This window comes from Myotis daubentonii, chromosome 1 (genome assembly GCF_963259705.1).
Source record: "Myotis daubentonii chromosome 1, mMyoDau2.1, whole genome shotgun sequence".
In the NCBI taxonomy this organism is placed as follows: domain Eukaryota; kingdom Metazoa; phylum Chordata; class Mammalia; order Chiroptera; family Vespertilionidae; genus Myotis; species Myotis daubentonii.
In genome coordinates this window covers 169,071,836-169,324,460 of record NC_081840.1, presented here as the reverse complement: position 1 = coordinate 169,324,460, position 252,625 = coordinate 169,071,836, and the positions used below count along the sequence as shown (strand labels likewise).

Sequence of the window (252,625 nt, the reverse complement as noted above, 5' to 3'; positions counted from 1 at the left end):
GCTTTCTTTTTTATTTATTTATTATTAGTTAGGATATTACAAATGTGTCCTCATTCCCCCCATTAACCCCCAACCTCCCCCCCCCCCCCCCCCGCCCCGCACACTCATGTTCCCATCCCCCTGTTGTCCATGTCCATTGGTTTGGCTTATATACATGTATACAAGTCTAAAGTGATTATTGATAGGTATGTATTTATTGCTCCTTTATTCTTTATAACTATATTTCTCTTTTTAATCTTTCTTCTCTTTAAGGAAGACCCTTTAACATTTCTTGCAATGCTGGTTTGCTGGTAATGAACTCCTTTAGCCTTTCTTTGATCTGGGAAGCTTTTTCTTTCACCTTCAATTAGCTTGGTGGATGAAGTAGTCTTGGTTTTAGGTCCTTGCTTCTCAATACTTTGAATACTTCAGGTCAATCCCTTCTGGCCTGAAGTGTTTCTATTGAAAAATTAGCTGACAGCCTTATGGTAATTCCATGTACTTAACTGTTTCTTTCTCATGACCTTTAAGATTCTCCTTTTGTCTTTAACTTTTTGTTCTTGTTTTTTAATTAAAAATTTTTATTTTATTTTACTTTATAGAATGTTTATTAAAGCTGGGGACAATGAAAGGGGAAGGGCTGGGGAAATTGGCCTAGGCTGGTCTGCTTTGGCTCAGTAAGAAGTCAGAAAAAATGGAGTCTTGGGACAGGTTCAGGGGTTTGCTTGGGATGAACAGCCACTGACCATTGCTGCCCTGGTTGCAGCCTTGTGGGTCCCTGAGAGTTTAGAAGATGCATGCTTGTGGGAAAAGAAGGTTGAGGGGAAGATGCAGGCATGCTCCTGGGAGGAAGAGCGCACCATGCTGGGGCCTTTGTTTTGATAGCTTATTTTAAAAAATATTTATTTTTATTAAAAATAATTTCTTATTGATTTCAGAGAGGAAGGGAGAGGGAGAGAAAGATATAAACATCAATAATGAGAGAGCATTATATATTGGGGACTGAGACCTCCTCATTCATAGGTTGATGCTCAACCAGTGAACCATGACAGGTGGGTTGTTTTGAGGGCTTTTAAAGGAGGACCAATGAATATTTATCAGTTTATGCTGATGTTCCAAAATAAGATTTACTCTCTTAACTTCATCTGTCCTTGGGTGTGGTTAGTGAATGGCACTATTTGGATTTCTGCTATCTGTCTCCTTGAGTGGGGCGATTTAAGCTTTTTACCCTCTGGCTGGGGAGGAGAAGTGCAACCATTTACTCTCAAGTGTCCTTGGCATAGTGCTTCAGTTATATTAGCTGTCCTTTCATTTCCTCATCTGAAAACAATAGTACCTGGAGCCTAAAATTGCTGAGGATAATATATATAAATACATATAAAGGAGTCAGAAGAGTATCTTGTTATTAGTGGTTAATAAGTAATGACTATTATTTATAATTTCAATTTGTTCCAAAAGTATTTGTTGTGTGTATATGCCAATATATATATAATATTATGTGCATTAATATGTACTAAAAATGCTACTCCTGATTTTCAATTTATTATAAAAGTAAATTATAAAAATTCCACCAAGTTTCACTGCCCAGAAGCAACCATTAATAACATTTATACCTTAAAAAAATAATAACATTTATCCCTAGACTTTTTTCATGAATTTTAAAATGCAAATTTTAACATTTAAAGTATTAATATTTAAGTAAAAATAGAAGAATTTTGTTATTTATACATCACAAAACTGTAGTTATTTTGCTAAAGCTTTTAAATTCTGAGAAGATGCAGGCATAAAACATTGGCTAAAGTGTAGTATAAAAATATGCTGTTATGTGAAATAATCAGATTATGAAAATATTTAAAAATTCCAGTTTCATATCTCATAGTTTTTTGTGTTTTTTTTTAAAGTCTTGCTTACTTTCTTCATTAGTTAACCTTCCACAGCTGGCAGAAAGTGAATTTGAGGAATTTCCCATAATTAATTTTATGAAACTAAATACCAATAGGTAGGTGCATATTACACACTGGCAGAATTGTATGTGGTGTGTAAAATTAAGTATAGTTTTGGTTTATGTTATTCATCTATATTCATTCCTTTAAATCATTCCTTATCTTAAAAACAATTGTACACTTTAATCGGATATTTTATGAATTGATTCATCACTCTTTGTACTACATCCCTTACATTTTGGCTAGGAGTGACATGCCTTAATGCATTCCACTATGTCTACACATGTGGATAACTTCCAATGAAAATATTAGTTTCCTTGCTTTTCCCAGAGTACGCACAAAGATTTTATAAACACTTAGTAGAGGTACTGTCTTTTGGGTGGAGAGAGTTTATTGAAAATAAAGTATGTTAAGATTAGTTCCCCAAGGATCTTTCTAATCCAAAATACCACTTGTTTAAATGGCCTTATTTGTACACTTGTTTCATTAATAATTATGTCTTCATAGTTCCAGCACTGATGGGGAGATACATAAAAAAAATCATTAAAAATTCTAAACCCAGCCCAGCCAGTATGGCTCAGTGGTTGAGCATCAGCGTATGAAATAGGAGGTCACAGTTGACTCCTGGTCAGAGCACATGCCTGGATTGGGGCCTTCATCCTCAGTGTTTCTATCCCTCTCTCCCTCTCTGTTCTTCTCTGAAATCAATAAAAAAGATATATGTTTTAAAAATTCTAAACCCAGACAATGCAAAAGACCACCTAATGGATCAGTAGAGATTAATCAATCATTTGGGAGAAAACCATGCTTAAAGAAATTGAGATTTAAAAATCAATTAATTTAAAATTAATGAGACTAATATAAATTTATGTTACCATGATGAATGTAGTCAATTCATATAGTTGTGTTTTTGGGTTTTTTTTAATCCTTATCTGAGGATATATTTATTGACTTGAGAGAGAAAGAGGAAGAAAGAGAGAGAGAGAGAGAAAGAGAGAGAGAAAGAGAGAGGGAGAAACATCAATCATCTGCCTCCTGACTGGGAATCAAACCTGCAACCTTTTGGTGTACTGGAGGATGCTTCAACCAACTGAGTCACCCAGTCAGGGTTCATACAGTTTTTTTTAAAAAAAACACACACAAATGGTGTTGCTTTATTCTTATTATAGATATCATACACATTTTCTAAAAATTAGAAATATGGAAAACTATAAAGTGAAAAATTAACAGCTTCATAATCCATCTCCCAGAGATAACTGCTACTAATACTTTACTAAAAAATAATTAAAAATTCTCATCATTAATGTGTCTCTCTCTCCCTCTCCCTTCCTCTCTGAAATCAATGAAAATATATTTAAAAAAAGACTCTAATGATCTTTTAAAAAAATGTTGCTATATATACATAGACAAGGTCTTGATTTAAGACATTTTATTTGTGATTCAGAATAATCACAATTTTTACTAACTCCTTCATTGGTTATAAAGTAGGCAATATGAAAAAGAAAACATTTGTTTCCAGGTTCTAAGAGATGGTGGTGATACTACAACACTTTAATCTAATGGAAATGCTTGTAAAAACCCTAAGATGCCTAGCTTAAAAAGTCCTCAATTTTAGAAATTCAAAAAGCAAAAAATTCAATTTTTTCCCCAGAAAATGAATTTGCTTTTAAAATCCCTCATATCAACAGAGTTGAGGCATGGTAAGCACTCAAAAAAGAAGTGTGCACAGCATATTAATGATTTATGCTGAGGTATTGATGATTCTAAGTGACCATTTTCACAGTGAACATTCTAAATCATCTTTTGTCCCATTACCCTTAACTTATCCTATCTAATAAAAGAGAAACATGGTAATTAGCGTATGTCCGCTACCCTTCCCATTGGCTAATCAGGGCAATATGCAAATTAACTGCCAGCCAAGATGGCGGCCGGAAGCCAGGCAGCTGGAAGCTAACATGAGGCTTGCTTGCTTCAGTGACGGAGGACTGCAACGTTCCCCGCCTGCCTTGCCGGCCTCTGAGCTCGCAGTTTGAAACATTGTAACAAATATAGAAGCTAAACAAAACCCCAGAAACCAGCTTTCAGCTAGCCAGGATCTCAGAGCTGGAGTTGATACAGAGTTTCGATTATAGAACACAAACAAACCAGATACCTGCTTTCAGGAGCTGAGGCCTCAGAGCTGGAGCCAAGCCTCAGAGCTAAAGCTGACCCAGAATAAAAAAAGAAAAAAAAAGAAAAAAAGGAGCAGTTGGGAGCTTTAGTCCCAGCCTGAAAACAGCCCTCAGCCCCTCACCCAGACTGGCCAGGCACCCCAGTGGGGACCCCCACCCTGAAGGGTGTGTGACCAGCTGCAAACAGCCATCATCCCCTCATCCAGGCTGGCCAGGCACCCCAGGGGGGACCCCCACCCTGATCCAGGACACCCTTCAGGGCAAACCAGCCAGCCCCCACCCATGCACCAGGCCCCTATTCTATATAGTAAAAGGGTATGCCTCCCAGCACTGGGATCAGCGGAGCCGCGAGGCCTCCAGGCACCAGGATCAGCGTGACAGGGGGCAGCGCCCAAACCCCCTGATCGCCCTGTGGCTCTGTGTGTGACAGGGGGCGGGGCCACAACCTCCCTATCCACCCTGCTCTGTTCCTGACAGGGGAAGGTGCGCCAACCCCCTGATCGGCCCTGCTCTGTGCCTGATAGGGGGGAGCTCCCCAACCTCCTGATCGCCCTGCGGCTCTGTGTGTGACAGGGGGCGAAGCCACAACCCCCCCCACCCCACGGGCCCCGCTCTGTGTGTGACGGGGTAGAGCCATAACCTCCCCATCAGCCCTGCCCTGAGTGTGAGAGTGGCGGTGCCCCAACCCCCTGATTGGCCCTGCTCTGTGGTGATAGAGGGCGGCGCCCCAACCCCCTGATCGGCCCTGCTCTGTGCCTGATAGGGGGGAGCTCCCCAACCCCCTGATTGCCCTGTGGCTCTGTGTGTGACAGGGGGCGAAGCCACAACCCCCCTACCCCCACCCCACGGGCCCTGCTCTGTGTGTGACGGGGTAGAGCCATAACCTCCCCATCGGCCCTGCCCTGAGTGTGAGAGTGGCGGTGCCCCAACCCCCCAATTGGCCCTACCCTGAGCGTGACTGAGGGTGGCATCGCAACCTCCCAATCGGCCCTGCTCTGAGCCCGACCAGGGGCTGCACCCAGGGATTAAGCCTGCCCTCTGCCACCCGGGAGCAGGCCTAAGCCAGCAGGTTGTTATCTCCCGAGGGGTCCCAGACTGCGAGAGGGCACAGGCTGGGCTGAGGGACCCCTCCTCCCCACTGAGTGCACAAATTTTTGTGCACCAGGCCTCTAGTCCTATATTATAAAAGGCTAATATGCAAATTGACCAAATGGAGGAACGCCCAGTCGCTATGATGCGCACTGACCACCAGGGGGCAGATACTCAATGCAGGAGCTGCCCCCTGGTGGTTAGTGCACTCCCACAGGGGGAGCGCCACTCAGCCAGAAGCCAGGCTCACAGCTGGAGAGCTCAGTAGCTTGCCAGGAGCCCCTCTGGCCTCCATGGCAGTTGACATCCCTCAAGGGTTCCCGGACTGCGAAAGGTTATAGGGTGCCCTAGCCGGTTTGGCTCAGTGTATAGAGTGTCAGCCTGTGGACTCAAGGGTCCCAGGTTCAATTCCGGTCAAGGGCACATGCCTGGGTTGTGGGCTTGGTCCCTAGTAGGGGGCGTGCAGGAGGTAGCCAATTAATGATTCCCTCTCATCATTGATGTTTCTATCTCTCTCTTCTTCTCCCTTCCTCTCTGAAATCAATAAAAATATATTAAAAAAAGAAAGAAAGAAAGGGTGCAGGCTGGGCTGAGGGCCTCTAGTTTACTGTAAATGTGCAAGACATTATAATGAGTACATGAAAAGCTGACACTTTCTTACTTTATCTCCTTTTGGTTTCCTACCCCAGTGCTTCTCAACTCTTTTTACATGAAGGCAAACTTGGAAACTGAAGAAAATGGAAAAAGCTTCTTTCCAGCCTCTCCTGAATCCCAGGCTGAGGAGATTAATTTCTTGGCCAAGTAATTGGGAAGCAGTGCCCAGGCCTATTCTTACTTTCTTCAAATAACATCTTTCTTCATATACTAAACTTTTGCAATGGCTGACCTACATATTTGTTTCTATCTCATCTCTAAATTCACACAGTCTTTGTCCTAATAACTACCCACAATGATTCAGTATAAGTAAAACATAAGCCTGGCAAAACCTGGATCTTATTATGGGTAATAGTCCTCCCTTCTGAAATCTCAAACTTGGAGCTTCCCCGTACTCTTCTCAGTTACTATCTACCCTTCCTATTCATACCCCTCACTTACCAACCAGCTTTTTTTTTCTTACTAGAAACTGCCAGTGAAATGCATAGCCCCTTCAAACATGCTCCTCTTCCTTCAGTACCAGTCATTAATAGCACCCACAAAAACTGAAGTTGAAAATTTGAACCTAATATTTTTTTCTTAAAATATATTTTTATTGATTTCAGAGAGGAAGGGAGAGGGAGAGACAGATAGAAACATGAATGATGTCAGAGAATCATTGATTCATTAGTTGCCTCCTGCATGCCCCCATCTGGGGAACAAGCCTGCAACCTGGGCATATGCCCTGATTGGGAATTGAACCGTGACCTCCTGGTCCACAGGTCAACGTTCAACCACTGAGCCATGCTGGCTGGGCTTGAATTTAATTTTAAAAAGTTTAGACTTCTTCTTAACTTCTTCCTCAATCACACATTTGGCTAGGCTTCATGGGTCTGTTCTTAGAACCTTTCTCATCCATTTATTTCTTTGTAGTCTATGCCTGCTTTAGTTCTGGCCTTCTCCCAGAATTCTGTACTAACTTTAAAATGACACCATGCCTTCAGTCTTTCTCCCTAGATTACCAAATGTTTCTTTAGGTGTTAGCATAGTTAATACTTCCTCTCCATTCTAGATTTGAAACATTAAATAATCATACCTATGAGTGGTTTATTTACTTTTTAGGATTAGGACTTAAAAGATAAATTGACTTAGAGTAATGTAGGGACTTTTTAAAGGCTGGTACTTTATAGTTTATTGGGTGAAACTGTAAAAACTTGTCACAGCATACCATTTTGCAATTAAAAGTTTCTGTTATTTTTGAAGTACTGCAAGAGGATTCTGAGTCATGCATTGGATAGTAAAATGTTAGACAAACATTTATACACTTAGGTAAATACTGTTTAGGTGGATTATTCTTTAAAAATATTCCTGCTAAGTCAGTTAATATTTTGATGTATTTTTTCTTTTCTATTTTAGCTTTTTGTGCTCTGGTTATGATAAAGTGAAGACTTTAATATAATTTTCTTATGGCAAGGCCTCATTGCCTAGCAGGCAGAGTTAACAAGGCTAAGGACATTGATCTGATTTCCCAATGGATCGGTTGTCTTCCTGTTAGTCTGTACTCACAGACTGTCCTTCAAAATATGGACAACCATTTCAAAGATGTGAGTCAAGAGTGAAACAGAGAAGGGGAGTCAGAATGGCTCAGTAGAGATTCATTCTAAACAAGTTAAGGCACATGCCCCTACCAGCAGTGGTTCAGCAGTCTCATCCTTGCTCTTATACAAACAACTCAGCATTTATTGTATTTCTATAGTCTGCTATAGAGTCTACCTCTTTGGCCTTCAACAGTGTTGCTATAGCTTTCTCTAGTCTTTAAAGCTGGGTGGCTTATTGAATTTACTGAGAGGCAGTGTGTTGAAATGAAAAGGACATGGTTTTTGGAGTCAGACCCTCTGGTCCACTTGTGTGGCCTTGGTTAAATTTCTTAATCTCCAAGTCTCTCTTCTTCCTTTGAAAACATACCTACTTTATATTGTTGTAAGCATTAAATAAGATAATGTACTTAAGTCAGGAAGAACAAAGTGCATGCATAATGAATGTTAAAGTTGTGTACTTGTCTTTTGTGATACATGAATAAATCTAATCAATTGGTTAGTAAAGTTTCATTTGGATACCATTTATTTAACATCTACTCGGGGCCTAGTATGTTGTGTGGTACTTTACATATATTATCTCTACCCCTCATTTTAGCCTCAAAAGGTTATTTATAATTATCTTTTTTTTTTTTTTTTAAGATGAAGAAACTGAAATAAGTTACTGCTATCTGGGATGCATGGTTCTCACCTAAGCACAATACACAGTAAATTGGGGACATAGAAATATTTATAGGAAACTGGTTTTTAAATATTGTAGTTTAATAGTTACCTAGGGGTGGAGTTGCGGGGGGGGGGGGGGGTGGCTGGGGGAGGGGGGATGGAGTGTTTGTTACAAAGATCCTGGGTCTGGTTGGGGCCTGGAAAATGCAATTTTAACAAGCTGCCCATGTCCTTTTAATGCAGTTGGTTCTCTGGAGAATACTTGGGTAAATATTGGTCTACACATCACACCTTAATTTGATTCATTTATTCTATACCCCAAGCTTTAAACTGTAGTAGTAGGAGGAGTATTCAGAGGCAGGCTAGCATCTGTAGCATCTGTAGGTTAAAACTGAATTTGCCTAAGTAAGCAACACTTCCCTTACTCTTAACTCTTCTTCATCACCTCAAGATGCTTACCCTCTGGTAGTACCTTCACACCCCACCTGCGATTATTATTATTATTTTTTTAAAAAATATTTTTATTGATTTCAGAGAGGAAGGAAGAGGGAGAGAGAGATAGAAACATCAATGATGAGAGAGTATCATTGATCAGCTGCCTCCTTGCACATCCCACACTGAGCTTTGAGCCCACAACCTAGGCATGTGCTCTGACTGAGAATTGAACCATGACCTCCTGGTTCATAGGTCAAAGCTCAACCACTGAGCCACACTGGTTGGGCCCACCTGATTATTGATGTAATTAGTCAACTTTTGTTGATACAGGCTCAAATTGACTGTATCAGCAGCGAACAGAGAAGGCACAGAGAAGTAACTGTGGCCATTGTCCTGCAAACATGGTAGGTATTTGTAAAAGGCAGCTACTGTTATTACTTATTTAATTTGGGTGAGATGTCAAACATGATGACATATATTAAAGCACTATGTAACCCCCCACTCTCACACTTGGAAATCCTTCCCTCCAACATAATCTTTTGGAGAATGTGATGAAAGCCATGGACCAGCACGGTCCAATGAAAATATAATGCTCGTCACATGTAATTTTAAATTTTTTAGTATTCACATTAAAAAAGGTGAAATTAACTTAATAATACATTCAACCAAGTATATGAATCTTATAATTTTAACATGTAATTAATGTAAAATATTATTGAAGTATTTTACATTATATTTTTCATACCAAGTCTTCAAAATCTAGTGTGCATTTTTATACTTCCATCACATGTCAGTTTAGGCACTAAATTTCAATGGTAAAGTGAAATGTAGTCCTACCCAGGCAAAAAAGTTGTGTTTAATGGAAATAGATTACTCTGCTTCTGTTTTTAAATTCAAATTAATGGAAGCTATATAAAACAAAACATTCAGTGTCTCAGTTGCAGTAGCAACATTTGAAATGTTCAGTAGCCACATGTGGCTCATGGGCTACCATTTTGGACAGAGCAGTTTTGGACCTTCTCTAGAATTTTATTTGTACTTCTAAGGAATACACAGACCCCCTTGAGGTTGACCCTTGCTTTATGTGTGCCTTGGTTAGGAATTGTCCTTTTTACATTTTATAAGCTAACTCAGAGTTCAAAAAAGTCAAGTGACTTTTCCATCCTATATAATTAAAGGCTAATATGCAAATTGTCCTCTTGGGAGTTCCATGGGCAGTTCAATCCCTGGCTATGACCTGTGCTGACCACAAGGGGGCAGCGCAGAACATGGGGGGTGGCCAACTGTGGGAGGTGCTGAGGGAGGAGGGAAGGAGGAGGCAGGGAAGCAGAGAACCTGATGGCCCTGATCACTGGCCAGGCCTAGGGACCCTACCTGTGCACAAATTTCGTGCACCAGGCCTCTAGTATGTTCAATAAATATTATTCAAGTTTATTTATGAATAACTTCCTTATGTTAACTCAAGCAACTTTATAGAAACTGGACTATTAAAACTGTATTGAAAGTGGACTATTATTGATTTGGATTTAGAAAAATAAGTTAAGGCTATGGTAATTGAACTTTGGTCACTGCCTTCTGGTGTGATCACAGGGTTAAACTTCTAGAGATCAAAGTGACTGATTTTCACTTTCCTGTCAAGCAAACTTGAGGGTTTGCGTTTCTCGAGGCATATAAAGCTCTCTCTCAGAACAACAACAAACAGGCAGTAGCCACTGAACTTGCACAGATAGGGATTTATCCAAAGTCCCCTTCTATTTTTAGCCAGAGCAACTGCTTGCCAATTCAGTTTCTGCGGAGAGAAATGCATCCAATGCAAAATAAACTCGCGGAGCAGACCTTTGCTGGGCACTGCTCGAAACCCCGAAGACTACTCTCACCAAAACTCGGTTCGCAGCGCAACTGTTTTCCGCGGAGGCTTCAGCTCGCCCCAGCAAGCCCGAGCGCTGGGCTCCGCGGGTCCTTCCCCGCCCGCGCGGCGCGGCCCGGCCCAGCCCAGCCCCAGGGCGAGGCCGGGGGCGAAGGGGCGGGGCCTGAAGCGAAGGGGGCGTGCCCAGGAGTGGGGGCGGGGCCTGCAGCGCGAGGAGGCGGAAGTTCCCGCGGCTGGTGAGGGCGGCGCACGCACCGCGAATCATTTGTCAGCGCTCGTCTGAGGCGGAGGCAACGCCGCGCGGGACCCGAGGTGAGTGGCCACCCGCAGGGGATGCGCGGCTGTGATTCCCCGTCGGGAGGAGGGGAAGTTAGCGGCTGGCGGGCACCGCCGGGCGCGAGGGAAGCCCAGCTGGAAAAGGCAGAGGGGGCGCATCTCGCGCGGGGCGCTTTCTCAGGTGCTTTCTGGACGCGGAGCGGCGGAGGTGGCAGAGCGCCGGGGGGAGAGGAGCGCCCGGGAACGGGCGGCGCGGGGCCAGTGGACGAGCCTGGGGAGGCCCTGGAGTCCGGCCGGCAGGAACGAGCGCGGCAAAGGCGCGGACGCGGGAGCGGAGCGCCCTGGACGGCGAGGGTGGGCGCGGAGAGGCCCCCGCGCGCCCTGCACCGGCCCGCCGGCTGCTCCGGGCGTTTCCAGGCACCCGCCTGGGCGTCCGCGTCCACCCGCGTCCTGCGCGAACCTCTCTCGGGGGTGCGGAGAGGAAGCGGGACTCCCTGGGAATGGCGTGTAACTTTTTGTTTCCTCGCCCGCGACTGAGAAGCATTGATTTCCCCCGCAGATAATGTAGGCTATTTTGTAACCTGTTGGGGGAAAACTTCCCGAAATAAAGCTCGTTTAAAAAAACAGATCTTCCGCGAACGCCAGATTTATGAACACCGGTGTGCTTGTTGGGGCTTTTCTATGACGGTGCCTTCGGGGCGTTGGACAATCAGTGGGGAAAGGAGGGGCAGAGCTTGGGAAGAGAATTCGTGGTGGCGCTGGGCAGGGCCGGTCCAGGGTGTGAGCGCCGGATCCTCTCCCGAGTCCGCCCTCCCGACCGCGGGGACGTCGGGACGCGCCCGCCGCGGAAGCAGCCGGCGCGCAGCCTTATTTGGCAGCGGGGCAGGGCGAGAACATCTGCTGGGACCCTGGCTCGCTGGCCGCGCTCATCCCTGCCCGTGGCCTCGGTTTGCAGCTCTGCCTCCACTGACGCTCAGCCTGGGGGACAAGAGGATCTCAGGATAATGCTGCTCTTTCATTTCAGACCCAGGAATTCTTGATACCCTGAGCAGTTGGTCAGGCATTCTCTTTCCCCCCCTTCCCACCCGTCGGAGAGACTAGGATAGGACTGTGGGAAATAACCAAGCTTCCCTCCCAGGGACCAGGGCGAATACACGGTGTAGCCGTTCGTTCCCTAAGAGAAAATCCAGAGCTCTACAGAAGTGCCAACATTTTCCGCGAGTTTGAAAGCAGAATAGGCTGCTATTTCCTGCCTGCTTGGTATTTTAGGAAGAGTTTGGGCACTCGGAGCCAGATGGAGGAGATCTGGAAAAGGCCAGAAATATTACCATTGCGTAGGGCAGCGGTTCTCAACCTGTGGGTCGCGACCCCTTTGGGGGTCGAACGACCCTTTCACAGGGATCACCTAAGACCATCGGAAAACACATAATTACATATTGTTTTTGTGATTAATCACTATGCTTTCATTATGTTCAATTTGTAACAATGAAAATACATCCTGCATATCAGATATTTACATGACGATTCATAACAGTAGCAACATTACAGTTATGAAGTAGCGAAAATAACTTTATAGTTGGGGGTCACCACAACATGAGGAACTGTACAACATTAGGAAGGTTGAGAACCCCTGGCTTAGGGGGTTAGACTATTTTAAGAAAAATGAAGCGAGCAGAGGGAGAATGCTGGAAACGACACTGACTAGAAACGTACTGTGGTTATGACTTTGCCAGTGCTAGAAATTTTAATAACAAATGGGGTAAGTCGGGCAGGGAACTCGCAGATAAAAAAAAGGTTGCATGTACACGGGTGGATGCATAAGTACGTTTTCTTCTAGGGAACAGTGGGGCCAGGAGAAGTTGAGCCTGACTTAAACACTCTTCTCTTGACAAAGATTAAAGATTAAAAAAGGAGGAAGGACAGGCTGACCGTGAATACCTGTTGGCTTTATAAACCTCTGATTTGCATGATGGGTGTCTGTATCAAAAGAGTCTTTTCTAGTTCTGTGAAAATCTTCTTTATTATAGGGGGAAGGATTTAAATTACAGGTGGCTCTTTATTATCCCCCTACTACTGGTTTTCATGTGTATTTAACTGTTTTGCTTCTGGTTTGGCCTTTGGTCTTTTTAATACCCTGTGCCTATACATCCGTATTGAAGTAATATATTTTCACTTAGTGCTTCAGTGTACTACTCATTTAGTTTCTGGGTAGATGCCACGTCGATTTTCACTAATTTAATTTTTCAAGAACCAGACTCATTTTAAAGTTTTGCCTCATTTTCTTCTTATGAAAAGATGGAATCTATTTGCTTTTAATATACCCAGTGGTTCTAATATCTACATCTGCCACTGTCAATTTGGTGTGATGGCATAGAAATTTTGAATGGGTTAAAGAAATATTGTAAGACAGGTAATACAAGGTGATGATTTGGTTAAACAGCATAGATTTTCTAAGTGTGTCTTAAAAGCTTTTTTGAAAATGTAGTTTTAAAATTATTAAATTATACATGTGTTATATTTTTAATATTTTTAAATAAAGAGGGAAATATTATGTTTCTTAGTATTACATCTTAGAAAATCTCCATTTCTCCCATTTTCTCCCACCCACACATAACCACCATAACAACCAACCCCGGACTCCAACTCATACTTTTTTACTTTAGTTTTTTGTTATGTAAAAGTGCTGCCATGCCTGGCCAGGATAGTTCAGTAGTTGAGCATCGACCTATGACCCAGGAGGTCAGGGTTCAATTCCTGGTCAGGGCACATAACCAGGTTTCAGGCTGGATCCCAGTAGGGGATGTGCAGAAGAAAGCTGATCATGGATTCTCTCTCATCATTGATGTTTCTATCTCTCCCTCTCTTTTCCTCTCTCAAATCAATAAAAATATATTTTAAAACCAGAGGCCCGGTGCACGAAATTCGTGCACTGGAGGGGTTTCTCTCAGCCCAGTCAGCACCCTCTCACAATCCGGGACTGCTGGCACCTAACCACTTCTGCCTGCCAGCGCGATCGCCCCCAACTGGCCTCCCCAGCCAGCCCGATCGCCCCCAACTGCCCTCCCCTGCCCACCCGATCACCCCCAACTGCCCTTCCCAGCCGCCCGATCGCCCCCAACTGCCCTCCCCCGCCGGCCCGATTGCCCACAGCTGCCCTCTCCCCCGCTGGCCCGATCGCCCACAGTTGCCCTCCCCTGCTGGCCTGATCGCCCACAACTGCCCTTCCCGGCCAGCCATCTTGTGGTGGCCATTTTGTTGTGGCCATCTTGTGACGAAATGGGGGCCACCATCTTGTGATGAGGTGAGGGCGTGACGGTCACCTAGGCTTTTATTAGTATAGATCTGCTACCATGGGAGTCCTTATAAGCGCACTTAGAGCAAAACACAAAAAAGAAGGCAATGAAGTTCTGTTTGTTTTCTAAAGCTCTTATTCCCTTTCATTCATTAAGATTATACTCCTACCACATTTCGTCAGTCTGACTATGTGGTAAATGCTCACCCACTACTTTGCCTGATGAGGTGGGTGTAGAAACAAAAAGGTTCTGATTGAAGTATCACTGTGCTAGAGTGTTGCCTATCATGGCCTGTCTGAAGAAAAAGTAAATGTTACTCCAAGTGTGGAATATATCACATTCCTATAAGAGGAAATCCAAGTTATAGTTTATGACTGGGGAGAATAGTTTTGTACATGAAAAACACTAATTTTAAAGAATTTAGTAAGCATGAATGAGAGTCTATGAATTAGCAGTCCTTTTCATATGTTAGAGTAATTTAGAATTTAAGTAAGTGAAATTGAAGATCTTTTGCCAAGTGCAGGCAAAAGAATGCAGAGGTAGAGGGAAGAGAAAATCATATTGAATTAAATATGAAATAAAATCTTGTTCTTTCTTCTATATATATAACAGTGTTGTAAAGTACTTGGAGTTAAAGTTTGTATGTAAGAAGCCACAGATTGTAGCAAGTTGTAAAACTGATCAAGTGTCTAGAAATATACTCTAATGTGGGATTTTTATACTATGGAAATTGGCGTGAGTTTAGAAATTGTATGTTAGGTCATATATTCCTTTTCTTAGACTGAAATGAGAACTTAATATAGACTTATGCTCTATAGTCCCTCAAACCCCCAAAACAAAATACTGAGCATAATTTAGTTGGGTTTATATTAAATACATTTAAATATGTAATAGGGCTTCAAGTAAATATCTTTTTAACTATCTGATTTTCTTTTCACAGTTTCACACTCTGGGATTGGACTCTGAACCACTAAAACCATGAGCAACTACAGTGTGTCCTTGGTTGGCCCAGCTCCTTGGGGTTTCCGGCTGCAAGGTGGCAAGGATTTCAACATGCCTCTGACAATCTCTAGTGTAAGCAAACTTTACAGATTTTATTACAGATGTTTATTCAATGCTTAATCCTGGAAACCTCAGGACTAATTCTCTGGATGACCTGTTCTCTACTTAACTACAATTGCGTATGGGATTTGATCTCAACAGACTTAGTTATCTGAAATAAAGGATGTAGTGGGAGGGAAGTTAACAAGGATAATTGATTTCAATTTTTGTTTATTTTCAGTTTCCCTTCATCACCTTAAAGATAAAATGCAAAGCATTTATCTAGGGGGTAGACTTCAGATCTTTGAACTGTAACTAATTTGGGGAATTTTCTGGATCTTAGTTTCTTCAGATGTAATATTAGAAGGTTGTATTAATGGAATTTTTCATGTTCCTTTCAGTTCCAAAGCTATTTATTAAAAACTGTTGATCAACATTAATGAAATGACTATTTTTGGTGTTATTTCCTCAGCTTACTTTCTGGTGAAGGTGATGGCCAACAGTAAAATGGCCCAAAGCTACTTACCTTTGAAGAAGAAATGAAAGACTTGGATCTCCAACTAGATAGTCAGTCTATGAATATTTGAGACTTGGCTGCTTACCTCAGTATGAATGAATTCTGTATATACATTTTAAGGGTACATTTCCTGATGATGATGATGAGGGGAGTAATTATAGCTTTCATTTATTAGGGCTTGACTGTGGCAGGTACTATTTCAATTACATCACATGTAGGTAATTATTGCTATTAATTATTTGTATAAATTTCCAGAGGGTTTTTTTTGTATATTCAAATAAATGTGAACATCTACTCCCCTTTTACTTATATGTTAGCGTATTCCGTACCTTGCTTTTTTTCTAAACAGTTTACCTTGAAGAACTTTCTCTATTAATATAGGATTTTCCCCTATTAATAGGGTTTTTTGTTGTGTGTGTTTTAAACAACTGTATAGAATTCTCTTGTAGAGGAGTAACATTTATTTAACCATCACCTGTGGAAGGGTATTTATATTGTTTCCAATATTGCTATCACAAACAGTGCTGCAGCAGATACCATATATGCGTAGTTTTGCATATATATGTATATAATTTTGATAGGTTATTTAATTTACACTTGAAATAGTGGTATTATTTCCATTGTCCAGAACTGTCTATTAGTTCATATGACAAATAGACATGTGTGGAAGAGATGGCTTTCAAGCAATTATGTTATGCTTCTCCTAATAATAAATTTTATCTTAAACTTAAGTAGATTGTTTCTATAATCAGATATTTAGAAGGTTATTATTTTCTTTAATTACATATATAAGTATACATATATGTACATGCTGCTTCTTACAATATATATTCAACTTGACTTTGGAAGTTTTTTTCTCCTACTGAAGGAAGATCTATTATGAGGAAAGGAATAATATTTGAATACTGTGTGTTTTTATGTACTATTAACATTATATTAAGATTGAATATCCTACTTTATGATAATGGACTAAAAAAACCCATTTTTTAGTTAGCAATACTTCCATTTGTGCTGAAAAAAAAATCCAGAAATACTTGAAGCCTAAATGAAACAAACTTAATCATCACTTTGTTGTTTGGTAATGGAAATGCAAATAGGTATGTAAATATGTGGTACTGTGCCTTTTAAAAAGTTTTCTATGCTTCAGTTCCCTGGCAGACAGTTTGAGGCGCTAGCTCCATTTGTGATGCTGATAAAACAGAACATGGTGTACATATATATGTGCCCTCCCCAGGCACAGAAGAAATGCTTTCCTTGTGTAGACAGAGTGCTAATTAAGGGATTTTGAACACACTGATTCAGAGAAAGCACGGTAACAAAGCTGCTGAGTTATTTCTGTTCTCTTACAAAAGTCTCTGCCATCTCCTGTGACCTTTTTGGGCCTTGTGCAGTGGGGCATGCAGTTCATTCTGGATTGGAGAGGATGGGGAGGGAGGGGGAGGAGAGAAGGGAATGTTGGCTCAACTGTGCTGCTAAGCTGTTGGCTTTTCATTGTAGTTATTTTTAACCCCTTGTGCGGTTCAAACATGCCTAGTAACATTGCTTAATAAAGATGTATGCCTAGGAACTAATTTATATTGTAGTAAGATTATTAATATTACACCTCATCTTAATTACTTTTCTGGTTATATTTATTCTGCCTTTATGTAATATATTTTAGTGGTCACCAGATTAATAGTTATCAAGAAGCAATTAAAACCTGAACGCATGCCTTAAAACATGTGATTTAGTGATTTTTTTATTTTAATAGTGTGTATGAAATTCTTCGCAAGTTCTGGAACATCGTATTCTCTCAGTTATCTATTACCATAATATCATTATAAAATTAAAAAGAAAAAATTATTTAGAGACTTGAAACATCAAATCTCCAATAATTGTAGGAAACATAGCAGTTATGATTTTTTACCTTATAGTCTGTTGGAACTAAAAAAAAAATCACAAGTTTGTCCTTAGATAGGAAGCTGCATCTTTAGAGTTCAAAAGTATACAGCTTTTCCTTGGGTCAGGTATTATTATTTTGAACTACAAAGGGCTATTTATGTGCCCTTATAACATTTGAACTCTATGATATGGAATGTATTTGAGATAAACAAGCCATTGGCTGGGACTTGAGCATTCTGTTTTCTTGAGATTTTGTTGTTACCAGCATATAAATATGCTGAACATGACTTCTATCTAAAAGCATATGAACTGTAAAAATTTTAATATTTCACCCAAATTTGTTCATCACCTATATTATATGAATTATGCATTCCCTTTTAGTATGTTGATTTCTAAGATAAGATTGGTAATTTCTGCAAACTCTTAAGAGAGTCTCAGATTGCCATTAACTGCATCATCATGAGAGCCATTGTCTTCAGTTTCCTATTATTGAAATGGAATGCTGGCTACAGGAGTTTGCAGGCTCTTTTTATGACCCTGCATTTATGGAATTGCCTTGAAACCATGGAATGTGGGGATGGGTTTTATTGTAGCTGTGTGGGTTTGTTGGTCTTTGCCAGTATATTTTATAAGAAGAAATAGGAGACCTGTTTTACAATTCAAGACCATATTTTGGAAAATTGATGTTTCTCATGATGGAATTACAAGAAGAATAACATTTTTGTGAATAACATCTTTTTAATACCATATCATAGACTTGAAGTACTCTGCTGCATGTTATTTTCTGATGTATGAAAATAACATGCAGTTATTTAAGTAAGAGTATTTTACTTAAATGCCAGTTTTTGGATTTTCTGAGGATCTCCCATTTTTTCATAAAAACATCTACAATGTTTCTTTAGTAGATAAGAATGAGGTCATGCATTTTATTTATTTTTATTAATTATTTAAAAAATTTTTATTGTTGAAAGCATTACAGATGTCTCCTGTGGTGTTTTCCCCTCCCATGGACACCCGCCTCTCTGCAGCCACATCTCACAAGCCTTTGCCACACTATTGTCTGTGTCCTTGCGCTATGGGTATCCTATCTAATAAAGAGGGAATATGCTAATTGACCCCCATGCCATCACAAAAGATGGTGGTGCCCACAGCCAATAAGGAGGGAATATGCTAATTGGCTGCCACGCCCTCAAAAATGGTGGCGCCCACAGCCAATAAGGAGGGGATATGCTAATTGGCTGCCCCGTCCTCAAAAGATGGCAGTGCCCACAGCCAATATGGAGGGAATATGCTAATTGACTGCCACACCCTCAAAATGGTGGTGCCCACAGCCAATGGAGGGAAATGCAAATTGCCACACCCTCAAAGATGGCAGCACCCATAGCCACAAGATGGTGGTGCCCAGTCCCCTCAGCCCCGCTGGGGCGCCTGCCTCTGGAGTCCCCCAGTCCCCTCAGCTCCCTACCACCCAGGGCTGCCCAAGGCTCAGGTAACCAGGGCCGGCCGAGGTTTGTGCTACCGGCAGTGGAAGCAGCAGAGGTGTGATGGGGGCGTCGCCTTCCCCTGATTACCAGGTTGCCTCCCACCCCTGAGGGCTCCTGGACTGTGAGAGGGGGCAGGTCGGGCTGAGGGACACCTTCCATCCCCCTCACCCCCCCCCCCGTGCACGAATTTCGTGCACCGGGCCTCTAGTATGCGTATAATATTCCTGGGTAAATCTCTCCCTCCCCCTCTGAAATTCATCTGTCTGTTCATGGTTCTGTGTCTCTGGATCTATTTTGTTCATCAGTTTATTTTGTTCATTAGATTCCACATATGAGTGAGATCATGTGATATTTATCTTTCTCTGACTGGCTTATTTCGCTTACCATAATACCCTCCAGTTCCATCCATGCTGTTGCAAATGGTAAGAATTCCTTCTTTTTTACAGCAGCGTAGTATTCCATTGTGTAGATATACCACAATTTTTTTATCCACTCATCTGCTGATGGGCACTTAGGCTGTTTCCAAATCTTAGCTATTGTAAATTGTGCTGCTATGAACACAAGGGTGCATATATCCTTTCTGATTGGTGTTTCTGTTTTCTTAGGATATATTCCTACAAATGGGATCGCTGGGTCAAATGGGAGTTCCATTTTTAATTTTTTAGGAAACTTCATACTGTTTTCCACAGTGGCTGCATTCCCACCAGCAGTGCATGAGGGTTCCTTTTTCTCCACATCCTCTCCAGCACTTGTCATGTTTTGTTGATGGTAGCCATTCTAACAGGTGTGAGGTGATACTCCATTGTCGTTTTAATTTGCATCTCTTGGATGATTTGTGACTTTGAGCATTTTTTCACATGTCTCTTGGCCTCCTTCTTGTATGTCCCACTTTGGAGAAGTGTTGGTTCAGGTTCTTTTCTCATTTTTTAATTGGATTGTTTGTCTTCCTTTTGTTAAGTTGTATGAATTCCTTATATATTTTGGAAATTTACCCCTTACTGGGTGTATCATTGGCAAATATGTTTTCCCATGCAGTGGGCTCTCTTCACTTCGTTGATGGTTTCTTTTGCTGTACAGAGAGGTCAGGCATTTTAATACTCAAATAATAACTGATTCTCAAGAGTTAGGGGAGCATCAATTGTTACCAGCTTCGACTTGATTTTAGTTGGATTTGAACAGCAGGAGATATTTACTGTTTCCTCGAGTATGGATTCCTGTTTGGGAGTGTGACATAGAACAGAGAAAGACACACCCTGAAATATTTTGCTGGGAATTCATTTAACCAGCAGTTAAAGGAATACTTCCTAGAAGCCATTGAAGTAATGGAGCATACAAAGGTTGGAGAGAAAATAAATATGTACAGTACTAGACAGTGTCCTAAGACCTGTCACAAGACAGTGTTTGATGAAATGGCAAAGATACAGATAAGTATTCCTCATTTTCTGTGGGCATAGATCTTTTTTTTTTTTTTTTAGGGGAAAAATACCAAAATTTATTTTCCATCAGTCAGCATCAGCAGGTAAAACTACAAGGTTTTCTCTGTAGATCGTACATTCACAAGGCGTAACAGTGAGAAAGCCTCTGGCATGTCCTCTGTAACAATATCCACTTCACAGTGTAAACAGGTTCTAGTATTGTGTTCATTTACAATTTCAGAAGGAAAGGCACAACTTGGCAAAATAATAATAATTTTTTTTTATCCTGAAGTCAGGTGCAATAACTCAGAGACCAACTTTTGATACACGTTTTGATGTACATTTCCACATTGAGGGGAAAGACTCCGAAACTAGGGTCTTTCCTTCTTCTTCCTCGTTAAACCATCAGAGCAAAGTTTCAGCATTTGCTTATTATATATGCAAGAAAGGGATTTAAAAAAATCACAAAACATCTTGAAGGTCCAGCCGCTCCCACCAATACATCAACTCTTAGGTTTAAGATAGGGACTGGGAACACTTTCAGCGGTCATAAAATAGGAAAAGAGAGACTAAAGCTACAAAAATAGAAAATAAATGAGGTAGATAAATTAAAGCTTTCATACCCAGGACTTGCCTGTTCCAACTTCGTAACCTTCATGCAGTACTCACGGGGGAAAAGAATCTTCACAATTACTTGGCATAAGTCACATCTTCAAGAATGAAAGACTCATTTCTTCGCTAGAGTAGGCACTGGTGAACTAAATCAAGTCACCTGAGGTCCCCTGCTCAGGTGCCCACCTGTCCTGGTGCTCAGGAAGGCGGCATCGGGAAGCAGGGAAGACATTGGCACGCTTAGGGCTCCCACTGAACTCTATTTCAACAGCAGCAACACACACACCGACTCCCGAGGGACCAAGACCGTCCATTGGAGGGCATTCTACTCACGGGTCCAAGGTGGAAGGGGCATAGATCTTTTGTATTTCTCCAGTTTACTACAGGAGAAATGAATTGAACTGGTCCTTGAAGAATGAAATTTGAACACTTTGAAGTCAACATTTCTCTGTGTTGGTTCAGTGCAAATTGAAGAAGACCTTTCTTGCTATTCCTTGACTGAGTGAGGCTGTGAATATAGTTGAGTGATTCTCCAGCCGGGCCAGCTGCAGAGTTTCCCTCCTAGAGGAGGATAGAAAGAGATTTTCAGTCCTCTCAAGCTGAAATGGGAGAACCATCCTACCTTGAATAAATGAGCCCATTGTTAATTTTAAGCTGTTGAGTATTTTTCTTCACATTCCCTCCCAACTAGTCTGTCATTATGCCAAGTTGGAAAGTTAATAATTTAGTTTGTGTAACTTCATAATATATATTTCACAAGTGTGCTCACTCTGCTTTTAAAATACCAATTACCTTTTGTGTGGCAGTTTTCTATCATTCTGATCAAAAGGGTCTGGAATGTCAAGATAATTCTGAAGATGTTTTTCTGGTCTGTTATTTGTAAAGAAATGAAAAATTTTCTCACTATGTTTTATTGTAAATTAATAGTTTCAGGGAAAAGGACTTTTATAGAGTTTGATGAATTTTGAGCATTTTTTAAGTTATTTGTTAAAATGAGAGGAATTTTACTAGCATGCAGGACTTCTGAATCTGCTAAAGGAAACAATATTGTAGAGATTGGGTGAAGTAAGAATAGCACTTTAAAAAAGGGGACATATGCATTAGTTTCAACAATAAAGATAAAAAAAAATAGCATTTTAGACCTAAAGCAAAGGAGATTTATTTATTTCAATTGTTCTTTTTGTTTTTAGCAAAGGAGAGTTTCATATACCCTATTCATCTACTTATGAATATTATTTAGTTACTATAATATTGAGTTACTAAAACTGAGAATACTGAAGCCTATGGACTTACTTTCTTATCAGTTATTTTTCAGAACTTTCAAGGCAAAGAGCTTTTTAAAATAATGGTTGTTGGTCAGGCTGCAGTGTGAATATACAGTTAACGAGGTGACTGTCCAGAACATCATGTTTGCAGCAGGTCTCACCCAGATTCCCATTTCTGCAGGATCAGTCATGACCTTTTCCCCCAGTTACAACTGCATGGAGGAGAAATCTGATATGAGTTAGTTAATCCAGAGGCAAATATTGCTCTGGACAAGGAAGAGATGAGAAATAATGAGTACATAATATAAAGTGACAAAACAAAACTCTAGCATATTTAATATATAGAGGTTGGCAAAAGTAGGTAAACAGTTGTGAGTACATGAAACAGTTTAAACTTGTATTATTATTTATTGTATTATTTGTATTATAACTGTAAACCTACTTTGCCCATCCCCTGTGTATACTTTGCAAACATGTGACATAATATAATGGAAATGAAAAGAGAAAACATTGGTTTAAGCATCTAATGAGCTGTGACCATGATGACCCTTGATTTAGGTATTCTAGGTGCAGAGCTACTCTGTAGCCCTTCTGGGAGTGTAAGTTTAGATTTTAATTACAGAGTGGAAAAGTCACTTTTCATTAAGATTTTTTTAGGTAATATTTATGAGTGGACTTGATAATATTGAATGAGCGTTTAAAATTAGTTTGGAAGAATGTTTTATAATATTGTTAAAACTAAATCTCTTAGTCCTAGCTGGTTTGGCTCAGTGGATAGAGTGTCGGCCTGCATACTAAAGGATCCCAGGTTCGATTCTGGCCAAGAGCACATGCGGGGGTTGCGGGCTTGATCCCCAGTAGGGGGCGGGCAGGAGGCAGCCAATCAAAGATTCTCTCTCATCAGTGATGTTTCTATCTCTCTATCCTTCTCCCTTTCTCTCTGAAATCAATAAAAAAAATATATATATATATCTAAAAAAACTTAGTCTCTCAAATCTTAGTCACTTTCCCTTCTTCCCTCAGCTTACTTTTTTTCTTTCTGTTGCATAAGTGGAGTTATCAACCCTTCTGTAAATACTCAGATCTCTTTTACAGCTGATGTTGTTGCCCATTTTGTGTTAGAATTACTGGAACAAAGTTCATCAACCTTGTTGGCAAATAGTACTCCCAGCTGGGCTAAGCAGTGGCAGCAAATGTCCCTGATAGGTCTGAATGGAGAAGACTAAAATTACCTGGGACAGTTGACAGGAGGGAATGAAAAAGAACAAGTTAGACAGAAGGAGGAGAGAAAGGGGCAATTTAAAAAAGGTCAAAATGGGAACAGTTATTTGCTGGGTCAGATTTATTACTTAAGAAATCTTAACCCTTCTCCCTTTTCCCTTTTAAAGTTTGATTAATTTATGTTTTTCTTTAGGTAAGACATTCATATAGTTTGAAATTTAAAAGATACAATATGGTTTACAGGAACAGGTCTCCTGTTGCCCTGCCATTCACTTCCTCTTCCTGGAAGCAACCAGTGTTATCAGCTTCTTGTGTGTACTTCCAGAAATAATTTGTATAGATATATGTAAATGCATATATATTCTCACAATCCAGCTTTTCAACAAAAATATACTTACATTTTTGCATTTTGCTTTTTTCACTAACTCAAAATCAGTAAATATATCTTTCTTTTGTACAGCTACATTGTATTTGGCGTTATCATGATTTATTTAACCAGTTTTTATTGATGAGCAATTATATATATATATGTGTGTGTAATTTTTGCACATATATATATTTTGCATGTACATAAGATATCTGTCAGATATATTCCTAGAAATGGAATTGCTTAAAGGGCTGTTTGCATTTGTAATTTTGATTGATATTGCCAAATATCTCTATAGAGACACTCCTACTCACAATATGAGAATGCTGGTTTCCTCATACCTGTGCTAGCACACATTTCAGCAGACTTTGATCTTTTCCAATCAGATGGGCCTATTTCCATCTTTCTCCTTTTTGTAGGTCTTAGTTACAGGTAGCCTACCAAAGACTCTTATGTTTTTAAGTGGTTCATTGTTTTCCATTTTGCCTGAGAATACACAAAATAAAAGTGTAATGGCTTTTAAATGATTTTATTAATTTATAGGGTTGCTATTATTTGAACTTTTTCACCCGGAGCTTTGGTTAATAAATACCTCTATAATTTGTTTCTATTTCAAAATGGATTTTTTCTTTCTGTTAATATATTACTTTCAATAACATGGCGAAAGACTTTTTTGTGTTTTTTTTTGTAGAACAGTTTTTGGCATACTGCCCTGTTGTAGACTTTATGAAAAATTTAGCAAATTACATTTAATAAATTGATTTGTGTGTAACTTTGAATCCCACTCTTCTCTAGCTCCCTCTCAATGATGTGGCAAAGAGACTGGCTATGGTGAGGCATGGTCCTGAGACAGTGAAATTCACCCTTAGGAGCCTCACTGTGTTTTCATATCAACCTTTACTAGTCAGTGAAACTTAAATGAAATCACAAAGGTTTGTATAGTGTTCTGTAGCATAGTGAGTCACACATTGTGAAGGTGTGTACTAAAGTGTGGCACAGTATAGTTCTTCATCTTACCTGGGTGTAAGCAGCAGAGGTATAAGTTGTTAACTTTGATGACAAAAAGAGTGAGAATACCAGGATGTTTGTATATTATGTGCTTAAAAATGAAGGAGGCCCTAGCCGTTTGGCTCAGTGGATAGAGCGTCAGCCTGTGGACTGAAGGGTCCCTGGTTCAATTCTGGTCAAGGGCACCATGCCTGGGTTGTGCACTCGATTCCCAATAGGGGACATGCAGGAGGCAGCTGATCAATGATTCTCTCTTATTGATGTTTCTATTTCTCTCCTTTCCTCTCTGGAATAAAAATACACACACACACACACACGCACACACATGCACTAGAGGCCCAGTGCACGAATTTGTGCATGGGGTGGCGAGGGGGGCGGACCGCAGGAGGTTGGCCGGCCAGGGGTGGGATTATGGGAGGTTGGCCGCCAGCCCCAAGGAGGGAGCTGGCCCTCAGCCCCCCTGGATAAGGGGCTGTGTCCACTACCACCCATCCCTGGTTCCTCGACCCAGCTGGGCCTGAGGGCCCCAGTTGGGTTGTGAGAGGTGGCAACCGTCGCCGGGCTGGGTGCGGGAGGAACGGACGCTGTCAGTGCCCTGCCACTGCACGATTCCCCGCCTCCCACCCTCCTCCTTCCCTCGCCGCCACTGCGGCGGATGGGTGGCCCCCAGGGAAGGGAGAGGACAGGAGTGAGACAAACCCTTGTGTTGAGGGCTGATTTTGAATAGATCTCAGTAAGGGAGGTGCTTTGCTACGTATGAAACCCTGACCCAGAAACAGGTCTCTATGAGTGGTTTAGCACCAGGGGCCATTGGGGGCCGGCCAGCCGGGGGGAGGGGCTGTGGGAGGTTGGCTGTGGGAGCTCACTGACCACCAGGGGGCAGCTCCAGCGTTGAGCATCTGCCCCCTGGTGGTCAGTGTGCATCATAGCAACTGGTTGACCAGTTGTTCTGGTCGTTTGGTCATAATGGTTGGTTAGGCTTTTATATATGGAGAGGTGTGTGTGTGTGTGTGTGTGTGTGTATTTTTGTATATGTATATACTACAGGCCTGGTGTACAAAATTCGTGCACTGGGGGGGGAGTGTCCCTCAGCTCAGCCTACACCCTATCCAATCTGGGACCCCTCAGGGGACGTCCGACTGCTGGTTTAGGCCCGATCCTACAGGGATCAGGCATCAGACATCCCTCATAATCAGACATCCCTCTCACAATCCAGGACTGCTGGCTCCTAACCACTCACCTGCCTGATTGCCCCTAACCGCTTCTGCCTGACAGCCTGATCACCCCCTAGCCCAGCCGTGGGCAAACTACGGCCCATGGGCCAGATCCGGCCCGTTTGAAATGAATAAAACTAAAAAAAAAAAAAAAAAGACCGTACCCTTTTATGTAATGATGTTTACTTTGAATTTATATTAGTTCACACAAACACTCCATCCATGCTTTTGTTCCGGCCCTCTGGTCCAGTTTAAGAACCCATTGTGGCCCTCGAGTCAAAAAGTTTGCCCACCCCTGCCCTAGCTGCTCCTCTGCCGGCCTGATTGACACTTAACTGTTCACCTGCCGGCCCGATTGCCCCCAACTGCTCTCCCCTGCAGGCCTGGTCCTCCCCCAACAGCCCTCCCCTGCAGGTCTGGTCGCCCCCAACTGCCCTCCCCTGCTGGCCATCTTGTGACAATGTGGGGGCAGCCATCTAGTGACGACGTGGGGCGGCGATCTTTTTTTTAAAAAAAATATATTTTATTGATTTTTTACAGAGAGAAGGGGAGAGGGATAGAGAGTAGAAACATTGATGAGAGAGAAACATCGATCAGCTGCCTCCTGCACAATCCCCACTGGGGATGTGCCCGCAACCCAGGTACATGCCCTTGACCGGAAACGAACCCGGGACCCCTCAGTCCGCAGGCTGACGCTCCATCCACTGAGCCAAACTGGTTTCGGCATGGGGCGGCCATCTTGTGATGCAAGGGTGTGAGGGTCAATTTGGATATTACCTATTTATTATATAGGATACTAGAGGCCCGGTGCACAAAAATTTGTGCACTTGGGGGGGAGGGGGGCCCCTCAGCCCGGCCTGTGCCCTCTCGCAGTCTGGGACCCCTCGGGAGATAACGACCTGCTGGCTTAGGCCTGCTCCCCGGTGGCAGAGGACAGGCCCAATCCCTAGGTGCAGCCCCTGGTCGGGCTCAGAGCAGGGCCGATTGGGGAGTTGGGGCGCCGCCCCCTGTCATACACAGAGCAGGGCGATCGGGAGGTTGCGATGCCACCCTCAGTCACGCTCAGGGTAGGGCTGATTAGGGGGTTGGGGCACCGCCCCCTGTCACACTCAAGGCAGGGTCGATGGGGAGGTTGCGGCGCCACCCCCTGTCACGCATAGAGCAGGGCCCATCAGGGGGTTGGGGCACAGCCTCCTGTCACGCACAGAGCAGGGCCAATCAGGGGTTTGGGGCACAGCCTCCTGTCACGCACAGAGCAGGGCCCATCAGGGGGTTGGGGCGCCGCCCTCTATCACCCACAGAGCAGGGCCCATCAGGGGGTTGGGGCGCCGCCCTCTATCACCCACAGAGCAGGGCCCATCAGGGGGTTGGGGTGCCGCCACTCTCACACTCAGGGCAGGGCTGATGGGGAGGTTATGGCTCTACCCCATCACACACAGAGCAGGGCCCGTGGGGGTGGGGGGGTTGGGGCGCTGCACCCTGTCACACACACAGCAAGGCCGATCAGGGGGTTGGGGCGCCGCACCCTGTCACACACAGAGCCACAGGGTGATCAGGGGGTTTGGGCGCTGCCCCCTGTCACGCTGATCCCGGTGCTGGGAGGCCTCGCGGCTTCGCTGATCCTGGTGCTGGGAGGCATATTACCCTTTTACTATATAGGGTAGAGGCCTGGTGCATGGGTGGGTGCCGGCTGGTTTGCCCTGAAGGGTGTCCTGGATCAGGGTGGGGGTCCCCACTGGGGTGCCTGGCCAGCCTGGGTAAGGGGCTGATGGCTGTTTGCAGCTGGTCACACACCCTTCAGGGTGGGGGTCCCCACTGGGGTGGCTGGCCAGTCTGGGTGAGGAGCTGAGGGCTGTTTTCAGGCTGGGGGTGACTGAAGCTCCCAACTGCTCCTTTTTTTCTTTTTCTTTTTTTATTCTGGGCCAGCTTTAGCTTTGAGGCTTGGCTCCAGCTCTTAGGCCTCCACTGCTGAAAGTAGGTTTCTGGCCTTTGCTTACAATGTTGTGATCCTGCTGGCTGCAGGTTTCTGGGGTTTTGTTTACCTTCTATATTCGTTACAATGTTTTTTAAACTGCAGGCTCAGAGGCCTGCAGTGGCTGGCCGGGAACGTTGGAGTCCTCTGTCACTGAAGCAAGCAAGCCTCATGTTAGTTTCAAGCTGCCTGGCTTCTGGCCGCCATCTTGGCTGACAGTTAATTTGCATATTGCCCTGATTAGCCAATGGGAAGTGTAGTGGTCGTACGCCAATTACCATGTTTCTCTTTTATTAGTGTAGATACTAGAGGTCCAGTGCACGAATTCATGCACAGGTGGGGTCTGGTTGGCCTGGCCCAGTCAGCTGGGCGGAGGGGATGTGGGAAGTTGGCCAGCCAGCCCCACTCCCGGTTGGGGTGGGGGCCCCATTGGGGGTGGAGCCAGCTGAGGGGAGGGATCGCGGATGGTTGGCCGGCTGGCCCCGCCCCCTGGTCAAACTCCTGGTTGAATTCCTGGTTGAGGGGGCAGTTTGCGTTTAAATATGTGAAAAGAGTTTGGAACTAAATAAGAATTTTTACCTTGTTTTACCAGTAGTCACTGTTCATGATAATTGTCTTGGGGAAATTTTAATTTATATAAAGAAGTGGTTATTTTAATGAATTAACAATTGAATGCCATTTTGATTCCATCAGGGATTTAGCTGTGATTTGGTTCCATTGAAAAGCTAATTATTAGCACAGTATTTCTAAAAAGATTTTTGAGATTATTAACATTTAGAGATGGTAAAAATAAAAATAAAATTAGTAAGATTGTATAATGGTAGCTGGAAGAAATTATAGATGAGTTCTGAAAGTATTTTTCTTTTTGAGAAAAGGTGCTGGAGGGCAAATGTTCTTTAGGAAAAAAAATGCTTTATCCGTTAACTACGAATGCTTAGGGATGTTCTGGAGAGAAAAATTTATAAATACAAGTATTGTTATATATGTCATTTTCATGATTTTGGACATTCTCCTGAAATACCTCTACGTTGCTAACTTCCAGGTAGTCTACAGATGGTTCTTTTGATCTTTTTGTACTACGAATTTCTGTTTATATGTACCTTTATCTATTCTGAAAGATTCTAGTATATTGGCATCCAATTCTCAGTGTGATACTTTGATATTTTAACAAGCAAAGGTGTCTTTAAACTTCCTCAATGGCTTATCTCCTCCTTAGGCTAATTCCTCATCCTCAAGCTGGCACCTTGCCCAGGCAGGGGTTATAAAATCCTACATTTAATACATTACTGCCCTATTTAAGAATTATAAGGGCTTCCTGTTATCTGTTGAGTTATTGCTTAACTTCTTAGTCTGGCATTTGGGCTGCATATAAATAGGCCTGCTTAATACAACTAAATTTATCGTCTAAAATGCCCAATTTGAACCCTGAAGTTCTTGATCTCTTTATTCTTATGCATAGTACCTTTATTTCCTATCATCTCTAAAGCCCTGTCCATCCTTCAAGGCACATTCATATACCAGGTGTTCTTTGTAATGTTTGACTGCTGTAGCTCACTTAGATCTCCTTTCTTTCCTATGTTAAATCATAAAAATGGAAATACGCTAACATTTATTGAGCCCTTATTATTGTCTAGGCTCTGCTCTAGGTATTTGCACATGTTTGAATCCTCATAACAACCCTCTGAGGGAGTAAGATTTTAAATCTCCGATTTACAGATGAGGATTGAGAAACAGAGAAGTTAAAAAACATGTCTGAAGTTGTACACAACTAGTAGTTGGTTAGGCTTAGGGTTCGAAACCAGTCAAACTGAGTAATCCTCCTATATAATATAAGGCTAATATGCAAATAGACTGAACGGCGGAACAACCGAACAACCACTCGCTATGACATGTGCTGACCACCAGGGGACGTGCGTGGAACATGGTGTGTGTCGGCCATGGCGGGATGGTGGAGTAGGTGAACGGGGATGCCAGACCAAGGTGTGGCACCAGTTGCTGTCATTGGGGTGAGCCTCTGGGGTTACTGAAAATTTCTTTGCTCCTGTGCGCTGAGGTCCCGCCTGGTGCTTGCACCTGCTGCCAGCACCGGCCCTGCTCACACCTGCTGCTGGCGCCAGAGCCGCTGCTCGTACCTACTGCCAGTGCTTGGCGCCGGCCCCGATTGCTCGGTGCTGTCAGCAGGTGCAAGTGGCAGCTGCCAGCCCCAATCGCCCCTCAGGGCTTCTCCACCTCCCACTGCTCCTGAGGGGAGATCGGGACTGGCAGCTGCCTCTTGCACCCGCCACCGGTGACGGCCCTGCTTGTACCTGCTGCCGGTGCTGGAGCTGCCGCTCACACCCACTGCCCGTGCTGGAGCCACTGCTGGTGCCTGGTACTGGTCCCGATCACTTGGCGCCATCAGCGGATATGAGTGGTGGCTGCCAGCCTGACCACCCCTGAGGGCTTCCCAACCTCCCCCTGCTCCTGAGGGGCGATTGGGGCAGTAGCTGCCGCTCACACCCGCTGCTGGCACTGGCCCCAGTTGCTTCGCACTTTGAGCGGGTGCAAGCGGGGCTGCCGGCAGACAGGTGACTGGGGGGGCGTGGCAGGAGGGGCTGGGCAGGGCATGGAGGATGGGCTGAGACCCGCCCCTGTGCCTACTGCAACCTCGTGGCCCACGATTTCTTTCAAGGTGCACGAATTTGTTCACTGGACCCCTAATAATAAATAATGCTCTTAACCAGTACACTCTGTTTTCTGGGAATAGATGGAAGTTTTCCCTACGGACAGGTTTGTGTGTATGTTTCTTAAAGAGAGAACACATGCTATGGAATCAAAGACTTGTATGTATGGAAATAATTGAAATTATTAAGAAAAAAATATGACTGGGTTTCAAGCTAATCATCAGAATCATCAATGAGATTTTTAAAAATGTAGATTCCAGGCTCCAGACTTTGAATTCAGTATGTATAGGGATTCTCACATGCTTTCTAGATGTTTCTTATGTACCATTTTAGTTCCATTTGTAAACTAAGGTTTGGGAACCATATGTAGCTTTGATTCAAAAAAATATTTTTATTATGGATCTTTGTTACTTAGATCATTTCAGCAAAAAGATTAAGGCTAAGTTACAATGGAACTGTCATTGACTAAATGTGACAGATCTGCTTGCTCCAACCACCAATCTTTTCCTATTTCTCATTGTGCAGTCACTGTAGGTAGAATTCTTTAAGGAAATAAATGTCAGTTTTAATAATATGTGATATCAGGCTTTAGTCTATTTACAGTGCTGTATTTTTGTGACAAAATTTAGAGGACTTTGAAGTTGGTGATACTATTATCATTTAATAATGAATGTTAAATTTACCAAAGACTTATGGAGAAATCGTTGACTATACTATGCTTTGTTTCACACCTCATTATTGTTACTATTATTTAAAAAATATTTTTACTGATTTCGGAGATGAAGGGAGAGGGAGAGGGAGATAGAAACATCAATGATGATAGAAAATCATTGATTGGCTGCCTCCTGCATGCCCCCCACTGGGGATCGAGCCCACAACCTGGGCATGTGCCCTTTACCGGAATCGAACTTGGGACCTATTAGTCCACAGACGGACACTCTATCCATTGAGCTAAACCAGCTAGGGCTCACACCTCATTATTAGGCTAAATTGGTAACATTTAGTCAACTGTCCTTTTAAGTCCATGGACCAGGGATCAGTTAAAATTTTTGGTCTTCATATTAGCTTTCACAGCAGTGCAGCTTAACTACACATAGATACATATAAATAGGTTGATACTTTGTTAAATCATGAATGTCTCACCAGGAAAAATAGACCCTACACCAGTGATGGCGAACCTTTTGAGCTCGGAGTGTCAGCATTTTGAAAAACCCTAACTTAACTCTGGTGCCGTGTCACACATAGAAATTTTTTGATATTTGCAACCATAGTAAAACAAAGACTTAGATTTTTGATATTTATTTTATATATTTAAATGCCATTTAACAAAGAAAAATTAACCAAAAAAATGAGTTCTCGTGTCACCTCTGACACGCGTGTCATAGGTTCGCCATCACTGTCCTACACTCTGGGTCTTATTTACTCAAGATCATATTCGAATTCCCAGTAACTCTTCAGTAAGTGTTGACCGATTATCATAATAAAAACAGACTAAATGGTGGCAATTGCAATCGAGTTTCTTCTACATTTGTTTTGTTAATTTACATGATTGATAGAATTAACTGATGAAACATTTTGGTTTTGTTTTTTAATTTCATTGAGAGTTTAAGTTTCTAGGAAAAATGCCCCAGAGGTTACATTGTGTGATAGATTCCTGCTTCCAAGGTAGTCTTCCACAGGTCACCTAGAATATGTTTTCTGTATATTTGACCCATGGATCCTACTTCTGTCCTTTAGTGTCATGCACAACAAAGAATGACCCTGTCACATGATAGCTTTTCAAATAGGTGACTGAGCTATGTTTTCATTCGAGTCCTGTGGATATTCGTTGGAAGCTATTTCTTTATGTTTCAATCATGACACATTATATGAATGTGCCCCTTAGCATTTGCCTTTAAAAGTACCAAAGTCAGTTTTTAAATGTCTTTTTATTCCTAGAACTGAAATGTTAGACCAATGCAGAAATACAGTTTGTAGTAAGAAAACTAATTTTTTGTGTGACTGAAGTGCAGGATTTAGAATCTGCTCTGGGCAATGAGCTTGATGGAACTTCCATTGTTTTCTCTGTCTACTTTTATACTGTTTGAAATTCTTGCAGTATGTATGTCTTCTATTTAAAAAGAGAAAGAAAACGAAAACTAGCCTATGCTTTATACATGTGCCAACTCAGGCTTGTCTGGACATATATGGTAGTAGAGCCTAAGAGGGGCAAGTGTGTGTGTGTTTGTGTGTTGCGCGCGCTTGAGTTTGCATTGTATGCATGAAAGATAAGGAACCTCATGGGAAGAAATTCAGGAAACAGATAATTGAGGTGTTATTCAAGGTTAGTTTTTGGAGATTTTACTATCATTATTTTAGGAGAGATGGGTAAATTCTTGGGACAGCTACCCTTCTGAATGACTTACGCCACAAATCTGAGAGGAGAAGGTGTTAGTCAACACATTTATTGATCTCTTACTGTGTGCTAGGCCTTGAGGGTGGTTCTCTATTTTCTGACACAGAGGCACATGGGAAATGATGAGATATATAGGAAGGAGCTTGGTAGTGGGAGAGGACATTTAAGTATTCAGATATAGGAAAAGACCATAAGGTAATGTGTACTTTGATTATTCAGCCCCTTTAAGGATAGCAGGGAAATTCCAGACTAGCTCTGTAGAATCCATGGAGGAGACACAAGTAGCAGTGGCAGACAGAATTTTCTGTATTTAAACTGGGCATGGACTTATTTATTTAGTGTCATTATTGAGCACCTACCATATGCTCAATATTGATTTAGGCACTGATATCAATATTGAGCTTATAGTAGGTGCTCAGTAATGACACTAAATAAATAATAAGCTCTTAGTGTTATGGACCTCATATTCTAGTAAGAAGGACTGATGCCTTACAAATCTATAATAATAAAAGCATAATATGCTAATTAGACCAGACAGCCAAACGACCTTCCGGATGTCCTTCCAGACGTCCTTCCGGACAAAGCCGCGGGGTCGGTCAGGCAGGAAGGTGAGTAGTTAGGGGCGATGAGGCAGGCAATTGAGCGGTTAGGGGGGGTGATCAGGCAGGCAGGCGAGCAGTTAGGGGCGATCAGGCAGACAGGCAGGCGAGTGGTTAGGAGCCAGCAGTCCAGGATTGTGAGAAGGCACAGGATGGGCTGAGGGACCTTCCCTACTCCGCCGTGCACAAATTTTGTGCACTGGGCCTCTAGTTTATAAATAAATAAGCAATGCAGTTTTAATAAGGTAATGTGCAAGGGAATAATTGGAGTATCAGGATTAGTGTATTGGGGATATAGAGGTTTTTAGTTAGATTGGTTGGTCCAGACAGGCTGTTTTGACTGAGGAGGCAACATTGATTTAACAAGATTAAGAAACCTTGACTCCTTGGTCATCGAAAGAACAAGGAGAACAGCATTGCTGACATAGAGAACAGTAAGTACAAAGGCCTTGAGATAGCTAAGAGTTTAGTGTGTTCAAGGAATAGAAGGGAGGCCAGTGTGGCAGGAGTGCAGTGAGCAAGGAGGAAAACAGTGACATTAGGGAAGGGAAGTATATCTGGTTCCTGATGAGAGAAGGAGGTTCAAGGTAGTGAGGAAGATAACATTGGGGTGATGGTGGGAAAACGCTTGGGATTTGAGAGAACTTTTGATTCCTCTAGAGCAGGCATGGGGAAACTTTCTTCTGCTAAGGGCTGTTTGGATATTTATAACATCATTCTTGGGCCATACAAAATTATCAACTGAAAAATTAGCCTGAGATATTTGGTCAAATATTTAATTAACTCACCTCTAATGGCTTGGCAGGGCCAGACCACATGATTGCAGGCCTGCAGGCCGGACGTTACCCATCACTGCTCTAGAGAGAGTGGGTTGCAATTGTGATTTTTACCATATCTGCAGACTGGTGTGTTTTTAAATTAGTTTTGGTAGGCATTTCAGTGGAAGAATTAAAATTAAAAAAATTTTTGAGCAAAGGAATAACCATATAGTCTTCCAATATGGCTACTTGGAAGTAATTTACCCATTTTAATATTGTTTGTTTGTTTTAAAAAGTTCTATGTAATTAAATCACACACATGATTATTTTTTATTGTTTATCCACTGATTACATTTTTTCTATTTTGTTCTCCTCAAGATTTTTTTATTATCGCTCTATGAAGCAGCTTGTGTCCCAGATGGCTTCTGTTTTCATTTCCTTGTGATGTTATGACCTTTTCTACTTTAATAAAGAAATGTTGCGTACACATTCAGGAGTTGTTTACAAATTATGCTGGTAGCACTTTCGTTCGAGTCTGCCTCAAAGATGATGTGTTAGGATGTTTATTCTAGGTCACATAAGTTGAGCTGAAAAAGGTTTTAAAATGTGTCTATTCTTAAAATGAATGTTCTTGCCTATTGGTTGGTTAATGCACCCACTGCCAAAAGTTATGTTTTCGACCCTCTTATTATTTCAAGTGGAGGGAATTTATGAGATTTAATGTTTTTCATTTCTGAACTTTTCAGAGAGGTCATTTGAGCAGATTAACATCTAATAAGGAAAGGCTGACAATTGACTCTGTATTATCAGATTTTCATGCCTAAACCTATTGTTAATGGATAAAAGTGTCATCAATATCTTATACAGTTGCAGGTCTGCTGTAATAAATCATAATGCCATAGCAAATGATGTAACTTCAGATTTAAGGTCAGCTTTTATAAATTCAGGGGAAAAAAAGAGTTTGCCTATGATTTTGGAGGTATAGTTGCAAAATAATGCTTTATAACCAACTTAAGAATTATCTATGTTAAATATTATAAAATAATATACTAGTATAAAAGTAATATTACTTTAACTATGGTTTATTTCTTTTTTTGGATTAATTTTCTTTTTAAATTATTTTTTTCCCATTTATAGTTTATGTATAATATTATATTGGTTTTAGGTGCACAACCTAGAGATTAGACATTTATATAACTTACGAAGTGATCATCTCGATAAATCTAGCCACCTATATGACACCATGAATAGTTATTACACAGATAGAGTTTTCTTAATGACTTTATCTTAAGATTTAAAGTACTCTAATGGCAATTAACATGTAGCCTTAAAAAAACTCTTCAGGCCCTTGTGATTATAAAATGATAAGTGGTCAAACATCTGTGAACACTGTATTATCAAAGCTAATATATTAGTATTCTTTTTTTTATTTTTTATTTTTTTACAGTGATTCTTTTAGGGTTATTTTCTCCCAACATACTATTTTAAGATTATGATTTTAGTGGACACTATTCTATGTGCTGTTTTTGTAGTTATTACAAGTATAAGCTCTGGAGCTCAATATGTTGGTGTGAATCCTGGCTCTGTAATTTACTAGTTATTTGTATATTTAGACAAATTACTCAAATGTGCCCCAGGTTCTTCAACTGCCAAATGAAGGTAAAAATAATATTTACATCATAGTATTGTTGTTTAAATAAATTGATACATGTAAAGTATCTGGCACATAGAAGTACTCAGTGAAGTTTACCTAATAATAAAGGTTACCTTATAGTAATAAGTATTGTAAAAATATATTTTAAGATCTGCCCCTTGTTAGATAACTTCATCTTCAAAATCCATATCCTGGTTTTCATTTTGTAGGTTTTTATATAGGATTCTTTTGAAACATCCTTCAGTGTGTGCGTACACACATGCATGCACACGTAACATACACAGACCCTGTAGTTAGAATTATTTCACTAAGCATATTTTTTTAATAGAAGATGCATAATAAATATTTGTTGAATGAATGGGGCATTTTCTTCTTCCACCTGTCTTGACCTGGCATAAATTTGAAATGATTTGAAAGGAGGGTTGGTACCAGTAGTACCTCTAATTGCCATTCACTATGTGTTTTTCTTTTAAACTTTTTAAAAGTGACATGATAAACTGTATTGCTGGCGAGAGACACTTGCTCTAGGGAACAATTTTCTTCTCCATTGAAGAGTACATGTGATTATAAGAGAAAATTTATGTAGAGGAGACAAGCCAAGCACTGTGTCTGTCATTTGAACTGTCTCTTTCTAGGAATTATTGTAACATCAATAGCCTTTATGTGTAGGTCTGAGTGCTCCTTATCTTGCCCTCATGCTTCTCTAGCCATAGCCAACTAGACCTGGGATGGCTGCCTGACCCAAATGTAGTCATTTGCATACAAAGTTAGCAGCAGATCTGTATGTGATCATACTATTTACAAGCTCTATAATTTTTATGGAATATAAAATGTAACTACTCAGAACTTGAGTGATACAAATAAATGTAAATTGTTGTTCACTCATTGATTTATTTGCTTATTCCACAAACATTTATTGAACATCTTTTATATGCCAGGCACTGTGCTAGGCACTGTGGATATAATGGTGTGATGAAACAAAGTCTATTCTCTCTCAGACCTGTATTTTAGGTGAATGAAGAAGTAAACAAATTAAAATATCTAGTGATAAATAGTAAGGGGCAAAACAAAAAAGTACAGGGAAAGGGAGTGGTGGGTGAATAGGGGTTACCAATTTATAGAAGATGAGCAAACAAGGTATCACAGATAAGGTGACATTTGAGCAGAGGCTTGGATGAAATGGGGGAAGAACTTTTGGTGCAGTGGGTGAAAACCCTAAGATGAGCATTTGTGTGATATGTTTGAGGAAGAGCAAGTTTCAAGTGCCTAAGGGGCAGTTTTTCAAAGTGTTTTTATTTTATCATCATCATTAATCTTCATTCTTTTTAAGGCTTAAGTTTTATTGTCACTAGACGGCTATCTAAATTATCCTAATTAAAAGTTTCATAATAAGTGTTGTGCCCAGATTTCAAAGTTCCCAAGACCCCCAGGGAGCCAGTCAGTCCGATGCAAAAGCAAAGAGTCATCTATTTCAAACCCGGGTTTGGCTCCCCTGCCACACTCACCGATGTAACGGTAAGCTCCAGTGGCCGAGAGAGAGAGAGGCCTGATGGGACAGGGGGTTTTAAAGGGGGGTGGAGTGAGGGCAGGAGAGGGGACTGTGGGCCCCGCTGATTGGCCAGGCGCGAGTCGGGTCATCTCTATGGCGCGCACGTCCCTTGATTGTCATTGGTTAGTTTAAAGAAATCTTGGGCGTGGCCAGCAGGGGCCTGGGCTTCCGGGAAGAAGGCACTCTCCTGAGCACATGGCGGCCGCCCCAAAAATGGAGGACCCAGGGCAAGATGGAGGGTGCAGTCCTAGCCCCCCCCAGGGCAAGCTGAGCCCGGGCTCCAGGGGCCAGTCTGGTTGCTGGGGGTCCAGTAGATCGACCAGTTCCAGCCCAGGCAGGAAGTCCACGTCCTCCCTCTCGTTCCCGGGGCGTCCGCGATCGCCTCCTCCTCCATCTCCTCGGGCAAGGGCACGCGCCCCGCCCCGCCGCTGCTGCTGCCGCGTGGGTCCGGTCCGGGGGCGGCGGGCGGGTGGCAGCCTGCGCCGGGCTCCCGCCGTGGGCTGGGGAGTCGGTGCCCGAGGCTGCCAGCAGCGTGGTCAGGCCCCGAGACGACTTGTCCTTTCAATAAGCTGAATTACCTTTTGTGTCAACGAAGTCCTACCCTTTTTATTTGCCTGAAGGAGCGGTAAGAAATGTTATAAACAAATTTTCTCATCAAGGGAAATTGCTATGTAAAGGACAGATTTATTTAATGGAGAGCTTCTTTCTAAATTCAATCTAATGGTAAAGCTCTGTATGTAATATAGATGATATGCCCCTCTAGAGTTGCTTACAGTTTTAAAACTTATTTTTCAGTGATTTTGTGAAACAAGTAGTTTCTTCAACAAAATTTGGAAGTTGATTTAGGCTGGTTAAATAAGGTCTTGTGCTTGTTCAGTTTGTGATAATTCAGGTTTTTTTGCAAATGTATCTGGCTTGAGTTTCATGATCGAATTTGGCCTTCACTGGTAATGAGGATTATTTGCATTGGGGTTAATTTTTTTAACCTTAATAAAGTTAATAGTGTTTCTTTAAGAAGGAAAATAAAAATAACCAATAGGATAAAAGTAGAATGGTGGCAATGGGGCATTAGTGGGAGATGGATATGGGAAATTATTTAATAGGACTGGGTTTCAGTCTTGCAAGATGAAAAAGTTCTGCAGCTCTGTTGCCCAACAATGTGAATATATTTTACCAGTACTGAACTGCAGACATAAGAATGGTTAAGATGGCTTAAAAAATTGGAGAAAAAATAGTGGCATATTGAGGTGCTATGATGATTTAAAAAATCATCATAAATATCACATACAGGACTACACAAGTTATGTGACTTTATTTTGGTCAACAGAACATTGTCAGCTTATAAACCTTTGTTATTTCTTACAGACATTACAAATACACATTCTAGAAAAATATTTTTTCTTCAATTTGCCAAAGATTTTGATAGCATTTAGATAAGAATGAACAGAGAGCAAATTATTATTGACTTTACAAAATATATTTTTATTGATTTTAGAGAGAGGGGAAAGGAGAGGGACAGAGATAGAAACATTGATGAGAGAGAAACATCAATTGGCTGCCTCCTGCACCACCCCCACTGGGGATGGCGTCTGCAATTCAGGCATGTGCACTGCTGACCAGTAATGGAGCCTATGACCTCCTGGCTCATGGGTTAACGCACAACCACTGCGCCACCCCAGCTAGGCTATTAATGACTTTTACTTGAAGTTGTAGGAACTAAAACTTAACTGCAGGGATTGGTGTAACTGTGGTAATGTAATTTCTTAACTAAATTGAACAGATTTACTAGGGAATAGCCTCTAAAGACAGTGGAAAGTTTGGCAGAATTGGCAAACTGCCTCCCAGTTTAGTAACTTTAAGGCAATTCAATTCTGCCTTCTCTTTAAACACACATATGTACCACAAATGTTGCATATATATTGCTCCCAGATCTTTTAAACTATTAGGTAGCTCTTGAAGTTGTATGATATGTAAACTAAAAAAAAAAGTCATAAATATGGTCACATATTTCATGAGTGTGAACTTGGATATACCTGACAATTTACTATTACTGGTGAACACACTGAAAACCTGGTTTTTCACATATTTATAGTTTTTCACATAACATACACATACATGAGGAAGCCAGTGTTGTGATTTACTTATAACCATCTGGAGTCATTCCCTTTGTTTCTTTTATAGTTTTATAGTATTATTTCTGATTGGATTTTTTTACAATTTCGATATTTTGAATGTTTTAGCTTAGGTGGATAAGATTTTTCACTTGGTTTTTTACATAAGTCAATCTTTCTTTCCACCTAAAAGTACAGTCTGTAGAATTATGAAGAATTGCTGTATTTTAATTAAGCGTTGCTCTCTCTCTTTTTTTGTAAGTAGTAATTGGTAACTATAAATTTCAAGAGGAAACAACTTACTTTGAGTATAAACATTTGAAAAATTTTATTAAAAAAATATATACACACATTCCATTTGAAACTGCGTAGGAACAATGACAATAAAAAGCTAAAACAAAACAAATCTGAAATCAAGTTACCCAGAAAACTACTGTGGACATTTTCATGAATATCTTTAAGAACAGCCATGTCACTGACTTGAGGTAGCAATGCATCTTGGATCTTCTTGCATCATTAGTATAAAAATACTTTTATCATCTTTTTGTTTGTGTGTTTTATATTTTTTTACTCTGTTGGTTTCATACTTAAATTTTTTTTAGTTTATGTATTGATGATTTAGAAGCAGTGTAACAAATACAGAGGCAGGAGGATATCACAGTGCTTAGGAAGGAGTATGTACTTTGGAGCCAGCTGTCTGTCAGGTGTTCAAATCCTAATACCAACACTTTATTTCTCTGTGACCTTGAGCAAGTTATAAAACTCATCTGGGACTCTGCTTTCTCATCTGTAAAATGGAGTTATTAATAGTATACTTACATTATAGGATTGCTGTGAAGATTTAGTTTATATATTTTAAGTACTTGAAATACTTAAAAAAGAGTGCATGCAACATCAGTATAAACCAGGGGTCCTCAAACTACGGCCCGTGGGCCACATGCAAATACAAATATTGTATTTGTTCCCGTTTTGATTTTTTACTTCAAAATAAGATATGTGCGGCGTGCATAGGAATTTGTTCATAGTTTTTTTAAAACTATAGTCCGGCCCTCCAACGGTCTGAGGGACAGTGAACTGGCCCCCTGTTTAAAAAGTTTGAGGATCCCTGGTATAAACCATTTTTGTTGTTACTATGTAGTTGTGGTTGCTAATATTTTAGGATAGAGGTGTGTTTCAAATGATCAGGTTTTAGTCCAAGCATCCATGCATATTTCCTTGCAAGTTAGTTCGTTGTCTGTTCAAAATTTTCTGCACATTATTTTGTGTCTGTTGGATGGAGGTAGAGTGAGAGGAGGATGGTAGAAAGGAAGTTTTGGGTTTCAGAGCCCTGGATAGAGTTACTATTGGCAGTTATCCATGCTTTTCTGGCCATATAGCCTTTGGCATATCATGGGTGGCCTTTGACTAGAACTGTTCTAAGTAGAACCAGCCCTGCTATATCCTAGAATCTAGGGAATTGTTATAAAGGTTCTCAACCCAGGGCCAGTAAAAGGCAGTTTAATATGCGTTACTGAATTTTGGCGTGTAGTCTAGCCTGGAGATGCACTCTGCAACCTTCCTGAACTTTACTTGATTTGTGTGTTTAAGCATTCTTAAAGCATTAATAGTGGGCTGTGTTATTTGAGAGACACTTCCTTTTTTGGAAATGACCTTTTCGACTTCTCCATTTTTATAGTGTTTTTTTTTTTTTTATAAAGTTGAAAATTAGAGGAAAGGAGAGAAGCTGTGACTTTTAGCTTTAAACTTTAAGGTGTTTTTTTTTAAAAAAATGGATTGGAATAGAATACATGCAATGAAACAAAATATTTGAGAATATTTGGCCTGTGCTTACATATATTTGTAACATTTTATTTTGGTATAGTTTTCTGTGAACCTCCTTAAAGTCAGTGAAAAGTTATTAATCAAATGAACTTATTTTCTACTTGTCATGGCTTCATTTTCTTGTAAGTATACATGTAAAACAATGTTTGATTTCTGATTACTAATTTTTATGTATATTCCACTTTAGATAATTAAGTCAGGCACATGGGAAGTTAAAGACCAGTAGAAAATGGTTTAATGTACTATTACAACTAAAGCAGGTCATAGTGAAGTTCAGTCTGGCTGGGAGTGTTAGGCCACTGGTTGAAATTTATAGTGTTGGTGATTTCTGGAGACATTTGTGTGTTTCATTTTATAAAACATACCAAACAAAGAAAGCATGCTTTTTTTTTTTTTTTTACATTTTTCTTAATTATTTCCCAAAATGACTCTTTAAAGGAGTTTGATGAGTAGATACACAAAGTATATTGGATTGTTTTCAAGGTAAACCATGATGAATAGCTAAATTATTATTAGATTATTCTATCTTATGTTAAGATAGAATATAGATAAAATATTCTGTCTTATCTTGCAAAATCTTTCACATACATACTGTTTATTCCAATCCATGTTGTCATCATTTACGGTATTTGTCCTTGCTTTGGTTCTGATTTTTTAATCCTGGCAGAAATATATTGGCAAAGGTTGTTGTAAGTCTAAGTTTTAAGCTTCTGTTTAAAACTTTCCACTGCCTTTCACCAGCTTTTGAATTTTTCCTGTTCTTGGAGAAAATGTCACTGGGGCGAGGGGTGGGGAGGGGTAAGGGGGAAGAAGAAAAAAGTTGAGAGTTTTAGAGGAGGCTAGAGCTAGTTGGTCATTAAATCAGCAACCATCTTTTAATTTAATTTATTCTTTAAACATTTTTAAACACTACTTCTTTTACTCATCATGATGACTTTTTAGATAAACGTGGGCCACAAAGAGTCATTAGTGTTAAGTAGTTCTGGATCATGGATAATTTATACATCATAATTTTCTGTTTTAATGCACATAAAAAGTAAGATACAGTAAGTTTTATTTTGAATTACCTACCTCCTTTGTTGAAATATCCCATCCCATGAAGGCCTTGATTTTAGGAACAGAATGACTTTAGGAACTAAATGAAACACTTTAGGTGTTGTAAACAGGAAATTTTAATACAAGGAATTGGTGAACAAGTTTTGGTAGAGCAGAGAAGTCAAACCGGGTATGGCAGGGCAGTCTAGAGGTGAGCAACAGCAGGAAACCATTGTCATCCTTAGGACCAGAGACTGTAGGAAGATGTGTTACTAGAGCCTGGACAGAGGGAGGGGCTCTCTGACAAGAGCTAAAACCATAGAGAGGGTCCTGGTCTAGAATTGGGACCTTGGAGCACAGGGCCAACTCGCTAGGTGTGAAATCACAGAGAAGATGTAGAAAGGGGGGAAATACCAAGTCTTTTCTCCTCTTTCTACCCTCCAGGCCTCTGCCATTGTGTCCCTTACTGCTGGAACCTATCCAGATAGCCAGAGCAGGGGAGCATGGGGAATATAGTTCCTTGCCATACAGAGAGGACAATGAAAGGCAGGGACTTGAACTGAGAGCAAATAGATAAATGACCCCCATAAACAATACAAAACATGCTGATTTTTTTCCTCATGGAAACAGATATGATTAGTGCTTTCATATTTTATTCTAAGACACTCCTCTTCCTCCAGATCCCTTGTAAAAAGTGGAAATAATTATGATGTATATGATCTCAAGTTTTCAGGAACCATTTATGTTTAATGGAATTAAACTGTTACTGCATTTGCCGCATACACTTTGCCAGTCTCTTTTCATTTTTGTTGTTTATTTTGGACAAAGTGTATCATTTTCATTTGTTCAAAAATTTTCCTTTATTTTTTAACATTTCCTCATAGATAAGAAAGTCAGTTCCCTTGAGATATTTAATAAGTATTCTATCCTGTCATCTGCTTTTTCTAGCATTTCAACATTTTAAACTCTTAATCCATCTGGAATTAATTTTGGTTTGGGTTGATATGTTATTTTAGAGACAGTTAATCAGTTTTTAATGATTACCGATGCTTTGAGAATCTTTATCTCTTCTTTTTCAATTGCCTTGTCTATGTTGGATTTCTTTAAATTTAGTAGATAGTGATACATAGTAATATTTCAAATTTTACTTGAAGTATCAAGTATCAAGTAAATACTTGATCATTGATTGGTTTCTAAGGGAAAGAGAAACAGTAGTTTGTTTTCTCATCTATCCATAAGGAATTTTGCTAATTCCTTAACTTATTGACTAAAATATACTTCCATTTTCTTTTGTTTGTTTGTTTTTGCTTTTGTTTTTTGTTAATCCTCACCTGAAGATATTTTTTCATTGACTTTTAGGGAGAGTGGAAGAGAGAGAGAAAGACAGAGAGAAACATTGATGTGAGACGAACACATCAATTGGTTCCCTCCTGCATGAGACCTGACCAGGGACTGGGCAGGGGAGGAGCTTGCAACCAAGGTACATGCCCTTGACTGGAATCGAATCCAGGACCCTTTGGTCCACAGGCCGACGCTCTACCCACTGAGCCAAACTGGCTAGGGCTGTACTTCCATTTTTAAACATGTTCAAAGTGACAATCTAAAGGCATTTTACCTCCTTTTTTTTTCCCATTTGCCATGATTCTAAGACAGCAAAACTATGCATTTTATTTTTTAATTTTTAAAAATTTATTCTGTTAAGCACACTTAACATAAGAGCTACCTTCTTAAAATTTTTTTAAGTGTACAATACTGAGAGTTGTGAGCTCCTAGTCACCATGCCTTCTTAGACCATGGCTGATATACCAGGCCACCATGCTCAAGAAAAAGAAAAGAGTATATTTATTTTTTCTTTATTGATTAAGGTATTACATATGTGTCCTTATCCCCCCATTGCCCTCCCATCCTCCCACTTGGGCCCTTACCCCTCTGGTGTCTGTGTCCATTGGTTAGGCTTATATGCATGCATACAAGTCCTTTGGTTGATCTCTCCCCCTTACCCCGACCCCCCCTACCTTCCCTCTGAGGTTTGACGGTCTGATCGATGCTTCTGTGTCTCTGGACCTGTTTTTGTTCATCAGTTTATGTTGTTTATTATATTCCACAAATGAGTGAGATGAAAAAGTTTAGGATGTCATGTTGTGATTTGGGTTAATTTTAATACCTTTGGATATTAACTAACAAATAGGTACAAATTCAGTATTGATGCATGCATCTCTGTTTATTGCTTTCTATGTGCAGGTCCAGAAAAGACTGCCGTGTCATCCTCTTTTATGTTTTAAATTTACTTTAGTTGTGGGAGAGTAAGGTGACCATGTTGAGTAGTGATTGTCTAATGTATTTTGAACTTGGCCTTTTAAAATCAGTTGCTATAATCATATTAATTAGGTAATTGTGGTATGGAGCATTGTCTAACTTTAGTAGACAGGTAAAAGTCAAAATGTGAAGAGTAAGTGAGGCTAGATTACTTAATTCCTAACTCCTTACCTTTTTCCTTGGTGAATTTATTGACTTGTATTGAGGATATTGGAACTCTGAAAATCTCTAAATAGAGAGGTCATCACTTTTTATTTTATTTTATTTGCTTCTGAAATGTAGTACATCATTATAAAGTATTTGTACAATGACAGAATGGTTATTTTATTTTATTGATTGGTTTGTAAGGGAGAGAGGGAAAGAGAAACAGTAGTTTGTTTTCTCATCTATCCATGTACTTGGTTGCCTCCTGTATGTGCCCTGACCGGGGAACTGAGCCTGCAATGCAACCTTGGAATGTTGGGACGATGCTCCAACCAACTGAGCTACCTGGCCAGGGTCTATAAATTTCTTAAATCTGTAACTTCCTCTTCCACAGGCCTGTATTTCTTAAAATTTTATGTTAAAGAAACTAGATCATTTTTGTTATAAAAAACATTTTACTTGAAGGAAAACTTTGCTAAGAAATATAGTTCAACATGTGTTTTCTAGATTTGTAATTTGTTTACTATATTCATGATTTTTGCCACATCCTAGATTTGTTTTTTGCTTAGTATTTGCATGGTTATTGTCCTGCTTTAAAACCAAAATTCATACTTTATTATCATTCTAATTATTTACATTAATGAAATCATGGATTTGTGTCTTTTTATATTTTAAACTGCATGTTAAAATGAATTTAACTATTAGGATAAACCTCTTTATTCGTGTACCATTTAAAATCATCTTGAATACCACATACTAGGAAAACACTGCTTTAATGTTAATGCTTCTTCTTATTCCCTCCACTCATCTTCTGTGTTGAAATCTAATGTTACCCCAAGAGGGACCAATTTGAAACCTTAGATGTATTTCCTGCATGTCTCCACAAACATAGTACATTCTGTGCACAGTATGGTTTTACTAGTACACTGCTAGTGAGGTGTGTTACCAATCTGAGATCATGGTCTAGCCAGCTCAGCATTCTTAATCTTTCAGGTTCAGATTCCATTACGAGTGACATGTAATTTTATAGAGGAAGGAAAAAACACACACGCTAGGAACCTGGTTCTGAATTGTCATTGAAATCTTCAGTTTATTGTTGATAAGTGGCTGAAGATATTTCTCTTTCTATTGAATACGAATGAACTTTTAGGGAAAGTTTAATTTGAAGATTATAGATTAAGAAAACAATGATTTTACTTAAGTGTCTAAAAATTTGTGGAGAAGGCATTTCAGTAAAATAATTTGTTTAAAAATATGAACGGAGAAAATGGGACTTATTAATTTACTTTGTGTAGATTAATATGTTTAACTAGGTTTTATATGTAAGGAATATTCTTGTTCCTATATCTAAATAAATTTGCTGTAAATAACTTACAAAGCTCTTTTATATGCATTCTTAATTGTATCTTGTTATTCCATAAAGGAGTTATGATTCTTATTTTATAAACTAGGAAGCTCAGGGAAGTTCAAAGAAATCTTGTGACTTGCCCATAGACACACAGCTAGTCAAAGTTGATAAGGAGAACTATGTAGAGATTTGTTTTATACCATAGTGAAGACACTGGGCTTCAAGTCAGATGTTCTGGATCCATTGCTATTTATTAGCTAAGCTGTGTAAGCTTGGATAACTTATTTCAAGTAACTAAGGAGCAATCATTCTCATTGTAAGTTAGAATAATTTGCTACAGAACTTTCTTGAGAATGAAACTAGATGTGTTAGTAAAAGCAATGTGAAATTTAAAAAAATTACAAAATAAGTTCATATAATATCATTTTATTCATTTTAGTAACATAATCCTATATAATAATAGACAAACATGGTAATCGACTATACCTCCGCTATGCCTCCCATTGGATAGTCAGTGCGATACGCAAATTAACCCAACCAAGATGGCGGCCGGCAGCCATGCAGCTGAAGTGAGCAAGAGGCTTGCTTGCTCCAGTGATGGAGGAAGCCAAGGTTCCCCGCCTGCTGTGGCCTGGCTCTGAGCTCCGAAAGCAACAACGTTTCAATTATAGAAGCTAAACAAACCCAAGATACCTGCTTTCAGCAGGCCATGGCCACAGAGCTGGAGCAAGCAGGAGCCTGGCTCTCAGCTCCAGTGATGGCAGCAAAGTTTCAATTATAGAAGGTAAATAAATCCCAGAATAAAAAAGAGAAAAGAAAAAAAGGACAGGCTGGGAGCTTCAGTCGCCGGCCAGCCTGAAAACGGCCCACAGCCCCTCGCCCAGACTGGCCAGGCACCCCAGTGGGGACCCCCACCCTAAAGGGGGTGTGGCCAGCCTGAAAACAACCATCATCCCCTCATCCAGGCTGTCCAGGCACCCCATTGGGGACCCCCACCCTGAAGGGGGTGTGACCAGCTGCAAACAGCCATCAGCCCCTTACCCAGGCTGGCCAGGCACCCCAGCGGGACCCCCACCCTGATCCGGGACACCCTTTGAGGCAAACCAGCCAGCCCCCACCCATGCAACAGGCCTCTATCCTATATAATAAAAGGGTAATATGCAAACTGACCCTAACAACAGAAAGACTGGGAATGACTGGTCACTATGACACACACTGACCACCAGGGGGCAGATGCTCAATGCAGGAGCTGCCGTCTGGTGGTCAGTGCGCTCCCACATGGGGGAGCTCTGCTTAGCCACAAGCCAGGCTGATGGCTGCCAGTACAGCGGTGGCAGTGGCAGCCTCTCCTGCCTCGTCAGCAGCGCTAAGGATGTCTGACTGCAGCTTAGGTCTGCTCCCCGCTGGCAAGTGGACATCCCTTGAGGGCTGCCGGGCTGCCAGAGGGATGTCTGATTGCCAACTTAGGCCCAATCCCCCGGGGAGCGGGCCTAAGCCAGTAGGTGGTCATCTCCCGAGGGGCCCCAGACTGCGAGAGGGCACAGGCCGGGCTGATGGGACCCCCCCGCCCCACCCGAGTGCACAAATTTTTGTGCACCGGGCCTCTAGTCTTTAATAAATACTTAGAAATAAAGATTCATTGCCTTTTAAAAAAAAGTTTTCATAGGAATCTAAAAAAACTAACTGGAAGGCATTGCTATATGTTTTCTATCACAATTTGCTTTCTGTGGAGCTCTTTTTCTATAAGTGGGAAATTCAATGTGCATTTTATTCAGTTGGTGAATTTTGATAGGCTCTGGGAATGCAAAATGAATAAGATATACTTTATTTCCTTGAAGAGATCATAGTCATCTGGGGAGATACAGACTTAAAGGAACAAGTGATTTTCAGCAGAGCACGCAAATGCTTTATTAGGGGATCGGAGCGTGCCATCAGAGTATTGGGGAGAGATCAGTTATGACTGTATGATATTATGTATAGGAGAAGACTCATATGCCTAATGTGTACCTAGACCTGGAGTTTATGCCCATGTGGGGCTGTTGGACAATGTGTTATCATGGGTGGCTTTGTTGAAGATAAAAGGGATAGATACGAGGGAGTTCACTTGAGTGCCAGGGGTCTTCCCCTACCAGGTGTGTCTCAGCTATTAAGAGGAGGGTGCTTTGTGAAGTAAAGGAATGGAAGGGAAAGAAGCTAATGTTTTGAGTGGAGTCACAGGTGAATATGTTAATGGACATCTGTGACTTGATAGCAGGACAGAAGAAAGTATAAATCTGTACTTTTGTCTGTTTGACTCTAGCCAAATCCTATTTCTCTCCTGTTATCCATCTTTGCTAGTTTTCAAAGTTATTTCTCTTAGGCGTATTCATTTAGTCATGTTAGCACTCTCGGATTCTAACAGTAATATATCTCCCTTTGGTTATGTGTTATTGTACCAGAGCTATGTCATTAAGTGATATGATAAAAATGTTCTATAAAAAAAAGCATTTGTTTCACATACTGCCTGGCCAGTGTACAGGGTGGGACCAAAGTAGGTTAACAATTGTGACTATGTGAAACACAGAATTTATTCTTATATTATTATTTATTAGTTACTGTCTTATTTTCCATATGAATAACTGTAAACTGACTTTTGCCCCACCTGTATAATGCAGTTGGGAAATTATGTGGTTGAAGTGAATTAGTACATTTGTCTTATGCTTAAGAAATATTGTTACCTCCAATGGCTCTTCTACCTCTTAAAAAACAAATCATGTGACATCTGTGTGGTGAAAGGCCAAAAGGTTATTAATCCGGGCTAAGGATGTTTAGGAGGTCTCAAAGGTCCTCCTCAGGATCAGGAATGCAGAACTGGGGTGTCAGTGTGTTTCTGTGAGATCTCTTAGATTCACCTCTCAAATCCTATACAACTAAATTGTATCACCATTATATTAGTTATATTTTTTTCCCATTTTTTTTATTGCCTAAAGTATTACAAAGAGTATTACATATGTCTCCTTTTTTTACCCCCGCCCTTGACAATCCCCTAGCCTCCCCTACCCCCCAGTGTCTTATGTCCATTGGTTATGCTTATATGCATGCATACAAGTCCTTTGGTTGATCTCTTACCCACCCCCCTCCTGCCCTCCCACCCTCCCCGGCCTTCCTGCTGTAGTTTGACAGTCTGTTCGAGGCAGCTCTGCCTCTGTATCTATTTTTGTTCATAAGTTTATAATGGTCTTTATTATCCAGAAATGAGTGAGATCATGTGATATTTTTCCTTCATTGACTGGCTTATTTCACTTAGCATAATGCTCTCCAGATCCATCCATGCTGTTGCAAATGGTAAGAGTTCCTTCTTTTTTATAGCAGCATAGTATTCCATCGTGTAGATGTACCACAGTTTTCTAATCCATTCATCTACAGATGGGCACTTAGGCTGTTTCCAGATCTTAGCTATGGTGAATTGTGCTGCTATGAACATAGCGGTGCATATATCCTTTCTGATTGGTGTTTCTGGTTTCCTGGGATATATTCCTAGAAGTGGGATCACAGGGTCAAATGGGAGTTCCATTTGTAGTTTTTTGAGGAAACTCCATACTGTCTCCCATAGTGGCTGCACCAGTCTGCATTCCCACCAGCAGTGCACAAGTGTTCCTTTTTCTCCACAACCTCTCCAGCACTTGTCGTTTGTTGATTTGTTGATGATAGCCAGTCTGACAGGTGTGAGATGGTACCTCATTGTTGTTTTGATTTGCATCTCTCGGATGATTAGTGACTTTGAGCATGTTTTCATATGTCTGTTGGCTTTCTGAATGTCCTCTTTTGAAAGGTGTCTATTTAGATCCTTTGCCCATTTTTTGATTGGATTGTTTATCTTCCTTTTGTTAAGTTGTATGAGTTCCCTATAAATTTTGGAGATTAGGCCCTTATCAGATATGACATTGGCAAATATGTTTTCCCACGCAGTGGGCTTTCTTGTTGTTTTGTTGATGGTTTCTTTTGCTGTGCAGAAGCTTTTTATTTTGATGTAGTCCCATTTGTTCATTTTCTCCTTAGTTTCAAGTGCCCTAGGAGCTGTATCAGTGAAGAAATTGCTGCGGCATATGTCTGAGATTTTGTTGCCTTTGGATTCTTCTAGTATTTGTATGGTTTCCCGTTGTATATTTAAGACCTTTATCCATTTTGAGTTTATTTTTGTGTATGGTGTAAGTTGGTGGTCTAGTTTCATTTTCTTGCATATATCTGTCCAATTTTCCCAACACCATTTATTGAAGAGACTGTCTTGACTCCATTGTATGTTCTTGCCTCCTTTGTCAAATATTAATTGAGCGTATTGGTTGGGGCTTATTTCTGGGCTCTCTATTCTATTCCATTGATCTGTATGCCTATTCTTGTGCCAGTACCAGGCAGTTTTGAGAACAGTGGCTTTGTAATACAGCTTGATATCTGGTATTGAGATCCCACCTACTTTGTTCTTTCTCAGGATCGCTGCAGCTATTCGGGGTCGTTTTTTATTCCAGATGAATTTTTGGAGAGTACGTTCTAGGTCTGTGAAATATGCCATTGGTATTTTAATGGGAAGTGCGTTGAATTTATAGATTGCTTTGGGCAGTATGGACATTTTAATGATGTTGATTCTACCAATCCAAGAACATGGTATGTTCTTCTATCTCTTTATGTCTTCCTCTCTCTCTTTTTTCAACGTCCTGTAGTTTTCTGAGAAGAGGTCTTTTACTCTTTAGTTAAGTTTATTCCTTGGTAGCTTAATTTTTTTGGTGCGATGGTAAATGGGATTGCTTTTTTAGTCTCTCTTTCTGGACATTCACTATTGGTGTATAGAAATGCCATAGATTTCTTGGCATTAATTTTGTATCCTGCTACATTGCCAAATTCTTTTATTAAGTCTAATAGTTTATTGATGGAGTCTTTAGGTTTTTTTTAAGTATAATATCATGTCATCTGCAAATAAGGACAGTTTTACTTCTTCTTTTCCAATTTGGATGCCTTTTATTTCTTCTTCCTGTCTAATTGCAATGGCTAATACTTCCAGTACTATGTTGAACAGGAGTGGTGAGAGTGGGCATCCCTGTCTTGTTCCTGTTCTTAGGGCAAATGGTGTTAGTTTTTGTCCATTGAGTATGATGTTGGCTGTGGGTTTGTCATATATGGCTTTTATTATGTTGAGGTATGATCCTTCAATTCCCACCTTGCTGACAGTTTTTATCAAAAATGGGTGTTGAATTTTGTCAAACGCTTTTTCTGCATCAATTGATATGACTATGTGGTTTTTTTTCTTTCAATTTGTTTATGTGATGTATCATGTTTATTTATTTGTGGATATTGTACCATCCTTGCAACCCTGGGATAAATCCTACTTGGTCGTGGTGTGTGATCTTTCTGATGTACTGCTGGATCTGATTTGCTAAGATTTTGTTGAGGATTTTGGCATCTATGTTCATCAGGAATATTGGCCTGTAATTCTCTTTCATTGTGTTGTCTTTACCTGGTTTTGGTATTAGGGTGATGCTGGCTTCATAGAATGAGCTTGGAAGTGTTCCTTCCTCTTGGATTTTTTGTAGTAGTCTGAGGAGGATAGGTTTTAGTTCTTCCTTGAATGTTTGGTAAAACTCCCCTGTGAAGCCGTCTGGTCCTGGGCTTTTGTTTGCTGGAAGCTTTTTGATGACTGCTTCAATTTCTTCCATAGTTATTGGCCTATTGAGATTTTTAGATTCTTCCTGATTGAGTGTTAGAATGTTGTATTTTTCTAGGAATTTGTCCATTTCCTCCAGCTTGTCTAGTTTGTTGGAGTAGAGTTGTCAATAGTATTTTTTAACAATCATTTGTATTTCTGTGGGATCTGTTGTTATTTCGCCTCTATCATTTCTGATTTTGTTGATTTGGGTCCTCTCTCTTTGCTTCTTGGTGAGCCTGGCTAGAGGTTTGTCAATCTTGTTTATTCTTTCAAAAAACCAGCTCTTTGTTTCATTGATTTTCTGTATTGTTTTTTTGGTCTCTATGTCATTTATTTCTGCTCTAATCTTTATTATCTCCTTCCTTCTGCTCACTCTGGGGTTTTCTTGTTGCTCTCTTTCTAATTCTTTGAGCTGTAGATTTAGATGATTTACTACCTTTTTTTCTTGTTTGTTGAGATAGGCCTGTAGAGCTATAAACTTCCCTCTCAGGACTGCTTTCATTGCGTCCCAAAGATTTTGGATTGTTGTGTTTTCATTGTCATTAGTTTCCAGGATGTTTTTAATTTCTTCTTTGATCTCATTGGTAACCCAATCAATATTTAATAACGTGCTATTCAGCTTCCAAGTGTTTGAGTATTTAGAGTTGTTTTTATTGTAGTTTATTTCTAATATTAAGGCCTTGTGGTCTGAGAAGATGCTTGGTATGATTTCAATCTTCTTGAATTTGGGGAGACTTTGTTTGTGACCCAATATGTGGTCTATTTTTGAAGATGTCCCATGAGCACCTGAGGTGAACGTATATTTTGTGGCTTTGGGGTGAAGTGTTCTGAAGATGTCAACTAAGTCCATCTGATCTAGTGAGTCATTTAGGATTGCTGTTTCTTTGCTGAGTTTTTGTCTAGCGGATTTATCCAGTGATGTCAGTGGTGTATTAAAGTCCCCTACTATGATTGTATTGTTGTCAATCTCTCCCCTGATATCTTCCAGGAGTTTTCTTATGTACGTGGGTGCTCCTGCATTGGGTGCATATATGTTTATCAGGGTTATATCCTCTTGTTGTATCGATCCCTTTAGTATTATGAAGTGGCCTTTCTTATCTCTTGTTATGGCCTTCACTTTGAGGTCTATTTTGTCTGATATAAGTATTGCTACCCCAGCTTTTTTTTCATTTCCATTTGCCTGAAAGATATTTTTTCCATCCCTTCACTTTCAGTCTGTGTGAGTCGCTTCTAATGAGGTGGGTCTCTTGTAGACAGCAAATATATGGGTCATTTTTTTTATCCATTCAGCCACTCGATGTCTTTTGATTGGACCATTTAGTCCATTTACGTTAAAGTTATTATTGAAAGGTACTTGTTTGTAGCCATTTCTATTTCTTTGTGTGGCTGTTTTCTTTCTGGGCTTTTTATTTCTTCTTTTTACCCCAGTCCCTTTAGCATTTCTTGCATTGCTGGCTTGGTGGTGATAAACTCCTTTAGCCTTTTTTTGTCTGTGAAGCTTCTTATTTCCCCTTCAATTTTGAATGATAGCCTTGCTGGATAGAATATTCTTGGATTCAGTCCTTTGCTTTGCATCACTTTGTAAATTTCTGTCCATTCTTTTCTGGCCTGATGTGTTTCTGTTGAGAAATCATTTGATAATCCGATGGGGGATCCTTTGTAGGTAACTCTCTGTTTCTCTCTTGCAGCCTTTAAGATCCTGTCTTTGTCTTGTACATTTGCCATCGTTATTATGACGTGTCTTGGTGTGGGTCTTTTGGGGTTCATCTTGCCTGGGACTCTCTGTACTTGTGTAACTTTTTTCTTCCCCTTATCTGGGAAGTTTCCTGACATTATTTCTTCAAATAGATTTTCTAATCCTTGCTGCTCTTCTTGTCCTTCTTGCAGCCCTATTATGCGTACGTTACTTCGTTTCATGTTGTCCCGAAGCTCCCTTAGGCTCTCCTCCTGCTTTTTAATTTTTTCTCCAGTTGCTGTTCAGATTGAACTTGTTTCTCTGCCTTATCTTCTAATTCACTAATTCGGTTCTCTGCTTCTTCTAGTCTGCTGTTGAAACTTTCCATGGTGTTTTTGATTGTAGCTATATCACTTTTCATTTCTTCCTGATTCTTGCATAGGTTGTTGATTTTCTCATCCATCCGGTGAATGAATTGTACAGCCATTATTCTGAATTCTTTTTCTGTCATGTTGCATGCTTCAACTTCATTAATGTCCTTTCTTGGTGACTCCTCATTGTCTTTCCTCTGGGTGTTGTTTCGTCTCTTCATTCTGATTATCTCCCGATGGTTCAAACGTCGAGTTGCGTGGGCCTGGACCGTGTGCAGTGGGAGCTTCCCACCACCCTAGTGTCATTGAAGAGCTCTGACACTAAGATGTGTGGTTGTGGTGGGTTGGTGGGAACCAGGCTCGCTCAGAGTCAGTGTTGTCAGCGCTCAATGTGGCCTCGTGCGCGCCCTTAGAATCAGGGACCCTGCCTGCACCGTGCTGAAACAGAGACCCCCCTGGAGCGTGTTGAAAACCAGAGCCCCCTAGCGTGTGCCAGGAGTCAGAGTTCCCCAGAATCCAGTATCAGAGTCTCTGTTGCTTCGCGCGACCTTGCCTTGAGAATCGGGGTCCCTGGGCCTGTGATAGTGGGACAAATTCCCGGTGTTCGCGGGATTGCTCCCAGCCCAGGGCTCAGAAGCTGGCAGTGCGTGTAGGCTCAGTTCCTGGGGTTCGCGCGTTTGCTCCCAGCCCAGGGCTCAGAAGCTGGCAGTGTGCATAGGATCAGTTCCAAGGTGCTCGGGCACTTCCAGGCTAAAGTTCCTGGAGCGCTGAGGCCCCGGCAAGGGGTGGGTCTATCAGTTAGTTACTCTGGCCGCTGCCTGCAAGCCTGCGGGAAGGGGGGGATGGGCTCTGTTACTCACAGATCTGCCGCAGGGATTTCTGAACTTTTGGTGTCCGCAGGTCTGTAGCTGTGGTCACAGGTCTCTGTCCCCAGTGGCTGCAGGGTCCTGGTTTGCGTCTGAGATCAGACTGGGTGCTGCTGAGGCCAGGATCCTAGTCTCAAGCAGCTCTGTTTCCCAAGATGGCGTGGTCGCCGTGCCTGTGCTGGCCGCCCAGTAGTGTCCGCAGGGAGCGGGACTCCGCCGCCTAAGACTGCCCGGTTTAGCAGCCCCTTAGAAGACCTGCAGAATCTAACTGTCCCTAGCTCATACACACACACCACACGCGCCCACACACTCCTCTATCACTTCCTTGTGCTCTCACACTCTCTCCCTCCCTACCTTCCTGCTGGTCGCCATTTTGGAAGTCCAGTTAGTTATATTTTTTATGCTCTAGTCACTCATACAGATCTATAGATTACTGCCTGTAAATATCTAGCTTAGTGCAAGCATTTCTTTCCTTAAAATGGTCTTAATTTTTATTTCTTTTGTATTTTGAAACACATAATCAAATAATAAAGGATTCTATTAGATAAGGATCCTTTATTTTTAAATGTGTTTTTATTGATTTTCAGAGAAGAAGGGAAAGGGAGAGACAGAAACATTAATGATGAGAGAGAATCATTGATTGGCTGCCTCCTGCATGCCCCACACAGGGGATCAAGCGCACAATCCAGGCATGTGCCCTTGACCGGAATTTAACCTGGGATCCTTCAGTCTACAGGCCGATGCTCTATCCACTGAGCCAAACTGGCTAGGGCAGTTGCTTCAGCTTTTGATAAATTATGTAATGTTTTATATGTGGCCTGTAGATAAAAATGCTGTACTTATTTATAGGGTTGAGGCTCTAGGAGATAAAAGGAAGCTCTTGTGAGTAGGATATATTGAATGTTAGACTGTAAGCTCTCTAGACCAGTGGTTCTCAACCTTCCTAATGCCGTGACCCTTTAATACAGTTCCTCATGTTGTGGTGACCCCCAATTTCATTGCTACAAATTGAACATAATTAAAGCATAGTGATTAATCACAAAAACAATATGTAATTATATATGTGTTTTCCGATGGTCTTAGGTGACCCCTGTGAAAGGGACGTTCAACCCCCAAAGGGGTCGCGACCCACAGGTTGAGAACCGCTGCTCTAGACTAAAGTGCTGAGATGACTTTTCTTATGAGAAAGTTTTGGGTGACAAACACTGCAATTTTCCTATTCAGTACTTTTCATGCTCCTTTTCTATTACTACCAGTACCCTCTTTTTTGGAGGGGTATAACAATGAGCCCAGCTAAGAGATTGCCTTTGTAGACTCATTGCAGTATAGTCTAAGTACATGCTTGCTAGGCTTTTTATCTATCATCTATCTATCTATCTATCTATCTATCTATCTATCTATCTAGAAGCCTAAGTGACTGTTGCAACCGAACGACTGGAATGACCAGTTGCTATGACACGCACTGACCACCAGGGGGTAGATGCTCCGTGCAGGAGCTGCCCCCTGGTAGTCAGTGTGCTCCCACAGCCAGCTGCCCGCGGTCCCCCCCTCCCTCCAGCTGGCCAACCTCCCTTGGCCCCTCCCCCCTTTCTGCCCCTGGCCCGCAGGCCCTGATAGGCCTGGACCCAGTGGGCCCTGATTGCTGGTCAGGCTTAGGGACCCCACCCATACACGAATTTGTGCACTGGGCCTCTAGTATTTCTATATTTTCCCTGAGTCAGGAGCACCGCCCACCCTGCCCAACCCCATTCCCTATTAATTTCCTTTTTGTCCTTATCAGGAAAATGGATATGGTGCTTGGACTTTCTTGCTATCACTTGTGACAATTAAAAAGTAGAAGAAATCTATGTATATGGATGACTGAGGGTAAAGATTGAAGGAGCCTGGGGTAGTGATGTTACTGTGGAATGGCCTCAGACTGCCTGCCTATCTGTGCACTTCTCTTTATGAAGAAAATAATTTCTTTTTCATTAAAACTACTGTAGAAGGGTTTTTTGGTATGTGCAGCTGAATACAGTCCAAACTTTGCTGCAGAAGAAACATTTCGTTTTATCTCATTCAGAGCCTTGGTTACTAAAAGCTTTTAGTACCCCACACATACTTTGTTAGTGAACTTGGAGCAGTGTAGAACCTGATCAGTTCAGGTGAAGAAGTTGTAAGAAAAAACACACACATATTGGCATGTAATTTGCACATAATTTATCACCAAGAACCATGATTCAAGACTGTTCTCCTGAACAATAAATTGAAAACTTTGGATCCAGATTAAGTTCTTGCAGTTTGGTTTCTGTGAGTTGCTTGCAACTTTCTTACCTCTTGCAGCCTGACCATTTCTTAAAAGACATAGCAACTAAGACGGATGGTGAATGGCACACTTCCAAGCTAAAGACACAAGTAAACAGACCTTTCTATGAAAGTGAATTTAGACATCTTTAAAATAGAACAAGTGCACATTTTAAAGTGTTTGTTCATTTTGAGTCAGTTCTTTAGCAATGCCAATTTCAGTTTAGCTAGTAGCATTTTTGAGGCCTCCTGGTTAAGCATATGTTTTTCATTCTCCCTCTTTATTGGGCTGTTTCAGTCGTCATAAAATACCTTGCCTTTTACTAATCCAAATGCCATAAAGAATTTGCCTTAAGGGCAGTTATCTCTCCATGAGTTAAGTTGTAAGAGTATAAGGAAGTGAAATAAACAGAGAATACAGCTCATCTCCTTTTATGGAAAACAATTTTGCAGGAAGAATTACTTGTACACCTCCCATTGAGAGTCAGGCATTTCAGAAGATGTCACTTTTGGAGTGGTCATAAAGGTGTGTTTTCACCTGTTGAGGAAGTAAAAGTAATCCTAGAAGATTTGGCAGTTCTTTAGTCTCAGATAGTATGTGGGCTCTTTTTAGTCATGGGGAAATAGGATAGATCAGAGGTCGGCAAACTCATTAGTCAACAGAGTCAAATATCAACAGTACAATGATTGAAATTTCTTTTGAGAGCCAAATTTTTTAAACTTAAACCATATAGGTAGGTACATTGTTATTAACTTAATTAGGGTGCTCCTAAGCTGGCCTTTGCTAAAAACGTCCTCAATCTGATTGAGGTACGTTCGCTGAGGTTGACCCCTTCCAACTTTCCCATCAACACTCGTCTTGTATACTTGTTTCGTCTGTCTCCTTTCCGAAAACCGACTTCTGCACATGGGCCACAAAGTTTCAGTTGCACTGCACGTGTGCGCCCGCACGTGGTATTTTGTGGAAGAGCCACACTCAAGGGGCCAAAGAGCCGCATGTGGCTTGCAAGCTGTGGTTTGCCTACCACTGGGACAAGTGGTGGTTCTAGCAGCTGTGAACCAGGCACAGATCAGTCTGGGACACCCTGTCCCTGGTTCTAGAACTTCCAGGCTGATTGGGAATGTTTGATCATCTTAGGTTATATAACATGCAGTTCCCATGAATGCATATACATGTATATTATTTATACTCTGGACAGACATTTGTATATGAATGATAAATGTCATATAAATTATGAATTCATTCTTGAATTTGGCTATCAAGTAGTTAAAATTTGTTGCTTTTATGGTTTTGGTCATAATATGAACCTTACTAGTTGTAGAATGCCAAAAATATTGACTAAGTATCTGTAACATCTTTTAAAACACCAATTTTTTAATCTAAAAATTAAAGTTTAATGATACTTGTCAAATATTCAAATAATATGAAAATGTACAAAAGATAAAATAAAATTCCCCAGCCCCTTCCAACCTCCTTTCTTTCCAGGTGTAATATATTCAACTTTTACTCTTCCTTTCTGTGTTCTAAATAGGCATCAGTTTCCTCCCACAAATAAATGTTGTTCAGCAACTTTCCTTAAAAAAGAAAAAAACATATCATGAATATGTTTCCAGATTAATACATATAGACATTTATCATTGGTACATAATTTATGTATCAAAGTGTTTGATGTTGTAATTATTTTTTAGGTCCAGAAGTTTTTTTTAAAACAAACGTTTGCTTATTTACTTCCCAATACATATGTTTATGTGGCTATTAATAACAAAAAAGTAAAATACAGATTGTGGGTAATTTTATTAATGAGTGTTATGATGAGTTATATGCACATTTCAATTAAAGTTAATTAAGAATTTGAAAAATTACTTAAACATCTTTGTAAGTAATGATTAAAATATTATAAACTGTTTATATTTTTCTATGTACTTCATTCTGTGTAAAATAATATATGAATGATTTAGATTATACTTTAAATATTTTAAAACTTTGACATATATACCTTCTATTCAGTTTTTTTCAAAATTAAAAATATGTAACTGATACAGTGTTATGTCAATTACACCTCAATAAAAATATGTATTTAAAGATTTATAAGTATAATAGTGAGAATTGAAACCCCATATGCTACATATTATTTATTTATTGTACTTAAAATTCCTGACCATGTCCTTCCATATAACAGTAGATAAAGAATTGGTGAGATGACCCGAAGGAGTAGATGATCAAAATTAATTTATTATGGACACATTATATTTTATCTTTCTAAAATTTCTCTTTATAATATTTTGATATTCATAAACCTGTTTTATGTAGGCTGATATTAAAATGTTAGTGTTTCTGGTAATTGTACAAATGGTAAATGGCAACCAAAGCCAATTTAGGATTAAAAAAAGTTGTGACTGGTCTGCTAATCATAATCCATATGTGAACGTTTGAAAGATGATTTTCAAGAAGTGATGATTCATGAAGGTAAATGATTCTTTTAGACTACCATTTTTATAAATTACAGTGTTGTAGGGATAAGTATGTGAGTAAATTAATTTAAATTCTACCCAGAAGAAGGTAGACCATTGGCATGGAGCAATGTCTCTGTGGACATATTGGACAGGACCAAATATCTGCTAATCATCCTGAGGTATACACATACATATTATAAAATGATCACCAGAATAAGGTTAGTTAACACCTCTATCACCTCACATAATTATTATTTTTTTTGTGTGGTGAGAATATTTAATATCTCTCTTAGCAACTTTCAAGTGTATAATATAGTATTGTTAACTATAGTTACCATGCTGTATATTAGGTCACCCGAATCTGTTCATCTTATAACTGGACTAGAGGCCCTGTGCACAAATTCGTGCACCAGTGGGGGGGTCCCTTGGCCTGGCCTGTGGGATCGGGCTGAAACTGGCTGAAACGGGCTCTCTGACATCCCCCAAGGGGTCCTGGATTGCGAGAGGGTGCAGGCCAGGCCGAGGAACCCCAGTGGTGTACAGTCGGGGCCAGGAAGGGAAGCAGGAGGTTGGCTAGCTGGAGAGGGACCCTGGGAGGGCTCCAGGGCGTATTAGGCCCATCTTGCTCAGTCCCAATTGCCCGGACCCCACCAGCAAGCTAACCTATCAGTCGGAGTGTCTATCCCCTGGTGGTCAGTGCGTATCCTAGCAACTGGTCAATCAGTCAACTGACTTCCCCCTGGTGGTCATTGTATGTCATAGAAAGCTGTTGAGCAGCCTCAGCTTATCATTAGCATGTTACACTTTGATTGGTTGAACGGATGACTGGATGACCAGACACTTAGCATATTAGGCTTTAATTATATAGGACTGAGTATCTTCATTTGCTTTTTTGCTATTTGTATATTTTCTTTAGTGATGTGTCTTCTACTTTTTTCACCTAACAATATTCCATTAAGAATAAAGATCATATATTTATTGACATTGAAAGAGATATAATTCCATAATTATTTTAATTATGGAATAGTATTTAATTTCATGAGTGTATTATAATTTTTCAAAAATCCAAACCTTAAAGATGGCCATTTACCATTATAAAAGCTGCTGTTCTAAAATAAACATCTTGCACTCTTTTTTGAGTAAGTACTTAGAGATCTTATTACTGTGGCCACAGTTTATGTAATTTTAAGGTTTTCAATAATTATTGACAAATTTTCCTCAAGAAAACTTTTACTCCAACAGTGGAAGCATTTGAGAGGAACAGAAAAACCATTAGAAGCATGCATTGATCATAGAATATCGTAATCTACCTTCTCATTCTACACAATAGATCTTGACTTTCTTGTCTCTAGATCATTGAAACTTTTCTCCCTCTGATACATGTCTTTTTATATATTATTAAGACTTTTAGCCCTAACCGGTTTGGCTCAGTGGATAGAGCATTGGCCTTCGGACTAAAGGGTCCCAGGTTCGATTCCGGTCAAGGGCATGTACCTTGGTTGCGGGCACATCCCCAGTAGCGGATGTGCAGGAGGCAGCTGATCCATGTTTCTCTCTCATGGATGTTTCTAACTCTATTTCTCTTCCTTCCTCTCTGTAAAAAATCAATAAAATATATATATATTTTTTAAAAAAGACTTTTATAGCTACATCTCTGTGTGCTTTTCTGCTCTGTATGCCTAAATATTCCGACACATTTTTTAGAGCTGAAACTAATGTGGCCCTCTTCAGTGAATTCTTTCTCAATTTCAGTCCCATAGTGTAAGTTTATTCTAAGCATGCACTACATTTTAAATATTTGTTTTTGAATTCCAGGAGCTGCCATTATGCTTGGCATATAGAAATGGTTTTCCTCAATACTGATGAGTTAAATTATGCCTGGATCAAATCGGGTTTATTATCTGTATTATATTCTACAGTTTGTATTAATGCTATAGTCAAAGATAATTGATGTGATTATATCCCTAACTACGAACATTATACTAAAGATCCCACTTCGGTTTGAGAATGTAGATGACATCAACACATATATTAAAGTATTTTATTATGATCTCAAGTGACCCAACTGTATAAACATAGTCTTATTTTACTATTTAGGATTTCAGAATAAAATATTTTGTTAAACTTTAAGCTTAAGATTTTCTATTAAGTTATGGTAACCTATAATTATGGTTTAATTAAGGTTGTGTTATAAGTTGACCTTCACATCTTCTGTTAGGCAGCTTGGCAAAAATTAAAATAGAACTTAGTTTTTTTGTGTGTGTTTTTTTTAAAGATTCAGCATTGTAGTTATTTGTCTATCTCCTCTAGGCTTATAGATTTGTCCATCAAGCAGTGAAAACATAATTTTCATATAATGAACCATCTAGGATATTTTTAAAAAATTAAAATCTTTTGACTATTAAGTGGAAATTACTAAGTAGTTGTATTACTTGCTGTGTAGGTAAAAACAGGAACGACTATTCTGTTGCCAGTAATAGAATTTTTGTGGTAGTCTTACTGAATTGAGGAATATGTAAGAGGACATTTTTATGAAGATCAGTACAAGCTGTTTTCCAGTAAAGTCTGGGGAAATGTTTTATTTTTGCAACTTGAACAATACTAATGCAGCAGTTGAAGTATTGTGGGGCTTCTTTGGCCAACACAGTGATGCCCAGAAAATGTCTGGGCTGATAGCTTGCCAGATGCACATCTGACCTAATGAAGGCGAACCCAACCAACCACTCACTGCCAATTTCAGGTTCCATTTGACTTAATCCTAAACACTAGAGCAGCGTTTCTCAACCTGTGGGTCGCAACCCCTTTGGGGGTCGAACGTCCCTTTCACAGGGGTCACCTAAGACCATCGGAAAACACATATATAATTACATATTGTTTTTGTGATTAATCACTATGCTTTAATTATGTTCAATTTGTAACAATGAAATTGGGGGTCACCACAACATGAGGAACTATATTAAAGGGTCGCGGCATTAGGCAGGTTGAGAACCACTGCACTAGAGCATAAATAGGTAACAGCCTACAGATTCAGTTAGTTTCAGAAAAGTCAGATTTATCTAAAATTATATCTCATTGTAGTTCCTCTGTAAATTTTCACTGATGGTTAAATAATAAGCATTTACATTTACTTTCTGATTTCAGAAGCCTAGCAGGTTTGATACTTTCAAGCTCATACTAAATTAGTGAATTGTGATTTAATATTTGCTTAAGAATATGCACTGATGCAGGTCCCCCCCCCCCCCAAAAAAAAGACTAGTTTATGTATGATTCTTTGCCATAGGTATTATTTTTCCCAAAGGAAGGCATTGTCAATGGATTTAGTTGAATTAAATCCTGTGATGTTAATTGTCTTTCTAGTGATATTGCTGAACATATGTAGGCATGACTTAACAACAACATATTTAGTGTCAATAAAATCTTCCCTTTGTATTTTAAAGTTGAGAAGATAATTGATTTTTTATCAATTGCCTTTTATTTAAAGAAGTGAAAATAATCTAGACATATAACATCAGTATCCTAATACTATAGGAAAAAAGGTAAAGGAACATCTGATACGAAGTGAACTGTATAAAACATGGTATGATCATGATAGATAAATAGTTACCAGTTGTATGATACAAAATTCATTTTGGAAAGATAATGAATTTACCTACTGTGTTCATTTAAGGTGTGTGTGTGTGTGTGTGTGTGTGTGTGTGTGTGTGTGTGTGTGTGTGTGTGCTGTTTTTTTGTTTTGTTGTTTTTATTTTGCGATTACTTGGATGTTCCTCTCAAATAAAGTGGGAAAACACCTTTGTGAGTTATTTTGGAGTTCAGCTTAAAGCTTGCTTATAGTGTGGCTTCTCTGCTACATATCACAAAGACATGAAGCAACTTCATTTAATAAAATGGAAATCTGTTTTGTGTTAACTATATATGTTATTGCCACATAGAAGAATGTGAATCTAGAGTGCTGGCCTTAAGTTTTAAATCATAGATTTTGGACCACTGTTAGCACCAGCACTTTTCTCTTTGAAGCTGCCAGACTAAGTGTGTAGCTACATGCACTGAGGGAGTTTTAACTTGCTAGATAGCCTGAGAGGAAATTATTCAAGACTCCTTCTTGGAGAACTAAAATGGTTATTTTGCTACTGCTTAGCTAAACCTACATTTTCAGCCAGTAATCCAAATGAAGAGTGACCTGGGCTTTGAGATCAGGGCTAAGCATTGGGAAACCAAATGTGTGTCCTTTAAAAAGTAGGCTCATTTGGATTGTACCTGCAGAAAAATATTACTTTCACATTTATTCTCCACTCAAATTCAGTGGCTAAATCAACAGATACTTTCGTGTTTTCATATATTTCATTGACTTTTTATATATTTTGCTATTGTAATGATGTATTCCCAACTCAGAATCTTCATACATACATACTGATCTTTTTTTTTTTTTAAAAGAACAATTTATTGATTTTTAGAGAGAGAGGAAGGGCCAAGGGGAGAGAGGGAGAGAGAGAGGGAGAGAGAGAGAGCAAGAGACATTGATGTGAGAGCAGAACATCAACTGACTGCCTCCTGAATGCCCCCCATACTCTCTGGGCATGTGCTCTGACCAGGAATCTGACTAGGAATCGGACCTGTAACCCTTGGTACTCAGATGACGCCCAACCAACTGAACCACACTGGCCAGGGCCATACTGATCTTTTTGAAATTCTCTCTGCCTGGCTAACACCTGGACTTTGTCACCTGGTTGACATCTACAGTGGATGAGATATCCATATTATTTATTCTCATGATTCTTTACATTTAAGAAGGTAGTACATTTATGAGAGTTGTATTGCAGTACCATAATTTTGCTAATTATTTATTCTACTTTCTGTGCTACACAAAGATAGAAACTATATTTTTGTTATTGTTGTTCACGGCTGTATTGCCTGTTTCTCACTGCCTACTTATGCTTAATGGATACATACAGGATGAATGAATATATGCATGTATCCATTGTAAGATGAGGAAGGGGAAACTGAATTAGGAGGGAAGATCTCTGAATAATATATATATATATAAAGTTTTGAGGTTCTTTTTATCTTATAGCTGTGTTTGGAAATAAGTTCTTAAATCCTTAATGTGTGACTTTTCACGAAGTAATTATGTGTTTTTTATTAAAGCTGTTTCTCTTCATTATGTGACTTCATAATTATAATTGTGTGATAGCTCAAACGATAGGTATAAAATCTGTTGGTGGTGTAAATACAGGGAGAAGAAACTTTACACAAAGGTTTCTTTTTTTGTTTTTTTTTTTAAAAACTAAACAGTTTAGTTAAGCAAAGAAACAGTTCACTCATTTCTTCCACTCCACTCCCCACCCCCCTCCTCTGGCAAATCCAGTTTGTTCTCTCTCTATGAACTTGTGTGTTTTTTTTCTCTTCTTTTTCTTTAGATTCCATGAATAAATAAAGAGAGCATATGGTAATTGTCTTTCTCTGTCTGAGTTACACTCTTTTTGATTATTGATTCAACCTCCTTATTATTAACAGCCTGTTCAGATTTTCTATTTCATTATGAGTTAGTCTTGGTAAGTTGTATGTTTCTAGGAATTTATCCATTTCTTCTAGCTTGTTCAATTTGTTATATAATTGGTCACAGTAGTCTCTCATGATCCTTTGTGTTTCTGTGGTATCAGTTGTAACATCTCTTTTATTTCTGATTTTATTTATTTGAATCCGTAGGTTTTTATTGCAAATTATTTTTCATGGAATTGCTTAGGGCAGGGCATTGTGGTATACTTTAGTAAATGGACCATATATGAATGAGTGCTTGAACACTTTAAAAATAATCTTGAACACTTTAAAAATAATCTGAAATAAGATTGATTAGACCAAATGTTCACCACAATATACTTTGTGTTAATAGATGTTTCTGAAAAAAGTGAAGCCATCTCTGTAGAAGATTTTTTTTATGGTCAAGAAGTATATAAATTATTATCTTTTTATATTGCTATGATCACAAGTCTTTTGTTATTGTTGTTAATCCTCATCCAAGGATTTCCATTGATTTTTAGAGAGAGTAGGGGTGGGGTGGGGGGGAGATGAGAGAAACATCGATGTGAAAGAGACACATCAACTGGTTGCCTCCCATATGAGCCCAGACCAGAGATCGAGCCTGCAACTGAGGTACATGCCCCTGATCGGAATCGAGCCCAGGACCCTTTCATCTATCCACTCGATCTACTGAGCCAAACCAGCTAGGGCAGCATAAGTCTTTATTCAGTTGTATGAGATGAAACATAAAACAGAGGAAGAAAACAATTATTCATATATTCTCTTCCCCTTTCTTAACAGTAAACTTAAACTTTAATTCCTTTATTTGTTTATTGAATAAGTAATACATTTATGTGGTTTATATATAAAAAAACAGTATACAGACAGGTATGGTACATAATAATTTCTTTGTTACCACTGTCTGCTCTGCTCTGTTCCAAATGAGTGACTTCTTACCTCTCTCTCTGTCTCCTGTGTAGCCAGCCTCCAGATGAGTAACTGTGGTTAATAGTTTTTTGGGATTATTTCAGAAATTTTTTTAGGTACAGATATGAATTTATGTTTATTTTCCCTTTTTCTCATACAAATGGCAGCATTTTGCAGACACTGTTCTGTGCCTCATTTTTTAAAAATGTAATCTGTGCAATGAATAGATTCTGCTTTGTCATTACTTAAAGGCTTCCTAATTTTTCAGCTTTATTGAGGTATAATTGACAATTTCTCATTTTTCCCTACAATTGCAAAGAATCCCACTGTGTAGATGTCATATAACTTAACAATTATTACAGGCCGTTGGTTCTACTACCATGTTATTTTGAAAAACATGAGTTTATCAACACAATTGACATATCAGGGAGCAATTTTAGCATAATGTTACTTTTGCATTGCTTATGTGTGATTTAGTCTGGGAGAAAGAAACACTAGGCGAACATAGAAACATGCTCCCAGTTGAACCGAACAACTTAGGAATACATAAAACACACACACCTCAAACATATACTGAGTTCATTGAATGGTTATGAGCCACCTCCATCAATATCTGCTGTTACAACTTTCCATCTGATTTCAGGCAATCCTCCTCCCATCACATCACATCACAATCACCAACTCCCAAGCTATAGCCCACGTATACTGGTAAACTCTGGTCTTTTTCAAGGTGCAGTCTCAGAGTGTTATGCCTTTAACCCTATTGTCTCATTAGCCATATTTCCCCCATAAGGTTCTTATAGCATGATTTTGCACAGTGACTTTTAGGAACACATATTTTGCATTATAGCAGAAATGATTATACATGCTTTCACTTGTGTGAAGATCTTTATAATATAAATTCCCAGAAGTAGAATGGCTACATTGAAAAGTATATATACGCATTTGTAATTTTTACATGTTGCCAAATTGCCCACTAGTAATGTGTGAATGTGCCTGTTTCCTTATACCCTGGCAGCATGCAGTTACCACATTTATAGGTTAGCTTTCTGATAGGTGAAAAATATTCTTAGTTTTTACATACTTTTTATGTTTTAAGAACTGTATATGTTTTCTTTTGTGGGGCAAAGTCTTTTAATATAGAAGACTTTTATACATAGTAGAGGATCTAAAACTATATTACTTTGACAGTGATGACTATTTCCATCTGAATAACTGAAAAGTATAATTTTTTCTCTGAATAAGTTACTGTGCCTGTCAGCAAAAGTAACTCCTTTTAGAGTACTTAAAACCTTGAAAGACTATTTGAAGTCATGAATTTTATTACCATGAGAATTCTTTATTAATTTTTAGCCAAAAGGACATGTGTAAACACAGCTAACATTTTAATAGATCTTCCAAAGTTGGGGATTAATATCCAGCCTAAGGAAATTTTATATAAGTTATGTGTGTATGTATATATATATTTACATTGGGGACTGAAGGCTGGGTAAAGAAAGGAAGGAGAATATAAAAAAAGATACAAAATAAAAAATGATGTTTTGCTATTCATGCTTTAATATGCTATAATTAAAATAAGTTGTAGCAACTGAAATATTTTAAAATTTTTATTTACTTCTACTAATTTTTAAAATATAGAGGATAAAGAATAAAAATTTTAAATTTGCCCATAACTATATTACCCTTCTGTTAATTCCTATTAACAATGAGAAAAAAAACATTATTTTGAAGTTTCTAAAAACATTTTAGCTCTTACAAAATGTACTTAGGGCATGGAAAGTGGTCTTTGATTTTTTAAAAAAATATATTTTATTGATTTTTTACAGAGAGGAAAGGAGAGGGATAGAGAGTTAGAAACATCAATGAGAGAGAAACATCGATCAGCTGCCTCCTGCACACTCCCCACTGGGGATGTGCCCACAACCAAGGAATCGAACCTGGCACCCCTGAGTCCGCAGGCCGATGCTCTATCCACTGAGCCAAACCGATTAGGGCTGGTCTTTGATTTTTTTAATACAGTGTTAGTCAAAGTGTTGTCCATGGAGTTGTCAATTTGTAATAACATAAGTTCAGAAATTGAGAGTATTTACAAATTTTTGTAGCAATTTGACCTAATAATTTCATGTCTCTGGAATCAGATAATAAAAATTGGGGCTTATATATATTTTTAAAATTAATTTTTTGAATAACATTTTTGTTGCTGTATATTTACTAAAATATTGGTCTGAAACAGATTTGACATTTTGTTAAAAAAATTAGTTCTTCTTAGATACTTTGAGAAGCCATACTCTATATTATGTCATTGATAAATTATATTTGAGCTGGTCTTATTCCTCCACTCGACTCCTCAATGAGAGGCTTTCATCATCATTCAAGGACATGCTGCTCACCAACATAAAAATGCTAGGAGGTAATGCCCCATTCTGGGAGGTCGAACTGTGCAGGCTGACTTCTGCACCAGAGTAGCCTATCAGTTAGATTTTGCAGTAAGGTTAATTCAGGGATTTTTAAATGAATAAAGATTTTGGGAGCTCCATTATTTTCTGCCACTTTTCCTCTCTTCCTTCACTTTCTCTTTTTTATTTCTTCTCCTTCTTCCTCCTCCCTTTTCTTCTTCTTCTACTTCCTCTAGTTCTCTTTCTTTTTGGTTTGGGTGGTTAGAAATTTTGACTGAGGAACTCTTTTTTTAAAACTTGCGATGTTAAATACCTGTGTTCCTATGGGAAGCTAGATGAGGCTTAGAGAGAGTTAACCAGGGTAGCAATTTAGAGGTAAGCTTAAAGTGAGAGATATTTCCCTCTTGCTTTATCCAGTCTAGTTTATCTAAGTGGGAGGAACAGATTACTGGGATTTAGGGAATAAACTGTTCAAGGATAAACAGTGCATTTGGCTGGATGTGTGATGTGTTATCTCAGGAGGGAGAGTGTCAGGTGATGTGCCGTGTGGGAGGGCAGCCCGTCCGGTGGTCATGAGATGGACTTTGGAATCATGCTTCCTGGATTCCAACCCCAGCACTATGACTTCTAACTCTGGGGCCTTAGGCTTGTAATATAAGCTCTCTCTGCCTTAGTTTCCTCACTTGTAAATTGGGAATGTTGGTACTTTGCAGTGTTTTGTTGAGGTTAAATGACTTAATACATGCAAAATATCGATACACTGCAATGTTGTTTTCCCTTCCTTCCTCTACTTCCCTGTTATTGGCGTCAAGCCTGTCTGTACTAGCTATCATCTACACTAATAAAAGAGAAAAATGGTAATTGGTGTACGACGCTACCCTTTTCATGGGCTAATCAGGGCTATATGCAAATTAACTGCCAACTAAGATTGGCAGTTAACTGCCAACAAGATGGCGGTTAATTTGCATATGTAGGCACAATGCAGGGAGGCGAAAGGGAAAGCAGGAAGAAGCCCCCTGCCACTGACAGTGATCGGAAACCCAGGGGGGAGCTAAGAGCTGGGGGGCAGGGCAAAGGCGGCCCTGGGGCCGCCTTTGCCCTGCCCCCCAGCCATGATCGGAGAATCAGGTGCCTTTTCCGCCCTGGCCAGTGATAGCAGGAAGTAGGGGTGGAGCCAGCAATGGGAGCTGGGCACGGTAGAAGCTGGCAGTCCCAGGAGCTAGGGGTCCCTTGCCTGGGCCTAAAGCGAAGCCCACGATCGCGGGGCCGCTGCAGCTGCGGGTCCCCGCTGCCCGGGCCAGACGCCTCAGCCAGAGGCGTCCTGCAGGGGCAGGGGCGGAGCCTGCAACCGCGGGGAGTTGGGGGTCCCCTGCCCAGGCCTGACACCTCTGCCGGAGGCCTCAGGCCTGGTCAAGGGGCCGATCCGGTGATTGGTGATCGGAGGGTGATGAGGGTCAACTCCTCTGGCCGAGGCATCAGGCCTGGGCGGGGGGCCGATCCTGCGATTGGAGGGTGATGGGGGTCAACGCCTGAGGGCTCCCAGTATGTGAGAGGGGGCAGGCTGGGCTGAGGGACACTCCCCCCCCCCCACACACACACCCAGTGCACGAATTTCGTGCACCGGGCCCCTAGTGTTGAAATAGATATCTTTGTGGATGTTGCCACTGGTGTGGGTCCCAGCCAAATATATTACAGGATGGGCACATGGTGAGGTTTCTTCCTTTCTAGTTTGCCATTTTGGAAGTTAGGGCTGGGTCATGTCTACCAGTTTTGGGTTGTTTTTTTGTTGTTGTTCTTTTTATGTTTTATATTGCTTTAAGGGAAAAAGTTTTTGGTTTGCAAATCATTTTGGAAGGCAAAATGCCCAGTGTTCCTTCTTCCTTTCTTGTTTCTTCCAAACAAAATACATATAACAAAAGAAAAATAATACTTATTTGAAAAAAATCTTTACTCTTGAAACTAGTTATATAACTCTTTAGAGAATTCTCAGTAAAAAATATATATGTTTTTATTCCATTGGTTTAGTTCCAGAACAATTTATAGTTCACGAAGTGTGCCTGTGATTCAAGGATCTGTTGCAAGGAGTGTATTTCTTACCTGTTGCAAGGAATGTGTTTCTGAGAGATTAGACATTACATGTGAGCACATTGTTCTCCAGTTTATGGACAGTGTAACTGTAGAACTCATAGACTAATTAGAAGATTTTTCTCCTGGATTCAGAATTTTCTTTTTTCTTTTTTTTTTTTTTTTTTTATTGCTTAAAGTATTACAAAGGGTATTACGTATGTATCCAGGGATTCAGAATTTTCTAACTCAAATAATATTGTATACTATTTTCCACCTTGCTTGGAAGTTGAGGAAATGGTTTATAATAATTGGCAGCAGAGAGTAATAGCTAAGCTAACAAGGACTTGCTAGATTTTCTTGGTAATATATTCTTAATGTTTAACTTTTTGAATACATGTTTGCATACATCAAAATATCAAGGTGAAATGTTAACCTGTGAGATAGAAGAACAAAAGCAGCATTTTTATCTGTTATTTGACCTTTGTCATTTTACATGTAGAAATGGAAGGTTTTGTGAAAAGAAAAAGTAGAAAAGTATGTCTAGCATAGTGCCTGGTTTGTAGTGAGTACTCAATAAATGGTAGTTAGTCTTATAAATATTAGTGTTTTTTTTTTTAAAAAAATATATTTATTGATTTTAGAGAGGAAGGGAGAGGGAGAGAGAGATGGAAACACCAATGATGAGAGAGAATCATTGATTGGCTGCCTCCTGCATGCCCCACACTGGGGATTGAGTCTTAAACCCTGGCATGTGACCTGATTGGGAATCGAACCATGACCTCCTGGTTCATAGGATGACACTCAACCACTGAGCCATACCAGCTGAGCTAAATATTAGTTTTTAATTACACATTTTTAACAATTAAAAAGTATAACACTATGTTACCTCCCCCTCCATGCCCCAAATCCCCAGAAGATACCTTATGTGCTGGTGTATACCATGTATTCATTAACCATTTTCTGAAAGACGGGATCTCATGTCAGCTACTCTAACATAATTCAAATACTTAAAGTAAAATTGAAGTATAGTTGTAAACTGATCAGTATTGATAGGTTTTGATTGACACAAAAAAAGCTCTTTATAGATCCTAGACTATCTTCTGCTAGTAAATTCTTGTTTTCTCTAACAATAGTGGATTTAGTCTTCTCTTTATATATAAGTGACTCTGGGCTCTTACTCTGATGAGAAGAGATGGTTTGATTAATCAAAGTGGTAATGTTATGAGTGGACACAGAGTGAAATGAAACAGCAGACAGTATGCATCAGGCATATTCTACCAGGCAAATCAAAACTTTAGCCCCCTCCGCTGCCTCACTTCCACCCCTGTGCTGACTGGACAACTGGGAGCAGGGACATTGCTTGATATTTCCCTAGCTGCCATCAGCACCCTGCCCCCTGTCATGTCCCTGTTACCCTGAGTTCAGAAGCATATGGTGTACCAACTGCACCAGAACAAGGCTCATTAGTGTTGCTCCAGTCTCTTTTACTCTTAATTTAAAAAATGAAAAGAAACACCAAAACAGGGGCACTGATGTAAGAACATTTCCTTTCCATTTCTAGCTGCCTTTTGTGATTGTGCATTTGCTGTCTGTGGAGGAAGTGAAACATCAAGAATAAATCAGTGTTTTGTGACTAGAGACCAGAATGCTAGAAGTCATCTACGAGCATGTGGTGCTATCTTGATAAAAGCCAACTATGCACTGGTTTATTGGGCTAGAGCAGGGGTGGGGAACCTTTTTTCTGCTATGTTTCCAAGGGCCATTTGGATGTTTATAACATAATTCGTGGGCTATACAAAATTATCAACTTAAAAATTAGCCTGCTATATTTGATCAAACATTTAATTAACTCAGCCCTAATGCCTTGGCAGGGCCAGACGTTCCCCACCCCTGGTTTAGAGTTTAAAGGGACCCTAGAACATTTGATCTAACTTTCTTGTATAGCTGAGCAGAATGAGGCCAGAGATGTAAATAAGTTGCCCAGGGTCACAGGATTTATTAGTGGTAAAGCTAGAATTACCCTCAGGTTTTTTTTTTATAATACTAAGAGTTGCAAGGGTATGGATAGCAGACACTTTCTTACACAGTTTGCAGAATTATTAATGGCCACAGATAGCCCTGTGGCAGTCTGGTGTCATGAATCAAAACTTAATGTGCATACCTTTTTAAAAACAACTTCCAAAAAAAAAAAATTGGATAAGTGAGCCAAAATAAATGTATAATATAATTAATCACATTATGTCTAACATAAGAGTAAGACAAATTGGAAATGAGTTAAATTACTAAATAATAGCCTATGTATTAACTACCTTTCATTTCCAGTGTGGTAATTCATCAGTTGTTTATATTTTGTATTATGTTTCAGTCCATGTACAATGGACCTAAAAAGAAATATAGTCATTGCTTAGAAGGAGCATCCTTGCTGGTCTAATGGTTATAGTTTGAGATGAAATAAGGACAGAAGAAATGAAGAATAAGTATCTAGAAACTTTTGTAGTGTGACAGTAATTTTATGTCTACTGAATCTGATAATAAAAAATTTGATCTTATATTTTATCTGATTAATTTAAATTTTGTTTTTCCAGTAATTTATCATTATTATAGGTTACAGAACAATTGATATGTGGCAGAGTTGGGGGGGGTGGTGACTTTCACCACACATAGTGTCTTCTACCACAGATGGTTTGAGGAACCCCATTTTATGGAGAGTTGCATGCACATGTGAAAGGTTAAATAGTATAAAACAGTAGATGAGGGAAAGGGCCATGCCCATTCTTTTAGCCTTTTCTAAGACTCAGTATTGAATCTAGTGCCTTATTAGAATAGGTCAGTGATTTTCAAACTTTTTCATCTCATGGCACACACAAACTAATTACTAAACTTCTGCTGTACACCAAAACCTATATTTTTTTGCCTGCTGACCAAAAATAGGTATAATTTTGATCATTCACACCAGAGGGCTTTTATTATGTTGACTGTTGTCATTTTTTTATTTGACAAAGAGGTCAGTGCCCCTGACTTAATAGTCAGGTATGGCATACTTTAAAAATCCTTGTGGCATACCAGTTGAAAATCTCTACAATAGGCTGTTATTAAATGTTAATAAATTACACTGAATATTTTGAAAGTTTCTTAAAAGCAAGTAATTTTTTTAAGCTACACTTATCTTCTACTAACATGTGAAATCATGATTTTGCGCCATTTTGAATAAATATTAATTCTGCTTTGAGTTCTTAAATTTTCTTGATGTTAATGGATTTTTGTTTGTTTTGAAACATCTTACTCTTGTGGATATTGAAGGGTTTGTGATTTTATTTTATTATTTTATTTTTTTGCTAGAAGTATGCTGCAATAGTGGTCTAGAAACCACATTTTGAGAAGCACTGGTCTAAGGTTTCATTAAATCATTAGTTCTTAATATTTTTTGGTCACAGATGCCTTTGGGAATTTGGGGAAAGCTATGCATACTTACACACAATTTCAAGGAATTCATTTCATCACTGAACAGAACCAAGTGAACAGGGATGGTTGAAATGTGTGGATTTCAGTTTTAATCTCTACAGGTAAACTAGAGTTCACCAATTCATTTTTAACCATTGTAGCTATCTAATTTTTTCCTTTACCGGTTTTACTTACAGAGAAACAAGTTTGCTTGACTTTGAGATGTTTGTAGATGTGTTTTTCTTTTTTCTTAACTAACCACCATACTTTTTACTTTTTACATTTCTGGTAAAATTATAGTCAAACATTAACTGAAAAGCACATTAAATCTTTGGGCTTAAACACATGGATTAGCTATAAAATGAATGTGTTATGTGGCATCTTAATAGTGAATTATAGTTTAAGAAGGCATGTGTCAATTTTGGTAGGATGTTGGTAGAGAAAAATAAAGATGTTATTTCAAAAAGAAGGACTCATCTTGGGAAATGCATTTAGACAACTGGGACAAACTATGAGCAGAAGCCCTGTGTTTAAACTAGGTAGCCCAGTGGCTACATAGGGAAAGAGGCATAATCATCGGCTTACTTCCTTTGGTTTTGTAAGGCACAATGACATATACTTTGAGGTATTTGCCCCATTGCTACCATATAAGGTATATACTCAGACTTTTGGGTAAAACTGACTACAGTTTGACTCATAAGCCAAAAAATAAAGCCCTTAGTTAAAGTAACCAGTGCTTACATGAGTCAGGATTTTACAAATGAACTCACAAACAGACATCAGTAATTGCTTGTGCTATCTCACCATTCTAACCTACAAAACGCCAAATCATTTTATTTCACAGAAAAGGGTATTAAAATGAATGCAGAGTAGCCTCCAATTTTATTTTATTCATTTTTATCCTCACCCGAGGATATGTTTATTGATTTGAGAGAGAGAAACTATGATGTGAGTGAGAAACATCTATCAGTTGCCTTCTGTATGCACCCTGAATGGGGATGTGCCCTGACCTGTAACTGAACCCATAACCTTTTTGGTGTACAGGACAGTGCTCCAACCAACTGAGCTACTGGCCAGGGCATAGCCTCAAGTTTTTAAGGGGCATGTTCACATTAGACATCCAAGCCAGAGATTGGCATTTTATATATAGTTGAGTAGCATTTACAGGCTGGTCAAGGCACCAACATTGTATAGCAATAAATAGCTCAAGAACAACTTTAAGAGCTAAATAATATTGTGGGGCTGATTAATAAGCACCAGAGTGATAGTAAATAAATTGGGATTTGAAGAAAGCTTTAAAGGGTATGTTTGGGGGCGGGGGGAATTCAGCACTTCTCAAATGTTTTTTACTTCTCTCTTTAGTGGCTAAAAACTTCACCACTTTTGGTCATTTGTGATACTTGGTAGTGAATGAGTAGCACTCATCATTCAGCAGGAAAGCAAGAGTTGTGAGTTCTCTATTTTGGTGTAATGCTCCTAAGTTCTTGCATGTTTTGGGGGTGGAGGGTGTGTGCAAAAGTCACACTCATCGTTTTCTGGGAAGTATGTGGGAGATAAACACCTAGAGACTTTCAACCATAGGCTCATATGTCTGGATTCAAATTTTTATTCTTAAGTAGGTACTAGAAAATAACATTCTAAAGCAAAATTAAAGATTGACCATTAATCAGGTGTTTTTTAAAATAAGACTTTTCTCAGTGCATCCTCTGTCTCAAGGAAATTCTGTTGGTCAGAGTCGTATAATTTTATTAGTATATTTCTCCAAATTTTAGTAACATCACTGTTAGAAAAACAATAGCTTTTATTTTCCCATGGTTTAGTTCCCATGGTTTTCGGACATGGGAAATTTCTGTTAGTGTTTCCTTCTGTAGATGTCATATTTATATATTCCTTTTTCACATTTACTAAGTCTGAGAGCATTCCTGACATGCCCATGTTGTTAGGGTCATACATTTCCAAGCAGTCCATATTTGTTGAAAACATGCAGAAGGTTGAAAACTTGTACACTGGTAGTGGCTCATTTTATAGGTATTTGTCTCCAACTTGCTACCCATAGTATGTGATCAGATAAGTACTAAAGTCAATTTCTTTTCAACCAGCATTGATCATTCTTAGTGAACATCTAACTATTAAAATGGTGTTATCTACATTATAAAATGATCTCTGTAAGATACTTGGGCATGTATATCTTCAATAAATCATTTCTATTGCTGATACCTACTTTTTGAAGTTAGTAACTGCTGGGTCATTTCCAAGGGAGGGAAAATAGAAGGTTTGGGGTGCATATTGAGAATTCTCTATGATTTGGAAGGATGCAATTCATTAGAGAATTTTAAGACAGTGTTGGAATTGCTGCTATGGCTAAACATTTTGCCTTTTTTTGGAAAAAGCTTAGGGCAATATAGCAGCTATTTTAAATAGTTATTTTAAAGAGAAATATTAGGCAGCTTGAGTTATTTAAAATAATATCTGCCACACTGGGTTCTTTTAAAAATGAAAACTCCATAATGCTTTCATTGATTTTATTGTTTGTTTGTTTTGCTATGAGTTCAGTGATTGGTTTGTTTCTGTGATGTGTTGTCAAGAGGTAATAGTTACAGGAAGGGTTAACCTAGTAGGTATATATCTAACCCCTTACAAATCCAAATAGCATACTTTTTTGATGATAAGATACATTTTTTATTTAGTATAATTTTATATCTTTGTCTAAGACAATGCTATCTTGAGATACTAATATTTTATTTTCCGAGCAGTTTTATAAGTATGTAGTGCTACTTTTCTCTTTCATTAAAAAGTTTTAAGAAGACCCCTAGCCGGATAGCTCAGTTGTTTGGAGCATCGCCCAGGTATGCCAAGATTGTGGGTTTGATCCCACAATCCAAGATTCCACCAATGAATTCATAAATAAGTAGAATAACAAACCGGAGTCTCTCTTTCTCTCATCAATAAATAACAACTAAAAAATATTTTTAACAGAATGCTGCTGGAACTACACATTTATATGCAGACTAAGCATTTGGGAAAAGTTTAATTATAAATTTTATTTAAGTACAATGAAGTTACTGACCTGTTTAATGATACACATAAGTATTACTGTGAGTTAATTGGCTCTAAATTGTAGTTATTAATTATAGTCATTTAGATTATTTTAGTTAATTCAAATCAAAATGCAACACCTTTCTTTTATAATGAGTTATTGTTTTGATGTTCTGTTCAATTTAAATATTATTTTGTGTATATGCACACGGATGGATAACACACCTAGAGATAAGGCCAGAATCTAGCTTACCAAGCCTGGGATACTCCTGACCCTTTCTGCCCTCATGGTCTTGTTCCCTGTTCCACTCCCTCCCTATACCAGTACCCTCCTGTGTGTTCTCTTGTTTTCTTTCCTTCCTGTCCTTCTCTGACCCCCAAATTCAAGTCTCTTCATGAACATCGCCTTATTGATTCTTATCCTTTGGCTCTTAGTACAATGTCAACACCTAACTTCTGGGAAGTGGTGATAAGAGGTCACCATTCTGTGGGAATGGAGTTTGGAAAATTTAGACTTGGATAGTGGTAGACAGAGGACACGGTCAGCTGGTTTCCTAATTCTATGGCATATTGAACTCTATTGCCGAGTGAGGGGAAGGTGTTTAGGTTAGAGAGGCAGAGAGAAGAGAATGAAGAGGAATATTTGGTCTTCATTTAAGGAGAGAAGGGAAAAGCCAGAAGGTCTGACTGGTCATTTTGAAAAACTGTTTTCCTGTCCCTAAGGTCCTTGAAGCAGGCGTCCAACCTGTGTGAATTGGTGGCATTCTATAATTAACTAGCGGCCCAGTGCACGAATTTGTTCACTGGTGGGGTCCAGCTGCCTGCCCCATGAGGGCCGATGGGGGCTGGGGTGGCGGGGGGAGGGGATGTGGGAGGTTGGCTGGCCGGCCCCACCCTCAATTGAAGTGTGGAGGGCCGATTGGGAGCAGGGCTGGCCAGGGGGAGGGGCTATGGGCAGTTGGCTGGCTGGCCCTTCCCCCATCAGGGTGTGGGGGCCGGGGCTGCGGGAGGTTGCGGGGGAGGGGGGGGCAATCAGGGCCCCAATTAGGCTGATTGGCTGCTGCAGTGAGCATCATAGTGACTGGTCGTTCCGGTCGTTCTGTTGTTCTGGTCACTTGGCTTTTACATATATAGATAATAATAATAAAACAGTTACTGTGCATTGTATGATATGTGCTGTGCTGGTATTTTATTTAATCTGCTCAACGGCACTGCGAGGCAGGTGGGATTATAGTCCCCATTTTCAAGGAGAGATAGCTGAAATTTAGGCCTATTAAATTCACGTCACACAGTTAATAGATGGCAGAGCATGAATATGAACTCATGTTTGCCTAACTTCAAAGCCTCTGCTAAGTCCTGTGTTTTTACTTGCTATGTGGATGTAGGCAAGTCATTTAATCTCTTTGAAGCTCCCTTTCCCCATCTGTAAAAATTTTGATAGTGGTAGAAAGGATGATAAAGGGCCTCCAAAGTCCCTGACGCACTGTTGGTGCTCCGTAAATAGTCCAGTTTACTTTCTCTGGGTCATTTCTTTCTCAGGGCAGAAAAGACTATGTGACAGGAGCTCCCCTCTAAAACGACTGAAGAAAATTTATCTTTGGGCATTTTCTAGTTAGAGTAAAGTGGGAGAAGCCTAAGTCTATGATGTATTTTTTCCCTTACAGTCTCCCCTGCATCCTCCCCCCGCCCCCCACACACACAGTCTACCCATCTGCATCAATAAACAGAAGCTCAGTGGTAGTTCCAACATGTGCCGCCATGTATGCCTGCAATTTAAGTGAGACCACAAAGCCGTGCTTTTAAAGAAGCATACAGCTATAGTTAAGTTTATGGAAAATTGGACAGCAGCACTGAAAAATGCATTTAAAGATCAAAAGAGAAGCATTTGCTTCTGATTAGTTTGATTTATACTGGGCTTGACCCAGGAGCTTCCCACAACTGTTTCCTTCCTACAACTTGTGCATTTATGAAATACACACACCCTTATGGCTGTCATATAACATGTACAAGATTTACTGATGACAGAAACTTGTTACTGCTTCAAACAAATGCAAGCTATTTAGACTTGTACAAACAAAGGAAAAATGAATTATGCAAATAATGAGTGACCTTGTCGTTTTTGCTTAGCCACTCACAATTCATAAGAATGCTGCATAATACCCAATTAAGGGGGGGGGGAATTTATCTTTGTAATGAGTGCATGGCTTGGGGAAATGGTTCTGAGGATAAGTGAAGCTTAGGGGTATTCAGTGATATGCGACCATACAAGTCTGAAATTTGTCTCTAGGCATTGGTCCTTTCCCACTATACATACAGCATTAGTTCAGGCTCTTCATGATCTTTAGTTTTAATCCTGTGCTACAAAGCCTGAGCATTGAATAATTTAGAGATTAACAAAAAAAATTAATGTAAAAAAGCCAAGATAATATTACTTAGTTAAAAAAACTGTAGGCAAAAATGAGTTTGACTGTTTAATAATAAAAGATGATACAGATGGTGATGGGTATTTGTTTCCATGTCGATAATTTGAGAAAGGGTTGAGATTAAATATAATTAAACTCTTTCTAATACTCAATAAAGTTACCAAGGGGTATTGTGATCCTAGGAAAAATATGTTACTAACTATCCAAACTGGATTTACTTTGTCCTATTGGAAATGTGGTTTGATTTTTTACCTTACTTAAGTCAGTTCAGCCTAATGATTAATTGAAGATAATCATTTTCAGATTAGAATATATTTTTCTCTCTTTGGTGAATTAAGTATTCTTCTAGAATTGAGTATATTAAACTGATGTACTGATTTATTGATTTCTCTTTTATTATGATTTAATCAGATATTCTAATATCTGCAGTAATCAAGGCTCTTGGAGAAAAGCAAATTATTTTAAAACATGATTCCCGACCTTATGGTGCTTGTTTTAAAATTAGAAACCAGTGGTGACAAATTATATGCCGGGGTCCAACCCCAGCAGGTCCAGGGGTCCCCAAAGGTGTGGACGGAGTCGGTGAAGAGGGAAAGACTCGGAGGCAGCGTTCAGTTGATCAGCAGCCTAGCCAGGATCTCTAGCCCGGATCTCCAGCGAAGTTCTGGTCTGGATCTCCAGAGAGGTTCTGCTTAGGATCTCCAGCCAGGTTCTGTACAGGTTCTCCAGCCAGGTTCAGTCACCAGGTTCTAGTCAGGTTCTCTTGCCAATTTCTGTAGTCAGGTTCAGTCCAGGATCTTTTGCCATGTTCTCTCCAGCAAAGTCCTTCTGTCTCTAGAGAACGTTCTGTGTAGGTTCTGTGCCTAGGCTCTGTCTCTCTTGGTCCTGTCTTCCAAGCCCTGTCTCTGAAGTTCTGTCTTATAAGTTCTGTCTCTTGCTGTCTTGTTACATCTGTATTTATACCAGTTGATTCAATCCTATCAATCTCTATTACAAAGGTTAGGGCGTTTCTTATCTCCATTCCAGGGAGTAAAGATTATGTAGCTTAAGCATGATTGTTCATAATTAAAGTGATTAGTTACCCGCCTGGCACTTAGTTGAGGGGTTTTATTCCCTCTCTAACTTCAGGGGAAAATCCCTACCTGGGGATTCAACCTTTCTCGGAGAGGTGACCTTGGTTAAAACACAGCGCCAAGAAGGTGAGCAAACATATTAAGAACCGTATGCCATATATGCCAGGTCCTTTGAAACAGCAAGGATGGACCGGCTCCCGGCAATTATAGATGGCATGTATTTCAGGGCTACGGCTTTATTCTGCATTGTAGGAAGAAGATATTTGGAGATTTTTTCACCCTTATTTTAACATGATTCGAGTCCCAGTGTGAAATAGCAGTAGGGCCACCATTATGAAATGTGAAGATGGAGGAGTGGGGAGGAATATGGAGCTTCTTGCAGTAGGCTTTAGGCAAGATCAGGGTGACAGATGATCATGGTGTGGACTAGCATGGGAGGGGAATGAAATTTAGTAGCTTCCCTAGATGTGGTACTTGGAAGAGGCATAATTCACAGGAGTTACAGGATTTCTGTGCTCCACTATCTGCAAATAAGAGGTTGGCAGAGTAAAAGCAGCCCTAAAAAGGTAACTTTGAGAAGTTGGTTTTGAACATCTTGAGGTCATAGGATCTTAGAATCTAGTGAGGCAACTAGAACAAAGGGGTAAGAAAAATTTTATCTAGTAATGACACTGGATTTGATAACTTTCTTTCTACATTGTTCATTATGTTTATATTATTACAAGACTGGGAGTATTTAAATTGCTTTTGTTGGGTACATTTAGAAAAATGTTCCATAGGTTTCAGTGTTTCTATATTAAGGCTACTTTACGTTAAAAATGGTCATGTAATTTAGCTATGTTCTGTTTTTTATTTTTATTCTTTTTATGCTTGCCTTTCTTGGCTAAAGTAAAATCTAGGATAAATTATATTTATACTTTTTCTTTATTCAGTATTCAAACTTTAATTCATTTGTTGATTTTAATAGGGAATAGATGTTCCTTTGTACTGTCATCAAAGTCTTTCAGATTTGACTCCTATTTTGGGATTAGATCTATACCCCCTTTGTGCATGCAGATAGCTGACAAATATGTAAACTTTTAAAACTGGAAGGGATCCTAGGAGGGCCTTTGAGATCATCTAGTACAGCACCCATGTTTCTCAGATTAATAATCTGAGCTCAAGAGAATAGTAATAATGCCAACATTTATTGAGTTGTAATCTCACATAGTCATTATAATAATCCTGTGAATAAGTCCCATAGAAAACTATTGACTTGAACTATTTTCTTTGTAAATGTCTTTTACAATTTAAACAATTTAGTTCTGTACATTAGAGAAGAGCAATTATTATTTCTGTGTTAAATTAAAATCGTATATCTGTTAGATTTTACATATTTTACATAATTTTAAGATATTTAAATTAATAAAAAGAAATGCTAATTATTAAATGATGGGCCACATCTATTATTTAATACAGCGGTTCTCAACCTGTGGGTCGCAACCCCTATGCTTTAATTATGTTCAATATGTAACAATGAAAATACATCCTGCATATCAAATATTTACATTACGATTCATAACAGTAGCAAAATTACAGTTATGAAGTAGCAACGAAAATAATTTTATGGTTGGGGGTCACCACAACATGAGGAACTGTATTAAAGGGTCGCGGCATTAGGAAGGTTGAGAACCACTGATTTAATATATAGCCATGCGCTGCTTAACAACTGGGATGCGTTTTAAAAAATGCTTTGTTAGGTGATTACATTGTTGGGGAGAATAATACCATAGAGTGCACAAACCCATATGGTATAGCCTACTATACACCTAGGCTGTATGGTATAACCTATTGCTCCTCGGCTACAAGCCTTTACAGCAGCAAGCATGTCAAACTCAAAGGCTAACCACGGGCCAAATAAACAAGGTTTAAGTTTATGTGGACCACAAAAAAAAAAGCTTAAATTTTCATAGAAATGTAGGTTTACTTCGATAGAGACATGTTGAATACAAAGGGCTGAAATAAATGAGTAATCGTTAAAATAATAGAACATTTTAATAAAAATTAATATTTTTCTTGCACATTAACTTACGAGACACTGAATAACTTCACAAATTAATAAGCGTAATGCAAATAAGCCTATTTTTCTTGTTCTCTGAAAGTGAAATATTTCCTGTTGTGCACATCAAACAAGTCAGCACAAGACTAATTACTTGGCAATGGGCTGCTAAAATATTCACTGCTAGTATTTGTGGAGAGAAATGGTGCACCTTCACGGAAGGCGCATAAGGGAAATGAATACAACACAATTATAGTAATCAGTCATTAGCGAACATTGTAGCTCGTTATTAATAATTATGCATAACAGGATATTGTAAAAATTAAGTTATGAAATTTTTATTGAAACGTTTCTTACATACCATTATTTTGGCTGGGCCACAAAAATAAACGTTGTGGGCCACATGCGGCTGTGGGCCGCGAGTTTGACACGCTTGCTTTACAGCATGTTACTGTACAAAACAACACAAGGTTAAGTTAACCCTTTGAGTGCCAACCAATATCCTAGGAACTATGCTAAAATTGCCAAGGCATTTTTGCTGATTTTACAGCAGTTTAGGAAAAAAATTATGAATTGCAAGTAAATGAAGTACATATTCAAAAACTTAAGGAAACCTTTACTACATTGACATATTTAGCAATATCATCATCACTAATAAAAGCAGACTTAAAACTGGACACCATTTCGAGGTTTTGAAAGCGCTCCCGGCACTTTTGGCGAAAGACAGGAGGAGCACGATTGCCTGCCGGGAGCCGGTCCATCCTTGCTGTTTCAAGGGACCTGGCATATATGGCATATGGTTCTTAATATGTTTGCTCACCTTCTTGGTGCTGTGTTTTAACCAAGGTCACCTCTCCGAGAAAGGTTGAATCCCCAGGTAGGGATTTTCCCCTGAAGTTAGGGAGGGAATAAAACCCCTCAACTAAGTGCCAGGCGGGTAATTAATCCCTTTAACTACGAACAATCATGCTTAAACTACATAATCTTTTCTCCCTGGAATGGAGATAAGAAACGCCCTAACCTTTGTAATAGAGATTGATAGGATTGAATCAACTGGTATAAATACAGTTGTAACAAGACAGAAACACTCAGAACTCAGAACACAGAACTCATGAGACAGAATTCAGAAGACAGAACCTACAGGGAGCCTGGAGACAGAAGAACTTCGCTGGAGAGAACATGGCAATAGATCCTGGACTGAACCTGACTACAGAAATTGGCAAGAGAACCTGACTAGAACATGGCGACCAAACCTGGCTGGAGAAGTCCCTGTGTCATTCCTTCTTCGCCGGCCGACTCCATCCACACCTTTGGGGACCCCTGGACCTGCTGGGGTTGGACCCCGGCAATTGCCCTCCCCGGCATTCTAGGGGTTAAATCAAGCACAAAAGAAAGAGATACATGCAGTCAAGACACTGGTAAATATGAGATACATGAAGCTGCTACCACCCTAATCTGGCATAATATTTTACAACAAACTCTTTAGTATAAATAAAAAGAATAGATTCAAACAAAAAGTGTAGTATAGTAAATACATATGATTATCAAGTATTACATACAATACATAATTGTATGTGCTGTACTTTTATAAGACTGGCTGCACAGTAGGCTTGTTTTCACCAGCATCACCGCCAACACATGAATAATGGGTTGGGCTACAGTGTTACCACAGCAATGATGTTACTAGGCGATAGGAATTTTTTAGTTTCATTATAATCTTATAGGACCACTGCTGTATATACAGTCGTTGTTGACAGAAATATTCTTATGCAGTGCACGACTGTAGTAAAACAATGTCACTTAATGTACTTGTTAATAAAAGACTTTTTCCTAAATCCAAAATAGACATGCACATATTCCTTTTATATTTTAAAAATACTGCTGAAAAGGTATTTTTAAAAATATATAATAAAGTTCTATCTTAATTCTTTTATTCTTGATCCTGTGATCCTGAAATTCAATTCATTTAATTTTCATTAAATTTCGAAACTACTTCGACAGCCATACAATGTATGTAATAAATGGTGTGTATATGTATACATACATACATATATTATATATATAATATAGTTATGTTGGTAAGTTGTATGTGAGTTAAATTTTGATCTGTTTTGTTAGTCTGGAAATTTTATTTCTCTAGTGTCAACATTTTATTAATTTTTCTTTACCTTCAAATATCTGGGCAACTGAAAGGAATTGTTTTTTTCTATTAGTACTAAAAGGAAAACAAAATCACTATACTATGTATATGAAAGAATGTTTCATTTGAGAGGTTTGAAATATTTTTTGTATCTTATAGCTGTTAGATTTTACATATCCTTGCTCAAATAGATATTTTTTTCTAGTAGAAAATTTTACAGAGAAGGTCAGAAAGATTAGGGATTCAAGACTGTAGTACACAAAAAAAAGTCTGACAGTCTCAGACACACTAGTTTCCTTCCCCGCCTAAGTGCCTGGAGCAGGAAACACATCAGTAGAAAAGATATTTGGGCCTGTGATCTAAAAGAATTCAACCCCCCCCCCCCCCCCCAGCACTGGATGTGATTTGGACTCAACAGGAAGGATTGTTCAGTAGATCCTCCACTTGTATTACTTTTTGTGCTCAAACAAAAATGCAGCTGTCTAAAGAATTTTAAAATTACTTTTAAAAGCTAATATTAAATACCCTATTAAGCTTATGGTCTTTTTCTTTTGCTAATATGTAGTTTTCTTCACTACTTCTCTTCTTCATTTGTAACAGTCACACTCTACTGTTACACAATAAAGAAATGGAGAAATTATCAGGGAACCTTTCTCATAAAATGATTTTAGTTATATAGAGCAGATAAGAATTTAAGAACATAAACATGAGTGTTATTTAATTTTTAACTTTACCTGTTAAACAAGATAATTTTTACTTTTTCTAATAGTTTATTAATATATATTTCTTTCAATGTAAGCAAAAGTATAATTTTCATCTGTGTTTATTATTTATTTCTTAACAAGTGACACTCCTAATTAAATTTATTTATTACAGTTAAAAGATGGTGGCAAAGCATCTCAGGCAAATGTGAGAATAGGCGACGTGCTTCTTAGCATTGATGGAATAAGTGCCCATGGAATGACTCACCTTGAAGCCCAGAACAAGATTAAGGGTTGTACAGGCTCTTTGAATATGACTCTGCAAAGGTAAGTTGCTTTTTGTTTGCTTCTGAGACAGAAAGCAACTCAGGAATGTGTGTTTGTGTATCTGACTCATAGTGTTAATTAAAAAGCACTTTTTTACTAGCCTTTTTTCTGGTAAATAAAAAATATGATGGCTCAAATTGAGTTATCGAGCAGTATAAGAATTGGTAAAAGCTTTGGATTATTTCTCCATAAGAAGGCATGTATTCTTATAGTGACAAAAATTGTGTATAGCTCAGTAAGTTTAAGAAGTCCTGACATTTCTCAATTGAGTGCAGGCTAAGAATCCTTATTATATTTGAGAGTATTCTTTTTAAGGTATGATTTGACTTTTCTTAGTATGTCTTTTTTCTTTGTTTCCTGGGTGCAAAGTAAATTTTTAATATACTCTTATGAAGTTCAGATTTTCTGAACTTCCTTTTGTTTTTTAAAGTTACCTGTCCTTAAGTATAAAATAGCTAATCACTTTTTGATGATGATGTGTGAGGCATTTTGAATATCTCAACATTTGACCTACATTGAAATCACCTGGATTGCTTGTTAAAAATAATGATAGAATTCAGAATATCTGCAAGAAAGAACCAAGAATTTTGTATATATTTATTAAATTTTATCAATCAATCCTCACCCGAGAGAGAAAGAGAAAGAGAAACATTGATGTGAGAGAGAACATCGATTGGTTGTCTTCCGTATGCTCCCCAACTGGGACCAAACGCACAACCTAGGTATGTGCCCTACCTGGGAATTGAACCTGCAACCTTTCAGTATACAGGATGTTGCTCCAACCAACTAAGCCACCCCATCCAGGGCCAAGAACTATCTATCCTATCTAATAAAAGAGAAACATGGTAATTAGTGTACATCCGCTACCCTTCCCACTGGCTAATCAGGGCAATATGCAAATTAACTGCCAGCCAAGATGGCGGCCAGCAGCCAGGCAGCTTGAAACTAACATGAGGCTTGCTTGCTTCAGTGAGGGAGGAAACCAACGTTCCCCGCCTGCCTTGCTGGCCTCTGAGCTTGCAGTTTGAAACATAGTTACAAATATAGAAGCTAAACAAAACCCCAGAAACCTGCTTTCAGCGAGCCGGGACCTCAGAGCTGGAGTTGATACATTGTTTCAATTATACAACACAAACAAACCAGATACCTGCTTTCAGCAGCAGAGGCCTCAGAGCTGGAGCCAAGCCTCAGAGCTAAAGCTGGCCCAGAATAAAAAAAGAAAAAGAAAAAAAGGAGCAATTGGGAGCTTCAGTGACCCGCCAGCCTGAAAACAGCCCTCAGCCCCTCACCCAGACTGGCCAGGCACCCCAGTGGGGACCCCCACCCTGAAGGGTGTGTGACCAGCTGCAAACAGCCATCATCCCCTCACCCAGGCTGGCCAGGCAGCCCAGTGGGGACCCCCACCCTGATCCAGGACACCCTTCAGGGCAAACCAGCTGGCCCCCACCCATGCACCAGGCCTCTATCCTATATAGTAAAAGGGTAATATGCCTCCCAGCAACAGGATCAGCGGAGCTGCGAGGCCTCCTGGCACCGGGATCAGCGTGACAGGGGGCAGCGCCCAAACCCCCTGATCGCCCTGCGACTCTGTGTGTGACGGGGCGGGGCCACAACCTCCCTATCTGCCCTGCTCTGTTCCTGACAGGGGAAGGCGCTCCAACCCCCTGATCAGCCCTGCTTTGTGCCTGATGGGGGGGAGCTCCCCAATCCCCTGATTGCCCTGCGTCTCTGTGTGTGACAGCGTGCGGCGCCCCAACCCCCTGATCGGCCCTGCTCTGTGTGTGACAGGGTGCAGCGCCCCAACCCCCGCCCCCCCAGGCCCTGCTCTGTGTGTGACGGGGTAGAGCCATAACCTCCCCATCGGCCCTTCCCCGAGTGTGACAGTGGCGGTGCCCCAACCCCCTGATCGGCCCTGTTCTGTGGGTGATAGAGGGCAGCGCCCCAACCCCCTGATCCGCCCTGCTCTGTGTGTGACAGGGGGGCGGTGCCCCAACTCCCCTATCGGCCCTACTCTGTGAGTGACAGGGGGCAGCGCCCCAACCCCCTGATTGACCCTGCTCTGTGCATGACAGGGAGTGGCGCTGCAACCTCCCCATCGACCCTGCCTTGAGTGTGACAGGGGGCGGTGCCCCAACCCCCCAGTTTGCCCTACCCTGAGCCTGACTGAGGGTGGCATCACAACCTCCCTATCCGCCCTGCTCTGTGCATGACAGGGGGTGGCGCCCCAACTCCCCAATCGGCCCTGCTCTGAGCCCGACCAGGGGCTGCACCTAGGGATTGGGCCTGCCCTCTGCCACCCGGGAGCAGGCCTAAGCCAGCAGGTCGTTATCTCCCGAGGGGTCCCGGACTGCGAGAGGGCACAGGCCGGGCTGAGGGACCCTCCCTCCCCCCCGAGTGCACAAATTTTTGTGCACCAGGCCTCTAGTATATATATGAAAGCCTAAGCGACCGCCTGGCCATTCGACTGTTCGCTATGACATGCAATGACCACCAGGGGGCAGACACTCAATGCACAGGCATGGAAACTTGGAACAGATTGATGAACCTCAGAGGCAAGGGGCTCAGGGGGAAGTCCAGAAAAGATTAACCAAAAATCTTATATGCTTACTAGAGGCCCTGGTGTACGGATTCATGCACAGGTGGGGTCCCTCAGCCTGACCTGCGGGGATCGGGCTGAGACTGGCAGTCTGAATCCCCTGAGGGGTCCCGGATTCCGAGAGGGTGCAGGCCAGGCCGAGGGACCCCACCAGTGCACGAATCCGTGCACCAGGCCTCCTCTAGTACTTTAATAAATTCCCTGTGATTATTATGAATTGTAAGGTTAGAAGCACTGCAGTATCTTGGCTATGGGAAGGAGAAAGAAGGAATGAAGAGAGGGTGATTGAGTGTAGCTTTGAACCTTTAGGTTTATAAGGAAGGTGGCTGTCATTTACCATGTGGCTATGGAAAGTTTTAAACAAGTCTTGTTTTTAATGATTGCAAAAGTGTTTCTATTCTATAAAATTTGGAAAACACCTTTACTCCCCCTAACATCTCAAAGTCTCCCATAAATTATCTTGTGTATTGTAAATCTTTTAAGAGGGGAATAACATGTGGTGCCTTCCAAACGTATTTAGCTGTGGCCGCTTTTTTGAGTCTCTCCTGGGACTATTTAAAGGATATATACAGGGTAAATTATATGTACTTGTCTGGAGTATCGATTTGGTCTTAAAACTAAATAGTAAAATTTTTTATGAACTTAGACTTACAGATTTACTTTGATGTATCATGATGTATCATGATTTTCTAACCAGTTTCTAACCAATTTATCCCCCCCTTGAGATAAATTCCTTTCAGTAGGACTGTTGAGTCAAAGGTTGTGTGAATTTAAATTTTGATAACTATTAGTTATACATTTCAATGCGTATAAAAGTAGTCAATGTGAAGTACAACCTTCCTAAAAAGTTCTGTTTTGATAGTATCCTTTCTGCCCATAAATGAAAGTACTCATTTTTATTCATGGGCATTTTTACTAAGTATGATTTTGAAAGGGAATCAAGAAGTCAAGAAGCTTAACTTGTGTGAGATATTAACAAAGCAAAACAAATACAGATGAAGATGGTCTGTTTCTCAAATTCTAAAGTTGAAAGTTTATGTAGAATATAAGCTCTTTTCTTGGGCTGTGTATCATTTCTTTCAAACCAGCCTACTTGTTTTCATATTGTGCTCCCTATTTTATGACTCAGGACCCAGTATTTATTTTCTATTAGAGGCCTGGTGCACGAAATTCGTGCACTTGGTGGAGGGGGGAGCAGGTCCCCTCCGCCTTCCCTGCACCCTCTCGCTGTCCGGGAGCCCTAGGGGGATGTTAGACTGCCGGCAGTCGGACAGTCAGACATCCTTGGTGCTGCTGTGGAGGCAGGAGAGGCTTACACCACTGCCACTGTGCTCTTCAGCCATGAGCCCGGCTTCTGACTCAGTGGTCCACAGTGCTCCCCCTGTGGGAGAACACTGACCACCAGGGAGCAGCTCCTGCATTGAGCGTTTGCCTCCTGGTGGTCAGTGCACATCATAGCGACCGGTTGTTCAGCCATTTGGTCAATTTGCATATTAGCCTTTTATTATATAGGATTGAAACCATTTCTAGGTCCCATAAGAACAGATGAAAACCAGAGGTTATCCTGTTTGGATACGCTTCCAGTTTGAGTAGTAATCTGCTGTTGCCTCTAATAAAGATTCTTTTAAGCTACTTAAATACATTAATTTTGTCTTCATATTTCTGAATATCCAGGGACCCAAAATATGAGAGAGAATTTTAGAGTGCTGTTGTAACTCATTGTAATTCTTCTCAAGTTTTTGAATGCTTCTTGTGGTAGGTAATGTCAGCTTCAGTTATTTTTTTGCCTCTGAACTCCTATGACAAGTTTATACCATTTCATTCAGTATTTAAATATGCACTAGGCATAACAAGTCAGATTCCATGATCTATATACAAATAAACCTAATTAGTTAATAGTCATACCTAATATTGCCTATGTAATTAACTAATTACTCCCTGTGTATTAGTTCTATTTCTCCAGCCAGGCTTCTTGAAAGCAAAGACCATGCTTTTTGCATTATTTGTATTTGTTTAGTTTTGTATTTTTAATGTCTAATAAATATTTGATGGGTTTTCCCCCCCAAATTGGAATCATTTATTTATTCCACAAATATTTTTTGAGCTCTTGCTTAGTGCCAGGCATTGTTACAGATGCTGGGGACACACCATTGGACAGAACAGATAAAAATTTCTGCCTTCTTGGTGCTGACTTTTATTGAGCAGAGGCATACAAGAAGTAGAAATGTGTAGTAAATCGCGTGGAGATAAGTGCCATGGGGAAAAATGAAGCCCATAATGGAGATAGGAAATGCAAGGGTAGGGAATTGCAATGGAAAACAGAGTGGTCAGGAAATCCTCAGTGAGAAGGTGATTGGATATCTGGGTCCTCAGTGTCCCAGGCAGATGGAAGAGCCTGTGCAGCAGTGGCCCTGCCAGGGAGGCTGGTGTGCCTGGAGCGAAGCAAGTGAAGGCAGACTGGTAAGAAGTGAGGCCAGAGAGGTAGCAGGAAATGGGTGGGACATTGTGTAGGGCCTCTGGGTTATTGTAATATTTATAATCAAATTTCAGTGTTCCTGGGCTTATAAAACAATTGTGAGAAAGACTTGGAGAGTTCCAGCTGCTTGGACAGGGTTTGGAAGAGAAATGACTTCATTATTGGAAAGAGGGGCTCGAAGGAGCAGACTAAGCCTGCCCCAGTCTTTTTTTTTTTTTTTTTGTCCCAGTCTTAATAGTGGCAGCTCTGCCTTTTCCTGTAGAAACACTGGCTGCTTACCACTTCTGTGGCATTCCTGCTCACCTCCACCAAAGAATTCCAAGGGGAGAATAAAAGAGAGAAAACCCATTTTTGTTTTTCAAAATGAACACTGCCAGCAATTTTGTTTTGTGAATTTTTTGCATAAATATTGTTATGTATCTATTAATTTACAAAAATCATGGTGATTACCAGAGGGAAAAGGGGTGGAGTGAGGTAGAAAAGGGTCAAGGGGTGATAAATGGTGATGGAAGGAGACTTGACTTGGGGTGGTGAACACACAACATAAAAACAGATAATGTATTATAGAATTGTACACCTGAAATCTATATTATTTTATGAACCAACTAGAGGCCCGGTGCATGAAATTCGTGCACTGGGGGGGGGGGTGTCCCTCAGCTCGGCCTGCGCCCTCTTGCAGTCCGGGAGCCCTCAGGGGTTGTCTGACCTAAGCCGGCAGTCAGACATCCTTAGCGCTGCCACAGAGGCGGGAGAGGCTCCTGCCACCACCTCTGCACTCGCCAGCCGTGAGGGCTTCTGGCTGAGTGGCCACCAGTGGGCAGCTCCTGCATTGAGCATCTACTCCCTGGTGGTCAGTGCCTATCATAGCAACCAGTCATTCTGCAGTTCAGTTGATTTGCATATTAGCCTTTTATTATATAGGATGTCACCCCAATAAATTCAATAAAAATTAAAAATCTATCTCTGCTTTAGGTCCAATCTCAGTATCCTAAATAGAACTTAAGAGGGAAAAAGTAAAATGAAGATACTTGATTAAGGTTATTTGTAACATTTTTTTCTATCTAGGGATATGTAATAAACCAAACATTATCTCTCTTTGATATCCTAAAACAATAAGACTTGACTCACTACACTCTGGATAGCTAATGAATGCAGAGGTTTAGAAGTTTTCATTTTGATTTGTCTTTTATCCTTGAAAAGGATTTGGGGGGAAAAATTTCTGCAACTGGTACTGATTCTTTTTATTTTTTTTTTTAGTCCTCACCTGAGGACATGCTAGGGGAGAGAGAGAGAGGGAGGGAAAGGGATATAGAGAGAGGGGAACATTGAACAGTTGCCTTCTGTATGTGCCCTGACCCAGGGTTGGACCTGCAACCCAGGTATGTGCTCCTGATCAGGGACGATGCTTCAACCAACTGAGCCACTCCGGCCAGGCTGGAACTGATTCTTAAGAATACTATAGTTTACAATGAAAAATTCTATTTGGAATTATTTGTCCTCTTGTGCAAATTAGGCAAATAGCAATGTGCTTATTTTTAAATATCGAAACTCATTTTACCTATGCTCTTGATCTGAGTCAAAGTGGATCATTTAAAAAACTATATTATTTTAGCTAATAAAAGAAGAAAATACCTTTTTAAAGCTTTCCTTTCTTTCCCCCTCTTTCTCTGTTTCTCTGCCTCTCTCTCCTTCCTTCCTTCTTTCGTTTGTTTGTTTGCTTGTTTGTTTTGTTAATCCTCACCCAGGGATATTTTTAGAGAGAGTGGAAGGTAGGAGGAGAGACAGAGAGAGAGAGAGAAATCTATGCGAGAGAGACATATCGATTGGTTGCCTCCCCCACACCCTGACCAGGGCTGGGGATCAAACCTGCAACTGAGGTATGTGTCCTTGACTAGAATCAAACCCAGGACCCTTCAGTCCACAGGCCGACATTCTATCCTCTGAGCCAAACCAGCTAGGGCACCTTTTTAAAACTTTGATGTCCAACAACTCTGTTAACTATATATTAGAGTTTGAGTCTATGAGTAAGATTTTTTACTATTTCAATCTATTTCCATAATTCTCCACATGACAGATAAACTTGCTAGTAACTTACTGTATGAATTGTGGCAAGTTGCTAAACTTCAGGGCCTTAATTTTCTTGACCATAAAATGAGGTCATGGGTGATTTCTAACTTCCTTTAAATTCGGATTCTTGTTCTGGTTTTTTAGCTGTAAAATGATAAGTTCCCTAGAGCTTGGTATTAGATCAAACTAACTTAAGTTTGCTTATTTTGGCTGAGAGAATCAGGAAATTGGACTTTCTTCATTGTAGTTATCTTAAACTGTGCCAGGTTAGCAAAGTGACTTGTACTATTCTGCTGACTTTAAGATGAAAGCTTGGTCATATGGATATTCAAAATGCATGAAATCATTTAAAAATACTTTATATATTTGTTCTTATTTTATATTTTCAAATTAATTCTGTTAGAATCACAGAGAATGAATATAGCTTTTCTAATCTTCCTTGTTTTTTACATTATTGGTATTGGCATATCCGTGTTTTGTTTTGTTTTTGTTCCTTAGAATTCATTTAGTGTGTACCTTGTTATGATTGGAAATGAAAGATGTAGAAGGATTGAGTTTTGCAAAATATTGATGTACTCCCCCTTCTCCCTTATCCTTCAAACAACAACAGAGAAAATTGTCAGAGGTCCAGTAACTACTACTAATGCATGACAGCTTGGAATAATTTAATAGGTACATTTTGTTACGATAAAAAAGAAAAAGTAGCCCTGGTACAGCCTGAGGCTCGTAGCCATCTTTGGTTTCATTTTAATGATTGCTTAACATTCTGTTGCTGTTAGCTTTATGAGTTCAACTGTGCTCTTTCACTAATAGCATAGAGGCCAGACTTCAGAAAGTATTCTTTTTTAAAATCAAAATTTTCAGTTATATCTGGGATATTTCAATTCATGCGAATTAAAAGATGTTTAGTTCAGTTTTCTTTTCATTGGAGTTGGATGTTATTCCATTTCAGGTTACTTTTTCCCCTGGGTATTTTACATGGTTTTCTAAATGTCTGCTCTACAGTTTAGGTTTTACTGTTTTTTGTTTGCTTGTTTTTGTTGTTTTTTTTGGTTTTAGTTTTGGTTTTTAATTCTTCGGTTGGAGGGTGACTATTTTTCAGTAGAATTGAGTTTGATTGCATCCTCCCTCATTGTTAAAATTAGAAGTGCTGCTTAGGAAAGGAGAAGACAAGCACACACTGACATCTCTTTTGTGCAAGACTTTTCACATATATCATGTAATTCTTATATCAGTTCATTGAGGAAGGAGTTAACATGCCCATTTTCCAGATGAGTACATTATGGCTTTGAGAATTTATGTTACTTGCCTAACAAACCCAGAACAGTTCAAAGCCTATGCCCTTCCTACTTTCTCTGTGTAGCAAGGGGCTTAGTGACTGTAGTTTCTTAATAAAATTTGGTAAGATAGACTCTTTGACTCTTGTACTTGTAAACAACAGCATGTCTGTCCAAAAGTACTTTACATTTTCAGTCTTACCTGTCAGTATTCTATAATAAATATTATACCTAAATTATTTTCTATGTGCTTCATAGACCCTATATATTAGAATGAAAGTAAGAGAAAAAAAGGAGGCTTGTGGGCCACCAGATAGGAACATTCATTTGAATACTGACTTATGTATATGGCTGCTGACCTTTATCATAATGTACTTTTTTATTTTTCCATCCCAAATTTATAAGCCTATTGACTATATTTGCTAATTTATTTTCAAATTTAAAGTTTAAAGACTTAGTTTTTCAGTAGGCTTCTATCATTGGGTTCCATGAGTAATTAAGGATTGAGGCAGGAATTTTTGCTCAATAATGACACTCTAGAAAAGCGACTGTCGATCAACAAATCAATCAGCATGTATAGAAGTATTTATCTGATATCTCTTTCTTTTATTCAGTGTGGATAAAAATTTTTAAAAAGCACTTGAAGGCTCATGCTAGTTCATCTTTTTTGATAATCTGTAGTAATTTGAACATAGCAGATTTGGCAAACATAGGTTTGTCAAGGTGGACTTTACATTTTGAAATTTTTCCTTTTGAACTTTGCATCTTGAAAGTGTTTGGTTATTTTTTAACATAAAAGTCTTACCCTCTGAAGGAAAAATTATTTCAATGTGTAATCTTTGGGGAAACAATCCTAGGAAGCATTAAAAAATCTGTTTAATTTTAAAGCTTTATTGTAAAATCTTAACCTGCACAATTTTTTTCGTATGTGAAGAATTTTTAAGTAAGTTCCCAAAATGGAAATATAAGGAAGGAGAATGGTAATAACACTGGCTTTGAAATAAGGCAAACTTGGTGCAAACCTTGGTTCCACCACTGTTTAGCTGTGTGACCTTAGGCAAGTTATGTAGCTGACCTTCAGTTAGCCATTTGTATAGTAATAACTACCTTAAAGGACTATTATAAAGATAAAGTGAAGTAGCACATGTAAAGAACCTAGGACATAATAAAGATAAGTTTTCTCTCCTTTCCTCCTACTTCTCTCCTCAATTGACATGTGAGTTTTAATAAGAATATGCATCGTAAAGTTACTTCCGGAAAACCATATTTATTTTATTTCTTAGCAACAAAATGGGTGTGACTAGAGGGAAAGAGAGAGAGAAAATGAGAGGGCAGTGTGGTAAGTAGTTATCTGAGAAAGTCAGATGATGATCAAGTTTTAGAAGAAAGGCGTGTTTAGTCGAGTGAGTGATTTTGATCATACAATTGTAATTAAAGCTTTTTAAAAGAGTGGTTACAAACATTATGTTTACTGCCTGCTAACTGTACTTTCGTTTAAAATTACTGTCTTATCCTGTGATTTATGGCAGCAAAGAGAAACCAGGACACACCTAGTCTTGTTTGTTCTGCTGATTCCTCTTGTTCTCAGAGGAACCAGGCAGATGTAATTCTCTTAAACTGAGATTAGTTTAAGTCAGAATGCCCCCCCCCCCGCCCCCCCAAAAAATGTTTTCTCTCTTACTCTCTCATCCAAATTCATGTCTATTCCCTTTAATTCCCAGAGTAACATTAAAATCAAGTTAAAATATTGACTTTTGGACTGTGTTTTTAATACTTTTAGAAATTTTTCTTTACGTTTCATCAGTACTTTCAGTAATTCCAAAATTTTTAAAATTTTGGACTTTTCCTCTAGATTTACCTTATGACTAGCCATCATAAGGGGTAGATATAATGAGTATGATTTATGATTTTTGCCTTTTAGGAATTTATATCTTTTCATTGGGATTAGCACAGACAGAAAGCACTACAGGCTGCCCAGGAGGGCAACACTCCATTCCAATGGAAAGGTTTCCTGGGGGTGCTGAAACTTGGGCTCATCTTTGAAAGATGAGGAGGACATCTCAGGTGGAGAATACCCCTGAAGGAGTGTGGAGGTGGCCATTCCCCAGCATATGTTGGATTGAGCATGTTGATATTGACCAATTGGGAATAGAGACAAGAATAAAAGGAAAGTTAGGTTAGAATAGTGCTTTGCAGGATCTTGGACACTGAGTGATAAAAGTTTTGATCAGAAAAGTGGCATTTTAAGGATGATATTTAGAGAAACTTTGGAAGAAGGTAGAGAGACCCTAGAGACAGGGAGGCTGGTGAGGCAAGTATTCCAGTGACTTGGCTTAGTGTGGGCTTGAAATGGAAAACAGGAGAAATGAGAAAAATTAGAACGTGTGAACAGTAATTCTAAAAACCACAGTAATGGTGTGGATATGAGGAAAGAGGGAAGAGCCAAAGATCGTTCAGGTTTTAGCTGCTAGACTCAGGGCTCTGTTCTTTCACTCTCTCCCTGCTCTTCTACTTACTAGTGTCTGGCTTCTCCTCCTGTCTTGTCACTGGAACTACTTCACACTTGCATGTCTCACAAATTCTTCAAACTCAACAAGGTCAAAACTGAGCTCAACACCTTGAATCACCAATTTGCACCTCCTGCTGAATTTATCTTGGTGAATGGCCCACCAGCCGCCCCATTAACCAAGATCAGAAACACCCATTCCTTGCCTGAACCTCCCACATTCATCTCTAACCACCTGTTGGGTAGCTTGTATATGTCTTAAAACAGACAGTGAATAGAATAGAATAAATTAGCATGGCTTCAGGCTGTGGTGGTGGGGAGAGACACAGCTCCTAGTCATAATGCCTATATCTTAAACAGAAATGTTTAAGATTCATTTGTTAGCATCTACTAATTGAATACTTGCTGAACTGATTGATCCCTGGGGATAGAAAGGAAGTCCTCACTCCTGCCCTCAAAGAGCTCACAGGGTGGACCCCTCATTTCTAACCTTCAATAAGGGCCTTAAAAAAAAATCAAATATTTCTTGGGCAAGCCTTCCCCCACCACATTAATAATTGCAATTTTTAGTAACTGCAGATTTTACAAATATTATATTGCCATTTTAAATGAAGAGGAAGATTTTTTACATCTGTGTACAGGAATCTGCTTTTATTTAAAAATCCAAATTAAATGCATGATTTAAGCAGATTTTAAACAGAGTTTGCTACACAGATGAATTTGTGGATCACTTGTGAAAACTTAAAACTATGTTACCTGCTTCAGGTGTGGTTCACAGATTGGGAACCACTGGCCAAAAACATTTTAAGCCATCTGAAAGTAGATAGGGAAGCAGAGACATCCACAGGGAAGGTGAGACTGAGGAGAGACAGACCGCCTGAGGGTGTGGAGGGAACTGGAGCCGGACATAGACAGCAGGGACAGCTGGAGGAGTAGAGTAACATGAGAAGATTCTCCTGGTCATGTCTGTTTAATAGATTAAAAGGACCATGATTCCACAGCATTGAATTATACCAAATTAACCTTCATTATCATTTTAAGAAAGAAAAAAAAAATTCAGAGATTTAAAATGAGAAGCATGCAGTGTGTCCTTGTATGAAAAGGAATAGCTGAGTAAGATGTAATGCGAACACTGATTAAATGGCAAGAAGGTCACGCCTGACTCCTGAAGGGTAGAAATAACGTTCTATTTATTCCATTCTCCAGTGCCTACCACCATGTTTTGGACATGGAAGATAATAAATATTCATTACCTTGAGTTGTAGAGCATTTAAAAACCAAGTATTTCTGCTACTTTTGCCTGAGAAATTTGGAAATAATTCACAAGCAGTTTATTAGTGAGATAGAGTGACAAACTGGTCATTCTTGTGTATTTAATGACAGCAGTCTTCCTTGGAGTTCCAAATAAAAAATTTTGTTCAGAGCTTTTGAAAGGATTGAAATTCAAGTCACTCCCAACTGTTCCCAGTGGCTGTTGTTGCTATTAAGGGTTTCAGAGACTGAAATAGCTTAGGCTTTATATGAGTTTAAAAGTAAATGGGAGTGGTTGACTGTGTAAAGCACATACGTGGCAGAGTATTTACACTGTCAAACTTTGCAGCTTACTTTTTCTTTAATGTATTTTAAAGCCTGCATTTTCATAGTAAGCCAGCTTTATAAACAGTTTTCTCAGTGTCTCTAGTTCCAATAATTTCTTTTACCAGCCATGAACAGTTTTTCTTTGAATTTAAATGGATACGAAAAACAGTCTTTTGTTCATCTGTTTTTTGGGTGTGTATGAATTTTAGTTTCTTGGGTAGTACAGCAAGGCTTCATTTCTGCATTACAACAAAAATCTATGATAATCCTGAATCCAGTGACCTCCCTTACAGTTGAGTCTACCTTTGTCTTGATTGTTTTGGCTGAAGTGTATAGTACTGTTTTCCCATGTAATTCATCCTGTTACAATGAACATGAGGGACTTTCCAGATTCTTTTGTTTTACTGGAATTATGTTATATAGATTGTGCTTGGAAACAATGGATTATTCATTAGTTCAGAATATTTTTATTATCCTGAAAATATGTTTGGTTACCAAATTATCCTTAAAAGTAAGAAAATATTTTTGTATTTGAAAAATAAGCAAGTTAACTGCCTTTTTCAAAGTAGCATTTTAAGCTCTTGACACCTTAGATTATAGAGCAATATCTCTTTTCCAGATTCATAAATTCTCTAATGTTCATTTAGATTTCATTTTCTAATGAGAAGCCTATTCACTCCAGTGAGGCAAAGAATTATCTCCAAGGGGTCAAAGTGAATTGTTCCTTTATGGAAACTTGCTGTGATGTTTTTAATTTTTGCTGTTGTTATATATTTACAGTGAGATTATTTTAGTAATTGCAGAAAAGAGGTCCTTTTTATTTATTCAAAGAAGCTTATATTGGTTATAAAAATACTGATGTTTCCAAGAAATTTAGATAATAGTTTTTCTTCTGAGATATCTGATGGAAAAAGTGTTACAGTTACTAGGGAAGCAATTTTTGTCTTGTTTCTTTGTACACACAGTAGGAATTCAGTAAATAAAACATATTAAAAATAAATTAGCATTTTAAATTCTTACTCTAACAAGTTACTGAGCTAGGAACTTTATATTCTTTAGTCATTTAATCTTCATAGCAATTATTGTGGCAGAAATTATCACCCCACTTTACAGAGAGATCAAGTAAGTACTTCAGAGTCATACAACTTGTAAGTAAGCGAGCCAGAATTCAAGCTCAGGTCTGCTTCCCTCCTAACATAATGATTTTTCTACAATATCACATTGTCTCTTTAAATAAAGAAATTAAAAATATTTTTATTGTGTAGTCATTGTAATGCCTTGGTCTAAAAGTTCATTTTGCTCTTCCTAATACACCACAAAAGAATTTTTACCATTAAATTTGTTCCATAGGAGGCAGAGCAAGAGGCAATTATGGAGACATTTGTTTGCTATTCCAGTAATTTCAAATGCCATGGAAAATACTAGCAAGAAGGCAATGAATGCTCTTTGAAAAATTTGATGTTTTCAAAGCTCACAAACTATTCCAGCAGTAATATTACCTCATTCATTCCTTTAGCAGCGCCAATGTATGCATTCTCTGGATAAATTAAAGCAGCTTTAAAAGTAACTTCATCTGTAAAACTGTTTTGCAGTTGAATTAAAATGCATGGCCAAATTCAAATATAGAGAACAGACTTCATATTTTCATAGCATTTTAGAGTTTGAAGCAACTCCAACTATCAACCAGTAGAGCTCTTAGTCCATCCATCTATGCCATTTGTCTGTATTTATACTTGGAAATTTCTTCTTGACCTGTGTAAAAATATACTGACAGTGACAACTCTGTGACAGTAGTGACACTGGGACTGGAGTTGTGCAGCAGAGGAGAAAAGGAAGAACAGACAGGTGTTAGCCTACAAGTTTATTAACCTTCTCACCTGACATGCCTGTTTCCTGCTGTATTCTCTCTCTCTCTCTCTCTCTCTCTCTCTCTCTCTCTCTCTCTCTTAGAAGGAAATATTTTTTTTGGATATATTTTTTATTGATTTCAGAGAGGGAGAGAGAGATAGAAACATCAGTGATGAGAATCATTGATCGGCTGTCTCCTGCACTCCCTACACTGTGGATCAAGCCCTCAACCAGGGCATGCGCCCTGACTGAGAATCAAACCAATACCTCCTGGTCCATAGATGGACGCTCAACCACTGAGCCATGCCAGCCTACTCCTACATGCGCGCTGTACTCTTCTCCATCTATTGGTGGCCCAGTTACAATGTTCTTTTAGGTATCTTATGCTGAGAGTGGGAAATATGCTGGATTTAGTGGTAAATTGGTTCTAGCAAATACTGTGAATGTTAAACCAATATGTTTTCTCTTACCTTCTACTTTCTTTAAGTTGCTCATTTTCCTTTCTTTCTTTCTTTCTTTCTTTCTTTCTTTCTTTCTTTCTTTCTTTCTTTCTTTCTTTCTTTCTTTCTTTCTTTCTTTCTCTCTCTCTCTCTCTCTCTCTCTCTCTCTCTCTCTCTCTCTCTCTCTCTCTCTCTCTCTCCCTCCCTCCCTCCCTCCCTCCCTTCCTTCTTTCTTGCAGTGGTTCTCAACCTTCCTAATGCCACGACCCTTTAATGCAGTTCCTCATGCTGTGGTGACCCCCAACCATAAAATTATTTTCGTTGCTACTTCATAACTTTAATTTGCTACTGTTATGAATCGTAATGTAAATATTTGATATGCAGGATGTATTTTCATTGTTACAAATTGAACATATAAAGCATAGTGATTAATCACAAAAACAATATGTAATTATATATGTGTTTTCCAATGGTCTTAGGCGACCCCTGTGAAAGGGTCGTTCGACCCCCAAAGGGGATGTGACCCACTGGTTGAGAACCGCTGCTTTAGAGCATTGAAACCCTTCCACTTTAAAGTATCAAAAATGTCTTCTCCAAATGATACATGTCTAGAGCTTGAATAAACCATATGTAATTGAATTACATATAATAGAAAAAATATTTGTTAATTTCAGTGGACAGAGAGACCTAGAGACCTTAAAAATATGAAGTACAGCCACCTCTCCTCTCACTTCCCCCAAACATACACAGGTGGGATGAATGTGATGGCAGGAAGGAGTAGAGTAGCATTGTTCAGTCACCTGAAGTTTGAAGTTCTAAAAAGGAAGACTTATTTAGACTAAGTACAGTGAGAAAGTTTGCCAGGATCTGAGAGAAGAGAGGGCCTAGTTCAGAGTGATCCCATGCTTACATCCATAGCAAGTTAAAAGTTAGTACAGAAAGTACTCAGTTTTTCCAAGAATCAAAAGAGATGAGCTGGGCTGGAGGTTGGGATAAAGCACAAATTAAGAAGCTTGAAAGTATTGTAAAAACCTTGGGCAACATATAAATGAGTCACAAGAGGTACTAAGTTTTCTGTGAAAATATATATATTTTCACAAGTGACCGCTTGACCAGTCACTATGAGGTGCACTGACCACCTCTTGGTCCCTTTCCCCAGCCAGCAGGCTCCTATTGCCTGATGGTGAACAGGGACCAGGGGTGGGGCCATCAAGTGGGCGGGGACTGGCCGACCTCTTGGTCTCTCCCCTCAGCTGTCAGGCTCTGATCACCCAATGGCACATGGGGAACCGGGGTGGGTGGCGGCGGGGCGGGGGTGGGGGGGGGGGAGCTGGACTGGCGAGCGGGCAGAACAGCCGACCTCTCAGTCCCTCCCTCTGGTGGGCAGGCTCCGATCTCCTGATGGTGCACGGGGACCCGGGGTGGGTCACAGGGGATGTGGGTGGTGCCAGGCCAAGGCCCCTGCCCCACTGGTCGCCCCCCCACACAGAGGGTGATCCGTTGATGGGGGCGGGACCCCCTCTTGCCTGATGGCAAGGTGGGAACCCGGGTGGGTGGCGGTGGGGGGTGGGACCAGCAGCTGGGAAAGATGACCCTGATCGCAGGCTAGGCCTAGGGATCGTACCTGTGCATGATTTCGTGCGCTGGGCCTCTAGTTTAACTATAATGGGGGTGCCAGTAACTATGCTAGGACCAGGGAATAAGCACCTAATGGGAAGAAAACAGAAATTTTCATTTATTTATTTATATTTACTTTTTTTTTTTTTTTAATCCTCACCTGAGGATAGTTTTTTCCATTGATTTTTAGAGAGAGTAGAAGGGAGGGAGGAAAAAGAGAGAGAGAGACATTGATGTGAGAGAGACCACATCTATTGGTTGCTTCCTGCACTTGTCCCCAAATGAGGCTGGGGATAAAACCTGCAACCCAGTTTTGTTCCTTTGAGAATCAAACCCAAGAACCTTCGGTGCGCAGGTCGATGCTCTGTCCACTGAGCCACACCGGCCAGGGCAGAAACATACATTTTTATAATACAGGTTGATGATTATTAGAATATGGGGTATGCATCTAGAGCAGGGGTGGGCAAACTTTTTGACTCGAGGCCACAATGGGTTCTTAAACTGGACCGGGAGGGCCGGAACAAAAGCATGGATGGAGTGTTTGTGTGAACTAATATAAATTCAAAGTAAACATCATTACATAAAAGGGTACGGTCTTTTTTATTTTTAGTTTTATTCATTTCAAACGGGCCGGATCCGGCCCGTGGGCCGTAGTTTGCCCACGGCTGGCGTAGACGAAGGAGGCAAAAAAGATGTCCCACAGGGGAAGCTTGAATATTGAATGGGAGTTTGCCAGGTGCTCAAAAGTATGAGTTAAGAGGGTATTCTAGGCAGAGGGACAGATTAGCGAAAGCACAAATCTGTTCTGAGAACCTGTCAGTAGTTCACTGTGGCTGAACTGTAGTTTTTGAGAGAACAGGACAGTGAGAGATGATTCAGATTCTTATAAAGCATCTCAGCTACTGTAAATAGAAATTTGAATTTTGGTTCTTAGTTGATGGGAAACTACTGAAGAGCTGTTTTATAATAACACTAGTGACCCGGTACAAGGATTCATGCACATTGAAAGGAAATTAATTAGAAGGTGGCCGGCTCGGCAGGACTGGACACACCCTTGAGCCAACCTTCCGCATCCCTCCAGCAGGTGGGGTGCCTCCGCCTGGACTGCAGGGATCGGGCTGAAACCGGCTCTCTGACATCCCCAAGGGGTCCCGGAGTGCGAGAGGGCACTCTGCAAAGTTGCTGTCGTACAGGATGTGGAACGCAAGTGTGCAGTAAACCAGATTCAGGGCCGACAGTGCCCCAGCCACAACATAACCCACGGCCGAAGGTGGAATCGTGTGGGCCCACAAGAATCATGCTCCTTCCTCTCTGGTTTCGGGGTGCCTCACTCAAGAACCGCTGCTGCCAAGTCACTGCAGCTCGGCAGCTCCTGTATTGAGTCTGCCCCCTAGTGGTCAGTGTGTGTCATAGCAACCGGTTCGATGGTCAGACACTTAGCACATAGTGTGTGTGTGTGTGTGTGTGTGTGTGTATGTGTGTGTATATATGTGTGTGTGTGTATATATATATATATATATATATACATATATATATACATATATACATATATATACACACACACATATACAGATATAATAATAGTTAATATGTATTGAACAGGTACTATGTGTCACACATTCTTTTAAATGCTTTACATATGACTCATGTAATCCTTTCAAGAACTCTGTGAAGTATGGATGCTTTTATGAGTCTCCTATGAAAGATAAAGATAAGGAAGTGAAGGGAACCAATACCTAAGGTCAACCACCTGGATGACAAGCCCAGGTATTCTGGCTGAGCTACTGTGTGTAGGGCGGAGACAGGAGACCAGGTAGGAGACTATTTCACCACTCTATGTGGGAACTGATGTAGCCCTGGGCTAGGACAGAGTTGGGGTGGAGTAGTGAGAGTTCTGATGAAGGCTGAAGGTTCCAAAACTGGTTGAGTAACTTTCTGTTGAGCAGCTGTGCTGATCCATGTCTTACTGCCTCCTTTCTATTGCTTATCTCCATTAAAAACTCTGTCCTTTCCTTTCATTTAGTTTTTCTCTCTCCCATTAGTAACACTTATTTACTCATTCTCTTAACAAATGTTTATCTGGTTTTTAGTTGGTGTGAGTCTGCATTAGTGTAATTACAGAAAAGACATAGTTCTTGCCTTAAAGGAGAGATTTGATGTAGTATGATGAGTAAGATTAAATATAGAACCTGTAATTCAAGTCAGCGTGAGAGAGGTCAGAGAAATGCTACAAGCTTCTGGGAGAGCTGTGTTCCTTTGACCATATACTTCATCTTCCATTTGTATTTCTAAAGCTTTTTGAGGTATTCAGCTGGGCCGGTGAGGTTTACCGCTCCTAAAGAGGGGAGCTGGTTCCCTCAGTGTTCTCTACACACACACCTCATACCCCTTCCATATTCCCCAACATGGTGGTCTTAAGAGAAAAAAATCTCATTAATGTAAAATGTCACTCACATTTGCTGCTGGACTGTAAATTCCTAAGGGCAAAGGCCTTACCTATCCATGTACCAGTAGTATGTCCTGACCTTTTTTATAGCCTTGCCTCAGGGTGTGTGCAAAACTATTTGTTGAAAACTGCATCTGAGAGTGAAAGTTTACTTAAATACTTTTACCAATAATTAGCACATGAAAGCACACAAAAGTTCACAAATGAGTTAGGCTTTGAACACAAGTTTGTGATGCCAAATAATAAATACTACACTAAGTCGTAGCTGCTGATTGGTAAGAACAGCTTTGTGGGGCAGCCCCACATGCCATGTCCCTCTCTGGGGAGCCGTACTTTAATGTCTACCTTTTTAGATCTTCATTATATATTCAGTCCCTCTTTAGTCCATTACTAGCTGGGGAGTGAGGTAATTTATTCTCCTTCCTACTGCCTGTGTATTGTGAGAACAGAACTCCCATTCACATCTTATCTGCCCACCTGAGAGGGGCTGATGTACAATGCAACTTCTGCCCATCCAGATCAGCTCCTCTCCTGGGAGTTGGAGTCTGTGCCTCATTGGTCCTAATATGATAGTCAGTTGGCCACATTTACCAACAAGGGAATAAACTGTCCCATAGGAGGGTTATAGCTCTGAGTTCCACTTCTTCACCTTCTCGCCTCAGGTGTGGCAGGTGCCTGGACAGGGGAGAGGCCTGCTGTTCTCTCTCACTTCCTGTTTCTTTTTTATCTATTGTTTTGATAATGGAGTCAAGGAGATGGAATTTAAAACAAGAGAGTCCCCTCTTTGCTCCAACACAAAACAGAAGCCCTGCATTTTGGGCCTTAAAGGAGGCTTGCATTTATAAAGGTCTTACCTTTACTTCCCACTTACCAACCAGTCTTTGATAGGTTGTAGCCCTTCAGAGGAGATTGCAGTGACACACCTACTTTCTAGGTGAGAGGAGGTTTGGGGCTGGTGTGTCTCTTTGGGTTAGGAGAAGAAATCGTTGTGCTTCAGTAGTTATACACTGACTAAAGCAATATTTCACTTGTTGGGTAATGAGTCTTTTTCCTTTCTTTTGTTAAATCATTCACCCTAATTTTATAATTCCAACTATTTCCAATGGTATAAAATAACTTTATTTCGTCTACTTAATAGGTTAAGAGTAATGGTACTTTTTCTAAGGCTACTGTAATTTTAACTTTAGCCTAAGTTAGTGAAATAAATGAGAAAAATCATTAAAAGAGGAAAAACTATTTGTCTTTCCTAGAAACAAAGCTTAATGGTGTCAAGTTCTAATTTTTAAAATGTATTTACTGGGGCACAAGGTACATTTTGGCAGTTCATTTCACTATGAAGAAAGAAATAGGTGCTATTTTCCACATTGGGAAAATGCAAAAACAGATATTTGCTTGTAGAATGGCCGCCCCACATATATTCATTAATAGTAATTGCTAATACAGACAGTCCTCGGGTTACGTCAGACTCCACATGCGTCGTTTCGTGGTTGCGTCGCCATCTCCTATTTATTTATAAAGAAAAAAAAAAGTTCCGTCATTTTGACGTATGTACATATGTGGTTTATGTTTTTTATTATTTACCACAAGTAAAGGTCAGGAATTGTTATCTTTCTTTCAATTTTTTTACTGTTTCACTTCATTACTGCTGTGTATGTGCTCCATGTGAGTGAAGTAGGTGCTTATGTAAGTGGATTCCAATTTATGGCGAAAATTGCATTACTTCGCACTGTAGGAACGGATCTCCGAGGACATCTGCCTCTATACTAGAGGCCCGATGCACAAAATTCATGCAAGAGGCTCGGTCCTCGCAACTGCGGCTTCATCCAGAAGGTCGTCCGGAAGGTTGTTCAGCTGTCTGGTCTAATTAGCATATTATGCTTTTATTATTATAGATAGATATCAAAGTGCTTTGCATACACTCCTGAAATCCTTTCAACAAAGCATTTCCTGTGGCAGATGTAACAAACTACCGGCAAACTGTGTTACTTAAAACAACGGAAATTTATTCTCTCTCAGTTTGGGAGGCCAGAAGTCTGAACTCAAGGTGGCAGAAAGGCTGCACTCCTTTGGAAGCTCTAAGGAATAATCCTTCCTTTCCCCTTCCAGCTTCCGGTGGCTGTAGGCATTCCTCACTCCAGGATTAGTCTTCATAGTCACTTTATCTCCTCCTCTTCATGCGTGTCTGTGTCTTCTCCACTTCTGTCTTTTTTCAGGAGATTAGTCCTTGGCTTTAGGGTCTACTCTACGTCCAGGATGATCTCATCTCAAGATCTTTAACTAATAGATAATATTCACAGGATTTGGGTATTGGGGTATTGGGTCATGAACATATCTTTTTGGGGACCACTATCCAACCCACTACAAGTACATACTCTTGTTATCCCCATTTTCCAGGGAGACATTAAGTGGTGAATCTTAAGTACAGGAGCTGTGCCTCTCTACTACCGCACTAGTAGTAGAGATGCCATGCTGATTTATTCAGCTCTATTTGTAAATGATCTGTTTTGAGGAATTACTTGTATATTTAGTCCTTTTAACTAGGAATGGACTCATACCTGCTAAGTTTTTTCTACTTACTGCATAGTGTGTGTTTTGGAAAGGATATGCATAAGATTCATTGATGAATTTTCTTGGTGCACCCACAGGCGTTACTTGGCCGTGGTTAACTCCAGCAGAAGAAAAGGCAGCTCACTACTTTGACAGCAGGGTGATCTTGTTTTCTGGTTCAGTGAAAACAACCAGAAATATCAAGAGTTCTAATCCTCACTTCATCACTTACTGACTCTAGGTGTATGAGCAAGTTATTTCAATTCTTAGAACTTCAGTTTACTTACTGATAAATTAGGGATCCCTATTATGTAGAGCAGTTAGATTACTTGAAAATGTTAAATCTGAGCATTTAATAAGTAAGTTGCTTAAATTATGCATATAAATGCTTTTAAAAATAATTCCAATGTCTATGAATTTCTTCAGGCTTATTTTGGCATCTTTAACTAGTAATAAAGTTATACCTTTAAAACAATTCTCTATATCACAAATGATGAAGCTTTTTCCTTTAAAAAATTTATCGGTCAGCATCTTTCATTATCCATGTACATATGGTATCTTTTTAAAAGCCCAAATAATATTTACTTTGCCTGTCTGTGTTATCTCCTTCAACACACGTTGCTTTTATTGTTTGTGTATGTTTAAGAAAAAAGAAAAAAAAAGGATCACTCCTTTTACCAAGTGCCAGACACATATACCAAACAAGGAAAAATTATCAGAAAGAATGTTATATCTCATCATCATAGTTTCAGAATTTGTCAGTGACAGCTCCTTTCTAAGGAGACATTCTAATTAAGGTTGGTCACTGTTTCTTTTTAAGAGCACTGTGTTCCATTTCTGAATAATATTTTCTAGACAGGAAACATGACCATCCTTTATTTTATTGTCCTTTATAGCAGATGTTTGTAGAGAGAACTGGATGTTGATAAAACAGATTGCCCCAGTCTAGTTGTTCTTACTTGTTCTTGTTTGTCTTTCATGGTTGCATACGCCTATTGGATAAGGTGATGGTAGTTGGATATAGTTTCACTTTTTTTTTTTTGACATTTGAATATATTTTTATTATTAAGAAGTGAATTTGACATTATTGAGAAATCTTCCATCTTTTAAAATTTTTATCTTTATTGTTGAAAGCATTACATACATCCCCCCACTCTTGCCACCTTCCCTTTGTGATTCAATAGTCTGTTGCATGCTTCTATGTCTTTGGATCTGTTTTGTTCATAAGTTTATTTTGTTAATTGGATTCCACACATGTGTGAAATCATGTGATACCGGTCTTTCTCTGACTGGCTTATTTTGCTTAGCATAATACTTTCCAGGTATTATCATCTACTTTTTAATGAAAGGCCTGATTTTCCACCCCCCCCCCCATATTGTCTTCTCTTATCCTATTAAATTACTGCCAACTGAAAAAAATAAAAAATGTATGTTTTAGCAAACTTTTTTTGTAATATGTCTTATTTCTTGACATTTAATAAAAACTCTTAAGACTCATCTTAATGTAATTTATTTTATTTTGAGTACATGGAACATAGAATTTGTTCTTGTATTATTATTAATTGTACTAGAGGCCTGGTGCGTGGATTCGTGCACCGGTGGGGTCCCTCGGCCTGGCCTGTGGGGATGGGGCAAAAACCGGCTCTCTGACATCTCTTGAGGAATCCCAGATTGTGAGAGGGCACAGGCCAGGCCGAGGGACCCCACCCGTGCATGATCTGGGCCAGGGAGGGACTGTGGGAAGGCTCCAGGGCGTGTCTGGCTCATCTCGCCCCTCCCGATCAGCCGGACCCCAGCAGCAAGCTAACCTAACAGTTGGAGCATCTGCTCCCTGGTGGTCAGTGCGCGTCATAGCGACTGGTCAAATGGTCGAATGAATGTTGGACACTTAGCATATTTGGCTTTTATTATTAGGATTAGAAGCCCGATGCATGAAATTCATGCAAGAGTAGGCCTTCCTTCCCCTGGCTGCCGGCACCTGCTGAAGGCAGGCACCTGGGACCTGGGCTTTCCTTGCATCCCTGGCTTTTATTATTACAGATTATTTCCCTTTTTTGTCTCACTTTTTTTAAAATTTAAATTCTTTATTGTTTAAAGTATTACATATGTCTCCTTTTTACCCCATGGACCTTTCCTTGGCCACTTCCACCCCCCAGCACATGCCCTCACCTCCCTACTGTCTGTGTCCATTGGTTATGCTTATATGCATGCATATAAGTCTCTTTGTTGATCTCTTACCCTCCCTCTCCCCCACCTTCCCTCTGAGGTTTGATGGTCTGTTTGATGCTTCTATGTCTCTGGATCTATTTTTGTCCATCAGTTTATGTTGTTCATTATATTCCACAAATGAGTGAGATCATGTGATATTTTTCTTTCTCCAACTGGCTTTTTTTGCTTAGCATTATGCTCTCTGGGTCCATCCATGATGTTGTGAATGGTAAGAATTCTTTTTTACAGCAGCATAGTATTCCATTGTATAGATGTACTACTGTTTTTTAATCCACTCATCTGCTGATGGGCACTTAGGCTGTTTCCAAATCTTAGCTATGGTGAATTGTGCTGCTATGAACATAGGGGTTCATATATCTTTTGTGACTGGTGTTTCTTGTTTCTTGGTATATAGTCCTAGAAGTGGGATTACTGGGTCAAATGGAAGTTCCATTTTTAATTTTCTGAGGAAATTCTATACTGTTTTCCACAGTGGCTGCACCAGTCTGCATTCCCACCAGCAGTGCACGAGGGTTCCTTTTCCTCTGCATCCTTGCCAACACTGTCGTTTGTTGATTTGCATTCTGACAGGTGTGAAATGGTACCTCATTGTTGTTTTGATTTGCATCTCTCAGATGATTAGTGACTTTGAGCATGTTTTCATATGTCTCTTGGCCTTCTGTATGTCCACTTTCGAAAAGTGTCTATTTAGGTCCTTTGCCCATTTTTTTGATTGGGTTGTTTATTTTCCTTTTGATAAGTTGTATGAGTTCTCTGTAAATTTTGGAGTTAATGTAATTTATTTTAAACTAGTGGCCCGATGCACACATTCTTGCATGGGTGGGGTCCCTCTGAGTGGCCTGCAGGGATTGGGCCGAAATCCACAGTCCAACGCCACCTGCAGCTCCTACCTGCCACTCTTCTATTTACTTCCTCCTGGAGTAGAAAATGATTTATTCCTACAACAACCCATTTAAACACCAGGACCTCCACATCCGTGTGCATATACTCACATTTCTATTCAAAGCAGAATAGTTTCAAATTGAAAATAATAATGTAGAAAAAAGAAGATAAACTTTACCTAGAGAAGTATATATAAGTGGTATTTTTCTTCTTTGTATTTACTTTTTTTTAATATCAAACCAAAACTATTTGGAAATCTTTGGAAGGCTCTGTGAAAAGGTCTGTTCTGTTTCCTGATACTCTTACTCTTTAGGGAAATGCTGTGTTTGTTTATATTATACTAAATATAAACAATTAATAGATAATTGATGGATGCTTTGAGACATATGTATATGTAGGTGTTCTTGATTTTTATAATATCTCAGGTAAAATTTGAAGTCACTTTTAAAATATAAAGCTAATTTTAATCTATAGTAAAAGGTATGAAAACATCAGCCATGTCAAATTTTTAAACTTTAATATGTTAGTGTACATATTATAATTTTTACTTAATATATTCAACTCTAATATTCCTTTTGGCAACAGGCCATTGTTTTAAAAAATTTTTAGTGGATTTAAGTTATTAGAAATCACATCTGGGTTATGCTGTTGTTATCTCAATTAGCATAATACCATCTAGGTATATAGTAAACTGTTAGCGATTTTAGGCTTAAGAAGTAAAAGCATTTATCTAAAGTCAGTGGTAAAGCTTGTTATCCCGAAAACTTCAGGGAATGGCTAATTCTGAATACCTGAAATTTCTAGTTAAATAATCATTGAATACCTCAATTCTTTAAAATTATTACTATAACATTTTCATAAAAGTCTTTCAAAAATTATTTTTTTGTATTAGTTTCCCATTGCTGCTATAACAAATTACTGCACATGTAGTAGCAGAAAACCCCTCACAAATGTATTATCCCATAATTCTGGAGGTCAGAAGTCCAAAATGGGTCTCAGTGGGCTGAACTTAAGGTGTCTGCAGGGTTGTCTTCCTTTCTGGAGGCTCCCTGGGAGAATCTGTTCTGCCTTTTTCACCTTCCAGAGACTGTCTGCCTTCTTTGGCTCCCCTTCTTTTCACCTTCAAGGTGGCAAATGCTATTGAGTCTGTTACATCACATCATTCTAACATTTTAGGACCCTTGTCATTACATTGGGCCCACTGGATAACCCAGGATAACCTCCGTATTTTAAGGTCATCTGATTAGTAGTTTAAATTCCACTTTAAAGTACCTTAATTTCGAGCTGCCATGTAATTTAGCATTATTTACAAATCTGGAGATTAGGACAGGGACATCTTTGGGAGGCCATTATTCTGCCTACCACACTTTGCCTTTTTAAAGTGTTGAATTATATATTCTGAACTGACTGAAGCTATGTAGATTGCATGAGGTAGTAGGACTTATTTTATCACCATCTATTACCCAGGAGTGAAATTAAATATCCCTTCAGGGTTTCCCCTCAGCTGTGTTCGGTGGGCTTCTTTGTGGTTCTCTGGTATTTTTTGTAGGTTACTATACTTCTACAAACAGTAGAGATTTTCTAAACCAGAATCATTAAGGGCTATTGTTGGGATGAAGATCAGTGTTTAACACCCCTTCTCCCTCCTGAGAAGTAATCTTTCATTTGTTTACTCTCTTTATTACCTAAAAAAAGGCTCTTCCCATCTTACATCTCTCACTATTACCACAGTTGATATGTCTGCCTCCTGGTCACTTAGGGTGACAGTTTTTTGAAACATCTGATCTTGACTAGATTCTAGTCTTGCCCTAGTCTTTTTGTCTGCTACCCCACCCTTTGTTCTTTCACACTTTTTCCTTTATACAGAGTACTTTTTTTTTTTTTTTTTTTTTAAGATGAAGAAATGGAAGTTTGAGTAACTACACAAGGTTATTCATCAATGGCTGTTTCAGGAGTTGAACCAAGGTTACTTAATCCAGGAGAGCCCATGCTTATCACTCGACTGAATTGCTATCCAACATTCATTCCAGGCCCTGAGCCTTTTCTTTTGAAATCCATTTATCTTAACATTTTAATAAAGAGGACTTTGCAACTAGAAGGGAGACCCTTACATTGAATGTAAATTACATTAATGCCAGGAAGATAGTAAAATGGAATACTTTTCACTCTGCAGGACCCCTGTAGAGGGAGTCCAAGGTATAATGCCTATGTTTTAGTAGATGCAGTAGAAACAGTTCATATACTGGTACACCCAATTTTCATTTTAGGAGGAGATAAGGAATTGGGCTGTTTTCATGACCTTTTAAAGGGAAGATAAGAGAGGAAATGGAAGGGTGAACCAAAGACATCAGGATTTAAAGTGCCTGTTTACTCCCTGTGAGTCACTCACATTATTCTGCTTTAAAAACATGTTAGGAATTCATCTAATCTTCTTCATGGCACACCCACTTCCCTGTAAGCCTAGTATAGTTCATGGATAAAGTGGTCTTACTCCTCTCACCACTTTTGCTATGCAGTCACCTTGCCAGTGGTGATTTGATGTCCTGCTACTGGCCAAATTCTTCCTGTTCTCAGTTTCTTCCTTACACAGATGAGTGTCTGACTAACAAATATTTCACCAAATCCTAAACTTTCCATTGGCTTGGCAATGTTTCTCTGAGCTGGAAAAAAAAAATCTAAGGTTCTAAGTACATAATGATACTCATTTTTTCCTTTAATTCATGTTTTGCTTTAATTGGCTACTCTTCTTAGTTTTCTACATTCTTGGTTTTCACAAATAATTATTTGCAGAAAACATACCTTTGATACATATTTGTTATGTCGTAAAGTTTAGGACACTTTATTTATACCAGTATGACAGTACTCTGGGGCATTGTGCCTGCAAGCTTCATATTCTTATGTACATTCAGTGTGGGGATTTTTTACTGAGTAATATATGGTTAGTTGCTAAATCATATCTATACTCTTTTATCTCTATCTGACTACTAGAGGCCCCGTGTAAGAAATTCATGCACTGGGTGGGGGGTGTCCCTCAGCCCAGCCTGCACCCTCTCCAATCTGGGACCCCTTGGGCAGTCGGAAATCCCTTTTACAATCCAGGACTGCTGGCTCCCAACTGCTCGCCTGCCTGCCTGCCTGATTGCCCCTAACCACTTCTGCCTGCCCGCCTGATCACCCCCTAAGCACTCCCCTGCCAGCCTGATCGACGCCTAATGTTGTGCCCAGATTTCAAGATTCCCAAGAACCCACAGGGAGCCAGCGAGTCCGATGCAAAAGCAAAGAGTCATTTATTTCAAACCTAGGTTTGGCTCCCCTGCCCCCCCTTACTGGCACGGCAGCAGGTGGCAGAGAGAGAGAAAACTCTGTGTGGAGAGAGGTTTTATAGGGGGTTGGGGTAAGGGGAGGAGAAAGGACTGTGGGCCCTGCCGATTGGCCAGGGACCAGTCGGTGTCTCATTACACAGGATGTGGTCATAGTGATGGCGTGCACTTCCCTTGACTATCATTGGCCAGTCCAGAGAAATCCTGGGCGTGGCCAGCAGCGGCTTGGCTTCTGGGAAGAAGCCTTGCTGAGCACATGGCCAAGGTAAGATGGAGGGCATAGCCCTTACCCTGGGGCAAGGTGGAGGGCATAGTCCTCGCCCTTTCATTAACTGTTCCCCTGCCGGCCTGATCGCCTCTAACTGCCCTCCCCTGCAGGCCCGATCGCCCCCAACTGCCCTCCCCTGCTGGCCTGATCCCCCCAAATTTCCCTCCTCTGCCTGCGTGATTGCCCCTAACTGCCCTCTCCTGCACACCCAGTTGCCCCCAACTGCCCTCCCCTGCAGGCCCTGTTGCACCCAACTGCCCTCCCCTGCAGGCCTGGTTGCCCCCAACTGCCCTCCCCTGCAGGCCATCTTGTGGCCACATTGGTGCAGCCATCTTGTGTGTTGGAGTGATGGTTAATTTGCGCACTGGTTGTGACTAATTAGCATATCAGGGCTAATTAGCATATCCCTCTCATTTTGTGTTGGAGTGGTGGTCAATTTGCATGCTGATAGTGACTAATTAGCATATTTGGTCATGACTAATTAGCATATCTGGTCGTGACTGAGGGCATCGTGACCAATTTGCATATTACACTTTTATTAGTATAGATATGCATTTTCATTCTTCTATTTGTATATATTCTCAGAAAAGGCACTTGATGGATATGAGCTTAGACAATGGGAATTTATATTTTAACATATTTACATTACTTTAGAATTTTTCTTTTTGTAGAAGAGAATATGTAAAAAAATATTCTTGCCCAGCTGGTGTGGTGAGGTTATAGTTCAGTTCCTGGTCAGGGCACACTCCGGGTTGCGGGCTTGATCCCCAGTAGGAGTGTGCAGGAGGCAGCCAATCAGTGATTCTTTCTCATCATTGATGTTTCTCTCTCTATCCTTCTCTCTTCTTTGAAATCAATAAAAAAAAATCTTAAATTGGAAAATCCTGTATTAGAAATCAGGATTCTTGTTCTTTGCTTTTTTGTCAGCTCTTTCAGAGAGATCTAGAAATCTTTTATGCCACATTGGTTAAACCACAACAGTGACTGAAATTACAGAGGTTTGGCATCTATCTGACTGGTCTGAACTGTTCAAATCAATATCCTACAAGCAGCTACTGCCTCTATCAAAAGTGTTTTGAAAAAATATATATGATAATTTGGGGCTTAGAAAATTCAATTAAAATCTAAGAAAATTTCTTGGCTATAGAAAATTATTACTATCAGAGTCTCCTGGATAAATGAATTATTCTTTTTAGCTGAAGGAGAATGCATGATACAATAGAAAGAACATGGGCTTCAGTGTCAGGCAGAGCTGTAAGTATATTCTGGTAACATTGACTTGGTTTCTATATTAGAACGTGCATGGTTTAACATTTCTGACAGAGGATTATATAAGTAACATTTATTATAAGGTGCCAGAGATATAGTTGTAGATGGCAGCATGGTGTAATGAAAAATTTTCATCTGGCTGTAAGTCCAAGATTTAGTTCTCTGTTCTGCCCTTTACTAGCTGTGGGGCAGTGGTTCTCAACCTTCCTAATGCCGCGACCCTTTAATACAGTTCCTCATGTTGTGGCGACCCCATTTCATTGTTACAAATTGAACATAATTAAAGCATAGTGATTAATCACAAAACATATGTAATTATTATATGTATTTTCCTATAGTCTTAGGCGACCCCTGCGAAAGGGTCGTTCGACCCCCAAAGGGGTCGCGACCCACAGGTTGAGAACCGCTGCTGTGGGACCTTAGGAAAAATTTTTTTCTTCTTTTTTTAAAAGGCAAAATTTTGTTAATTAATTTTTGAATGAGTAATATGTTTATACTCTTCAAAACCCAAAAGATACAAAGCTTCTTCTCCCTCTTGTCCCATAGTCATTCATTTCTTATCTTTAGAGCATCCAATAGGAGACAGTTAAGTATATTTTGATACAACCATATATTGAAACTCTATGCAGCTATCCCTTCACAAATATTTTATGCATATAAGAATAATATATATGTATATTTCCTCTTTTTCTACAAATGGTAGATTCTGTGCATACTGTCTCATCTTTTTAAAAATATATATTTTATTGATTTTTTACAGAGAGGAAGGGAAAGGGATAGAGAGTTAGAAACATTGATGAGCGAGAAACATTGATCAGCTGCCTCCTGCACACTCCCCACTGGGGATGTGCCTGCAACCAAGGCACATGCCCTTGACCAGAATCGAACCTGGGTCCCTTCAGTCCGAAGACCGACGCTCTATCCACTGAGCCAAACCGGTTAGGGCTGTCTCATATCTTTTTAAACTTTTTAAACATAGCTTATCTTGGGGCTCTTTCTATATCAATAATAAAAACTTGCTCACTTAAAAAATAGGTACATAATGTTCTGTTATATGGATCTACCAACATACATTGAACTGGTTTCCTATTATAAACATTCATTTTGCTTTGAACAGTGCTTTAATGGTTTACTTTATGCTTCATTTCATACATGTGCAAGTATGTCAGTGGGGTAAATATCTAGAAATGGAATTGGTAGGTCAGAGGGTATGTCCATCCTTCATCTTTAGAAGGGAACAGACCCTGCAGATATCAGAGTGCTGTCTGGATAGTGTTTCTTTGTGCTCAAATAATGTTGCTTCTCTGTTGTCCCTCCTGTAGCAAGCACAGGATATTGTGGGGCATGGGTCAGCTGAATGCAAGTTGTGTCTAGCTTTTTGAGATGTCATGAATGTCAGCATTGTTGTTGCTTTTAATATGCCTCTACTCATAGAATGAGCCCTTTGGATTTTGTTATGTGGTTGCCCTCCTGTAGAAGTAGTTGGTGTTTCAGAGACAGAAGCAAACATTTCCAAAATATCTTTCTCCTTAAAAATAATTAATTCTTTAAAGTTACATTATGTTCTTTGGCATGTCATCATATCATGCCAAGACTGAAAACACTATCTTTGATGTTTTTAAAATCTCACTATCACAGTGGAAAACAGGCACTTTCTTATAAGCCTTACTCTGTTTTACTTGCAGTGTGAGTTTTGTTGGAGTACATTCTTGATGAGCATAAGAATTTAGGCTCACCTTTATTTATTCCAGTGCTTGCAAATTTTCCTCAGGCTTCAGAAGATGCACTTCTGCTTTTGACATATAACCATGCCACAAAAATCTTGAGCATTTGCAAAAATTTTATTTTCTAGTTTGAATTGAGTTCTTGATATTAGGCCCATTAACATTTTATAATAGTCTGAGAGTTTTGCATTTCACCTGTATGAATGAACTTTTCTGATAACATTCATTGTCTGAGGCACACCTTGCTGCTGGGTTTAGAGGAAGATGGTAAAAGCGAAAACAAGAACCATGTCCTGGAATGCCTGTCACATAATTAATAATAGCTAAATGATTGTTCTAACTAATTTATATAGAGAAATTCATATAATACAGCATCTTCCCTCCCCCCTTAATATATGAGCATAGTAAAGCACAGAAAGATTAGGTAACTTGGCTGAGGTTACCCCTTTAGTAGATGGCAGCACCCTACCTTGAACCCAGGCAGCCTGGCTACAGAGTCCATAGTCCCTATAGTATACTACCTTTATTTAGCAGATGCATCTGTAATGTGGTAGTTTGGTGCTCTTAAGGACTCCTGAAATCTAAATGGCTATCAGCTTCCTCCTATTGCCTATCTCTACCTGCATGCTCTCCCCTCCCTCTGTCTTGCGCAAACGTAGGCGCTGCACAAATGCCCTATGGTCAAAGTGCTATTGTGGTACTAAATTTAGATTTGTACTTTCACTCACATTTTTATTCTCTGTTATTTTTTCTGAAGTGAATGCCTGGTGGTGGTGGTGTTTTTGCCACCCTGTCTCTTGTCACTGTTAATGTGGCTTATTACCCTCTAGTATTGTTCTTCTTTTTGAATTCTTTCTTAAATCTTTAACACCTGTTACTAACCAGTTTTGTACAGAAGCTGTAAATCCATTAGAGCACTTCTCTCTTTTGGCTCAGTCACTTTTCTCAGCTATATTTAATAGTTCTGGTTATCAGAGGAGGAGTTTTATTATTAAAACTTGGAGGAGGGGTTTTTCCTAGCTACTTTACACATTAACTCTTAAATACTTATTGTCTCTTGGGCCACTTTCTTTACAATTGCTAGGAAAATTGAGATTGGTAAATTGTACCATGAACAGAAGGCTTGGAGTCTTGAGAGGTCTTATACATATCTTGATTCTAAATTTTTCAGTAAATCTTCAGGAATATAAATCTCCAGTGAAATGATAATGATACCATTAGCTCATATTTGCATGATAATTTGTAGATAAAGCTTTTTACGTGTTTCCTTGTTGAAGTCAGTGGTACAATATCCAACATACATAAAATATATACACACATATTAATTATATGGGAATTATATTATGTAGTATACTTAATTATATAATGATTCAATAGAATTGTAAACTGATACATTTTCTTTGTTTGCTTTTTTTATAAAGTTTGATTTAAGATATCTCTGTAGTGTTAAATTTATCATTCTTGTCCTAATCAATGATTGCATATGAATTATTTTTCTATATAAAAATCCATTTTATTCTCACTTTTTGTATTAAAAATTAAGTTGTTTCAGAAAAATATCTGTATTATTTAGTAGAAACCTTTCAATTACTTTCTAATATGTAAAAACTAAATGAATCACTGAAGATGAGGAATTTAAGACTTGTTAGCAAGTGTTTAACATGTGCTATTGTTCTTGTAAAGCTATTTTAAGCTCTATCTGTTGTCACACACTGGAAGATGCAGGAAACAATGTGACTTTGGCTAGAGCTTATCACTTCTCAGAATAACTTTCGTGTATTATCTTCAGTGGTGTTTTAGCTTAGTTGGCCCACTTCAAAATATCCATCACACACAGCAGATTGACTTAAGCTTTGACTTGCAGTTCCATAAATGTCCACTTCTGGAAAAAAGTTTGAATGCTAAAGCTCTACTTTTGATATTTTAAAGTGTTTGATAGCAGCTCTCTCATTTAAGAAGAAAAGGGAATAGTTCTGATATTGATAATTAATGCTTTTATTGTTTCTCTTATTAAAAATTACCCATCTTATTTGCACAAGTATTACTAGCAAGAAATCTATGAAAATAGTGTGTAACCTTTCTTAGAAGTACACACTACCTGAGCTATGAGGTTGAAGTCCTTGTTGGAATAAAATTAGATACAGAAAGAAGAGAATGAGAAATGCCAAAGGAAAACAAAAATAAATAAATAAATAAATAAATAAAAGCTTGAACTTAACACACAAATTTAAAAATCCAAATGGAAGAGCAGACACTCAAGAAGAGTTTAGAAAATTTTGAAGAACACGGTGAGAGGATTACTGTACCATGTATCACAATGTAAAGCTAAGGGCAGTGCGGACTTGGTGATATGAAACTGTAAAATCATTTTAATACTTCCACTAGAAAAGATCATTCCCTTCTCAGAGCTTTCTAGCTAGTCTGTTTCCAGCTTAGGTAAGCCCACAGTCTTTTTAAAATTACAATTATTTAATTTATTAACCAGCATTTATTTAGTAAAGTGTTGTGCACCTGTTTTATGCCAACAATTCTGCCAAATGCTCAGGATAGAAAAATTAGTGATCTGACTGGAGAGTGTTGGATTTACTGTTTGCAAGGGGTTCGGTAAACTACCTGTGTTAAAGCTGGATCCTAATGAACTTATGAGTGTTCAGTAAATCCAAGGGTTTCCCTTCGATTCTCTAAAATCAAGGCCCTGAAACTTTATTGAATTTAAAAATGCTTGAAGCAGATTACTGGGTACCATCCCCAGAGATTTTGATTCTAAGACTCAAGTCTTTGTCATTCCACAGCCCAAATATTTAACCATTGGCCCTTACTGTTTGTTTCTATTTCATCTCCCCAAATAAATGTTAAGGTCTTTGAAGGAAAGATTAATTTTTTATTCAGCTATGTGATATCTCCTACAATACCCATAATCTTCTTACCACACTGAAATATGCATAAACAAGAATTAAATCCAGGCAACATAGTGATTTACCTATGTAGCCACTATATCCAGTATCTGACCTATAAAGGAAAAAATGATAACAACTGAGGTTAGCTCATAAAGGGAAGTCTTCCTGGACAGCTGAGTGAGTATAAATTGTTCTCCAACAGGAAATGGAGTTGTGGAAGAAGTGTCCTTTCTTTTCACTTTAGAAAATAATGTTATTCCTTCTCTACAGAAGGACTGGTTGACTTTTTCCTTACAGAAGGACTGATTATTTCTTATACATTAAATAGGCAAAGATATTGTATAGTAAAGTTTGCTTAGTTAAGGTAAAACTTTTAACCCTGCCCAACAATTTGAAAGCTGGCTTGATCACTGTTCTGGTAACTATTTAATGCCTAGCGAGAGTGTGCTTCTCTAGCTGAGATGACCTGTAGATAATATGTCCATGTGTTTTCCTGCAGTTGTAAAACAAACACTTTGATGATTAATTTTTATGCATCATTAAAGTTAGCTATTTTCAGAATCTGAGGCGTTTAATCTCCATTATAAGTCATTTATTCCATTTAGCAACAACTGTTCCTTGACAGTGTAATATATACTGTAGTATAATTTTAAAATATATCCACAAGTTGTCAGGTTGAGTGGCTGAGAGATTTGTTTAAAGAATAGTGGGCAACATTCTTGTGGTTGGGAAAAATAGGGAGAAAATGAAAGTATTGTTTAAAAGATTTTTTAAAAGCTTGTATTATGAAATGGCTTATAGCTAAGATTTAGAGTCTGTTTTTAAAAATGAAAACAGTCTAAATTCTAATTCTGTAAATTTTGTTTAAATAGAAGTCTCTTAAAGAGACAGTATTAAAATTAATTTCTGATAATGCTTTCTGTGCTCAGTAGACTGTTGACTAATTGAATAAAAAATAGATATAAAAATCTCTTAAGTATATCAAAGTTTACTCTAGATAAAATTTTGTCTTAGTATATACTACTAATATTATACAAATATGTCAGAATATGACATTTTCCATAAGAAAAAATTTAAGAAAGAATAGAATCACAGAGGAGGAAAAGATAAAACAAAACAAAATAAAATCTAAGGGAAAAATATTTTAAAGGTCTTATTTTTAAATATATATATTTTTATTGATTTCAAAGAAGAAGGGAGAGGGAGAGAGAGATAGAAAGAATACAGAGGTGAACCAGATAGTCATGTGTATAGACGTAGATATGAACAAAACCAACTCCATTTCTGTCCTGGATTTAAGTTTCATGCGGTGACCTTTGGCCAACTTCACTGTTCTTAGCAAGCATATCAAAGATTTCTAGTTCATAATTATCTGTGTTCCTTAAAATGTAGCCATAAATATTTTTGTTAGTAGCAGCCAGAATGGCATGACAACCCAGGTAAATATCAAACTAGTGATAGTATTTATTACAAATAATTGTCTGTCATAAAACCACCAGGAGGTATGGCCCCTGGCACTATTGCATTCTTTGTTCCTTTGCTCTGTCAGTCATTAGTATCTAGGTATACTATTTAAAACGTTCTATAACAGGGGTGGGCAACCTTTTTGTGAGTGCGTGCCAAAACCAGCAAAATCGCTGACTCAAAATTCTTCTGTGTGCCAACCTTAATTTTTTGAGAACATGTTACGCCTACTTGATATCTCTTAAGGTGTATGTATGTGAAGAGCCTTGAAGAAATAATAAAATTCATTTGAGCGACAAAAACACAGTATATGATGATGAAAAATACATTTATTTTTTAATGTATACATATGCACTGATGGTCCAACAGAAAACTTTATGACTCCATTTGAATGGGACTTTTGCTGCTGTATCACTTATGACAGAGATTTTACATCAGGTTTCTATTTCATGACCTTCAGAGATATGCACGAGCTACTACTTTCATCCGTCAGGCTACTCCTATCACTAGACTTAACAAAATTCATCACTGAGAACAAAGATTCACAAGCGTATGTGGATGAAACCAAAACACTGGTTGGATCTAGGAAGGCAGGGAGCATTAAGGCAGAGGCATAGAAATTGCTCTTCCCCTCTCTTGTCAATCCATGTCTATGGTCTTTAAGATAACTTGTTATGTAAAATTATTTATTTATCTAAGATGCACCTACACTGAATTTATCTGAAAAATAAAAAAGTCGATATTGAGAAAAAAATTGTAAATGGAAGATTATAAGAGAGGGTTTCGTGTGCCAGCAAAAGTTACTGGCGTGCCATGTTTGGCACGCGTGCCCGGGGTTGACCACCCCTGTTCTATAACAAGAGTCTGTTAGCAGATAATAATTTGCACCAAAACTGCTGGGCCATCTGTCCACTTAGCCAAATCTTCTAAAACCACCTGGTTTAGCTGCCACAGTGAAAGCCAAACTTGTGAAACAGGTGCTGGTGCTAAAGAAAAGAGGTTTATTTAGGTGCGGTGACTTGGGAGAATGGTGGACTCCCTTCTCAAAGACCATCTCCCCTTCCTGCTCAAGCCCATGGTTTTTACAGGAATAGGGAGAGCGGCTTTTTTTTTCCTTCCCCCTCCCCTCCCCTCTTAGAGATGCGGAAACTAATTCAGAGAAGTTAATTAACTTAGACTAACTGACTGTTGTGAAGATAATATGTAATGGGTTTTGTTCTGTTTTTGCGGGGGGCGGGGGGGCTGGCTCCAAATAAAATTCATGCTTTTAATTTTTTTGATGTTATACTCCCTTCTTGTAATGATGAGATAGATGATGGGAATTATTTCAACCATTTACCAAATGAGAAAAATGAGGCATAGAAAAGACAAAGGTTTCATGTAGTAGAAAAGACAGTGAAATAGTAGTCAACCTATTCTTTCTGAACTTCAATTTTCCTGTCTATCAAACTCTGTCCTGAAGTGTCCTAGAATGGTGAGACAGGAGACCAGTGGAGTGGGTTCTGAGTTTCTGCCTATATTTGTACTTCAACTAGAGAAGCTGCATTTTATTTGGTTTTATATATTGGACTTTGAAATATATTCGAGTGTAACCAGTAATTTTAATACTAACCTAGTTTGGGAATAAAAATCTCGATGAGTGTTTTTAATAGAACCATGTGTTGGGTTTCCTCTGCAAGTAGTTATGATGAATTTTTTTTGGTCTAGAGCAATGATATTTGAGCTATGTATAGATAGATTTTCATGCTCACTATTTTTGATAAACTAAATAAAATAAATTTATATTATAGAAAGGGATTTTGATTAGACTAGTAGGAAATTGTGATAGTTTGACATAGACTAAGTTATTATTTGCCTCTCAGGAAACCTGAAAAACTAAAAAAAAAATTTGTTATGATTTTGATGTTGATACTGTGTAAAATTAGATGATCTGTGAAGATCTATGTGACTGTTTGAGTCAAGCCTTTACTGAGAATTATGTCAATTTTCAGAAACTGTTCTAATTTTCTTAGTATTCAACTTTATTGAGCATAGACTACATACAGCAGATATCTAGGTTACAGCAAATATTTTGGGTGACTCTGAAAACGAGAGCTGTAATTATCTGAACCACACCTTCTATCTAGTGCTATTTTTACAAGGCTGCTCTATCTCTACAAATGTTCCTTTTAAATAACCGGTTTCTCATAGCCACGCTCATCAATATTTCAGCATATTTAATTGCTGGTCTTTTTCTCAGAACTCACATAAACACAATTCAACAGGAAGAGCAGTGAGTTGTGCCACATCTTGCTTTTATAGGAGCACCAAAGCAGAAGCATATGCCAGTGTTTGCTTTGGGGTAGGCTTCCTTAGAAAACAGGAGGTCAGTGAGATGCTAAATTGCAATTTTATGTGACAGACAGCCGAAAATAAGGCCACGTGTGAAATCAGCCAAACTCTTAAATCTTGTGCATGTCAAAATGGGAACAGAAGTTCTAATGCAAGTTTAATTTCCTCAAATATTGATCCCAACATTAATTGAAGTATGCTGCTCCCCCACAGCCTTGGGTGTGGCCCGTGAACACAGCTGCTAACTCTGATTTGTAATTATTATATTTTATTGCCGTGTATAACTGGGCCTTTGGGTTATAACCATTGATGCAAAATGAGAGAGAAGGAAACATGTTGGATTATGGTAACATACATGTTTTTAGCTTTGACTATTTGTGCCATCATACCCCCTTTCTTTTCCCCCATAATACTTAGAAGTACTTTTGGAGAAAGTTTTAATATGCTGGATTTTTGCATAGGGATTAGGAACAGAGCTAGTTCTCTCGCCAGTTTCTGATAGTTTCTTATCCTTGTAGACTGTCATCGATCACTGGGATGATTTCAGAGGCATCCAAGACTCACACTGTTCTTTAATTGTTACCTCTGAGTGAAAGTGCCCATAATTGCATGCCATGGTGAGCCAAGGTATTGTCCTTGTAACTTAGATTCAGTGAAGTGCTTGAGGGAAATTCAGAAGAAGAGAGTCATTGACTTTACCTTGTGATTCAATACATACTGCTTTTTCCTCCATCTCCTTTTCAGAAATGAACGGAGCCATCACGAAGCCCCGGACTGCTATTTGAAAGCCTGTTTAAAACAAAGTCAAGTCAAGTTTAGTTTCACTCTGGGGACTTAGGGGTGATTTTGTATATTATGGATGATTTGGAACTGGGTTATCTCTACCATTTCCCATCTTCCCCATTTCTCCCCTATTTATTATGGTACCTAAGAACTGCATTTTCTGAAATGAGACTGTTGAGGTGGCTTTCACAAAACTACATCTTGTTTAATGCTAGAACCTGGAAGATTACAACTGCCATTTATGTTCGTTTTTTATGTCATGGAAGATGACAGACAATAGATACTGTCTATTTATATGGCAAGCACCTAAGGATTTTTTTTTTTCATCTAGTTTCACAATAACCCAATAAGATAGATAAGTATTGTTATTCTTATCTTACAGGTTAAGAAACTAAGGGAAAGAGCTTAAGTCACTTGCCCTACATTGAATAACTAATAGAGGAGCTAGGATAGAATCTGGACAATCTGCTCTTAACTCTGTAGGACACTGAACATTCCAGTGGCTGCACTGCTTATCAGAGTGACCAGACTAAGACTTAGGTGAATTTTTAAAATTTACTATGTGTTCCTTGTCCCTGTGGCCAATGTTAGTACCTGGCTTATTTGCCAGTCTGTTCTGACTCTCCTCTACCTTGCTATAGGTAATACATTCCTAAGAGAAATGAAAGAATTCACTAATATAGACAGATTTTGAGAATGAGAAAGAATACTGCATGATATGATATAAAATGTTATAGAGGTGTATATGTTCCCCTGAGCTTGAAGGGACCTTATGAGCCAATTAGTCTAGCCTTCTCCTTTGAAAAAAAATCCCTGAAACACTGATATAGCTCCTGTGTGAACATTTTCCTGGACCACCCATTCCAAGGAGCCAACTCTAATTAAGAGAAAATCCTTTTAATTAAGATGCCACTGTTGGTATTCAGCAAGAACATTTCAGAAAAGCAGCCAAAAGCGCTAAATATCAGAATAGTTACGAAAGAAACAAATTGCAGTTATCTTGAAAGGAATCAAGAACTTTGATATCAAAGTTACATAAATACTTTTTCATTTAAATAGTTGGTATTTCTGTTTTTGTTTGTTTGTTGGTTTTTTAAGATCACAGTATAGAGCACATTGTGTGTTTTTCTATGAAATAGTTCTAATTCTTTGTGAGTTCTCAGATCCTTCTTTGAATCCAATAAAAAAGAAAATAAATGTGATAAGAATCTTCTATTCCCATTCTCTAGAGATCTCTTAGGGGATGCTTAGCACTAACATAAGGGAGCCATCAGATCAAAGGATGTGTTTTTCTCCCACTAAAGAATCTAATACCTTTCAGATTATTTGTCTTAAGAGTTAGTAACTAGTGCAGGGGTCCTCAAACTTTTTAAACAGGGGGCCAGTTCACTGTCCCTCAGACCGTTGGAGGGCCGGACTATAGTTTAAAAAAAAACTATGAACAAATTCCTCTGCACACTGCACATATCTTATTTTGAAGTAAAAAAACAAAACAGGAACAAATACAATATTTGTATTTGCGTGTGGCCCGCGGGCTGTAGTTTGAGGACCCCTGAACTACTGTTTGGCTTCTCTAATTTTCACACATTATCAAATAGGGAAAATCTCTGTCAGTTTGTAAGTATTTGCCTAGAGGATATCATGGTTAGAATCATGCTAATAGTAACCTATGATGAGCACTTTTGTTCTTGTCAGTGATGATAATTCTGTCAAAAGCAAATTTGGTGAGGTTGAGCTTTACAAATGTGTCCTAGACAAAACACCATGTTAATTGTTATTGTTGCTAGGTCTCTTTATTTTGTGCCTTTGAGAATGTTATCGAATGCAATACTTTTCAAAAGTTAAAGCTAGTTTATATTTTATGAGTGGGCTGTTTCAGTTTAATGAGCACTTATTATAGGACCACTCTTAGCCAGCCATCATGTTTATTATGGACCTATTAGGCTTCCAGACCCTTCTTATCTCTGCCTTTAAGTCAAGGTCAGAGTGTATCAAACTGAGGCTTATTGTACATTCAGTTTGAGTCAGGAGATCATCCCCCTCTTTTTTGTTTTGTAAATGAAGTGGGCTAGAACAGAATATATTTTAATAGATTGTGCATGAAAAGAATGGTTTATTAGTTCATATTTGTACTAGATAGGTCATGATATCCTATATAATAAAAGGCTAATATGCAATCGACTGAATGGCAGAACGACCGGTCGCTATGATGCACACTGACCAATAGGGGGCAGATGCTCAATGCAGGAGCTGCCCCCTGGTGGTCAGTATGCTCCCACAGGGGGAGCGCTGCTCAGCCAGAAACCAGGCTCACGGCTGGCAAGCGAAGCAGCATGGGTGGGAGCCTCTTCTGCCTTTGCAGCAGCGCTAAGGATGTCCAACTGACAGCTCAGTGGTTCTCAACCTTCCTAATGCCGCGATCCTTTAATACAGTTCCTCATGTTGTGGTGACCCCCAACCATAAAATTATTTTTGTTGCTACTTCATAACTGTAATTTTGCTACTGTTATGAATTGTAATGTAAATAGCTGATATGCTATATGTGTTTTCCGATGGTTGCGGCCCACAGGTTGAGAACCGCTGGCTTAGGCCCTGTGAGGAGCGGGCCTAAGGCTATCAGTTGGACATCTCCCAAGGGCTCCTGGACTGCGGGAGGGTGCAGGCCGGGCTGAGGGAACCACCACCACCACCACCCCCCCCCACGCCCCACCTCGAGTGCACGAATTTCATGCACCGGGCCTGTAGTAAAATATATTTCTGACTATATATTGTGATAAAAAGTTTGAAGACAGGGGTCTATGTCAGTGTTACACAATTTGTTGTCCCTGGACACTGATGCCAGTTTGAACTGTTTGTTCCTGAGATAAGTGCTGAAATTGAGAATAAGCATTTAGAAATTTTTGTAGCAACTTGACATAGCCACAATTTTCAAGCATCTAATCAGTGTGTTTGTCCCATTGAGAGGTGTTGTAGACCAGTTTGGGTGGTGTGAACTTGTGTGATGAGTCACATATGTTGTGAGTTGTGTACTGTTAAGAAGCACTATTCCAAGGTCATTTTCTAATATAGTAGATTCAAACAGTGGTGGAGAGAATTAGTTCTCTTAGGATAATCAGCTTACCTTTTGGTAAAATAGCTGGAATGTGTTGCTAATTTGCTGCAGTTCAGATTTTCTTCCTGAGATGACAGAGGTATTAGAGGACATAATTTATTTTTTTAAAAGCCATACTTTTTAAACATCGAAACACTATGGAATTCTAATGTAGCTTAAATTTTACAACAGAATCCATGAAATTAGCAATCAGAAATATAAACAATACTGTTTTAGAAACAAAATTTAGTTTCTATAAACAAAAATAAAGATTCTTAATGAATAAAAGAAACAATTGAATGTGTTTCAGTCCTTTCTCTGTGATAGTATAAATGTGAAGTTAATCACAAATAATGAAAACTTTTAAAAATGAATAAATATTTGAACATTTGCTGACTTTAAATTTTCCTTCCTTGATTTAGATACTACTATCATACTGAATACTTCGAACAGATTAGTTCAAATTAGTTCTCATTAAATTAAATGAGATTCAGAATTGAGGATGATTCTCAAGATTATACTTCTAAACGTTAAATGTGAATTCAGGGGCTCATTAAGCAAAGGTAGATCTGGCTTTATCTATGGCTAATATAGCCATATTTGATTATTAATTTTTACATTCCTTGACTCTGAGTGTCCAAATTTTAAGAAAAACATAAACCCACCCAAAAGTTAAATAAATGGAAAGACCTAAGTTGAGACTATGAATAATGAAAAGTTTTTCATTTCTGTGCTCTCCTTAAGACAACAGACTGACTTGAGTTTCCTAATAAGGCTGTGCTAAATGCTGGAATGCCTGACTTGAAATACCTAAAAATACCCACTTTACAAAAAATGTTTCCAATTTAATGTGTTTAGCCTAGGCTAGAATAGAAAAAGAGATGTATTTGGAAATAGTGGCAAAGTTTGCCTACAACATTAGCAAGAGAGCATTTATAATGTGAAACTCAAAAGAGCATTATCTTACACTTCGGGTATATGAAGAAAAAACTAGACAGACATTTTGCTTTTTTCATACATAGTTGTCTGTCTTCATACATATTTAAGGTTTGGGGCCAGTTTTCATCCTTTTCTTCCCCTTCTTAATTATTAAATAGGCTTATACAGTTCAAACAGTATACAGGCCAGTTTATTGCTCAACACTGCATTTAGATTTTATCTTCTTTAATTTGATACTTGGATTTAACTTTCTTTCAAAATGAAATATTGTGTTTAGGAATACTTTTCCATCTCACTTAGGAGTAAAAGAGAGGTCTTTCTGTGGCATAATGTAGCTTATATGTTCTGGCTCCATTTATCTCTCTGGCTTCATCTCTCAGTGTGCCCCCAGCTTTTACTCCCATTCTAGCCCAATTGGCACATTCCTGTCTTGGAGATTTTACACTTGCTGTGGTCGGCCTGAAATTCTCTACTTCAGATCTCTGCTCCGATTTCATCTTACTATGAAGGCTTCTCTGATTCCTTTATATAAAATAACATAATCCTGCCTGTGTCCTGCTTTATTATACTCATTGTACTTATTACCATGTGACATACTTTGAGTGCCCTTGAACTTGAAGTGACCTTGGGTATAACAGATATTGGTCAGAGCCCTGGCAAGGTAACTCAGTTGGTTACAGCATCGTCCTTGATATGCCAAGGTTATAGGTTTGGTCCCCACTCAGGGCACATACAAGAATCAACCAAAGAATGCATAAAGTGGAATTACAAAGTGATGTTTCTCACTCCCTTCCTCTCTCTCTCTCTAAAGAACACACCAATCAATAAAAAAATACATATTGGTCAGAATGAGAAGGTACTTGGATAAAATAATTTATGGTAATAGAGAAAGCCAAGTCATAACAAATTTGGTGATTAACAGTAGCTAGATTCTGACCATAACTTAAAGGTGTATGATTGTTTATAAAGTACAGAGTGATTAAAAATGAATTGAATATTATAAAAATGTATTATTCAATGACCAGGTATATATGTATGTATATTTATGTATGTAGATATATATTCAGTGACTAGGTATATGTGAATATATAGTCAAAACCAAATAGAAAAGGTGCCATCACAGATACTTCTGTAATCTTACATTCTCAGTATAACCCCTGTATCACAGGGCATTCATCAGACCTGCAGTCTGATTTGGTCTGGCCTATTGGTAGCACATCCCATCAGTAGTTGTAATAGGGGACTATGATTACAGTTTCTTTATTTTCCTCAAGACCTCAAGGAAGAGGAAATATAAATATGAGGTTCTTGACATATACCCACAATAATATCCTGTGACATGGTATCTTGGGATCTGCATTGCCACTAATATCAGAAGCTGGTTGTTATTTTGTACAGAACATCCAGTTTCTCACACAGATGATGTTCATTAAGGAACCACAAGCCCCATTCTGCTGGGAAGTGAAGTTATTAGAGAATTCCTATTGCTATGGGTAAAAATCCTCCTCTTTGGAAAAACAAAGAAGGATGGATTGAAAGTTCTTGTTTTTGTGTGTTTTTTCATATGTATTAAGCTTTAATTGGGAATTTTCTGAAGAGCTTAAACTTATTTATGTATATATCACTCAAGCAGTAAAATATGCCTTTCTATGGCTAAAGAAACAGGTAGACAGATATCTACATATGTTATCTAACTCTATATATCTGTATTAACTACATACATACCTATATGTATGAATTACACTAACATGTGTTTACAGGAATTAAATCTAAGATGGCATTCTATAAATAATGTGATAGAAAACAAATAATTATTAGTTAATAGACAGTTAATTAGTTATTAACTGTTTGAAACCATTTCTCTCTGAAGTTTCTTACCAAAGTTACTTTTGTGACTTTCAGTTTGATAATATTCCTAGAAGGCAGAGTGCATATAAAGCATCTGAGGGGCTTGGGTTTAAATCCTGGTTCTGCCATTTTCAGATTCTAAGTTGTGGTCAAATTATTTGACCTATTTTAGCTTTCATTTCCTATATTTAACATGACAACAATACTACATTCTCAGGAAGAATAAATGAGATACTTTATGTGATGGGCAAATGAAATTATTGGCAGTTGTTAGGTCCTCAGGTATATTTTCTCATCGATTTCGAGTTTCTTGTTATTTTCTCTTGAAACTTAGCTTGATGGATAATTTGGTTTGAATATAACAGTATATAATCAGAAACAGAATAATTTCCAGAACTCCAGGGCCAAATCTACATAAGGGGTCGGAAGATAATGTCTGCCATTGCTTACTTTGTGCCTGTCACTCTGCTACGTGTATTGCATCCAAGACCTCATTGCATCCTCAAAACAATTCTGCAAGAGAGGGAATACTATTGTCATTGTAACAACAAAGAAAACTTTAGAGTAGCTAAGTTATTTTGTTGTTAACCTAGACTTGCAACCTCCGAATAGCTATTTCTCCTATTTCTTAAGAATAGAGAACAACATAGACTGATGAAAAGGAACAGACCCAAAGACTGAGAAACAGCGATCAGGCTATCAGTCCCCAGAAGGAAAGTAGGGGGGGAGGGGTAAGGGGAAGAGATCAACCGAAGGACTTGTATACATGTATATAAGCCAAACCAATGGACATGGACAACAGGGGGATGGGAGCATGAGTTTGTGTGTGGGGGGGAGGTTGGGAGTTAATGGGGGGGATGAGGACACATTTGTAATACCTTAACTAATAATAAAAAAAATATTAAAAATTAAAAAAAAAAAGAATTACTCTATCAACAAAAGGCAGGATAAGAAAAAGCCTGAATATGAAAGGTAGGCTCTGTTCTTTAAGACGCTATGCTTTTCCTAACATGAAGAAGAAAAAATAGACAGACATCAGGTTATGAATTGTGCCTGCATATACTACTATTTTGCATATACTACTTTTATCCTATTCTCTAGCATCTGACCCTTATCAAGGTTTTCCTGAAGCAGTTATTTTTATATGCATTGCTAGAAGTCTGTGAAAATCCAGTTATCGATTTGGTTTGTTATTGATGCCTACTCTCCTAATATGAATCAATACCATATTTGTTGCTCAATGGCATTTTAATAGTGTCATGAAAGAGCCAGAAAAAAAGTATATCTATAAATGGAACTCTTAATTTTTCACAGGCAGATTATTTGCTTTGCAAGCTATTATTTTCATATTAGTAATGAAGTACTATTCAGAAAATGCAATTCAAGTATTATAATCCATGTCTAATGTGAACTAAAGTATATAGTTTTGGTCAAAAAGAATGGGAAAGACATTATTATACTTTACAGCTTCTTTTACAGAATGTATGTGCATCCCTTTTAGTTGTTATTTTAGAATTTTAAAAAACCCAGTTACATAACTAATAGTTCCATTTCTAATACATAAAAGCAGAAGATGTGAAGGTTTTGAGTAGACTTTATCATTATTAGGAAATGAAGTGAGGTGCTGAGTAAAAGAGTTAAAAAATAGTGCTTAAATGTCATCCTTAATCCAATAATATTAAGTCTCTCCCTTCACCAAGTTTTGGTATCAGTGCTGGGTAGTTTGGAAGTTTAGATGGATCATTCAGTTGCAAGTAGTAGGAAAGTCTGAGGTAGAGGAGTTAAGAGGAATTGAAAGGTTCTGTCATGCAACCACAGAAAGAATAATGGGAAGCTAAACTCATTTCTGAAGAAATTATAATTAGGGGTTTTTCATTATGCAGAATGATTATGAGGTTTAGAGTTCAAAAGAGCTATGGTCATGTTGGACTATTTCCCAGAAAGTTTGTTATAATCAACACTATAAAATGACCTACACCAGGGGTTGGCAAATTAGGACCTACAGGACAAACCTAGCCTCCCGACTATTTTTATAAATAAGGTTTATAACCACGCTCACCTATTTAGAGTTTGTCTGTTATTTTTATAGTTAGAATGGCAGAGCTGAGTAGTTGAATCAAGATCCTGAGACCCACAAAGCCTAAAATAATGACTATCGAGACCTCTACAGTAAAGTTAGCCATTTTTTAACAATGCGGCATATAAAATAGATTCCTTATAAAACCCTTTATTAAAATAGTATTTTCATTGTAGAGGAACTTTACCCATGATAAGAATGAATTATTTAGAACTTTGAATTTCCTTTTATTTAATCTTGAACACATCTAAAATATTATCTAATTGCTTCAACATTTTTTATAGAAATTATTTTATAAATACTAGTTCTAAAAATGCTTTCCCCACCCTCTTAAATGATTCTGAGCTTATTTTGAATGTGGACATGAGACATAATGGACAGATGAAACTTTCTTCCCTGATAAAAATGTTCTTGTGGACATAAATGTTGAGTAAAAATAAAGTTCTCAAATCAAGTAGAATAATGTGAAATTTTGCATTTATCACTATTGAAACTATTTTACTTATTGGCTTATTATCTGTCTCCTCCATTAGAACACAGTTTCAGGCAGGGACCTTCTTTGACTTGTCTACCACTGTATTCCTAAACCCTGGAACAGTGCCCATGGATCAACAAATACTGATGACTGTACAGATGGAAGGAAGGATGATCTCAAGTGAGGGATGCCAAGTAATATATAAAACTGTCACCAAAACTAGTTATTTAAATTGACAAGTATTCATTGTACATTTCTGAAGATCTTAATAGCATTGAATTGGTGAATTTCAACCATAGAAAAGAAAACAGTATATCATGAGAGGAAGAAATGTTTGTTAATGTGTTGGCTCTTGTTGGGTGGGATGGATGTGTTAGACCTGTGCGTCACGACCCCTTTGGGGGTCGAACGACCCTTTCACAGGGGTCGCCTAAGACCATCGGAAAACACATATATAATTACCTATTGTTTTTGTGATTAATCACTATGCTTTAATTATGTTCAATTTGTAACAATGAAAATACATCCTGAATATCAGATTCATAACAGTAGCAAAATTACAGTTATGAAGTAGCAACAAAAATAATTTTATGGTTGGGGGTCACCACAACATGAGGAACTGTATTAAAGGGTCGCGGCATTAGGAAGGTTGAGAACCACTGTGTTAGAGGGAGGGTTATATAGACATTAGTGTTAAACTTTTTAGTGGTCAAGTTGTTTAACACTTCTAGCCTTTATTTCTGAAACATAAGTGATATTTTATGCATAAAGCCTTTAATTCAATATTGAGCCTCTAGTAAGACCACAGTAAATGGTAGCTGTAATGCTGAGTCTCTCATTATTTGTATAATGGGAAATGCTTTATTTTAAATTTAGTATAATGTTTCCTTATATACTCCCCCTTCCTCCCCTCTGCTCCTTTTTTTTTTTCTCCTTGAAAATAGTGTAACCATGTGGATTAGGGAAGCTCATAGATGTCTTTCTTCTTTCTTCCCTCTCACCCTCTCTGGCTTTTAGAATTGGTTGATGAAAATTTCTCCTCAAACCCCATTAACCTGAAAAGGATCTTTATAACAGAAGCCCTTGCCCTTAACAAGGGAAGTGATTATCAAGTAGCAACTACCTGCTCTGGATATAGCAGATCCACACGCAATTTCCAGCCAAGCCCAAGAAGAGAATGTCCCAGATAGTAATTCCCTTTCTCTGTTTTCTTACAGTCTTTATCCCACTCTTCAAAGTCTGTCCAGTTTGGCTTATTTCTTTCTCTCTGTAGGGAAAAATGTACTTCATTAGTTCCCATTGTAAGACAGGAAAGATGCAAACAGTGAAAGAGAAAGAGAGATTCTGTGTATGAGTGCATGTGTATGTGATGAGTACAATTTTTTATAAGCTGAAAGGTGCTGATACATAGCTATTTTGTACTTTTGCTTATAGAAAATATAATCTTCACATATTCTCAAGTTATATAGGAAAAAAACCCACTGATACTTGGCCATGTGATTTAAATGTTTAAGGTTTAAGTTTTTAGGAAAGTAGACTGACTGGAAGTACAATAAAATATGGGAAAATTGTATAAAGAGACATCCTTCTGCACACTTGAGTGCTCACTTTTTTCCCCTCTGGAGTTGCTTTGTTATTGCAAATTGACAACTTTGCAATTAAAGTGATGAATGATGTACCCTAGTGTTTATGGGTCCTGAGGTCACCGAGCCCAAAGATGGCCGTACTGTGGGAAACTTAGATAGAGCTCATCTCACAGAAGATGAACAAAAATCCTCCTCTTTTCTGTACAATTGTTTAGGAGTTAAGTATATTAGATATGGTTGAAGGGAGTTACGAAGACATAATGAGCAATGTGAATAACCTTTATCAGTCTACTTCTGCTGCTTAATTCCTCATTCTGAAAGACTAATGTGACCATCCATTGGCTACTTTATTAACTAAAACATGTTACTTTTTAAAGCAGTATTAAAATGCACTTATTAATGTAAAATATAACTTAAATATAACACCATTCATTAGGTGTTCATATGATGTTTGGTTCCTTTGAATCTTGTTCTTAATAAAACTATTGCTTATTTATGGCATCATTTTTCCTATGCATTATTCTAACCAGGGCATCACAATTCTAGTTTTTAATATGATCTTTTATAACTTAGAACTCCTTTCAAATGTTCAGCCCGAAGTTCTGGAACTGGTTGTAATGTATCAGGGATTTTTATTTTGGATACCATTCTTATAAAAATCAATCAACTTTCAAAATAGATTGTTCTAGCCACAGTGACGTCTTTGTTCTTTGAATTCCATGAGCTGAGGATAGTCCTGAGCCAAGGCAGTAGGCTCTCACCATTATGGCTTACTCCTGTACAGTGGCTTCACACTAAGGAAGAGAGAACAATGAGCAAATTGTTGAGTCCATGGCACTAAGCCATGGCCAGGATCTCTGCTGGTTTGAAACACACATTACACAAAAGTGACTTGTGATGATCACTGTGGTTGAAAGGAAGATATATTATCCCATTACATATTTCCCAGGATTTGAAAAGAAAAATGTAGGAATAATTTTTAACAATTATACCTTGGTTTTTAAACTTTATTTATTTCAAAGTCTTTATTAAATGTGGACCGTAAGAAAGAAGACAACTACTAAGAAGGGCTCCTGGTGGCTAACTGGGCTCAAATTTTAAAAAAAACCAGAGCTTAGCAGTCATTTCTACACAGTGGCCTCTCACACAAACTGCACTTCAGAGAGAAGTCTGCATTGAACTGCTTGCCTCTGCACTGCACTGCCTGCCTGCACTGTGTTTCTGCCATCTGAGCCAGTCCTTACAAAGGAGTTCCTAGGATCCTATTTCAACCAATAGGACTGAGGCTTTCCCCATCCAGTCGGAGCTGCTTAGCTATGTCCCCCATCAGCATCTTCGCTGGCCAATGAGAGTGGCTCCATTATGACCAATTAGGACAGTGCCTTTTGGACCAATCAAATGGCAAGGATTTGAAGGCCTCATTTGCACAATGACAGACCAAGCAGGGACCAGGGATGGGGACTTCTGTCTATGTTAAGTCAGTGCCCCTCTGGGTTTGAGAGTGCACTTTCTCTTTCCACTGAAGACTGTGTTTCCCAGGCTGGAGCTGTAACACCCAACATGTCTCGCTGGAACAGAGCAGAGCAGACCAGTACAAGCCAGAGTAGACTGGCACAGAATGGAGCAGAACAGAGCAAAGTGGAGCAGACCAGTGCACAACCAGGCAGACCTGTGAAGAGCAGAGCAGAGTTGTCTAGCCAGAAAGGGGCATCAGAGCTACAACCGTACTATACCACAGTTGAGCTGTTTTGCACTGAATAAAATTTCATTCTTCACCACACCCCAAATTGGAAATTCCTGTTGGTGTTGAATTGGCAAAATTATCATAAAATCAAGTGACAAAAATTGTTTGCTTTTAAGTAATCTATGACATTTCTAAAGTAAAGGAGCAGATGCTCAATATATTTTTCTAAAAATAAAGAAAGACAATTATAAAAATTTTAATTTTGAGAAATAGTTTCCTTTATTCATACATTAGGATTTTCTCAGGGACTATAGAAAGTATGTATTTTAGTTTGATGAAGGAAGTGGGATTTTCCTCAGACACTGATTAAATTATGCACATAGTCTTTGGGTATCTTATTAAAGTTCATGAAAGTACTAGTTGGATAAGAATGATATTCTAGGATTTTATGGGTTGTAATATTTCTTTCCTTTAATTTTAGCCCCTGATAGAAGACCTGAGTAAACATTTCAGACTTACATAGATTTATTTCTTTTAACTAACATTTCCTAGAGAGTTTTTTTACTTCCTAACTTCATTCTTGTAAAGAGTTTCTTAAATGAGTATTCTAAATAAATAAGCATTCCATACTTCAAATGGGTATGCACAACAATCCACAGTATTTTCTTCTGTAGGCATTTAAAGGCTCTGAGAAGTCATGTTGCTTAGATGCTTTTCTAACTTTAAATTCAACTTTTCCAGACATCTTTGAAAACAGAACCTTTTTGTTTATTTCGTGTTTTGGAAAGTAGTTTTCTGCTAAGCATGCTTAGAGAAATAGTCTTACTTATAAAAAGTAGCACATGTGTATTGTATAAAATCTGGAAAACATACACAAAAGAGAAAAAACAAATATTATTCATAGGGAGCCTCAATTAAAATGTTGATGTGCTTCCATCCCCTTTTTCCCCATGCACTGTTCATGCTGTATGTGTTCTATCTTCCTTTTTCACTTGACATTATAAAGAAAGCATGTTATCATCATTCAGAATTCTTTCTTAGAATGACTCTAGTCATTGCATACTGATTCATCATGTGTTTTTATTAAGTTAACCATTTTCTCATTGTGTATTTAATCAGTTGTTTTCAATTTTTCACTCTTAAAAGTTACACTGTAGGGATCAAATATCTTTATACATAAGTATTTTCCATATTTCAGGTTATTTCCTTATGATAGATTCCAAGAAGTTGATTATTATATCAAAAGTCATGAGCTTCCTTCAAGGCTTTTTGTAAATAAATGCCAAATTATTTTCTAAAAGAACCATAAGATAAATAGTTCTTCTAGCAACTTACAGTGTTATTCACACAAGCATTGTGTATTAACACTAAAGCCAATCTATAATAATCTATAATAATAAAAGCATAATGTGCTAATTAGACCGGAAATCCTTCCGGATGACCTGGACGAAACCGGGGCTGCGAGGGAAGCCCGGGTCCTGGGTGCCTGCTGTTGGCCAGAAGGAAGCCCGGGTCTCAGGTGCCAGAGGGAAGCCGGTGCCGGCAGTTGGGGGAAGAAAGGCCTACACTTGCACGAATTTTGTGCATCGGGCCTCTTGTCTTTACATATTTGAAAGTAAAAATCTTTTTTTTTTTTATTCTGTGATAATTAGTAACGTGTTTTTTTTCTTTTAAAAAAAATACTACTGTTGTTACTATTTATTAATTTTGCAGATTGCACTTGTCCTATATTCTTAATTTCCTTAACCACAATAGTTTGTGTCATAAGAGTATGTAAATACATTTATAAGATTTTTGTAGCCTACTGATCTTTTAAAATATAATTAATGTACGTTATAGATTTTATGTACATATGCTGTGTGTAAAAAATGTTTTTCCAAATATTTTTAATGTGGACAGATTGACTTATTCTGTTAACTCCAAGAAGCAAAATAACACACAAAACTGAAGGCCAGTTTAAACAGAAGTGTTGAGAAAGTACATGGCTTAAATTGTGAACTTTTATAAACATTCAAGCTGAGGTCAGATGAGTACCTGATTGGCATGTGATAAAGTAGCACTAAAGAACCTTCCAGGTTTCAATGATTCTATGACTAATTTGGTGGTTATTTAAATATTTGAACCAACAGAACTAATTTTTATTGCATCTGATGTCAACCATTTTATTTGACATTTAATTATAAGTCAGTTTATGTTTTTTCTATTAAATGGTTGTGTTTTTATTGTGTGATGGACTCAATCCTTTCCAGGGCATGTTGCCCTTCTTATCTCTGATGACTTGTCTTAGTTTATGTCACTACACTAGTAAAACCTTATTAGAAGGCAAGAAGGGAAAACAGATTTAAGCATCTGATTTATAAATTTTTTTGTGAATTTAAAATTTCAAACAGTATTTTTGTAGAACTTTCAATGCATAAAGTATATCAGGACTTACTATATGCTTTTTCAAAAAAATTAATTGAAAACTAACCATTATGTGGCTTTTGCTGTTGTTGCTAACACTGGTTTAAACATGGCTCAGTGGTTGAGCATGGACCTATGAACCCCGGAAAACAGTTCAATTTCTGGTCAGGGCAGATGCCTGGGTTGTGGGCTTGATCCCCAGTACAGGGCATACAGGAGGCAGCCAATCAGTGAGTCTTTCCCATCATTGATGTTTCTATCTCTTCCTCTCACTTCCTCTCTGAAATCAAACATATATATATATTTTAAAGAAACATCTGGAAAAAACTAAGGTTTTGGTTTTCATATATATATATATATATATATATATATATATATATATATATATATAAAATTTTTTTCTGTGCATTTTATTCTATTTGTGAACATGTTCTTTTTCATAAATAGTTTTTATGTTGCTAGAAGAGTTTAAGGGTCCAGATGTAAAAATGGGATACCATCTTGTCTATTATAGCAAACTGTTGGTAATGCCTTGGGTGTTTTTAATATAGATCCTTTGTGATTTGCAGCCTATTGTGAAATTTCAATGAAAGGAAGATTCCACTGTTCTGTTCTGAACTTGTTTCCTTTGCTTGTTATAATAACCCTATGAGCTAAAAGAGAAACTTGAGAGTACGAATGGAAAGTCTGTCTGAGAGTACACATGGAAAGTTATGCAATTGTATAATTCTATATACCAGTAACCAAGTGTTAGCATCTATTCTGGCCTCTCATTAGGTTAGCCAGTTATTCAGTCAGTGCTTGCCCTAGCTAACCAAATTAGATATTGGAAAAATCAGTTGCTGCTAAAAATGTTTGGAGTTCGTTACTAGGTTATACTCACAGAGACCAAATATCCTTTGCTGGCATCTTCTTTCTCTATAAGTAAAGCAATCTCATAGTTTGTAGTTTAAAATGATCACTCATTTACTTACTATGGTTACTTTTCTTGAATTTTGCACTTCATGACTTGTCCTCAGGCTTGTGTGATATAGAGGAGCCCAAGTGCTTCTGGCATTATTAAACATAACATGTACCTTTATACTGGGTAAATAGCCTTTCAATCATTAAAACCCCCAATCATTGAGTTACTATCCTTGACTACAGCCAGTGTATTGTAATATATAAGAACTGGTGGCCTCAGCTCCATCCTAGTAAGTAATTTATTCACTCTAACTTTGAAGTCCCTCATCTAAAATATCAGGATAATAACTTTGGTTATTTTTTATGATTGTATGAGATAATTCCTATAAATCAATTATTGCTACTATTAATCCACACTAACCAAAGGAACGGTAATAATACAAAAACATATATTAAAAATAAACTAATTTGGATTTAGAAATAGTCAAGTCTATAGTGTACATGGGTTTTTGTCCTGCTTTCTTGCTCTCCTTTTTAACACTCATTCATGGCAGGCACAATACTGATAGAAACAAATGGTACATGGTCATCACCTTCATTGAAATTATAGCTTAAAGGAAGAACTTACAGTTTAGTTTCAGCATAACAAGTAAACTTGCATAAGCAGATAAGAATCTGAATACAAAATAAATATTCATTTGGTGACTCAGTTCAACCTCAGTTTATTCAGTATCTTCACAAAGAGGCCAATATCCTATGGATGGCTCATGGATGTTAGGGGAAAAGGCAGATACTATTGGAGATTATTCAGATGAGATGTTTTAGAAGCCACTCAAGGATCAAAAAGTCACGTTTATTATCCTTGCCCTTTAAAGATAAAACATAAGTGCAGTAGTAAACATGATTGGTGTTTGTCTTTCCTCATTTGAGTGTGTAGAGAACTAATGAGTGTAGGGGTATTATTGGATCTTGCAGCATTTGAGTTCCGTAAACTAATTAGTAGACTGTGAATAGTAAAAAATAATAAGTTATAAAACTGTAAATTCTGATGATTTAGTATATTAAGGTATATAATAATATGAATCCCATTAATAAGTTTGCAAGTTTGTAAAAGTTCATGTTTTTTATTTTTTCTCTCCTTTTCTCCCCCAGAGCATCTGCTACATCCAGGCCGGAACCAGTACCTGTTCAAAAGGTGTGTTGCTAACCTACTATCACTAGGGTACCATTTTGATAGTCCCTCCCGAACTACTATAATTTCCATTCCTTTCTCAGGCCATACTGACAATGTACAGTTTCAGTACAGTTTTCCTTACAGTTCTTTTCCTTTAAGGATGACGGGAAAATGGAAATCAACACATACAGATTTACCATCTTTCTAATTATACTTATATTTTAAAACATTTTCCAGTATCAGATATTATTAATAACTTATATACAGAATTTTTACATTACTTTTAACTTGCCTGTTTTTATTCACATATTCTAAAGATAATAAATGTTTACTAAAAATGAATATTATAAGTCCTTAATCTTATTTTATTCATACTATTAATAAGTTTTAAATTATATTTGCTGAGTATTCTTGAATTAGGTTGTTGGCAAATGCCTTTTTTCTCTCATCTGTATCCTCAAATTGTCCCAAACCATTATTCACATACATCTGCTTTATGCTGTTTGGGGATTTCTCTTAATTTTACTTGTTCCTTTCTATCAAATTACCTACTGTATTGGTTTACTGAGGTACTAAGCTACTTTTTCCCGTCCGTTAGATTTATAATTTTTATAAGATTTATTTAGATTACCTTTGCTTTCTTAAAATTAAGTATAATAGACTTGCCTTTGTATGCTTTTAAAAATTTTTATTGTTTTTGTTTCAGGGTGGTAGGATGAGTAGGGATTTCTTTAATTTTTTTTAACTTTATACTTGCTTTGGAATAGGGATTTGTAAGCACAAATTCTGTTAATTTTAGGGAGAATTGATCTTTCTTACTAGTTATTTTTTTTCTTTGGCTGGTAGCAGTGAAGAAACATCTAAGATCATTTTTTCCCTCATATAACTATTAAATATTTATTTTGGAAAAGGGAAAGAATTTTATTCCTTTTTATTTCCTGAATGATGTCTCAAACACTCCAGAGAGAGAAACTGGTGGATTACAGGTCAAGAAAAGGATTGATTTTGTTTATTTACTTGTGTGTTTTATGTTGATTTTTAAAAAGCAATTTCTTGATTCAAAATAATTAATTAGAATGTGCACATTTCTGAGTTAGTTGAAAACAGTCTTATTCCTTTTTTGTACATGAAGAGTTAGAAATGTGCTGCTGCTTCTGCATGAATCAAATGATTGTACTCTGGAGAGTAATTAAACATGTTTGAAAGATGGAATTATAATTGAGACTCTGGATATTTTAAAATAAACATTTTGGTTAGCAATGTATTATTTATTGTGAGGAATTTGAAATTTTTTCCTTTGGACTATGTCTAAATTGACATTTATGATGGCCTTTAGGCTTTTTGATAGCTTTCCTGCTCCATTTTCTAAATATTTTGAAACTCCTTTCATTTTTATTTTAAAAAATGTACTCAATGTGTGCATCTGTGTTATGCATGTTGGGAACAGTTAGCATGCATGTTATGCTATATCAGCTTAATTGGTTTTATCTGGAAACCTATAAAGTTTGAGCTGCTAACCTATTGTGTTTGTCTTTTTAAAAACAAGCTGTGTTCTTTTAAGAGAATCTGGTTTGCATGTATCTGGTGTGTTTTTGTATATGTTTATTTTTATTTTACATAGGGAGAACCTAAAGAAGTAGTTAAACCTGTGCCCATTACATCTCCTGCTGTGTCCAAAGTCACTTCCACAACCAACATGGCCTACAATAAGGCACCACGGCCCTTTGGTTCTGTGTCTTCACCAAAAGTCACATCCATCCCATCACCATCGTCTGCCTTCACCCCAGCCCATGCCACCACTTCATCACATGCTTCCCCTCCACCTGTGGCTGCTGTCACTTCTCCCCCATTCGCTGCATCTGGACTGCATGCTAATGCCAATCTTAGTGCTGACCAGCGTTCACCTGCATTGAGCGCTGGTAAACCTGCAGTTAATGTCCCACGGCAGCCCACAGTCACCAGCGTGTGTTCCGAGACTGCTCAGGAGCTAGCAGAGGGACAGAGAAGAGGATCCCAGGGTGACAGTAAACAGCAAAATGGGTAGGTGGCCAAGGGTGCTTTCTGCTCTTATCAAAACTCTTCTTTCAGGCAATTTCCAGGAAACAATCTAACCACCACCCCCCTCCCCCCCCAAATCAGCTGTTCTTTGAAAGAAGGGAGATGACGTTTTATTTGCTTCATTAGCATGTAGCTTTATATTACATACATACTGCAGTTTCTGCAAAGCAATGATAGGTTAATCAAAACCTAATTATGCATTTTGACATGTTATGAACTACGTAACATATGCTGTAACTCTTTTTGTCCAAGTCCTGGCACAGCATTGAGCAGCTGGCACTTATAATGCAAGGCAAATCTTACATCTTTCTTCCTCAAAATTTCCATCCCTTTATTAGTCACCAAAAGTTTAAAGAGAGTGGTTGCAATTCTGTCAGTTTATCAGCTTATGTATCATACCCTAAGTAGAAAGGAAATGAGGAGTTTGTGAGAAGCTTTTTTCCTAGGAATTAAGTCTTACAAAGACAGAAATCAAAGTTTTAACTCATGTCTGTGCCTGATGCATTAGCTTAGGTTAAAATGCAAGCAATGTTCTTTTCAGGTAAGTTCATGCTAGAATTTAGTCTTTAAAAGCAAACAGTAATGACAAAACAGTAATGTCCAGGGATGCATGTAAAACTTTAGAAGCAAATTAGAAGGTATTTTCATTGTAAAGGTTTTTCTAAAATGAATGGGCACTAAATATATGTTAGATGTTTTTGAAAATCTATTCCTTATAATATTTCCCTTTTGAAGTTTGTTTTCAACAGTCTTTATTTATAGATGGTCATTTTATTCTTTGAATTCAATGATCATACTTTAAGCCAATAATTTATTTGATCAGATTTATTGTGGCAAAAATTTACTTTAAAAGGAAAACACAGGGAAATAATCTGCATGCCTGATTGGTTTTACCAATGCCAGTTCCCAGGAAAATATAATTAAAATAATTGAGTGGATAGGTTCTTTCTGAGATAATCCCTTCCGAATGGTAATTCATGTAATGAAGGGACTGTGCTTTGGGTAGCACTGCCACCATGGCAACCGTGGGGCTTTGAGAAAGAGGTGGCAGGTTTCCAGGCTGCTGCTGAGAGAAAGAGCAGGAGGAGGTCTGTAGGAACAGCTACCGGGCCCTACATGCAGTTCTGTGGCTGTGGGTGGCTTTTTAAAGTTTTGATGTATATATTGCGGAAAATTAGTGTTCTTCAAAGAATGTTATTCTTTCATGTGAGGAAGAAAAATAGTATGTAGTGTTGAAGTGTGTTTGGTTGTCTTTTTTTTTTCTGTTTGTTTTAAGACTATAGATTTTAGAGTCATCAAAGTACATACTCTGAAAAGACAGACGCTGCCTTTCAAATGCTGGTCCCTCAGAAAACGAAAAGCAGAAATTTACTACGTTTATTAAATTCCAGGTTCACTAGGAAAAAGTCTACTGAAGGAAATGTTTGAGCTAAAATCTTTTCTCCTTATTAACACATCTTGAAATTTTATATGAAAGTCTTCCTAATGGAAGATTGTAGAGGTAAAAGCAAATTGAAGTTATGGAAAAATACTAACTTTAAAGTATATGAAAATACCAATGTTTAAATTTTGTGGTTTATAAGTATAGCTTTGATGATTAAACTTGAAATGATTGAAAGCGTATTATTTTCAAACTGAAACTGTAGGCAGTGGTATAGTTCTAGGACCTTTATGGTGGCTTCTTAGTCAATCGCCATGTGATTACTGAGCACAGGCCTGGTGTCCAGCACTGTGCAAGATTCTGGAGAAAAGAGATCATTATGCATTTTGCATCTTTAACAAGCATCATTTGCAAATGGGTGTATTTAAAAATAGCTTGATTTCACATGTTGTCCAGATGTTAGGGCAATGAAAAGTTGATTATTCTGAACACAAAGTGTGGTGTTTGAAATTCTAAGACAAATTTGTAGTGCCCTTTCTCTTACTACATTTCGATTAAAGAAATAAAAAATAAATCACACACTTGTCAGTGATGTGTCATTTTGAAGGGTAGATGTTTTGTGATATTGATCAATGCATTTCTACATCAGGTGCCAAACTGTTTGTTTTTTAAATTACTGTCAGACATTTTACTAATTATGTGATTATTAAACTTTCCATATTTTTATAACGTTACAAGAGATTTGCAACAAAACATTTTCAAAGTTGAGAATTGTTACTTTCTTTTTATTTAAAAGACTAGGGGCCGGGTGCACGAAATTCGTGCACTGGGTGTGTGTGGGGAGGGGAGTGTCCCTCAGCCCAGCCTGCCCCCTCTCACATACTGGGAGCCCTCAGGCGTAGACCCCCATCACCCTCCGATCGCCTGATCGGCCCCTTGCCCAGGCCTGACGCCTCCGCCAGAGGTGTCAGGCTTGGACAGGGGACCCCCATCTCCCCCTGATCACTGGCTCTGGCCCCCGCTCAGGCCTGAGGCCTCTGGCCCAGGGATCATGCCTGGGCAAGGGGACCATCATATCCCCCCAATCCCCGGCTCAGCCCCCTGCCCAGGCCTCATGCCTCGGCCAGAGGAGTTGACCCTCATCACCCTCCGATCACCAATCACCGGATCGGCCCCTTGACCAGGCCTGAGGCCTCCGGCAGAGGTGTCAGGCCTGGGCAGGGGACCCCCAGCTCCCCGCGGTTGCAGGCTCCGCCCCTGCCCAGGCCTAACGCCTCTGGCCTAGGTGTCCGGCCCGGGCAGCGGGGACCTGCAGCTGCAGCGACCCCGCGATCGTGGGCTCCGCTTTAGGCCCAGGCAAGGGACCCCTAGCTCCCGGGACTGCCAGCTTCGACTGTGCCCAGCTCCCATCGCTGGCTCCACCCCTACTTCCTGCTATCACTGGCCAGGGCGGCAAAGGTGCCTGATTCTCCGATCATAGCTGGGGGGCAGGGCAGTGGCGGCCCCAGGGCCGCCTTTGCCCTGCCCCCCAGCTCTTAGCTCCCCCCTGGGTTTCCGATCACTGTCAGTGGCAGGGGGCTTCTTCCTGCTTTCCCTTTCGCCTCCCTGCATTGTGCCTACATATGCAAATTAACCGCCATCTTGTTGGCAGTTAACTGCCAATCTTAGCTGGCAGTTAACTGCCAATCATAGTTGGCAGTTAATTTGCATATAGCCCTGATTAGCCAATGAAAAGGGTATCGTCGTACGCCAATTACCATTTTTCTCTTTTATTAGATAGGATACTATAGACCAATAATAAAAAAATTAAGAGTTTATAGGATGTAAAGCTCAATTCATGTTATCTTTTTCCTCAAAGCAAGAGGTCTTAATTCTTAAGTGATTTAAAAAAACTAGCTAATTTGCCAGTTTGATAGACATCTCATCCAAATTTATATAGGATTAGTAAACATCAGGTACTAACAAGCGCTTATTAATTATGTACCACTACTGAGAAATAGTTACTCATCCTATCTAATAATATGAAATCTATGATTAAGTTGATAGTTTCAGGGCATTTCTTAATAATATGATGTAAACATTCCTGTTTCTTATAAATAATAGTGAACAAGGCACTTGAAGAAATGTTTAATCTTTCTTTAACATATAAGAATTATTGGACTTGGCTTGCTGCATTTTTTTTTCTTTCTTTTTTTTTTTTTTTTTTTTTTTTACCACTCTCTGTACTCTACTTAGAGCAAAATGAGACTTATCTTCCAAACTGGAAGATACGCTGTTTTGCATCAAATAGTTTAAGTGATTTACTTTTTCCCCTTCCATATGCCCTTGCATTATAATGGCCGCTGCTTTCAAGGTAAGTCTTTCATGTATTCTTATTAATTTCAATTTCTTTGGACTGTAATTTTTCCTAACAGTTCCTATGTGGTATTTTGAAGAACCTGGCCTTGAGAGACACAACATATAATGATATGGTAGTAATATTTTAAAATTCTTTTCTCTTTGCAGAAAACACAAGTGACAAAGTTAGTATCTACATTACTGGAGAGGAAATATGGTGATTTATATATGAGTAAACAGCATGAATGCCCAAATTTTGCAAAATTAAGTTAAATTTTGCAAAAGAGCTATACTTTAGAATAACCACATTTGGTCTTTTCAATAAGTATGGTTTGCATTGCTATGTGGTGGTGACTTGTTTTATAGTAATAAATATTAGTGTTTGACTTTTGCTTTAAAATATATGTGGGGTTTGCTGTGTAATGGCTAAAAAAAATGCTTTGAGGAATGGAATGCATATCAGTCTAGACCAGGGGTCCTCAAACTACGGCCCGCGGGCCACATGCAAATACAAATATTGTATTTGTTCCCATTTTGTTTTTTTATTTCAAAATAAGGTATGTGCAGTGTGCATAGGAATTTGTTCATAGTTTTTTTTAAACTATAGTCCAGCCCTCTAATGGTCTGAGGGACAGTGAACTGGCCCCCTGTTTAAAAAGTTTGAGGACCCCTGGTCTAGACTGCTAGAGGACAAAGTAAAGGTGGAGAGAAAGCAGAAAACATATAGCACTAGTATTGGCATATGTAATACTGAGTTGATTTCCAAATTTATATAACAAAACAAGTGTTTTCCAGGCAAAGTCTCTTAAGAACATTTTTGATTTTTCAAACAATGATGCTGGGAGGTTTAAATCTCTCTCTGTGCAGTTATGTGTCCCTGGATGATAGAAAGTCTATACATCTTTTAAATTATTTAAGAGAAATAATTATCAACTTATTAAATGTCGTAGGTAGTGGGCATAGACATTGGAAATCACTGTAGTATAACTTAAAAACCTTGCTATTGTTTGTTGGTATTGACAGTAAACTGGCTGTGATTACTAACTTTCAAATAGATTAAAATCACATTAGATTAGAATTTAAAATATTTTCTTGTTAAGTTATAACTATTCTGAGTTGTGCTGAAATTTCTTTATCATTACTCTAAGAGAGTAGAATTAGAAATATGGGATATCTTAGCCACACTCGAGAATTAACTATTGAATTATTAGAGCAACTATATTCCAGTGTAGCTTTGGTCTCGCTAATTGAATAATTTCACATTATATACACAAGAAATAAAAATCCCCAAACCCTGGTTTACTTTTTGTAGATTTAAAGTTAAATTCTTATGCATAAAGACTTTGATTAGTTACTAGATTCCAGTGGAACAATTTGACTTTAAAGGGGGGAAAATGGGACTTGGAAAAAGAAATTTAAGCATTTAGGTTAAATATGTATTTAAGATTCAGATTTAGATGACTTAATTTATTAGGTATTATTGTGCATTATGCTAGGTGTTTCTAAATGCATATGTGATTTGATTCTCATTTAAACTGAATGCTGAGAAGTTACTCAAGTTTCTCAAATCTGGCAGCTTGTAAGTGATAGAGCAAAGATTGGAGCCTACTTCTTTTGAAGTCAAATTTTGGTGTAACTTCCTCTATATCACCTGTTTGTGAACTGGGCTTATTTCTGTTACTTTGAATTCATATTTGTTTTTAATGATTATAGACTTGAGGATAAATTGACTGAATTGAGGCTATATGAGTACCTAATGGGCATAAACTACAGTTGGGTTTGATATCACTTTTTTTAAATAATGAGCATTTGAGGGCTCTATCCTAAGAACACACTTGTATTTGTATAGTTTCAGAGTGCCTTCAAATAAATATGTTAACCATATGCCCTTACAACGAGACTGAGATAGAGAGAACTTGCAGTCCATTTCACTGTTAAGGAAAAAGGCTTCTATCTGTAGATTGCAGCTTGCCCAGGGCAGAGGGGAAGTGGGCAGCACAGCCAAGGTAAAAAGCCAAGTCATCTGACTGCCACATTGGCACTGTGGTGTATGATGGGCTGTTCTACTTGGGCAACTTTTCTAAAATGCATAAAAATACTTGGCATATTCAAGTTGGCATCTTTACGTTGAAAGCAATCAACCCTCCATTTGCTGCTCCTCACCACACAGAACATCCTCCCCAACTTCATGTTGGCATACAACTGTTTTCTGGAACTTTATAATGTTTAGTTATATATCTAAAATTCTACTCTGTTGAGGGGAGGTTATTTTGAAAAACTATTTCCCTACTACTTAATACAGTAAAGCAGAGGAGGGAATGCTTTGCATTGGGGCTAGAGAAGAATAAATATTGATAAACTATTGAGATCAACTTACTCCTGCATCCCACCCCATTCAGTGAAACTCAACCTCTTTTGAATTTATAAAACTGACTTTGATGTTTGGAAATATAGCCACATTCACAGTCTTAGTATTAAAACTGGTAGGAAGTTATTCTCACTATGTTTACAATGAATTATTAGTTACTTTGACTAAAACTCTATTGTGGAACGATTGATTAAACAGTGTGTTGAAAAGCTAGAGTTTAGAGTTTATCTTCTCTGTCCTTAATGGAATATATGAATATACAGTTGACCCTTGAACAACATGGGTGTGAACTGCACAGATCCACCTATGTGCAAAATTTTTTCAATAAATTTATTCAGTTGACTCTCCTTATCCTTGATCCACGGTTGGGAACCATGGATGTGGAAGGATGACTGCATGTATTGTTCCGCACATTTTATATTAGGAACTTGAACACCTGTGGGTTTGGGTACCCAAAGGGGTCCTGGAACCAATCCCTGGAGGATACCAGGGAACAACACAATTCTGGGGACTCAAAACATATACTCGTATTTTTACTGCAGCAGGGGGGGCAGGGGAGATGGTCAGCACACCTAACCCTCACATTGTTCAAGGGTTATATTTTTTAAATGATTCTGTTACTTAATAGGCTATGTGAGTGGATTATGTTTTGAGGTTTTCCCTCTTTAGATGTTATTAATCTAGGTCAGTGGTCGGCAAACCGTGGCTCACGAGCCACATGTGTCTCTTTGGCCCCTTGAGTGTGGCTCTTCCACGAAATACCACGTTCAGGCTCGCAGGTACAGTGCGATTGAAACTTTGTGGCCCATGCGCAGAAGTCGGTTTTCGGCCTGGGCGAGTCTATGTTGAAGAAGTGGCGTTAGAAGAAACGGGGGTGGGGTGGGGGGGGGTGGTGTCGGTTGTTCGGGCAACGGAGTCGCAGAGCAGGCGGGCCTCGGGGAAGTACATTGTTTTGAGGTACATTCGCTGAAGTCGACCCCTTCCAACTCTCCCATCCACACTTGTCTATCTGAAACAAGTATACAAGACGAGTGTGGATGGGAGAGTTGGAAGGGGTCGACCTCAGTGAACGTACCTCAATCAGATTGAAGATGTTTTTAGCAAAGGCCAGCTTAGGAGTACCCTAATTAAGTTAATAACAATGTACCTACCTATATAGTTTAAGTTTAAAAAATTTGGCTCTCAAAAGAAATTTCAATCGTCGTACTGTTGATATTTGGCTCTGAGTTTGCCGACCACTGATCTAGGTCCTTTACTATGTAATATCAGACATGCTTTTCTGGGTAAATTAGGTTGTTGGTAAAACAGAACTATGGAGTTCCTGAAATTCAGTTCTAAACTTACTGGGATTTGCTTGTGAGTGAGGGTAGTAGTAGTGATGGACAGGGGAGAGTATGAAGATTGAATAATAGCCCATTATTTATGACCTTCTGAGCTTTCTGTATTTTTCATCATAATTACCACATTAAAAAAGTTAAGAAAATGTTCAAATAGTGCATAATTCCTAATTCAGGATAATTTATGTGTGATTACACTTGCTATTACTATATACTACTTATATTATGTAAAAGTGATTTTTCTCCTAATCTCTTTGATTTAAAAAATGATTCTAAAACAATTTGTTTTCACATCTTACATCTAGTAATTGTTTTATTCTGTGCCTTTTGTTAGGAATATAATAGGAATTTGGATTCATAATGAAATGAAATTTATAAAAACCTAGACATTTAAAAAAAATAATGTATCTTTCTCTCTTGGTATTAGTAACTTGAGACTTGAATTATCAATGATATATAAAGTATTTTTCAGTGTTTTGGGAAACAAAAACACAGATAAGACTGTTGTCCCAATAATAACAGTGTAACAAAAAGTTAGTTTTTACTAACATTTGTTTGTGCTTACATGGTTATTTTGAAGCATGATGCTTGTGTAACATCTTTATGTAAATTCATTGTTTTGAATTTTGTTATTTCATTTTTCCCTTTTCTTCTTTTTCTGGCCTCATCTTTGTCGATTTTACATCATCCTGGGAACATCAATGTCTTCTGTATCACATTTGTATGTGTGTGTGCATTATTTCTCTTTCAGTAACCCTGGCACCGTGTAAGTACCTAATCTGTGGTTCCTTTTGTCATTTTCATCATTGTCTCTCTGTGACTTTCCATCTTGCTTTCACCTTAACACCACCAGCACATTTTGATAATATCTTTTCATTGCAAGAATTTTCAAATATGTTAAGGAGCTCAGGAACATGTTTTTCATGCTAGAGAACTTCATATGAATCAGTGGGTGTGTTTACAGCACCCACACTTCAGTTAACCCTTAGGGAGATAGATAAGTATTATACACCATGTATATTGTTGTGAGAGTTGTATTTCCAGCCTCTGCCATTTAGTATTTTTTAAAAAGATTTGAATAAACTTGCTGATTTTTAATGTCTGTATTTTGAAATAGTTTGCTCTTGCTAGTTAAGTTTATATTCTATCCCAAATACTTAAAAAAAATAAAATCATTGAGATTATTCTCTTTTTTAATCATAGTGATCAGAGTTCTAGAGCAGGGATCCTCAAACTACGGCCCGCGGGCCACATGCAAATACAAATATTGTATTTGTTCCTGTTTTGTTTTTTTACTTCAAAATAAGATATGTGCAGTGTGCATAGGAATTTGTTCATAGTTTTTTTTTTAAACTATAGTCCGGCCCTCCAACGGTCTGAGGGACAGTGAACTGGCCCCCTGTTTAAAAAGTTTGAGGACCCCTGTTCTAGAGTTTCAAAGCTTGAAAAAAACTAAATGAATGTTTAGAAACTTCATATCATTTTAACACAAGATCTTTTCTGTGGTGAATGTCACAAAGTATCCAGTTGAGTCACAGCTAAAAAAATATTCTTAAGCGGTGTTGTTTACTATTCTTGTTGTCTTAATTTTACACTCTTGTTTTATATTTTTATAGAACAAACCTTTTATAGATTATATAATAATCTTATACCTGAAGTTGGTGCCATTTAAGCATAAACTGCAATCACTAATTATAGAGAAATTTAAAGCTATAAGTTTAATACTAAAATAAAGTTATTCAGGTAATTGCATAAGATAAAGTATTGTTTCCTTAGGAATTTATATCTGCCAAAGACTGTGGTTATGAAGTAATCTATGCCTATTATTTTTTAAATTTTGTTTGTTTTAAAAAGGATTAGGTTTTGTTCAATATTAGTAAAAGATGTTTTAGAGATTTCATTTCTGGTATCTTAAAAATTTACCATAAATTTTAGTAGGTATTACTAATTTTGTATATAAATACTTTTGATGCTGTTCCTTGTATATGCAGATGACCCATAGTTTTAGAGCATGCATAACAAACAATTATTTCGGTAATAATAAAAGAAAATAGTATGAGATAATTACTGTTAGGCACTGTGGAAAACACTTTACATACATTATTTATTCCTCAAAACAACCCATTAAGATAGATATAGTCCCCATTTCTCAGATGGGAAAAATCTAGACTTGGGGAAATTTAATGACTTGCATTAAACACACACTGAGTGGCGGATGTAGTACCTGCACTTTTATCTTCCTGGTTTTAAAGCCAGTGTTAACATTACTTCTATCATGTTCTTCACTGGACAGAAACACTTCTAGTGTACTGAGACAGTTTTGATAAGGTTCCTTAGGGTAAAGTGGTAAAGTGTACTTTGTAAATTCCCCAATATTTATGCTTTATTACAAGAAAAATTAATGTTCTTAGCAAATTCTGTAGTTTACAGATCCCGTTCACATATATTATTTCATGTAATCCTCAGAACAATGTGACTTTGTATGTGATATTCTTGTTTATAAATGAAATCAGTTAGTCCTAGTGAGATTGACTTGTCCAAAATCCCACCTCTGAAAAATCATAGAGCCAAGATTTACATGAGGGTCCTTTGATAAATATTTTGTTGGTTTATCATATACCATAACTCTTTTTCACTATGCTGATTCTGCACACAGTCTTATTAGGGATGAGGGGTATCTCTCTGTACACAAGAATGAGAAAATAACACTTCTGTCCCTTTCCAAAATTGTGTTTGGAATTGCAGGTTTAGCCTGTACTAAACCATTCTTGTTTCGTAGGCCTATTGAAGACACGATCATTTAATTTTGTGAAAGCTAATACATTTTAGCAGCATATCGGTGTTTATGTGAATGTAGTGTATATCTGTGTGTTTTTAGGCATTACATGAACAATATAAGTACATAATTTTAAATTGTTTTATTTTTACTTCTGTGGATATTTAAATTTCTCTTTGTTTCCTTCTTTTCTTAATCTTCTCTTTTCCTTTTCATGTTGGAACTCTCTCTTCTGCTGCCTTCTTCTATCACTTAAAAAGGAAAACCCCACCTAAACGGTAACCTTCCTGTTGAATAGTTACTTATACTATTATTTTATATTAGCATATACGTACCTTTTTTTCTATTTAAAAAACAATTCCATCTACTTTATTTTAAAAGGGTACTCTTTAAAAAAATTGAAGCTGTGTAGGCTTGCAAAAGCAAAATATGTAAAAGGAACACTAAGGATTAAATGTATGCATTATAAATAATTTGGCAGAGAATATTTATCCTTGATATAATTATAAATTTTTCATTCATTTTTTCCTTCCTAATCCTAGCCCACCGAGAAAACACATTGTGGAGCGTAATACAGAGTTTTATCATATACCTACTCACAGTGATGCCAGCAAGAAGAGACTGATTGAGGATACTGAAGACTGGCACCCAAGGACGGGCACAACTCAGTCTCGCTCTTTCCGAATCCTGGCCCAGATCACTGGGACTGAACATAGTAAGTGAATACCTAGATGAATTTTCTTTTCTACAGAGAAGTAGCATTTAGACAGATAAACAGTTATTAGAAAACAGTAATTTTCCTGAGGCAGTTTGCTTTTAAATTATGCCATACATAATATGGCTATTGTAAATAAGAAATTAGCCCAGGAGAGTTTCATTGAAAAGTGCAGAAGCAGCAGTAATAGTAGTACTGATTGTAGTATATGACCAGTGACAAGATGATACAGAAATTTTTTTTTAGTGGCTCTGGGCAACTTGACCATTTGGTATTGATTGGTGCATGTAATTGCTTAAATCAGCAATTTCAACCCTTTTCATCTGATGACACCCATAAACTAATTACTAAAATTCTGTGGCACACCAAAAAGTATGTTTTTTGCTGACCTGACAAAAATAATAGGTATAATTTTGATTCATTTACACCTGGTGGCTATTTATTGTGTTGGCTGTCATCATTTTTTTATTTGACAATCTAGGTCAGTGCCCCTGACTAAATAGTCAGGTATTTCATGTTTTAAAAATTCTGTGGCACACGGGTTGAAGATCACTGGCTTAAGAGATTTTAAAGTTTAAAAGACAAACTAATATTGCATATTGCTTATTATATTTCAGTGAAAGAAGCTGAAACTGATAATACAAAGAAGGCAAAGTAAGTTGTCCATTTTTTTGGTAAATTGAATGAATGCTTTCCTTTCATGAATGGTCTCAGTTTGTCATTTGCATTTGCAAGTGTAATGGTATGGCATTTTGTTTTTGCAACCAAAAGCTAAGCATTTAACTGTGGTGCCTTTGTGGAACTTAAATATACAACTTACAGATTTCATAATTAGTAGATATTATCAGGATTTTATGTCTAAAGTTTATTTAGTATTGAAATAAGTAGGCGGAAGGGTGTGTTTGGAGTGCTTTTTTAACACTGTAGTCTGTGAATGAATTCATGTGATCTTGCAGTCACTTTATTTTGGGCATAAAAATGGATGTTTCCAAGAGAGGGCTCTAATGGTTAATTTTTTTATTTAAAAAATGCTCTCTACACTTAAAGTCTTTTGCTCTTAAATAACACAGCTTTGTGAAATTAAGCTTTAGAAGGCATGTTTTCTGCATGATGAACGAAGTGTAGAAACTTTGTCTTGCTCTTTCTTACGACTCTTCTATCACTTTTCTTTTTTTCTTTCTTCTTTTTTTCTATTTCCACAGGGAAAAGATACCCCTTCACGTGTTTAGTCCCAAATACACAAAATTACGTGACTGGCACCATGAAGTTTCAGCACGTGCTCTTAATGTACAGTGATTTATGAGCTTTGCCCCCTCAAGCAGCCAGCACATACCTTTTCATTCACTTTTTCTTTTCTCCAACTTCAGAACAAAATCTGTATTAAATTTGCCATAAGAAAACAATAGGACCTTTTCTATACTTTTCTAACCATTTCCTGCTGTTGTGAAAATAAGGAGGATGAACATGTATTGTGCTAGTCGGTAGCTCACAGATGTTAAACCAACAGAGTCTATTAAAGAACTAGAGCCGTTTAGTGGATTTACCTGTTTCCATTGTTATCAGAGTAGTAACCTTGGAAAAAGAGTTATTTTCATAGGTTGAATTGGGTCAGTCATTTGAAGCAGAGGTGGGTGAGCAAATAATGTCCTTGTCTAATTTGGAAAATAGTTCCTTATGGTACTACCTTTCCTCAGATTACTTTTAAGTTAATTCTTACATAATGTTCAGAGTGGGTTGTGAGTTAAAACTAGAATTTATTAGAATAGATTTCATTATAGATTTGGGTATCTTTTAAAGCAGGTAATTATAATATAGGATGGCTACATAAAGAGGAGGAAGCCCAGATTTGGCTCCCCAAAAAAGGAAAGAAGAGATTTCTGCCCCTCTTTGCAATGGGGAAATATACACTGTTTGTTTGGTTTGGTTAATTTAAAAAAATCATATTTTCTACCAAAGGAAATATTTCTAAGCTGGTGGATATAATTAGGATATAGACAACTTCTAGGCATTATCTAGTAAGTGATAGAAAATATAGCTTTGCTTTGTTTCTAAATCAGAGGAGTAAACATAAAATGAATTGAAATATGAATGATTCTTTCTGAGATATCTGAGAAACATTTTACTTAGTGATATAAACTATTGTGTATTGCTGCCATTCCTAGTAAGCTGTTTTGCAGTACATTCAAGCTAAATATCTGACCAGAAATGCTTTCTGTCTTGTAATATAATGTATAATATTATTAGGTCTAAATGCAATACTAAATGCATTTTGAAGTTTGGAAAAGTATTGTAATAAAGTTGCTTTTAACTTAGCTTTGTACCTTGTTTTCTGTTTCCTTGAAGCTGATAACAATGCCAACCAAGATTTGTTATAATGTTACTTGGGTAAAATAAAAACTTATCATGACGTTTCATTTGGGAAACCTTTTTAATTCTGTGAGGTTAATAAAAGGTGAGTGTGGAATATGATAAAGGCCTCTATTTAAACCCCCCCCCCCCCCCCCCAGAATTGTTACATTATTTAGCATATCTTAAGTATCATAGACTATGGCACAACCTAGATTTACTCTTTGTGTGAAAATGATTACTGAAGGATCTTGCCTGAATTCAAGGTTCTATTTTAATTTTTTCATTTACTTTAATGTTACCACTGACTAGGACAACTGCCTGATAATTTAGAGAAACTAACATTAATTTCAGTTAGTGATTGATTACTATCTAAAATTTGGCCTGCTCAATGCATTTAAAAAATAATTCTAGGATTTATCTATGCTCATTTCCGCTCTACTTCATAAAATATTAAAATGTCTTTCTTTTACTGCTTCAGTTCTTCTTCATATACTTCAGTGATTTTATCATCCTGACATCAATCCCATTTATGACTGCGTGTCTGGCCTCTATAAGAAATTAGGTGTAGGTTTTCCTATACCTAATAATGCCTTATTGATCTCAAAAGATGACGTTTGAGAAAAGATAGAATCAAATTCTCATGAAAATTAATTGTGTGGGTAGAGTGAACATAGTATTTTTCAGTAAGAACCAAACTTCTAGAATAACTACAGAATTGAGAGAAAGAACTATTAGGAGAGTTTTTAGGTAAATAAAAAGAACGTTTCCCTAATCAAGAGAAGAGAATTGTGTATAGAACTTTATAACTTGAAATAGGTGCAGATGAAAATAAGAATGTAATACCTTGTCTAGCTAAAAACTAAGTATTTTTAATGTCGCACTGAAAGTATAAACTTAGATAAATGGAATGGTCTGTATTGGAGTGTTAGGATAAATGTTTAGCCAAGATCACAAAGGACATTCCACTTGACCCTGTCAGAGGTTGAATTCTGAAACTCAGTTAATCTTCTGGGACATCTTATATTCCTAGCTTAAAAACTAGCCAACAATTATAAAAGCTTCTTGCAAAAATATTATTGTAAGACTAGTGGACTAATGTATAGCTTGTTTCTGTTTGTCTCTCTTGTACAGACTTTCTTTATCATAGGCTTGTTTTTTAATGTAAAATTGGGAAGTTACTCTTAAGAATTTTCAACATATTTTTCTTAAAAATTTTTAACATTCAGATGATGGAATGTCTCCTATACAGTAGTTTTATTACCTCAAAAAATACGTTATTTGTGGAAACAGAAACATATTCATTTTGTGCAACATTATGTCCTTTAAGAAGATTCAGATTAAAAATAACTAAGCTTGTTTAAGGAAATACTATTAAAATACTAGCAGTCCCTGTTTTTATTCAAATTTATTCAGAAATATAGAATGAATTGATTTCCTCCAGACAAATAATTTTGCAGTTGTTGTGTTTCTAATGTGTATTTAAAATTCTGTAAATCATAAACATTCATTTATGAGGTGTCTGCATTCATTTTTCCACATGAGTAATTATTAAATATTTAAATACCAAGCACTGATATGTGCCTGGGATTCAGTAGTGAATAATAGATAAATATATGAACAAGATAATACGAGATAATTGTGCTACCAAGATAATAAAATAACATAAGAGAAATTTGGTTTAGGCAGGGAGGGAGTACTTAGATTGTATGGGCCTCTGAGGAGATCACCTTAGTGCCATCACCTGAGACAGAAAAAGGGGTCAGTCATGTGATGTCTTGGGGGTCAATGTATAAACATAAAGAACAGTGTGCCCAAAATGCGGCATATGAGAGGAAGCATAATATGAAAACATGATATTTATGCACATAAGAAAAGAATTTGTATTCTCATTCCTAACCATGGCATTTTATTTTTACTTATTTTGAAATTGGAAGTTGTCTTATTATCATATCCAGGCACTTTCGAGTAAAATTAGAAAATGAAGAATCAAGCAGATCAACCAATTTGCCAAATAAACTACATACACTCACCTTGGTAGTGTCAGCCCTGAACATAGTAATCATTTTAATGCTTTTCCCATTGAGATCCATTGAAGACCTAGAAAAAGCAGGCATTTAATACAGTATATGTTGGTAATATGTATGTAGGGAACAGAAGTGTACAAAAAGCCATTTGAAAACAAAACATTCATGTATAGAAATTTGATGTATAATGCTATATTCATAATTAAATGATGAACTTGACAATTAGTACTCTCTTTTTTTATTTTATGCTCACCTGAGGATATTTTTCCATTGATTTTTAGAGAGATTGGAAGAGAGAGAGAGAGACAGAGAGAAATATCGATGTGAGAGAAACCCATCAATTGGTTGCCTCCTGCATAAGCCCCGACCAGGGTCTGGGCTGGGGAGGAGCCAGCAACTGAGGTATGTGCCCTTGACTGGAATCAAACCTGGGACCCTTGGGTCTACAGGCCGAGACTCTATCCACCAAGCCAAACCGGTTAGGGCAGACAATTAATACTTTTTATAAACTTTCCTACAATTGTTTGGACACATACATTTTGTTTGTGCCATTAAAGAATATTCCTTAAACCAAATAAATACTTCCTTTCCAAAATAGACAGTCACATTTATTTTATAATTTTCTGGTTAGAATAGTGGGAAAAAAAAACCCCAAAAAACAGGGAGTGATAAGTTCAGGGTTTTAGACTCAGATTTGCAACTGACTGACTCCTTTCTGCCCCTGAGTTTCCACTTTAAAATATGAGGTTAGAATCAGTGGTGGACACTGTGATGCAGATACTGCTTCAGTTGAGGATTTGACACCACTCCTGCTGGGTGAGTAAGGGGTATGATAGTCTTCCAGGGTCAGCACCTTCACATAGCACCTCCTGCAATACTGGAGCCTTCGTGGAGCTGTCCAACAGCAGTGACCTGATTGGAGAGAGAAGGAGGTTAAAAGCCTGGTCATTTCCCCCAGTGATCCCACTACTAGGAGTATATCCCAAGAAACCAGAAACGCCAATCAGAAAGGATATATGCACCACTATGTTCATAGCAGCACAATTCACCATAGCTAAGATTTGGAAACAGCCTAAGTGCCCATCAGCAGATGAATGGATTAGAAAACTGTGGTACATCTACACGATGGAATACTATGTTGCTCTAAAAAGGAAGGAACTCTTACCATTTGCAACGTCATGGATGGAACTGGAGAGCATTATGCTAAGTGAAATAAGCCAGTCAGAGAAAGATAAATACCACATGATCTCACTCATTTGTGGATTATAGAGAACAACATAAACTGATGAAAAGGGACAGACCCAAAGACTGAGAAACAGCAATCAGGCTATCAACCCCCAGAAGGAAAGTAGGGGAGGGCAGGGGTAAGGGAAGGTAAGGGGAAGAGATCAACCGAAGGACTTGTATACATGTATATAAGCCAAACCAATGGACATGGACAACAGGGGGATGGGAGCATGAGTGTGCGGGGCGGGGGGGTGGGAGTGGGGGTTGGGGGTTAATGGGGGGGATGAGGACACATTTGTAATACTGCCGGGAGCCGGTCCATCCTTGCTGTTTCAAGGGACCTGGCATATATGGCATACGGTTCTTAATATGTTTGCTCACCTTCTTGGCGCTGTGTTTTAACCAAGGTCACCTCTCCGAGAAAGGTTGAATCCCCAGGTAGGGATTTTTCCCTGAAGTTAGGGAGGGGATGAAACTCCTTAACTAAGTGCCAGGCGGGCAGTTAATCAATTTAACTACAAACAATCATGCTTAAGCTACATAATCTTTACTCCCTGGAATGGAGATAAGAAACGCCCTAACCTTTGTAATAGAGATTGATAGGATTGAATCAACTGGTATAAATACAGATGCAACAAGACAGCGACACAGAACTCAGAACACAGAACTAAGGACACAGGGCTTGGAAGACAGGACCAAGAGAGACAGAGCCTAGGCACAGAACCTACACAGAACGTTCTCTAGGGACAGAAGAACTTCGCTGGCGAGAGCATGCCGGAGGATCCTGGACAGGGACTGGCCTCGGAGCCTGGAGGCGGAGCCTGGTGAGAGAGCATGGCAGGGGATCCTGGACTGAACCTGACTGCGGAGATTGGCAGGAGAGCCTGACTAGAACCTGGTGACTGGACCTGCCTGGAGAACCTGGACAGAACCTGGCTGGAGATCCTAAGCAGAACCTCTCAGGAGATCAAGACCAGAACTTGGCTGGAGATCCTGGCTAGGCTGCTGATCAACTGAACGCTGTCTCCGTGTCATTCCTTCTTCGCCGACTCCGTCCACACCTTTGGGGACCCCTGGACCTGCTGGGGCTGGACCCCGGCATAATACCGTAACTAATAATTAAAAAAACAACAACAAAAATAGCGTGGTCATTTCCACCCAGGTAGGGACAAATTAGAAGGGTCATTCTATCAGTGGTTCTCAACCTTCCTAATGCCACGACCCTTTAATACAGTTCCTCATGTTGTGGTGACCCTCAATTTCATTGTTACAAATTGAACATAATTAAAGCATAGTGATTAATCACAAAAACAATATGTAATTATATATGTGTTTTCCGATGGTCTTAGATGACCCCTGTGAAAGGGCCGTTTGACCCCCAAAGGGGTCGCGACCCACAGGTTGAGAACCGCTGTATCCAACGTTTTCTCTTTTCCATTCCCTACGGGTATTTAATAAGCACCCTCCATGCTGAACTCTGTCCTGATTTTGCTTTCTGGAGAACCTGATCTGCAACAGAATCATAACCTTTTAGATCCCCATTGGGACCTGGATTGCGTGGGTTCTCTTCAGTGTGGTTCTTGTCTTCATCTTCTCATCATTTACTCTGTCTTGGTTACCTGTTCCTTCTCCTTAAATCTTCAACTCAGATCGCAAACACCATTTAGGGAAATAAGTGAAAGAGATGATATCAGGTAAGTCAGCCTGAAAGTTATATGAAGTCAAAAGGAAAACATATTTGTTGATTGCATCAGAAGTATCCTGGAGTAATGAGTATGTAAAGGTATTTAGAAATCAAATAGAGTCAGGGCTATATGAATGAGTCAGTGAAATGGGAAGCTTTAAAATAAAACATTAGGATTTACTCTGAGTAAATGTAATGATCACTTGTAACTGGAAGGCAGCACCTAATAAATTATTATAATTTTGTATGTTATAATTTTCCATATGCAGCATTTTAGAATCAAGTGTATTAGTCATTTAATCGTCACTTAATACATTTTATTTGAGCATCTCTGCTGTTTTCTTCACATCCTTTAAAGTTTACCTCTAGTTCTCTGGGAAGAGATGCTGATGCTGAGTAGCCGTTGAGAACGTGTAGATAACACAGATATGATGAGGCCAGGAGAGTGCTCCTGAGGGACTAGGGATGCTAAATATAATGCTCTGAATCAAATGCCAGTGGTGTGACACTGAGAACGGCACTGAGTGGGAATGCTCCCTCTTCCAAAGGTTTCCTTGTTCCTTCCTAAAATGCCAACCACACACTGTCACCCACAGTGCACCACCCTCAACAGTAGAAATCTTTTCACTTCTGAAGTTATATACTATATTATTTTCACCCTTTTTTGGCACCTCCTTTTCTAATTTGTTTATGGATATTTGTCTAATAGTATAAACTGGGAAGAAAAGGCATTCTAATATGCATGGTATTTCTTTCTGGATGCAACTATAGTTATGCAAGTAAAGCTCTGTACATTAAATGTATAATTCCATGTATATAAATGGAAATTTATTAGAAATGTATATATAAATACTAGAGGCCCGGTGCATGAAATTTGTGCACGTGGGGGGGGGGGTCCCTCAGCCCAGCTTGTGCCTTCTCACAGTCCGGGAGCCCTCAGGGGATGTCCAACCGATAGCTTAGGCTGTGGGGAGCCTAAGCCGTCAGTCAAACATCCTTAGCGCTGCTGCGGAGTTGGGAGAGGCTCCTGCCATCGCTGCTGTGCTCACCAGCCATGATCCCGGCTTCTGGCTGAGCGGTGCTCCCCCTGTGGGAGCACACTGACCACCAGCGGGCAGCTCCTGCGTTGAATGTCTGCCCCCTGGAGGTCAGTGTGCATCATAGCAACCGGTCATTCTGCCGGTTGGTCAATTTGCATATTAGCCTTTTATTGTATAGGATAATATATGAATATATAAAAATATAAATTCAGTTTGAAAGTGGGTGTTAGGATTGTAAGAGTCATCTCTGGTGAACTACTTAAATTAGAAATGTACTGTATAAGCTCAGGCTGCCATAACAAGACACCACAGATTTGGTGGCTTACACAACAGAAATTCATTTTCTCACAGTTCTAGAAGGTAGAAGTCCAAGATTAAGATGTTAGCAGAGGTGCTGTGTGAGGCCTGTCTGGCTTGCAGATGGCCACCTTCCCTCTCCGTGTCCTCACGTGGCCTTTCCTCTGTGCACACAGAAGAGCTCTGGTGTCTGCCTTTTTGTACAAGGACAGCAGCCTTACTGGATTAGAGGCCTACTGCTATGACCTCAGTTACCTTTAATTACCTCCTTTGAGGCCCTCTCTCAACATACTGTCACATTGGGGTTAGGCTTTCAGCATATGAATTGGGAGGTGGGGCATTGCACACAATTCAGTTCATAACTCCAGCTGCCTTTCCATACTAATACTCCGTTTGGTGGATTAGCATGTAAAACAAGTTTTCCTTAAGTAGAATCACTGACTTGGACTTAGTTGGAAGCTTTGTTCCTCTGCTCTGGTGCCTCTTTTCTTACTTTGGGGGCAGGTATTTGTCTCCCTAACCTGAGTATATAAGCTCTTTGACCACAAGGATTTTAGTTATCCCACCATATTGGGCACTAGTTAGCACTAAAAAATGGCTCTACTGGTGCATAATTGCATATTTCTCCAATCCCTTAATTGTTGAATTTAAAGGAACTTGTTTACAGCACAGTATATACAACTTTTAGTTGAATATAAATTCCGTATAAAGTCAAATTTTCATTAAAATGCCAACACATTAATATCTACACTGAAAGTAAAGTGGAATAATACCTACGTTGTTTAAAAGGAGAATTGTTGTGCTTTGTGCAACCTAATTGCCAAACGTTGACACATTTCCCCTGATGGTATCTGTTTGTTAAATAGTCATGGAAGACTTTTTAAAAAATTAAATGAAATTTTGTTTTTGGATTCATCTTTCTTTGTGTTTTTTGTCTCTTTCAACATGAATAGCCCAGTGACTCCTGAGAGGAGACAATACATGACTCATTTTAGAAACAAGTATATGAGAAGTTTAGTGCTCTGATTGGATAAACCAATACAGATAATTTTATCATTTCAAGGAAATGTTTGAAATTGAGTCTATTTTACAACAGCCGTATTATTAGTAACCTACTAATAATGGAAAGCTAATTAATAATATATGGCTTACCAGCATAGAGAATTATGGGAGGCCTTAAAAAAATTCATTAAAAGATAATTCTTTTAAAAACATATACTTCGGCCCTGTTCAGTCTCCAGTCAGGGTGTGTAATGGAGGCAACTGATGGATATTTCTCTTTCATATCGATGTTTTCCTTTCTCCCTCTGTCTTTAAAAAAGTCAATAAAATAAAAAATAAAACATATTCTCAGGTGAGGGTTAAAAAACATGTTTGTAAAATACATTATGCCCTAGCCAGTGGGTAGAGCGTCAGCCTGGGGACTGAAGGGTCCCAGGTTTGATTCCGGTCAAGGGCACATGCCCGGGTTGCAGGCTCGATCCCGAATAGGGGGTGTGTAGGAGGCAGACGATTAATGATTCACTCTCATCATTGATGTTTCTCTCCCTCTTCCTTCCTCTCTGAAATAAATAAAAATATATTTAAAATAAAATACATCATTGTCAAGCATCATACAATTTATTTTAAATTAAATGGTGATTTTTTTTTATCTCACCCTTTTAAGAGTTTTTACTACATAGGAAAATATTTATCTAATAAGCAGATTAGATTAAATTTTTTCATGCTTAGATAGGTCTATATAAATAAGTATATGGTAGAATTTTTATTTAGCAAAAATGTATATTATCATGATGAAAACATACTTTTTATGTCTTTTAAATCTTGTTTAAGAAATGATAGGTTCTACATATATTGTGAAAGAAAAAATGATAGTTTCTGATTTTTCATATGATACGGATTTGCAATTTTCAAAGATTTAAAATACTCATCAAGGGAGAAGTGACTGCCTTTCCTTTCAGTAGAAAAATGGTTCTAATCCAGTCACCAGTTACATTACACAAAACTGAAACAGTTATGGGGAAAAAATATCCTCTTACAGGCTATCCCATAGCACTAAATAATGCCTGTATGATTTCTAACTGAAGGCTATCAGAACAGATCTTAAGTGACTTCTTGAACAGAAACTACATAAATATTTCTAAACATACTCTTTTTACAGTAAGTTTTTAAAAATTTGTGGCTGTTCACAAATAACATACAACCCACATAAGATAAGTGAATGAAGACACAGTTTGCTGACCTGTGCCATGTCTTTGTTATTGCTGTGTTTTACAAATGTATTGCGCTCTTGTTGCATACCCTAATTAAGACTCATACCATTTGAGTAAGTTACCTAAAATTACTATCCTTTATAAGCTATGCAAAGAAATCACAAATCATTCCCTAGTCTCATATTCTTACATATTTTCATGAGGTAAGAATTTAACAATTGAATTTGTCCCGAAACAAAGAACACCAATCCTTTCACAGAATAGTCTAATTTTATTTATTTATTTTTGTTAATCCTCACCTGAGGATATTTTCCCATTGATTTTTAGACAGTGTGGAAGGGAGGAGGAGAGACAGAAACATTAATGTAAGAGAGAGACATGGTTGCCTTCCTCACATGCTCCGACCAGAGCCAGGGATCAAGTCTGCAGCCGAGGTATGTGCCTTTGACTGGAATCGAACTCAGAACCCTTTAGTCCATGGGCCGATGTTCTATCCACTGAGCCAAACTGTCCAGGGTGCATAGTCTAATTTTTAAAAATAAAACAATATCAGCCAAATAGAATCTCTTAGCTGATATTATATAGCACATTCCTGCATAGTATGTTCACAAACCTGGAAAAAAACCCACAAGCCAAAATAAAAATGGGTATATAACCAAGTAATAATTTTGTCTATTGTGAAATATGGAATATTTGTAATTTACCTCCTTTCATTTTTTTTCTGGTAGATTATACTATGCAAAAGCTGGTTTTGTGACTATAATGTAGAGGTCGCCATCTACTGAACATAAATAATTACTACACTTTACTTCCTTATGAGAGTAGTACTTTAAAATTATTGAAGCAAGAAACATAGTTCCTATTTACCATATATATTTTCACACAGCAGTTGTTTAATTCTCTGCTTAATTATGTAAATGCTCATGTACGTTTCTCAAATTAAACTGGGAATACTATCACATAAAGATTTTTTCACAAAGATCTGTGTTTGTAATATGCAAAAATTGACTTTCATAGTCCAGAATAGGCACTAAGTTTCCTAGAAGTTTTTCTTATCAGGTCAGTAACACTTCTTTTATAATGCTGTTTGGATAAATTCTGTCCACTTTACCTCTAGAGAGAGAAATAACACAACAAAATTATTTTATTGAATTAAACCAGAAAATAAAAGGAACTCTCCTGCTTGACTAGAACTCAATATTGAAGGCACCTCCTGCAGTTTACTTTTTTAAATTCAAAAGAAAATCACAACTTAAAATGAATTAGGAACACTGATATTAGGCAATTTTTACCGTGATGGAAGGCTTAATTTTCTACTTTTTGCCACTATTCAATTTTACTACTTCAACCACATTGAAAGTTTCAGAAACTCAAGTTTTTCTACCTTTATATTTGTGAAAATGTGTTCTAATGTTAAGATTTTTATAAAAAAATGGAAATATTACATAATATAGTATAAAACCTATGACAGGTGTGTATATTTTGGCATCTTCATTTTTCTTAGTCAAATTAAAGAACTACTTCAAATTACATTAATCTTAAAAGCATTCTCAGCTGTCCATGTCTCCTCTTTTGTATTTCTCTCTTTTTATATCTATTAACAACTGTATGCTGGGTGCCTCTTCTATGTCCAATTTTATTGATGGGTGTTCATTTCCCAGATGCACCTAATTAATTACTCCTGAAATGTCTGTATTTATTTCTTTAACCAGAAGACTGTGTTAAAACTAGGATGATACTTCAGCAATTTCTGAGTTAGTGGCACACATTTATTTTGTCTTGACATACTTGAATTTTTTATCCCAATATCCTAAGTAGTTCATAAGAAAAAAAGTGTTTGAGAATATTTCTGAAAGATTTTAATGGCTTCAAGTAGTTGTATATCACTGCTTAGATAGTGGGTAAATTTGAGGGTTTTTTATTTTTTTATTATTTATTTTTTTTGGCATTTATTTATTTATTTATTTATTTATTTATTTTTATTGCTTAAAGTATTACAAAGGGTATTACATATGTGTCCATTTTATCCCCCCAAGGGTTTTTTTTTAAAAAATATATATTTTATTGATTTTTTTACAGAGAGGAAGGGAGAGGGATAGAGAGTTAGAAACATCAATCAGCTGCCCCCTGCACACCCCCTACTACGGATGTGCCTGCGACCAAGGTATATATATGCCCTTGACCAGAATCGAACCTGGGACTCTTCAGTCTGCAGGCTGACGCTCTATCCACTGAGCCAAACCGGTTAGGGCTGAATTTGAGGTTTTAATACAAAGAAGCAACACTTTTAGACTCAAACTGAGCATTTGCATAGAGCACTGTAGTCAAACATCTCATTAAAATCAGCAAATCTCTTAGCAGGGAAATTGAAGTAATACCCATGAATGTTAGAAAATGTATATCCACACCTGCAAAAAAACCCAAAAAACAAAACACATTTAAATGTGAAAAATAAAACAACCAGATAACATTAATTTAAGAGATAAAAATTAATACACTAAAGTGATGTCCAGGGTTGTTATGAAATTGATAAATGTTCATTGTTGAAAGCTCTAACTAAGCAAATAAAAATCACCCAAAACTGAAAAGACTTTGCTTTATTTACATTCTGGAGGGAATTGAAGCCCCAAATAGAAAGTTTTTTGAAATTAACTCTCCATAGTCTGTTTTTCTCAATGATTTAGAGAAATTACAAGTGAGATTTGCTATGTAACATTATGTGCATTGAGAGAGAGAGAGAGAGAGAGAGAGAGAGAGAGAGAGAGAGAGAGAGAGAAGAGAGGAGAGAGGAGAGAGGAGAGAGGAGAGAGGAGAGAGGAGAGAGAGGGAAAGAGAGAGAAAGAAACAATCCCGGAGAATGGGAAAGAAAATAGAAGACTGGGAACAGGTAAATATAATACTGGTTTTCAAAGAGAGAAAAAGTTTAACTTGAATTTGAGGTCACCTGGAAAAAAGTTTAGAAGGCATTCTTAGAAGCACGGCTAGGGAGCACTAAGAACAGATGACAGAATGACCAAGACCTAGAAACAGAAACAAATCACATCCAACTTTATTAACACATTTTGGATAGATTGGGGGAAGTGCTAATTTTAGCAAGTTACCAAAGAAAGGCTCTTAAGTCTAATCGAATTTATAAATGAAATGAGGCTAATGACGGCAGGTGTAGATTCATATCAGGTTGAGGAAATGTAGCCAAAGGATATTGTTTAAAGGTTCAGTCAGTGACTTGGCTGAGGAGCCCTGGCGCTTACTGCCCACATTTGTGGGTATCCTGAGGCAGGAAGGAATAGCATACATATTCCATTACCAGTATATTGGAAGTCTAGGACAGTGGACCAGATCTAGTTTTTAAAAACAGAGAAAGTGAAAGAAAAAGAAAAGTTTGATATGGTTATATGTAGTTTGTATCAAATCATTCTAACTTTTGTGGGACATAAGGGGAGGGGGAGATAAAGTTAGCAAAAACAATTTTTTTAAAAAAATTATGGATTTTAGAAGAAAATAAACCCAATATGAGTTAGTTGTATAATATGGCTCCTAAAATTATAAGGCAAGCCATAGTTCTATTCCACACTAGCTCTAGGAAAATCTCATCTGGCACATATTATGTTTAATCCTTGGCATTAATCTCTGACAATTACATCAATAATCCTAATAAAATCAACTGAAAAACCATGGAATAATTAAGCTATTTCTGGTCAGAGAAGTTATATGAGTAATTGATTTTAGCTGTTAATATTAATATGGGCTAGTTCCTGGACCTAAATTCATAGCCATGTCTTCTTCTTCCCCAAACATTCTCCTTTTGTCTCAGGCCTCATAGATTAGCAGTGGTCTCTCTTCATGTTTATTACATATAGACATATTATACATAACACATAAAAATAAATCCAATAATTGCCTTGTAGGTTGTTTTAAGGGATTCAGATTCTTGTCCCAATTAAATAGGAAGCCAAATATAGGATTTTAATAATGGGAATAACATCTTGTGTATGTTTTTAAAACATCACTCTGAATACTATGGAAAATTGATGTATGGGAGAAATAATGAAAACAAGAGAGTAGTTCTATGTATTCCCTTAGTTCAGGCAAGAAAAAATAGTGGGTTAGGCGGGGGAGGTACTAATGGAGATGTAGAGATTTGGATGGGTTTGTATTTTGCAGGAGTGTGGAAATACCGGGGGTTGTGAGGTAGATAATGGAATATTGCTGAGTCGGTGAATTTGGTAAGACTTAATCCAGTCCATAAAATTGGTAAAATTCAATTCATTACAGTAAAAAAACTAAGATTCAAGAGGCAGAGGAATTAGAAATAAAAAGAAGGTTCTTAAAATCCAGATCTTAGACATGTTATACTTGTTGATAAGAAAGTAAAGGTTATGAATTCGGGAGTTCGTGGCTGAGGAATTGCAGAATTAAGATAACCTAGGAATTATGGTTGAGGTGAAGAAGTCAAATAATTTAGTAGTCGGGCTATTCAGTGATTCAACGTGATAACATCAAAGTCATCAAGATAGATGATTGGAATTGAGTAAAGAGAAAGGCAGTGAGCCGGGAGCTAAAGCAAATAGGTGAGGTAGTGGCAAGAAAATGCATGCATATGTAGCTAGTGAGTGGGATAGTCTGATGACAGAAGCCTCAATGGACTTGGGATTTTAAAGAGTCAAAGATGACTCATAACGTTAGAAACCTCCGGGTTTATAAATGTGTGTGATGTGGGAGAAAAGGAATCTTTGAAGGAACTGCAAGGAAGATGTAGAATGATAGAGAGTTTTTCAGGGCTAAGAGGAATGGGAAATTGATCAGATTAGGAGATGCACAAAACAGTGAAGAAATTAGAGTCCAGGAATGATGGGTCACTCAAGGGGATTGCATTTCTGGTTGTGATGGGTAAGCAGGATGGAAACTATGATGGGCTCATGGTCTGTTCGAAGAAAGCGGGCACTAGGCTGTAAGCTCCATGAGGGCAGGGAGTTAAAGTGGGCATAGAGTATGTGAGAATGCCTGGTATGAAGGGGCAGTTCAACTAATATTGTTGAATGAATCAGTGAATTCAGGGTGTGACTGAACGGCAGAACTCAGGATACATGACCCAAAATATCAGTTAAAGAGTATGTATGTAGCCCTTGGCTTTTCTTCTTTAACATTGGCAGGACACTCTTGCTATTGCATGAGGTGCTATGGTGGCTTTAAGACACTTGGACTCACAGTGGCATTCAGACAGATTCATTTATATTTTCAAATAGGTAACAGATTGACTCAATATTGTTTATTGAATAATCCTTTTATTCTGAATCTGAAAATCTACCTTTATCATACATAAATTCTTTGGATAACATTAGGCTTATGGTAATACTATAAAATGGCAGATTTTTGCCCATAGAAAAGCTCTTCCTAATTGCTAGAAATTGCTGAAATCACTTACAGGAATGATCCAGGGAAAAAATTGGTGATGCAAAGTGAGGGCCACTAGGGTTAGTGGGAAGTACCCTGCAAAGTTACTGAGGGTGTCAGGCTATTATCAAGGCATTGTTCCATGTGATTTTTAAGTTGATATACCTTAAAATCTTTACATTAGATAGGTATTTTAGATAGGCATAGTATAATATATGCTTATTTTTTTTATCTTTAGAACCCATATTACATTTTTCCTGAAGAGATCAAGGAATAGTATAGATGACTTAAGAGTTCACATAATGTTAAGACTGGACAGTTAATAATGGTGAAATAATGAGGGAAAGCAACATCCGAAAAGCATGCCAGAGTTAAGGCAGCATTTGATAGTGAAGAAAATGGGATATATCAACCAGGAACAAACTCTTACTCCAGCACAAATACTAAGTTCCACTTCCTTCAGAAATCTCACTTTTGTTTCCCTCTTTTCCTTGCTTCAGTAAAGTGGAAAACTCCAAGAAAAAGAATCCCTTTGAGTCAGTCCTTTTTCTTTAATCTCACAAAAGATAAACCTCATTTTGGGTGGTATTTTCATGTTTGATAATTTACTTCATGATCTTTAACCTCTGCCAGTCAGCGTTCTCTGCTCCCATCTGTACAGAGCAAGGATGCCCCTGCTTGCTGATTTTTAAATTCTCTTCAAGATGCCATGCATAATAAATGTAGAACTAGCAGGTTCAAATAATTTTAGACTGCTAAAGAAACAAAAGCTATTGAAATCAATCAATTAGCTTGTGATTAAGAGTGCCATAAATTTACAGCTACTGTTTCGTTCAGTTTATTTTCTAGAAGGGAAATTATAGTTGCAGGTGAACACACTCACTGTATTTATTGTCAGGAAGCCAGTGGAAGATACTCATTTTTCCAGATGATTAAAGGTTTCCTTGGCTGAAATAAATAGCTTTTCTGTGCCAATGACTCCCAAAAGTTTAGAATGCAGCTATGACCCTGCTATATTCCACTCTCTGTTGAGCAGGGTTACTGTATGAATGTTTGCTTTATGGAAGAGTGAAAACACCAAGGACAGTTTTATTGTTTTTCTGCTTTACCTACTATAAAAGACATTTTTTAAGGTTTCTGAATTTCTCCTCTAATGAAAAACTTGCCATGTGGGGATGTAATAAGTCACACTGTTTGATTGTTTTATGATGTTTACTAGAGGCCCAGTGCAAGAAATTCATGCAAGTGGGGGGAAGTCCCCTCAGCCCAGCCTGCACCCTCTCCAATCTGGGACCCCTCAGGGAATGTCCGACTGCCAGAGATGAGGCCGAAACCGGCAGTCAGACATCTCTCTCACAATCTGGGACTCCTAACTGCTCGCCTGCCAGCCTGATCATCCCCAACTGCCCCTCCTCCCTGCCAGCCTGGTCACCCCCAACTGCCTCCATTCCCCCCCCCCCCCCCCCAACATCGGCCTGGTCGTTTAATGGGTATAGAGTTTTAGATTTGCAAGATGAAAAAGTTCTGGAGATTTGTTGTACAACAATGTGAATACTACTAATAATAATGGTTAATGGTTAAGATGGAACATTTTTGTTGTATGTATTTTTTTACCACAATAAAAAGAAAATGCCATTGAATTTAGCCACAAAGAAGCCATTAGTGACCTCAGCAAGAATATGGTTTTTTAGAGGTTGGGGATTGAAGTTGAAGAGTGGCACACAGGTGAGGAAATGGAGACTACATGAGTAAACTACTCTTTAATGGAGTTTGGATGTTAGGCAGAATAGGGAAGTAGAAGGCAATGGCAGTTCTGCTCTTTTGTTTTTAAGATAAACTAGAGCATTTTTGAATAGAGAGGCAAAGCATGCAGTGGAGAAAGAGAGATGGAAAATGCAAGGGAAATGGAGATAGACTAATTGAGGCCTCTGAGAAAAAGGGAGGAGATGGAGTACACAGCAGAAGGATGTTGCTATCTGACTGTTGTTGGGACTGTGGAGCTGAAGGGAAGGACAGTTCCTCTCGCTGGCCCTGCAGAGTGGTCAGGACAGTAAGGTAGTGAGATGGGCAACTTCATGCTGCTTTTAACCTGGACAGATTGCTCACATGGTTCTCCACTGAAAAGCAAAGAAAGACACAGTTGTAGTGAAAGATAATGCAAAAATAGTTCTTTGTTCATTTTTCCTGAGAAACACAGGCCAAAAGGCTGCAAGCCCAAATCTCCAGACGTATCTGGGAAGGAGAAAGCCTGCATACTTCTCTGGTGAGAAATGAAAGCTCACTTATGTAATAGACAAAGCAAAAAGTCTGCCTGCTGCAGAGGTGCTACTTATCAGAGCTTCCTCCAACCCTAAAAAGAATAAATGTTAGGGAATGAGAGTCGATATTAATGTCTGTTCCATATTAAATGAGGTAAGATTTTCTTAAGCCTAGTATTTTTAAAGATTGGCTAAGCAAAGGAATAGGTGATAAGTGTGTCACATGTGGGAAATCTCCCAAGTGCATTTGTTTAGAAATTGGAAATCTGGCTTTTGAAGGAGTTTCATGAGTTACATGAGCTTTATTCTCAAGTAGCTCTCATTTTTTCAGTCAACATAGTTCCTGGAGGAGTTAGCAGACTCAACTTCAACTCCCTTTTCTTACCTGTTCTCATCTATCTATCTATATAAAAGCCCAAGTGACCGTCGCAACTGAACGGATGACCGAACAGGCTGCGTGGGATGACCAGGCTGGCAGAGGAGTTAGTGAGGGACAACCAAACAACCAAGCAGCAGGCTGTGTGGGGCGACCAGGCTGGCAGGTGGGGCAGTGAGGTGCGACCAAATGATCGAGCAGAAGGCTGCTTGGGGCGACCAGGCTGGCGGGGGGTGCAGTTGGGGGCAACCAGGTTGGCAAGGGCGGAAGTTGGAGGCAATTTGGCTGGCAGGCAGAGGCAGTTAGGGGTGATCAGGCTGGCAGGGTAGCAGTTAGGGGCGACCAGGACAGCAGGCAGGTGAGTAGTTAGGCGTCAGTGGTCCAGGATTGTGAGAGGGATGTCCGACTGCCGGTTTAGGATTGGACCTAAACTGGCAGTCAGAATTCCCTCGATGGGTCCTGGATTGGAGAGGGTGCAGGCTGGGCTGAGGGGACCCTCCCCCCCCATCCCGCGCATGAATTTCGTGCATTGGGCCTCTAGTCCTATATAATAAAAGAGCAATATGCAAATTAGCCATCACTCTGCAACAAAGATGGTGATGCCCACAGCCAATAAGGAGGGCATATGCAAATTGATTGTCACTCCTTGACAAAGATGGCGGCGGCTGGGCTGGGATGCTTGTGTCGTTGCCATGGCGACGACACAGGTGTTCTGCCCATCCTGCCCACGGAGGGCCTCTGGGCCTGCTTCGTTGCTGCTGCAGTCAGCTGGAGGAGCAGAGACACAAGCCTGCAGTGGGGCCTGGCACCCAGCAGCCCCAAGCCCCACGGTCACGGCAGCGCTGCGTCCACCAGGGCCACAGCAGAGACACAAACCCACAGGAAACCCGTGGAAAGGCAGATAAACTATCATAACTTTATCTCCCTTTCGACAAGATGAGAAAACTGACCCTGATTTATTTAGTGGTATGGCCCACACCTTTATACAAGCACAGGGTATGTTATGACCACTCCCAGGAAGGTCTGGTCAGAATACTGTCTCCAGAATAACGCTACTGTGGCAAATCATCTAAGAGAGGAAACAAGCTTTTGTTGGTTTATTCTGAAGGTCAGAGAACATGCCATCCCAACATATGCTGTGTTATTATATTGATGATCTTCAGCTGCAGATGCTTGAAAAACAGCAAATGCAAGGAGAGGTTTTCACTGAAGTCTCCTGATCTGCCTAAAACTGGACCCCCAAAAAGGAGCTTAAATGTCATAGGTTCCCTCGATGGGAAAAGTTTCATCAGCCAGTGAAGACTGACTCCTGTCACAGGACAGGAGACTAGAAGTTGACATCACACCCAAACTTTGTTACAAACTATCTCTCCCCACCCCCATTCATCTTTCCAAAAAATCATGTACTCTCCTCTAAGAGGCCTCCATATCCCGTCCCCTTTCCCTAGGAAGAAGGTATTTATTTATTTATTTATTTATTTTTTAATTAAATCTTTATTGTTCAGATTATTACATTTGTTCCTCTTTTTTTCCCCCCCATAACTCCCCTCCTCCCAGTTCCCGCCCCACCCTCCGCCCTCACTCCCCACCCACTGTCCTCATCCATAGGTGCACGATTTTTGTCCAGTCTCTTCCCACATCTCCCACACCCCTTTCCCCGCCAAGAATAGTCAGTCCATTCCCTTTCTATGTCCCTGATTCTATTATAATCACCAGTTCATTCTGTTCATCAGATTATTTATTCACTTGATTCTTAGATTCACTTGTTGATAGATGCATATTTGTTGTTCATAATTTGTATCTTTACCTTTTTCTTCCTCTTCCTCTTCTTAAAGGATACCTTTCAGCATTTCATATAATCCTGGTTTGGTGGTGATGAACTCCTTTAGCTTTTCCTTATCTGTGAAGCTCTTTATCTGACCTTCAATTCTGAATGATAGCTTTGCTGGATAAAGTAATCTTGGTTGTAGGTTCTTGGTATTCATCACTTTGAATATTTCTTGCCACTCCCTTCTGGCCTGCAAAGTTTCTGTTGAGAAATCAGCTGACAGTCGTATGGGTATTCCCTTGTAGGTAACTGAGTTTCTTTCTCTTGCTGTTTTTAAGATTCTCTCTTTATCTTTTGCTCTTGGCATTTTAATTATGATGTGTCTTGGTGTGGTCCTCTTTGGATTCCTTTTGTTTGGGGTTCTCCGCGCTTCTTGGACCTGTAAGTCCATTTCTTTCACCAGGTGGGGGAAGTTTTCTGTCATTATTTCTTCAAATAGGTTTTCAATATCTTGCTCTCTCTCATCTTCTGGCACCCCTATAATTCTGATGTTGGTACGCTTGAAGCTGTCCCAGAGGCTCCTTACACTATCCTCGCATTTTTGGATTCTTTTTTCATTTTGCTTTTCCGGTTGGATGTTTTTTGCTTCCTCGCATTTCAAATCATTGACTTGATTCTTGCGCTCCTCTGGTCTGCTGTCGGGCGTCTGTATAATATTCGTTATTTCAGTCCGTGTATGCTTAATTTCTAGTTGGTTCCCCAATATAAGATCGAGGGTCTTATTAGTTTTCGTGTAGATCTCATTAAGTTTATCGGCAGCTTCTAGACAGTTCTTGAGAGACCTTAAAAGTGTGGTTCTGAACTCTATATCTTCCATTGACAATTTTGTCCTGTTTCTTTGTCTCCGCATTTTGTTATGCTTCCTTGGTGCACCCCCTAGTGGTCTTTGTTCACAGTCTTATAGCTAAATCTTGATTGTTGTAGCTAATTCCAGGGAGGGTTTGACCTCCAGGCCGAGTGGCTATGAGAATCAGCTGTGTCAGCAGTGAGAGAACTTCTGTCCTCTAGGGAGGTGCTAATCTAGCCTTTGCCTGAGGCTATCCGGCAAATGCCTCTGTGCAGGGCTTGGGCGGGGCGGGTCGCACAGGATCAACAGGGTGGGCCGGAGAGAGCAGTTATGGCGGCTCTCAGTCCTGTCCCAAGGGGCTCTGCCTCTCTGGGTCCCAGCACCCCCTGCAAAGCTCGGAGAGAAAGCTGCACTCGCTCTGACCGAAGCCAGACAGTCCCGCTTCTCCCGTTTGAGTCTGGGTCCCTAAAGACTCGCCCGGATCTGGTGCTCAGAGTCTGCGACTCCCTCCCGATTGAAAACAACAACCGCGCCCTCCGCCGCCAGCCCGCTCCGCGCACTCCGCACCTCAGAATTTGACTTCAGCACTGCGCCTCCTCTGAGTGTCCGTGTGCGTTTCTCTTTCCTCCTAGTTGTAGGACTTCCACTCAGCCAGCGTTCCTGTGGTTCTGGGTGATGTCCGTTCCGTGTTTTAGTTTCACTTTTGAAGTAGTTGTTCAAAGCAGCAAACTCCGGGGTTAACCTATGCCGCCATCTTGGTTCTCCCCCCCTAGGAAGAAGGTATTTAAATCTGGATTCTAAGCCACCTTGGGGAGTTATTTATTTTTCCCTGGGATCTCCCACGTATACACGAGGTACACATGTTAATGAACTTTTGTTTTCTTCTTTGTAATCTGTCTTTCATTACAAGGGCCTCCTCTAAGAACTCAGAAGGGTAGAGGAAAACTATTTTTCCTCCTCCATAATTCTCTTTTGGGAAATCAATTCCCAGGCTGAACAGTGAGGTTGGTTCAAGTGCCAAGCAGTCCCGACTGAGGGGAGGGAAGCTTTTAGGGGGAATGATATTGGCATCAAAGTAGGACAGAGGGCACATGAATGGTTGCTGATGAGAGTTTAAAGTAGTTCAGCATTTTTGGAGGATGATTTGACAAAATCAATAGAAATGTTCAAGGTACATTCAAGAGTCTTCTAGGAATCTCATCTGCTGAGATAAAGCACGAGTGCATAAGCCCTGGTCAGAACCCAGGATGTTACTGTGGGCTCCCCTTCCACTATAGGAAAACCTGCTAACAACCTGCATTTTTAGGACAAGGTGGCATCTATACTAATAAAAGGGTAATGTGCTAATTAGATTGAACATCTTCCAGACAACCTTTCGGACGTCCTTCCGGACAAAGCCATGGTGGCAAGGCTGAGGCAGAGGTGGTTAGAGGCGATCAGGTAGACAGGGGAGAGCAGTTAGGAGGATCAGGCTGGCAGGGGAGAGCAGTTAGGGGATCAGACCATCAGGGGAGAACAATTAGGGGGATCAGGCTGGCAGGCAGGTGAGCGGTTAGGAGCCAGCAGTCCCGAGGGGTCCCGGATTGGAGAGGGTACAGGCCAGGCTGAGGGACGCCCCCTCCCCCTCCCGTGCACAAATTTCATGCACCGGGCCTCTAGTTGTGTAATAATAATGTAGACATTGATAATTCTTTATAACTGCATTTTCTTTTTCCTAGATTATTGATAATTCTTTATATCATACAGGACATTTTAGTGGTGTTTTTGGAATTCTGGTTGTTTCCTTGAGGTCGATGATGTGTCCCTTCTTAGGCAGCAAACCATTTAACCTGAATTGCGATACAGTCTCTAGAACAGCAGTTCTCAACCTGTGGGTCGCGACCCCTTTGGGGGTCGAACGACCCTTTCACAGGGGTCGCCTAAGACCATCAGAAAAAACATATATATTTACATACTGTTTTTGTGATTAATCACTATGCTTTAATTATGTTCAATTTGTAATAATGAAAATACATCCTACATATCAGATATTTACATTACGATTCATAACAGTAGCAAAATTACAGTTATGAAGTAGCAACGAAAATAATTTTATGGTTGGGGGTCACCACAACATGAGGAACTCTATTAAAGGGTCGCAGCATTTGGAAGGTTGAGAACCACTGCTCTAGAAGGTACAAATAGGTGAAAGGATTAAGCAAAACAAAATCCTATCTAATAAAAGAGTAATATCCAAATTAACCATTACTCCATCACTTGGTCACAAAGATGGCAGCGGCCATGGAGCTGGAGCGAGCAGGAGGCTTGGGTTGCGCCAGCGATGGACGAAGCCAAGCTTCCTGCCTGCCCTGGCCGGCACTGGGCTCTGCTCAAGGCTACAAAGTTTCAATTATAGAAGATAAATAAATCCCAAAAAAAGAAAAAAAGGAGAGGCTGGGAGCTTGGGTCGCCGGAGGGCATGGCCAGCCTGAAAACGGCCCTCAGCGCCTCACCCAGGCTGGCCAGGCACCCCAGCAGGGACCCCCACTCTGAAGGGGGGGTGACTAGCCTGAAAACAGCCATCAACCCCTCACCTAGGCTGGCTATCACCCCAATGGGGACCCCCACCCTGATGGGGGTGTGGCCAGCCTGAAAATGGCCATCAGCCCCTCACTCAGGCTGGCCAGGCACCCCAGTGGAGTCCTCCACCCTAAAGGAGGTGTGGCAAGCCTGAAAATGGCTCTCAGCCCCTCACCCAGGCTGGCCAGGCACTGACCCCCACCCTGATCCAGGACACCCTTCAGGGCAAACCAGCCGGTCCCCATCTATGCACCAGGCCTCTATCCTATATAGTACAAAGGTAATATGCAAATTGACCCTAACAGCAGAACGACTGGGAATGACTGGTCACTATGATGCACACTTACCACCAGGGGTCAGACGCTCAATGCAGGAGCTGCCCCTTGGTGGTCAGTGCGCTCCCACAGGGGGAGCTCTGCTCAGCCACAAGCCAGGCTGACGGCTGCCATCACAGCAGTGGTGGCGGGAGCCTCTTCCGCCTCCTCAGCACCACTAAGGACGTCCGACTGCAGCTTAGGCCCAATCCCCCAGGGAGCAGGCCTAAGCCAGCAGGTGGACATCCCCCGAGGGGTCCCTTACTGCAAGAGGGCATAGGCTGGGCTGAGGGACCCCCCCGAGTGCACAAATTTTTGTTCACCGCACTCTAGTATATATATAAAACACATAGACACAGACAACAGTGTGGTGATATGAGAGGGTAGGGAGTTGGAGTAGGTGGAGGTGGGCAAAGTGGGAGGGGGGGAAATGGGGATGTAAAAAGACTTTGCTTGGGGCATTGGATGCACGATGCAGTGTGCAGATGATGTTTCATTGAGTTGCCTGTATAGTTTCGGGAACTAATGTCACCCCAGTAAGTTTAAATAAATAAATACGTAAGTAAGTAAGTAAGCAAGCAAATCCACCTAAAGAAAAAGAGATATATGTATATGCTAAGTTCTGTACTTAAAAATAATAAATTTCATTTATGCATTGATTCAAAAGACACTTCTTTATCGTTTGCTTTGTGGTAAGCACTTTGTAACACTTAGTTTATACTGTAGACATGGTGGTCCCTGACCTCAGAGAGCTTCTGGTCTAGTGAGGGAGTCCAGATTGAAACAGATAACCACACAAATTGTATAATTACAAGCATAACATTCGGGGGCGGGGGGGGGGAATGTACAGGGTTGTCTGAAAGTGTATGACATGGGCAACCTACGGGGATTTGGGGAAATGGGGAGGCCTTTCTGAGGTGACATTTAAACTGAGGCCAGAAGGACACTTGGGAATTAGCCCAGTGAAGGTGTGGTAGAGATGGGTGTAGAAAGCGAGATGTAGTAGACTGTGCAGAGGCTTCACGTGGGAAGAGGCTTGGCCTGTTTAAGAAGAAATGGAGACCAGGTGGAAGGAGCAGGCCAGAGGGAGAGGCAGAGCTCTGTAAGATGTGGCTGGAGACAATAACAGGTAACCCACAATCACAGTTGTCCTCGGAACTGTGCTGGAAGGTCTAAGCAACAGACAAGATCAGATTTGTATTGTTAAAAGTGTACTCTGCTAGCTGTGTGGAGATGTTATTCCCTAGGGCAGAGGTCAGCACACTTTTTCTGTGAAGATCCAGATAGTAAATTTATTAGGTTTTGGGAACCATAAATTCTATCGCAATTCCTCAGCTCTGCGCGTGGCATGAAAGTAGCTATAGACGTAGGGGCATGAATGAACTTGACTGTGTTCCATAAAACTTTACTTATGGATGCTCACATTTGAATTTCATATATTTTCATGTGCCATGAAATCTTTTTATTTAAACCATCTTAAAATATGAAAATCACTCCTAGATCCCAGGACATGCGAAGCCAGGTGGCGGCTGAATTTGGCCTGAGAGCCAGGTTTTCTGATCCCTTTTAACTTTTTCTGCTGTGCCTCTTAAGTGATATTTTAGTTCTACCACAACATTTTACTTAAGTTGTCTACAGTTTTTTCAACACTGGTAAAGGTCTGATCGTTGCCAAATAAAAATGGGAACATAACCTCTCCTTTTATTATTGTCACATTTTTCATTTGACATGACTGACCCATTCTATTTTTTATCCACAGGTTTTTTATTTGTTAATAATGGGTAATATTGTGTATTTCCAGTTCATTTTTTTCTTCCCAAAGTGCTTTCTTCTTTCAAACCTCACACTGAATTTTCATATTTTTCATACTTGGTAATAGTTCTCCTAAAATTTAATTCTGGCATTCAAAAGAAAAACAAAGTGAAAAATACTAAGAGTAACACAATTGCAGGCAAACAATTTGTGTGACTTGATAAAATACTTTATTTACAGCAAAACAAACAACATCCATATAATTCCAGTTCTACAAACACAACATTCTGACTTGGAAGGAAATCTGTAGTTGCTTTTAGTGGTGCACTATTCAGGCAGCTGCCCCACAATGCTGGCAAGTTTTTTGGGGTATAAATGGTACAGACAGGTCGGGTACAAATTCCATCTGACTTAAATTCCATCTGACCCTATTAAGTATATGATATTGGACAACCTAATTTCTTAGAGTCGAAGTTTCCCTGATGGATGCAAAATACATAGTGTATGGGAATTCCCATCCACCTTTCTTCCCCTGTAGTCATAATCTTTTATCAGATGGAAGTAACCATGTTAAAAAATTGTGGGGGAAAACAGTTTGTATTTGGTAGTGGTGAGGGTGTTAGTTTTGGTTTTAACATTATACAGATATGAAGTTAAAAAAGAAAAACTAGCAGTTTCCAAAAACAAAGGCAGTGTACATTTAAAAGGTAGTATAGATGATAAATACCTGCACTGTTCATTAATATTTCCTTTGCCTTGTTTATTTTACTTCTGAAAACTTAGGTTTGACAGTTCTCTGGAAGAACCATCTAAGAGTGGACCTCACCCACCTGCAACCCCTCAGGTTTTACTAGTACATAGTGGTAGCCATGTAGCCACACTTTCTAAAGTGACTACGTATTCTAGGTAGAGTTTTTTTTCTTCCTGGTGTGTCTAAATTTTAATCCTGGTGGTGAAAGAAAATGCTAAAACTCTTTGACTAAAAAGCAAAAGAGATCGTAGATTACAGAACTGGCATCATTCTTATGTGGACGAGGAAGCTTGGCGCTCAGCCCCGGAACACCGCTTTACACCGCATTTATATTTTTCACTTTTTGTTTAGATTTAAATTCTAATGTGGAGTCAGGAAAGCTGTGCCTTTTATTTATTCACTGTGATTTGGAAAGTCAACTTTATTGAGTTTGTCATAAGTCTACTTTAACTCATGAATGCATTCACCTCTAAAAAAGGAACGAGAGAGTTCCAGATACCCAGACATATTCTAAAGGTATTCACGTTAATTCTTCTTATGAGATTTTGTTGGACTCTGGGCATACTAAGTCCTTTTATATTATTATTGTGATACGGTATGACGAAAGAAATTCCTTTTCTTCTTAAAGGAGAAGGATAATTTAGTTGATTTGTGTTTTAGCTGATTTTTAAAAATAGATTTGTGTTTCTGGTTATTATTCACCATTACCTCCCCCAAATAGTAACCATTGCTTCAAAGATGCAGTGTAATTGAGAAACTCAAAGTTGAATCACTTGGTAACTTTATTCTTCCACTTTGCGTGACATGCATGCTACCCTGCTCTGCCTCTCATAGCCTCTTTCTTTCCTCTTTCCAGCCCCCGTTTCTCCTTTCCTCACCATGCATAGCAGTTATTAAAACATGGCCATACACTTCAATTAAAGTACAGACTTGCCAAAAAGCTTATACCTACACTTTTCTTTGTAACTTTAAAAAATACGACTTACCACCATTTCTTTAATTTGGCTTCTAATGGCTTATAAAGTTACTACAGACGTGGTGCACAGAATTCGTGCAGGGGTTGGGGGTAGTCCCTCAGCCTGGTCTGCGTCCTCTCACAATCTGGGACCCCTCAGGAGATGTCGGGCATAAACCAGCAGTTGGACATCTCTCTCGCAATCCGAGACGCTACATGCACCAGTAATCATGCTTTTCATACAGGTGAAAGGCATCTTGCTGTTGTATGGGCAGGTACATTTTTTTTGCCCTGATTATAAAAAGTAATACATAACATGATCCTCTGAGGCAGTAGTACCATTTTCCCCATCTTATGGGCCGAAAAACTGAAGCAGAGAGAAGTTAAGTAATTGGCTTTGTCACACAGTTATAAGTGTCAGAATCAGGTCTGACCACAAAATATGCAAGCCAGAGTCCATGCATATCATCGCTGCATCATCCTGTTTTTTCAGTGTTAAAGTAGCCTTGCCAGCTTTTAATTTTTAAATCTAAGAGACTGTTCCCAGTATATAGGGGATAGGGTCCCTAGGCCTAGCCGGCGATCAGGGCCGATCTTTGGGGTGACCTGCAGGCAAGAACAGCAAGAAAAGCAGACACATGAGGGGCTGTGCCGCTCAGAACCGTGGGGTGAATGCCCCCCCCCCCCCCCCCGCTGGCACCCACCTTGCTGGCGGGCCTGGCGCCATCCCTAGGCCAGCCCCCTGCCCCACCCCCATCGCAGCCGCCAGTTGTCTCTTGCTGCAGGAGGTGACAGGCAGGCTGCTCGCTGGCCAGCCCGCCCCCTGAGTGCACTGCCACCACCACTGGTCGCCTCCCTCTGGAAAGGAGGGCAGGCGCTCAACGCTCAACCAGTCATTCCACTGGTCATTCCACCGTTCTGTCAGTTTGCATATTAGAGTTTTATTATACAGGATAGCCAATGGAACAAGGAATAATGGATTATCAAATCCTTCCAACAGGGAGAAGAGACTTATGTCAACCTCACAGTTTTCTACATCTGAGCTCTCATTAACCTGGAATGAGTTTGGCACATAATTACTTGGTGTTGGAAGTGGCCACTGTCATGAATTTTGACAAAAATAGTCATAGTATAGTGAGGATATTCATTAATAACTTGTAGACATAAATGAAGAAGAAAAGAGGTTACAGGTTTTACACTATGCACTTTAGATTTTCTTAATAAAAAAGAAATTCTCAATTCCAATTGGATAATCAAATTTGGAAATCATTACAGTCCTAATGATGGAATGTTAACTCCTGTCCAGGTGTTTGACCTTTTTTCAAAGACCAAAGGAAAATAATTACTATTTTAAGTAATAAATGTTCTGAAGATAAAATTTCATACCAGCATTTTAATCTTTGCAGAGCAAATTGAAAATAAATTATAGAACATCAACACAGACGGTGCTGCTTTAGTCATCACTACTTTTTATTTTACAAAGCTGCTTGCCCTTCCCAAACAGCTTTACTCTCAACATTTTAAACAGCTATTTCTTGTTCATATTCATATGCATTACTGCTTCTGAGTAGGAGCTGTGGTACCTCTTCTCCTGAAAACACAAGTCTCATTAAAATGTCAGGCTTTGGTAGTGTATCATCTCTGAGGTTAAACCCTTTCTGTAGAGACAGTTTGGAATAGTCGACATAGCCTTTTTTCTTTCTCTGCTTATAGAAATTCACACTTGATATTTAGGTTTATTTTCTGTTTAGTTGTTGACAACTCAGTCTTCAAATGTTTGCTGTTATGTGATATTGATTTAATTTTAAATAGGATTAGAGACAGTGAAAAATACATTCATAAATGCTTGTACCTCAAAAACAAGTTTTATGGAGGATTACAGTATATCAAATTTTAATTTCTTTTTTTAAAAATATATTTTATTGATTTTTTACAGATAGAAAGGGAGAGAGATAGAGAGTTAGAAACATCGATGAGAGAGAAACATCGATCAGCCGCCTCCTGCACATCTCCTACTGGGGATGTGCGCGCAACCCAGGTACATGCCCTTGACCAGAATCGAACCTGGGACCTTTCACTCCACAGGCCGACGCTCTATCCACTAAGCCAAACCGGTTTCGGCAAATTTTAATTTCTGGGGGAAAAAATCAGCAACAATAAATGACCTGAACTCCTATTACCTTCCTGACATGTCACACTTGTGTATGTCTAATTATTAATATAGTATGGTTGCTCTCTTATCTTCATTATGCTACGTCTTCTCAGTTTCCTTTTTGTGCCTCTTCTCTGTTTTTCTTTCCCTACCTATCAATTTAAGCAGCTCTACAAGAAATGTGGTGACAAGTTCCTTGGAAGCTTTTCAAAACTTTTCTCCCTTATCCTCTCCTGCTAGATACAGTGCGACGGTTCTGAGCAGCACAGCGCTCATGTGTCTGCTGTTCTTGCTGCAAACACCCGGTAGAGCTACATGTACAGTGTGTGTCTGTTGCTGTGCCAACACTTTTCACTGCCTTACACGTCACATCAAAGAAAACACTCCCTTTGTTATGAGATCACCATCATATTGTCTAGGTTATAGATACATTCTACAATGTGTATTACCGATTTTGCTTTAAATCATCCTTGTATCTTTTTACTGCCATCTGTCTATGATACTTCTCAGTTATGTAGGTTATTGCATGTTGTGTGCCTGTCGACTTTGGGGATTTTATAATTTGTAGTTTTTATATCTTAAGCAGAATCAGGTATAAATAGGTATTTGAAGTTTTTACTGGTTTTATCTTGTCCCACAAACTGATTATATTTGAGAGTGATCACTATTCTTTGTAATACCCCTTCCTCCCAGTAAAAGAATAAAAGGTTTTTATTTTTGTGGGGTTTTGTTTATACATAATTTCTAGTGTCTTTTTATAGCATCAAATGCTTTTAAGGTTGCATTGATAAATGGTGAAAATTTAATCAACTCTATATTAATGAGTAAAATAATATAATACACTACTACCCATCTTTTCACCCTCTTTCTACTGTTTAGTTCTGTTTGTCTGTCTGTCTCTATCTATCACTGCTTTCTGCTATTGGTAGTGTGATTTTCCAACTTAAAACTCTTTCTAACTGCTCACCAAGCTCTCCAGTCCTGAAAAGTATCACTCACTCCTGGATGCACTTTGCATCAGCCCTGTTTCCAAGCCTTTACCTTTTTCGTATCTCCAACCCTCGAGGAAATTGACTGACTCTATCCAGGTTAAGAAAACAAGATACTGTGGGAGCAGATGTCACAGTGGTGGTTTGCTGTAAAAGACACTTTCTGTAACACTTAACCACCATATTAACAGGCCAGATGTGAAATTCCTAGAACTGATTCATGTCCAGTTTTCACTTAACTGCTTCCAATGCACTGCTAATGCACAGCATGCTGTTTTGTATGATTATTAACTTGCCTTTTAACCCTTTGTGACATCTTTTGTTAGCACAGTTGGTGTTTGGTATGAAGTGACAAGTCATTGTGCAAGTATTTAAATTACAGTAGAACCCTGTCTCTTATTTCATGGATATAGCTATACTAGACTATTTAAATGTTTAGTAAGACATACCTTTACACCTTCTGAAAAAATGGTAAAGAATAATAGAATAATTGGTTTTGTTTGTCTATTGTCTTGCAGTTCTCAAATATGAAGGTTGTACTTGGGCCATATCTGGGAAATACTGAAACAAAAAAATTAATTTTCTCCTAAACTTAACAAATATGGCAAAAAATATTGTGTATAATCAAAAATAAATATATCCCAAGTATTCATTACAAATGGTATAATTTTAGTGAAATAACGATTTCTGACAGAACATAAATTAATGTCAGTGTATACAACTGTGACTATAGTTAGTAAAAGCCTGATATCACACAGGATCATGTGTGTATATCCTGCCCACTGTTATGGGGATTTTCGATATACTTAATTATAATCCTGGGTAACTTTAAGGGAGGTGTTTAAACAAGGAGAGAGATCATTGTCCATATGCTCTAAGAAGAAACATCTGAAGTTATGTTATATTTGTGGAGTTGTGAGTAATAAAGGAGCAGTCCTCTTTCATTATCAGGGTTAAGTCTGCACAGTGACAGGTTACTGACCACATTTGGAATAGTCTTTCCAGAAAAGCACCTGATGCATTAAAAAAAGACACACAAACACACACACTAAATGGCCAGTGGTATGTTTTGATTAACAACAAATGGAGATGGGATAGGGAAAAATACTGGTTCTGTGAAAATATTCGTTTTGTCCACTTCTGGCATTCCAGTGAGTTATTTTGCTCTCATTGTTCAACAAAAAAAGAACAACATAAACATTCTTGCATACCTTGTTCAATTGGAGAATTTTAATGCTTTTCACTTATTGTTGTAAAACTAAGAACAGTTTTATAACTTTTTTGTATATAGCTACTACACATAGGGCAATCTTTCTTTAAGCAGCAATGAATTACTCTAAAAGAAATAAATCCTAGATACTTTCCCTTCAAGTCAAGCATCTTGTTGCTTAAATAAACTTTTTGTTTAAAAAAAAAATGGTGTTATGGACTGATTGAGCTAGTGTTTGTAGTCATTATCACCACTTTTTACTAACAGCAATTGGCACAAACTTAAATGTATTTTGATATTTGGGAAAGGAAAGTGGTCCCGTACCAGGTTAGCCAGTTGGCATTCTGAAAAACAGGAGCACAGGATACCCTGAGGAGACCTTGCTACCGCAGTGAGAAGGGACTGAAAAGCAGCTGGGAGGGACGTGTCAGAGATGTTTTATCTTGGATGTTTACTTTTGTGTTACAGTAATCTTTAAAATTATAATAAAGTATCATAGAATACCAAACTTGTTTCTTCCCACTATAGTGTGTTTAACACTTTGAATTTTGGTACAAAAGTCTAAGTCAATGATGGGAAACCTATGACACGCGTGTCAGAGGTGGCACGTGAATTCATTTTTTTGATTGATTTTTCTTTGTTAAATGGCATTTAAATATATAAAATAAATATCAAAAATATAAGTCTTTGTTTTACTATGGTTGCAAATATCAAAAAATGTCTGTATGTGACACAGCACCAGAGTTAAGTTAGGGTTTTTCAAAATGCTGACACGCCGAGCTCAAAAGGTTCGCCATCTAAGTTAAAGAATTTTGCTTAGAAAAATACAAAAAAAAATTTGTAAACAGAACTCTGGAAGGAAGGAGACTCATGACTCCTATATATGTCCAGGTTCATTTACAGAATTCTGATGGAGAAAACTATAAAATAAAAAGTTGCTTATAATTATGACTCTTGTAGAAATATTCCTTTCCTACCACTTCAGAGTCTGTGTATTAGTATATAAATTTTATAAGATTTAGTAAAAACTGTTTAATCTAAACATTGATAATTAAACCCATGCTATACAATTGGCCCTTTAAAAAAATTTAAATATGTAATTAGAGTAAAGTCACCTCAAGAGTATTCTTCAAACAGAGTTTTTCTTTGAAAATAGACTTAAAATTTCCAACTGTTCTCAATCTGCAGCTGAAATTTATTTGTTTTAATAGTTAAACAAATGTGGGAAAGGAATGTAAACTCAAGATAAATCAGGTTGCTGACACTGAAAGTAAACTTTTCTCCCTTTTTCTGTTTTTCCTCATTAGCTCAGTTTTAAAAAGAAATCTTTGCTTTATTAGTATACTAGAGGCCCGGTGCACAAAAATTCGTGCACTTGGGTGCCCGGAGCCGGTCCATGCTTGCTGTTTCAAGGGACCTGGCATATATGGCATACGGTTCTTAATATGTTTGCTCGCCTTCTTGGCGCTGTGTTTTAACCAAGGTCACCTCTCCGAGAAAGGTTGAATCCCCAGGTAGGGATTTTCCCCTGAAGTTAGGGAGGGAATAAAACCCCTTAACTAAGTGCCAGGCGGGTAGTTAATCAATTTAACTACAAACAATCATGCTTAAGCTACATAATCTTTACTCCCTGGAATGGAGATAAGAAACGCCCTAACCTTTGTAATAGAGATTGATAGGATTGAATCAATTGGTATAAATACAGATGTAACAAGACAGAGAGAGACAGAACTTAGAAGGAGCCAAGAAGACAGAACCTACACAGAACCTACAGACAGAAGAACTTCGCTGGAGAGAACATGGCAAAAGATCCTGGACTGAACCTGACTACAGAAATTGGCAAGAGAACCTGACTAGAACCTGGTGACTGAACCTGGCTGGAGAACCTAGCAAGAGAACATGGACACAGAACCTGGCTGGAGATCCAGACCAGAACTTCGCTGGAGATCCAGACCAGAACTTGGCTGGAGATCCTGGCTAGAGATCCTGACTAGGCTCCCAGTCAACTGAACGCTGTCTCCATGTCCTTCCTTCTTCACCGACTCCGTCCGCACCTTTGGGAACCCCTGGACCTGCTGGGGTTGGACCCCAGCACTTGGGGGTGTCCCTCAGCCCAGCCTGTGCCCTCTTGCAGTCTGGGACCCCTCGGGGGATGTCCACCTGCCAGCTTAGGCCTGATCCCCTGGGGGGAGCAGGCCTAAGCTGGCAGTCAGACATCCCTCTGGCAGCCTGGGATCCCTCAGGGGGTTTCTGACTGACAGCTTAGGCCCACTCCCTGCTGCACTTGCAGCCATCAACCCAGCTTGTGGCTGAGTGAGCTCCCCCTGTGGGAGCGCACTGACCACCAGGGGGAAGCTCCTGCGTTGAGCGTGTTCCCTCTAGTGGTCAGTGTGCATCATAGCAACTGGTCATTCCACCATTAGGGTCAATTTGCATATTACCCTTTTATTATATAGGATTTTTCTCCATTTTCAGTTTTTGAAATATGAAACATAAACTTTGGTATTCTTGAGATGGAAATAATATTAATTTAACATTTCATTTCAATGTTTGTTTATCTGTCAAACTAGTGAACATGACCATATTTGATTCTTACCTTCTGTGGCATGAATCAAGGGTGTTCGTGGATTTACTCTGGTTTCCTCATTAGAATCTTTTAGAAGCATTTTAATTTTTTTAGAATTTAGGTATACCTTAAAACAATTTAAATTTTGAAAAAAATATGAGTCTTTACTTTAGAAATAAGATACCAATCTAATTTAGGTAATTATGACATACCATATTAATAAATTAGACATTAATTTAAAAGTATTTTGCTGTTTCCCTCACCAGTGTGGCTCAGTTGGTTGAGCATTGTCTCCTGCACCGAAAGGTCACCAGTTTGATTTCTGGTCAGGGCATGTGCCCAGGTTGCGGGTTCTGTCCCATCAGGGTGTGTATGGGAGGTAACCGATCAAATTTTATCCCCACTTAAAGTTTAGTAACTGAGGCGTAGAGATGTAAAATAATTTGTCCATCACACAGCTTTTAAAAGCTGCTCATAGCATTTATAATAATAAATTAGACCGGATATCCTTCTGGACGACTTTCCGGACGAAGCCGGGGCTGCAAGGGAAGCCTGGGTCTGGGTGCCTGCCGGCAGCTGGAGGGAAGTGCAGGTCCTGGGTGCCAGAGGGAAGCCAGTGCCGGCAGCCGGGGGAAGGAAGGCCTACTCTTGCATGAATTTCGTGCATCAGGCCTCTAGTTATACTATACTGCTTAAGCTGTTTCTGTTAATATTATTTATTCTGTCATCTTTATTGGTTATTATGTCCAGCATTGCCATTAAGTAAGCAATCTTTCACTTTTTATTTATTATGAAAATTATCAGAGTGCTTAAAATTTTCATTGTATAGTATGCTCTAACATCAAGCAGGTTTGAGTTTTTCATTAAACTGATTAGATGCCCCGCCAGTGTGGCTCAGTGGTTGAGCATGGACCTATGAATCAGGAGGTCACAGTTCAATTCCCAGTCGGGGCGCATGCCTGGGTTGCAGGCTCAATCCTCAGTAGGGGTCATGCAGGAGGCAGCCGATCGAGGATTCCCTCTCATAATTGATGTTTCTCTCCCTCTCCCTTCCTCTCTGAAATCAATAAAAAATATATTTTAAAAACTGATTAGAACTTATAACAGAAGGTAGTGGCTCTATTATACCTGAATTTAGAGAACACTATTTCAAGAAAGTTAAAATAGCATTAGTATGATTTTTCAAAACTGTTCAGGTGCCCCAAGACCACCCCCAGGTTTGACAATTCATTAGAGGGATTACAGAACTCTTGTACTCATGACTAAGATTTATAACAGTGAAAAAATACAAAGCAAAATCAGCAATTGGAAAAGTTGTGAGATCAAGTCTGGAAGAAATGCGACTCAAGTTTTCAAAAGCCCTCTCCCAGTGAAGCCACACAGGATGTGCTTGATTCCTCAGCCATGAGTTACAACAAAACGTGCAAAGTGTTGTCAACCAGAAGCTCATTAGAAACTACCTAAGACAAGGATTTTATAATGAGGCTCGTTATGTAGGCACGCTGTGCCTAATTCATACTGAAATTCCAGACTCTCAGAAGGAAAGCAGGTATTCAGCATAAGCAATATTGTTTATATAGTTTGGGCACAGTGAGCAGCTCTTATCTTTTAGAGAAAGTTTTATATGACTGTGGGGAACCATTTACGAGCCAACTCCCAAATGCCAGTCAAAGGCCAGCCTTGCAAGTGGGCCTTCCTAAGGGAAGGCAGCCTCGAGCCTACTTAGTTAGGTGTTATCCAAGTTTCAAGAGGCATTGGGGAAATCAGGCATTCCTGTTCATTTGTAAGCATAGTGGACATGATTGAATTTGAAATTTACTTCCCTTGAAATAATCTCAACCAAACTAAATAATTAAACAGTATTTATTTTATTGAAGTCATTAATATAGTATCCTATCTTTGTCCATGTGTTGCTCTAGCTCAGATGGCGAACCTTTTGAGCTCGGCATTCTGAGCTCAGCATTTTGAAAAACCCTAACTTAACTCTGGTGCCGTGTCACATATAGACATTTTTTGATATTTGCAACCATAGTAAAACAAAGACTTATATTTTTGATATTTATTTTATATATTTAAATGCCATTTAACAAAGAAAAATCAACCAAAAAAATGAGTTCGTGTGTCACCCCTGACACGCGTGTCATAGGTTCGCCATCACTGCAGCTGTTGCTTTCAGGTAGTGAAGAAATTGAGTTTCTATGCATGAAGTTATCTGAGTAACCAGGACTTTATTGAATTTTTATTGAAAAGTTAGGATTTATTGTTGTTATAACAACTCTTATTATTTCAATTGAGAAAAACTGTTATTGTATTGTGTCATTCCAAAGTGCATATTTAATCATCTGAGCTAAATTTTTTTTGGAAATGACATATAATCATAAATAATAAATAACTGGGTGGTGAAAGCCACATGATCCTCTGAATCAAGCACAGGTAAGGCCTCCTGTTAAGCAAATAACTCTGAGAGCGGACAGTGGTGGTCTTGCCTCTTGTTTTCCTGTGCTATGAACATAGGGCAGTGGATGTTCTATTAGATGGGAGATGTTCTCTCTGTTTGCCACTGTGTGAACAGTGTGAAGCACAATGTCTGGCAGATCGCACGTACTTAAATATTTATTGAATGAAAGAGTGACCAAGTCTGTGAGCAAAAGAGTGACTCGAGAGATGTCAGAGAAACCTAGTTCATAAAGTACCAGAAGAATGTGGGAAACGATAAAGAAACATCTGTGCTATTTCATAGAGATTTTTCAGGGATTCTTTAATAATTGCTTATTTTATTCTAGATGATTGAATGTTGAGATAGAGAGGAATAGGAAATCAAAGGATTGGCTGTGTGAGTTTTTTAATAGCCTTGTTTCTCAAGGTAGACCCTTTTTTTCTCTTTTTTTAGAGGCAATCCCTGAGTCATGGTTTTAGAGTATTTTATTTTTAAATATCAATTAAGTGATGATTATTTTTGTTTTCCTTAGAGATTTAATAGGCTGAGAAAATCAAACGATCAGTGCCAGGTTAGCTTGCTACCACTTCACCAAAAATGTTTTCTTATTTTCCTTCCAGCAACACCCAGGAGCCTTCTCCGCACTTGGCGCCATCAGCAGCATCCGCACAGAGTATGCCTGAGAGGCCAGAGAGCCCAGCCTTCGCCAGACCAGGGGTGGCCGGGCTCACAACTGCTGCTGCCTTCAAGCCTCTGGGGTCCACCAGCGTTATCAAGTCACCCAGCTGGCAGCGGCCAAGCCAAGCAGGTACGCCAAGGAAGTCACCAGCTTTTTGCTTTCCTTAAGTGTAATTAAGAAAATGTGTTCTGGGATATATGATAGATTCCATTGGTGAAACCCATTCTCTACTATCTAAAAGGACTGCAGAGAACAGCTACAGCTGTTTTCCTCTCTGAAGTGTTCCATAAACATTTTCTCTGTGTGTTTGGTATTATTGCCATTTGCTATGCATAACTGCAGAATTGGGCAATTACTTGTTTCCCATGTTACTCAGGAAGCATGTGTAGAGTTGGAAATTTGGGGTCTTATTAACAAACTATATTGTTGGGAGGTTACCTTGAAAATGTAACATTTTAGTTTTGATGATAAGTGAAACATAACAACAGAAGCATTTGTTGCCATCAGACAATATTGAAGGAAGGCGCATTGACTTCTTGTCCTCTGAAGATTCACAAAGCAGAGTGGAAGGATGACCCCGTACTAGAAAGGGAGCATTTGAGCAGCATAGGGCCAGTCTGGAAACCTGAGCTTTCAGTCTCTTCTATAGATAAGTAGCTTTACATAAAGTCACTTAACCCCTAGATCCTGTTTTCTAACCTGCGGGATGTAGGAAGACTAAATGATCTCTTGTTCCAACGTGAACAAAGTTTCTGACTGCTGGACTAAAGTAACTGTTTCAACAGGAACATGGGACTGTACTTAAAGGTTGCCAGTCCCACACTTAGCTTTCATCTCTTTCCATTCTTTGCACTCTCCCTGGATGATTTTCCATCCAGATTTCTATTAGTCGCTGATGATTTATACAGTCCTCTCTCCTGGACTTGATTTCCTCAAACCGTGTTGACCTACTTGCTGTTTCCAGGTAGCCCCTCAAATGCAGCGTGGCCGAAAATGTTACTACCTATCTCTTACTGGTACACCCACCCAGTCACCAAAGCTGGGATGTGAACTTACCACCTCCCACTCCCTACCCCTGTCCTCAAAGAAATTAACACCTAATGATTCCACTTCTTAGTATTTCTCAAATTTATTTTCTTCTCTCCACTCTGTTGGTTCAGGCCTTGTCCTTCAAACAACTAACTTGTAACTAATTTCCCTGCCCCCTTCTGTCTGTCTGTAGCCAGTGATCTTTCTGCAGCTCTGACTTACCTGTCACTGTTCTGCTACAGGTGCTTTGCTTAACCTGCCATTTAAGACCTTGTTTACTCTGGCCTAGCTATCTCCTCAAGCTCGTCTCCTGCTGCTCCCAATTGGGTATGATCTAAACTATTTGAAAGAAAACACAATTTTATTACTTTTTAAAACTTAAATATTTAGACTAAAATCATCAGCCTCTGAAATTTCTGGACTATTAATTAACTTAACAAGACCTTTACCCTTGGTGAAAAATGCTGACAGCTCAGCCCATGCATTTTTAATTATTTCCATTTACTTAAAGCTTATCCATGACCATGGAGATTTCCTGTAAATATTTCGCATGTGCATTAAAATACAGAAAATACCTCAAAGATTTATTTGGTATGATAATTGGAAGGGGACAGAGAATATTTCCTAAAAGAGCAAGGACAAGACCAAATTTCTGAGATAGAAACTGAAGTAGGGCACAAAGTATATGAACCATGGAGGGCAGAAAATATATGTAATCTGGAAATTCAGAAATTGCAGTCAAAATAACATTTTACCTATTAAAGTGAAAAGGAGAAATTTCACTTGATGTGGAAATTTTGGAGAATACACTACAGCAAAATTACCACAAGAGGGCGACAGAATTCTTTCTTTGAATAATCAAGGCAGGCAGTATAATTATAGTCATGATTCACATGGTCAGTATTTAAAATGTTACACATTTTTTGGAACATATAAGTGAATTTAATTTGAACAAGACTATAATAATATAAAACATTAAACATTCTATCACATTATAAAGCATTAATATTATAAAAAGAAAATGTTTTGCCATTGTGAAGTTTGTTGAATTTCATCATGATGCTTACTTAGCTCAAATCAGAAAATATTCGCAGAACACCTACTGTTTTTCTTGCTCTAGGTGCTTCATACTGACCTTTAATGAGTTATTATGTTATATGTAAACTAGAGGCCCTATGCACAAAATTTGTGCAAGGGGCTCGACCCTCACAGCTGAATCAGCCATGGCCTGGTCCGGAAGGTCATCCAGAAGGACATCCAGAAGGTCGTTCAGCTGTGTGGTCTAATTAGCATATTAGGCTTTTATTATTATAGATGTTACTTATTTTACACTATTTTGTAAAAGTTGTGAAATAAGTAAAAAATTCCCAGCTCCTTAGATTCTTTTATTCTATTCTGCCTAACAGAGTACCATATTTTAAAACAAAACAAAACACCTCAGAATCTACACTGAGTCTTATAAACAGTTTCAAGAGCTTCCTAATGCAAATGAAAAGTTCTTTTGATTTAGAAGGTGATAGGTGCCTCATGGGTTCTTGTGTTCCTCACAATTCACCTGTGAAAACTGCACTGTCATCCAAAGGGAAGCAAGAACACAAAGGCAGGTTGCTGGGGTAGGAGGACTTAGGTAAAGCATCAAGGCAGGTGGCCTTTCTCCTCTCACATGGGAATTTCAGGCTCTGGATAATTCACAGCTGTGCACTAGTGTGAGTGAATAAAGGGAAAGTAAATTTTTTTATCCTCCTCCCCTCCCATCACCAAAGAGTGACTGTTACCAGTGATGTCATTTACAAATAATTCCTACAGAAGGATGGTATCAAAATCACGGAATTGCAGCCTGTGACCACTTAGTTGATCCTGAAATCAGTTTAACGGATCATAGATAGTATTTTCATTAAAAAATGAAATAGAATAGAAAATATAAGAATATTTTAATATATTAAGGGAGGTATCAAGTTGTGAAGATGTGGTTTTAGTTAACATGGGTATATAGTAGGTCCTCGGGTTACATGGAAGATCCATTCCTATGGCGCCACGTAACGCGATTTTCACCGTAAATAGGAACCCACCTACATAAGCACCTACGTCACTCACATGGAGCACATACACAGCAGTAATGAAGTGAAACAGTAAAAAAAATTTAAAAGAAAGATAACAATTTCTGACCTTTACTTGTGGTAAATAAATAATAGAAAACATAAAGCACATATGTACATATGTCGAAATGATGGAACATTTTTTTATCCTATATAATAAAAGGCTAATATGCAAATAGCCTGAACAGTGGAACAACTGAACAGCCGGTTGCTATGGCACGCGCTGACCACCAGGGGGCATGTGCAGACCATGGCGGGATGGTGGAGCAGATGATTGGGGGCGCCAGACCAAGGTGGGGCGCTGGTCACTGTGATCAGGGCGAGCCTCTGGTGGTTACTGAAAATTATTTGCTCCTGCACACCATGGTCCTGCTGGGGGCTCACACCGCAGCCGGTGCCAGAGCCACCGCTGGTACCCACTGCCAGTGCCCGGTGCCAGTCCCGCTCACTCGGCGCCATCAGTGGGTGCAAGTGGCGGCTGCCGGCCCTGATTGCCCCTGAGGGCTTCTCTACATCCCCTGCTCCTAAAAGGTGATCGGGGCAGCAGCTGCCGATTGCACCTGCTGACGATGCTGGCCCCGCTCGCACCTGCTGCTGCCGCCCCAATCGCTCCACGCCACCATCAGCAGGTGCAAGTGGGGCCGGCACCGTCAGCTCATGGGAGCAGCAGCGGATGCGGGGCTGCTGGCAGACGGGACTGGGGGCCACAGCAGGAGGCGCTGGGAGGGGGCACAGAGGATGGGCCGAGACCCTCCCTTGTGCCTACCACAGCCTTGTGGCCCATAGTTCCTTTCAAGGTGCACGAATCCGTGCACTGGGCCCCTAGTTATAAATAAATGGGAGATGGCAACGTAACCACAAAACGACGTACGTCGAGTCCGATGTAACCCGAAGACTGCCTGTATAAGTAACTGTATATATATACATACAAACATATATTTTAGGTCAGCAGATAAAGTATACTTAAATACTGTGTTTTATAGTTTAAAAGTTTGGGAGTCATTTATTTAAATATTATTTTAGTCTTACTCTGTCTGTTGGGTGATGACTAATGTAATTGTGAAACGATAGCTTGAAAGAAAAAAAAAGACTGCATTGAAAGGGCTAATTGGAATTTGAAGACCTACTAGTATATTCTGAACCTGTCATGGGTTTACCTCCTCTAAAGTTCTGACTTTAAATCTTCGATCATTTCACTTGTGGTGTTACATAGCCTGTGTACCAGAAGTCTTTCAGAACACAGCATTGCTATACTAGCTGATAACTAGGAACCAGGTTTGTGTATACCAGTAACAGCATTATAACTCAGATTGGACCTTCTTTTCTTCAGGCATGTAGTTCAGTATACACCACCGCACGTACACAAGCTTGCCAGTGACTGACAAAAAGCTAAATATTTTGCCTGGCCAGTGTGGCTCAGTGGTTGAGTGTTGACCCATGAACCAGGAGGTCGTTATTCAATCCCGGGTCAAGGCACATGCCCAGGTTGCAGTTGCTGTATCCCAGTAGGAAGTGTGCAGGAGGCAGCCCATCAGTGATTCTTTCTCATCATTGATGTTCCTATCTCTCCCTCTCCCTTCCTCTTTCTGAAATCAATTATATATAAAAAAAAGCGCTAAATATTTTAGGATGCAAAATGTTCAAAAGTTCATAGTATGCACAAAAGAATTTAGATGCAAAAGAAGTTAGAATCCAAACTTCAATTTTACATAAGCGAGCAAAACTACTTTTGACTCACCTGTATCTTTGGTTAGACTTCCATAATTCAGAAGCAGTAGTCCCTTTAGAAATTTGACTTGATCTAGAAAAATACGCGAGATTCTTCTTGTCATTTTTCAGAATTGGGGATATATACTTTTTTAAACTTATATTTTAATTCACTATGTTTGTATGTCTAATAGATTTTGTAATGTTTGAAAACTTCTTCTTATATATAATTTTAAGTGGTTAGATAGACATTTTCAAGACCTTTGTAAATGTAGTGGTATAAGTTTAAAAATATGTTCTTGTATTTATGTAGGTGACGTAATCTGCTATGTAATGTTTTTCCTAGATTCTGTTTAGGTTATGGGTACCAGATTAGTTCATTCAATGCAAGTATATGTATAAAATATTACTGTCTTACCCAATCTAGTCAGGTGTTTTTCCCAAACCCAGTATTAGAGCCATAAAGAGCCATTATATATTGGAAGCACATCAGTTTTCCAACTTTAGTTTAATTGTATACAAAATGAGGATGCCTGATTTGTTAAAATATAAGTGCTTTGCTAGCTCAGGCCTATTGTCCATTGAGCCCACCTAGGTTGTCCCCTGCTAGGTTCTGAAGAATAGAAATGCCCACCCCCTGGAGTTCAATTTCAGAAGGCCAGGGATGTTACCCAAGTGGAGCATTTTAAGCCTTCAATTTGTTTATCTGTTAAAATAAAGGTAACAAAGTCCCTTATAGCTTTCTTGTGAAGCTCACGTGGTAGAACAAAGTGCTTGATACATAGAGAATACTCAAAAAAGGTTAAGTTTTCACCGCTTTATTCTTTTTCAGAATAGCATCAATAATTTATACTGTTACCACCCAACAAAACAGTTCTTAATGTGACTTCCTGCTTGAAAATGTTTGGGGTCCGTGCTGCCCGCACATTAAATGTTTGGCTTCTTAACAAGGCGTACGGTCCCTTTACAACCTGTGCCAGCCTTCTTCAGCTTCATCAGGTCTTACCATTCCTTGGGCACATACCTCTGTGCTTTGCACAAGCGGCTCCTTTTCTTTGGCATGCTTTTGCATTTTATACCCTTCTCCCCCTGAACATTTCTGTTCACTCTTTATGACCAGACTAGAGGCCCGGTGCACAAAAATTTGTGCACTCGGGGGGGGGGGGGTCCCCTCAGCCCAGCCTGTGCCCTCTCGCAGTCTGGGACCCCTCGGGGGATTTTCACCCACTTCCCGGGGGGACTGGGCCTAAGCTGGCAGTCAGACATCCCTCTGGCAGCCCGGGAGCCCTCAGGGGATGTCCACTTGCCAGCAGGGAGCAGGCCTAAGCTGCGATCGGACATCCTTAGCGCTGCTGAGGAGACGGAAGAGGCTCCCACCACCACCGCTGTGCTGGCAGCGGGCAGCCTGGCTGTGGCTGAGCAGAGCTCCCCCTGTCGGAGTGCACTGACCACCAGGGGGAATCTCCTGCATTGAGCGTCTGCCCCCTGGTGGTCAGTGTGTGTCATAGTGACCAGTCATTCCCAGTCGTTCTACTGTTAGGGTCAATTTGCATATTACCCTTTTATTATGTAGGATAGAGGCCTGTTGCATGGGTGGGGGCCAGTTGGTTTGCCCTGAGGGTGTCCCAGATCAGGCTGGGGGTCCCCACTGGGGTGCTGGGCTAGCCTGGGTGAGGGGCTGATGGCCATTTTCAGGCTGACCACGCCCATGGGCTGGAAGCAGGTATCTGGGGTTTATTTATCTTCTATAATTGAAACTTTGTAGCCTTGAGTGGAGCTCAGGGCTGGCCAGGGCAGGCGGGAAGCTTGGCTTTCTCCATTGCTGGGGGCAACCTGAGCCTCTTTCTTGCTCCAGCTCCGTGGCCGCTGCCATCTTTGTGATGGAGTGAAGGTTAATTTGCATATTACTCTTTTATTATATAGGATGTTATCTCCTTTTTAAACCTTTCTTGAGCCCTATAAATAGTTGCTGGTCCTTTCTGTTTGATGATGGCCTTATTATGGCATTCATCATGATGACTTTAATTATTTACAAATGTGTCTTTTACTGCTGTGTTTAGACTCCCTTAAGGACAGGGACCATAGTCTTACTAGTCTTTGTTATACTGCATCAAAGCAATACCTGGCTCAGCTTATAGGCCCTAAGTAAGTGTCAAAGAGGGAATAAATGAATGGGTGGGCAGGTCAGTTTGTCTTGTTTTGTACATCTTCATATAATTTGAGGGATTCCCAAAATATTCTTTTTTTCCTACCAGACTTGAAATTGTCACAACAGTCATTGAACGAAGGTGGACATGCTGTCTGCCAAAAGCTGCCATTAAAAATACACAGATTGCTCAAGGGCAAGGGGACTTCACTCTCCTTGAAGCACTAAGCTCCTGTAAGACTTAATAGTTGTGACTATAGGCAGTACTAGAACTCTATTAATTTTCACTAATTAAAAAATTAATAATAGATCTGAAGCTCTATGGTAGCATTTTTCCCCCCTCAAAAATGTGGAAATTTATGGCATATAAGGAACCAAGCAGTGGAGTGCAGAGGAAATATTAAGGAATGTTCACCCATTTTGTCGTTGTGGGAAAATTAACTTGGATACAAAGCATCAGTAAATAACAGAAATCCACAAAAACAATGCAATGAGTTAAATCAGATTATAAGGCCCAGGTCAGAAGGCGTGGAGGTCTGGATCAATCTAAAGGACCAGTAATATTCAGTGATACAATCTTGAGGTAGAATATGTCCCTTTTTATGATGGAGTCAAATTTTATGCAGGAATAAAGTGTTAATAGTTGTGTCTGAAGTAAAATCACATGTAGTCAATGCCCCATGAATATTTTTAGGAAGAGGCCAAGGTGGAAGAGGGAACAGCATATGCAAAAGCTCACAGAGAACTTGGCTTCTGAAAAAGGGCAAGTAGTTTGGTATGTTCAGTAGTGCCTAGTAGCCAAAAGGAAGGTTGGACGGGTTACTGGGAGCCTGGTCAGAAAGAGCTTTGAAAGTCAGCAGTATGGATTAATGTGGAAAGGAAGCTATTAAAAGATTTGTAAACTGGAGAGTGACACAATCAGATTTGCATTGTTAAAAGATCATTATGAACTCTGTGTAAAAGATTAAGATTGGTGCCCTGGAGACTCTCTAAGACAAGCATGTCAAACTCAAAGGCTAACACGGGCCAAATAAACAAGGTTTAAGTTTATGTGGGCCGCAAAAAAACAAAAGCTTCAATTTTCATAGAAACGTAGGTTTATTTCGATGGAGACATGCTGAATACAAAAGGCTGAAAAAAATGAGTAATTGTTAAACATAAAATAATAGAACACTTTAATAAAAATTAATATTTTTCTTGAACAATCTGGGACCCCTTGGGGGATGTCCAACTGCCGGTTTAGGCCTGTTCCCTGTGGGACATCCCAGCAGCCAGACATCCCTCTCACAGTCCAGGACTGCTGGCTCCCAGCTGCTTGCCTGCCTGCCTGATTGCCCCTAACTGCTTCTGCCTGCCAGCCTGATCACCCCCTAACCACTCCCCTGCCGTCCTGATTGACGCCTAACTGCTCCCCTGCTGGCCTGGTCACTCCCAACTGCCCTCCCCTGCCGGTCACCCCTAACTGCCCTCCCCTGCTGGCCCAGTTGCTCCCAACTGCCCTCCCCTGCCAGCCATCTTGTGATGACATGAGCACGGCCATGTTGTGACTACATGGGGTGGCCATGTTGTGAGGGTGTGACGGTCAGTTTGCTTATTACCTCTTATTATATAGGATTATGTATAACAGGATATTGTAAAAATTAAGTTACAAAATTTTTATTAAAACATTTCTTACGTACTGTTATATTGGCTGGGCCACAAAAATGTTCGTTGTGGGCCACATGCGGCCCGAGTTTGATGTGCTTGCTCTAAGAGGTGCTGAGGTAATCCAGCATAGACAGGATGATAAGGAGGATTACCCTGGGCAATGACAGTGGCAGTGGCAGTGAAGAGCATTCTAGGGGCAAGAGTATGCCAAGTGCTTACACTCTCACTGACTGGGATGCACATTCTAGCCATTGCTCTTCCAGGGAAGCCTTATTCCCTATAGAGTATAATGTATCTTCTATTAAAACGGGAGAGAATATATTCAGTTTGAAGAAACTATACTTCATTCTAAGTAAGTCTGATTATGGCAGGAAAACTGGCTGAATGTATCTTTAGTTTTTTTAAATGTAATATGTCTAGTTACAAAATATAAGTCTGAGCGGATTGCATCTTGTACTGGAGAAATAAGTTAAAGTTTACTTTTATAACATAACTATTTTTATAGCATTTCCTAAGGGGAGTGCATTTATTTCCTCGAAATTAGCGTTTTCTAAATATTGACTCTTTTCATTCTTTTTATCTGCAAATATGAGATTGGTAACTTTGGCATGATCCTCCTTGTACTGCTTGTCTTTGCATGAAGCACTTATACTACATGTTGTACATGTTGCCATGGAAACAAAGATGAGATAGAAAAAGGATTGATTCTTCCAAGAAAAAAAGAAGAAAAATTCTGTAGAGCCCTGTTGGTCAAAAATTAAATGCTTATCATTTGTATGTAGTACAGAAAGTTTTATCTGTAGATAGGCCTTACATTTTTTTTTTCATTAATTACAGGTGTTTTCTTCTTTTCCACTTTTCAAAATATGTTGATTTTGAGAGCATTTGTAATAATACTTAAATGTATTGCCATTATAAATGTTTAGTATACAACATATGATTTTTTACTCAAAAACTCATTGAGCAATCTTTACAATATTGGCTAATACTTTAATCTCAGTTTTCTGTAAAGAAATGTGACTATTTCATAGAGCCATTGGAAAAAACACACACAACTTTGATATGTTTTCTTTCACTGTAGTTGGTGTTACCTAGCTGTGCTGAAATATTTTCTTTTTTAGCTGTTTTCATTAGCTGTACTTTAGCATGATAAAATAATGCTACCTTCATGTTTTCTTTAACCATATATACACATAACTCCCTGTTTATTCTTATGTCCTGCGATGTTGGCAAGAAAGTCGTGGATTTATTTTATTTTATTTTACTTTTATTGTTAAATGTGTTCATGGAGGCAGACATTCCACTGAGAAAATTACAGGCGCATTTAGCTGATATGGTGACATACTCAGTACACTCATAATATTTTAACATTTATTAGTAGGCATGCTTAACCTTTGATACTCCATATTGAACAAATATTAATTTCCCTATATTCTACGTAGGGCATTATTCCCTTTATATGTATCATGTAATAGGTATATAAACTTTTTATTAGTGAATTACTTTTTTTCTGTATGAAATAGTTTTAATGTAGTAAAGGCAGGAGCTCTTAATTGACAGATTTGTAAAAATCGGTGATTCTTTTGTAAAATATAAATTGTGATTTGAAGAAGCACAGTACAAGTAATTTGTCAACAGAAAAGTTGAGATCATTTGTAGGTATTTTAGGGACACAACTTTTTTGGGGGTGAAATAAAAAATGGCAAAAGACGCAAAATTACTTTTCAAAATGAATAGTTAACTTTACTTACCATCCTTATTTGGGCATTTGGAACTCAGGAGTATAATGGGTAGCCTTGAAGGGGGCAACCAACCTCATTTAACAGTAAAATGGTAGGTAGTAATAATTGGTTTTATAATTCTTTCAATATTTTTTATGTTTTTATTGATTTTTAGAGAGAGAAGGATAGAGAGATAGAAACATTGATGAGAAAGAAACATCATTATTTGGCTGCCTCCTACACACCCCCTACTGGGGATGGAGTCTGCAACTCAGGCATGTGCCCCCTGACCAGGAATCGAATTGGTGACCTCTTGATTCCTGGGTTGACACTCAATCACTGAGCCATACCGGCTGGGCATATAATTCTTTCGCTATTTAAAAGTATCTTTTTTATTTGGAGTGTACAATCAGATAAGACTATGAAAAATTTAAAAGGACATCATTATACCAATGAAGCTAAGAGAGTCTAAGAAAAGTCAAAGAGTTGTCCAGGGTCCTTTAGTGATTTGAACCCAATTATTCTGACTAAGTAGAGCATTCTCCTGTGTCAGAAGATAACATCAATGAATATATTTAAGGGGAACTGAATCTCTTAGTGGTAGTATAGAAAGGATTATTGCCTTACATAGGGAGGATAAACTAGTGACTAACAACTATTAAGATGTTTCAAGTAACATTTTCTTTGCATCTAAAGTCAATTCTTTAAATTTAGCTAAGATTCTTGTTAGCAGGTCCCTTTATTACACTCTGCCTCTGATGTGTGCTACATTTTAGAAATAAAGAAAAGCTTATTTATTTGTTACGGAAAGAGCTTTGGAGAGATCTTATATTCTTTGTAGGGATTTTTTTCAAGGAAGACTCAGATATATTTGTGAGATCTGATTAGATCAAAAACTGAATGATGTGCATCTCAGTTGTAAGTGGATATAAATTCTATCTTTTATTTGAAGTCTAAAGGAGATAGGGGTGAGAAAGGAAATTACTGTTTCTCCAACCATCCCAAATTTCATTGTAGGCTTTACGCTGCAGTAATAAATCGAGATAACTAGATTTGCTTAGCTAAGATGGATAGATTTATTGGTTCCATTTTTAAATTTTTATATGAATAAGTAAACTGCTACCAGTTGCTTATGTTTCATCTCTTCTAATAATGTTTTATTGCCATCTGCTCCCCTGCTTCTTGACATCATTAAACTAAACAGTCCACTGGCCACAAAGGCCTGGCTGGAGCTGTCCATTGCCAAAACCTTGGTGTGAAGCATGTAGATATGCTGTATCTCTTTATATAGCAAGTAGATTTTTGTTTAGAATCACGACTCTCAGGAGAAAAAAGTAACAGCCATGAGCTGCCTCCTTTCTTTTCTTCTAAATGTTGTCTTATTGGAATTTATTTCCATGTTGGAAGCTTTCCAGTGCACATTGTAAAAGCTCATCTTTCTCCCCGTTTTCCTTTCAACCTGAGATTAAAATGTTACATCTTTTGTAAGGAAAGATACCTGGATTTACTCATATATGCTTTGAACAAAGAATTAATACTTTTTATTAATTGATGCATCTGGTTTATACCAGAGGTTAGCAAACTGGCCCTTCGTCACATCTGGGCCACCACCTGGTTTTGTAAATAAAGCTTTATTGAAGCACAGCCATACTCATTTGTTTGCATGTTGTCTAAGGCTCCTTTGTGCTACAATAACAGAGCTGAGTAGTTTCAACATAAATCATATGGCCCACAAAATCTAAAATATTTATTTTCTGGTCATTTACAGAAAAAACATTGCCAACCATAAGTTTAAACTATAGGAATAAGAAAAATTATGCTTGACAATTCTGCACAATAGATGCAAACTGTATTGGGTGTCATGGGCACTCTGGATAATACTAATGAGCAGTAAGGCACTTCATTGTCTCTTTAAACTCTTCTGGGACAGGAATCTTATTCTCTTGGGTGTATCGTTCATACCAGACGGGTTCCTATATCTAAATTACTGTTTGTATCCTCTAAGTAGTTGTTGAATGAGTGCATGGACACTTTATATTTTTTTTTACCCAGGTAAGAGAGTGTAGTAATAATTGACATTGATGCAGCAAATCTTACACATTTAAGGAACTGTAAGTCATCTCTTTACTTATACTACCTCATTTAACTCTCTCACACTTGGAGGGAGTTGTTATGATTGCTGTTTTGCAGTTGAGGAAACTAAGACCCAGAATGATGACATTTCTCAGTTCACACAGCCAGAAATGATTTGAACAAGGTATCTTAACATCAATGTTTCGCTATATATACTGCTTCCTCCAGCAAAAAATAGCTCAGCAATGTTCTCTGCTTTCTTAAAAGATGTGAAATTCAAACATAACTTTGGATAATGATAATAAAATTGTATTTATTTCAGGGATCTAATGACTTTAATTAAGAGAGATAGATATCTTAGAGAATTAGTAGTGGTGATAGAAATGTAAAAAGTAACCCAGGTTTTAAATTTTACAGTTATTGATATTGCTTGACATGAGGAAATCTACTTAAGTATTCTCCCCTTTTCTGCTTTAGTTTTTGTTGTTGCTCAGATTAAAAGAATTTTATGTATGAGCAGTTCAAACCTGAGGGACATTTCTCCTTTATTTATGAGGTTAGGCTACTTTCTCACTTATGTAGATGAACATCAGTAGGACAATGGTAAAAGCCAAGCCCAATTTGGGTTTCATACTATTTTGGAAATAAGATATATCAGAACTCCAAATACGAGCAAAATTCTAGAAATGTTATATCCTATATAATAAAAGCCTAATGTGCAAATTGTCCCTTCGACTGGGAGTTTGACCAGGAGTTCGACCAGGGAGCAGAGCTGGCTGGCCAACCATGGGAAGGGAGGCCCCGGCTGGCAGCCGCTAGGGACCATACCCGTACACGAATTTCATGCACTGGGCCTCTAGTGTTAAATAACTTCTTAGATTACACAGTCTTCATGCAGTCACCAGTGATTCTCTTCAGCATTCCTGAGGTCATGAACCATGCCTCATGTTTGTTTTAGTTTTAAAAATATTTTATCTGAGTTTTTTTTTCTGTTTTATTTTTTTAATTTTTTTTCCTTCTTACCCATTACCTCTCTCCCTGCTCTTTCACAGGAGCATATTGTCTGCTGCTGGTTAGAGCATGGATTTGTCTTTCTATTACAAAAATTGAAGTTGGGACAGTGATATTGACATTATTTAGAAACTACTATAAGTGATAAATAATTTGTTGATTTTTAAATGAACAGTGGTAAACCAGATATTTTATTACCAGTATTTCATCTCTTTACAAGATGCAGACTGGGCTTCATTTAGTTGTAACTAACCACATGAAAGTTTTATTGCTCAGGTCAGTTAGGAAGAGAAAAAGGCAAGTCTGTGTTTCCCAAATGTTGATGATGTGTAATGCAACAAATTAAAAAAGAAGAGAATGGAACCTTATCCAAGTCCCCACACTCACTTTAATTAAGACATTCTAGATCCAATTTAATCTGAGTTCTTAGAGTTGAAAGGCTGGTTGCTAATGGAAGAAACTAACCTCCTGAAGTTGCGGAAATATTTGATACTTAGTCTTGGGCGCACCTGTTCCAATTCTTTATGGCATACATACCAGCATTCTCCACTGCTTAGAGAAATGATAATAGTTTAATCTGTCCAGTTTTGCTTTTAATCATTGAATTAAAAACTCCTTGATTCCATTTAATAAAATTTGCAGAAACCTCTCCAGAATGTACTTCCCTCTGATCCTAGATCTTGGCTTAACTTTAAACCTTTTCTATTTGTACTGGATACAGTTTCATGCCTGGGTTATGGAGAGTAGACTGTTGTTTATACTTTCAACATAAGGAGCTTGACAGAAAAAATGCGCAGATTCTATGCCTCCCTGGCCACCATCTGTTGGAGCTGGCTGGGGATGGGAGGAAGAAGAAAGCACTGGCTGAGCACGGTGGTGTGCAAGTGTGTTGCCATCGCTGCTACCCAATTTAGTATGTGTAAAATTTCTACCATGCCTTTGTGCACATACTCTCTGAGATGCTGATTTACAGCACTTTATCTCCCCAAGAGTGCAAGAATGTCACTTTGATGTAGCCCAGTTATTGCTCTGAGGACAGCATTAGCTTCCGTTTATAACAGGAGCGCCCCTTGCAGTTGAACAGTTGTTTTTCACACCATAAAACTTCACAGGTGACCTCTGTCTTGTCAGGGCTGTCAGTATTTGTCTCTCTTCTTTTGGGGGGTGGGGGACATTAGTATTCTTGATAGCCTCATTTCAGACTTAATAAGAATGAAATATAGGATTTTTAAAAGTATATAGTATGGTTATCCCTAAATTTACATTTTCTGCTGCTGAATCTTAATTCAAACGTAGTAGTTGAAATATTTAGACCAATATAGAGTGTGCAACAAAATGGATACAGAATTCTAATGTTTCAAGACTGTTTGTCCTCAGTAAAAGTAGTATTAGATCTATAATTATATTATCATTTCTGAAGCAGTTTATATAAAGCCTCTTAAATGTTCTCAAAATGTGAAATATCTAGCTTTATATTTTTTATGTTTTAGTTCAAGAATTTTGCAGCCATTGATTATAATGGCTGAAAAATATCAGCAGCCAGGTTTAAGGAAAGAAAGAAACATCTCTGTAGGAAATTAATATCTTACAAAATACAGGAAAGTTTTAAAAGTGATAATCTAAGCATGTTAGGCATCAGGGCAAATGAAAAACAATTTTCTCATCTATTATTCCTTAATCTATCCTACCAAGTTCATTAAAGAAATTCAAATAGGAGAAATTAATCATCTCAATTACCATTATCCCCTCCTTCTAAACTGGTCCAGAAGTTAGTACTTCCTGGGTTAGATCACATTTATGGAGATCTGCCTTCATATTTCGATTGACTCACAATAGGCACATGATAAGTATTTGATGGATGATTGCATAGGGACATAGGCTTAGGAGTCAGGCAGATGTGGTCCTGGATCCCAAACTGTCCAATTGTCCACTCTCCTCCTTTGCCTTCCATGATGCTCTCTGCTGGTTTTTCTCAAACTGCCTCTCTCTTTGTATTTGTTACTTGCCTTATGCCTTGGAAGCTCTTCTATTTTCATGTTACTCTTTCCTAGAGCAATCTCATTAATTCCCACAGCCTCAAATGTCAGCAATATGCTGACGACTATGGAATCAGTTCTTTTAGCTCAATCCAGTAGAAAACTAATACAGAGGGCAATCTGAAAAAAGTTGAAAATTGATTGGTTATTTGAGGTTGTTATTTTAGGTGCAATAATGGTATTATGGTTGGGTTTTTTAAAAAGAGTTCTCATAGAGATCATACAGAAATAGTCTGTATTAAATGATAAATCTTGAATTTGATTCAAAATAGTTCAGAGATGCAAGGGATTGTGAGGGATATAGATGACACATGATCAATGATGAGGCAATACTTTGTTAAAGCTTGGTTCTTTCCCTGTATTACATTTTGCTGTTTTTTAAAATTAAGAATTGTTTTCTTCGCATCCTCTAAAGCTGACCAGTGCAATTTAAAGAAAATCCAGAATTGTGAGCTCCTGGGTTTGAACATATTGGAAGCATTTAGATCTTTTGGAGTGTTATTCTTATTAATGCAGAAACTGTCTTATCTGCTTTGCCAAGTCTATTTGATGCAACTGTAGTACTCCCTGATAGCTTTCTAATTTGACAAGATATTCTAGACATTCCTTGTTCATTTTTTGTCCCAGTCCTCAAGTCAACAATTTCTCTAAAAAGTCTAGTTTCTTTTAGTGGGAAGACAATTATTTTGGGCTAGAGTCATTCATTCTCTAAACAAAGATTTATTAAGCAATATGCCAAAGACTGCTATGCAACAAATAAAATACAGTGTCGTTGGCCTCAAAGTGTGAAGAGATAGATAGTAAAAAGCCTGTAAAATAGGTTAGATAAAGGCTAAGGAGGAAGGTAATCCAGTTAAGGAGTATAGGGAATGTGGTTTGTGGGGAGGGGATGCTGTTTATATAGGATGGTCAGAGAAAGCCATATTGATAAAATGGCCTTTGAGCAGAGACCTGAAGGTAGTGCGGGAACAAGCCTTGCAAAAGTTTGGGAAATATTTCCAGAGAAATGGAAAGGACAAAAGCCCTGAACTAGGAGTATGCTGACCATTGAGAGGAATAGTAGGGAAGCCAGTGTGGATCATATGTAGTGGGCAGAGAGGAGAGGGGCAGATCAGGGCAGGGAGATAGCAGGAGTCAGATTCTATAGGAGCTTTGGTTTTAGTTCTAACTTGGGAGGGAAAAATTGGAGGGTTTTGAGCAGAGTAGCAGCGTAATCTGACTTAGTTTTTACTGGCCTCTGTGTTGTTGGCAAGTGTGGAAGTAAAAATCTAGAGGCAGTAACTGTAATAAGCCAAACAAGAGATGATAATGTCTTGGACCAGGATGTACTGTGGAGCTGGTAAGAAGTCATCAAGTTATGCATTTTTTGCATTGTGAACAGTTCACGTTCCAGCACCAAACTTGTTTTACTGAATGATATGTTAAGCAATTAAAAAGCACTGCATCTAGTAAGAGCAATATCTGTTGTTGCTTAAGTTTGTGGGTTTTTTTTTAGGGGTATATTTTACCGATTAATTTGACAACTTTACATCTTACTGTATACACTAAGAAAGTAGTCTATTATGCTTCTGGGTGTTTCCACTAATTTATGTTTACTTATTTAATGATAATCTTTGTAATTTTAGGTTTGACTATCAGTGCTAAAAAACAAAAGCATAGAATAATTAGGAATGCATGTCATTGAAAACTTTAGACTCACATACCATTCTAAAATGAATAGAAGGTGTTCTCACCAGTACTGGGTTTGGAAAGTAGTTAGTGACTCTCAATTTCTAGATGAGCTTTGTGGTGCTGAAATGTATCTGGTACAAGAGGAAAAAATTATTTTTAAAACAAGAACCTAATGGGGTAGAGATTAGCCATAAAAGAAGCCAAGTTTAATAAAAGTATCTCAAGAGGAAGGTTACAAAGGAAAACGTGAGTCAAGAACTTCCCAGGGTTCCCATTGTGACCCTTTCTGGACTCATTCATTATTCAGTTAGCATAAGTCACTTAAATTTTTTGTGACTAAGAACCTTAGCTTATGAAATGGGCTAATTCCATGTTCTTATTTAATAGTTCTACTAGTATTTAAGAGAAAAAAAAACTCTTTTATTACAAATACGTAGATTGTCATCTTTAAGTTGCTATCTCTAAAGAAATGTATTTTTTTTTCTACCTTAAAGTGGTTGATTTTTAGAACAGGTTCAATAAATTTGAAGTAGTTTTATCGCTGTTACCCATGGAAGACTGTTTGCTCTCTATGGTAGCTCAGTGCTCTACAGATTCTATAGGAAGCAGGGCTCCTTTTGTGCTGTTTGCCCACGCCCTAGACCTCACCTTTTTACACCTCCCTGTCCCCAGGAAGCCAGGCGAGCAGAGGCCGGGCTGGCACCGGATGGCTCAAAAGTTGCCCATTCCTGTGCGAGGGTAGTGAGAAATTCAATCTGAAGAAATGAAACATCATCACTTTATTCATATGGGAAATAACTGGGGCTTGGACGTGTTCAGGGCCTGGCAATTAACAGGTTTGGGTAGCTTTGTGTGCGGGCCAGTGTGCTAGCAACACGGCAACAAAACGGAGGTGTGAGAACTTCAGCCTTATCCAATGTGGCGAAAATGGGGCAGTCACAGAAAGCAAAGCTTTCTTCACAAGCAGGGAACAGCAGTGAGCTTAGAGCCTCTTTATATGTGTTTAAGATGGTCAGATGTTTCAAGTTTAAGAACGGCTTCTCATGTTAAATTTAAGTTTGTTCCCCATGTACCTTCTCCTTGAGGCATGGGCCAGATGGGTTATGTCCCATTTTACAATGACTGATGCAGAATTACTCACGCTTTCATTGCTAAAACTGTCTCCGTGACTCGGGACGTTAGGGCTTATGCATAGATAATGTGATAAAATAAAGGCATATGGTAGATGAAAGGGTTGGACTCTCTTTGAGGTCTCATTTTCAGATTTTTCAATTGGTAGCTTTCCCACTGTTTGAAATCCTGAACCCAATACACATTTTAAAAGCCTCTATCTTTATAGTTTCCTTTTAAAAAGGCAAAATGAAAGTGATTCAGAACCTTCCCTTTTTCATTTACTTGATTAAGTAGTAATTTTTTGACTTCAGTTTTTAAGGCAGTTTTCTGGTAGTGGCTAGAAAGGAATATATAGTTTGTCCTCATAATTTTAAGAGTTTGTAATTGACTTAATAAGGAAAAGGCATTATAGGACCTACTGATTAATAACAAGTAAATTATACAGGCGGAGGTGTTAATAGATATTAAGAGGAGCAAGAGAGCACTTCTAGCTGGAGTGTTCAGGGAATACTGGGGACAAAAATGGAACATCCGTGGCCTCACAGAATGGAAAAACTGAGTATCAGAGGAGAAAGGGCCCTTTCATTGGCTGAGGATCATAGAGGCAGGGGATGACATGGCAAGTTCAAGGGACAGTGTCTAGACTACAGCACAGTAGTTAAGAGCACAAACCGCCTGGATTCAGGACTGCCTTTTATTCTGTGTTTGAACTCGGAGTAAAAGAGTGGTGCTGATCGTGCCCAAATCATAGGGCTGTTGTAAGGATTTGAGAATAGTGCCTGCACAAGTTAAATATTAAATAAATAAAATCAAGTATGATGATGATGGCAAGGATGCAGGTGATCATAAAAGACCAGGTTGTTAGAAAGATTGGAGCTCGCTCACTAAGGGGCTGGACTGTTAGGACAACAAATAGTTCATAGCAGGGAATTACCAAAAACTTTCTAAAAAAGAATATATGGCCAGACTAGTGTATTTGGGAGAAGAACTTAGCAGAAGAGGTTGAAGAAGGGAGTGTAGCAGAGAGACTGCTTAGGAGACTTGTAATGGTCCAGGCTGCCAGGATTCAAACCAGGACTCAAGTGATAGAGGATGGGTTCAGATTAGCAAGAAGGGACAGACCTTGCAGACTGTTATAATGAAACCCATGTTAGCATGTGGGGACCGTGTCAGGGAGGCAGAGGGCCATGTCTGAGTAAGTGGGAAAATTCAACCATGGGAGTTCTTAGGGAAGAGCTGGCAATGTGTGCAAGAAGGTGAAATACACTGTATATCCTGAACGTACAGGCAAGATCAGGCATTGAAGTGCTTATCTGGTGCTCCAAGAGAAATCAGACCTGATACAGAAATGGAGGACCCCCAGTTGCACTGTGTGAGTAAATGAGGTGACAAGGAAGAGAGTGTTCACAGTGAATGTTATAGTAATTTTCTTTCCCATTTCTAGAAGAGAAAGTGTGAGTTTAAGAGAATGAACACATATTCCTAGTCCAGTGGACTCATTTAAAACATGGGCAAGAGTCGAGTTCCCTGGCCTGTAAAGTGCCATTTCACAGCTCGAGTGCCAGGCGGAGTTCCACAGGAGACGTGCGAAGTGTTTATAAATGCATGGTTTCCGGCTCTGTACTTGCATGTCATTTCTGACAGGCTCTATTCTAGGAGGGAGAATTGTCCTTTCCATTATCCTAATTAGTCTCATCCAGTTTTGACCATACCTTTAATATAGATCCTGTCAATAGACACACTTGTATATATACATACACTACTTCGTTAATTTGTATTGTACGTGCTTCTTTTTTTTCTTATTTTTTGTTAATCCTCACCTGAGGATATTTTTCCATTGATTTTTAGAGAGAGTGGAAGGGAGGGGGAGAGACAAAGAGAGAAACATCGATGTGAGAAAGACACATAGATTGGTTGACTTCTGTACATGCCCTGACTGGGGCCGGGATTGAGCCTGCAGCTGAAGTACGTGCCCTTGACCAGAATTGAATCCCGGACCCTTCAGTCTCGGCTGACACTCTAACCACTGAGGCAAACCAGCTAGGGCTCTGCATGCTTTTCTTAAAAGTTGTTCCTTTTAAACCTTTTTAATATATGTTTTTTTTCTCTTCCATTACATTTTAATTGCCTGTGGGTAAGGAGCTATAGCCTTCTGTTGGTTTCAGTCTTTACAGTTTTGCATTCATTCACTTATGTATTGGTTCCAGTTTATTCGTTCATTCATTCATTTGTTTATTTATTCCAGGCACTGTATTAGATGTGAGGGTAATGAATAAGACAGTCACTGCCCTCAGGGAGCTTATTAGCTGGTTGGAGAACAAAAGACACAGATATGTGTAGTAGAAGCAATAATAAAATCATTCACAGAAAACTATGTGAACATGGAAGAGAAACATGGAAGAGGCAGCAGGGAGAGGTAATTCAAGGAGAATTTTTGGAGCAATTGGCTTTTGGGCTGAATCTTAATAAGTAGTTGTTACTAGGTAAAGAGAAAGAAGCATAGAGAAATGACAGTGAAGACCTGTTCACAAGAAAAAGTGAGGCAGTTAGGTGTTGCTATAGCACAAAGTGAAAGGCAGTAGTGAAAGATGACGTGGCGGACCCGGCGCAGACCGCTGGTGAACTTGCATGCGGTGATTAGAAGTTTATACTACATTCAGTGCTCAAAGAGCAGGGAAATCCTACAAGTGGGTCTGTGATCAGGCCAGACTGCAGTCTTCTGTGGCAGTTGGGAGGATGCATTTGTGGAGGACGACAGTTTGGTATAGTTATTCCTGGTGGCAGACATTAAGGATCTAAACCAGGACAGTGTTGTAGGAATGGAGATGAGAGGGCAAAACTAAGAATTATTGTGAAATAAAATTAACAGAACCCATTACAACCACAGATGGGGGAGAAGAAGGTCCTAGGATGATTTTTTCATAGCTACCTTATATGACTGGGTGACTGACTGCACAGTCTCCTTAGAGAATATCGGAGGAGAATATAGATAACAATATAAAATTGTTATTTTCAACCCACTGAGAGTTTTAATGTACCTGTGATATAGTTCAAGTGAAATCTAATTAACACTTAGCAGAGATGTCTGTATGACTAGAAATACCTCGTTGTCAATACCTTAACTATCTCCCCCTGGATGCAGAAGTATTTATGTTTCCTGCAACATGCCATGCATGCATCTGTCATAACTCTTTGTGTTGGAACCCTTAATTTTCATTTCTATTAATCTCTGTAATCACAGTCCAGTGTTTGGTACATAACCTCTCCTTAAATGTGAGGAGTGTGTGAGTGAATAAGACAGTGAGTAGATTATTTTTTAAAGTACTATTATTTATTAGAGAAAGTTTATATTTGGCTTATTCTTATTCTGATTTTTCTGTGTTTTAATCCCTAGCACCTTCCACTGGAAGAATCTCAAATAGTTCCACTTCCTCAGGAGCAGTGGCCTCAGCCAACTCCGTTGGGGGGCAGCCCCAGCCAAGCGACCAGGACTCCTTCGTGCAAAGAGCAGAGCACATCCCAGCAGGGAAACGGACTCCCATGTGCGCTCACTGCAACCAGGTCATCAGGTTGGTGGTTTTTGGAATTTCTCGGGAGTACTTAATAAGAATGTTGATTTTTATTTATATTTTATTTTCTGAAAGATTCACAATATTATTCTTGCCACATTTCTATGTAAATGTTATTATTGAAGTAGATAAATATGAATATATTTGTTAGAATTTATTATAGTGAAAAGTAATTCTGGACCCTTGAAATTAAAACTAAAAATACCTTTTTTTTTCAGTTATTTATTCCTAAGGAAAAATAATGACTAATGTGGCCTTTCAAAGAATAATAAAATGTTAAGACTCAAAGGGACCCTGAAGATCATTTAGCTGAACTTCATTACTTTGCAAATTACAAAAGTGAGGACTTCCATTTAGATGAAAAATAACTGGTGACATAAAATAAAGAACTTTGAGTCCTATAGGAAAAAAGATTGGGTTTTTGAAGACCTAAGCACTGAAAGATATAATTACCTCCAGGTCTATATATGCATATAAATGCTTTAAATTTTAGATTACATCACAACTTGCTTCTTTATAATATTTTTATCCAAATCTTACTTTATTGTCTTTTAAATTCCACATAGGAAAAGGCCCAGAGATCTTAAGTGAGTGCACTGCACTGGCACTTATTAACCCTCAGGGCATTTCTTAATAAGTGGCTTTTAAAATGTGCTGAGGTTTAGGTGTGAGTGTTGACTGCAGGGATCCCACCAGCAGGACCTGTTTGTTGCCTTCGTGAATTGCCTTGTTGGCAGTAGCAAATGATCAGTTGAAATGACTGCTCATGCTCTCCCCTTGTTTTTAATTTATCCTGTTTTGACATAGTGCAAACAATGGTTTCTCTAAGGTTGAGACTTAACTTGTATTTTCCCTTCTTCTATTACATAATTATTGCTTAGGATAATGTGTCTAGTTACAGTGGAGCCCAAGAAGCATCAATACTTTATTTAAGAATCAAATATAAATACGCTTCTCCTGAACCCACTATTAAATAATAAGTGATTAGAAATAAAATAGCTTTTATATTTTAAAGGTAGGCCATGTTCATTGTGACATATCAAAAATATAGAAAAACTGAAAGCAAAAATTCACCCATAATTCCACTTCCTAAGCTAGCCACTGTTAGTATTTAATTCACACTTTTAAAACAAACACAGGACCGATGTTGTTTACAGAAATGGAATCATAATACGATATTTTGTAAGCAGTTTGTATTTTCCATGGAGAGTAGTGCCTGCTACTAGGAATTAGCCAGGAGCAGTGGTAGCAGTGGCAGTGGTTATGGGAAGAGGAGAAATCAGAGGTTCCCACAGTCCTGCGCAGTATCAGGCACTCGGTGAATGTTTGACTGGAATAGGGCACGCAGGACTCCAGACCCACTCATTGCTCAGGCTGCAGTATTAATATGGATAGAGTCATTTTTCTGAAAGTACTACTTATAGGGTTATTGCCTTGCAGAAATATTTAAACTATTACAAAATCTAGTTTGGTACTGCTTTACTCCAGTAAATGAAACACTGTTTTTAGTTATATTAGGTTTAATATGAATGAAATGAAAATTCCAACTTGGCACATTGCTTTGTTAAGTATGGTGCTTTGGTTAGGGAGACTGGTATTTAGGGATACTACATGGTGGGCAGACACACCCTCTGTGGAGACAGGAGTTGGTGCTATTTGTGTGTTGCTGTAAGCATGTCATTGGATGGGTTAACGAAAAGTCAAACTAGATCAGTTGCTGATTCATGCTGTCTGATTATCAGATTCTGTGACAGCCTGTAATCACCACCATCAGCACATCTGAAAAACTTAGTTCAGAGAGAAATTACATTCCCCACTCCTACCTTGGTTTCAGTTTTAATGCTCGATCAGGATGTGATTTTAATGCACAATCTTATTGTCATGTGAAATAAATATATATTATGTTAATAACATGAATAGCCATTGCTTATTGCTCCCCCATCTGTTAAATTTTATATGGCTCTGAATTATCCCAGCACTTGTTATTAGTTCAACTTTAAAGCTTCATTTATAGGGAAGTTAATAGGACCCGGGATTAGTTCATGTCAAGATCTTCTAACAGTAATTAACATAGCACATTTGCTTGGTGCTCAAATGCTGAAGCAGCTTGAATGGACTGTGTCAGTTCATAGGCCCAGTCAAAGCATAATTCTAGTTCTTGGCCTCAATGCCAGTATCACTTACCAAAGCAAGGAGGCATTGGATCAAGTGACATTCTCTTGTACACCTGTTGTAAAAATAAGCTGCAGTTACAGGCCTGATACTTTCAATACAGGATATTGCAACCTGGCAAACTCTAAGAAGTTTAAAATTTCAGAATTTATATTGTTTGTTTACAATATGTAATTTTGTTCACCACAGTGTAATTTATTTTGTTTTAAATTTATATTGTTTATTTTATATTTCTTTTCTAAATATTTGACATTTTGAAAAACTTTTTTTAATGAAGCCAGATTGAGGCAAATTTTGTGTTCTATTTTTTTTATTTATATATTGATTTCAGAGAGGAAGGGAGAAAGAGAGAGAGGTAGAAACATCAATGATGAGAGAGAATCTTTGATTGGCTGCCTCCTGCATGCCCCCTACTGGGGATCGAGCCCGCAACCTGGGCATGTGCCCCTGACTGGAATCAAACCCAGGACCCTTCAGTCTGCAGGCTGGTGCTCTATCCACTGACCCAAACCAGCTAGGGCTGTTTTGTTTTATTTTTAACAAAGTTAATTGTTTTTAAAACCTCAGAAACCTGAATCACTAAATGTTAGTGCTGAATTGGTTATCTTTTTGTTAATCTTTTTCCATTGAGTTTTAGATAGAGGGGAATGGGGGGGGGGGGAGAGAGAGAGAGAGAGAGAGAGAGAGAGAGAAACACTTTGATGTGAGAGAGGCACATTGATTGATTGCCTTTCACACTTGCCCTGACCAGGCCAAGATTGAACCTGCAGTATATTCTAACCACTGAGAACACTGGCCAGGGCTGAACTGTTATCTCGTATAGTCCATATTTAGCTTAAAATTCCATAAATAATTTATTTGTATCTAATATTTAAAATTTTGTTTTATTTGAATCTTGAAAAGATTATGAAACTTTTGCCTAAATTGTATTATTTCAGCATTACTTTAATTAGTTAGTTGCTTTTTACAGATGAATAGGGTGTTACATTTTAGGAAATTCTATTGAAACTTTGAGTTTGCTATGGAACAGTTCTAATCCATTTGTGATAGGAGTACCATTTCTTCCACTCTTACCTCATGAATAGATTGACTGTTGGAGTGCTGGTATAATAGGGAAACAGAAAAGTAGACTAATGTAGCCAAAACCGCAGTTTAGTTTCCCTGGTCGAAAGGGCTTATGAAAACTCTAGCTTATTCCTTGCCTGTCACATCTGGTGGCATTAAAATCTGTTGACCACTTTCATGCATTACATAGAGTTAAATGGGCCGTTCATATTTAGCCTCTTAGCATCTTTCTGAAAGAAGTAAGGGATTTATGGTGCTTGAATTTTTTCTTACATATGGAATGCTTAAAAAAAATTGCCCCAATATTATCGTTCTGTGTTTACCTGCACCAGAACAATCACATTCAGTCAACCCATTGTTGGTTGCAGTGAGAAAGAGAATTTTAAATTACTGAATTGTTTCTCGCTCAGTAATTTTCATAAGGAGAGCCATTCCAGTTATCCAAGGAGAGGCCACCAGAGTGTTTTGGCTGCCTCACCATCCATTCCAATATCTGGGCACTCCTTTATTAGTAGGCTTTGTTTATTTTCTCTTCCGGTTAAGATTTTACTTGAAGATAAAAGGTTTTTGGCCTAATGTGTTCGTCCCTGAATTTAAGGAAACAGCCAAAGATACAGACCAAGATTTATGAGCAAAACATAGATCAAAATTTCAGAGTTACTATAGTGAAAAATTGCTGTTTCCTCTGCCTAAATTCTCATCCCGGAGATATTTGCATAGCTCACTTTCTCCTTCAGGTCTTTACTCAATTATCAGGCTATTCCTGGCCTACCCCTCCCCTCACACACACATACACAGTCTCCCTATTTTCCCTCCCTCTTCATTTGTATCTTGAGCATTTAAAATCTAGCATACCATATATTTTATTTATCCTTTTTGTTGTCTCTCTCCCTCATACTAGAATGTAAGTCCATGCAAGTAGGGCTTTTTCTGGCTTTGTTTCTTGAAATGCTCTCTGCTCCCAGAACAGGGCCTGGCACATATCACTGCATTTAGTAAATACTTGTTCAGTTGATGAGTGAACTTTTTAAAAATATTTGGAGGGATGAATGATATTAGTGTTGCCAAATTGAAATTATATTCCACTTGTCTTATAAAGAATCACGCATTTCTCCTGCTTTTCTGATTTTATAATAACCTCAATATAAAGAATTGACTATAATTGCCTCCAGTAAACTTGTTTTTAACTTATTAATTAATATTACCATTTTTTAGAAATTATTCTTTTTATTCATTATTATATTTGGGCTCATTTTACCTATGCATTTATTCTCAACAAGCATGTCTTTCAAAATAAAAAGGCCTTACAACCTTTTAAATGCATATTTTAAAGGACTATTAAGTTAAAGATGGTACTCGATGAAAGAAGAACTATATATTTTTTGTGTTCCAAATTGGAAAGTTTGGGCATACCCCACTGAGAATGAAGAATTAAGGGTGTAAAATACAATGTTTCTAAATTTTTGGAAGGATTGTTAGACTTTCTACTTTGAAGTATTATAAATCTTGAAAGATAATCTCTGTGTTTCATTTTCTTTTACTCTTTTCTCTTCCTGCATGTGCGTGTGTGTGTATTTATGACTTTGTATGTGTGTGCTATGCATTTTCTCCCAATAGTCTTTTTTATTTCATTCTGTTTTTCTAGATTTGTTTTTTCTTAGATTGTTTGCTCATGGTAGGCCCTCCCTAAAAGTTGAACATAATAAATACTGGCTTACACATTTTTATTATTTATTGTATCTAGTTAAGTAGAACATCAGATTCCATATTTAGTGTGGAGCATGTGAGTTCTTTTTTATGTGCTTTGTTTTAAACTTTTGTTGATTAACTTTTCATTTTTTTAAAACTTTTTTTGTTTTTAACATTTATTAATGCAGAAAGTTTTAGTCAAATAAAATGTTTAATCTATTGTGGCTGGGCTTTGGAGGGTCCAGCTTTACAGTATCGTCCACCGGGATCTTAGGAAAGTTAGCTAACTTCTAAGATGTTAGCTTCATCTCTTCACAGAGTTAAATCTATCACTGGGAGTTATTGTGAATGTTAAATAACACAGGGAAGCATGAAGTAAGCATTTGATTTCACAGTTAAATCCCTGTTAGATTGTGCCTATTTTGTGTGTCACAGTTGGTTAGGTGTCATCCTGTGCAATGAAAGGTTGCTGGTTTGATTCCTAGTCAAGGTGGCTGATCTATGTTTGTCTCTCTCTCTAAAAATTAATTTTAAAAAAATATTTTTAAAAAGTGAATTTGCAATTCTTTTCACCTATTTGTAATCTTTTCTTTTCCTCTGACCTCTTCTCTTAGCTTTCTTCCCTAGCTCTTTATTTTTTTTCTTTTTGGTGTCTCACAGAAGAGAAACAGGGAAAATAGTTTCATGCCATAGTTCTTCTCTCTCAGCCAATCAGTGCTTTAACTCGTTCCCCTCCCTCCCTTCGTCTGTCAACAAGTATTTAGTAAGGGCTCAAGAGGTGCGGAGTATCATAAGAGGTAGCTGAATGCTTAATTCCACTTTGCGGTTATCCAAGCCTGTCATTCCAGTTTACAGATGGAAACCCAGTTCTACCGGAACTAGAAGAACTGCTAGAGTGCTAATCCTGTGTTAATAATGAATTTGTTAAATTAGTCTCTGCTGACACAGAGAAGAGAGTACTTTGTTACAAGCAGAAGATGTTATTGTTTAATCTCTTCATAACTTTAAGGGCATTGATGGAAGATACTCTCAGTGCAGCCAAGGAGTATTAGGTTAGGTCAGTATCTGCACAGAGCGTGCTTGTTTAAGAAAGGAGATTTGGCAGGAGGAAGGGTCATTTTCAACTCACTTTTTAAAGGTGCAGAGGGAGTTTATTGTTAAGATCATTCACTATTCAAATATGATAAAGAAACTAAGGAAGTACCTTAAAATTACCCTTTCAATGGACAATATTATTTATCTACTAGAGGCCTGGTGCAAGAAATTCGTGCACTTATGGGGAGGGGGGCGTCCCTCAGCCCAGCCTGCACCATCTCACAGTCCGGGAGCCCGCTCCTGTGGGGAACGGGCCTAAGTCATCAGTCGGACATCCTTAGCGCTGTGCCGAGGCCAGAGAGACTCCTGCTGCTGCTGCGCTTACTAGCTGTGAGCCTGGCTTCTGGCTGAGCGGCGCTCCCCCTGTGGGAGCACACTGACCACCAGGGGGCAGCTCCTGCATTGAGCATCTGCCCCCTGGTGGTCAGTGAGCATCATAGTGACTGGTCATTCTGCTGTTTGGTCGATTTGCATATTAGCCTTTTATTATATAGGATTTTTTGTAGTGGACTCTAGTCCAGAAAGCTTTAAAAAAAAATGCATGTAATAAAGAAAACCTTCTAAATCGCAAAAGGGATCAAGAGAAGAATAAAAATCTTGAATGGGACTATTAAAAATGAACACTGGACAGTAATTTGACATTGAGATTGGATAAGACCTACAACAATGACACACAGACTTGCTATGGTTAGACTAAATTTGGCTTCAAGCCTTCTAGCAGTCAACAAAAAAGGAGTTAATTTTGCAAATTACTGTACTAGTACAGTGGGATAAATACTTCTTTTACTCAGAAGAAGCAAAACTGTTCTTATTGCAAAAATCTGAAAGGAATTTCTTCATGGAAGCCTGTGAATATGGCCCGGGTGTCCTAACGAAGAACTCTTTGAACAGTAGGAAGAGCAGAGGTGGATTCCATGGAGCTGTATTCTGTAGCAGGTGTCAGTGCAGACGGATGGCATCACACTGAACACTGGCCATTAAAGGAATAATTCTGTGGAATGGTCTCTCTGATTTGCAGGACCCATTTCTCTGATGGACTTGAGTAATCTCAACACATATTTTAGAAAATGGATTTTATTGTTCTTAATCAATTGTTCTTAAATATCTTTTTTTTTTCTAAGATGAACGTTGTTAACTGTTTGGTAACACTGATAGATGTTTTCCAGAAGTAGAACTCTTTATTCCAAGTGCATACCAACCCTTTGCTTTAACAGAACTCAGAGTTTGAGGTTGGTTGACTTCTTTTACAAACTGAGGAGCCTAAGGATCCTGGCCTCATGGGGCCATCCAGGCTTGTGGATGAGCTGAAGATGTACTCTTATATTAAAAAAAAAAAAAATCACCCTGGTAAATTGTTTTGAACTACTTTAATTAATACCCAAACCAATGGCAGCATAAAACCCTGAAATTCTACCATATCTTATGTTACAGTCACAGTACATTAAGCCTGGCAGATTTTTCAGGCATATATAACCAGATACCCACCTGGTGGAAAAGCTTAGGCTTCTTATAAAACTATGTCTAACTTTGAGCACTATGACTTCTTGGTTTATCTTTGAAGGAAAACTACTTGCCAAATATATACTGAAAAAATGAAAGAAGGAAGTTGTTGAGCAGGACTGTTACACCAGTTCAAAATTGAGAGGCCACCTGCCAAAAGTAACATAGTTGGTTACATAGTAGGTGATCTGTGGCCCTTTCCCCCCACTCACCCTCCCCCCCCACACCCCCCCCCCTCCGCCAGGAATTAGTTAACAAAGGCATTCCTTGTTAGTGCTAACAAAACGATAGTACCCTAAAGTTTTTTTAAAAAAACAATAAACGACTAGTCTCAAGTGCTAAGAGAGCTGCATGCACTAGCTTATACAAAATTGCACATTAATAAGAAAAAGGTGAGGGGATTAAGAAGTACAAATTGGTAGCTACAATATAGTCACAGGGATGTAAAATACAGCCTAGGGAATATAGTCAATAATAATATTTTAATAATTATGTATGGTGCGAGGTGCATACTGGAAATATTCAGAGGGGGGATGCTTTGTAAAGTATATGATTGTCCTAATCACTATGTTGTGCACCTGAAACTAATACAAAAAATATTGAATGTAAACTGTAATTGAAAAATAAAAATTTAAGTTCTTTTTTAAAAAAGATACAAGGCAACAAAAAGTGGGGCGAGAAAACAGCCTCTTATTTCCCACAGAACACATTTTAATCATTATCAAGAGCCCTTCTACTTTCTTGACTCTTGCAGAATTAAGTGCTGGTTCTTAGTAAAAACAGTGTATTTGCAAAGAATTCCTAATGGGAGACAGTTACTGTATATCCAGGTTTATATTATTGCCTAACTCAGTGATGGCGAACCTATGACACGCGTGTCAGAGGTGACACACGAACTCATTTTTTTGGTTGATTTTTCTTGGTTAAAATGGCATTTAAATATACAAAATAAATATCAAAAATATAAATCTTTGTTTTACTATGGTTGCAAATATCAAGAAATTGCTATATGTGACACTGCACCAGAGTTAAGTTAGGGTTTTTCAAAATGCTGACACGCCGAGCTCAAAAGGTTCGCCATCACTGGCCTAACTAATAAGGCTAAAACTAAAAACAACAACAGCAACAACAACAACGTGACTTTATGATGCTTATTTCTGTGACTTTCCTATTAACCTGCCCAGAAGGCAGGTATTTGACCTTAATAACAACTACCCCATGGTGGCTCAGTGACGGTAACCGGCGGTGAGGATATCAGAGGCAGAGTCTCCGTTGACTAGAGCAGTATACTCGGAAGCAGGAAATTCAGCTTCTGGCCTTCACTCCATCAGCGATTTTACGGAATTTGTCATATATTTTGAACATTCTGTATCTCAGCTTTCCCATCTGTTAAACTGAGTTCGTAATAACTGCCCTGGACTATCTCACAGGAATGCTGTGCGGACAAATTAGATAAATGTGAAAGTGCCTTGGAGGTAAAGCTGCTCTGTGAATAAAAATTAGTGGATGTAGCTCCTGAAAAGAATGTTGCAGAGGCTGGAATGGTTCATCTCTGCAGGCTTTGTGACTAGATAAGGCTTCATAACGGATTCCTGTCAAGCAAACGGAATCCATCTTATCAGTTCATGACTGTATGGCATTTTGTAGGGGAAAAATCTCTTTACAAACGTTTGTTCCCTTGATATACATGTGCATTGAAAATAAGTCATGTGTCAATTAAATAAAACCTTTCCAAGTAGCTTCAAACCATCTCCGATACAAGTTTACAATTTCTGCAGTCATTTTGGAGGGTGAGGATTTGATGCATTTAATAAAGTTGAGAAATAATATGAAATATGTGTGGGGAAGAGAAATTGACTGGGATGTCTTATCGGGTAGTATTATTCTTAAGACCCTAACATTACCAAATTGAGAATTTCATTTTGCTTATTTTATAGAAATGCCAAACTCTCATCTTTGCCTAAACCACATTTTTTTCTAGTTACTTTATTTTCTATCATAGTTAACATCCTCTTCCTTAATCATAATCATGACACAGACAGACTCACTCATTATAAACAACCTAACTACCAAATCTCTTGAAGATAGAATAAAGGGGCAGGAGTATGGATGGCCTTTCAGTGTTCTTACTCTTTCCCTCTTTTCACATAAATGCACAGAGTTCCTATGAAACTTCACAGCACCCATGCATTGGGTCCTTGAGAAGGAGAGGTGAGCAAGTATTTCATTGTTTAGACATTTGTATAGAAGAGGTCCAATCCAGGCAAACTTGAGAAACTTTGATTTTCTGAGCCAACTTGATCTCTGTACTTCTGGCAGGGGTCCATTCCTAGTGGCCCTGGGGAAATCTTGGCACCCAGAAGAATTTAACTGTGCTCACTGCAAAAATACAATGGCCTACATCGGATTTGTGGAGGAAAAGGGAGCCCTGTATTGTGAGCTGTGCTATGAGAAATTCTTTGCTCCGGAATGTGGTCGATGCCAAAGGAAGATCCTTGGAGTAAGTATTGGAAATCTTTTCATTCTGAGTGAATTTTAAAACAATTTTTGTAATGAACCCTTTCTATCATTTTGACATTTTTTTTCTTCTTGCTGGATACCCTCTCTATTTTCATCACTATTTATTATTGTAAAGCAACACTAAACAGACCTCTGTAGATAGGACTTATGGGGGGTAAGTTGTCTTTGGTTTTGTCTTACTGAGTGCTGGCTTGCCTGGTGAAAGGCTTGTGAGGAAAAGTCATTTACTGTGGGTGTGCTACCTCAACGGGACCCTGTTTGCTCAGGAATGAAGAGGTCGTACAGGACCACACACGTATCAGAGTTCTCAGAACTGACACCTTCACTGTTTTAAATTAAATTCCATGGCTTTTATAAGAACAGCATTTCCTTATTTGTCAGGTTCAAGCACAGGGCACAGATTTCATGAAGTATATAAAACAGGCTTATAAATGATATATTTTTCTTGAATGCATATAATGTTTAAAAATATAACCTCAGTTTTATGAGAGTATAGAAAAATAATAAAACCACACCTTTTTAATTTTTTGAGGGGAAAAAAAGGAGTAATTTAGGTGTCAGGTACATAATGAATAATAATGAATGAATGAATTTCCTACCCTGGAATACCCAGTTTCCAATTACAAAGTAAGAGTCAGGCATTTCCTCTGGGCAACCAGGAGTTGGAATGTTACTTTAGAAGCAGCCAAGTTGCCTGGTCTCATACAAAACTCATACCAGCAACACAAAATTTGTAAATGGAATTGCTGAATTTTGCTATTCTCAATATGAAAATATAGTAATGAAACTCTAAATTCATATCAAGAGAAAAGCGAGCATGAATTATAGAGTAGTATTAGTGTTAGAATATATCTTTAAGTATGCATAAAACTTTGAGGACACTTAGAAATCAATATGCCACATGAAATATTTCTATATTATTAGTTTATACAATATTTTTGGAACAAAAGGATAGAATGATTCAGGCTATACCTTCCCCAATGAAAATTAATTAGTAGAATACATTAATACTGTATTAGTATATAAATCTATTCTAAGGATTCTAGAATAATTAATAAAACAAAGTCAAGTAACAGTCTTAGAACCCAATGATGTTTTAGGAAATGGAAGCTTTACACTCATTTCTTCAGAGGTGGGCCAGCCCTTCACTAAAAGGACAGAGCCTCTGGATTGCGTTTTACTTGTTGGAATGTCACCGAAACCAAAATTCAACTGCCTGCCACTCGAAAGCCAATCTCGCAAGACAAATGCTGGTAAAAGGGAAAGAAGTTTATTCAAGTGCCAATCACCTGAGAAGACGGGGGACTCTGGTTGCAAATCCCATTTCCCCACCTCAGTGAAAGCAGAGGTTTTTATGAGGAGGGAGAGGGCAAGCAGAACAAAGAAATCAAGGGGATTGGGTTGAAAAGTTCTCTACGTGCAGACCAGCACAGTCCATTCCAATGAGGATCTTGAACTGGTCGAGTGATGGTCTGGTGTCATCCAGTTCTGCGTTATCCTGGTTGTGTGGTTGAAGGCCATCAAATCTCCCGGAACTGTGATGACCGAGTCTGTATTTTCTGAAGTTAGTTCCTAGGATTCTTATACAAACATGTTGTTTATCTATAAGCTACATATTAATCAGAGTCAGCATTGACAGAAACAATGTCAAAAGAATGGTGGGGCGGGTTACAATCTCCACTGTTACATGAATACCTACTAAAGAAGGAGTAGTAACCTGTCTCAAGTATACTAGTATAAAGGGAAGGATATACTTGAAGCCTTGGGAAATGATTTGGTTGATTGCATATTTGTTGTACATGTTCATGGCAATCTTTTGGGATCTAAATAACTGTCATTTCTTTCCATTGTCCTTCAATAGTGAACTATGGCATTTTCTATGGCTAATGTATTCTATGTCATTTTCTTTTATTTGCATAATATTTTTATTAAAAGAGAAAATATTTCACTCTATAACAATTAGAAAATACAAACAAATGTAAAGAATGAAATTAAAATGGCATATATTTACCAATCACAGAATTCCTGTTAATCTTAGGATGGATTTTCTTCCAGTTTACTCCTTATAAATATGTCACTTACAAAATAATAACCATACTTTATGTATAGCATCCTCTTTTTGTGATAAATATTATGGAAAGAGTAAATTCCCATGTTAATAACTATTCTTCAAATATGATTTTTTAATGGCTCCATCTCTCTCTCAATCAAAAAACATGATTCCTTGTAAAACCAACTGCCCAAGACTTTTTACTAATTAAAATTTTTGAAACTTGGTATATTTAATCATAGGGCCATTGTTGGCTAGAATCCATGCTTTATGGTTCAAATTTTAGATACTCTTTTGAGTATGCTTCGTACAGTCACAGCTGATTCTCGAAATACTAAACAGGTGTTAAACTGATTGGATTACACTGATTAGGTTATTGTTTTCATAATGCACCAAAGTATAGGTTTGTTTTAGTTTTTAAACGTTTGCCCTTCATCCATGAGATTTTCAAGATCATCTTATGAAACCTTTATAAGTTAATGTTTCCTGACACCCTTTGAGAGAAAGCAGAATGTATTGTAGCAAGCGTTTATGAAATGCTTACTTTATTTACCACTTGTATAATGTTTAACACACCAATCATTCTTTAAGTAAGTTTATTGGCTGTATTTGTGAAAAATGCACAAAAAGTGCATCAGTTGAGATGATTTTCAAGTCTGTGCTTATGTATCTCCTGTTAGGAGGAAAGCTCAAGACAAAGACGTCACTTATATGTCTACTTCGGGTCAGTTTAGAATGGCTATTGGTTTAGCTAGTAGAATAAGTATTTGTATATTGTCATCTTTTTTTCACATCCAGTTATTTTTCTGTAACAGGAAGTCATCAATGCTTTGAAACAAACTTGGCATGTCTCCTGCTTTGTGTGTGTGGCCTGTGGAAAGCCCATTCGTAATAATGTTTTCCACCTGGAGGATGGTGAGCCTTATTGTGAGACGGGTAAGCTTCTGAAGCCATTAGTACCTTAAGTTTTGAATGAAGGTAAAACATTAACTCTCATATTGCTATAAAGTTGGAAGGAAATATTAGGCAAAATAATTTTCCTAATTATTTTAGGAACATTTAATGTTACCCTAAATATATAGCAAAAATCTATATATAATTTTATCCAAATTTATCAAAACAGATATTCCCAACCTAACTAAGAGATGTGAGTATATAAGCATTACTTAAGAGAAAACTATTTTGCTTGAATCTTCAATAACTTACGGTTATAAATTCTAACAAATCATGTAGCTTACAGCCACATCTTCAACTTTAGTAAGTAAATTTTGAATGGTTGTAAGCATGACAAATGTTCAACTTTTGAATATGATACTGATTTCCTCTTTAAGACAATTACCTTGACAATAAGTTGGAAGTCCTTTGTTACTTTTACTGAATGGGAGGGTAATCCTGGCTTGGATTACTCCCTTGATAAAGTTATTTTTAATAAACTAGGCTCTAAGGACCAATCTACTAACTGTGGACACTTCCTTTTCCTTCCCAAAGGCTGTAAGTGGGCGTTCATAATGCTCATTATTAGCATTACCCTTACCTAGATATTACTACTACATAGACATGTTTTTCAAAAATAAAATATTTTTCCTTTATCATGCCTTCACTCACTATACTGCATTCCCACTATGGAGTTTTATTGTTGTTCTACCTTGAATATCAAAGTGGTGCTAGTAGAACTTGACTCCACAGAGTGAAGTTAAAGGAGCAGTCAGCTTCTCATTTGAGGCTGGTCAACACCACTGCCTCCATTTCTGCTCACTCAATGTCCTCTTGTTTTCACCTTTCTCTTAGTTTTCTAGTGAGGATCAATCTCGATCTATGTCAGACCAGAAGCCCTGGGAAATTCCAGTGAACTACCTACCTCATGAGCTTTTGGGGGACAGGTTTGGCTATAAGCTGTCTGCCCCTGCTTCTACCAGAATATTTCACATTTTGTAATGCCACTTAATTCTTCTGAAGAAAGAGCTGTTTATTTGTTTGTTTTAAAAGCTTTGCAAGACATTTTGACTGTCAGGTAATTCCTATCTAGTCAAAACATATATAAACCTAGCCTTAATATAATATTTAATGTAGTCTAAGAAGTCATATTTTTAAAACCTTGAAATTGCTTGCAGGAAGGGAAAAACATTATTGAAGTCTTATTTAAATGTCACTTCTAATCATCTTGGTCTATTTTTTTTCTTTTTCTTTAACCTCCCAGACTTAACCCAGTCCACTATTCCAACACCTAGGAGCCATCTGGGATTCAGCTCTTCCCGGTCTTCTCCCTATGTCCAATTTAATTAGCAAATTCTAACATATACCCCCAATCTGTATACTGAATTCATTCCTTTCTCTTCATCTCAGCCATCACACTAAATCCAACTCACGCTCGCCCTTTGCCTGGGCATTGGAATTGCCAACTAAATGGTATATCTTCTGTTCCCCAGTCCTCAAATAGCAGTTACTGTAACATTTGTTTAAATGTGAATCCGATAGTGCTTAATACCTTCGTGGCTTCCGTTAGAGTAAAAACTATATTCCTTCCCAGGGCTGGCTTTGCCAGCCTTACTCCTGCCACCTTCTTTCCAGTCACTGGCTTCTAGCCTCCAGCCATACCTGCCCTTGTGTTGCTTCTGAGCATGTTAAGGCCCTTCCCACCTCAGAGCTTTTGTATTGCTCTTTCTTCTAACTGGATGTTCTTCCCCAGCTTTTCTCTGGTGGTGCCTCCTTCCCTTTTCAAGTTTCAACATAACTCTTACCTCCTCAGAGAGCCTTCTCTAACCCACCTATAATGTTATATTATATCACAGTTATTTTTTATCCCTCAGTTATTTTATATCACATCACCATTTTCTTTTCCTAGGTGGTACTTTTTAGAATCTGAAATTATTTGTTATTTATTTTAAAAATACAATAAGTTAGGACATTCTGCTCCCAAGGAGAATATAAGCCCCATGCAGAAAGCAATCACACCTGTCTTCTTCACCACCATACCCCTGACCAGAGCCTAGAACAGTGCCTGGCACACAGTAGAACTCTGTGACTGTGTTGAACAAATAGTGCTAAGGAATATTGAAGATTGCTAAGAAAGGTGAATCAAGTTGCACAAGATAGCCTACATCCTCTTCCAACCCAGATTGGATTAAGAACATCAAAGACCAAAAAGTGAACCATGAGTAAACACATGTATAAATGAAAATTAAAATGCTAATAAATGCTAATCCTATATAATAAAAGCCTAAATGCAAGTTGTCCCCTTGACTGGGAGTTCAAACAGGGGTTGGGGCTGGCTGGCCAACCACAGGAAGGGAGGCCCTGGGGGTTGGAAGGCAGCTGTGGGAAGGGAGGTCCCGGCCGGCAGCCACTAGGGATCCTACCCGTGCATGATTTTCGTGCACTAAGCCTCTAGTCCTATCTAATAAAAGAGAAACATGGTAATTGGTGTACGACCGCTACCCTTCCCATGGGCTAATCAGCGAGATATGCAAATTAACTGCCAGCCAAGATGGCGGCCAGCAGCCAGGCAGCTTGAAACTAACATGAGGCTTGCTTGCTTCAGTGATGGAGGACTCCAACGTTTCCCCGCCTGCTTTGCCGGCCTCTGAGCCTGCAGTTTAAAAAACATTGTAACGAATATAGAAGCTAAACAAAACCCCAGAAACCTGCTTTCAGCAAGGCCGGGATCTTAGAGCTAGAGTTATACAGTGTTTCGATTATAGAACCGAAACAAACCAGATACCTTCTTTCAGCAGCAGAAGCCTCAGAGCTGGAGCCAGAGCTAAAGCTGGCCCAGAATTAAAAAAGAAAAAGAAAAAAAGGAGCAGTTGGGAGCTTCAGTCGGCCTGAAAACAGCCCTCAGCCCCTCACCCAGACTGGCCAGACACCCCAGTGGAGACCCCCACCCTGAAGGGTGTGTGACCAGCTGCAAACAGCCATCATCCCCTCACCCAGGCTGGCCAGGCACCCCAGTGGGGACCCCCACCCTGATCCAGGACACCCTTCAGGGCAAACCAGCCGGCCCCCACCCGTGCACCAGGCCTCTATCCTATATAGTAAAAGGGTAATATGCCTCCCAGCACTGGGATCAGCGGAGCCGAGAGGCCTCCCGGCACCGGGATCAGCGTGACAGAGGGCAGCGCCCAAACCCCCTGATCGCCCTGCGGCTCTGTGTGTGACAGGGGGCGGGGCCACAACCTCCCTATCTGCCCTGCTCTGTTCGTGACAGGGGAAGGCGCCCCAACCCCCTGATCAGCCCTGCTCTGTGCCTGATAGGGGGGAGCTCCCCAAGCCCCTGATCGCCCTGCGGCTGTGTGTGTGACAGGGTGCAGCGCCCCAACCCCCTGATCGGCCCTGCTCTGTGTGTGACAGGGTGTGGCACCCCAAGCCCCCCCCCCCTCTTCCCCCCCCCTCCGCCCCCGCACAGGCCCTGCTCTGTGTGTGACGGGGTAGAGCCATAACCACCCCATCGGCCCTGCCCTGAGTGTGACAGGGTGCGGCACCCCAACCCCCTGATCCGCCCTGCTCTGTGTGTGACAGGGGGCGGTACCCCAAATCCCCTATCAGCCCTACTCTGTGAGTGACAGGTGGGAGCTCCCCAACCCCCTGATCGGCCCTGCTCTGTGCGTGACAGGGGGAGCTCCCCAACCCCCTGATGGGCCCTGCTCTGTGCGAGACAGCGGGGAGCTCCCCAACCCTCTGATTGACCCTGCTCTGTATGTGACAGGGTACGGATCCCTAACCGCCCTAATGGGCCCTGCTCTGTGAGTGACAGGGGGCAGCGCCCCAACCCCCTGATTGGTCCTGCTCTGTGCATGACAGGGGGTGGCGCCGCAACCTCCCCATCGACCCTGCCTTGAGTGTGACGGGGCGGTGCCCCAACCCCCCAATCGGCCCTACCCTGAGCGTGACTGAGGGTGGCATCGCAACCTCCGGATCCACCCTGCTCTGTGCATGACAGGGGCGGCGCCCCAACTCCCCAATCGGCCCTGCTCTGAGCCCGACCAGGGGCTGCACCTAGGGATTGGGCCTGCCCTCTGCCACCTGGGTGCAGGCCTAAGCCAGCAGTTCATTATCTCCTGAGGGGTCCCAGACTGTGAGATGGCACAGGCCGGGCTGAGCGACCCCCCATTCCCCCCGAGTGCACAAAGTTTTGTGCACCGGGCCTCTAGTTTAGTAATAATGAAGAAACATCTTGTCAAAACTGCTTTCTTCAGGAGGAAGTCCTCTTAATATTTTATAACTATAACCTCTGTCAAGTAAATGGTGTTCTCTAGCTAATGAATTTAAGCATGATGTCATAAAATTGAAAGGAAAATCTAGCAAAAAAAAAACTTTAGTGGCTAATATTGTAATGTAGTCCAGCTAGAAACTCAGTTGTGGCATTTATTCATGGAAGTCTCCTGTGACTTTTTTTCCTTCCTTACCAAGTCAGATATACTATAAAATTTGTTAATACCAGATATTTCTTCTTGATTTAAGTTCATTAGTCTTATTATTGCTAGTTATTAGAAGTTCTGTTGTATTATCTTGAGATAGCCATGTCTAGTGATAACTTATGTGTTCTTTTTTATACATATTTGGGCATTGAAATAGTTGGAGAGAAATGAAAGATATTACATGGAAAAATAGAATAAAGGATGTTAAGTTGTATAAATAATGTTTACGAAGTGTATCTCAAGCAAATATGCCATCTGAAAGTTTTCCAGTTACTAGTGACTTTATCTTCATTATCTCATTCAATTCAAATTTTGCTGCTTTCTAGGAACTGTCATTCTACAGCTGTCATATTAAATTATGTCTCCTCCTCCCCCATACAGATTATTATGCCCTCTTTGGTACTATCTGCCATGGATGTGAATTTCCCATAGAAGCCGGCGACATGTTCCTGGAAGCCCTGGGCTATACCTGGCATGACACTTGCTTTGTGTGCTCAGTAAGTGACCTCATTTCCACAATAAAGGAGCACAGTATGGCCAATCAAGCATAAACACTAACTGGAAATAACAGTGATTGTATCTTCTAATCCTTCAAACCTAAAAATATTTTTACAGTGATTTTGAAAGTTGTTTATTAAAATTTTTTGGCACTTTTAAAAATTATTTGGCATAGAATAAGATGCTTACCCATTAGAGAAAATTCTATTTTTAATACATTTTTGTTTATAAGGAGAAGCTATATGTTTTTTAAAACAGTTATAAGTTCCTTACTTAAAAAACCAACCTCTTAATGGAGTCTTTTTAGTAATTTTTGGAAACACAGGTACTTCTTAAAATAGAAATAAATAATTATAAAAAATGTATTGAATTAACATTGGCAGTAAAGTATATGGTGATTTTTTTTCCTTAGCAATAGTCCATGAATATTTTTTGAGACTACAATAAACATGTAGTAATATGTTTACCTATTGCATTTGATATTTTAATATTTTTTATTTTATTTTTTGAGCATAGTTCAGAGATTAACATTAACGTAAGGTATATTTTTGAAATTTAGCAAGTAAATATCAATACTTTATTCAGATGTTTGATTTTTTAAAATTAGTTTTAATATATCTAATAGCTTTTATTACCAGTTGTGAAGGGAGAAAAGTCATGTTAATTGAAGTCAAATGATTATTTCAAATGTTACCATTGAACTCTCTAGTTTACCTCGTTTGTCTCTTAGATATTATAAAATTTATTTAAAGAACAACTTTTAGCCTGGCAGATGTGGTTCAGTGGTTGAGCATCAACCCATGAACCAGGAAGTCATGCTCGTCCTGGTCAGGGCACATGCCCAGGTTATGGGCTTGATCACCAATAGGGGACGTACAGGAGGCTGCAAATCAATGATTCTCTCCCACTCCCTCTTTCTGAAATCAGTAAAAACATATTTAAAAAAAATTAATGAAAACTTTTAGCAGATTTGTCTTCATGAGCATTGTAATTAACAAAGGCATTAGGAAAGACAAGACATAAGTGGATAGTTAACTGACTGCATAATCATCCAGCAATGAGACGTTGACCAGGGTTTTCACTATAAAAAAACAAAGGAATGTGTTAAAAAGAACTCTCAAGTATTCTATGCCTGTGTGTTTGGGGGCTTGGGAATGTTTGGTAAAACAATTGTGTTTTCTGTTTGAATGCTTTGGTTCTCTACAACAGGAGGCAGATTAAAAGCATTGATTAGAATTTGGGAAGAGGAATTATATTTAGTGTGACCTCTTTAGGTGTTAGTTTTTCTTTAGGACCAATTGCTTCACCCCCAATAAAGAGAAATAATGATAAATAAATAAATTAAAACGCATTTCAGAAAAAGTCATTCTTCATTATTCTTGAAAGATTACATGAAATATAGTCATTGTGAATGTCAGAATGTCTAACAACCAACTAAAGTGCTTTTACTAACTATTGAGTGAAAAATCACTTTCTTCTTCATGCACACTTGATAAAATATTGATATTCTCTTATATAATGCTTCCCCCCCAGGTATGCTGTGAAAGTTTGGAAGGTCAGACCTTTTTCTCCAAGAAGGACAAGCCACTTTGCAAGAAACATGCTCATTCTGTGAATTTTTGAAAGTCGACAGTTCAGGAGAAGAGAAAGAAATTTGAAGAGAAAGAGAAGAATTAAAATTACCAATTAATTTTTAGATTTAATATTTATATGTGTTTTTGAAAAATAATAGTAACCCTGAAGGGATAAATTCCAGCTTTAAAAACCAAATCTATGAGGAAATATTTGGCTTCGTAATGTAAGGAGACAGTTTGACATTTGTTATTACTTTTTCCTTGTATTTTCGGCCCATAAAGTAACTTTTATAAAAACCAATTTCCTGGTTGACTATTAAATTCATCTTAGAATAAATTAGCGAAGAATTGAATTTTAGAATAAAAACTACAACTTCTATGCTGAAATAATTATGCTTTCTTTTCTTCTTAGGTAGTTAAAAGTAAATCTGTAAAAGGCAATAAAAATGCCTTATACTTTATCAATAAGCAAAACATTATATTTTTTAAAAACTAGTGTTCATCTTTATAACAGTAAATAGGAGTTTAAACAGAATTTTATCAGTAGTAGTAGATGTCCCTTTTTAAAAACTATGTGCATTTTTTAATTTTACATTTGATCATTCCAGTAGGAAAGGTCAATGAGATTTTGATCAAATGTGTCATGCCAATAAGAGATGCCACCATACAAAGTATAAGTCTCAAATTTTTGCCTTTTATTAAAAATATGACCATTTTTATTCATTGCTTTATTACTTATAGTAGTCAAACTCTTTTTTTCTCTCTTCCTTCAGGCTCTGGTAAAGAGCTAATTGAGTAACTTAGTGGACTATGAGAGTTTTCTCTCTCTTAAAGAGAATGAATAGAAAGAATGCAATTGGGAATTATGGTATACTCCCCTCCCAAAATTACCCCTTTTTTGACAATGAATTAGTTTTAGAGTTGTACTACTGACTGATGAAGGTTTGAGAACTCTCTTTGCAGAATAATTTTTTTCTTGAATTCTCTATTAGAAAAATAAAAGATTGGTTTGAGCATGTGATAAAATCTAGATTGTTTTTTTATTTTGATGGTTCTCTTTCAATAATAAATGAACCACTTCCAGATGTGATCACAAAGTTTGAAAACTTTTATGCACAGAGATTTGGTGGTAGAGAGGAACATGGGTAATTATTCAGACTGGCCCATTATTTGTTTTCTTCATTTGGGGAAAAAACATATGTAGATCCCATATGAAGACAGAGAAACAACCGTGGAAAAATAAGAAAAGAAATTACAGCGTTTGATAGTTTTTCTCTTTGTTTCCAGAATGGATGAAAGCTCACTAAGTTATAATTTAATTTGTTTGGAGCAAGGTGATTTTAAATTTGAGATTGAGCCTCAAGTCCTTCCTCCCCTATCACTTACTAATGACTTCACTTCCATTGTGTGCATGTTTGTTTTAGAGGGGAGTTTTAGGCTACAATATTTGTTTAACCTCCCTAAGAACTTTTTAAGGCATCTGTCCTGAAAGCTGTTAATTTATGGTTTAGCAGATTTAAATTATATGCAGATAATTATTAACTGGGGATAAAAGAATGAGAAGAGTGACACAAAATGGCAAACAGAACGCTTCACCAGTAGCAACCCCAAACCATCTCCTCACCTTGCATCTCGTAGGGAAGCAGGAAGTTTGTGTGTGTGTTTTTTAAGCGCTGGAACTGAATTGTGTATTATTTCTTGTTGCTGCTGAAACAACCTATAGAAGACATACTGGCTAATATGCATTGTCATATCTTAATGCCAGTCTTTTGCTTTACACACTATAAAGTAGTTGGTGGTTTTGTTGTGTGGTAGAAATTTCTTTTTGTTATTTAGTTTTGCCTTTATAGATTCTATGCCAAGATAGTATTTGATAAGTTAATGGCATTTGGATATCTCCTTCAAAAAATTATATTTGACCTGGATTGCTTATAAAATGACCTTACATTAATATATCATTTTTATTATACTTTTCTTTCTGCATGTTATTCATAGAGCATAATGTTGCATTTCTCTAAATTTTATTCCTAAGAGTGTATAACAGTACTTCCTAATTTATCATCATCATTGTGCTTTGTCCTTCTCTTCTGTCAGTTCCTAAAACAGTTAACCCTATGAAATAAATACTGATTGTAATCCAGAAGGATCTCTGTTTTCCAGTGGGGAATGCCATATTTAACACCCCAGCGTTAATATCTTAATAACTCAGGCAGAGCACTTTATTATTCTGGTGAGCTCCCTGAATATTTATTTTTCTGATTATAAATGTTCCATGTTAGTAGCATTTTTAAATTATTACCTCTTTATTGTAGAGCATTTACTTTTAATCTCTCTAGATGTATATTTTGGAAATCTGTACTTAGGACAATACAGATTAAATTCATACTACCTGTCTTTAAAACATCCCCTATTTGGACTTCCCAGTTTGAATAACAAGGACGGAACGTTGCCCCTGAAGGAGCAGCCTAGAAAGAATCCCTTGTGCTTATAGCAGCTCACATCTTCCTAGTGATTCAGGTTACATTTAGAGTCTAAAGCTAAAACCTAACTTGATCAGGATTAAGACAGAAAAAAGAGTTTAAATCTTCAAAATGTCAGTCCAGCATTATGTCTAAAAAATACCTACAACAAAAATGTTTTTGTAGTACCATTTTCAAGGGGCACTATATTCGGGTCACTTTTATAGAAAATCCTGCCTTCCTGTCCCTGGTAGTGGCACGTTAACCTGCCGGTGATGTTTGCAGTCTAGCTGTCAGGCAGGGCGGGGGACACGCTGAGTAATTATACGCACATCCAAAGTGGCTTCCATTTGTCACTCTTCATCCCCCAGATATTTTAAGGTTTTGGGTTTGGATTCTCAATGTATCATTTGCCTTATCTATTAATCTCTATTTTCTGTTTCTTTACATTTTTAAGTTTATATACTAGTATATGTCTGTGCTGTTTTGCTTTTGGATGTATTTTCTAATTAAAAATCACATGAGAAATTAATCAGTATATTAATACCTTAATGAGCACATAACAAATAAATGGCTGCAATGATGTAGACAACCTCTCCTGGTCTTTCTTTTGGGGTGGCAAGTAGTTTCTATTACGTTATCATGAGGAAAAATCATGTTCAAAGGACAGGAAGAGATGTAAAAATTCTCAGGAGAATCCCCTTATGACATTTGCTTATCAAATTTCCCAGAAACAAACATTTGAAAATATTGTCACATTTATTTTACTTTAACCCTTTTTTAAAAAAAAATAAAAATATTTTTATAGATTTCAGAGAGGACAGAAGAGGGAGAGAGAAAGAGAAACATCAATGATGAGAATCATTGATCAGCTGCCCCCTACTGGGGATCAAGCCTGAAACCCAGCATGTGCCCTGATTGGGAATCGAGCTGTGACCTCCTGGTTTATAGGTCTATGCTCAATCACTGAGCAACACTGGCCGGACACTTCAACCTTTTTTACGCTCTGCATGTAACACATATACACAAATATTTGTGAACTTATTGTTAAATAAGCTCTTTGTCCTTTAAAAAATGTTTATTACTGAAATTATTTATTGGAGCAACATGTCCTATCAAGCATTCTGTTGTATCATATATCACATTCAAACAACATAAGTCCACATTTTCACATTTCTCATTGACTAGGGTCCTTTACTTCATGCCTAACTCATCCCGCTCTCACTAGCTAACTTTTCTATCACTAGATAGGCTCACCTACTCCTCATTTGTTCATTGATTTGAGTAAGAATTTTTCCCCCAACTGTGTAAAGTTAAGAGGAATGTTTCTGTCGCAGGCTGTATATTGGGAATAAAAGACAAATTCAAGTCTATTTGCTCACAGTATATTAAACTCCAGAAGCCAAACTTATAAGGGCATCAAGTCTGCATCTGACATTTTAATAGCTGCTGTTTGGTTTCTATCAATCACGTCATTGCACATTAAAATGCACCGACAAAATAAGAGATCTGTCATTCCTTCGTTAAGAAACAGTAATCCAGTACAAGATTTATAGGCTTAAGACTCAACAGTGTGTGTTCACAATAAATCCCCATTCAGTGCTCAAACCAGAACAAGCCTGCCTGTCGTTCAATGTTTGCTGGTCAAATGTCCCCAATATAAGATTATCAAAGGCTTTCTTACAGAACTACATATAAAATCCCTTTTGCCTGCAAAAGCTTAATTTAGGTTGGCGGTTTCCCTTTTTGAGTAGTCTCAGACAAGATCTTGGTTATATCAGAAACACATAGGTACTGATGTATTATTAGCGGGCCTGGTGTTAATTAGGGAGAATTACCAGAAATAGTTTGCTTTGTGGGAATTTATTACAGAATCACACTTGACTGATGGCAGAATAGGAGTTGCTGAGAGAGAGCAGCTCCCACTCATAACCGCTAATTAATAGGGTGCCAAAATTCCGCAGAGGAGGTTTCATCCCGAGTGTGGGAGCCTCGCGGGGAAAATGGTTCCTTTGCACTATTTAAAATTTAAAAGAGGAAAGGGGCTAGGACACATGGCTACCCAACAGGACTCCCAGACTGATACCGTTCTGTGGTGTTCTTATGAATGAGAGCATTGAACTCAGGAAGCACCAAGCCCAGAAGTTTGTGAAAGCACCCGATTCCCCCCAAAAGTCAGTAGTGGGCTGTGTAGTGATCATACCCGGGAGATATGCGTAGTATTTTGAATGTGGCAAGTGTCCGATTCGCTCAACTCTTTGTTTTGTGAAGAGAATTCAAAACACGCCATTTGTCTGCGTGTTGTATTTCTGAAGTTTGACTCTTTAGTCCATGAGTTACTAGTAGATGCTGCCCGAGTAGGTGGCAAGGTCACAGCAATGCTTAAAGGGAAAGGTGTGGCTTCCACACCCTGGTGTTTGGGGGGGTGGGGGGGGGGGAGCAAGGTGTGTTTAGTGATTGGCACCAATGGTAGAGCACTGGGGGGAGCCCTAGTAAATGAGTTTGCCAAGAAGGCAATTTCCCCCCTGTGTGTGTAACTGTGTGTGATCACATACAATAAAGCTGGGAGCTGGTGCTTAGCATAGAAGAATAAGAATAAAACATTTCCTTGTCAGAAAACCACTGATCACTGACCGCAGGGAGAAAAGCAAAACAACTTAGCATTCACGGAGAGTATGGTTTTTCAATTTCTCTTCAGGCAAATATAGTTCCCAAGGAAAATGACTTCTGTGCCAGGTCCCTGAACCGATTGACATGGTCTCTAATGCATCCAGTGTTACAAGGGACAAGGTTTCTGTTGAATAACTGGGTTCCCAATGAGTTTTTCATCATCAGGCTCTCAATTGTCACATTTGCTCTCTAGTCCAAATACACTTAGGTTTGTTTTTTCTCCTTTTTTGCTCTTGCTTGTAAAGCACACACAGCTGGTGCTGTTCTAAGCACTTACTCAAAAATGCCATTGTTTAAAGTGTTTCAGTAGACGATAATGTCCTCAGAGGTGTCTTGATTTTTTTTTCTAGTGTATCACTGATGTGGCAAACTGTTCCCTTGGTAAATAAGACAGTAAATTGAACTCCAGTGGCTTACCACACAAGTATGAATCTCTATGTAAATAAAAGTCTTTGCTTCGGTGACGCGACATTGATGTCATGCCACCCTGGAAGCCTGCTCTGTCCCCGTGTGCTCACGAATCCTGAAGCTCTCGGGCCTCCTTCGTTGAATGAAATAGAGAGCAGAAGAAAGCATGGAGCTTTCCAAGTATAAACTTGGAAATATAAGTCGAAGTCATTCCGGCTTTACAAACTGAAACTCGCCATCCATTTTGCTCTGTATAAATGATTTTGCTGCTGCTGAATGATTTTTCTTTCCTGGCACCATTATCAGTGCTTCAAATGAAGCATGAACTTAATAAGCACTAAAGTGAACCCAGTGCTTCTGCCCCAAGAAAAGATAGAAGTCAATATTGTGACTCTATTATAATTTGCTTACTCATGAATATCCAGGAGGTTCAATCTAGATGATCTTTCACAATATCCACATGGTACAGATGTGAGAGTAAATCAGAGCTTAGCGGGGAAATGTGTTTGATTACTCCTGGGGGTCAGACAGGGTCCAGTCAGGAGGCAGAAATCACACAGTAACTTAGGAGAAGATTAATGTGAAGAATTACTAAGCTGTATAAGAAAATAACTGAAAATAGAGAGAGGACTCCAAAGGTAACGTAGGGCTGAGAGAGAGGACCCAGGGAAGGACAATCTTAAGAGGAGTTCCTTGTTGGAGAGTGCGGCTGTGGTTTCCTGAACTGAAGGCAGAGTGCTCTGTTTGCCAAAACTGGGCCAGGGAACAAGGCAGCAGCCCTCCAGAATGCAGGTGAGCCACGGTGGGTGGGTGTGCAAAGGGAGTTGGGGTGCTGCTGTGGGTCTGAGGCCTGGAACACAGGGTATCCGCATCCAGAGGGCTGTAGCAAGGTGGCCACGGGCCCCGGCCAGGGATGTGAAGTCACCGATGTGTGCACTCTGCGTGCACTCTGGGGCAGAGCTCCACCAGATGTCCCCACACACACACCATGGATGGACCACGCAGCAGGAGCAAGAAAAAGCCAAGTGCAACACCTGGGACCAGGAGAAGGCCTTTCCTTCTGAAATATTGCCTCAACTCCCTCGGCTGGTGGCCGACAAGCTTCACACACTTTCAAGGAGAAATGCTTGGGGTCCAGTTTATTGTCACAGAGCAGGTAGTGAGGGTAAACTTGGAACTGAAAATCAATAAATTGACAATTGGCATATCTGGGTGCAAAATAAGATTTTCAACTATATTGAAAGCTTCATAATCCCGGACACCTATGCATATTTTTAGGGAAATGGAAAGTCAACACTCAATTCTTCTTTTATAAAAAAATCTCTGATATTATGTCTTCAGTATGAAAAGTAAACATAATGTTTCATGGACTGTGTTTTTCAAGGTCTATCCTCTAAACATCCAGTATAATTGAACAGTTCTAAATATTTCAGAGATTTAATTAGATCTGTGCTAATAAAGAAGCAATGGGTTTTAATGGGTTAATTTTATTATATACTCTACTGCTTTTCCTATAGTTAAAACTAATAAAACCTTCTTAGTTGAAGGTTTGGGTTTGTTAATTGAGATTTCAGAAGTTTTTATGTATCAACCTAAACCCTTATCATATAAAAATGATTATTTTCATATTCAGTAATAGAAAGAAACATACTTACAATTTCCCTTTCTCAATAAACTAAACCATGAAGGATGAAGCCCCATGGGTCTATAAGAATGCCATATTTTTTCTATACTCTTTGTAATCCATGTGGTATATTATCTGTTACACTAGTATACTGCAAGGTTATAAATTTGGAAAAACTCCAAGAGGCAAGTATTTTTAACACACATATTAGACATGAGAAAATTAAAACTCAAATAATACTATGAAAACATAGTTATAAACTGGCAAATCCAAGACTTAACCTTTCTAATAGATTCTAATAGATTAGAAAGAAAATTTACTATAGCATCCACATTCTCTTAGAGTCCCTCTTATTAATAAGGGACAATCCCAAGTTTTCAGTTAGTAAAGAACAGGTTTAGGAATTACTTAATTTTGATAGAGTATAGAAAACTTAAAAGCTGTATCTCTGACTGATGCAGTTGCCTGCAACACAGATGTCAATATTTGGGAAGTTTGCAATCGGACCATCTGTTCTGCAAGGGTGTGTGTGATGTGGTCGGCCTCTCTGCAATGCACCATTTGCTGTTCTTTGTGCTTTTGCTACATTTCAAAGAAGTACAGGAATCAGAGTAAGTTGGTTTGAAGTATAGGTAGCACCAAATGTGATACCACGCAAATGTTGGGAAGGCTGTAGGAAATGCAATAAAAATTACTTCCACATCCAGAGCTCAGTAATAGCTCTTTATAAGAAGTTGGAAAACAGTCTAGAATGGGTGCCACCTAGCTCAGTGTTACTTTGGAGTGTGATAAAGTTAGTTCCAGGCTGTGAATCAGAAGAATGGAAGATGGCAAAGGTGTGTGACCTCAGTGAGAAACTGCATATACGTCCAATTACACTGACAAGGTTGCCTAAGGCTCTTTTTTTTTTTACTCAATTGAAATAAAATCTCTCTGCAATTTGGTAATGGCAGGCACCGCTGCTAGGGCTGCTGAAGTATAGCTGGAAAATCCAGCCGCCCTCACATCTGTTTTGCATGACCTTTCAATCATCAGCAAATACTTGTGCCACTAGGAATGGAAGTCTGGGTAGGTTATGGCTATGTGACTTTCTAAGCTATCGCTATGGAAAACATATTGAAACAGAATTCACGCATGCCATGTATTGTGCCCAGAAATTATAGACTTGTCTGGGTGGTGTTAAGGCTTTGACCTACCAAGAGTGCTCACACCTGCTTCTTACATTCAAGTTGTTAATCCTTTGTTCAGAAAATGAGACATATTGTGAAATATGTGAATGGACTGCTATGGCTGAAGTCTTAAATGTTTAGGATCTGAAAGTGGTTCCCAGTAAAATAACCTTGATGAAATATTGTCGTTTAGCCTTTGAAAGCTTACGTTTACTATACATCAGAAACCTGTGTGGCTTGACTTGGCTCCCAGATTCTTTGAAAGCCGGGACTGCGTTATGCAATGCTTGCTTGAGTTCCAGGTTGGAGTGAAATGTTCTGAAAATAAAAGAAGAATCTCCTGAAAAGATTGTAATGACGTTTACTCTCACGTGAATAAATCTCCTTCTCCCACTAATGGGCGGGGGGTGGGGGCAGGGAGCCATTGGAGTATGTTCAAGAACACAGTTCAGTTTATCTCAAGATCAGTCAGTGCAAGCTGTTGTGCAAGCAGAGCTTCTCCAGTGACACTGAACATGGGGGCTGTGTGTAAACGCAGAGTCGGGTGCTCACAGAGAGGACTTGGCTTTGAAGAGCGCTGAAGGGCACTGGCGTTTGACAGGCCTCTCTGAGTGTGAGTCTTCACTGCGCCCAGTTGAACGGGTATGTAGGGTTGCCACAGGCAGGCTGATTTGGATCACCTCCAAATCACTGGTGTCACTTGTTTTGCTTTTTATTCGACATTTAAGTAGAGGGATGGCTGAGCACTTTGTGGAGAGAAAGGAGGAGGTGGTGGATCCCTGGAAGCAGAGAGAACCTCCTAGAAAGCTCTGGCCCACTTCGCTCTGCCCCATCCTTGTCCACCCCACTCAGCAAAGCAGCCCTTAGTCAGGGGTGAGCCAGTGTTGCTCCACGATCTCCCTTCAGAGTGTCGGTGCCTGACTCTCCACGGCTTATCAACCCCATCCAACCCCGTGGAGTTCTCTCTCCAAGGATCACCCTCGTCAGTTACAATGTTCTCCATCTTATAAAGTTCCCAGCGATGTTTTTAGAGCTTCTTGTGGATTGGCACCCTGGGCAGTCCACCAACGTCTTTAAGTGGTATTCCCTCACTCATGAACCTCTGACTTTGGAAAAGCTACAGAACATGTCGAACCTTTTTGTCGTTGTTGTTCTACTAGAGCAGTGATGGCGAACCTATGACACGCGTGTCAGAGGTGACACGTGAACTCATTTTTTTGGTTGATTTTTCTTTGTTAAATGGCATTTAAATATATAAAATAAATATCAAAAATATAAATCTTTGTTTTACTATGGTTGCAAATATCAAAAAATTTCTATATGTGACACAGCACCAGAGTTAAGTTAGGGTTTTTCAAAATGCTGACACACCGAGCTCAAAAGGTTCGCCATCACTGTACTAGTGTGTCCCCTCACCATTTTGAAGGACACTTCTCTAATGTCTTGGAGACTTGTTGCAACACTTAAGTGAGGTAGTGTGTGCACATACCGGAGCCACAAAGAACCTCTTTTTGAGGAGATAGTAAGATGAAACAACTAAAAAAAACTAATTAAAGTTGTCAATCTTTTGTTCATAAAATGAGACATAGTATGTAATATGCAAATGACTGCTATAGCTTAAATCTTGTGTTGCCATGTAAATTTAGAAATTGCCATCAACTATCTCAAGAGATTGACAATGTGCATGTAAGTTGAAGAGTCTTGCCATGAAAAATTTAGATAGGTGCTTCCCAAATAAATTTGACCACAAACCCCTTTATTTATAGAGCATCTGGTATTACCTTATTCGACATAATACAATTTGGAAAATACTGGCTCATGCTTTCCCATTTTTAGGGTGAATGCCCTGAGTCATGCTTCTCTTCACATTTTAAACTAGTGGTTCGCAAACTCTGGTGTGCGTCAGAATATTCTGGAACACTTGTTAAAACCACCTTGTTAAGCCCGGCTGGTGTAACTTAGTGGTTGAGTGTTGACCCATGAACCAGCAGGTCAGGGTGTGATTCCCGGTCAGGGCACATGCCGGGGTTGCAGGCTAGATCCCCAGCAGGGGGCGTGCAGGAGACAGCCAATGGGTGATTCTCTCTCATCATCGATGTTTCTCCCTCTCCCTCTCCCTTCCTCTCTCTCTCAAATCAATAAAAATATATAGTATACTTTTTAAAACCACCTTGTTGGGCCCCACTCCCAGAGCGTCTGGAGCCGGGTGAAAATCTGCATTTCGACCATGCTCCCAGGTGCCGCTGATCCTGCTGGTCTCGGGAAGCCTAGCGAAGCACCTGTTCCAGATCCACACCAATGCTGCCACGTCAATATGCTGAGCGGCACCCCCAGGCCCACCCCAGAGACGCTGACCTCCTCGGGGTGGGATGGGCCAGGCACTGCCTTTCCGAGGCGCTGGGTGATGCCACTGGCGGCCCACAGGCCACAGAAACACAATGGTGAGGGGCCTCCGGAGACTCCAGGTACAAACCAGCATTTTCTCTCTTCTTCTTGTGTCTAAAACCAGAGGCTCACTCTCCTGTTTCCAAAAATTAGATGCATAGAAAACGCGATCTGCTGGGGAGTTTGGCAAGTTTATTTGAGAGTCTTTCCTTCCCAGACGCCGGTGGCACTGCTGGGAGCAGGTCCCCCGCAGGTCAGGCCGGCCGTGCCCGCGCTGGGCTGGGCCACTAGACGCCTGCAGTGGACTGCAGCCTGCAAATGGCAGCTTTGGATTTGATTTCGTCATTTCAGATCAGGCACGTTCATTTTCCTGACCTTTAAGATGAACTTTAAGCGCAGGGGGAGGAGCAGTGAGTTACGGAAGAGCCAGGAGTAATGGATTTGAGCGTTGGCCCAGTTTGATCACTAATTCTTTCTCTGATCCTGGAAATGGTACTTATCCAATCCTGACCAGACCTTCCTTTCCTATAAAAAGTAACTGGATCAGTGGTCTCTACACTTTGTTTGTAACTCTCTTTTGAAACATCTTCAAAACCTAACAGAAAACAGGCAAGGGGTGAGCACTTGGCACTTTCATTTCTTAATCTTTTAGCCGAAGAAACTTCTAATTTGCAAAAACAGTAAAGAAACCCTGGACTCCCCAGGTTCTCAGGAACGGGATTTGTACATGACTTACCCGGAAGGCCGCCGAAATTGCTTCCAGTCCAACGTGAAGCCACCTGCGGGGGTGGTGGGCCTGCACTTAGGTCACCTTCCCGCAGTGACCCTGGCTTCTCCTAAGGCGTTGTTGTTGTTTCTGTTTTTAATCGAAATCTATTTCTTCAGTGCTTTCCCCCCTAAAACCAACAAGCAGGGACTTTGTTTTTCCCCCCAAACTATTGAAAACGACTTCAGTCTGGGCGGGAGAGGTAAGAAGAAAGGTTGTCTGCAGCCGCGCAGGGAGGTCTGGGACTTGCTTTGTTTTCTTAGCTGTGCTGTGCAAATGAACTGAAGGTTTAACACTTAGGTGCTGTTTGAAGCTCTAATACAACAGGGCCTGGAGGTGGGAGCCCAGCAACACGGTGGCCGGCCCTGCCCAAGGCCCCTCGCACAGCTGTTCTGGGAGCGGCGAGGCTGAAATTTGTTGCCATGGCTTAGACCTAAACAAACCCGCGTCTGTTCTGGTAGGTAGGCCCTGCTCTTCGAGGACAGCGCTGCTCGCTCACTCTACCTCCATCTGTGGGACATACGGGTTTCAGTCATTTCTCTACCGGTCCCTTTCTCAAGGGGCAGTCTGTTATATGATATAGTGCCTTGTCACTTAGCCACCGACGCCGTGGGGTTGGAATCCACCCATTCCCTGGCTTTTCCCGGCTACACTGCAAGCTCTGTCCTCGGGGACCTTGCTGTGGGACCACCTTGCAGGCGTTAATACTTTTCCCACTAAACCTGCTTGGACACAGGCCAACCTGAGTGCTGCGCTCGGCGGAGTAATGGAGATTCCAGGGCACCCTTGGTTCGTTTGGAGTCAACGGAGCACAGTATTCCCCTCCTCCATCAGATCTCAGAGCCGCCCTCTTAAAAAAATAATAATTTAAATATAAATATATATAGTTGAAAGTATTACAGATGTCTCCCATCCCCTCCACCTTTAGCCTCCTCCTCTCAGCCACCCCCTCCCACCGCCAGATCTTTGCTACCCTATCGCCCATGTCGCTGGGCTATGCATGTAAGTAAGTTCTTTGGTTTATTTCTTCTCGTCCCCACATCGAGGTATGCCAGCCTGTTCCATGCAGGGCCATCCTCTTTTAATTCTCTCTCTCTCTCTTCACACTGCCCGCCCCCACTGCTGCAAAAACACACTCTCTGGACATGACCCTCCTTTTGGATTATAGTACAATGATATTTGGCCCTGGTTTTGAGTTTTCTCCATCTCAGAGAACTTAGAAGCAATTTCAAGGAGTAGAAAGTCTCCTAAGAAACAGTAAAATCATATTACTTCTAATTCCATGCAACGTAGTGAGGAGCTAGAAAATGCACACGCAATCTTGTAGCAACATAAAGTAGAAACACAGCAAAGGAAAACTATAGCACAGACACAAAGCACAGGCCATTTTAATTAGGACAGCCTCTTTACATGCGTGCGCACACACACACACACTCTCCACGTATTAGTAACAACAATGGTATTAAGTTCTTTTCCTGGCAGCTGAGAGAAAGGCGCTATGTGGTCTGCACAGTCAGGTTTAAAAGATGCAAACAAGCGTCATTCCAGGGAAACCTCCTGGCCCTGGATTCTGGAAGGAATGTATTGTGCGGGTCCTTGTGTGAGAGACCTGGGGTAACAAAACGGGCCATGTTTCCAGAGGCTGAATGGCTAGGAAAAAACCATCCTTTGTGTGAAGTCGTGTTTTATATCAGCAGCTTCTGAGAGCAAAATAGTAAATCTCAGCTCAAAACACATATGTGCGAGGGAGTGAAGAGAACATGGCCCACATATGTTGGTGCCTCATCCAGTCTTTCACACATTCATTTATTGACCAAATAGGTATTGGAGCACCTAAGAATTTACATTGTACCATTTGGGTCACCAGGGATTTAACACAAGTCCCTTCCCTCCAACAGCTTACATTCCAGTCAGGAGAGACACAATCAACAAGGCACCGACTGATGGTGCAGAATATCAGACGGCAAATGAGAACTGAAGAAGGGGGAGGGAAATGTAAGTGTGGGCTAACCAGACAGCAAGGAAGGGAGGGAGGGAGGGGAGGAAACACGTGGATATTTGAGAGAAGGTTGTTCCAGGCAAAGGAAAAATCTTGGCATGTTCAAGGAACAGCAAAGAGCCAACGAGGTTGGAGTGAGTGGGGGAGAGAGAGAGGAGACTGGGGAGGGGGTGTGGGAGGGGGTTGGGAAGGCCCCAGAGTGCCTGGTGGACCATTTTAAGGACTTTGGCTTTTACTTTAATGATAAATAGTTAACAAGTCCTTTAGGTTGGTATATGTTATTCATTCTCTCTCCCCCCCCTCAATCCCCACTTGTGAGGCAGGTCTTTGGCAACTGGAGGGCCACATTCCACTGTCGGAATGAATGAAGGCCTGAGTGTGTCTGTACCATTACTAACCACCTTTGACTTTTACTGTGATTTGCTCACAGGGCAGGGCTTCCTGAGCACTCTATTTTTGGCTTGTAAGAGAAATTATGTAGTTCTCATCTTGATGAAATTTCACAAGTCTGGACTCCCTCTCATTTCCGTAATACAAAATTTAGTAGTCTCCAATTTTCCCTTTCTTGTTTCTTGCTGTTTCTGGGGCTGGAGGAAGTTCATTCTCACAGGACCACCGCGCTCTGAGGTGGCCTCTGACGATCCCTTGTTCAGATCAGCCCTGAGGCCCTGGGAAGGGGCCCCCCACGGAATTCTTAAGGCCCAGGATGCGTGGGAAGTAGGTGAGGTGACCAGCTGTTAAGTGGCTGGCAGCCCAGGAGGTGAAGTCGATGTGCCCACGTCCACAGGTGAAGGGAATGGCGTCTGCCTTCTCCCCAGGAGCCCCCGAAGGCGCGGTTGTGGAACTCCACTTGACATTTAAAATGAGACTCTTGTCTTTTTTTCAATTTCATCGGCCCATAGTCTTAAAGCGATTCTAACCACTGTCCTAGAGACCCGCAAAGCTTCTGGGGAATCGCGATGTGATCCCCACCCCAAACATTTTTGTCCAGAAAAAAGAACTATCAGGAGCAGTTCAGAGGTAGAAGGGGTCCATAACACATAATCATGAATGCCTGCGTGTTAAGAGAGTATCTGAACATGTGAAGACTTTGGTGTTGGGGACTGGCTCGGTGGTGGAAAGTATGGATTTAGGTGTGGCTGGGCGCCTCAGACCCTGTGCAGCACCGTCAGTACAATGGCTTTCTCCCTCCTGCCCTTTGCTCGTCTTCTTGAGTGTCCGTCCAGCTGGACAACATTCACCTTGTTCTTCAAACTGCTTTCTGGCCAGGGAACAGAGTGTTCAAAGCTCTACACACAGTCGCCTCTAAGCACATGCAAGAATGTCTTATACTCACAACACTATTGGTGCCTGCTGGACTCCAAGCGCACCGTGAGCATTTGGCAATGTGTGTGGCTAGTTATTAGGAGCTTCAGGATGTTATGAACATTTGACAGCTGATCTTTTATCCCGTGTGTGTTGAGTCTTCCATGACCACCCGCCTGGGCCCATCCTTCATCAGAATAACCCCCCCAAACACGTCCCTCCAATTCTGCCTCCAGATCACCACCTCTGTGTGACATCATGGAAACTCGGTGCGCACAGATCTCCAGCGAGATCTGTGCTGGACAGATATTGAAATGGATTGCTGCAGGAGGGCCTTGCTTATCTCCCTCCAGAGCGGGGCTTATCGCCCCAGCGAGGCTTTGATGGAAAACACTCCCCGGGCTTCCGCGTACCTCGGTGCATCCAAAGCATTTCACCATCAAGTCTGAACACAGCCCAGAGCAAAATGAGAGCCGGATCTTGTTAGCAGCTCAGAACGAGGGCCATGTTTTGGGGATAGATGAGGAAGCAGCTGTGACAATACATTCTAGGTGTTTCTATTATAGATGCTGTTATTGTCATTTAACTGGAAGGGTAGAAGTAGTTCCTGGTCGTGGCTATTGCAGTTGGTCCCCGTTGGTTTTGAAAAAGCAACCACCAGAAAGACATGTCTTTTCCAAGTCAGAATCAGCTGGCACGGGAGGTTGCTATGATTGTAGGGTTTATGTATGGGATGATGCTTCCGACCAAATCAGAACTGGAAACCTATGCAATGTCTGAGTGTTTACTTTTCAAGTAATTACACTCCTTCCGAGGTTAGAATTTGGTAATGTGAGGTGATCATTTTCAGCACGTTCTCTGAAGTCCAGAAGGAGACAAAGGAATGTTAGACAGAAAGAAAGATTCTGGGTGATGGCGAAAACAAGTACTTGTGGGGGATTTCACGAGGTAGCCTATGGCAGAATTAGACCTTCTCTTGAAAGCCCATGTTCTATGCCCTCATCCATAAATCAGGAGGCTTGGACTCAATTGCTGATTTCAAGAACATAATGAAAAGAAAAGGTAGTTTGGGGCTTTAAATAAGTCAGGGCAACATGATAGTCTTTTTTTCTTGTTAATCCTCTCCTGAGAGTATTTCCCCCATTGATTTTCAGAGAGTGGAAGGGAAGGCAAGAGACGGAGAGAGAGAAACATCCATGTCAGAGAGACACATGGATTGGCTGCCTCCTGCGGGCACTCGGGGATCGAGCCCACAGCCCAAGTATGTGCCCTTGACCAGAATCAAACCCAAGACCCCTCAGTCTGCGGACTGGCGCTCTAACCACTGAGCGACCAGCTAAGGTGACAGTCTTGATGATCATAATTTTTATCTTTTATCACCGAAACTGGAAACAAACAACATGTCCACTGCCAGTTTCGACCTTTATCTGGCCATCAGGTTTTAAATGTTTTAAACATAGTTTCCAACCATACAAATTCTGAAGATTGTACATCCAAAACGTCAGATTTCTGTTCTGATCTCAGAAAAGAGAGCCTGGGGCTTCCGGACGTGCTGGAGCCAAGTGGCTGCTTGCCCTGGTCCTGACACGACTTCCCCTGTGCTTCTGTGACACGCCGAGCACTTCGCTCGTCCTTGCTCTCCGCCTGGCCCAGCAGACACTGAGCATGAGGCCCCTGACCTAATAATGAGGAGTTATGGAGGGCGCTCAGGAGAGTAACATAATTAAAGGTTGAAGAAGCAAGGAAAGGGACCAAGCGATGCGTGAAAACAGATCTTTAAATCTGCGGCGTTTGGCTGTTCGTAAAATGGCTGGGAATCCTTCATATTCACTGACCTTCGTTCAGATCTTCCCATGGAACAGGCTGTGTTGGGGAGTGAAGCGCTGTGTGTCAGCTGCAGGGCCAGCGAGAGCGCCGTGTTACTGTGGGAGGCGCTTTCCCGAGGGTCTGACCCTGGTTTGGCTGCCGTTGAAGGCCCATCTAGGAAAAGCAATTGTGCCCAAGATTACATGACGGGAGAACTGCTCTCTGTAGACTGTGGGTAAGGAAGTTCATTCCTAATGGTGTAAAGTGATGCAAAGTACCAGGTTCTGAGTAAAGTTCCTAAGGGAACTATACACCACATAATGAGTCTGATTTTTTTTTCATGTTTTATGAACAGAAAGTAATGTTATAACCCTCCTCAGTAGATGTCCAGGGTTACGGTGTGGGGGAGGCAGTGGGCTGTGGCTCTCCTGTTAGCCCTGAGACTGGGTCTGAGAATGTGTTAAAGGTCTGGGTCCCACGTCCCTCTCCTACCCTCCCAGTCTTTGGCAGGGGATAGGAGCCAGTCTACCTGAGAGCACATTGGTGGCCTGAAAAATAGAAAACAGTCCATTTTTGGTTCTCAGGCTTTGGGGTTTTATGCAGCATTTACATTTCCAAAAGCAGCAAAATTCAGAGGTTGTCAATTTTTAAATTTTCTGCAGATTGACAACTATCATTTGCTATGCAAATCATTGCATTGAAAAAAAAAGGCTATTTTAATATCAAAGAAGTTGTAAGGACATAATCTCAGAATAATTGACAATTGTTCCCAAATATAGATTGTTGGCAATCTAGCCCTGATGTACATAAACGCATTTGTTTTTACAGATACAAATTTGCCTGATCTTGCTCTGAAGGAGTGAATGTTTTAACATAATCTGGTATTTGGGAACATTTGTTCTTAACAGCACCCATTTACAAATTGAAATATTTTTATTGCCACTGTGATTGAATTTTGATTATTGCTTTGTTTTCATGTTAAACATCTGCCAGGTTTTGTTTTTTAACCTCACATTATCCATCTGCCAAGATTTTTTCCCAATTTTTAATTACAAAAGCCATTATCACAACCTCTTCCTGTGCTTGTAGAAATGACTTACAGATATTTACAGTCGGAGTTCTGTGTCACTTCTGAGCACATTCCTGAAACCTTGCAGAAAAGGGCCTGTCTGCCCTATGTTCTCGAATTCGCAGTTCTGCCTGTGGTTGCAGTTTGATTCCTTTTAATATAAGCCGTGCAGTGGAGGTGAATGCTGCTTGCTGGTGGTCATGGGTAAGGCAATTATGAAGTCTGACATTATTCTTGGAATGATTTTAAGCAAAATATCATAGTTCATCAAAATCTGTCTGCAAAAACGCCAACGAGTTAATAGTCATTTATGTACAGAAGGAAAAAATTATGGCTGCCAGACCACCTTCATGTGGGAGATTTGGTCATAAATTTTAAATATCCATTGTGAGAATTATATTATGTGTAAGGAAATCAGCATCCTGCAGTTTTACAAGTGGGCCTAGAAGGGCATAATGCACAAAGAAAGATTTAACAAGAAATGCGAGCAGAACAGGCAAGTCAGCCATCTCTAAGCCTTCTGGTGCCTGCTAGAACACTTTTGCATAAGGGCATCGTTCCTAAGGTATTTTTTTTTTACGTCAAAAGCATGGCATGGAGTCCTGAATGTTTTAAACACAATGTTGCTACCATTTTTGAATGCTTTCTAGGTGCTAAGTGTCTGACGTAGATCACCTAACATATGCTTTGGAAGAGCCAACGAGTTGTAGATAGTGATGAAGCTCAAGTCTACTAAGAGATTGGTAGCTTGCCCAAGATCTCAACCTGGTAGGCTAGCCTGTACCTGGCCCTGGTACCATTTTTTTTTTTTAAAAGGCCCTATCTAAGGTTAGGCAAATCACAGAAGTTTGCTGCACTGGACAAAGGAGTTATAAAAAAGTGTCAGCCGCCTATGTCCACATAACCCCCTCTCCGAAAAAAAAGAGGGGGGAGGATTCAGCCAAGACATCGTGGGCATAGATATCATCTTTATAAAAAGGAAGTGTCCCCAGAGCAGACACAGTGCTGCACCAGGGCATAGGCTTGGTGGGCAGTAGGCTGAGATTTAACTCCAATTCTTTCCTTACTCCCTCTGTAGCTTTGATGCGTTACATCAACTGCCCTAGGCAGACCACGTAGCAAATAGAGCTCCTGGGAGCCAAACCCAGGCTGTGTGAGCCTGGAAGTACATGCATGGTTCTCCCTAACCTTCCTTACTCACCTTTAACCCCTGGGTCAGCCCAATGGGCGGGTATCTCTATCATCCATGCACAGGGCAGCCCTGCTTCTTCCTTTCTTCCCCTTTCCGCCAGCATTCTGTTCCCATACCGGTGGTCGGCAAACTCATTAGTCAACAGAGCCAAATATCAACAGTACAATGATTGAAATTTCTTTTGAGAGCCAAATTTTTTAAACTTAAACTATATAGGTAGGTACATTGTTATTAACTTAGGGTACTCCTAAGGCTTAGGAAGAGCCACACTCAAGGGGCCAAAGAGCCGCATGTGGCTCGCGAGCCACAGTTTGCCGACCACGGCCATAGGCCATCTTTGCCTTTACATCCCCGTGAATGAGGCAGCATGGACCCTGCGTTCACAGAACTCGTGTTCTAGAGACATCACAGTTTCATAAGCAGTTAAACAAGCAACTGATGCCCATCTGGTGAGTGCCAGCGGAGGGGACATGGAAGGAGCCCAGGAGGTTAGGGAGGGGCACCTCACGTAGACTGGGCATCAAAGGAGACTTCCGGGGCAGCCGGGGCTAAGTTGGTCACTGCAGAAGCAAGAACAGGAGCTCACCATGAGAAAGGCGGGGAGGGGGCGGGGGGCGGGGGGGCGAGATGTGGGCCGCGGAGAGAAGCAGGGCGAGGATCATGAAGGACCTCCCTGGCCACTACGAGGAGTTTGGAAGTTATCGTGGGGCTGAGGGAAACCATGGAATGTTTTTAAGCAGAAACACGGCTCTGAGGGTTGCCTTTCAGAAACATGATGTCTTCTAAAATAATCCTGCGTGCTCATGTTTCCCTATGACTTTAGAAGTTTGCCTTTACTGTACACTCATATTGCATAACATCTTATCTGTTTTTTAAAAATAATGTGGAACCATTTTTAACAACATTTCTAATCTTCCCCCAAAAGGTTACTCTGGTCTGCAGACCAGACTTGGCCCCCGCCCCCACCGCCCCCCCCCCCCCGCTCCGCCCCCCCGTCCTCCATCACAGCAGTTAGCGCAGTTCTCTGCAGGCTCATTTCTGCAAGGCTTTGTTTGCTGCTTCCCCGATCTGAATAT

The 252,625-nt window shown here is 39.2% G+C and overlaps 1 protein-coding gene across 10 annotated transcripts; it reads left to right on the top strand.

Moving 5' to 3' along the window:
* The first annotated feature begins 10,561 nt into the window (after positions 1-10,561).
* On the top strand, positions 10,562-235,748 carry PDLIM5 (PDZ and LIM domain 5). Of its 10 annotated transcripts, XM_059665230.1 has the most exons (15): positions 10,562-10,687; positions 14,885-15,018; positions 85,592-85,743; positions 140,467-140,509; positions 146,433-146,449; positions 150,721-150,735; positions 153,006-153,023; positions 153,288-153,460; positions 154,078-154,114; positions 191,243-191,430; positions 212,946-213,120; positions 222,961-223,141; positions 226,027-226,147; positions 231,007-231,122; positions 232,657-235,748. In XM_059665230.1, the coding sequence occupies exons 2-15, from the start codon at positions 14,923-14,925 to the stop codon at positions 232,744-232,746; spliced, it is 1,422 nt and encodes a 473-aa protein (XP_059521213.1). In that variant the 5' UTR covers positions 10,562-10,687; positions 14,885-14,922; the 3' UTR covers positions 232,747-235,748. The 10 variants fall into 10 exon arrangements, with proteins under 10 accessions (XP_059521213.1, XP_059521195.1, XP_059521156.1 ...); XM_059665212.1 differs by lacking the exons at positions 146,433-146,449; positions 150,721-150,735 and adding an exon at positions 142,437-142,528; XM_059665173.1 differs by lacking the exons at positions 146,433-146,449; positions 150,721-150,735 and adding an exon at positions 142,110-142,528.
* The last annotated feature ends 16,877 nt before the right edge of the window (positions 235,749-252,625 follow it).

What these genes read in the sequence shown, in the direction of transcription:
- PDLIM5 (XM_059665173.1), top strand. Translation starts at nt 14,923, where the DNA reads ATGAGCAACTACAGTGTGTCCTTGGTTGGCCCAGCTCCTTGGGGTTTC. An exon ending in TTGAATATGACTCTGCAAAG is followed by an intron (nt 85,744 to 140,466) that starts GTAAGTTGCTTT and finishes TTTCTCCCCCAG; the next exon opens with AGCATCTGCTACATCCAGGC. An exon ending in GCAGCGGCCAAGCCAAGCAG is followed by an intron (nt 191,431 to 212,945) that starts GTACGCCAAGGA and finishes TTTAATCCCTAG; the next exon opens with CACCTTCCACTGGAAGAATC.